General features: G+C 37.2%; 6 protein-coding genes and 2 long non-coding RNA genes across 10 annotated transcripts; 5 read left to right on the top strand and 3 right to left on the bottom strand.

The window, feature by feature from the left end:
• Nucleotides 1–13,849: 13,849 nt before the first annotated feature.
• Nucleotides 13,850–19,948, bottom strand: gdf6a (growth differentiation factor 6a). 2 transcript variants are annotated; one of them, XM_030157111.1, is made up of 2 exons: nucleotides 19,411–19,948; nucleotides 13,850–14,803 (listed from the first exon to the last, which is right to left on the bottom strand). In XM_030157111.1, exons 1-2 carry the CDS (start codon nucleotides 19,772–19,774, stop codon nucleotides 13,851–13,853), a joined length of 1,317 nt encoding a protein of 438 aa, XP_030012971.1. In that variant the 5' UTR covers nucleotides 19,775–19,948; the 3' UTR covers nucleotide 13,850. The 2 variants fall into 2 exon arrangements, with proteins under 2 accessions (XP_030012971.1, XP_030012972.1); XM_030157112.1 differs by having other exon boundaries at nucleotides 13,850–14,740.
• Nucleotides 19,949–27,503: 7,555 nt separating this feature from the next.
• sybu (syntabulin (syntaxin-interacting)) lies at nucleotides 27,504–56,802 on the top strand. 2 transcript variants are annotated; one of them, XM_030157109.1, is made up of 8 exons: nucleotides 27,504–27,644; nucleotides 38,266–38,312; nucleotides 39,352–39,538; nucleotides 40,950–41,096; nucleotides 46,830–46,929; nucleotides 48,395–48,547; nucleotides 53,152–53,307; nucleotides 55,005–56,802. In XM_030157109.1, the coding sequence occupies exons 2-8, from the start codon at nucleotides 38,289–38,291 to the stop codon at nucleotides 56,140–56,142; spliced, it is 1,905 nt and encodes a 634-aa protein (XP_030012969.1). In that variant the 5' UTR covers nucleotides 27,504–27,644; nucleotides 38,266–38,288; the 3' UTR covers nucleotides 56,143–56,802. The 2 variants fall into 2 exon arrangements, with proteins under 2 accessions (XP_030012969.1, XP_030012968.1); XM_030157108.1 differs by having other exon boundaries at nucleotides 27,505–27,644; nucleotides 40,896–41,096.
• Nucleotides 56,803–63,519: 6,717 nt separating this feature from the next.
• Nucleotides 63,520–65,425, bottom strand: LOC115434970 (uncharacterized). Its single transcript, XR_003937618.1, has 2 exons — nucleotides 65,195–65,425; nucleotides 63,520–64,036 (listed from the first exon to the last, which is right to left on the bottom strand). It is a non-coding gene; the product is annotated as an uncharacterized LOC115434970 (long non-coding RNA).
• Nucleotides 65,426–68,088: 2,663 nt separating this feature from the next.
• ebag9 (estrogen receptor binding site associated antigen 9) lies at nucleotides 68,089–81,159 on the bottom strand. Its single transcript, XM_030157120.1, has 7 exons — nucleotides 80,845–81,159; nucleotides 77,436–77,530; nucleotides 76,231–76,312; nucleotides 75,884–76,039; nucleotides 74,337–74,447; nucleotides 73,601–73,692; nucleotides 68,089–68,910 (listed from the first exon to the last, which is right to left on the bottom strand). The coding sequence occupies exons 2-7, from the start codon at nucleotides 77,516–77,518 to the stop codon at nucleotides 68,793–68,795; spliced, it is 642 nt and encodes a 213-aa protein (XP_030012980.1). The 5' UTR covers nucleotides 77,519–77,530; nucleotides 80,845–81,159; the 3' UTR covers nucleotides 68,089–68,792.
• On the top strand, nucleotides 69,210–77,246 carry LOC115434971 (uncharacterized). Its single transcript, XR_003937619.1, has 3 exons — nucleotides 69,210–69,221; nucleotides 71,683–71,686; nucleotides 76,986–77,246. It is a non-coding gene; the product is annotated as an uncharacterized LOC115434971 (long non-coding RNA).
• Nucleotides 81,160–83,548: 2,389 nt separating the features above from the next.
• ttk (ttk protein kinase) lies at nucleotides 83,549–96,468 on the top strand. Its single transcript, XM_030157097.1, has 25 exons — nucleotides 83,549–83,703; nucleotides 84,188–84,275; nucleotides 84,369–84,591; nucleotides 84,889–84,995; nucleotides 85,093–85,236; nucleotides 85,412–85,526; nucleotides 85,612–85,690; nucleotides 85,798–85,910; nucleotides 86,266–86,353; nucleotides 86,485–86,593; nucleotides 86,680–86,902; nucleotides 88,340–88,446; nucleotides 88,594–88,737; nucleotides 88,822–88,979; nucleotides 89,570–89,727; nucleotides 91,118–91,244; nucleotides 92,731–92,820; nucleotides 92,928–93,085; nucleotides 93,178–93,329; nucleotides 93,443–93,567; nucleotides 94,858–94,935; nucleotides 95,018–95,194; nucleotides 95,997–96,093; nucleotides 96,239–96,324; nucleotides 96,400–96,468. Exons 2-25 carry the CDS (start codon nucleotides 84,188–84,190, stop codon nucleotides 96,466–96,468), a joined length of 3,015 nt encoding a protein of 1,004 aa, XP_030012957.1. The 5' UTR covers nucleotides 83,549–83,703.
• Nucleotides 96,469–97,615: 1,147 nt separating this feature from the next.
• On the top strand, nucleotides 97,616–205,824 carry bckdhb (branched chain keto acid dehydrogenase E1 subunit beta). Its single transcript, XM_030157118.1, has 11 exons — nucleotides 97,616–97,838; nucleotides 99,966–100,043; nucleotides 101,399–101,467; nucleotides 109,579–109,712; nucleotides 113,023–113,178; nucleotides 120,020–120,128; nucleotides 125,062–125,159; nucleotides 128,617–128,727; nucleotides 178,036–178,122; nucleotides 199,544–199,694; nucleotides 205,384–205,824. The coding sequence occupies exons 1-10, from the start codon at nucleotides 97,643–97,645 to the stop codon at nucleotides 199,682–199,684; spliced, it is 1,179 nt and encodes a 392-aa protein (XP_030012978.1). The 5' UTR covers nucleotides 97,616–97,642; the 3' UTR covers nucleotides 199,685–199,694; nucleotides 205,384–205,824.
• A 61,475-nt stretch (nucleotides 205,825–267,299) lies between these two features.
• LOC115435278 (general transcription factor II-I repeat domain-containing protein 2-like) lies at nucleotides 267,300–269,171 on the top strand. Its single transcript, XM_030157579.1, has one exon. It carries the CDS (start codon nucleotides 267,300–267,302, stop codon nucleotides 269,169–269,171), a length of 1,872 nt encoding a protein of 623 aa, XP_030013439.1.
• Nucleotides 269,172–288,358: the final 19,187 nt, after the last annotated feature.

The following is a 288,358-nucleotide window of genomic DNA, read 5'->3' as shown; positions in this document are numbered from 1 at the left end:
CGGTTGGCTGGCTTGACAACTGTTAATAGCAAATATGCCGGAAGTTTTCACAAGACTATCTATGGTAGCCCATAAGTGATAAAAATAAATAAAAACGTGGCACGACTCAGTAAAAATGTGCGTTAAGAACTACGCGTGGGCCACAGTAACACTAAACTTTGCTGTCAAGTAGGGGGCCACAAAATATCATTCTCCAGGCCTGAATTGGTTGTGAGTTTGAGACCCCTGCTTTAGACGGTGATGGAAGAGTGGAGCGTTTTTAAGAAGGGGGTTTCACTTTTTTGCGTTTCGAACCCCCAAAAATGCCATTGCCATCTAAACAAAAGGCACATCTGATAAAATATTTTGTAGTTTCCACCCGAGACCGTTGCAGTATAAACTGGGCCTTCATCTTCCAGAGGACATGTGGTGTTAAATGTACCTGCTCTGCCCAGTTCTGCTGCTTTGCTGCGAACTGACGGTGATGAGCTATATCTCACTAGCTTAATAGTTCGCAGCAGCTCTGCAGCATCTGGTCAATGTCTGGCTGAGGGTGGATATGCATTTTTAGGGCCAATAAGTGCAGAAGTGACAGGGGTGGATGGAATAGTTCGCTCCAGATTAATCAGATTCAGCGCAATACCCCCGCAATCCTAGAAGTCTAAAGAGAAACCCCGGATCTTAATTCGAGCTTGCATTTTGAACCCCTCTGAAGTAGACAAAGAGGTAATTTCCCAAAGCATCTGGATCCGGTGGCAAAGCAGGGAAAGCAGCGAAGTACATTCCCATCCAAGCCCTCTCCCAAAACCCCTCTACCCAACCCCCTTTCCCCTCCAACCACCACCCTCGTCTGTTTATCATAGGATCTCCAACACACAATCAAACATGAAAGGATGAGTGCTCGCAAGAGCCTTTTTAGATTTTGTGGAAATGTGACATCTCTGGAAACATTTAGCCTGTCATAGCTGCTGCTGCTCTTCAAAGAGCGCCGAGAGGAATAGATTAATGTTGCTTCTGTAACAAACCTTCTTCCTGTCTGTCCTCCTTTCCTACTAAACATGCTGGCTCCTTATATCTACTGTAACCATACACAGAGATTACTGCCTGTATAGTAATAATGCAGCAAATCATTTTAAGATGTGTGTGTGTGTGTTGCTCATGATTTCACTGATAAGGCATTTGTGTTTCATTTTTATATCACAAAATGTTCGCCTCTGTATCCCATTATACAATCTAGATTTCAGCTAATCTATATGTTTTACAGTTATGCCAGTGTAATGGAAACGGCATGTGAGTGCATTCCATACATCACAATACAGAAGGGTTTAGTGCATGTTACTGTGTGTTTGCGTAATTAAAACAAGTCAATATGAGTCACTGACGTTTCGGATAAACTGGGTGACACTGATTAAACCAGTGAAAATGGCCTCAGGGTAAATAAAAAATTACACTTTATTAAAAGCAGGGGTGTCAAACATGCGGACTGCAGGTCAAAACCGACCCGCCAAAGGTTCTGATCCAGGCCCTAGGATGAATATGCAAAGTACAAACATTACATTGGAAATATTAACATACAATGATGTCTAACTCATTTTAGTTCAGGTTCCATATTCAGACCAATGAGATCCCAAGTAAAATAATAACATTTTAATAATGACTCCAGATTTTTTTCTTGGTTTAATGTGAAAAAACTAATATTACATTATGCCTATAAATAATGACAACTCCAAATTTTCTCTTTACTTTGGTGCAAAAAAAATAATCAGAACCAGAATACTTTATTAATCTCACAGAGAAATTATTGGGTATTACAGTTGTTCCATTCAAGTAGAATAAAGTAGATAAAGTAAAAAATAAAGCGTAGCACGAAAAAACATTAAATTAAAAAAATATTTACATTAACAAACTGTGCTTTAACAATAAAATGTGAATAACATGAACAAATTTAAACAACCTGAAATGTCTGAAGAAAATTAAATGCAATTTTAACATTATTTTGCCTGTTATTAATTGTTTTGTGTAATTTATGTGTATAAATGATAAGTTGAGGCATAATATTGTTAAAGAAAGATGTGAACAATCTGGAAAAAAGACATTTCTTGTTCGGATAGTTTGTAAATGTAAATATTTTCATAATTTAATGTTACTTTTGCACTAAAACAAAGAGAAAAATGTCAAGTTGTCATTATTTATAGGTCATTATGTTATTATTTTACTGGTTTGACACACTCGAGATCAAACTGGGCTGAATGTGGAACCTGAAAGAAAATTAGTTTGACATCTCTGGTTTAAAGGAAGATTTCAGGAATTCAGTGGTGCACTTCCTTTCCTCTTAAAATGTTATTTCTCAGTGGGAATGTGGGCAAAAACAGTCTCATGTCTCAACACAGACACTTCATTTTGTAGATACTGGAATCTGCTCATTTACGTGACGTCATTTATTGTTTCCGTCTCCACTTCTGTTCACTCCTCTTTTTTAAATCTGTTGCAATTGGATGAAGTGGATGAAGTTGATAAATAGTATTAATCATAAAGCTAATATTAGTTCCCATCTGTCAAACTGGACCTTTAATGGATTCCACTGATGTAGAAGAAGACTTTAATAAGTTATTTCACATCTTCACGCTTGTTTATCGGTCATTTATCTGTTCTGTTCATCTCAGGGGAAGGTAAATGAAGTTAAGATTTATGGAAACAGGGACCCATTTAGAGGACGGACACAGCTGAACAGGAAGTGAAGTGATGCTGCTGTAAACGAACCGAGAGTTTATACAATATTTAAAGACGTCACATCTGTTTAATTGTACATTATTTGTAGTATTATCATTGCTTTATTCGGGTTAATCCTGCTGTGTCAGTCTCCTAAATGTGTTCCAGCAGACCTCAGTCCACTGCAAATAAAACACTGAAAAACTAACGCTGTATTTCAGTCAAATAAATGTATTAAGTGCTCCTTATTAATCATAATGGGATGTTGGATTGTCGATTGTTCGGAACCTGAAATGGTTTTATGTCTCCTTAACGTCATTGTTAATAAGCAGATTAACCTCAGTATTTGTGAGAAATTCTCAATTATGAAAACAAAAAAAGATTAGATTAGATGAACAAAAGTTTCATCAAATCTAATCATGTCAAACAAAGATGAAAACAATGTGAATGAAGGTGGTGCAGGCTGACCTTTGACCCTTCTGTTAGACAAGGAGACTTTCTATAGATCAGTTAAACTTTACTGCTATGAAACGGACAGTCTGTTTTTGATATGTAAAGTATTTTTGTGTTTGTGTGTAGTCAGGATTTAATCTGATATGTGTCGGATTTGTTGAATTACTTATGGGATCTGACATGGGTATTTAGGGTCGGTGGAAGGATGGGGTAAGGGGGTGGGACTATATAAATTAAACTTCATCCCACTCCTTTTCAAATATGTTTTCTTTTTATTTTAAATTTTCTTGTTTTGGTTTTAACCCATAAAGACCCAGTGCTACTTTTGCATCACTTTCCAAATTAATTTTTCTTATTTAACCTGTCTTCAGTGATTTATCACTATTTATTGTAATATTATCCTCTGTTTTGCATTTTTTTCTATGGAAATCAGGTATTTACCTGTATTTAATTCACTGATCATGTAGATGCTCATAAAAGCTCAGATTAAAATTGAGGATGATGTCAGAAACAGAGAAAACTGAATAAAAAGTTACTTTTTCAGCAAAGATATCAACAACTGAATGTAAAAAGAAGCATCTACAAGCACCGTCATTGATCCATCTCCATGGGTTTTACAGGTGAATCAATGTTGTAGAAGATGACAGTGTTTTCATGGTAACTACAGAGCCTTTGAACGTCCAAATGGGTCATATCTGATGACCATGAAAAGATAAATAACTGTATTTTACATCAATTATTTACATGTATTGATAGAATTAGTGGATCAACAGGTATTAAATGTTTTATATCAGTAGATGGTTTTGGTTGCCAGTGACTGTTTGTTCTTTATGGGTTAATGTTGTATATTGGAAATAAAATAAACAACCAATCAATCAATCAGTGAGTTTTATGATGATCTAATATATGTAATAGTTCTGTTTTTACTGACTTTACTCACACCATCACTAACATCAGATTTTTTACCCCAGTTCCAAAAAAAGACAATATTCTGAATAAGCTGTTCACATGGTCAGTGAACCTGAATGTTCCTCTGATATTCCTGTTTACACTCACCTGTTCATATTCTGTTAAAATAACATTTTTTCCATTGGTAGCAGATGTTCCACTGTGGGAACTCAACCCCATCCCTCAAATATAACTCGTATCTAATAAAAAACCAACCTGTTGATCTGCTCTGTCCTAATGTTTAACAGTAGCTGTTTCACCTAATGACCAGAAATGTGGATTATCTTTAGAGCACTGACCTTTAACCCTCACAGACCTAAAAGAATTTCTGCTCTACTTTAGTTTTTTTTTAGTGTTTCTATTGTACCAGTCAGCATCAGATGTCAAACATCATCTGATCCAGGAGAAGGGCAATTGAATAAAGTTCACTTTAAGTCAAAATTTGACATTTTCTTTGTAGGAGAATGGATTAACCCATAACGACCCAAACAACCATTGGTGACCAAAATTGTCTACCAATATAAAATGTTAAATAACTTCTGAGCCACTAATCCTATCCATCCATGTCAATAATTGGTGTAAAATACAGTTATTCATCTGTTCATAGTCATCAGATATGACCCATTTGGATGTTCAGAGGCTCTGTTGTTACCATGGAAACGCTGTCATCTTCTACAACTTTGATTCACTAGTAAAACCCATGGAGTTGGCTCAATGACAGTGGATGGACACGCTGGTTTTATATTGAGTTAAAGCTGCGGGAGACTTTCATGATGAATTTTTCATCAAATCTGTAAAACCTCAGTCATAGTCTAAGTATCATGGATCTGTAAGTCTTTCTGTGATTACTCACATGAATCTCTTGCATTACAATGAACAATTTCGAAGTGTCATCCACCATAAACAAACCCTGTGTGTTTACATTCAGAGCCAGGAGGTAACTCGGGCATCTTTGGAATTTTTTTGTCGTGAAGTGCATTGTGGGAAACAGAGGCTTGCACTGCCACTGCAGGCAGCTGCACGAACCTCCCTGCAGTGGCAGCGCGAGCCTCCAGCACATACATCCCACACACATCCTAAAGGGAATATCCTGCATTTGGAAAAAGGCCTAATTACACATCCAAGAAGAAAAGACCACTATGGACAATAAAAGAATATTAGTGTGTACATAAATGGACAACAACTGAAATGCATGACTTCAATTTACGATTTACCCTCCATGATGTTATGTAAGAGGGATATAATTGAAATTCAACATCCAAAATAGAATAAGCTTTATTGTCATTGCAAAATACCACCAAACAGTGCAATGAAATTTGTTTTTATGTTCTGTAAAGTACTCAGAATGCAATAAACACAGATCAGTTTTAACCTCCTAAGACCCCGCTATGGGTTTTCTGTCCATGTTTGTGGAGAAGGTTTTCACAGGTTTATACAAACAAACAAAAAAAAGCCTGTCCACCTCAAAGGAATTTCCATAAAATAATTTTAAAAAATTCTTCTGAAAAAACTGTTGCATCATGATGTTATCAATATAGGCAATTATTTAATTAAAAAAAAAGCCAAAATTTGAACTTTCCTGGGTCTCAGGAGGATAAGAACAGTCAATAAAAATATAACTATAAAATCAGTCAAATTAAAAGATGCACAAACACACTCAAGTGAGTCCAGTAAAAAAAAACAGTAAAAAATGACACACAAATGTAGTTTAATAAGATATTTACTATTAAGACCAAGAAGAACACAATGGTAGATTCCGTGGGAGGTCTGCTTTGACACTTTATTCTGGAAAATAACTTTGTATTTTAGTGTAAATAAGTCAGGATTCTTTCTTTCATTCATTCCATTGTTGATATTTTCCTCAGAAGGAAGGACGGTGGTTGTTCAGTGACAGACCACAAAACAGACAGACTATAAAAAAGACGAGTAAGAGACAAAAAATAAGAGGCAGAGAAGGTCAGACATAAAGAAAGGAATGCTGTTTACTTATTGCACTCATCCATGAGAGGGCTCCATCTCAACAGTCAGTCAGCCGGACGTTTCCTTGAGTTCAGCGCCGCATCCAGCCAACACCCCCCCACCCCCACCCCCCCCCACTCCACCCCACCCCTTCTACCGTCCCAAACCCCCCGACCCTAAACCGCCACCACTTTACCAACACAAAAAGATGCAGCACGGCACTTTCCTTTTCACCCTAGCATGCAAGTCCCACCCAGCACCCAACACACACACATACACACACCCCTGGCCTCCCCCTTTCCCACCTTTGTATCAGTTGAAAGGCATATGGTTACTGCCATCCGATTCCCCCCAGCTGAAAGTGCCTTTCACTTTACCGCAGTTCACAAAGAGGTCAGACTACGGCAAACAGAAATATTGTGTGAGAGTTCACTTTTTTGTGCCTGAGCTAAGAGATGTGAGAGACACAAGAATAGCAGGGGAGAGAGAGTCCCTGATAAAGTTACATCTGGTCAAACAAACCTCAGTCCATTCCTCATGCCAGAGCTGGAGAATTTATGTTGTAGAGAATAAAGAGCAGTATTTAAGAGAATTGACAGAAACTAACCTCGGACATGGTCAGCCATACATCATTCATTCAACTCCACATCCATGCACCGGGTTTTCGAGCCAGGTCGGATTTCCTGACGCAGCTCGAACAGCTGTGTCGGAAATCTTACCGTTTGGAACCACAACAGTGAAGTCGAATTCACAGAAGAGTCTGAGGTGACGATCTCAATGAGGGGATCAATCGATGATAGATCGAGGCGTCTGTAATATCACAGCGGCCGATTTGTGTGTAACACGATGAGGCAGCGTTTCAGTCACAACCCCCGGGTCCTCTGGGCTATCTAGTCTCTCCAGATCTCTTTGTGCAGCTCTGGTAAATGATTAATAATGAGTGTTCCTCTGCTGACCTTGTTTGTTAAAAGACTTGTACCTGACAACTTTCCACAGTTTGCTCTCAAAAGGAAAGCTCTTCCTGGCACAGAGAGAAATCGACTCCTATTTCAGAACTGCACCGGTTAAACGAGTCATAAAATAACTTGAGCCCTTTGAACATTTGCGATCTCTACCCCAGCGTCCCTATTGTTAACCTTAATAATTGTAGCCATGAGTTGCAGGGTAAATTTTCAGTATGCAGCCCTGTAATTAGCCTGCCTATTCAGGCACCAATTTATGACCGATATTTTTCTTGGCGTAAAAGCCACTGAAGTAAAGATTCGATTTCCAAACGGGAACTCTGGGGAACCACACCAAAACGGCCTCTGGAAAGAAACCGCACAGCCAAAGAGTCTTCAGCACTTCAAACACTTCAGTGTGAACTAAAAGAGATTAATTCTGAAAAGCTAACTGCTGTTTACTTTGCCCTGTGTGATGGTTCCTTTTAGTAGGATAACATTTGGTGAGAAAGTGTCAAGAGTGGGTTTTCCTCCGGGCCTACTGCTTCCTCCCAGACCAGGGAGTCTTCGAGGAGGTCTTCTCCCAGTAACCTCCCTCCCCCAGGGAATTGACTGATGACTTGGCCTGGAATTGTGCCTCGTTTCATGGGCCCATCAAACATTTATTCATCTCTTCGACTGCCAACTGAACGGGCACTGGAGCGAACCGGGCGACGGCAGAATGGATCGGACTCACCATCATATGACATTTATGCATCGGAAAGATAATATGGTCACATCTGAACGCACTTTCGCTTCTGTTTCTGTGTGTGAGTAAACACAGACGAGTGTTGTGTGCATGTGTATTTGTGTTTTAGGGAATGCAGTGAGGGATTTTTACCCCTTGGTGGAGGACTGCCTTGCCCCATAAATCTGTCCCTCATTGGGAAGACAAAATGAAAATGGCCCCGTCATAAAACATCTATAATGGCTCCATCTACCACCAACACATAATGGGGCAATTACCATGAAGGGGGCTGGGACGGCATGAAGCCTTTGCTCTCTTTGGTACACCACATATCGCTTTGGTGTATGTGTTTATGTCTTGTATGCATATGTTTGTGTTTTATCCCAGTTTATCACTCAGAGGCAGCCAGATCTTGAATGTACAAGTTCACCGAGAGACGACCATGAGATACCTCGGCTCAGTGACATATAGGAACATCTAATCTGAGATTGCATTATTGATGCTGGATCCTTTGTGGTAGCTGAGCCCGGGCTCTGCATCTTCCACACCTCGTAATCAAGCATAATTGAGGTTAACTGTACGACAAGGCTGAAACGCTAGACAGGTAAACCGCAGCCTCTCATGATTAATGTAGTGTGTTAGTGTTCTGGGCTCTGACCTTTTGAGATAGGCCAGGCACCATTTTTAAGTGAAAGCTCTGCCTCTGCCGGGTTGAGGAGTTGTCCATCAAGCCCTCCTGAGCCGCCACCCTCCGCCCTCCACCCCACCGTCATCCCCCTGGAAAAGTCCGATCCTTGTCTTGCTGCCTCATTGCCCCTGACTCATGTTTGTTTGCCTACATGTCCTGTTTTACAATGCACAACCACCAACCTCTTTTTACCACCCAGGTCAGTCTTAAAATGAGGGTTTGTCTCATGAGAAAGTGCAGAAAAGTTTATATGGATTGAGCTCACGACGACAGACATGATTTCAGGCTACTCTTAAACATTAATCCTATTATTTTCTATCATTTCTTTTGATATTTTTAGTCCAACAGCTCATATAGGGCTTGATACGTCTTCATGTGAGCTATGACTGACCAGTGAATGCAATTGTCCAGCCCCTGTTGGTCAACCCCCCCCTCCCTCTCCCCTCCACAAGCCTCCACGGATGTGAATTGGCAGGGAGGTCATGTCCTTGCCTTGCTCCCAAACATAAGCATTGTCCAAGTTAACTGAGTAAATTTACTTTTGACTGAAGCTCATTGAAATGCTCGCACAAGCCCTTGACGCACACAGCGGACACTCGTAAGCTCCGAAAGAAAAAAAAAAAAAGATGGACTGGGTGAGCACACACAAAGACAATCTTCCTTTTCTGCTGAGATTCGCCGAGGAATCTGAAGGTGTACTTGTTAATCAGCGATGGCGTGGGCCCAGGTCACCATCTGTAACATAGACCAGGGGCAGTAAATGGATGAGGAGGGGTGAAAGGGCACGCTCAGACATTCCTTTAGAAAATAAACAGAACAAAAACGGGCTTTCCTGGACAGGTATTCCAAGTAGATCTATCAAGCCGACTTCATTTTTTTTCAGCGTGTACTTTCAAAATGTACTTAACGGCATATCTGTGCGTTTTTCCTAGAAATAAAAATGAAATATGACTCGTGTCCGACCTGAGAGAAAAGCGGCATTTCTGCTAAACTGGAAATTAGCGGCGGCTTCATCCTCACATTTCAAAAAGCCCAGTTGGGAGTGAGTTTAATGCAATTAGCGGGTTATCTGTGGCGAGGTGGAGGTGTCTGCTGGCTTCCTGTTACCGTATGGTCTGACAGGAGGGAGGATGGCTTTGTGAAGGACCACAGAGGACCAGGCAGATGCCCCGTTTGGAGGAAACACCCTGGGCTTTTGTTACCCTATAGCACTTCTATCCACGTTTATTATCTGTCTCTACAGCTGCCAAGTGCAACAAGCTATGACTATAACAACACCTTTTAACACAAGACGGATGCCGAAAGGGTTAAACCTCACCTCCTACTACAAAAAACTAAACGGATGATGTTGAGAAATGAATTGCATGATAAGAAAGTGTCCTCTCCGCATTAAGGAACATGCAAGTGTATTTAATGTTTGGGTCCGCCTCTGCCTTTGTGTCCCAGTCAGTGGTTCAATGAAAGGCGGCGGTCGGGGTCACTTAAGGCATCTGCTGCTCTTCTGCACCACTCATCTGTCCATCTGTGTGTCCTGCTGCCCTTCTGTCCACAAAGACTCACAAATACAGCTAAAGAACACTGGGTTCTGTTGCTTGTAAATGCACGCATACTGTCCTTGTGTGTGTGGAAATTCTTGGCCGTGGTGTTATTTCGCCTGTAGTGCTAGTTTGGAAAAAGGTGTCAGGCTTCATTACAGGAGGAACCACTGTATCTGCAAATCATAATGGTGGGAACTAAAAGAAACCAGAGAAGGAGGGACCCCTCTAGAGGCAAGAAGCAAAAAAAAAAAAAGGAATCTGTGAGGAGTGAGTGAAAAATAAATAAGTTCTTGCTGAATTTTTATCAGTAGCAGAACCTGGTTTTGAAGGCAGGCCTTGGCAGACGTTGCTCTCCCCCCTTCTCTGCATTGAAATTGCATTCATTCAACAAATCAAAGCAAGGCCAAAGTCTTCACTATAAATTTTCTAATGCTCTTTAATGCCTGTTTAACAAATTTGTGCTTGCTTAGAGGTCCCTGCTGTCTGAGAGATCAGTGTGATTTATGCCTTTCCTGTTGCTGATGAGGACATCACTGATAACGCGGAGGTTAACTACATACGAGGAACATTCACATCTCCGTTTTCTAAAAGTTTGGAGAGGCTGCAGGGCTTTCCGCTTGGATCAACACCTCACAGATCTGTGCTCACGCTGCCTACCAGAACATTACACATCTCCAAGAGGAGCCTCCGTGCACAGATGTGGGGTGTCAAGACTATTTGTGTTATACATTCTCCACATTTTCTGATGAAAAGGACTCGTCTCTTTGCCAATTTGGGTTTGCTTAGACTAATATATTAGGACGAAGTTTCAAATAAACACAAGTCTCTTTCTGCTCTCCGAGCCTCGGCGTGGAGGGACAATAAGGCGGTTGTGATGAAGAACTTTATAGGAACATTTAACTTAAGAGTGAGGGATTGAAGCGGGTAAACAAAGCATTCCTTTCCCTTTCATCACCGTTTAACTGTTCCCTTACATTCAGTCTCACCTCCAGGCCAGTGCCCACCAGAATAGGGAACTTGTCAAATAAATATAAATCAAAAAAAGCTTTATCCTGCAACATACAATGCTGCTGTTTTTCATTTCTTTTCTGAATTCAAGATAAAGTGACAGTGAGGGAAGTGGCGCACAGAAAACCTCCCAGAGTGCACTTGTGCAGGAGGAGTATCCCTGGTCGTAGTAGCGCCCCGGTGATGGCGCTCCAGACGAATAGCCTGGAGGGCCATTTGGTTATACTCAGGGGAATGCTTGTTGTGTCAGTCATTTGCAGCGACTGCTAAAGAGTGCACTTAGCATCCTCTGTTTCCCCCAGCAAACATGTGGGGAGTGACATGATACTGTACAAGAGCCTGGACAACATATAACATTTCAAAGCAATTTCCTAATTGTTTCCAGGCCAAGGTCGATAGTCTATATGGAAGCAATCCCTTCTTTCAAACTTTTTTTTCATCCCCAGATTGGGAAACATTAAAGTGTTAAGTAAACTTAACCCAGGCTGGCTAATTCATTGGGAAATAGCCGGGGTCCGTACATTCAGTGCCATATCAGTGACACTCTGTCAGTGTATTTCCTCCTACTTGGATGGTCACCATATGTTTACATAGCTTTTGTGGCACAATCCTGAGTCTGCCAGTCACTGAATAATATCATTTGTTATCTACGGTGATTGGCTGATTATGAGGAAGAAGAAGAGATTAGCTCGGATTCCTGGAGGCACAGCGTACACCTTATGGAGGGAAGAACTGCACTGATTTTACTACAACTATAAAGTTTATGAGTTTTGGTTATGAAGCACAGACCATATGTTTAGAAATAGAAGCCCATTCAATGATTTTGCATGTACATTAGAAGGATTCAAACTTAAGAACATAATTTATAGAGGTACATACTTTAACCCATAAAAACCCAGCTCTATTTTGGTGGCACTTCCAGAATAGTTTTTTCTCTATATTTGACTTCAGTTATTGATCATTTATTATGTTATCCTCTATATTTTGTGTTTTCTCAGTGTAAATCATGTATTTTCCTATATTTAATTCAATGATCATGTAGATATTCATAAAGTTCAGATTATAGAGGGTTATTATATAAAAAAACCCCCGACTTTTTCAGTAAAATCTATCATTAATTGAACATAATCCGTGTCCATCCACTGTCATTGATCCAACTCCATGGGTTTTACTGGTGAATCAATGTTGCCTCTTAATGTCCAAATGGGCCATATCTGATGACCATGAAAACATGAATAACTGTGTCTTACACCAATTATTTACATGTATTGGTAGGATTAGTGAATCAACTGATATTAAACAGTTTAGATCAGTAGATGGTTTAAGTTGATGGTGTATATTTGGGTCTTTATGGGTTAAAATAAACCAGCAATGTGAGAATGACATCCATTTGTTTCATCAGTGTAAAAGGAGAATTAAAAAAACAACATATTTTTGCTCTTTTTAACCACAGTGAAAAAAAAAAAGTGAGATTTGTTGGTGATAAAATAAAACGAATGATCAGATAATTAAGGCTGGTGGTTTTCTTTTGAATTGGATTTTATTTGTACAGTAATGGTGTGAAATATTATCCAGTAATATATGTATATAAATGATCTTATATATCATTGTAAAAGCTCTTTACACTCTAACTGAATGCACCTCAAAACTCAGATCCTATATGTAATTATGAGGTAGACATTAATAATGGTATTTTCCACCCTCTGCAAAAATATCGAATACACCTTAAATTACTCTTATCAACGTAAGAAATATATGATTATCATGAAACTCTGTACATCACAAATAATAAAATAATTATAGAATAGAAATTATACCGATTTGAGTGCATTTGTATATTTACAAAGAAATGCCGTTTTCTCATTTCTTCATTCGTTGCACTTTGTAAAGTTTTCGTCTGTACAAATATTTACAGCTCCAAACAAACAAAAAAAAATGAACAGCAGTGCATTCAAAGCTAATGTGCATTTAAATATCGGCTCGTTTGCGAGTCTTTTTTTTTTATTCTTAGTATATTTTCGTCAGTCGTCTCTGACCGCTGGTCCACGGCGCAGTCACATGTGGAAGTGCATTTCGTAAAGATGCAGACTTTCGAGCAAAAAACAAAAAAACAATGTTCGCCTCAGTGTTTGTGTGCTTTTTCTCCATCAGGGCCCAGGTTCTGGTTCGTGTGTCCGTTCTGTTCTCCGTCGGGTTAAATCTCATGTGGGCACCACCGCGTCCTCCCTCCTCCTCCTCCCTCCCTCCCTCCCCTCCTCCTCTCAGACCAGTGTGAGTCTGTGTGAGTGTTTGGTACATTAGACATTCACCCCTTCTTTGGGAAAACAGGCACTTGCTCTGGCCCGTAATGACTCCAGCTCCAACAGTGGTAATTACGGCCTGGATGCGCAAACCCAAAAGAGTCCGCCTGGCAAAGCGTTCAGAGGCAAAACCCCGCGGTCCTCTGTCCTCTGGCCTCGGCACGAACAGGTGCACAGCCGGACTCAAATGGCCCCCATCCTATCCCATCCCATCCCAGCCCCCGCTGCCCAGTGCCCGGTCACAGAAAACAGGCTGCGGTGCCAAACGGACACGTCTCACTCCGGGAAAAAGAAAAGGCCTGTTTGATGACTGATAACATGTTGCGTTGGATCAGAAAGAAGACGGTAACACTTTAAGGCAGGAGTGTACATTATTTTGACTCGTATCAGTCTGAATAAATAGCAGAATTGGCCTCTGTGTGCATCCCTTTTGAGTAACGACCAGGCGCGTCATGCGTAATGGCGCATCAGACCTGTGTGAGGAAAAGCACCTGCTCGCCAAACTTTTTTTTTTTAATCTTCAACCTGGGGACCCATCAAGACTAATCTTTGATGTTTTTTTTTTGTCTTTAGAGGTGTGTGAGGTCGTAAGGGGGGCCGCTACCTGCACCCGCACTGCTCCACCACCATGTCCTCGTACTGTTTGTACACCACGTTATTACCGGAGTCTATGTAGAGGATGCTGATGGGGCTGAGCTTGGTGGGGACGCAGCAGCTGGGCGGGGTGCTGTTGGGGTCCATGGAGTTCATGAGCGTCTGTATGATGGCGTGGTTGGTCGGCTCCAGGTGTGACCTGAGGGGGAAGTCGCACACCCCCTCGCAGTGATACGCCTCATAATCCAGAGGTGCGATGATCCAGTCGTCCCATCCCAGCTCTTTGAAATTCACATGCAGCGCCTTTTTGCTGCACCTGGACTTGGACTTCTTCCCGTGTCTCTTTCCGTGCCGGTTGCTGAGCGCGGTCCTCCTCCGCCGCCGGGGCCCCTCTCCTCTGCCCCCCCTCGGTGCCTGCTCCTCCGCCTCCTCCTCTGCGGCCTTCACCACCACCGCCGCCTCCTCCTTCTCTCCCACCGACCTCCTCGACTTGATCTTCTCTTTCATCTCGTTGAACAGGTTCTCCCTCTTCTTGGAGCGGGTGTAGGCCACCAGGATGGCCTTCTCCTGCTGGGACCGGCCCCTCCGGTCCAACCCCAGCCGCCTCAGGTCCACCTCGGTGTCAGATTTGCCGAGGGTGACCCGGAGCTGGAAGCAGAGCTGGTTCTGGTGCTGCTGATGATGATGATGCGTTTTAAACATGTCCCACAAATCCAGAACCTCCCAGCCGGGTTTGGTGGAGTCCAGCGGGTCCAAGGATCTGGAGTCCAGCAGCCGGTCCGAGCGGCAGGGGTAGAGCTGGATGTCGTAGAGGCCTGTCGTCTGCAGGGAAGTCTGCAAATCCCCCGGCGCTCTCCTAAATATCCTTAATTCCGCCCCGACCAGCTCCTCTTTGTCTGAAAGGGTTGAGACATCAAACAGATACTTTTGTCTTCGCAGTGGAGAGTGCAAAAGATCGTCTGCAAGGATAAAAGAAGAAAATAATTGCAGTCAGATTCACTTAGGGTGTACAGTGTTCAGAGGGGAGGGGGGGATGGAGGGGGGGGGGGGGGGGTGCGCATTCTCCCACAGAGGCCTTTCGCTCCCTCTGTGTTTCTGTCTTGTTTTTCTGAGGTCCACCCTGAACCTGCATGAAACAAACTACAGCTGACAACCCAACCCGGTAGTTTGGATGGAGATGAACAACCTCACGCGCTCACACCGGATTCACCGGTATCCTCGCACGTCTCCCGTTCACACTCATCTGATTCAGTGATCAACACAAACACAACCAGGATCTTTTTTTTTTTTTTTTTTGCATAAGTCTACAGATAGATGTGGTTAATTGTCCACAGCCCTGGTGCTTCCTCCTTCACTTAATTTTATTTCCTACAAATTTGTTGCATGTGCGCATTTTTACAAGGAAGGATCTAATCTCACACGCTCCAAAAAAGTACTTTTTATAATCACTTTAAATGTATTTATTCTCTAACCACATGTCATCACAGGCCAGTTTGGCTTTTTTGATATTACAGTAACTATACTCCAGTACAGTCTGCTGATATTTTCAAACCACGTCATTTTTAATCAAAGTCAGCGTGTTTTAATAAAAAATAGTTATGTTTTCATTTTACTTGACGACAGATTGATTATTAATTTCCATTTCTTTGGCAGAGTGGAAGTAAACTTTTCCTTCCTGACAGCTCAGACTTACATTTAACCCATAAAGACCCAGTGCTACGTTTGTTTCAGTTCCGAAATTATTTTTTCTCTGTTTCTTTACCCATAAAGACCCAAACATCTACTGGTAACCAAAACAGTTTACTGATCTAAACTGTTTAATACCTGTTGATCCACTAATCCTATCAATACATGGAAATAAATGGTGTGAAATACAGTTATTCATATTTTCTTGGTCATCAGATATGACCCATTTGGACGTTCAGAGGCTCTGTAGTTACCATGGAAACACCGTCATCTTCTACAACATTGATTCACCAGTAAAACCCATGGAGTTGGATCAATGACAGTGGATGGACACACTGGGTTTATATTCAGTTAATGATAGATTTTGCTTAAAAAGCCACTTTTTCTTCAGTTTTCTCCCTTTTTGATATAATAACCCTCAACTTTAATCTGAGCTTTTATGAAAACCTACACGATCAGTGACTTAAATATAGGAAAATACATGATTTTCACTTAAAAATGCAAAATTCAGAGGATGATGTGACAGTAAATGGTGCTAAATCATTTAAGGAAGGTTAAAAAAATAGAGAAAAATTCATTCATAACAGTAGCACTGGGGTTTTAGGGGTTAAACAGCAGAAAGAAGATATGAAATGAGGTTAAATGATGTTTTTTTTCTGCTGTTGGAGCAGTTTTAAAGAAAGAAAGGAAGAAAAAGAAAGAAAGGAGGAAAAAACAAGGGGCCTAGTGATGTGAAGGCCCCTGGGTGCTGCCAGACACAACGGACCAAAGGCGACATACTGTACACTCAACTGAACAATACACAATTAATGCATTATTCCCGCTGGAGACCCCAGAGGCCTGCAAATATTCATTGAATGGGACTGGAATATAACACTGAGGAACAATGCATGAAAAGGCGTTTAGCGTCGACTAAACATCCAGAAATCTGCATCAACTACCGTGGTCCCGCTGTTCACAACAGTTCATGTCACAATAAATCATCAAGTTCGAACATTAAAGCGTTTATTAGAGTTTTGACTGCAACCAAACAAGGAACACAACAATTTTTTAATTCACCAAATATAAAGAATTTTACCTGAATTGTGTTTATTTATTTATTTATTTATTTTTTACATTTAATGCAGTTTTTTTTTTTTTTTTTTTTTTAAACGGCCTGAAAATTATTGTAGAAACAAGTGTATTTGTGCTTTTACTGTTTGGATTATTTGAGTTTTTGGGGCTAAAACTCGCTGCCTGTTCAATCCCATTTATTCTAATGGATAAAAGTGAGATTGTTTAATTGAAGCTCAACGGTGAAATCATTTGTAGGAGTTTTCCTGTGCAGATATGTGACTGTGTGAACCCTGCCGAGTCCAACAGTAAAAAACAGATTGAAACCTTGTGCTCGTTTCAGTGACTTTACGCGTATGGTCTGCATTAGGATTCTTTTTTTTTTTTTTTTTTTTTTTTTTTTATAAGACCTCAAACAAATCGTATGCAAGTTCACCAAATAATTAACAGTTCTATATTCCCATCTTCCTCATTAAAGCACTTCCCCTCTAACATTTCATCTCTTTTTGCCAACGACAACATTCCTGTTAAAACGCGCCTGCATGGACTGACCGACTGAGCAGCCTGTTGGAATTATAGAGACATATTCGTGTTGACAGTCAAAAATGTTCAAAGTTTTCTTAATTTCATTACTATGTCTAAAAAAAAAAAAAAAAAAAAAAAGCCCATTTTTTCCATTACGCGGAGACGCTTGACGGTGGATAATTGGGGCAGGACGCGGGATATTTTATTGCTTGGTTAAAATGGCATCCGTGGACTTTTGTGTGACCTTGTTGGTTGCATTTGAACAAATGCAAAACATGTTTTTGTCATTCTATGCCTCCGTTTGAGGAGAGAGGGAGAGGGAGAGCGGACTGCACCATCTGCGCTTTAATGAGTTACCCCAAAGTGCCAAAAGTAATTTTCAGATTCGGGTTTATTCTTTTATGATCTTGCCTTTTCTGACCTCCAGGAAACACCCAGCCTGGTTTTATAAGTGATTTTCATTTACCTACAAAAGTGTGAAAAACTGAAGAAGCAGTAGATCATAAGTGCACACAGTGTAAAAAAAAAAAAAAAAAAAAAAAAACCCAAACGGTGTGTGGATGAAAAATGCGTAAAAGTCGCGAAACCTGTTACTTTTACGCGTCCAAGCGGCCCCTTCCTCAGTGTATTTGTTTCCTGATGGGGGTGATTTAAAGAACGCAAACTCCCAGCTGAGGTTCATTCTGCAGGTTAATGCAACGCAACACTTCAGGGATGCTGGGACGAATCCTGAAAGAAACTGAGGGGGCTGAAACTGGAAGAAACGGGAAGAAAGAAAAAAATAATTTTCCGTAATTAAAGCAGCGGTCACTGAGGGAGGCTCCGCTGTAAAATACGAACCACTTCACAGCCGAGGAAGTGCGCTTTCATTTTTTTTTTTTTTTTTTTTTTTCTTCCCCCTCGTCGTTTTTTTGGGGATGTGCCATCGTGGCCGAGCTCAGGGTCATTATGGGAGAATAGACAGTGTTTGATATGTTATGACATGAACACTCAATTAGATCACCGAGTTCAAATACTCCAATCAGCCGTTCGATGCCAAGCGGCGCTCAGAGGGTCCAGCCCGGGGTCAGAGCCGGTGACACATCACATCAAAATCACAGGAGAAAGTGAGGCGTTTTTCCTATCAAATCAGTTCACACTGCAAGAAATGCGCACGTTGACGAGCGGTGCGCGTTTGTGTTTACGCCTAATATATCTGTGATCAAACCTGCACACAAGAAACTCCTCGTCAGGATGTCAGTTTTTAAATTAGGGACTAGTTTTCCTATTTTCCCTTCACTATTTTAATAAACGCCTCCATTAAGATTTACGCGTAAAGACGCTTTTACGCACGGAAAATTAATGAAGTTCCACCTTCTCATTAGATGAAGCTGTGACTGTGGACGGTGGATATTTCTTGCAGCGCGCATTCTGCGTCTGGTGAGCTGAGCCTCGGAGTGTTTGAGACAGAGGGAAGGCAAACAAAGATAGCTTTTATTTCTCCTGCAAAGATTAACTGGGCTTGTGTCCTCTGGTGCGCGTTGGATGTGTTTGTATTTATCAGATTGTGTTTGTCCTCTCAGTCTGCTCGAATCACTCGGTTACACATGTTAACTGACCCAAACACCTGTTTCTCACACCGACCCGCACCGCCGGGGCCCCCGTGGCCCTTTTGTCAGCACCAGTCCGAGTCCAGGAAAAAAAAAAAAAAAAGGGCACCGTTTCCAAGTTTCAACTAAAATCCTTGAATCTTTTTTTTTTTTTTTTTTTTTTTTTCGCTTTTTCCTTTTTGTAAAATAAAGTTTGGAGAGAGAAAAAAAAATCCAAAATGCAACATAATCTATTGACCTTAAACATTTCTGAGGTTAAAAAAAAGTTTCCCCCAGCTCACGTGGAGGTTGGGAACAGAGGAGGTTTCTGCTGGAGCTGCAATGACAGTGATTTACAGCCTTAATTTAGACAGAGCCTCAATTAGTGTTTTACTGTCGTGTTACTCAGAGGTTAATTCAGCTGTAATAGAACTAAATACTTGGAAAAACTGACAGGATTCGGAGCCAAAAACGACACTAGGAAACTTTACATATTGAGCAACAAATATATTCACGTTTAACACTTTGGTTTTGCTTCAAAACTTGGTAGTAAATACGAATTTTTCGTGCACTTGAACGCTTGGAAATGTGCGTAAAAGTGGCCGTTTTTGCAAGTTTTACGCATAGGTTTAGTTTAGTTTTTGTTTTTTGTTTTTTTAACGTAAATTCTATAAAGATGTGAGTAAATAACAGCAGAGATGGAGGTGGCTGAAGACTGGAGACTTGAAACCAACCTGTTCCTCTGTCCACAAAACTTGTTATGGTGTTGGCAGATTTAGAAGAGCGGAAAAAGCTTGCGTTTAGTCCGAGCTTCTCCGCTGCGGAGTAGGTCCTGTATATGGAGAGCATGTACTCGTGCGGCACAATAGCGTCCTTTGGGTCGTCTTTGTGGTGACTCATGATAGGATGCGAGGACGCGAAGATGTCTTTTAGGAATTTGGTTGACCTTTGTCCGTCCTGATGAGGGATCCGGGCTCCCCTGTTCCTCCTCGGCGCAGAGGGAGAGATGAGAGCAGCTGACTGGAAACACGGTATATTCCCAAGGAAAACAAGGAGCAGGCCCAGCAGATAGAGCGTTACCACTCGAGATGCGTCCATGGCTGGAAGAGTCACCGGGAGATGTTGGGGAAACTTCGTCCCCCCGCTCAAGTCAGGTCGGGTTCGCGGGTACGCCGGAGCCGGAGGTGGTGGAGGTGGTTGTGCGCGTCAGTTGCTCGAGGAGCTGCTACTTTTGCGCGATCTCCGGTCGCACCAGAAGAAGTGCGTTTTTGCGCTCTGGACTCCACACAAGAGCGGAGAGTGTTGGGGCCGACAGAAACACGCCCACATGGTCGCTCATTGCAGGGCTTCCCAAACAATTCCATGTCACAGACGCACATTTTTGAGTCCACTTTGAGTTGGAGCAGGAAAAAAAAGTCACAGGAACCCACGAGAGAACGCGTTCGTGTTTATGTTTGTGCAGGAAAAGTGGAGGTTTGTGCTGGACTCCCCCACTGTAAAATGTAGAGAAAAAAACACACATCCCAATGTAATAACTTTAAATATCTGGAATTAACCCATAAAGACCCAGTGCTACTCATGTGGTGGTTCCAAAATAGTGTTTTTCTGGATATTTAACTTTTCTTAAGTGATTTATCTCCATTTATTCTGATGTTATTCTTTGTATTTTATGTTTTTACAACAAAAATCAATTTTTAGCCTATATTTAATTCATTGATCATGTTGATGTTTATTAAAGCTCAGATTATAGTTGAGGGTTATTATATCAGAAACAGAGAAAACTGAGGAAAAAGTGACATTAACTGAACATAAACCCAGTGTGTCCATCCACTGTCATTTATCAACATAGTTTTATTATTTTTCCTTCCATTTTTGTACAGTTTATGGCTTATTTTGTTCATGTTACGTGTTATTTTGTTGGTTTATGCATTTTTGTTCATTTTATTGATTATTTTGGCTGTTTTTGTTCATGTTATTGTTTATTTTATTGTTTTTTACTTACTTTTTGACTTTTTTCCCATGTTATTTGGGATTTTGTGCATTTTAAATTTATTTTTGTTCATTTTATTGACCACTTTGGCTGTTTTTGTTCGTCTTATTGCTTGTTTTGTTGTTTTTTTTACCCAATTTTTTGGCTTATTTGTCCATGTTATTTGGGATTTTGTACATTTAAAATTAATTTTTGTTCATTTTATTGATCACTTTGGCTGTTTTTGTTCATCTTATTGCTTTTTTTTTTTTTTTTTTTACTTTATTTTTGGCTTATTTTTCCATGTTATTTGGGATTTTGTACATTTTAAATTCATCTTTGTTCATTTTATTGATCACTTTGGCTGTTTTTGTTAATCTTATTGCTTGTTTTATTGTTTTTTTACTTTATTTTTTGGCTTTTTTTCCATGTTATTTGGGATTTTGTACATTTTAAATTCATTTTTGTTCATTTTATTGATCACTTTGGCTGTTTTTGTTCATCTCATTGTTTGTTTTATTGTTTTTTTCCTTGATTTTTGGCTTATTTTTCCATGTTATTTGGGATTTTGTACATTTTAAATTCATTTTTGTTCATTTTATTGATCACTTTGGCTGTTTTTGTTCATCTCATTGTTTGTTTTATTGTTTTTTCCTTGATTTTTGGCTTATTTTTCCATGTTATTTGGGATTTTGTACATTTTAAATTCATTTTTGTTCATTTTATTGATCACTTTGGCTTTTTTTTTGTTCATCTTACTGCTTGCTTTAGTGTTTCTTTACTTAATGTTTGGCTTATTTTTCCATATTTTTGGGGATTTTTTACATTTTAAATTCATTTTTGTTCCTTTTATCCACTGTCATTGATCCAACTCAATGAATTTTACTGGTTAATCAATGTTGTAGAAGATGACAGTGTTTCCATGGTAACTACAGAGCCTCTTTAACATCCAAATGGGTCATATCTGATGGCCATAAACAGATGAATAACTGTATTTACACAATTATTTCCATGTATTAATAGGATTAGTGGATCAGCAGGTATTAAACAGTTTAGATCAGTAGATAGTTGTGGTGGCTGTTTGGGTTTTTAAGGGTTAAATCATCATCTGGTGTCTGTAATGAGTGATCTGAGCCACATTTATATTCAAATCCACGTCATCTGCACAACAAATTACAGTAAAATGATAAGAATTAACAGTTAAAGTCCACAATGTACTGTGGAACAGAGTGATAGTCCTTCTTATCGCTGAGAAACTGACAGACCCAGAGCTTCCACGGACACATCAGATGAGATTAGATTTGACGCAAAGATAAAGTCACAGCAGAATGAAGACAACGGGTCCATAAAGGACTCAGCGTGGATTCTGTCACAGAAACTGCACTTAACATGGACCATTTAATGTAATACTGTAAATTACTAATAAATATGAGTTAGATAAATATACAGTCGCGGAAAAAATTATTAGGCAAGACACTTATAAGAACATGTTTTTCACAAGATATAGGGTTGAGGGTTAGTAATGGTCACCATATGTTCACTGTTGTTTATGTATATATTTCTTTCTTTGAGTTATTTATTTATTCACCAGCACAACTAAGAAACACATAGGTAAAAGATTATATGTGTATTTGTATGTTGTGGGTATATGTATAAACGTATGTGTGTATGTATGTGTATATGGATGAAAAAGTGTGTGTGTTTGTGTGTGAATAGATATATAAATATAAAAGAGTAATGTAAAAGGAAGAGGGACATATCTATTATTAATAATATTTTAGGAAGAGGGGGTGGGATTAAATAATTGCACTTCTTCCCACCCCTTTTCGGGCATGTAAATGGAGCTACTGTCCTGTTCTTCTAAGATTGTTATGATTGTTGATATTTGTATTAGGCATGTTTTGCTTGTTCACATACATGTTACATTTCATTGCATGCTCGGAATGAATCACTAAATCACTAAAAGTCATCAAAAACAATGGTTATACAATCCAGTCCTAACTCCTGTGTGTATCATGTGACTAAAACAGACAGAAAAGAAAACATGGAATGTCTAAAAGCACTGTTTTTGTCAGTACAATGACAGATATTGAAGGAAGAACTAAAGTGATTTTAGTTATTATCAAGAAAACATGTTAAATGGATAGATATCAGCTCTGAAATTAAACTACTATGAGCTATTTTTGTTGTGATCATTATATTTGTCCAAAATAAATGTACCTTTAGTTGTACCCGGCATTAAAATGACCAAGAAACTGAAGAAAACAAGGGGTGGTCTAATAATTTTTTCCATGATTGTATACAAAAAAACAAAAAATATATAAAGAATAAGCATCGTTTTTCATTCTGAATCGGTGCAATTACAAAAAGTGATAATGACAGAAGAAATAAACCCATTAAACTTCTGCAGGTTCCTTGTTTTGAGGCAGAAAAACCTCCAACCTGAAACATCCTGGATTCCCCAGTCCCTCAGACACTCACTGAATGACTACACTGACCTCTAGTGGCACACGGCAGTTGTTGCATATAAAAGAACCGGACGTTTCGGTGTCAGTGAAGAAACGAGGACAAATGGTGCGTTTAGGTAATGTGGGAAAAGTCGGTTAGTCATGAGTATGTTACATCATAAATAGCGTTTAAAGTCCATCCGTCCTGATCAGCTTTGGCCTCTGGAAGTCTGTCATTTACAGCAGAAAAACACTCAAATATCCAGTAGAAATGCAGCGAATCTAGTTTTAATGAAGAATGTAAAGTCAGATAATATAATGAAGACAGTAAAATGAAATAAAATGATCTTTGTTGGTTCCTCATATGTTGGATGACTTTGAGGCAGTAGGTTAATCTGAGGATACTTCGAAATGGGGGAAACAGCACATTATGTAATAAATAAGTAAATAAATGCAAAAATATGTTTTTTTTAATACAGATTTCAGTTTCAGCTTCTATATTTGACTGTTTTTGCTGTAAAATTACACAAAAATGTGTAATTTCTTCCTTTATGTGGACAAAGCTCATCCATTTGCACCTCCACTGTTCATGTTCCTGAGTTCCATCCTGTAAATCGATGGTTCTTAAACTTTTTACAGTGGCGTACCCCCTGAAATATATGTTTTTTTTATCCAAGTACCCCCAACTCTCATGCATTTTTGATTGAAAAAAAAAAAAAAAAATTGTCAAAACCTGTTCCTGTGCCAAAAGTGTCTGTTTATATTTACAAAACTTTCTAAACAAACAACATATATTTAGCTGTAAAATATGTGTGTGTGTATATATATATATATATATATATATATAAAATAACACATTTTCATGAGTAAATTTTGTGCAAAATATAAACTGAAAAGTGCCTTCTTTCACTGATAAGAAAAATAAATGAATTGCTCATTAATTAATAAATGAACCTTTCATCAACAAAATAATTCCTTATCAAATTAACCCATTTTAGAAAAACATAAAATATTAGTGTTCTTCAAATGTTATCAAAACTTAACTGATCTGCCTTGGCGGAGGTCTGCACTCTCCGAGTGCTTTTCTAGTTTATTTTTTTTTCTTTCTTTAACGGTACCAGAATGCACTGTCTTTTTATGCGTGTCTTGTTTGTATTGCCTTCTTTTTTTTTTCTTGGGTTCTGTTTGTTTATCACATCTGGTGTCAATCTCTGTATCATGAATACATTATTTGAAATTATAAATGTATTATATTTGTTAAATGAAAAGTTCTATAAATGTTGAAAAGTTCTATAAATAAGGTTACAATTATATACATACATATATATATATATATATATATATATATATATATATATATATATATATATTAATAAAGTATTTAATCCAAATATGAATGTGAATTTTCAACTGTAACACAAAAAATGGCTCGGACAATTCTCATTATTTATTTTGTAGTTGGTACATGATGACTTATTAAAAATTTCCAGTACCCCCTGGGCTTGTTCCAAGTACCCCTGGGGGTATGTGTACCCCACTTTGGGAACCCTTGGTGTAAATCATGGCTCTGGGTCTTTTGTTGATTCAATGTGACATTACGGTGTTGTTCCAGCAGAGGGCCTCGGAGACAACAGGACGACAACAGGTCACATGTTGTCGTTTTCTTCAGCACCAGTGTTCAGACTGTGACGCATTTGTCAGTGATGATGAACATCTGAGCATCCAAGGCCACATTAGACCTGATTTCACTGTTAGAAAAGGCACAATGTGGGTTTAATGCACTACAGGGTGGTTTCTGCAGTTATTCTCCTGCACATGATTAGAAAAATGTCAGTATCCATATAATTAATGATGGCATTACATTTAGTTGAATTCTTAAATTTTTTGTACAAAGCTGAGTTTTTTTCATCTCAGCGGGTTTAGATAAAGATAAGAACAGGTGCAGTTTCCACGTGCAGCTTCTTATTTCAGGACCATGGAGAGTCAACACATGGAGAGAGAGAGGGAGGGAGAGGGAGACAGAGAGAAAGTGAGAGAGGGAGACAGAAAGAGGAAGAGAGGGAAACAGAGAGAGAGAAAGAGAAAGAAAGAGAGGGAGACAGAGAGAGAGAAAGAAAGAGAGGGAGATAGAGAGAGCCAGAGGGGATCAGGTGGTTCATGTAAGCCTCAGTAGTTCCAAACAAACCGTGCGCTGTCCTGTTCTTCTCTGGGACAAGCAGCAGTGAGTGTGTTATTGCAGGTAAATATCCAAATAAACCACACACACACACGTCTGTTTTCACCTGTTGTGTTACTACTGTATGTATGTTAGTGTCAGTTGTGCTTTAGAGTTTTTGGGGGCTGACCACTGAAAGGACTGACTTTAATACTGTCAACAGGTTTACATTTAGTCGTAGGTTTAACAAACGGGTGCAGGACAAATAAAACAAGAAAAACACCCGGAGAGTGCAGACCTCCACCAAGACAGCAGCATTTTAACTTAAGTTATGTCACATTTCTAAAGGGTGTAATGATGTGTTTTTGCAATTTTCTAAAAAAAAAAAAAATTCATCCCAAAGAACCAAACAATTCACACGCTTCAGTATTCAAACGGCTTGTTTTCCCCCTCGGCTCTAACTGGATTTGACGTTTGTGGGCGTTCCCGTGGTTGCTGACTATCTACATGATGTTTTTACGCCTTTTAAGTTATGTCACATTTTCAAAGTGTGAAATCATGTGTTTTGTGATTTGCTAAAAAAAAAAAAAAAAAAAAAATTCACTTGCTTTATTATTAAAATGGTTTGTTTTCCCCCTCGGCTCTAACCGGTTGTGACGTTTGTGGGTGTTCCCATTGTTACTAACTGTATCTATGTGATTTATTTATGCATTTTAACTTAAGTCATGTCACATTTTTAAAGGGTCTAATCATGTGTTTTTGTGATTTGCTAAAAAAAAGAAAAAAAAAAACTTGTCATCCCAAAAAACCTAATAATTCACATGCTTTATTGTTAAAACGGTTTGTTTTCCCCCTCGGCTCTAACCGGATGTGATGTTTGTGGGTGTTCCCATTGTTACTAACTGTATCTATGTGATTTATTTATGCATTTTAACTTAAGTCATGTCACATTTTTAAAGGGTCTAATCATGTGTTTTTGTGATTTGCTAAAAAAATATATATATATATCATCCCACAAAAAAAACCAAAACAAATAATTAACATGCTTTATTGTTAAAACAGTTTTTTTTCCCCCTCGGCTCTAACCGGATGTGACATTTGTGAGTGTTCCCGTTGTTACCGACTGTATCTACATGATATTTTTACGCATTTTAACTTAAGTCATGTCATGTTTTTAAAGCGTGCAGTTATGTGTTTTGTGATTTGCTAAAAAAAATAATAATAATAATAATTAACATGCTTTATTATTAAAATGGTTTGTTTTCCCCCTCGGCTCTAACCGGATGTGACGATTGTGGGTGTTCTCATTGTTGCTGATTATCTATATGAGGTTTTTACCATTTTAACTTAAGTCATGTCACATTTTTAAAGGGTCTAATCATGTGTTTTTGTGATTTGCTAAAAAAAAAAAAAAACTAAACTAAACATATCATCCCACAATAAAAAAAAAACAAATAATTAACATGCTTTATTATTAAAACGGTTTGTTTTCCCCCTCGGCTCTAACCGGATGTGACGTTTGTGGGTGTTCTCATTGTTACTGACTGTATCTATATAGTGTTTTTACGTATTTTAACTTAAGTCTTGTCATGTTTTTAAAGCGTGTAATTATGTGTTTTTATGATTTGCTAAAAAAACAAAAACAACTTGTCATCCCCAAAAAAACTAATAATTAACATGCTTTATTGTAAAAATGGTTTGTTTTCCCCCTCGGCTCTAACCGGATGTGATGTTCGTGGGCCTTCCCGTTGTTGCTGACTGTCAATATGATATATTTAGGTATTTTAACTTAAGCCATTTCACATTTCCGAAGCGTGTAATCATGTGTTTTTGTGATTTGCTGAAAATAATAATAATAATGATAATAATAATAATTAACATACTTTATCTTTAAAATGGTTTGTTTTCCCCCTCGGCTCTAACCGGATGTGACGTTTGTGGGCGTTCCCGTTGTTGCTGACTATCAATATGATATTTTTACGTATTTTAATCTAATTTCACATTTCCAAAGCGTGTAATCATGTGTTTTTGTGATTTGCAAAAAAAAAAATTAAAAAAGTCATCCTAAAGAACCAAATAATCCACATGCTTTATTATTCACTCTTTGGGTTTGGATATTTTCTATTAAACTGCTCCATCTGTCAGAGCCCCCCCCCCCCCTCCCTCGGACAGGCACTGGTTAAGTCATGCCTCTCTGTTATGTAACCCACTCGGGATGCGCGTGCACCGTCAGTGCTCCTGTTTCTCGTCCAGTCGTGAGTGTCGTCAGTCTGCACACCGCGTTCCACTCACATCCACGGAGGAGCGGAGCTGAGGCAGGCACTGGCACCGGAACGACCCTTTGTGCTTCACCGAAAACACGCATCTGTCCAAACGGACCCGCCGTCACGCGCTCAGGTGGGCTCGTGCTTCATTATGACATTATGTTTTTTTTTTTGTTTTGTTTGTTTGGTTTTTTTTTTTGTGAATTTTTACAGGATGGGAGGGAGCAGGTGGGATGAGAATGACATGTTTACGAGTTTCAGAAACGAGTTTTTTTTTTTTTTTTTTTTTTTTAAGCCTTAATTATCTGAATATTCTGGAGTGTTTTTTAGGGACACTGGAGTAAACAAACAAACATCCTACTGTGTTTATTGGCATCTTCACTCAGAGGAAACCATGGGGGCGCCAATGAAGCCAAACAAAGCCTGTTTTCATCTGCTTTCAAAATGAAAACATGTCATTAGTGATTTGAAGGCGATGCAAATTTGATGCGAGATAGAATTTATTATTTCTGTGAATTAAATTGAAGAAAAGCCTCACCCGATTTAATGATAATCAGTGAAATGGTTTGGAAATGACAAGTGGAAAACAAAGGGATGGATGTAAACATGTCAACAGACACCAGATAGGGTAATTAAAGGGTTAAGTTTGGACATGTGCTATTTAACCCATAAAGACCCAAAATGAAATATAGGGAAACAAAACATGATTTGCAGTGAAAAATGCAAAATCATACAGAGGATATATTATGGTAAATGGTGATATGTCTTTTAAGTAAAGGTCAAATACTGAAATAATTCATGTGGGAACACTGGGTCTTTGTGGGTTAATACCGAGAATTATCAAAAAAAATAGATTATATATATATATATATTATATTACCATATAATGTACATTATTTGATTGATGCCATTTAAGTGGTTTTATAGCAGTATTGTAGAGGTCGTCTGTAGAACATGTGGAAATAATGTACAGTCGCAAAAAAAAAATGATTAGACCATTAAAGTCATCAAAAACAATAGTTCTGCAATCCAGTACTAACTCCTGTGTATTATGTGACTAAAACAGACAGAAAAGAAAACATGGAATGTCTAAAAGCACTGCTTTTATCAGTACAATGCCATAGATATTGATGGAAGAACTGAAGTGACTTAGGTTTTTAACAAGAAAACATGTTAAATGGATAGATATGAGCTCTGAAATTAAATTACTATGAGCTATTTTTGTTGGTATCATTATATTTGTCCAAACAAAAGTACCTTTAGTTGTACCAGGCATTAAAATGAACAAGAAATTGAAGAAAACAAGGGGTGGTCTAAGAATTTTTTCTGTGACTGTACATTACGTTGTTCCAGTAGGGTCTATCATGACATTATGAGAACAATTAATTATGTTTTTATTTTTATTTTTATTTTTTTTATGTGTACAAGCTTGTAAATATTGTTTCTGTTAAAAATATTGTTAAAATAAAGTACAGGATACATAAGAAAACAATATAAAACTGGGTGATGACTGAAAGTGAAAGACATTACTCATAACAGTGACATCATGCAGTGATTCAGTCTGATGTTCTACAAACTAAACTCAAATGTCCCTTTACAGTTGGGTGCTTCTCTGAAACTGGTCCTAAAAACAGGACATGGGGCTAAAAATTCAAACCAGATATAGACGAATGTTATGAAGCAAGTTTGGTAGCACTTTGGGTCTATTTTAAAATAAACACTTACTGAGATAAAAGAGAAACTATTTTTAAGTTAAAATACATTTTCATATTATTTTACATTATATTTAATATAAAAATTTGCATGTAACATGGTCAAAAGGACACGAACATTATGCACTACTATTTTTTTAAAATATCTCTTTATTCTCTCACATTTTGGGAATTGAAATAATTATTCAAGGCAGAGTGTTTCACAAAAATGACCGCTGTTGCAAAATCATTTGCAATTTATTTGGTTTAAATGTTCAGGTTCTGTATGTAACACAAGCGGACATGATGGGTTACATACAAAACCTGGAATGAGACTGAGACTGATGAAAAACCCACATGTGTGGATTAGAAAAACCACTAGGATCGACACATTTAACACAATGTCTTTATTTAGAGTCTATAGAAGACCATTTACATACGTTTTCACATCTAATGCACTGACACCTAGGGAGATTTAATGTCCATATTTGGGTCCTATTTTTGGATCCAATATTTGATTATAAATTCATTAATTATGGGATGGCTCAGAGCAAGAGGACATTTTTTTTGCATTTATCTGAGGTCATCATTAGGTCCATCCTTGGGGGAAGTATGTCTACATTTACCTTTTATTATTGGGTCTAAAAAGCTGGAACAGTGACAGATTCTAAAATAAACCCAGTTTCATAGAAGCACCTTTTTATTTTTATCCTGTTATGGATGGAAGGATGCTCATGTAAACTTCAGACCTTCAGCATCTTCATGGTTCATAAATCTGCATCATCACTCAAATGAAACTTTACACCTCGTTACCAAGAATCAAATGGACAGAGTGCGTCCTGCTGTAGATAATAGTCCCATAAACAGCCTGATGAAAGCACATGGACTGGGGTGGATTATGGGAGATATTATTCACGCCCACTCCATGCTGTTTTTTTGAAAGTAGACCATCTGTATGGAGGCTTAGAGACATGTTTACCACTTGTACATGGTCCACAGATTCTGCTCAGGATCAGAACTGGTGTTCAGATTTGCTGCAGATCGATGCTCTTCCTCTGGGATGGAGTTCAGTCCAGTTTTTTGCTGTGAAGGACATGTTCTGGTCTTCTGTCTGTTTGGTCCACTTTGGGTTTATTTTAATAATAGGTGTGTGTGGTTCAGTCAAATGCATAATTCTGTCTATAAAATCCTTTTGGACCATGTTCAGTGATGCATGACTCAGTTACTGAAGTAAAACAGTCATATCCATCATCAGTAGATGGTTTTGGTCGCCGGTGGATGTTTGGGTCGTTACGGTATAAAAGTCCAACCTAATGATTTTACTGTATTTTTCACCATGATATTCAAATGAGTTGAGGTCAAAGGTCATGTTTGGTCATTCTATGGAGCTGGATACATATTAAAGACACTATTTCAGTCTTATATGCATGAATGATATAGAGGTGGCTCCAGCTGCATCAGAGCTTTGATGGGATTTGGAGGAAATATTGGTGGTTCAAGGTGATGTCAAATGGAGCTGAGTTCAGCATCTGGAGGTTTAGATAGTTGGACAAGATCAATATATGCAGTCAGATCCTTCTGGAATCACACATTCAACTATTTCTGTGTAAGTCTATGAAAGTGGGACAGAAAGGACACAAAGCCTTTGGATCATGAACGCAGGCTCAATGTGCTTAACCCTTTAAAACCGTCTGTGTCATATTTGCTACGACAGATTCTGAGACCTTTATCTAATCAACGAGATCAATACTTTCCTTAAAAACCTGTTGTATGTGACGCGAGACGTGTCTTCTGCCCCTTGCTGCAGCCAGTGGATGGGCTTTGTTTTTTTTTTGTTTTTTGCCTTTTTCAGTATGGCTGCTATCGTTAAAGGGGTCATTATTTTGCGAAACCCACTTTTCTTAGTCTGTGGTTCATTTATTTGTGTATTTGGACCCTAATAGTTCATACAGTTTGAATTTGAACCCTCCAGCTGCTGCAAAACTATATTTATATTCATTTGGGCAAAAATCCAGTTGATTTCTACAACCTGTTTCTTCAGACCAACATTTCTCCAGTATTTCTCCATAATTGTTTGTCAGCAGCAGTGGTTGTAGTCCAGACTGAAAATACATCCGAACTTGGAGCCCATTACCTAAAATGTTCAGTTGTTGGTTGAATGGGACAGAGCAGCACAGCCGACGACCTGGAGGGGGCGGGGCCTGAAGTGTCTCATGTGCATTTAAAGGGCCAGCGCTCCAAACCACCTTTCTGGTGTCATTACTCAGAAATAGGGTTGAAGATGGACCTGTGGAGTTGAATGAATGAAGAACTCAGACCCAAGCAGAGCATTTACAGTTTATGGAGACCACAGGGAAATGTGGGAAAAGGAAGAATTCCATTTAAAAAAGAAAAATATTACTCCTTTAAATCATCCACACTTTTTGCAGGAAAGCCTTTAGTAATTTTCAAAAAGTTACATTGAGAAGAACATTGATTTTGTTTTTTGTTTTTTTTAAGTAAGTACTTCATGTACTGAAACAATGCATAGTTACTTGATAATTGATTCTGTATAGTTCAGTAAAATTGGGTTAAAACAAACAAAAACAAATATAAACAAAATGATATGGAAAAAATGTTTTGCTTGGATTTTGTTAAAAGGTCTAATTAATACCTCAGTTCTAAAAATTTAGAATTTTGTGCTAGTTTTTGACGGGTCAGGTTTTACAGGGTTAAGAGAGCTAAGACTCCTGTGTTTGGAACTTTAGATGATGCTTAGTCTTTTCTCAGTAGGAATCCAGTTAATGCTGTCTGGAGTCAAGCAGAGGATCTGGGAGGGTGACAGTATAATCCTGCATCAGTAGGAAACAGGCAGGACAGAGGGGAGACGATCTTATCATGGACATCACAGGGTTTCATTATGGTGGAGCTGATGAGTGAACGAAGGGAAGCTAATTAAAGAAAGGAGGCAGGAGGTGGTGGATATGGGACGCAGCCGTTGGCGTCATCTCTGGTGTCATTGCTCGATTTTTTAGAACATCATAATAAAAAAAAATACATATCTGCAATAATCATATAGAAGAATTTCACCTGTTGGTTCTTATTAACCCATAAAGACCCAAATATTTATTGATATAAACTGTTTAATACCTGTTCATCCACTAATCCAATCAATACATGTAAATAATTTATGTAAAATACAGTTATTCGTCTTTTCACGGTCATCAGATATGACCCATTTGGACGTTCAGAGGCCCCGTTGTTACCGTGGAAACACAGTCATCTTCTACAACATTGATTCACCAGTAAGACCCATAGAGTTGGATCAATGACGGTGGATAAAATGAACAAAAATGAATAAAAAAACAAAAACCTACAAAATAATAAACAATGTTTTTTCACATTATTATTTTGTAGTTTTTTATAACTAAAATAAAGTAGTAAAAGAATAAAATAAGCAACAACATTAACAAAAACAGCTAAAGTACTGAATAAAAGGAACAAAAATGTATAAGTTACCAAAATGATAAGTAACATTAACAAAATAAGCCACAAACTGAAATAAATTGAACAAAAGCAAGAAAAATTCTAAACAAAATGAACAAAGTGAATAAAAATGAAATTAAAAAAAACCTACAAAATAATAAATCATGTGAAAAAATAAGCAAAAAATTTCCTAAAATAAAGTAGAAAAAGAATAAAATAAGCAGCAAAATGAACAAAAACAGCCAAAGTACTGAATTAAAGCAACAAAATGTACAATAAATCAACAAAATGATAAGTAGCATGAACAAAATAAGCCAAACTGAAATAAATTGAACAAAAACAAGTACAATAATAAATAAAATGAACACAAGCGAATAAGAAAATTGAAAAAAAAAATAAATAACATGGAGAAAAAAATCAATAACGTAAACAAAATGAATAAAAAATCTAAACCTTGATTCACCAATAAAACCCATAGAGTTTAATAAATGACAGTGGATGCAGACATTTGGTTTTTACATTCAGTTATTGATATTTTACCGAAAAAAAACCCTCAAATTTAAACTGAGCTTTTATGAAAATCCACATGATCAATGAATTAAATATCAGAAAATACATGATTTTCACTGAAACAATGCAAAACACAGAGGATAATAATTTAATAAATGGTGATAAATCACTTCAGAACGGTTAAATAGAGAGAAAGCAATCATATAAAGTAGCTCTGGGTGTTGAAGGGTTAAAGACACTGAAGCTGAGCTCACTCATTCTCATTCAGGAACACTGTTTATTCAGAATGTAGAAGCACAGTGGTATCAGCTGAATGGTAAACTCCCACACACACTCCACATATTTCCACAGTGAAGGACAGCACAACACACTCTGTGCCGCCGTAATTGGTCCCATCTAGCCCGACTCGGTTATGCAGCATCTTCTCCGGTTGCTAAGGCTGTTGCTATGCACGTCTCCGGTTGCTGTGCCCTGTTTCTGCCTAATCGGATTCTACGATGCCAGTTCACCAGGCAGATGTGTGATGTTTTCAGAGGGAGGATGAGGGAATGTAGAGGCTGGAGACGAGGCCGCCCAGGATAGGAACTATTTCTGACTGTGACAATATCAGGTGGAGTTTGATTCCCGCGAGTCTCGGCTCTATTTTTGAAATCCTCTCAGGGATTGAAGAAAGAGGATTTTACTGGAGCTTCGGCTGCTTATGCGGGGAACGGGACTTTTATCAGGTCATCGTTTGGTTTTTATTGGGGCTGAAAGAGCAGGAAGACAAATAAAGTGTTAAAGGAGTCAGATCTGATGCACAAACAGGAAAAAATTTTCTAAAATCATCTATGAGTATTCATTTTTTGATACAAACAGCCTCCGTCGACCAAAACCATCTACTGATCTAAACTGTTTAGTACCTGTTGATCCACTAATCCTATCAATACATGTCAATAACTGGTGTAAAATACAGTTATTCATCTTTTCATGGTCATCAGATATGACCCATTTGGACGTTCAGAGGCTCCGTAGTTACCGTGGAAACACCGTCATCTTCTACAACATTGATTCACCCTTAAAACCCATGGAGTTGGATCAATGACAGTGGATGGAGACACTGGGTTTATGTTCAGTTAATGAGAGATTGGACTGAAAAAGACACTTTTTTCCATTCTGTATAGTAACAGTTGAATTTGAAGGCTTTGGGGTGCCTCAGGGTTCTATTCTGGATCCTGTTTTCTTTGTATATGCTGCCCCTGGGTTCCATTTTTAGAAATCACAACATCCAATTTAATTGTTTTGCGAATGATGTGCAAATCTACATGCCCCTTAAAGTAAATAATATGGCAATGTCTACTGCCACAGTACTGTGGCACAAAAAATGGGTTTGGCTATTACCACAGAGCCAATCAAATGTTATCATTTGTACCAGAGCCAATCACAGATGCTGTTCCATGAACTCATTCTCCTCTTGTTGCCACAGTACTGTGGTCATATATGGAGTATACTTCAGTTCATTCTTCTGTGCATTTTTCTACCACAGTACTGTGGCAACTGATGGAAGAAATGACAAATTGGTGATAATATATAGTATAGAATAGGAATTATTGTTGTAAATGCTCTATATGTTGTTTAATGGTGTTCTTTGCTCTGGAGGCTGGAGAAGGTGGGCGGAGCTACATGTTAGATGCGGTAGTGTGTCATGTGTCTTCAGTTCTATGTCATTTCAGTGCATTCAGTGCTGTGGTCCTGTGGAATTCTGCACTCTGAACATGGTCCCAGTGGCTGATTTATAGCAATGCCAGATTTACACACCCCCGATTTGAAAATCTTCAGAAAAAAAAAACTGGAAATGGTACTCCAACCAGGAATTGAACCGAAGTGTTCTGCATTGCAGTCTGTTACATTACCAAGTGAGCTAAATATCTACAGTGTTTGAGGTGGACCTATTTACTATCTGATTGCCTTGGTACTTTTCGGGATGCAAGTTACCAGTCTAGACATGATGTAACGAGGGCGCTGATTGGCTCTAAAGTAATAGACGAACCAATATTTTATGCTACAGTACTGTGTCAACAGCCACTTCAAAAATAATAAAGCCTCTGTGCAGGTCCTATTGGACTATCTGAATGTGGAAACACCGTCATCTTCTACAACACTGATTCACCAGTAAAACCCATGGAGTTGGATCAGTGACAGTGGATGGACACACTGGGTTTGTGTTCAGATAATGAGAGATTTGACTGAAAAAGTCATTTTTTCTTCAGTTTTCTCTTTTTAGGTAGGAACTTTTTGAGCTTTTATGTACATCTATATGATCAGTGAATTAAATAGACTATGGGAAAATACCGGATTTACTCTAAAAAATGCAAAATGTAGAGAATGATATTACAATAAATGGTGAGAAATCACTTTGGAAAGGTTCAAATTGAGTTCTAAATTCCCCTTTAGTGGTATTTTCAGATCCTTTTGTTCATTATTCCTTGAAGAAGCGGCAGCAGGTGTAATCTAATTACATTTTCTATGCTTAATTCTCTCATTCATAACTGTAGCCCCAATCATTTTGCAAGTGTAGAACATGTACATTTAGATTTTTCTTCATGTGTAAAAGGGAATGAGCTCAAAGTCATATGTAAAATCAAAACATCTGCAGAAATAAACAGTAACATGGAGTACAGGGGTAGAGCAGGCTTCAGCTGATGAGAATAAACGCTGCCTGGTCTGGGAAGGTGAACTCCAGCTGCAGCGTTCAGATGTGAATCAGCATCAGACTGAAGTTTTCACAGGAAAATGGAGAACGCTGCAGATCCACAGACTCCACAGCAGCACAAACCCTTGGGCTCCATTACATCATTATAATGAAAAAAGAAAACGAAAACCACGTATTCACTTACGCAACCAGGGCCTTATGGGAGGACGTCATGTGACGAGGCGTTCAGGGGCATCAGGAAGTGAACTGACTGTACAGAGTTCTGTGAAGCATGATGGGAATTCTGCATTATTCAGCTTTGAAGCATTAATAAAACATGTTCCTGCTGCTGTTTTAATGTGCATGTTACAAAACAGAGTTGAGTTTTACAGCAGAGGTCAGGCACACTGGAGTTTTTACTGAAGTAACATAAGATGTTTGATATTTTATACCTGATACAAACTGTGAAGCTTTTGGTCGACATCCTGACAGTTTTAGCAGGAGGTAGAGCGGGTCATCCAGTAACAGAAGGGTTGGCGGTTCGAATACCGCTCTGTCCTAGTCAGTCCGTTGTGTCCTTGGGCAAGACACTTCACCCACCTTTCCTCAAGTGTCACTCACACTGATGTATGAATGTTCGGTGGTGGTCAGAGGGGCCGTTTGGCTACATATGTAGTTTACCACCACCAGAGTGTCAGTGTGTGAGTGAATGTATAATGGATCAATAATGTAAAAGGCTTTGGGTGAAAAGTGCTATAGAAATCTAATTTATTATTATTATCATTAGATTCAGAGTTTTAGAAGCACAACAACAAATGTACAGATATAAGAAGAATGACAGAACAAAAAGGAAAGAATAATTGTTTAAATAGCTATAAAAAAAACAGTGAAAGAAACAGGCAGAATCTACTAGTAGAAATAAATAATGCATAAAGTACTAATAATAGTAAATAATACAAGATAAAATAATGAAACAAAAGTAAAAAAGTAGTTATATAATAATGAGCACAGTGTACATATATATATATATATATGTATATATACATATATATATATGTATATATATGTATGTATATATATGTATATATATATGTATATGTATGTATATATATGTATATATATATGTATATATATGTATATATATGTATATATATGTATATATACGTATATATATGTATATATATGTATATATACATATATATATATATATATATATATATATATATATATATATATATATATGTATATATACAGGGTGGGGAAGCAAAATGTACAATATTTTGAGGCAGGGATTGAAAGACAGTGTATGACCAATTAGTTTATTAAAAGTCATGAGAATTTATTTGCCACAAGAAAATGTCCATAATAGAAAATGTTTTTATTCTATGTGTCCTCCTTCTTTCTCAATAACTGCCTTCACACGCTTCCTGAAACTTGCGCAAGTGTTCCTCAAATATTCGGGTGACAACTTCTCCCATTCTTCTTTAATAGTATCTTCCAGACTTTCTCGTAACAGTTTTGCTCATAGTCATTCTCTTCTTTCCATTATAAACAGTCTTTATGGACACTCCAACTATTTTTGAAATCTCCTTTGGTGTGACGAGTGCATTCAGCAAATCACACACTCTTTGACGTTTGCTTTCCTGATTACTCATATGGGCAAAAGTTTCTGAAAAGGTATGGATAATAGTGTTAGGTATGATTATGACATCAATATATGTTTGGTTTCAAAACAACTGACGTAGTGCCTGCTGAGAAAAAACAACTAAATGTTCATTGTAAATTTTGCTTCCCCACCCTGTCTATATATATATATATATATATATATATATATATATATATATATATTTTTTTTTTTTTTTTTTTTTAATTACAAAACTACTTCTAATAATAATAAAAACAATAATAGTAATAATAATAATAATAATAATCATCATCAGCAGAAAAGCTAAATTACCAGCAACAACAAAACAAACATTGCAAACTGGAAACAATAAACAACATAAACAACAACACTGCACCACAGAAACTGCACAGTCTAATGGCTAAATGTTTAATGTTCTCAGTTTTTTATATTTTGTCTTTTTACTTTATTTCCTCTTTATTCCATTGTCCCTGTTTATTTGCTGAGTATAGTGACTTTATTATTTGAGTATATTTGAGTTTATTATTTGAGTATATTAACGGTGTCACCATTTGTTTCTTGCGGTCATAAATCCACGCTGTTCTGGTCGTACTGTGAACTGACCCTCTTGTGCCATCTGTACCAGGGGTGGGGGGGTGGAGTTTAGCAGCATAACACATTTGGGACAGAGAGCCCTTGTTTGTGGAGGGTTTGAGTGCCACGTCCAAACAGAACCACATTCATAGTGTGTAAAAATCTGACTCACCTGAGTTTTCTGCTCTTTTCTGTTCAGTGGGAAACGCTCTGTGAAGCACAATGGGACCGTTCCAAGAATACGAGGTGAGTAACAGACGTGAAATGTTCTGTCAGTGTCAGAGGATACCATCACATGGTAAGACCAGGATGTATAGAGTCTGTATTTACTGCCTTTTCCTGTAGGTTTGTACATGTGCAAATCTGGTGTTTTCTTCTCTTTTATTAGTCTGTTCTATTTAGGCTATTTATTGCTTTTATCTCTTCACACTTACTTTCCTTTTTTTTGTGCTTTTTCAAGTGTTTTTGTATGCAACTGAACTGCTGTGACCATTAATTATCCCTGTGGATCAAAGTCTAAGGCTACGTTCAGACTGCAGCCAAATGTGGCCCAAATCTGAAAACTGATGAAATGTACACATTGGTGACCTTGAGTTTAACCATTCAAGGTCAAAGGTCATGAACCCAAATGAAAGTCCATATATGACTTCTATCAGTGATCAATAGGAACTATATTGATATGTGTAACCACTTACATGTTATAAACTATCAAAATATGGACCATTAGAAGGAAAGGAAATATTACATACAAACACAACACAGACATTAATGAATTAGGTTACGTTCAGATGCAGGTAAATGTGGCCCAAATCCAATTTTTCACCTATATGTGACCTGTATCTGATCTGTTAAAGACAGTTTGAACAGCACTAATCCGACCCAGACCACTTTCATATGTGGTCCTAAATCTGATATGTGTCTGATATTTTGCAATGCGATGTTAGTCTGAACAGCCATGTTGCATTTATCCGAACTTTATGTCATTGAAATGCGACAAACGTCACCATTCTGCATTCCACTGTGCTTACTTCTGTAAACACAGAGTGTGTCTGCGTGGTCACGTATTCCATCAGGACCTCTTTTGTACATGTGGGTCACTTCAGGGTCACATTCAGTTCAGACTCAAAACTGATAGAAGTCGCATTTAATGTGGAATATGAATGAGCACACAAAAAAACCTGATTTCCCCCCAAAAAATCCGAATTTCGCATTAAGACCTGCTGTCTGAACATAGTCTTACTCTAATAGATTCAACATGCTTTATTTCTTGTTTTGGTTTGAACAGGAGAAGAAATCCCCAGAGAAAGGAAGTCCTCGCAGCCGTATCCCACGCCTGGTCCTCCATCCTTTCCCGCCCAAAGACAAAGGCTCGCCTCTGTCTGATTCGCCCTTTTCAGAGGAGGAGGGGAAGGAGTGTGACATGAGCTCGGACCACTCCAAAAGAACCATCAGCACCAACAGCTTCTGCTCCGGTAAGAACCTCAGCTCCAGTCTGGGCCCAACGCTGCCTTCACACACAATTACCACTGTTTTACCCAAATGGTACTCCAATCTGAGTTTTCTATGACCGTCTGAATAACACAGATCTGATTTATTTTAAAATCAGACCCAGAACACTTTCATATTTGGACATAAACCGGATTCATATCTGATGTTTTGCGATGTGACTGAACGGTCATGTCGCATTCCATCCGACTTTTACATCAATGAATTGTTCACACATGAGTTTGATGGCATCACATTTAGAATAGAATAGAATAGAATAGAATTAAACAGAATCGAATAGAATAGAATAGCTGTTATTCTTCATTGTGTATACAGTAAAATTAGGAGTGCTACTTTTTGTCGCTATAGTATTTTATCTTTTATTGTTGGACTTTCTTTTCTTTGTAGCACTTTGAGATTCCATTGAATGAAAAGTTCTTTATAAATGCAATTTATTATTATTATTATTATTATTATTATTATTATTATTATTATTATTATTATTATTATTATTATTATTATTATTATTATTATTATTATTATATTTACTCCAGCCAGTGCAACAATATTAATTAAAAAAAAAAAACGTAAGAAAATAAGAATAGAGCGAATAGAAAATTCATAAAAACAAAAATGTTAAATAAGAAAATAGAATATCACATTTTTACAAAACGTAAAATAAGAATATAACTAAAGTAGAATAAAATAACATAGATATAAGATAGAAATAGACATAATATTAACCATATTAAAAGTATGTTTATCTATGAAGGAGTCTAAAAATAGTGCATTTATGTTTGAATAAATATTGCAAGAACAGAGGTTTATTGCATAACTTATTGCACATAATTCACATTATACAGTGTCATTGCACATAATTAGAAGTGACTGCATGAAGATACATTGAGGGAAGTGATTATACAGGAAGAATTTACATTATAACATGAACAACCACTCAAAAAAAAAATCTGATTTGAGCTTTAAGACCTGCAGTGTGAATGCAGGGTAATACACACTGTCATCAACAGTAATGTAAAACATCTATATCTGTCAGATTTAGCGCTACATGATGGATTATGTAATATAAAACACATCATCTATGTAAAAAATGTACGTTTATGTGAACTGGCCTGTTCAGGTTCAATCAGTAAGTTGTCATGTGACAGCGTGTACACAGTTCAATCACAAACCTCCTCCTCGCCGTTGTGAAAGCCGCCGCTGTTGTGCTATCAGTGGGATAACGCAGCGTCTGACCTTTGACCTGTTGATTGCCTGCTTGTGTTGAGCGTCGGCCCCGTGCGCCGCCTGTTCTCAGCTGTTACCGTCTGTGCCTGTCGTCTGTAGATGACACCGGCTGCCCCACTAGTCAGTCTGTGTCCCCCTCCAAAACCCCGTCAGGCTCCGAGAACAGCGCCCACGGCTCACCCACGCTCCCGGAACGCAAGAGCAAAGTGAAGAGAGTGAGGGTGATGGCGGAGTGGAGCGGCGAGCAACGCAACGCCACCAGGCACAAGAGGGAGCTGAGGTCGGCGATGAAGCACAGAGGTAACGCACAAGGAAGTACACGGGTTAAAGCACTGGAAACTTTAACACACATCAGGGAGAGAGGATTTTTAAAGACTTTAAAGCAGTTTTTCAACCTTGAGATCCTGAAATTTTGTAGTAATTGGTTAAAAACAAACAACTTATTCATAAAAAATCTGTGTTGAGTTGACAGAGACAATCCCAATCCATAGCAGAGAAACAAAGAGTGTGAAAGTGCAGCACTGTGGTTCTGTTTATCTGTCAAATGTTCATTGTGGTTGTTTTCAGATGCTGCAGCTCTTTCATAATTCATAGTTTGAGTTCTTGTTTGTTCAGTATTAATTGTCAGCCTTGTAAATCCAAGCTGGACTGACTGTACATATCCTGACCAAAGAAAATACAATTCTCTCTTTGTGCAGTAATCTACACCTGGCTTTACTGCCTCTATCCATAATAATATACATTATATAGACTAAATGCCCTCTAAAATTAACCTTTGCAACATAGTATAGCAAACTATTACATGATCGAAAACAAATTAGTTTTTGCAAAAAAAATGTCTGGGGTCACCAGAAATTTGTGATGTTAAAATGGGGCCAAAAAAAGATGGAAACCACTGCTTTAAAGCTCCTGCAATTCAATACAGTTACACTTTGGAATCTGTTTTGTTTCATTTCATATGTTTATTTATTTATTTATTCAACATTTTACTCTCTAACCAAACCTGTAGCCATATTGTAATGCGATGTAAACATGCTTAGAGTGTGTATGACAGACTGCAGTGGGATAAATAAGAGTGAACAGTTGGATGTGATTTTTTTTTTTTTTTTTCATGTATAGATGGAGTTATAGAAATGCATCTTATACTGCAACTTGTCTGTTTTACTTTTTATTAATGTGTGCTTTTTTAATAACATCAGCCTGCCCAGGGACTACAGGTGGAAATTAACACTAGTGCTCCAACCTGGTACACTACATCTGTCCTGTTTAAGGTTAATGTATATGGTGCATTATCCCTGTCTAGATAAATAAACAAAATAAAATGAAATAAATAAATACATTTGTAGACATCGTCACTTTTAACTTGCATAGTTAATTCAGCAATAAACCTGTCCTCGTGTTCAGTTTTATACGCAATGAGATAAGATATGACTATTTATCCACCGTGGGGGGAATTTCACAGTTAACAGTGACAAACAACAAGCAAGTGCAGAGAAACAGACAAGTAGAAAAACCACAAACGAGTGAAAAATGAAATATAGACAAGTATACTGTGTATAAATATAGAATTTTCTATTTTTATATAAATATAGAAATAGAATTAACAATATTTCTGATAATTCTATATTATAAAAGGGAAGTGGACTCGCTTTTTGCTTTTCCATTGGACATCTGCGCAAAACTTACTGATATTTACTAAATGTAAAAAAAACAGTGTGTAATGTCAGTTTTTGCATTAAATCACAAATGTGATGATTTGTTTATATTTATTATTGCGAAATGACATGAGAAGTCATTCCATAAACATGTCGACAAACATAATTATCACATTGATTTACAGATATATTCATTATTATTATTATATATTACCTCTCTATCTTGTACTAAATTAAAAAATTATTGGGTTTCCTGGTGTATCCACACATACCACGACATGTTTCTTTTAAAACTCTTCTTCTCTTGTTGTAACATCCGTCAACATCTATTTTTTGTGTTCACGTGACTCTAGTTGCGGAAAAAGGTCTTTCCATTGCAGTTTTGTGTGATAAACCATTTGTGCAACGCCCGAAAAACCACCTAAAAACAGTTATGTCGTACTCGGAGAAATGTTTGTCTGAAGCCTGGGCCTTATATGTGCAAATGTCAAAACGTAAATAGTTATAAAACGAAACAAATTAAGCCGGAATTCAAACAGGTTGTAGAAATCCATTGGATTTTTGCCCAAATGAATATAAAGATAGTTTTGCAGCAGCTGGAGGGTTCAAATTCAAACTGTATGAACTATTAGGGTCCAAATACACAATGAAATGAACCACAGACTAAGAAAAGTGGGTTTAGACAAATATGAGCCCTTTAAATATGTTCTAATGTGTACATGTTTATATCCTTCTGTTCAGTTTTATCATATTTTACTGCACTTTTAAAACCCTTAAAACCTCTAATATTTTTCAGATGACATTTGTCTAAATCTAATTTGATCCTGTTTACAGATCTGCATTCCATATATATACTCCTGCATACCGATGGTTGCCATGAGGCCAAAGTACAGTAACAGCGTCGTTGGGTTAAACAAACACCGACCAGAGCAGCTGGTTCCTAAAACTGGGATGAATAACAGGACTGACCTGTGGCCTATGCATCTGTGTTACAGTTAAAGCAGTGATATTTGTCTTTTTTAAATGGAATTCTTCCTTTTCCCACATTTCCCTGTGGTCTCCATAAACTGTAAATGCGCTGCTTGGGTCTGAATTCTTCATTCATTCAACTCCACAGGTCCATCTTCAACCCTATTTCTGAGTAATGACACCAGAAAGATGGTTTGGAGCGCTGGCCCTTTAAATGCACATGAGACACTTCAGGCCCCGCCCCCTCCTGGTTGTTGGCTGTGCTGCTCCGACGTGGTATCATGAATTGTGTACAGATAAAACTCCACTTTTAAATGGCATGTTATCTGTATGCATTATAAGCTTTCAGCGTGTATATTTACAGTGGGTAAAATTGCCCACCGTTAGCGCAATTAGCTGTTAGGGTTAGGTTTAGGGTTAATGTTAGCGATAGTGCAATTAGTGGCTTGTGCGATTAGCAGTTAGCTTTAGGGTTAGCGATTAGAGTGATTAACGTGATTAGCGATTAGTGGCTAGCGCATTGACACGCCATCAAATGGCATTAAATAACACGCAGAAGGATGAAAATATGTACATATAGCACGCCAAATGCAATAAATTGATGTCTTACAACGCAATTTCATAAGATCAGTCTGGAGGGGTCATATTATTTAAACCCACTTTTCTTAGTCTGTGGTTCATTTCTTTGTGTATTTGGACCCTAATAGTTCATACAGTTTGAATTTGAACCCTCCAGCTGCTGCAAAACTATCTTTATATTCATTTTGGCAAAAATCCAGTGGATTTCTACAACCTCTTCTAATTCCTGCTTAATTTGTTACGTTTTATAACTAGTTCCGTCTCCACATTTGCTCATATAAGGTCCGGACTTCAGACGAACATTTCTCCAGTATTTCTCCATAACTGTTTGTTAGCATCAGCGGTTGTAGTCCAGACTGAAAATATGTCCAAACTTGGAGCCCATTACCTAAAATGTTCAGTTGTTGGTTGAACAGGACAGAGCAGCCAGACTGATCTCATGAAATTGCGTTGTATGTGACACCAGTTTATTGCATTTACCGTGCTATACGTACGCATTTTCATCCTTTCGCATGTTTTTTAATGCCATTTGATGTTGTGTCAATGCACTAGTCGCTAATCTCGCTAATTGCTAACCCTAACCCTAAATCTAACCCTAATCTCGTTAGCCGCTAATCACACTAATCACTAACCCTAAACCTAACCCTAACCGCTAATCATGCTAGCTGCAAATTGCGCTAATGGTGTGCTATTTTACATGGTGTAAATATACACACTGACAGTTCACAATGCGTACAGATAACACGGCAATTAAAAGTGGCGTGTTAGCTCTATGCAATTCATGATACCATGTTGCGATTTTTGTTCTTCAGCCAGTGTTCGTGGGTGTGGTGGACCCGCTGCATTTGTGGGTTTTTAATTCAACATAATTAAACAATTCTATGTTGAAAAACCCAATAGATGTTTACGTCATCCCAATTACAAGCAACATAAAAAGCATAATGTTTAACATTTACCTTTTACGTTTGCTAGATCACGTTTATGAATTAAAGTGCTACTCGTTTTTTGTTTGTTTTTTTAATACAATGTAATATGAAGATATGTACAGAAGAGGATTAGGGAAAAAAAAAAAAAAAGAAGTAAGGCCCAATATATTTTTTATTATTATTCTGAGAAAAAAGTCTGAATTTTGACTTTTTTCTCAGAATAAAAATAATAATAATAAAAAATATTGGACCTTAATTTAATTTTTCTTTTTTTCCAGTGGCACTAATCCTCTTCCGTAAGATATGAGAGGAAAAAATTCATCAAAAAAATAATTAGTCCTCATTTTTCTTATTATAAAAAATGTCTCACAGACCCAAACACCATACAAGGGTTAATCTGTTTTTTGTCCAAGCCTTTCAGACAAAGACAAAGAAAAAAAATAAAACCTGCTTAATCATGAGTGAAGATGAGGAGGCAGAAGCTGATTGGCTGCAGGAACTGTTCAGGGCTTTAATCAATTAGGCTGATTATGTGCAGGTTTCTACACTGAGTCAGTGCTCACAGACCTTCAGTTGATTCACCAGTGGTGGACGATCACAGAGGTTTATTCATCACGGTTGTCACTGGAAACAGGAATATGGTTTTGTTTGATGGAAAGAGATGCTACTCAGGTACGAGATTTAACCGAACTGGAGAAACAGACACAAAATGTAATGTTTGAGGAAATAACATGAATGCAAACTGTAGCACATAAGGCGAGGTACGTGGACAAAAGTATGTGGACACGCTGAATTCAGGTGTTTTTCTAACGGGGGTCTGGGATACAAAACATAAATATAATTACATTATTTAGTTTGTTTCAAACTATTATCTTTGTTTCCAAAATGCCTCACATGGTTTGGACTGAAGTCCTCAACATTTTCTTTCTATCCGTGACTGTAATTCTTTGGTGATTCTCAGACTTTTTACAGTGGAGTACCCCCTGAAATATACTTTTTTATCCAAGTACCCCCAACTCTCGCTTCAGCATTTTTTTTAAATTGGAAAAAAAATGGCAAAATGTGTTCCTGTGCCAAAGGTGTCAGTTTATATTTTCAAAACTTTGTAAAGAAACAACATATTTAACTGTAATATATATTTTTTTTTAAAAAAAAGCTTTTTAAAGTAAATTTTATGTAAAATATAAGCTAAAAAGTACCCTCTTTCATTGATGAGAAAAATACATTGTTCATTAATTAATAAATTAACCTTTCATCAGCAAAAAATAATTATCTACTCGTATAAACTAATTTTGAATCGTATAAAATATAAATGTTCTTCAAATGTTACCAAAATTTTAACGTGATTGACAATTAAACTATTATATGAATGTATTTATTCTGTTTTATAGTTCAGCATTAATTCTCATTATTGATTTCGTATTTGGTACATGATGACTTATTTAATGGATTTTTACAAAAAAAAAAAATTCAAGTACCACACTTTGGGAACCCCTGTTCTACCTCTAAATTTCTCAAATATTTTTCTTGCTCTGACTGCAAATTATAATTTTCTACCCCAACTAACCGTCTACTTTCTTCACATCTTACTGAGAAAAATCTCCCATTAAACTTTAAGGAAATATTGATGTTTTTATCTTAAATCCACATGAACAGGACATCTTACAGCTGTAGACGTGTCCCAATACTTTTGTCCATATAGTGTAACCATCTTATCTGTTTGGTTCTTTTGAAGAGATTCAGAGAAGTCTTACGGTGCTGTTTTTGTTCGTAAACTGATAGATTCTGTTTAAGATGAACAAAGATGATGGTAGAATTGGTCAACATGCCCAGATTATGACCATAATGGGATTAGAGGGGTTTTTTCTAGCGGTACGTTTCCATCCTGGTGCTTTTCCCTCCAGGCAGCGAGGCCGACTTCAGCTCATCCAGCAGCTCCGGAAGTCTGAAGACCAGAGAAACCGCCACCTCCGGTTCAGCTGGAAAGAAGGCTCCGTCACGCAGGTGTGAAGTTCAGACGTCACAAACTGATCTAAGATTTAACCCATAAAGACCCAGGGCTACTTTAGTGGCAGTTCTCAAATCAATTTGTCTGTTTTTACCCTTTAATATGTACATTTATTGTGTTTAACCCATAAAGACCCAGAGTTACATTTGTGGTATTCATCTAAATGTAACCTTTCTGAAGTGGTTTATCACTATTTATTGTAATATTATCTTCTATATTTTGCATTTTTTCAGTGAAAATCATGCATTTTCCTGAATTTAATTCACTGATCATGTAGATGTTGATTACAGCTCTGAGTTGAGTTATTATATCAGAACCAGGTAAAATTTAATAAAAAGTGACTTTTTCAGCAAAATATATCAATAATTGAACATATAAACAAGTGTTTCCATCCACTGTCATTGATCCAACTCCATGGGTTTTACTGGTGAATCAATGTTTCAAGCTTTTATTCATTTAATTGATTATTTTCTCCATGTTATTTATTTTGTAAACTTTCTTATACGCTTTTGTTAATTTTACTTATTACTTTGACCGTTTTTGTTAATTTTGTTGCAATTTTTTTTCTTTTTAGTTGATTTTTTTTGCTTATTTTTCCACATTATTTTTTGCTTAGTAGTTTGTTTGTTTTTTTAATTCATTTTTGTTTATTTTATCCACTGTCATTGAGCCAACTCCATGGGTTTTACTGGTGAATCAGTGTTTCAAGTTTTTATTCATTTTATTGATTATTTTCTCAATGTTATTTATTTTATAAACTTTCTTATTCACTTTTTTTTTGCCAGAATATTTTTATGGAGTTTTACAATCCTGCAAGCACAGCCTTTGCTTGAATCACAATTTACCCTCCTTTACATATCTGTGCCATTTTAATTCAAAACAAAAATGACAGCATGCAAACCATCTAAAAGAGTTGCTCTTTTACTGACAGTGGTAGTTCAACTGAACAAAAATCAGAATCCACTGGAATTCTTATTCATTTTTGTTCATTTTATTACTTTGACCGTTTTTGTTAATCTTGTCGCTAAATTTATTATTTTCTTACTTTGTTAGGAGATTTTTTGCTTATTTTTCCACATTATTTATTGCTTAGTAGGTTTTTTAAATTAATTTTTGTTCATTTTATCCACGGTCATTGATCCAGCTCCATGGGTTTTACTGGTGAATCAGTGTTGTAGAAGATGACGGTGTTTCCACTGTAACTGCGGAGCCTCTGAACGTCCAAATGGGTCATATCTGATGACCATGAAAAGATGAATACCTGTATTTTACACCAATTATTTCCATGTATTGATAGGATTAGTGGATCTAAAGGTATTAAACAGTTTAGATCAGTAGATGGTTTTGGTCACCAGTGGATATTTGGGTCTTTATGGGTTAATTGACATTTTTCATAAGGAGATTAAAGGGTTTTTTTTTTTGTTTTTTTTTTTTGTCTTTTGAACTTTCTTTTCCACCAAGTCGAGGTGCTCACATCCGGTCGCTCCCGGTCTTCAAACCAGCCGGGTCCAGCTCCACAACAGTCCGAGATGCAGAGCTCTACGCCCCTTATAGAACCCCCCCCAGAGCCACCTCCTCCACCAACAGCAGCTGCAACTCCAGCCCCACCACCAGGTACAGGCGTTCACACCATGGATTAGGCAAAAACGCACAAACAGCAAAGATGTAGGATGATCTGATTTAAGAGAGGATAGGACTTCATTTATTCCATCATGGGAAAATTTCATAGTTGACAGCAGGAAAATACAATGAGCAAGTGCAGAGAAGTCGGTAGAGGGTGAAAACACAGTAACGTCCTGTCAGAGAGCGAACTTTAATTGACTGCCATTCCAGCATATATTTCAATATAAAGCAGCTCTTTGTTTTGGATAATCCCTTATGGTCCAACTAAAGCAAAAATGAATTTAAAAGTAGAAATGTAAGTCATTTAACAACACTAATCTGTCAAATTGTCTCTATAATGTCCTGTCAGAGAGATTTCCAATACCGCGTTTTGACCCGAGAAAAATATGAAATATAAAGACAGAAAAAGAAATCTGGTATTTATATGAATAAATATAAATATTATTTACATATCTACCATCTGCACATGGTGGAATATGAGGTGGTTACTGTGAACTATTGTATAACCTGGGTCAAAGTTAGCGTTATTATAGTTTTTGCCGTATTGTTAGCTTCATAGCATAATTGCCTAAGTCATACTCCATATTGACAAAAGTATTGGGACATCTGAATACAAAAGTATCAGGTGTTTCTTTTCTAACAGGGGTATAAGATGCAAAACAATAACGACTAATGTCAGAATAGTTTTATATTGGGATAAATATCATTGCATTGGTTATGCCTCAGAGATGGTTTGGACTTAATTTCTCTTAACATTGATTTTTTTTTTTTTTTTTTTTAATCCATTCATGAATATGATTTTAAATGTTCTTCCTCTAAATTTTTAAAAATATTTTTCATGCTCTGGCTGTAAATAATTTTCTACAACTAACCATCTACTTTCATCACATCTCACTGAGGAAGAAAAATCTCCCATTAAAATTTAAGGAAATATTGTTTATAAATTATATGGACATAAATATTGGGACACATCATGTCTACAGTTTTAAGATGTCCTGTTCATGAGGATTTGACACAGAAACATCAATATTATTAATAAATGATATTTATCCCAGAATAAAACTATATTCTGACTTTAGTCATTGTTTTGTATACCAGACCCCTGTTAGAAAAGAGACACCTGAATTCAACATGTCCACACACTTTTGTCCATCTATAGTTTGACTTCTATGCTATGAATGATATAATGATATATGTCCAGCACATACAGAAGACTGAAATTACAAAACTCAAGCCCATGGTAACGCAACAAACATTGTAGAAAATATATATTAAAAAAAAAAAAAATAGAATGTAACTATAAACAAGGGGTTGAAAAGATGATAAATGAAAGAAAATGTTTTATTTGTTTTATCTGGTCTCAACACTTTAACTTGGGTACATTAAAAATCCACCCCCTTCTGCTGGAAATGGATGCAATCTCCTTTTGGAATCTGATCAGATCAGTAGCGGAGGCTGTGCATGGTGATGAATGAATGAGTGGGTGGATGGATTAACTCTGCTCTGCTCCACCGTTTCCTTCCTGACAGTCGGTTCAGGTTAAATTCGTCATGATTTGGCTGCAGTCGGGATTAACGCGAATTTATTAAATAAATGTCTGAATATGGTGCCCAGACGATGACCCTTCTGACTTGTATGTGGATCAGAGTAAATCCATGCAGGTTTGGAGGTTGGAACTTAACTCCTGAATATTTTAGAGCAGTTCAACGTTAGTGCTGAATAGGGATTTAATAATGACTGGTATAACAATAAACCGCGGTAAAATTGCCAACGGTTAGTATTACCGTTTAAGTTCTAATTACCATGATAACTGTGTTTGATTACCGCACTTTAAGGGGAAAAACGCCTATGTAAAGATCTGCTTTTATGTCAGATATTTGAGTATAGTTTTAATTTATTACAATTTTAATTTTATATACCTAATATTTGGAACCAATATTCACTTTCAAAGTCTTTGAAAAGGTTCGTTAAGCATCTGTTTGTTATTTATGCAATAAATTATATACATTTCCCAAATCGGATTTTATATATTTTATGTTTTCTGGCCTTTTGTGTTGATATAGTAGGTTAAAGTGAAAAAAATAATAGGCAGTTGATATAGATGAAGGTGTGCTGAAAAAAAATATACCAAACATGGGTATAGTAAACATTTGTTTATATAGTATATAAAGGTAAAATCAAAAGTACTGAAAAACGGCCAAAATAGGCTCAGACCACTAAAGGTTAATATTTGAATCTTTCTGCCAAGAGAAAGTACATTGTGCCTATTTTTTTTTTTTTTTTTTTTTTTTTTTTTTTTTGTCAAAATACAACTTGGTTAAATTATTTCAGTGTGTGTATAAGTACTTTTTGAACATTTTGAGCACAATTTCAACAATACTGTGATAATAATGATAATCGTGATAATTTTGGTCACTGTAACCGTGATTTGAAATTTTCATATCGTTACATCCCTAGTCCTGAATATCCTGGAGCTCAAAAACATTCTTGACATGGTTCTGGAGGCTCCCTTTGTAGACTGACTGTTAGCGCCTCTCCTGCATAAGGTTTACAGTACAGTCCCGTCTCAGTGGCATAAAATGACAAGTGCATCCAACCCCGGTCTGTTGGGTTTTTTCTTCGCAGCAGAATCTTTCTTTTTATCTGGCGGTTCCAGCTTCCATGAATGCATAATATCACTGTCACTTTAAGACATCCCCTTCCCTCCGTCAGCTTTCCTGCGCTCGGCTAAGTGTCATGTGACATCTTTTCCTCTCACATGCTGCCTTCTCCAGGGCTGTTTCTATTTCTGGCTGGGATGCGGAGCACTGGCATCAAAGCCTCCAGTATCACAGGTTGCCAGAATAATGTGCCAGTGGAAGTGAAGTGAAGGACCTGCGCATTTGCATAGAGTCCAAACCTGCCCTGCATTAAAAACATGCGTCTGTTTCATCATTTCGCTTTGAGTGTGATGAAACGCTGATCAGAACACATGCATGGGGTATTTAAATGTTAATTTAATCAGTTTCTGGGTGTTTTTTTTTTTTTTTTTTTTTTTTTTCCTAATAAGGTGATTTCCTTCTGAGCTGATGGTGCTTGCATTTGGATCAGGGGTCTCAAACATGCGTCTCGCCAAAGGTTCCAATCTGGCCCATGGGATGAATTTGCAAAGTGCAAAAATTCCACAGTCAAGGCTGTGGAACTCATTTTAGTTCAGGTTCCACATACAGACCAACATGACCTGCAGTCAAATAACAGCAGAATAACCGACAAAAAAGAATGACTCCATATTTTCTTCTCAGTTTGATGTGAAAAAAAAATATTACACTATGCCTATAAATAATGACAACTAGGGGTGTGTATTGGCAAGAATCTGGTGATACAATTCGAATCACAATACTAGATCATGATACGATGTATCATGATACTGTTAAAAAGGCAATTTTTTATTGATTTTGCCCTTTTTTTAAATTATTATTTCATGGAAAAATTTAATTGCACCAGAAATATGCACAAATACAAAACACATTTTTATTTTTGTTCAGACTTAAATTCTGTTTTACAGTCATTACAGTTTAAGATCCTGTTCAAATGTTCATATTCTATTAGTTCAGAACTAACATCAGAACATTATTTTAGTTCAATCCCAACAAAGGAACTAACATTATTTAATAAAACGGTGTTAAAAAATAATAAATAAAATATAAACAAAAAAGAAAAACAAAAAGCAAAAATGAACCTCCACAATATCTGCATTTGAATAAATACCTAAAATATTGATACAATACTTTTTAATATAGATACAGTATTGTGAAATGAAGTATCGCAATATATTACAGAACTGATATTTTCTTACACCCCTAATGACACCTTCACATTTGTCTGTTTTGGGGCAAAAAAATATTAAATTATGAAAATATTTACATTTATAAACTATCCTGTAACAATAAAATGTGAATAACCTAAACTATATTGTCTAAAGAAAATTCAGCACAATTTTAACTATTTTCTGCCTCTTACTGTTTAGTGTCTTTGTAGATCTGATCCATAATGAACATATAAAAATAAGTTGGGGCATATTGTTAAAATTGCACTTATTTTTCTAAAGAAATTTCAGTTTTTTCAGGTTATTCACATCTTTTTTTGTTAGGATAGTTTATAAAAGTAAGTATTTTCATAATTGAATGGGGTTTTTTGCACTAAAACAAAGACAAAAATTTGGAGTTGTGATTATTTATAGGTTATTATGCTAGTATTTTACTGGTCCGGCCCACCGGAGATCAAATCAGGCTGAATGTGGAACCTGAAAGAAAATGAGTTTGAGAGCCCTGATTTGGATAAACCTGCATTTTAAGGTTTTTTCTGTCTCTAGTCTGCAGTAATCCTGTGTCAGACAGTAATTCCAGGCTTCAGGGAGCATCTGCCCCAATAGTGCACACTCACCCAAACTAATTGCTGTCTGCAGGGAGTGATTTTTTTTTTTTTTTTTTTTTTTAACTTGAAATCCCAGTTGTTTTTTTTGCTTTCTGCTGTTGGCTCAAAATGTCTGGATGATGTACAGTACAGTGTTGTGCAGAGTGAAGCTTCTCACCAATAGAACCCTCTGTTCCAAACAGAAGAGCAAACCTTGGCTGCTACCACTCATGTGGAGACAACCATGGCATCAGACCCCCCAACCCCGAACAGTACCTGACCCCCCTGCAGCAGAAGGAAGTGGCCATCAGACACCTGAAGACCAAACTGATGGAGTCTGAGAACAGAGTCCGTGACAGGTGGGTGACGATTTAGCACCACAACAGCTCCTTAATATGTAAATTTACTGTATTTAACCCATAAAGACCCAGAGCTACTTTTGTGGTAGTCATCTAAATGTAACCATTCTGAAGTGATTTATCACCGTTCATTGTAATATTATCCTCTGTGTTAGGTATTCTTTCAGAAAAAAATCATGTATTTTTCTATATTTTGTTTATTGATCATGTAGATGTTCATAAAAGCTCTAAAAGTGAGTTTTTCCAACCAAATCTGTCATTAACTGAACGTAAAATAAGTGTGTCAATCCACTGTCATTGATCCAACTCCACAGGTTTTACTGGTGAATCAGTGTTGTAGAAGATGACAGATGACATCCTGCAGATAGTCCAATAAGGACCTGCACAGAGGCTTTAATATTGACTTTAAGAGGCAAGTGGATTTGCACATAATCCGCAAAACAATGAAATTAGTTGTTGGGATTTCTAAAAATGAAACCCAGGGGCATCATATACAAAGAAAACAGGATCCAGAATAGAACCCTGGGGCATCCCAAAGCCTTCAAATACAACTGTTATATCAGAACAGAGAAAACTGAAGAAAAAGTGACTTTTTCAGCAAAATATATTAACTGAACATAAACCCAGTGGGTCCATCCACTGTCATTGATCCAACTCCATGGGTTTTACTGGTGAATCCATGTTGTAGAAGATGACTGTTTCCACGGTAACTATGGAGCCTCTGAACGTCCAAATGGGTCATATCTGACGACCATGAATAGACGACTAACTGTATTTTACAGCAATTATTTACATGGATTGATAGGATTAGTGGATCAACATTTATTAAACAGTTTAGATCAGTCGATGCTTCTGGTCACCGGTGGATGTTTGGGTCTTTATGGGTTAAGGCAGTATGATGGTGGTCGGTATCAGGAATAAATACTATCTTATTATGCAATTCCTACATCATGTTACATAGAGCTGCATTATTCTACTAGAGTTGTCTTGAAAGAAATTTACCCAAGACAAAAAAACTCATGTCTAACTTGACAAAGTAATTTAAAAAATGTCAAGGTTTTCCTTTTAACCACCAGCTGTGGATATCAATATGTCATCACTGTAGAAAGGATGAACAAAAAAAGGATAATGCATGCATATATGAAAAGTAAAACCAGCCACTTGCGTAACAATTGACCTTTCATGTTATTGGCCTGGTGCTTAAACCAGTGCCCTTCTAAACTTGGCAGACTCTGGAAGTGCAGTCTGTCAAAATATTTCTGCAAATTGTTAGTCTCATAGCAAAAAATAAAATTATAATATGTACTCTCCAAGCACTGCAGGTTGATTTTTCTTCATTGGCTATGACCTGAAAAAAGATATGACTTGGGGAATTCTGCTATGATGCTAACGATATATAAAAATATACCGTACTTTCTGGACTACTGACCACACCCACCCCATCTCCAATGTCTCACAATCGATTCATTGATGCCATGCTTACATGCAGCAGCTCTATTTCCTTCTCGGACAATCGGATCAATCGTTAGCCCAGAAAACATAAATTAGCCGCATCGGTTTTGAGCGTGTGAAAAACAGTAGTGGCTTCTAGACCGGAAATTACGGTATTTGCCTTAACCCCGATTCAGTGACTTCTGTGTTTTCATCCACATTAGAAAACATCCATGACAAACTCTTGATATTTTCTCATATAAAAGGGAGACGGAGATCGTGGAGCTGAAGGGCCAGCTCGGCAGGATGAGGGAGGACTGGATTGAAGAGGAGTGTCACCGGGTGGAGGCTCAGCTGTCGCTCAAAGAGGCTCGCAAAGAGATCAAACAGCTGCGTCAGGTGGTGGAGACGATGAAGAGCAGCCTGATGGAGAAGGATAAGGGCATCCAGAAGTACTTCATCGACATCAACATTCAGAACAGGAAGCTGGAGTCGCTGCTTCAGAGCATGGAGCTCGCCCAAAGCGGCACCAACCTCCACGACGAGCAAACTCTGGACTTTATCTGCGACAGCCCAGACAGCGGCGGGAAGAAGCTGATGGGAGAAGACGGTGGGATGGAGCTGGAGGACCAGGGGGCGGAGGCCATGGCGGACAGCGGGCTGCTGGTCAACGACGAGATGGCCAACAGAGCGGACATTTTGGAACAGGTCTTCATGTCTACTGCGGTGGATTTTAGTCAGGACTCGAGTGGAAAGATGAGGGCGGAGGCGGAGTCTGGGTTGGGGGTGACGGCGCTCACAGAAGACGGACAGTTGATTGATAAGTCCGCAGTACAAAACGCAAGCACACCTTCCCAAGCGAACACAGACGACAAGGAGGTCCAAACCGACGTGATGCCCATGTCGACAGATCTTCAGGCTCTGCTTCTTCAGCTGCTGAAGTTTCACGGGGTGGCAGGAGGTGACGCCGACCTACCGACCTCCAGCAGCTTGGTCGACCTCCAAAACCTCCCCACGTCCACATTCACCGCTACCCCTCTACCCAGCACGCCCAGCCCCATCCCCGCAGAAACCCCAGACACCACCTCTGATTCGGGCGTGTGCTGCTCAGACCTCACCGACGGTCACCAACGGTTCATGGAGGAGCTGGACTTCGGGATCGGCGGTGAGGAGCCTCGTCTTTCTCCGGGACTGGACGTGGTGGGTAAGCGTTACTGGAGCAGCAGCTTCCTGGTGGATCTGGTCGCCGTGGCAGCCCCCGTGTTGCCCACGGTGGCCTGGCTGTACTCGCGTCACGGGGTGGACGGAAGCGCTCCGGTTTACAACATCGCCGCTCTTATCCGTGGGTGTTGCATCATGGGATTGCACTCTCTTCGTCACGTTGCTTACAGGCCGGATGCGTAACGGCTTCCAACCTGCATGCACACGCCTAACCTTGAACTAAAAGCACTTCGGCATCTTTCAACAGTATTTGTGAGACTTGTTGCGTTTTTCGTTCAACACTTAATGATATCGACGCAGTTTTGGTTCAAACACTGTTAACTTTGCACTGTAGTTACCATGAGACGAAGCAAAATGGTGATTATGAAAGGGATTATTTATGAAAAGGGTTATTTATTTGTGTATTTATTTGTCATTTCTGTGTAGAAGCTGATCATCCGGGTAGATGGTTATGTGTTATCATCATCCTGTACCGTCTCTTAATGTCATCGTGTTACAGAAACCTTGTAATGTTCGGGTGAGAGTTCTCAGAGGTGAAAGATCGAATGTTTGAGGACGGGTTCGGAAAAGTCCACTGTTTTGAGTTAATGTTCAGAAACAAACCTTAAACCTTCAGCCAAAGCTTTAACGTGAATTCACCGTTTGTTGTTTTTGTGAAGAAGTATCTATATTTTTTTCCTCACTGGGAGTAGAGCTTTATTTGGTACAACCTGTGTATTGTTCATAGATACGTTGACGCTTCGAAGCAACTGACACTTGTTATGTGCCTGAGCTATGTGCAATACTGGTGGTTTACATCAACTGTCCTGTACCTTTACTATTAAAGCATGACAATTCCACATATGCACTGTGACCTGTTTTTAATTTGAACTGAAGCGGGGGAAAAAAGTGATTCAACCCTTAAATTAATTGTTTTATTTCGGACAAAAATCACAATACAATCACTAACAAAGCAAATGCCCGAAGTAAATGATCAACCGGAAACCACCAAAAAAAAAGGAAATTTACCGTATTATACAAAAGAAATACTTAAAACAATTTAAGTATTATTTATGCGTCAGAAAAGGGAAAACATTAACACTTATTTAAAGACTTCCAAACCTTTGTGGTGCCTTTCAAATGATTTTCCCACTATATTGAACCTGATTTATCTTTGTTTCATCCATTTGTCCTTTATCAGCTGTATTTGATTCACTGATCATGTAGAAGCTCAAACTCAAACTTTATATTGAAACAGAGAAAACTGAAGACAAAAACGTGTCCATCCACTGTCACTGATCCAACTCCATGGGTGAATCCATGTTGTAGAAGATGACAGATGACATCCTGCAGATAGTTCAGTAGGACCTGCACAGAGGCTTTATTTACTTTAAAGCGCAAGTAGATTAACACATCATCTGCAAAACAATGAAACTGGATGTTGTGATTTCTAAAAATGGAACCCAGAGGCAGAATATACAAAGAAAACAGGATCCAGAATAGAACCCTGAGGCACCCCAAAGCCTTCAAATTCAACTGGTATTATATCAGAACAGAGAAAACTGAAGAAAGTGACTTTTCAACAAAATATAATTGATTCTCAATTTGTTGCATATTTTTTCTTTTTTTTTTTTTTTACATTATTTTAGTCAATTTTTTGCTCTTTTACCCAATATTTAGTACTTTGCAGTTTTGTTTTTTTTAAAATTAATTTTAGTTCATTTTATCCACTGTCATTAATCCAACTTCATGGGTTTTACTCGTGAGTTAATGTTGTAGAAGATGAGGGCGGTGTTTCCACGGTAACTATGGAGCCTCTGAACGTCCAAATGGGTCATATCTGATGAACATGGAAAGATGAAGAACTGTATTTTACACCGATTATTTACATGGATTGATAGAATTAATAGATCAAAAGGTATTAAACAGTAGTTGAGGGTTTTCAGACCAAATACGGGGTTCTGGATGTTATGAAATGATAAATTCATCCTCATTTTTCAAGTATTTTCATTTTGTCCTTAATCTAGAAGTATTTGTTCACTTTTATGCCACATTTCAAATGGTAAATGGACTGAACTTATAAAGCACATTTTCTACACCTTCATGGCGCCCAAAGTGCTTTACAATGCCTCACATTCACCCGTTCATACACCAGTGGGCGGCTGCTGCCAGGCCCTACTGGGAGCTATGTAGGGTTCAGTGTCTTGCCCAAGGACACTTCGACATGTGGACAGTTGGAGCCAGGATCCGAACCGACGACCCTCTCTACCAACCGAGCCACATTTCAAGGTTTTTTTTTTAGCTCATTTTTATTTATTTATTTACTTATTAAATAGGGACAGTGCATATTAATGAACATCTACAACAATTGCAGCTGTAAATATGCCAGATTTTAGCAGCAGTGCTAATTTCCATGTGTAGTCCCTAGGCAGGTGACAGGAAAGACAGTTGACAAAAAAAGGCAAAATATTGTAAAAAGACATCCTAAAAAGACAGTAGACAGAAATGCAAAACGGAACACACAGAACAACACAGTGAGGATGATCTACTGATGGTCACAGGTTTGGTTTTCCTTCATCCAATGTTTAAGTTGTGATTTGAAGGAGGCATATGATTGTGAGTCTCTTATGTTGAGTGGTAAACTGTTCCAATATTCAGTTCCAGTGACTGAAAGTGTAGTTTGTCCAAATACTGCACCTGGGTGGCACCTCACAGTCTCCTCAAGCTGTGGCCCTGGTGACCATCCCACTGACAGAACGGGATTTGATCAAATCTGTCAAGGGAGGAAATTTATATTTAAAGGTCCCGTATTATGCAAATCTGACTTTGTGACAGTTTTCTTACAGTAGTGTGTGTTGCAGTAGCCTCATTATGAGGTTGGAATTTGAAAACTGTCTGTTTCCTCCCTGCCTTGCTACACCACAGTTTGTCAAAATGCCTGCTCAAACGGCCGAGTTTGAGTTGGCTCTGTTTATGACGACATAAGCGGATTTAACTCCTCCCCCTGACTGTGCCCCCACCCTGGCAAAGCGAGCCCCGCCCTGGCATAGTACCTCTTGGACAACAAACATGGCGAAGGCGAGACACGCAGGTTGTGGTGTTGTTGGCTGCACACACCAACACCATAGTTTATTTTTGCTCCCCACTTCTGAGCCTCTCCGATAAAAGTGTCTGGATTCTATCTTTGATGGTCATGGACCAAACAACATTCCCAAACGCTTGTATGTGTGTGCCCGGCATTTCACGGACGAGTGTTTTTTAACATGGGCCCATACAGCTCTGGGTTAGCACAAAGACTCCGAATCAAGACGGACGCAGTACCAACGCTTCGTGACCCAAGTACAAGTGTGGGAGATGTAAGTTCTGATCATTTGTTTGTATCTTTACTGCATAACCCTACATTACGGATAAGCTGGTGGTTGATGTGTACGTCTAACGTTAGCATGGCAGCTAACATAGCTCGGTTACTGCTGCTAACGTTTGCGTCCCCGTTAACATGCAAGAGCTGATAATATCAAGAGACATTCAACAGAACTACTGTGAACACGGGCCTTTTGTGGTTAGCATCAGTAGAGTTAGCATCAAGCTTGTTAGCAGCTGCCTGCATTAGTGGCGGCAGGCGTCTTTCCGTGTCAGGCCCACGAACCCGACACAACACCGCCGTTTTCCGTCGGGGCTCAATCACGCTTCAAGGCAAAGAAAGCCAGTGTTTGGAAAGACGTTCTGTCTGAGACATGTGTATTGTAGACGAGAGAGCCATGGCTTCAGTCAACATTACCGCGTAGTACCGCTAGCGGAAGCCGCGTCCTCTCCCAGAGAGGGGAGGGGGAGTGGGCGTGGACAGATGCGTTCATTTGCATACCTGGAAGCAGGCCCAGAAACAGCCTGTTCTGTGGAGGGCTGGTGAGAGTGACTTTTTCGACCGCTGAAACTCCGAACAAAGGTTGATTTTGGGGCGAACAAACTTAAATACTATGTTTTTGGGCTTCTGAGACCTATATGACGTGACTGAAAAATAGCATAATACGGGACCTTTAAAACAATGCAGTGGTGAAAATGTTTTTTTATCAAATATTTTTATGGCTTTTTTTAAAAAAGTGATTCTATGGGTTTGAGTGATGTGCCAGCAGCAAGTGACCAGGATGTTATACAGAATTCAATATGAGAGAAAATTTTGCTTATATTTCAGGTATTTTGCCGATTTTACTCTCACTTTGCAAGTTTTATGCATTTTATTGTATAAATAATCGAGGTCAAACTGTATTTTACACCATTTATTTCCATGTATTGATTGGATAAGTGGATCAACAGCTATTAAACGGTTCACATCTGTAGATCTTTTCATTCTCTGAGGGTCTGAACATGTCTGAAGCTTGTTCCAACTTCTGGTGAACTCTGAAACTTTGCACACGATGTTGACATAAATTAATAAAATGGAAAATATCTCATCTGATCCCAAGTGCTATCAACCGGTGTTCTTAGGACGGCTCGTCTTACATAAAAGCTCTCTAAGCCTGTGTTTTCCAGGCTTCCCTTGGGTTCCAGAGCTGACGATGTGAAGTGCATTAGATCCACTTTAGCCGTCTCTCTGAAGCTGTAAAATGCCGTCGAGTGCCCTCAGACCAGTAGAAAATGGGTCAGCGCCAGAGCAGCTGTACGTCCACCCATGCACAACACTGATGTAACCTCTGCCGATACTCACTGAGGAGGAAAACCTGATTATGTCTGACTTGGCGTGTTTGCTGTGATGCCATATGGAGATCCATCTGAAGTTGCATAAGTGTGACCTCTGGGTTCACGAGGCCAAAACATGAGTCATCATTAATCCCACGCTCTGGGTTTAGATTAAGACGTGAACCAGGATGGCGGTATTAGAAAATCCAGCTGAGAACACATCGATGCATTTAATTACAGTCTGAAAAACCCGTTTTCACCTCTGTGGCCCGTTCCCTTTCCAAAGCCTGATGACGTACGTTTTCCCTTTTAGAAAGTGGGTCAGTCTCTGAGAGGTTTTGGCAGACGGACGGTGACATTATTATGATAGAAACCAGAATAGAGATGACATCCATCCATCAGTCTGGGTTAATTAACCTTCCAGTGTCCAGGTGAGCATATAACGCACACTTTGCACTTCATGTTATAAAAGGTCATGTTATTTTTCACAGGTTGTATTAGGTCAGAATTCAATGTTTTGTTTTTGTTTTGTTTTTTTTAATTCTGACCCAGCCACTAAAATCAGCACTTTCTAAACTATAGAAAATAACTACACTTTCACTGCCGGTCAGAAGTTTTAGAACACCCTAATTTTTCCAGTTTTGTGTTGAAATTCAAGCAGTTCCAGTCCAATGAACAGCTTGAAATGGTACAAAGGTAAGTGGTGAACTGCTAGAGGTATAAAAAAAAAAAAAGGCAAGGTTAAACAAAACTGAAAAATAATGTACATTTCAGAATTATTCAAAAAGGCAAACAAGAAATGGGTTAACAACTTAAAGCAGTTCTGCAGCAACGGAGGTTGATCAAGCCTCAAAAGCTCAAAAACCCCCTGTGTCTGCATAACAGTAGTGTTGGAACACACTCTGGTACCATACCGTTGGGAGCATTATTTGAACAGTATTGTACTGCAGAAAGTAGTGTGTTACTGTAAAAATGGAAAAGAGGAAAAGGCAATTAATGATAGAAGAGAGACAGAGCATCAGAAGACTGAAAAATAGGACCAGTGGCCCTGTAGCTTAGCGGCCAAATTAAAAGCTTTGGGAAATGTATCCAGATGCCATTTATTATCACCCAGTTCTGTGTATTTATTGTCTTACAGAAATAGCCCATGTTTTGGTCATATTCCAATCAGATCTGTAAAAAAATCAAATTCCAACTTGATATCATTGATATTTACTGATTTATTGGATCAATCCACTTCCTATCTCTTACAATGGGGAAATTTTTCAAAATCGCACCAAATCCAGAATCAGATCCGGATCCAAATAATTTCTCTAACTTTTTTTGATATCATCATACAGAAGCTGTATACCAAGTTTGAAGTCAATCAGAACTGGAGTTTGGGAGAAAAAGATGATTACATTTTTTTCCCCATAAGAGCCCATGTTAAATTTTCTGTAAGTTCCAGATCCAGAAGAAGATCCTGATCCGCATGTGGACATTATGTTTTGGTCATCTCCCCATCAGGGCTGGACTGTAGAAATTTACACTGGATATCATTTATATTTACTGAGTTATTGCATCCATCCACTTCCTGTTATAATGGGGAAATTTTTCAGAATCGCACCAAATCCAGAATCAGATCCGAATCCAAATAATTTCTCTAACTTTTTTTGATATCATCATAAAGAAGCTGTATACCAAGTTTGAAGTCAATCAAAATTGTAGTTTCGGAGAAGAAGACGTTTGAAAGTTTTGTAACGGACGACAGACTACGATGACGACAGTAGCCTACAGCCTGTCGGCCGGTCAGCTACAACTGTAGGTCTGTCCTACAGAGAAATGTCCAAGAAAGTCCAGGTGTCAGTGAGTCCAGTTTCCTTCATCATCCAAAGGCACTCAGAAACTGGACTGGGAAATACTGACAGGAAGAGGTGTGGCAGAGCCAAAGACACAACAGAAGCAGAAGACAAGTTCATGACAGTCAACAGCTGGAGTGAGAGCAGACTGACAGGACAACAGCTGAAAGCACAGAGAAGATAGTGGTCGTAGTGAGAAAGTCTGAGTTTACACTGGGAACAGAAGACTGAACAGTTTCAGGTTTGATGGGTGGAGCTGCAGCAGAAAGCCACTGAGACTCCAGAATAAGAAAAAGAGGCTTGGCTGGGCCATGAAACAGCACCAGTGGACTACTGAAGACTGGAAGAAGGTGTTCTGGACTGATCAGACCTGACACTGGAAGTCTTCTGTTCACAGGTGAAACTGAGACTTACTTTACATGAGATTATGTCATTAATTCAGAAAAACAGCTGAATTTCAATTTTTTGAGAAAACTATCTCGTTAATTCATTTAATTTAAATTTGGCTCTGAATTGATGAGATAATCTCATTAATTCAGAAAAACAGAGCCAAATTAATTTTTTTCAGAAAACAGTATCTCATTCATTTGGAAAAACAGAGCCAAATTTTTTTTTAAACTTATTTTTTTCTCAACTTATTTTTTCTCGTAATTATGAGATAATTATCTCATTAATTCGTAAAAACAGAGCCAAATTAATTTTTTTGTGTGAATGCAATGCGCTTCCGCATATTTACATTACAAACGTGTTAAAAAATATGACAGTTATAGAGGATTTGATATTTTTGTTTATGGCTCAAGTTGATGAAATACAAAAATATGAAAAAAAAAGCTCAAAACAAACTATGACGAATATTTTAACTTTACTGTGTTTCTGTGCAGATTATGCACTTCTGGTGTTTAAAGGTCCTCTGTGGACCGGATACCGAAGGGTTAAAGGTCCACCTAGTTCCAGACAGTATAAGGTGGGACATTTCGAAGCTGAACCCTTTATTCAAAGTAAATCCGGCTGATGATGTAGTGTAATATCCACCTGAAAGGACACTTCACACACAGACGAGGAACACGTATTCAGCTCTGGAGCTTTGAATCAAATCCTTTTATTACAAAGCTGTGTAGGACTCACTGGTACAGCAGGTGTAAAATATGCTGACCCTTACACATGGAGCGTTCGGACTCATGACTTCAACATGAATCCTCATTTGTGCTCAACAGTGACCAATCTGATTATGTGACGTCGTACACATGAATGAGGGGAAAAGGGAGCGAAGGGCGTCGATGGTTCAGTTCTGGAAGTAAATTAAAATGTGCAAAAATGAAAAACATGCAGCTTCTCTCAGTAAAATCAAACTTGGCAACACAAATGCACAGAGACATTTCACCAAATGTTTCCCTTAAAATAAACATCTGCTTTTGTTAAATCAGGCTTCGTCATTTTATCATTTCGCTTCCGACAGAATCGTCACCTCTGGATGTGCTGATGAATCATTTACTCAGTGATTCTTAAACCCTTTAAAACCATTTGTATCATATTTGCTACATCAGGTTCTGAGACTTTTATCGACAAGATCAATACTTTCCTTAACCCTATAACGCCAAATGTATCATATTTGATCCATGAGTTTTGAAACCCTCTACATGATAAGTGTCATATTTTTTGTCTTGAAAAACCTGATGTATACAATTTACAGAAGAGGATTAGGGTCACTGGAAAAAAAAAGATTAAAATTAAGAACCAATACATATTTTTTATTATTCTGTGAAAAAAGTCTGAATTCTGAGAAAAAAAGTCCAAATTCTGAGAAAAAAGTCAGAATTCAGACTTTTTTTTCCTAAGAATTCTGACTTTAATCTCAGAATAATAATAATAATTAAAAAAAAAAAAAAAAAAAAAAACTATCAGAATTCTGAGATTAAATCAGAATTCTGACTTTTTTCTCAGGATAATAAAAAAATATATTGGCCCTTAATTTTTTTTTTTTTTTCCCAGTGGCCCTAACCCTCTTCTGTAACAATTAGATACATGCAATACACAGATAATCCACCAGGGGGAGGAGTTCATTTACCAGAGGCCTTTCCAGTGACACTACAAGACTGTCATTAATGAGGAAGAACTGGGACCATTTAGAAAAGGAATTAATTTGTTAGACATGTTTGTGTTATGATATGTTTTTGTTTGTTCAAAAATAATAATATTTGAGCATTGAGACCCGATGTATCAAATATGACACAAAATTGAAACTCATACGTGGAAATTGATATTTGGAAAAAAAAAAAAAAATTGGGGGGTTGTACAGAAGGACCAATACAGGCTTCAGTTTCAAAGAACTGGAATTTTCTGTCAGTGATGTAATGGTTCAGGCTTTACAGGGTTAAAAACTTGTACAGTCATGGGAAAAAATTCTTAGACCATCAAAAGTCATCATAAACAATGGTTCTGCAATCCAGTCCTAACTCCTGTGTGTCATGTGACTAAAACAGACAGAAAAGAAAACATGGAATGTCTAAAAGCACTGTTTTTGTCAGTACAATGCCATCGATACAAATGTAAGAACTGAAGTGATTTTGTTTATTATCAAGAAAAACATGTTAAATGGATAGATATCAGCTCTGAAATTAAACTACTATGAGCTATTTTTGTTGGTATCATTATATTTGTCCAAACAAATGCACCTTTAGTTGGACCAGGCATTAAAATGGACAAGAAATTGAAGAAAACAAGGGGTGGGATATATTTTCCGCGACTATATGCTACCTGATTCGTGTTTTCTACCCCCTAGTCAACTATCATCCCACTGCAGCCAATGAAACGGCTTTTCAACATGGCCGCAAACATTAAATCATCCAACACACATTTTGTAGGAAAGTCTTTGGTCACTTTCAAAAAGTTACGTTAAGAACATTTATATTGTTATTGGGTTGAAAATTGACAAATACTGACATGACAGTGCCACTCAAGGGAAATAAAAAGGCTGTAAAAAGTTTGTTAAAAAAAAAAACAAAAAAAAAAAAAACACCTGAAATGTTCTATATTTTACTGGTAAACTGTATTTTTGTATCTAAAGATAACGTTTGTTATTGGGTTGAAAATTGACAAATATTGACATGATGATGCCACTCAAGGGAAATAAAAAGGCTGTAAAAAGTTTTATGTAAAAAAAAAAAAAAAAAAAAAAAAAAGCAAAAAAAATACCTGAAATGTTCTATATTTTACTGGTCAAATTTATTTTTGTATCTAAAGTTAACGTTTGTTATTGGGTTGAAAACTGACAAATATTGACATGATGGTGCCACTCAAGGGAAATAAAAAGGCTGTAAAAAGTTTTATGTTTGAAAAAAAACAAAACAAACACCTGAAATATTCTATATTTTACCGGTAAAAATTATATTTGTATCTAAAGTTAACGTTCATTTATATTGTTATTCAGTTGAAAATGGACAAATATTGACATGATGGTGTCACTCAAGGGAAATAAAAAAGCTGTAAAAAGTTTTATGTAAAAAAAAAAAAAAAAAAACAACTGAATGTTCTATATTTTCAAAATGTTACTGGTAAAATGTATTTTTGTATCTAAAATTAACGTTGTTGCAGGCAAAAAGTTGCCAAAAATGGCCAAAAATATCCTAAACAAATGAAATGGGTGAAATATTTTGTTTGGATAATGTTAAAAGGCCTCATAAACATTTCAATTCCCAAAAAATGTGAATTTTGTGGCTGCTTTTTCATGGGTCTGGTTTTACAGGGTTCTAAGCATCACACATCCTCATATCTAGAACATTCTGCAGCGACATTCGCCTCCGACTCTCACCGAACGTGTACTGTATCACCTCTGCACATCTCAGTACATGCAAATGTTTCCATGACAACTGCTGCCAGTTGCCATTAGCACCACTTTGTCCAACATTTTATTAATATGGCGTAAAACTATTCACTTCATTTTTATATTTTAAGTAACGACGTGTGGAGGAGAACGTTTCCATCCTCTTCTAACTGTTCTAATATCACATGACTGTATGAAAAGTAACCTTCCCTTCCACTAAAAACATGAATGCATGATCATTATTGGATGTTCTTCCCATAATTAAAGCCGTCAAAAGGAGGAACAGACCGACCAGCAGCCCCGGGGTTACCATAGGAACCCACAGCCGCCGGCAGAGTCGGCTTAGATTCTACTTGAACGTCATTTTGGGCCGAATTCTCAGTGATTTTCAAAGTGTTTGTTTTTAATGCAGATTTCCAGTGTAAGAAGAGCTGCACAGCACAGGAGCAGATGTGAAAGATCAAGCAACAGTCATTAGAAAACAAAACAAAACAAAAAAAATCAGATTCCATACAAGAAAAAACATAAATATAAAAACACAAGAATCACTCAAACCGAGGGGTTTCACTGGTAAACAGTGAGCTTTAAAATTAATTACACTCCTTTGTCCTCTGAGGTCATAAATAAGACAAAGCAAATGAAATGTCCTTCCTGTTTGTGTCTCCGAAGGTAGAACAGATACCAGTTTATTTACAAATGCTCCTGCAGAACCTGAAATAGAACATTTTCTACGGTAACAGATTAACCCATAAAGACCCAAACAACCAAAACTACTGATCTAAACTGTTTCATACCTGTTCATCCACTAATCCTATCAATACATGGAAATAGTTGGTGTAAAATACAGTTATTCGTCTTTTCATGGCCATCAGATATGACCCGCTCCATAGTTACCATGGAAACACAGTCATCTTCTACAACATTGATTTCTCAGTAAAACCCCTGGAGTTGGATCAGTGACAGTGGATGGACACACTGGGTTTAAGTTCAGTTAATCATATATTTGACTGAAAAAAATCCTTTTCTTCAGTTTTCTGTTTGTGATATAATAACCTTTAACTTTAATCTGAGCTTTTATGAACATCTACATCAGGGGTCTGCAAGCTTTACATTCTAAAGAGCCATTTTTGACTCGAAAACGAAGAAAAAACGTGACTGCAGCCATGAAAAAAAAATTTAAACCCATCTACATTTTACCATGAGGTTGTTCTTCTGTCGCCAATTTGTCATTAGTTTGTGATTTAACTTTGTATTTCCACTACAATAATGCAATGTTTGGTGCATTTATGAAATTATACAACTACAATAAAGAAAACATTCAAGATTTATGACATTTTTTAGTGATGTACACTATTTTCCAAACAAAATTACATTGTTTAATGGATAAATAGTTCAGTTTTCATGTATATGGGCTGACTTTTAAACAGCCAAACTACTGACAAATGCAAATTGAGTACCTTGTATTAAATTTGGCAAGAAAATAATATAGTGACATTGGTATACTATTATTATTATTATTATTATTATTATTATATTCATACAAAATAATAATTGCTATATAATGATCAGAAGGAATAGAAATTGGGGGTAGGAGTACATAAGTTTTTACTTCTTCCTACTCCTTTTCAAGCATGTACAATTTCATTTCATTTGTTTTATTATTATTATTATTATTATTAGTAGTAGTAGTAGTATTTACTATTTTTTGTTTATTTTTGTTGTTTGTTTGCTTATCAATCATTTATGTCCCAGCACTTATATTTTGTTGGTTGATTTTTGTTTTGATTTCACTGTCTACATGTTCAAAATAAAGATTTCATTCATTCATTCATTCATTCATTCATTTTTGTTTATACACTGTCGAAAAATTATTTTATTCTGTGTACAGCCTGCACATTTTTGCAGATGGACACTGTTAGAATTGATTTAAGTCTGTAACAATGTTGACAAGTAACGATTAATTCATATAATTTCTAAATGCTCCTTACGTTTTTTGGCAAGGGGAGCCACAAAGAGAGGCTAAAGAGCCACGTTTGGCCCTGGAGCCATAGGGTGACAGACCCCTGATCTACATGGTCAGTAAATTAAATATGGGAAAATACCAGATTTTCACCGAAAAAACGCAAAATACAGAGGATAATATGATAATAAGTGGTGATAAAGAAAGGTTAAATAGAAAAATAGAGCCCTAAAAGTGGCCCTGGGTCTTTATGGGTTAAATCTGAATCTATATGATGTGTCGCTGTTTCAGATAAATTACTTCAAATAGACTCTACTTTCTGTTACGGGTCGAAATGACCTCGTCTGCCCTCAGGAACGATGTATTTTACACTGATGCAGCTAGAAAAGAGACTAAAATGGCTGCTGGTGGAAACATGGTGGAGAGAGAGGACAGTTGTCGAACAGATCAGTAGTGTACGGGGATGATCCTGGTCGGTCGGACGGGTTTAAGATCGAGTAACGGCTGATTCAGTGTCTGTGCCCCCGTCCCTTTAGCTCAAACCTGAGCCTTTGTAAAAATGTTACGAGAGCTTGACTGCGATCTTCTGCTCCTTCTTCATCATCCTCTGAACCTCTTTCTCCATCTTCTTCCTCTGCTGCTCCAAAGATCGCTTTTCTCTCTCGGCCAGTTTCTGTTGTCTGGAGGCAAAACAAACAAACAGCGATATAAGGAACTGTGGGTTCACCGAGCATCAACAGGAGCCAGATCAGAGTGGGCAACGCATGCTGTGTCCACGAGTCTGTGACGGTGGCAAACACCGCCACCTGCTGGACATACAGTGAACACACACCCGACATATTAAAAACCAAAGAAGTCAAACTGAGCATCTGGGGTCAAATCACAGGAGTAAATTGTGGAGAATGTATAATTTGATTAAGGGTGTAAGAAAATATCACTTCTGCAGTATATTGCGATATTTCATTTCACAATACTGTATCGATATTAAAAAGTACTGTATTGATTTTTTTTTAGGTATTTATTCAAATGCAGATTTTGTGGAGGTTCATTTTTGTTTTTCGTTTATATTTTGTTTATTATTATTGAACACTGTTTTATTAAATAATGTTAGTTCCTTTGTTGGGACTGAACTAAAATAATGTTCTGATGTTAGTTCTGAACTAATAGAATATGAACATTTGAACAGGATCTGAAACTGTAATGTGTGGAAAACAGAATTTCAGTTTGAACACAGGAACATTTTGTGATATAGCATTAGATCCTGTTGTGATCAAATAAAAATGTGTTTAATATTTGTGTCTACACGGTGGGGAAGCAAAATTTACAATATTTTGAGGCAGGGATTGAAAGACAGTGTATGACCAGTTAGTTTATTGAAAGTCATGAGAATTTATTTGCCACAAGAAAATTTACATAATAGAAAATGTTTTTATTCTATGTGTCCTCCTTCTTTCTCAATAACTGCCTTCACACGCTTCCTGAAACTTGCGCAAGTGTTCCTCAAATATTCGGGTGACAACTTCTCCCATTCTTCTTTAATAGTATCTTCCAGACTTTCTCGTAATAGTTTTGCTCATAGTCACTCTCTTCTTTCCATTATAAACAGTCTTTATGGACACTCCAACTATTTTTGAAATCTCCTTTGGTGTGACGAGTGCATTCAGCAAATCACACACTCTTTGACGTTTGCTTTCCTGATTACTCATATGGGCAAAAGTTTCTGAAAAGGTATGGATAATAGTGTTAGGTATGATTATGACATCAATATATGTTTGGTTTCAAAACAACTGATGTAGTGCCTGCTGAGAAAAAACAACTAAATATTCATTGTAAATTTTGCTTCCCCACCCTGTATTTCTGGTGTAATTAAATTCTTCAAGGAAATAATCATTAAAAAAAAAAAGAAACAAACAAAAAATTGCCTTTTTAACAGTATCATTATATATATCGTGATATATCGTTTCGTGATCCTAGTATTGTGATTTGTATTGTATTGCCAGATTCTTGCCGATACACAGCCCTAAATTTGATGATGACGAACTTTATTTTGAACATAAGTAGAAACAAAATACAAAAGGTGAACAAAAGGCAAAGAGAAACTACAAATTTAAATAGAACATTCCAGAATATCCAAGGCAATAAGCCAACAAAAACAGTCATATAATGTACAACTGCCTCATTGTGGCTCCTCAGCAACACTTTATATCCAAAATGGAGTAGCTAATGTTTTTACTTTACTTTAATTCATCTGTTCAACTGTTCCATAATTTAACCCATGATTAAAACACATCCTTTGCAGGAGGGGAAAAAAAAAAAAAAACAAATACCAGTCACTCCTTTAAACCCTTTTTCAGTCCACATGACTCTGTATACCTGTTCAACACATACAAGAATCACCTTTGATCAGTCGTCCTAGTATCGTCCTACTGCACATGTTCTTTACATTTATATGATTATGTAACAGAAACATAAATAAAAGTATGCGTGCCGACTGTTCAAGTTCTCCTTCAAAGCTAAAAGAATCACAAACCTCAACAGATTAAGTTCCTCATTCCTACGTATCTGTGAGTCATGAGCCTTTACTATCACTGGAGAATTAGGAACTCTGGTAACTGGATAAACAAGTGACAAATTAAAGGAAAAGACAATGTAAACTGAAACGTAGCCTTTCATAGGTGCACAACTACAAGGTAGAATTGAAAATTGAATGTCCAATGATACTCTGGGTCATGTATAAAGATGCTGAGTAGCTCTTGTTAATTCTCATTTTTAACCAAAATGGCCGGAAGACAAGACCTGAGTGGGAGGAGCTTCGGTCATGACTGTTTATCTGGATACAGTTTCATTTATATTTAGATCAATATTTTTCTTAAGACATTTCAGGTTGTTCACGTCATTCACATTTTAAGGAATGTGAGTGTGGTGTATAACTCACTAGCCGTGAATCTCGGAGTTTTTCTGTACACGACATGTACCAGTAAACAAAGGGTATGGAATCCTTCTTTTCTGTTTGTGGTCTTTACTTAAAACTTAGATTGATACAAACAAAAGATGAATTTCTAAATTAAATGACATGACAGTCAAAAGACTGAGATGCTCCTGGGCTCCAGGCTTCCGGTTCTGCTTGTCTTTCATTACGTTTTATAATCTTTGCAGCCAATAGGATTGCATCACACAATGATGTCAAGACTTATGCTATTATTACTTAACATTCATATAATATACATAAATTATTAATAATAAATCAAATCTAAATATAAATATGAATTTTTAACTGAAGCACAAAAATGGCTCTCACAAGGAAACTGTAGATGTAAACATTTCCATAACGTAATTGTCATTTTTAAAAAATAAGATATGTCTTTATTAGTCCCACAGGGGGAAATTCCAGGTTTACAGCAGCAAAGCACAAAAGCACAGGAAGTGCAAAATCAAAATAAAGATAAATGAAGAAATGTTTGCTCTGGTTGTCACAGGGGGGTGGGGAGTCAGCTTTGGAAGGAATTTGACTGGAAGGTTAAAATACGATTTTTCAGAACCCCATTAAAATCTTTTCTCTCTAAAAGTGGTGTTAGCAACAAGTGTTGGAGAAACTGTGGTCTTGTCGGTGATCAGACACACATATTTTGGGAGTGCCCCATTGTGAAACACTTCTGGACTAATGTAAAAGGCATATTGGATAGTTTACTTAAAGTGAACCTCTCTATGGACCCATTATTATTTTTACTGGACATATTCCCTGATGGTCTGTCCCAAGACCAAGAATTCATACTACATCTTCTGATGACTGCGAGAAAAATGATCACAATGTTATGGCTGAAACCTGAATCACCTACAATTGGACAATGGATACAAAAAATTAAACAAGTTTGTCTAATGGAACAGTTAACAGCACAGCTACAGCTGAAGACTCCGACCTTTGAAAGAAGATGGAGACCAGTATTCAGTCTTATTGGAATAGATATTTACCTCCGCCAAGGAGGTTATGTTTTTGCCAGGGTTTGTTTGTTTGTTTGTTTGTTTGTTTGTTTGTTTGTTTGTTTGTTTGTCTGTCTGTTTGTCTGTCTGTTTGTCTGTCCGTTTGTCTGTCCGTTAGTGTGCAACATAACTCAAAAAGTTATGGACAGATTTTGATGCAATTTTCAGGGTTTGTTGGAAATGGGATAAGGAAGAAATGATTAAATTTTGGTGGTGATCGGGGGTGGGGGGGCCCACGGGGGGGCCCATTTCCAACAAACCCTGAAAATTTCATCAAAATCTGTCCATAACTTTTTGAGTTAAGTTGCACACTAACGGACAGACAAACAAACAAACCCTGGCAAAAACATAACCTCCTTGGCGTGGGGGGGGCCCACAGGGGGGGGCCACTGATCAGCCTTGGCGGAGGTCTGCGCTCTCCGAGTGCTTCTAGTTAAGCCTGGATTGTTTTGTTTTTTTTCTCTCTCCTTTTCTTCATTGTAACCAAATATTTTATATTGTAATCTTGGGCCCAATCTCAGGACAAACGTTGTTACTCTGTACATTGTTTTTTTTTCTTTGTTTGTTTTATTTTGTTTTCTTCAATAAAAGTTAAAAAAAAAAAGATAAATCAAGAAAGCTGTGTATACTATTTACAGCTGTGCACATGCTGATCATACCACAGGTTGGATAGGGATACGGTTTAAATTCACTTTTTCACTTATTATTTTACTGGTCTGGACCATTTCAGATCATACTGGACTGAATGTAGAACCTGAACTAAAATGAGTCTGGACCCCCTCGTGTGTTAGTGAATGTGTTTCTGTGCATGTGAAGCGCGACTCGTGCTAAACTGAACAATTACAGCATCTGTTTGTTAAAACTGCACTTCCTGGTAGAGAAGGGGCGGGACCTGGCCTCACCTATCAGGTCACACCCAACCCTATAAGAGGACGGACCCAGACCAGGTCCTTCCCTCTTCCTTTGTCTGATGGAGCATGTGGCCTGTGCAGCCCAAAACTGGATCAACAGATGCATATTTAAGTAAGTTCTACTCTACGTTGTGGTTATTTGACTGAATGTCTTTAAGAGTACGTTTGGAATCGTATCGTTAATTGAGTTATTGTCGTTCCTCTGTTTAACATTTACATCATCTGATCCGAAATAAGTGAAAGCCTGTAAATAATCCTGTTGAAGACTCAAATCAAATCCTCAAACCTAACCCCCGACCACTTCACACCAGCCCTTTGTCTCATCCTACATGGTTCTTACACTGTTTTTAGAGGAACTGTGTGCATGTCCTCAGTAGATATTAGAGTTCAATGAAGCTTTTCTGGGAGTTTATGGAGACCCAAGCCCCTTTCATTAATCATCCATCTGTATTCATTCATTCATATAATATATTCGTGTTACCTGAGCACCTCCTCCGCCTCCCAGGCAGCGTCAGACTCTTCCTCCCAGGCGTTTGTGTCCTCCTGCCAGTTGTCCATCTCTCCCAGTTCAGCCTGTACAACAAAAAAAAAGTCACAAATATACCTGTAGTGATGCACGGGTCAGACACAGTTTGAATTAAAGCTCAAACAGCGCTTTTTATTCATCAGTTATGTGCTGAAAACTATACACAAAAGACACAAGAATCTACCTTGAATGAAAAGATAAAGAAAATATGGTAAAATAGTGTTGAATACTTGGTTAAGGTACTTTTAGTGGATGCAAAAAAGCTGTTACAAGGAACTGGGGAAAGACAGAACCACCAACAAAGGACCAATGGATCAGAATTATTGAAGGAGTATATACAATGGAAAAAAAAAAACTCCCAAACTGTGACTACAAGAAGCACAAATGGACAAAAAATTGAATAAACGGACTGATTACAGAACCCGGAATGGTGGAAAAACTCAATAATGTAAATGTAGTGTTGTGTAATGTACCCAAGCAAGGTTTGTTTGTTTGTTTTTGGTGATTAAGTGTTTATAAAATTTCAATAAAAACTAAAAAAAAAAAAAAAGAAATGGTGTTTAAAACATCCTCTGTCTCATTTAATGTCTTATATTAAAAAAAAACAACAACTCTCAAACAAACTAAATCCTGGATGTGTATGAACGGTGTTAGCTGAGGCCTGGGAGAATAAAACTGTAACTTTACTAACAGAGGGAGGACTGAAGGACATCATGTCCTGAGAAGCAGCCAGTCTGCTGGAGAATCCTGCTGAGCCATCAGGCACCAGGTAGTTCAAAGGCTCCCTTTTCTTCAGCACGATCTGCAACGTGGCAACAAAAAAAAAAAAAAAAGCCCCAAGAATTACACAGAAGCACTTTGAAATGCATCAAACTGCAGCATAAAACAATGAGTAAGTACAAGGAAATGTGTCAAATATTTTATAGAAACTATTATAAAGTACAGTTTTATACGATGGGATGAAATTGTGAATAAATAAATCTCGACCACTTACTTTGTAACAGAAATAGCTGGTTACTACTGATTTATTTTTAGCACATTTTATCCCTATTTATTAATGGTGTCTCATCTTTTATTGAAAATATTTTTAATCACATTAGCTTTTAATTCTTGCGATGTGGTTACATATTTTGGTATGAATTTAGGGTTGTGCAGTAGTTTTATTTCTCTACTGGTGCTGTTTCTGTCCCATGCTTCACTATGCCATGTCATAGTATGGTTGGTGTTATTTATTGCTGTCACGCGTCTGTATTAAGATGTCTTCTCGTTTCTACTGTGTTTTCTGCGTGGCGTTGCAGCCCCCTTGCACTATCGCCCACAGTGAATTTCCCCCCAGGGACATTAAAGTATATATCTTATACTATATCTCTGAATTAGATCTCTAAACTGACACTGATCGTATGTAAAATCCAGAAGAAATAATTAATTGTAATAGAATGTTACAGATCCCAGTATTCCCGATACAAACCAAATAAGAAAAAGCCAAATTGGTGTTTAAATACAATCTAAAAATGTCTTCTTTATAATCCCCCTGTCTTTATTCTTTGCTTTTTTTTTAACTTAAATATGTGTAATGTTTAAAGAACCCAGAAGTATTGAAAGCTGTGACTGTCTTTTTTTTAAGCGAGAAATACCAAAACTGTAAGCACTCAATTCATATATTTCGTTTTTTGTTTTCTGTTTGACACTTTTGAATGTATAAAATAAGAAATACCAAAAGGACTCTTAATATATATCATATGTATGAATGGTAATGCTGAGATATCTTGCTCCTTTTCCAAAAAAAAAAAAAAAAATGTATTAAAAAAAGAAAGGAAACAAGATATTTATACATAGAAATTGAGCAACAATCGATATTAAATGAAAAAAAATCCTAAAAAAAAAGGTATTGAAATACAAATGAAAGAGAAAACACAAATACTGAAATGTATTTTGACTTATATTTCTTTGTCGACAATATGAACAGAATATATTTGACTTAAAAGACAGTTAGACTAAAAACATCAATTGATTGTTTCATGTATAATTTAGTTCCGTTCTTCTGCAAACCAGCCTTTTATTGATTATTGTTGTCCTACTTTACATTTCAGAATGTACCTCCTGTTCTTCACTCCAGACACTTCCCGACCAAACGCAGACCACACCACCATCCCCACTTTTTCTTATTTAAATCAACATACTTTATCCAGTATCTGTTTGGTAATATTGGACGTTAACCCACTGCTCTCGTGAATATACCTTTTGTGTTTTCCTGATGGTTGGAGCCATGTCCTTGAAGTAATCGGGCTCTTCGTTGACCTCGTTGGGCGGAGGGGAGACGTTCCCGTTGCCTCCTTCGATCTTAATACTAGTAGGAGCCTCTTCATCCCAAGAGCTCCATTCCTCAATCTCTGGCTGCAAAGATTGAAACATAAACACAAATATGGAGTCAAATCTAAAACAAATGAGACTGTTCGCATAAACCAACTCAAGCGGGTGCTGCAGGATTATGTCCAGAGATTCTATTTATAGTTCACCTTCTAGTTTGTGAACTCCTGCTCAGATGAAGCTGACCCACAATACGGGGGCTTTATTACCACACTGACCTGTTTTGGTACCGATGACGAAAAATCTACTGTTGTCGGGAGAGTTATTTGATCGCCACTGAGCTTACGGCCCCTTCCAGTCCTGCAGACGTAAAGAATGAAACAAATGATCAAAACAAAGCAGATTACTGACATGACATCTGTTAATAGTCAACACAGCCTTAACTAAGAGTTAAATGTACTTTTTATTTAACCAGATAAAATCCCATTGACATTGAGATCTCTTTTACGAGTGCGCCCAAGCCCAGAGGTCAAGCAGCACACGCCATGATGAAAAACAGGTAATTTAGGAATGACATAAAATAATAAATTAGACAAAATATTTAAAGTGCAGTGTAGTTTAGGTCACAAACAAATTTTTTAAGTGCAAGATCTGGTCGAGGTCAGCAAACAAATTAAAAACACAGGCCCCGTTCAAAGGAATTCCGCTGTGCAGTCCATAAAATAGTACGAAAAGCTTGTAGTGAGATGAGTTCTGGTATTTTTAGTTCTGACTGAAGAGTATTCCAGGCAGAGGGGGCGGCAAAACTAAAGGCGTGCTTTTCCATTTCAGTTCGAGCCCATGTGGCCATAGGGCAGAAGGGCTACTGGTTCTCTAAAGAAAAGATAAATATGACAGAACCAACCTAAGAAGAGCCTAACAGATCTGGGACAATCACAGTTCAGGAACTCAGTGAAGGCCACTCTGCTTCAGCGTTCAGTTCAGTGGTGAGTGAGACGACTACAACCCGTGATCAATCGTAAAGCACAATAAGTAGAGCTGCAACCGATTAATCGATTAGGTGCTTGAAGTGAATTCAAAAATTCACTTTCATTAATCGACTTGAATTAATTGAAGAGAAATATTCTATCGCAGTTTTCCTGAATTGAAGCTTCTTTGTGCGTCACAATAAGCGTCCGTGTGAAACACAACAGTGGAACCAATGTTTAACAGCAGAGAAATGAAGGAAACAAAGCTTTGATTCAGGAGAATTGTGGTTGAAGGATTTTTTTGGCTCACTTGAGTCGATTCATCGTTTGCAGCTGTAATGAGAAGTGTTTAAAGATTTCAGATATTAGTCTGAGGCGCTCATATACAGAACATCACCATAATCGAGTATTGGTAAAAAAAAAAAAAAAAAGTAGCTGACACACAGTATTTATGTGCTCTGAGGGAGAAGCAGGATTTATTAGGATAACAGAACCTGACAGTAAACAGTACTCACCTGCATATCAACCTTTTAAAGAAAGAAAGCAAACTGGCAAGACATGTGCAGATCTTAAAAAGGCGGAACTGAGTGATGGCCATGGTGAAAAGAAGCTGTTAGGGAAGAAACAACATAACATCTGGATTAACAGCGAAACAGTTGGCTCTGTGGTATCTATCTGTAAAACAGTAAATCTGTAGTAGGGCTGAAAGATATTGTTATCGAATCGATATCTAGATATAAACATTCAAGATATTAATATCTAAAAAGCAACGATATAAACGATATAGATTTCCCCCGCACTCGCCCTGCATGTACAGCTCTGGAAGTCACAACAAATTTTATTTATTCGTACTTTATGTTAATGTTGATGACTGGCAGTGAGTTCTTATAAATAAAACTGCACTTTCCACATTCTTTTATATTATGATGTTTGTATTTTAATGAAAAATGCTTGATTTTCACCGGACCCGTAGTCATATCATATTGGATCGATATCGAGATATCTGGCATGAGTATCGAGAAATGAAATTTTGTCCCTATCGTTCAGCCCTAGTCTGTAGTAGATCTGTATTCAACATGACAGCATGGCATCTGTACTGGTTTCACAGGAGGCTGTTTGCATAAATGAGACATTAACTTTCATATCTTACCTAATTAAAGTCTCTTTAAATACCCATGTGTAAGTACCTGGTTATTTAACCCTTTCATGCATGAATTATAGCGATTTTTTTTTTTTTATTTATTTATTTTTTTTCCCCTGAGTGTTTTTATTCGTCTTTAGGCATGAAAAAACAATGCAATTGAATTTTTTTTAATAAACCTGTTTTTTTATGAAGGTAGATTTACTTCTCTATTGCTTTAGCTAAAAAAAAAAATTCAATAAAAAGTGTTTGAATGAAAAAAAAATTGACCCAAAAAATTGCATTTGAACACTTTTTTTCTTTGAAGTGATTTTTTTTTTAAACCTTTCATGCATTAATTATGAGAACCTTAGTTGAGTTTTCTTTTTTCTTTTGTTTTTTTTTTTTGAGTGTTTTTATTCCTCCTTAGGCATGAAAAAACAACACAATTGAGTTTTTTTTTTTCATGGATTTAAAAAAATGTCCACTCGGCTACACTATGCATTATATTCTTAAAGCAAAGAAACATGTATTTAAAACCCAATATCAGAAAATGATATGAAAACAATGGAATAAAAACATGTTTAATGCTGCTAATCTAATATTTTCCCACATTTTAACATATTATAATACTAGTTATTACTCACTTCATGGAGATAATGTGCAAAAAAAAAAAAAAAAAAGTCTAAAAATAACCCCAAATCTGTTTCTTACAGTCTAACAATTAACTGTTGTTTAAACTCAAACATGTTCGTGCAGATCAGGTTTATCTAAGTTACAGTAATGGTCTAAATGTCAGTGTTTGGGATGATGCGTAAGTGTCCACTGTGTTGGCTGATGTGGAACTAAAACAACAAAACATAAAAATATAATACTTTTCAAAAAATTCAATCTTCTCTCAGTTTTCGATGTGAACGTTTACCAGACCTGTGTCTTCATGTACAAATATGTTCACTTAACTCATATTCTTCCTAAACTTTTTCACTATTTCTTTATGTTGTCTTCTGTTATTCACAACTTTCCGACATGATTTTCAAGCAAATTTTATCTTCCGTACTGCCAAACTTCAGTCTGTCAGTATTCTCTGAAATATGGTGGACCAAATCTGTGGAATAATCTAAGACTTGAACTTCAACCAACATCTACTTTATCACTGTTTAAAAAGCATCTGAAAAGGACTTTAATTCATGAAAAAATGTAAGGCTGATTTGTATTTGATGATTTGTAATATGGATTACATTTTTATTGTTTTTACTTTAGTTTATTATTTCAGTTATATTGTTTTTTAATTTTTTTTTTTTTTGTGTGTGTATTGTTCATTTCGGGGGAGGTATTCATATAAGCCACAGGTGTCAAACATGCGGCCCGGGGGCCAAATCCGGCCCGCCAAAGGGTTCAATCCGGCCCCTGAGATGAATTTGTGAAATGCAAAAATTACTGAAGATATTAATAATCAAGGATGTTAAAATCATTTTAGGTCGTTTCAGTCTAAAGTGGATAAGACCAGTAAAATACTATCATAAAAACCTATAAATAATGAAAACTGTAAATTTGTCTCATTGTTTTTATATAAAAAAAAGTAAAATTACACAAAAATGTTTACATTTACAGACTTGTCTTTTACAAAAAAATATGAATATCTGAAACGTCTTAATTTTTAATTCAAGATTTTTTTTTTTGCTTAATTCAAGATTTTTTTTGTTGTTGTTGCTTGATTGAAGATTTTTGTTTTTTGCTTAACTCAAGATTTGTTTTACTTAATTCAAAACGTTTTTTTGCTTTATTCAAGATTTTTTTGTTGCTTGATTCAAGATTTTTTTTTCTTAATTCAAGATTTTTCAGACCAGTAAGATACTATCATAATAACCTATAAATAATGAAAACTGTGATTTTTTTTTTCTCAGTGATTTAGTGTGTAAAAAAAAAAAAGTAAAATTGCACAAAAATGTTGACATTTACAAATTAGCCTTTTATTAAAAAAAAAAAAAAAAAAAAAAAGTGAATAACCTGAAATCTCTTAAGAGAGGTATGTGGAATTTTAACAATATTCTCCCTGTTATTTGATGTTTTGTGTATTTGTAGATCCACTGTGATCTGTAAGTTGTGATTCACGTGTATAAATGATAAACTAAGGCGTAATATTGTTAACATTGTACTTATTTTACTAAAGAATTTTCAGCTTGTTCATATTTGTTCATGTTATGTTCAAGTACAATTTGTGGATATAAATATTGTCATTACAGAATTTACTTTTTACACTCAAAAGTTCTTATCCTATTACTTATATTATTTGACTGGTCCGACCCACTTCATATCATATTAGGCTGAATGTGGCCCCTGAACTAAAATGAATTTGACACCCCTGATATAAGCCTTCTTTTAGCTTCTAACCTCTCCTGCACAGTTTTGTTCCTTGTTTGAATGTTGTTGTTTTTTTCTATTGCTGTTTTATTTTGTGCAAATAAATTAACACATACACATATAAAATACACATAAAATAGAATATACAAGAGAACAGCTGTAGAATAGTTGTCCACTATAGTAACCATTATGCATGAAAGGGTTAATATGTAAATCTTACCAACAGATACAATAAATAACCCTGTAATAATAATAATAATAATACTGCCAGATGAATGAAATAACACAAGGCTAGCTCAGTCTTGTACAGATTATAAGGCTTCTATGCAAAAACAAGCTAAAGCTAACAGTTCTATCAGCTTCTGCCAGTATTTACACTCAAACACCGTAACTAGATTCTGACTAAATATTCCCCAGGATCTATCACACAAATATGCACAGACCTTGCAGGATGTCAGAACACCGTTTGCAGAGCAGCTGCTTTCTTCTTGTGCGGCAGAACAGACAAGTTCATTAATGTGCTAACACTAGCTTGCTAGCTTAGCCCACTGGAAATCATGATATTTCTGAATGTCTTCGCTGTCTTCATAGGACGACGCATTAGTGTGGATAAATTACAGCAATGTCAAGTCAAAGCCATGCATAGAACAGCTACACAGCCTACTCCCATTTCAAGCCAAAACTCCAAAATCGGTGTCGTCGCTCATCTCTGTCCCATGGCTGCCATCATGGAAGAGGGAGGAGCAGGAACAGGGAAGTACGGCGTGGTGAGGCCTTCACGGACTGTCGGACTTTGGAGGATTCTCATTGTTTGTACATTTTTGAAGATTTACGTAAGCGCCACAGTCTAAACAACAGCTGCATTTTTTCCCCCCTCAACTTTATTGAAAATATTTGGGTATACAAGGGATAAATTTTGAACAAACAATAAGATGTCCAAAAGGAAAAAGCATTTGAACAAGTAAGTTTAAGAAAATAGATTTAAAGACACAAAGCAGAATAGACAAATAATAAATAAATAAACAGAAATAACAAATCTAACAAAAATAAATAAATAAATGCAACAGAGTTCAGTCTATTTTAAAGAATTGTTTTTAAGTTGCCGGGGTGCTAGAGCTTTTTTTTGTTTTTTTTGTTTTTTTTTGTTTGTTCAAGATAAATTCTAAAGATGTATTATATTTTTCTCAAATTCCATTAGAAAGATTTTAAAATTTGGGTGTGTTTTTAGTATATTTATTTTTACGTATATGAAATTTTCCAAATACAATTATCAAATTTACAACAAATTCTAAATTACGAATGTCATGTTTAAAATATGTAATTACATTTTGGGATGTTATAGTTATCTTTTCATTACTTTTAAATGTGATATATTTTTCAATTTTGGACCAGAAATTTGAAGAGTGTTTACACAGAATAAATGTAGAGTAGTTTCAGGACAAGAATGACAAAAGTTACATATTTCTTCATAAAACAACGTTTTTTTTTGTTTTTGTTTTTTTTCTCAGCTTTATTGAAAATATTCGGGTATACAAGGCATAAATTTTTTAGCAAACAAACAAGATGTCAAAAAAGAAAAAGCATTTGAACAAATAAGTTTAAGAAAATAATTTATAGATTTAAAGATACAAAGCAGAATAGACAAATAATAGTATAAAATAAATAAATAGAAATAACAAATCTAACAAAAAATAAATAAATAAATGCAACAGAGAATTCAGTCTATTTTAAAAAATTGTTTATAAATAGCCAGGGTGCTAGAGCTTTTTTTGTTAAAGATAAATTCTAAAGATGTATTATAATTTTCCAATTCCATTAGGAAGATTTTAAAATTTGAGTGTGTTTTTGGTATATTTATTTTTACGTATATGAAATTTTCCTTATAAAATGATCAAATTTCCCACAAATTCTAAATTACAAATGTCATGTTTAAAATATGTAATTGTATTTTGGGATGTTATAGTTATCTTTTCATTACTTTTAGATATGATATATTTTTCAATTTTGGACCAGAAATTTGAAGAGTGTTCACACAGGAAGAATAAATGTAGAGTAGTTTCAGGACAAGAATGACAAAAGTTACATATTTCTTCATAAACAACGTCTGAAAATATTTATTCATTTACTCATTTTACGTAATTACTTAATCCTTGTAAGGACTGCAGGGAGCTGGAGTCTATTGTGTGATCATTTATATGTGTTTACAGACAGCTGTTTTTCCAGACTTAAATATTACAATGTAAGCAACAAAAATCCGCTTCAGAGATTTGAGCTCATTACATATTCACATGAATGACATAAATAAATAAATAAATAAATAAATAAATAAATAAATGTTGCGTCACAGACACAAGGTTACAAAGCACCCCATTAACTACAAAACTATTTTTTCAGTAATAAAACACAAAACTAAATTTGTAAGCCACTTTTAAGAAAACAACAGCTTTATTCTGCAAGCGGAATTAATTTCTACAACATTTTTCTTGATTTTCCTTTGAATACACTAATATTTGTGGCTAAAATTCTGTATGTAAATTGAGAAAGCTGTTGTTAACTATGGTAAAATTAAATATGTTGTTTGCAGTTTTAATCCTGTTTTAACCCACGGTGTGATATCTCTCATATTAAACAAATAATATAATATATGTGGACAAGCCTTTATGTGTGAGTAACATGTGTATTTATGCTATTTCTTTTTTTTTTTTTTTTTTTTTTTTTTTTTTAATAATTTTATCCTATGGACCTAGTTTCTGTGTCGTTAATAAAGCTTGAATGAACGAATGAATGAATGAATGAATGCATGAATGGATATAGCCTCTCCTTAATTACATACTCACATACATGTAAAAAAATAAAATAAAATAATAATGATAATAATAACGCAAAAAAAACCCAATACGACTAAAGGAGGTAACGCTAAGGCTATCATGGTTTATTGATAGTTGTGTGTTCGCTACATGTAATTAAAAAACAACAACAACAAAAAAAAAACATATTTATTTATTTTGCGTTATACAGAGTACAATGGAAACATAAAAAGTGCAATACAATATTAATATAATAACATGAACAGAACAGAACAGAACATAGCCAAAATATGCAAGCACAAATAATATTTCGCGACATATTAGTATTTTACTGCTGTGGTTCACTGTGTCGTAAACGCACCACATCCGGCGTGACCGCAAACTGACCAATCAGCGTGCGCGCTGAGCGGAAGCGGTACATTTGAAAACTGGCAGTTGAAGGCGAGCCCTTTCGTGTCTGAGAAGAGAAAAAGAATTAATAACAAAGTACACACGGTAAGACTTATTTCAGTCACCAGTCTTTGCTTATATGATTTTATGATGCCTTTGTAAATGCTTACCTTTCCTTAGCTTTGCGTAGAAGATGGAAGCTAGTAAACGTTAACTGAGTCATGAAGTAAATGTTAGCTAGCTAGGTTAGCTAGCATGCTAAACAAAACATACACACACGAAATAATAAACTTTGGTAATGGACGATCGGTGTCCGGGGAGTTATCTGATTGAATGCATCGATAAATGATTGTTTTCTTCATTGCACACACGTTGTAGAAACCTCTTATCCAGGTAGTGATGTTTACTAGCAGCATATTAGCAATAGAAAACCGATCATACAACAGTGGTCGTAATGTTGCTCTGCTCATTTCAGATGCAACTAAATGCATTGACAGTGTTTTAATAATGATATAGCAAGCAGCGACTGTTATTGATTTGAGGTTCTGACCAGCATAATGTACATTTCATTATTCCATTTATGCTTCAGATGGATGAAGAGGAGCATACAGACAGAAAGCAGCAACTTGCCATGCTTTTTCAAAAGCTCAACAAAATTAAGAAGTATCTTAATGAAGGTAAGGCCCTGCAGACATATCACCTAAGATCAGTATAACAACTGTTTATTTTATACCTCAGAAAGTCTTCATAACACTGTTCACTTGTCACAGATGACACAGATAACATTAACCAGGTCATTGGCTCAAACTCACCTGATGCATGCCTCTCATATCTGATGGAACTGGAGAAGAAAGGAGACCCTCAGTTGGATCGTAATCATCTCACCAGACTTGTGGACTTTTATACCAGAGTATTCTCTAATATGCCACTGGGGAAACACTGTCAGAATGAAAGCTATGCAAGGATGTTGGTCAGATTTGCAGAGCTCAAAGCGTGAGTAACTGTTTGTCATGGTTATTATGATATAATTTTTCCATTGTTTGACTGTCAGCAACAGAGGATTACTGCATAATTGTAGCATGTTTTCTTCTTCTCAAAATTGTGAAAGAACAGAATGAATAACTCTGCCTGTTCAGTGACTGTACAGTATGATCAGTAACAATAAGTAATAGTTTATCAAGGTATCATTAGTTAGTACTAAAATTAATGGTCTATGTTTGTAATTTTTAGATTCGTCTTAGAATGTGTGATGGAAATTAGGTCTATTAATCATGTTTTTTCATCATTTAGAATACAAGACGTGAATGAAGCGGAGTCCAACTTCAATGTCGCGAGATCTCACAGCCAGAACTTTGCATTTGTCCACATTGCACATGCAGAGTTTGAGCGTTCTCAAGGTAGAACATTGTGCCCTCTGCTGTTCTTTGGACAACAACAACATGCTCTTCTGTCTTTATATGTTGTGTTTCACTGTCTGCCCTTTTGCATCTCCAGGAAACACAAAGAGAGCAGTGTCTATATTACAGAATGCTCTTGAGCTGGGTGCCAAACCAAAGGAAATGCTTGAGGCTGCGCTACAGACCATGCAGCCAGTGAACACACAGCTCTTCTGTCCAGAGGACAAGGAGAATGTTCCAGGTTGGGGATTATTAATATTTAGTTCCATGATGTAATCACATATCATTATTTTTCTGACATACAGTAGTTTTTTGAAATGTCACTGAAAATACAGTATTACATTGTAGAGTTACCATTTTACTTGATGGTTACTTATTGCACCTTCTTACTATAATTTCCTTTTTTTTTCTTTCAGTTTTGCAAAACAGTAATGTTCACGATTCTGTCAAGAAAGGCTCAGAGTTACATAAAGTAAGCAGGATATCAGATGGGACTGGTGAATTCCAGATGTCCAGTATCTTTGGTTCAAGGTAAACAAAAATGGTTTTCATTGTTTTGGAGACTTTTGTTGATTTTGCGGTTGTGACACATTTGTCTCTATCCTCTGACCCTCAGCACTGAGCTCCACGGAGGATCAGATGAGCAGCTACCAGGCTGGAGGTCTGCATCTCAACGCAAAAGAGCCATTGGCTTGGTGAGAGCTGCAATAGATGGTTTTCTACATATGTTCAGAACATGTGTTGAATTAAGTATCAAACACTCACAGAATTTTTATTTTCTTTTGACCTTTTTATATTCCAGCCAGGGAGAGTTCCTGTTGTACCATTTTCTATCCCAGAAAAGGAGGATGATGACTTCATGAATGGGAAGTCCTCGAAGGGATGTGACATTTCAGTTCCCACCAGTTTGTCTAGGTAAGTTCATGCAGTCATGGGTTTATCTTCATATGTACAATTATTAGAGATTCTGATGGAGACAGCAGGGATGTCTTCTCATGGGCTATTCATCTTATTTGCTGCTCTAGAGGAGGAAATTTTAAACCCTTTATAGTCATAAAATAGCAGTTCTGTGGTTGTTAAAATGAGTAATACATTTTTCTGTTATGTGTTGTCATTTTTTCCCATCAATTGCAGTCTATTTAGAGTGTACAAATTCATTTTTTTCTTTTTGTAAATATAGCATTTTGAAACGGCATTATATTCATACCATTTAATGTATTCCTTCATAGCTTAAATTTACTCAACTCTTTGAATTGTTAATTTGTTTTAGGCAAACATCTGGTTCAAGTGTGAGCACCGTTTTTGGATTGTCATCAGCTAAGAGAAGTTCCCTCGACAGAGAGTTGGTCAGTCTTCCAGTGAGTAGAAGTTATTTTTATTTTTGAATGAACAGAATCCAGAAAAAGGAGCTTTTTCATCAACAGTACTCAGTTCAGTCTAGTTGTCTGTATCACAAAGATGGACGTTATCTTCTCACTGTTGTTTTTAGCCTCCAGTGGTCAGTCCAGAACACTACCCCTGGGAGGACCAGGCTGCTGTGGACTCAACCACCACACTCCTTCACACCCGTGACACCAAGGACACATTAAGGATGGAAGGTACTGTATGATTAGAATAATGCTGCTCAGTATCCTGTTGTATATTTAGTGTCTGACTTTACTCTGTTCCCTTTTTGTCTTAGCAGATGTTACTTGCAATTTTGACCAGGTCATCAGTTCACAGTCTCCTGAGTCGTGTTGGACATTCCTTATGAACCTAGAGAAGAGAGGAAACCCACACACAGACGTCAACCTCCTCAATAAACTCAAGGACTGCTACTCGAAAGTCTTCTCCAGAATGCCAATAAGACAGTACAGCAAAAACGCAAGCTATGCCAGAATACTGGTCAGATACGCAGAACTGAAGGGGTGAGTGTTGAGTGGAAAGCCCAATCCCATTTCACCCCTTGGCCCCTCCCCCTCCATTTTGAGCGTTCACACGAAGGGGTAGGGGTGTTCCGATTCTTGATGAGTTTGCGGGGGAGGGCTGTTTGGCCCTCAAAATGGAGATTTTTCAGGACCACACTACAAATGGAGGGGTATGAGAAATCCCCCATAGTTCAGTTCAAATCATCGGCAAGACAGAGTAAACTCATGCAGCCGCAGTAGCAAGAGGCAATGAAGCCATTTCTGTATTTGTTGCTGCTGCGGCCATAATGCAGCTGCCTGAGTGACTAGGGATGTAACGATATGAACATTTCATATCACGGTTATTGTGACCAAAATTATCACTGTTATCATTATTATCGCAGTATTGTTGAAATTGTGCTCAAAATGTTCAAAAAGTACTAATACACACACTGAAATAATTTAACCAAGTTGTATTTAAAAAAAAAAAAAAACAACAAAAAAAAACAAATAAAATAATAGGCACAATGTACTTTCTGTTGCAGAAACATTCAAATATTAATCCTAAGGGGTCTGAGCCTATTTTGTCCATTTTTCAGTTCTTTCGAGTTTGCCTTTATATATTATATAAACAAATGTTTACTACTGTATACCCATGTTTGGTATCTTTTTTTTCAGCACAACTTCATCTATATCATGTGCCTCTTATTTTTTTCACTTTAACCTACTATAAAACATAAAAGGACAAAAAACACACAAAAAACCCATAAAATCCAATTTGAAAAACGTATAAAATTTATTGCATAAATAACACAAACATGCTTAACAAACCTTTTCAAAGACTTTAAAAGTGAATATTGGTTCCAAATACTAGGTATATACTATTAAAATTGTCATAAATTAAAACTATACTCAAATATTTGACATAAAAGCAGATCTTTACATAGGGTTTTTTCTCCTAAAAGTGCAGTAATCAAACATGGTTATCATAATAATTAGAATTTAAATGTTAATACTAACCGTCTGCAATTTTACCGCAGTTTATTGTTATACCGGTAATTGTTACATCCCTATGAGTGACCTACCGGCTCTGTTTGTAAACAAATGAATTTTTATGGTGGAGTACACTTTGGAATTGTTCACAGTGAGGGAAGAAATTCAGGTGCGGAATTACGGAAAGACTTATGGATTTGTAATACTTAGGCTATGACTCAGGTTTTACAGATTTAATGAAAAATTGGTGATGAAAGTCATACGCAGCTTTAAGAATGATGCCACAGTACAATTAAAAAATAATTTTAAAGAAAGGAAACACTAAATGTTGAGCTATTATGTGATACATGTCCGTTTAATATCGTTCTATATGACTAAAAATACATGTATACACCATTTCTACTCACCAAGTGTTATGTGTTAATATGTCCGTTTCTTTTAGTTAATTTGTTTTTTCTTGTGCAGGATTGAAGACCCAGATGAAGCACAGGACCACTTCATTGTTGCAAGATCCAACTGCAAAGCGTTTGGATTCGTCCACATCGCACACGCCCAGTTTGAGGTTTCCCAAGGTACGAAAGCAGTTTATTAGTGTTTCATTTTGTTTTCATGTGCTACATAAAATAAACCAAGGCAAGCAGTTTACAATCACTACATCACCTCTGAGTATGATCTGTTACTCTCCTAAATGTAATTCTTCATCCTTCTCCCTTTTTAAGGCAATGTGATTAAAGCGTCCTCAATTCTACACAAAGCTCAGACATTAAAGGCCAAACCAGCTGAGCTCCTGGACTTGGCCATACGTAACCTCAAAGCAGGAGAAAAGCAGCTGTTACCCCCCAAGGAGGAGGAACCCCCCACAGGTAGAGATCAATAGAAGATGTCCTATGGGTTATGGCACTGGCGTGGTCATAGTCACGCTAACAATGTCTTCGTTCTTCATCTAGACTCACAGGCTGGTGTTTCAGTAAGCTGTGGGTCAAACCAGGAGCTCCAACTTCCTGGTCGGGTCCCAGTGAACCGACCTGTGGAGCAGCCGAAAGCTAAAGAGGCCGTATCGGAGTGGAAGGTCCCAAATGTGGTCAGCAGGCACGTTTCTCCAGAGGTGGGATGATGTTTTATCTACAGCTGTATTTGAACCACCTGGTTGACCTTGAGTTCTTCTGATCAGACTCGGCTTTATGTCATTAAATCATTAAGGCCCATACATGCTTTCTGTTAAAGATGCATACGGACGCAGCGTTCTGTCCGCCCTCTGCGTTCATTACACCTTTATTTCTGTCTGTTTTTTGGGAGTTTGCAGACACGAAGCCAAACAGCAAATACGGAGCAGTACCCCCGGGAACCAAGATTCTTTTGATTATCAATGTATAAACAACGAAATTCTGCTGCGCTTTACGGAGACGGTCATTCTACAGTAAAAAAAGAAAATATACCTGTTTACATAGTATTAAATAGTAGAGGAACCAATAACATAAACTGCTTGAATTTGACCGTGAAAACTGTGTATGAACCCTGTAAATAGAATAGAATGAAAACTACCATAAAATCTGCTACTATATGATAAAATGAACGTCTGATTATGTACAATATACAGGTGGGGGTGCATGTAAGCAGCAACATTTATGAAGACCAAATGTAATGACAGACAGGTCCTCAGTGCTGATCCTTCTTTCCAAATGTCTTTCGTTCAAGGATAAACGAGTGACGCCTCCAGACCCCAGACCCATTCCCCGTTTGATGGATTCCCTACTGACTCCGTCCCTCCAGCTTCCATCCAGACAGAACCCACAAACCGTCTGTCAGACTCCAAACAACTACAGAACCGCTACAGAACCACCCTCTGCTAACAGGTAGGAGCTTCAAGAACGCACGACTCTTTATTTTTTATTTATTTTTTTATTCTAACTTGTCTTGTTCAGCATCATAACAGCAGAATGGTAGTCTGGCTGCCTTTTTGTGCTGAATAAATTTGCTTTGCCAAGGGAAACGTCATAAAGTATATGAGGCTCCCCTTGATATTCTACTGTCTTCATTATGAGTTTTGTTGAACCACATGTCGATGCTGGACCTGACATAGATGAACAGGGGGAAGGAGAAGAGAAGAAAAGAGTGAAGGGGAGAGAAAAAGAAAGAAGGTGGCACACATGACTTTAAATCAGGGGTGTCAAACATACGGCCCGTGGGCCAAAACAGGCCGGCCAGAGTCCAGTCCAGGCCATGGGATGAATTAGTGAAATGTAAATATTAAACTAAAGATATAAACAATAAAAGGTGTCAGAATCCTTTTAGTTCAAGGGTCACATACAAACCAATTTCATCTAATGGATCAGATCAGTAAAATAATATAATAACCTATAAGTAATGACGACTCTAAATTTATGCTCTTTGTTTTTTCTTTGTTTGCTTTCTTTTTGCTTTCTTTTTGCTTTCTTTCTGTTTTACATGAGAATGTTTACATTTACAAACTATCCTTTCACAAGAAAAGGGGAATAACATTAACAACAGTGTTCTTCAGGCACAACAGTTGTTCCTTTTTTTCTATTATTCAATTTTTTTTATTTTTATTTTTGTCTTGTTTTATTTTTTCCCTGTGTTTTGTATTATATTTGTGTCTGAAATAAACTAAACTAAAGCTGAAATTGCCTTAAGAAAAATCAGTGTAATTGTACCATATTCTGCCTGTTATTAAACGTTTGGTGTATTTGTAGATCCACTGTGATCTGCAAATTGGAATGTACATGTATATTATAAACTGAGGCATAATATTGTTAAAATTGCACTCATTTTTCTTAAGAAATTTCAGGTTGTTCATGATGTTCACATTTTTTGAAGGCTAGTTTCTATTTTCATAATGTAATTGTACTTTCTTCACTCTGAAACATTGGGAAAGTTTGGAGTTGTCATTATTTGTAGGCTATTAGATTCGATTAGACAGAAGTTTATTGATCCCTGGGGTATTATTATGTTATTATTTTACCGGTCCAGCCTGCTTTAGATCAACTTTGGCTGAATGTGGAACCTGAACTAAATGCAGTGTGACGCCCCTGCTTTAAATGATACCCAAACACAGGGACACATGGAAAAAATGATGTAGGTCTTGATTTTACTTTAATAATCTTTGTTCTTCCAAAAACAACCCTGGCAGATTTGCTATTTGTCACAGTTTGTATTAATTACACAACTTCCCAGTAACACAGTGAAACGTTATCATGAGTAAACCTCCTCTCGTCTCTTCACCAGCTTTATCACCCCTGTTGTAAAAAGATGTCCAGAAGTGGTTTCGTCCGCAGCAGCAGCGCACAGAGTCCAACCGGGTCAACAGCCGTGCACGCCACAAAACCCAGCGCCTTGTTTTCAGACGCCACAGGTAAAATCGTCTCAACACAACTTTATTTACAATGCACTTTAAAAACAACATGGTCAAAGTGCTGCACACAGACATAAGGACAAATAAAACACATTAAAGAATTAATAACAATAAACGCCAACCTGAGTTAGCCAAGAACCAAAGAGAAACAGTACATTTTAAGAGAGGATTTAAAATGTCGCCCTGCCTGATGTGCAAAGGTCGTTCATTCCACAGTTTGGAATCAACAACTGAAAAAGCCTGGTCACCTTCAGCTTCCTGTTTGTCTGTGGGATGAATAACAGTGACTGATCTGTACGACTGGAGCAGGTCACACAAATACTGTGGGCCAAGGCCACTGAGGCATTTAAAGACAAATACAAAGAATTTTAAAATCAATTCGCAAACAAACTGGGAGCTGATGAATTCATGCTAAAATTGGGATGATATGGTCGTTTTTTGGTTTCAGTTAAAAGTGGAGCAGCAGCGACTTTAAACCGGCTGCATTTGATCAAGGGATGTCTGGATAAACCCAATTCTAAACTTTATAAAGTGCATCGCAGTCATCTAAGGCTACGTTCAGACTGCAGGCAAATGTGGCCCAAATATGATTTTTTTTTTTTTTTGCCCGTATGTGACCTGTATCTGATCTGTTAAAGACAGTTTGAACAGCACTAATCCGACCCAGGCTACTTTCACATATGGTCCTAAATCTGATACGGATCTGATATTTTGTAATGCGACTTCAGTCTGAACAGCCAGGTCTCATTCATCCGACCTTTACATCATCGAAATGCGACAAATGTCCCATTCCTGTGTCCCAGGAGGAGGAGCGGCGGAAAAACACATTTCCTTCTGTAAACACAGTGTGTATCTGCATGGTCAGGTATTCCGTCAGGACCTCTTTAGTGCATGTGGGTCACTTCAGGATCACATTCAGTTCAGACTCAAAACTGATACAGGTCGCATTTAATGTGTGATATGAACGAACACACAAAAAAATCGGATTTTACCAAAAAATCCAAATCGAGCATTAAGACCTGCTGTCTGAACATCTGGGGAGGAGTCACGTGATGGTGGTACGTTAGTAAAGTAGTAAAATCAGCTGTTCTTCACCTGTTGAATAAATGAACTGGGGGGTTCCTACTTTGCTGACCGCGAAAAGTATACTTTCTTGCCCGTTTTTAGCCTTAATAAATGACATTCCCCTGGAGGTTAGTTTTTATTTTTTTAGCAGCGCATCCGGCAAGTAACGATCCTTTTTCCCTCACTTAGCCTGTTGGCAACTACACTATTGTTTTATTAAAAGTTGCTGCAACACATGGATTAAAATCTCAAAATGATACAGAGAAAGAACTAGTGTAACTTTGGTCAGCTGTCTTTCGTCTGATCTCTGTCGTTGTAATCTGGGCCTGGATCTGACGGTAACTTGTCTTATAGCTGCTCTCTGTAGCCCTGGAAACATTTTTGGTGACTTTCTTTTTTTTTTGTTTTAATCTCGTTTTAGTCCATTACCACATTATCAAATGAAGCCATCACCATTAAAGGCAAACAGTTCTTCATCCTGAAGATGATTGGACGCGGTGGATCTAGTAAGGTAAACCATTCTCCTGAGTCTGACATGCAAAAGTCATTATTCTCCATCTTTTCCAGTACTGTGTCTTTATAGTCTTGACCTAAAAGTTTTTGTTTTTTCCCTCTCAGGTCTACCAGGTCCTTGATCACAAAAAGCAGTTGTTTGCAGTGAAATTCGTGGACCTGGAGGAGGCCGACGCTCAGACGATAGAAAGTTACAAAAACGAGATTGAGCATCTGAACCACCTGCAGCAGTACAGCGATCAAATCATAAAACTCTATGACTAGTGAGTTGAAAAGCATAGAAATGGATGATAAACAAAGAGGTTATTGTGGTTTTTGTTGAATATATTCACAATGTTGCCTTTTGTCTTAACAGTGAAATAACCAGCAACTACATTTATATGGTGATGGAGTGTGGAAACTTGGATCTGAACACTTGGTTACGAAACAGAAAATCTGTGAACCCACTAGAGAGGAAGTTCTACTGGAAGAACATGCTGGAGGCTGTCCACACCATCCACAAACACGGTGGGTTATTTGTCTGTGTCGCGCTCACTGCTGCTCTCCCACTGACTCCCACTGTTTTTACTAAATTAATCTGTACTTCTGAAAACTCAATTTACATGTTCTGTCTTTGGCAGGAATTGTCCACAGTGACTTGAAACCGGCAAATTTTGTCATTGTGAACGCATCACTTAAACTGATCGACTTTGGCATCGCAAACAGAATCCAGCCCGATGTCACGAGTATTATGAAGGATTCACAGGTCAGATTAATGTCGACGATGGTCATTTAACCCATAAAGACCCAAAAGCATCTGCTGATCTAAACCGTTTAATACCTGTTGATCCACTAATCCTATTAATACATGCAAATACCACTGGTCTACATTTTTTTTTTTAATTATCTGCCTCAGAGGTTGAATGTGTTATGTATTTTAATCAGATTAATTGGAAAACAAATGACTAAAGTGCTGGTTTGCTGATGTTTTTTAGTTATATAACAGTGTTATTCCACATATATGTTGCTTTATGTCCATTTATCCAATAGATTTATAAATGTTCCTCTAGATAGAACCTGTAAAGTGAATGTATTGTCACGTGCAGACAGTGTTTTGAAGTAGATCTGGTAGCTCTGACACTAATATTCATTCAGAGTTGAACCCATTCTCTCGTTAATTCTTGAATTTCACATTTTGACCCAAGACTTTATCTTGGAAACTTCAGCCAACCAGCATTTAGGACTGGATTTGTCTATCAGTGACTCACATGTGGTAAAATTTCACTACTTTTATCCTGGAAGCATTTGACTTGTAGACCAGTGTAACTGGTGTAAAATGCAGTTATTCCTCTTTTCATGGTCATCAGATATGACCCATTTGGACGTTTAGAGGCTCCGTAGTTACCATGGAAACATCGTCATCTTCTATAGCATTGATTCACCAGTAAAACCCATGGAATTGGATCAATGACAGTGGATGGACACACTCATTTTTATGTTCAGTTACAGATACATTTTACTGCAGCAGTCACTTTTTCTTCAATTTTAACTGTTTTGGTATAATAGCCTTTGAATTTACTTTGTGTTTCCATGAGCATCTAAATTGATTATATGATTTACAGTTAAAAATGCAGAATATAGAAGATAATATGATAATAAATGGTGAAAAATCCCTTAAGAAAGGATAAATAAAAAGAAAAATTCATCTGGGAACTGCAACAAAAGTAGCTCTGGGTCTTTATGGGTTAATATACAGTATAATGTATAAGACTGTAACTTACACCAGGATGGGGGGGTTAAATTTTAACTAACATTTCAAATGAGCTGGAAAGTTGATTACAAATAACAGATTCACCCACAAATTAGGATGTACTTCTACAGGAGGACATCTTACAAAACTGAAATGTGTAAAACAATAAAAACACATTTAAATTTGTGGCTAATTTAATGCTACTGTTAACCACATCATAGTTCTCGCAGGTCCTAACCAGGTACATCAGTCAGATTAATGGAAATGTGGGGTTTTTTTTTTTTTTTTTTTTTTTGACAAATTCAGATGGGAACCCTGAACTACATGCCCCCTGAAGCCATCAAAGACACGTCTTCATCCCACTCAGGAAAAGCCCGCTCAAAGGTACTTTTACTTAATAATCGAAGTCAGACTTGGTTGTAGTAAAGGACTGAGTGTTAAACTTTTAATATGTATTTGACTACAGATCAGCCCCAAAGGTGACGTGTGGTCCCTCGGGTGCATCCTGTACTGTATGACGTATGGGAAGACTCCGTTTCAAAGCATCACCAATCAGATTACGAAGCTGCACGCCATCATCGACCCCGCCCACAAGATCGAGTTTCCTGACATCGCAGAGAAGGATTTACTAGACGTGTTGCAGGTGAGAAACGTTATGTGTGTATGTGTGAGATGTGAACATTAAACATACTAGCTGTCTACTGTTAACAGGAGCAGCTGTAGTTTTTTATCTAAATGTGGATTCAGATTAGATTAGATGGAACTTTATTGATCCCTCGTGCAGAGCCCTCAAGAAACTGAGGTTCCAGTAGCAGCATAACACTGAACATACACATATAAGAAACATTACAAGAAAATAGTAATAACAATAACTATAAAAACAGTTGTGAAAAAAAAAAAAAACAGGCAGTTGCGCAATAGAATCACACTTTGTCATTCAACATATGGCATGTAGAACGAAATTCCAATCCACAGAATGGATAGTGAAGTAAGGCTGACATTTAAAAAGAATCACACATATTTAAATAGACAAAAACACATATTTTTTCCCCCCTTTTTTTAAATATCAAAAACAAAAGCAGAGTGCAGATAGTATAATAATAAATAATAGGCATAGAGGAGAAAGTGACTGGAAAATTATGTAAAAACATATTATTGCACATTGTAATTATGATCAAATCTGGATATTACACTGTGTAATTTTGAATTGCACATAAATGAAACAGCACCAGGTGAGTTATTGTTCAGTTATGGATTGAGTTGTGTAGTATTATTATAATTAACAATAATAATAATAATAAGCAATAAGAAAAATACATTGACAATGAAAACAAACATTTCACAACTTAATCTGCACAGTCCCACTGGTGGACCATTAAACATTTGCTCTATCCCTGTATCTCTATCTCTGATCAAATAAAATGTATCCCATATTTTTGTTACAGAGATGTTTAGTAAGAAATCCAAGAGAGAGAATCTCTATTGCGGAACTGCTAGAGCATCCATATCTGCAGCTGAAACCACCAGCTTCACCTGAACCAGGTACGAAAACACACCTTCACATCTGTACGTCACCACTGACACCCAACTGGGTCAACCATCATGTGATATAAACCCGTTCTAAATGACTTTTTTCCAGACCATCCTGTGATATAAACCTGTTCTAAAATGACCTTTTTTTTCCCAGAGCACCCGTCAAACAGTGATCTCAAGAGGATCCTCACAGATCTTGCAGCTCTTCAGTCTCCAAACAGCATCATTCGAGCCGCTAATGTAAGATTATTTATCAGCAGAGCTTTATTTTGCACAGTTTTCTTGTCTGCTAACTCTGCTTTCTGCTGTTTACAGAATCTTGCTAAAATGTGCAGCAGTGGAAGGAAGCTGGATGTTGCAGAGTGCGCCAAGTCTTCAACTTAACTGTCCTGAATATGTGATGGGGATGTTTGTTTTCTTTTTTTTCTTTTACTTGACATCTCTTAACCACTTGCCTACAGTAACAGTATTTTCTGGTGTAAGATATAGACCTAACTCACCTGTGTGTATGTATATATGTTTTTCTTGAAACAAAATTGTTATATTGCTGATTTTTTTTTTCTATATCGTCAGATGAAACCTTTGCATAACATACACCATAGTCAAATAAACTCTGTATTCTGAGGTGATCTTTTATTTGTCCACATATTTGTATAAATAATTAACTTACATTTTACCAGACATCAGTGTCTCATTTACTTCTTATTAGATTAAAAAAATTGTCAATAAGTGATACTTGATAATAATGTATTTTATTTGTATAGTTTTTTGTGATACTCAAAGACTCTTGGATAGCTTTGGAGCTTTTTGTGAAAATGTACTTAATAAAATTTTGAATACTGCCATACAAAGTGGTAAGAGATGAAAAGTAATGTTGCCATAAACATTGTACATCACGAAATTAGAATTAACATGCAGAGTCAGTTAAGTCCACAAAGACAAACAGTGATATACTCTAATAAATATTATGCATTTATTTGATTTAAAACTCATTAATTGGCAGTAGACACTTGGTATCACACCATACACTCAGTGACTGTTGCTATGGATACCATGCGCCGGGCACACCGCCCTCCCTTTGGACCAATCACCAACTTTATCCGCTCCCGGAAGCTGACAGGGAGACAACAGAGGTCTCACTCTGCAATTATTCCCAGATACCATTGTCTGATATCTATTCCATTTGTTTTCTCTTCCACTTGTTTGAGTGGATTGCTGCGTGATATATTGACTTTAGCTGTCGTTTAATTAATTTATCATATCCTGACGTCCTTTCATTGAAAAATCTGTGATATATTGAAAAAAGTGCCATCACTTGCTTGTCTTAACAGGTATTGTAAACGTCATAAATCAATTAATTCGTTAGTATGGCTCGAAAACGACAGAATATGGAAAACACCAACCAAAGAATCCATAATACCATACATTCGTCTCGGACTGGCTAATATCAGACGTTTTTTCATCGATCCTTCCCGCTGTGTGAGTGCATCATCTTCTCAATAGACGATCTCTTCCGTCTGGTTCCGCGTGCCCTTCCTGTTCAGTCATAACAACAGTCATGGCCGCCGCTGCACGGTTTTTCATTCGAGGTGCAAACTCCAGACTTTCCATCTCCGGCTTTGGCACCGGAGCTCAGAGCTGTTTCGGAGCCGCGCTGCTGAGATTATCTCCGGGCTGCAGCTCCCGCACAAAAACACAAAGAAGACATGCATCGCACTTTACCTACCAACCTGACCCCGTCCCGACGCAATATGGTGAGTGTCCGGCTAACGTTAGCATCACCGGCTAACGGCCAGTGACAAGTTCATACACAGAAAGAGTTGTCTTTAGGAGATACTAAGACTTTTTAACTATTAAAAGACAACTTAACTACCGGCATAAGTTTTCGTGAAGGCGTTAAACATGTTTGTGTGCTGTCAATTTGTGTGTCAGTTAAAATATTTGGGTTTAGGTTAGCTACCTAGCATTAGCAATAACCAGTCCTAAAGGCAGTGAACTATGTGAAATTAAGTACACTTTACCTGAAACAAAACACTCACTATTAACGCTTTAAATTATAAATAATGTTGCCAAATACTAGGTAAAATTACATTATGATTCATGCATTGTATGTATTTATTTCATTATGATGAACAGCATGAATGAAAAGGGATACTTGCAGAACAGGACTGACAGCAAAATGCACATTCATTATAAGAAACGTGTTGCATAGTGTGTTTTTTGTTTTTTGATTAATTGTATCAATGTTTTTTCACCTTTTGCACCCGATAATACTGCTTGTAAGGTCACCAGATGTCCAGCTTTATGTGGGGCTGCACAGCATTTTATCAACCCCTGTACCCCATCTTACATATCCTACATTTTGACAGATTCTGAATGAAATGCACGAGAGAAAGAAGTGTTACATAAGACACATAAGACATATGAAGCATAGACTTTAATTAATGCAAACTACGTTCAGATTGTAAGGAAAATTGCATGCAAATAAAATATGTTCAACCCACCAGCGTCTATAGGGGGATGCTAGATTTATGTGCACGAAGTTGTTCTGCTTTTAATTGATATGTTTTGACAGCATATGTGAATTAGAAAAGGTCAAATCATTCAGGAATACAGCAACACATACTGGTGAAAGTTTTTGAGTGGGTGAGAATGTTCCTTTTCATAATTTTGAAGTATTAAAAATGTACATACAGATGTGTATTATTATTAGTATTATTAGTATTATTAGTATGTATAAGTAAATAATTATATAAAATATGCAGGGTTGATCCATTTCATAATTTTTGAAATACTATTAAAATATTTAGGAATACAGGATGCATATGCTTGTATTTCTTTCTTTTTTACATTTAATTTTCTTAATAAAAAAAATATGTGTCAAGTATCAATAAAAGTATGTGTCAGAGTATCCAGAGTAATATTACAGGGGTCCGGCCCACAGTCCAAAGCATTGCGATAATTTGACCCATGGGAAAATATATTTGAATAGCCCTGGTCTATGATGACGCATGCTCAGACCATGCAATGTTTTCAAAGTGCTGGAAAACAAAAACAAAAAAAAACCCTTCCCCTCAGTTTTGTTTAATATTGATAAACCATGTAAAATCAGAGATATGATTGTTTTAATTTTCAATTCTATCTTCATATGTTCATATGTGAAATGTAGGTTTACTTTTTTTTAAACAGTCCATTAAGCCTTGATTTTATTATAATAAATAGTTTATTTTTTTGATTCAGATTTGAGGATTAGTCCAGGTTTTTTTTTGTTAATAAAGTAGGTTAAAGTATACAAATAATTCTCAGATCCCCTCAGTGAAACATGGGTATGGTAAACAGTTTTTAATTTGATATATAAAGGTAAAATCAGAAGTACTCAGAGATGGTCATGGTAGGCCCAGACCCTTAAGGGTTAACCTACACAGTGTATTGGTTGTGTTTATTTAGACATGATATCATACGCTGAGACGACCTGTCAACATTGCTGACGTTTCCCACATTGTCCAACTCAAACACACTCCGGTCAGTGTACCCCCGCTGTGATAAGGTGCAATAAGAGTCACACGACGTACGAGGCCTGTGTTTGTCCTTTGATAAATTTGAGCAGGATGTTGGCACAAAAATACCTACTAATATTTTGTCTGAATCCTGTCAAACTGGATACCATCAAACAATTGGAAATATATTCCTCGTACTGTAACAAAGAAGAGTTTGTCATCGACCGAAACTGGTGAATCATTGCCTTTATTTCCTGAATTTTGTGTCTGAGCGTAAATAACTGGTATGATTCCTTGTATATCTGTCCAACACTGTACTCTTTGTATTCAAGAAGCACTTAAGTGATATGTTTTTTTTTTTGGCTTTTATCTGTGAATGTCTAGGACCCACCCAGAAGATGAACTTGTTCCAGTCTGTTACAAGTGCCTTGGACAACACTCTGGCCAGCGATCCGACAGCAGGTGACGCAAAACAGCCACGTTATTGTTATTACTGTATGAAATATGAGAATAAGCAGTGAATACATAAAATGTATTAGTACTGAACAGGATCTCAGTACAATGTTGGACTGTGATCAGATACTTCACACTCAAAAACTGACTCTTTGCTGAGGTTGAGCAAACACACCTTTAATAGAGTCCAATAGAAACACAGTAATTAATGAAACTGAATGAGTAGGTTTTAAATCTAAAGGCAGATTTTATGATAGTTTTATGTCACTAGCCTCATAGTTTCCTGACTCATACACAAATGGACAAAAGTATGTAGACACGTTGAATTTAGGTTTTTTTTTTCTAACAGGGGTCTGGGATACAAAACAATAATGACTAATGTCAGAATATAGTTTTATGTTAGGATAAATATCATATTTATTATTAATATTGATGTTTATATGTCAAATTAGTATGAACAGGACATCTTACAGCTGTAGACATGATGTGTCCCAATATTTATGTCCATATGGTTTGTAAACATCAATATTTCTTTAAAGTTTGATGAGAGGTTTTTCTTCCAAAGTGAGATGTGAAGAAAGTAGATGGTTTGCAAAAACAAAAAATCTGTAAAATGAACAGAATAGGCAACAAAATTAATAGAAATGAACACAGGCATAAAAAATTAACAAAAAAAAATCCTCAAAATGAACAAAAATGAAGCAAAGAGCATCATAATGAGAAAAATACACACACAAAAATAAAGTAGGATAGCTGGTTAGTTGTGGTAGAAAATTATTATTTACAGTCAGAGCATGAAAAATATCATATATATAAAATTATTGTCATGGACAAAAAGAAAAATCAGTGTTGAGAGAAACAGCCCCATCTCTGAGGCATTTTGGAATCAAAGATAACAATTTAAGCCAAACTAACCAATGCAGTGATACTTATCCCATAATATAAAACTCTATTCTGACATTAGTCATTATTGTTTTGTATCCCAGATCCCTGTTAGAAAAGAAACACCTGAATTCAACGTGTCCACATACTTTTGTCCATATAGTGAGGCTAACAGTATGTAGCATCCTAATCTGCAGATGACTTCCTTAGATTGATTCCTCATCCATATCTTCCTATAAAAGCTTCACATTTTGCTTCAAATTACAGATAAATGATTGAGTGCAGAACAGTTTTTATAGTCGGCGTTCTAAACCAAACACACCCCAGGCTGTAGAGGATGATATTTCATATTTAACAACAGTTTAACTGATAGAAATACAACTAACAGGAGGTGTGAATGGGTATAAGGTTCTTCTCTTTATGTTGCTGGCCTTTTTGTTTCGTCTTTTTGTCGCTGACAGTTTTGTCTCGTTAATCCGCAGTGATCTTTGGAGAGGACGTGGCCTTTGGCGGAGTCTTCAGATGTACCGTGGGCCTGAGAGACAAATATGGTAAGGCGCTTTCTTTCCCTGTCTGTTCTAAACAGCTACGGCAGCGGTGAAGAACACTACAACAACTAAATGTGTTCGACCCCCCTGACCTCCAGTGTCTTAGCTCCAGACTGCTGTATGTGATTTATCCACTAGGTGGCAGCAGAAGACTGTGCAAAAACAGCACCTTTCTGCCTCTGATCCAGGGTCAAATTACTGTTCCTGTAGTCGCAGAGGACCGAAAGGATCTGTTTGCACTTTTTACCAGGATAACCCGATTAACTTGATCATACAAAGTCGATGATATTATTATTTTAGGAAGAGTTTTTCTGTCTGATGTAAAATATTCATCAGATTCACCTCAAATTAAAGCCTGCTTTATAAAAGCACAAACTCTTTTTCATCATAGAGATCATGGCATTGGTGATGGTTAGTGTGTGCATTCCATGTATGAACCCTGTACTGTGGACATTTATTTATTTATTTATTTGGTTATTTAGCAGGGACAGTACTGATTAATGAACATTTCTGTAAATGTGCTGGTATTAGCAAAAAAGCTCTTTTTCAAATGTTGTCCCTGGATAAGATGTAAAGTGCCAGCATTCACTCACTGGTTCTCCTACCCCACTCAAAGGTGGGGTAGGAGATCCTGGAAAAACTGTTCCAGCAAGCTACGTTTAGAAAATACACATTCACAAGTCCAAACCTCTTTCTTCAGACTTCCCCCCCGAAGCCATGCCTCCAGAGTACCGGAACGTGCAGTGTTTGTTCCCGAGGGTTCATGAGCACAGCGCAGCATCAATTCGCTGGTGATTTATGTTAGTGACAAAACAGTTTGCTGGCGGGCTTTACATTAAGGCTGCACGACATTGGAAAAAAACTTTTTTAACACTGCGATATATATTGCAATATGAAAAAATACTCAGGAGGATATAATAGCTGTGTGGTGTCGACATAAATGGTCAAACAAATTAGTTGTGTTTCCTCTTGTTTAGGGGTGTAAGAAAATATCGGTTCTGCAATATATCGTGATATTTCTTTTTGCAATACTGTATCGATATTAAAAAGTACTATATCGATATTTTTACGTATTTATTCAAATCCAGATATTGTGGAGGTTCATTTTTTTGGTTTTCTATTTTATTATTATTTAACACTCTTTTTTTTAAAATAATGTTAGTGCCTTTGTTGGGATCGCACAAAAATAATGTTCTGTTGGTAGTTCTGAACTAATAGAATATGAACATTTGAACAGGATCTTAAACTGTAATGTTAGTAAAACATAATTTAAGTTTGAACACAGAAACATTTTGTGATATAGCATTAGATCCTATTCTGATCAGATAAAAATGTGTTTAGTGTTTGTGCAGATTTCTGGTGTAATTCAATTCTTCAAGGAAATGATCATTTAAAAAGGGAAAGAAACAAAAAATTGTCTTTTTCACAGTATCGTGATATATCGTGTCATGATCCTAGTATTGTGATTTGTATCGTATTGCCAGATTCTTGCCGATACACAGCCCTGCTCTTGTTGTGTCAACAGGTGTTTCAGTATCATCCTTCTTCCAGATAACTGAAGTTCCTTTTCTTTTTGGCACCAAGGCTTCATTTACGTTGATTTTTCTCTTGTTCGTTGCTCATTTTTCAATATTGTTACCAGCGACTCACTCCAAACTGATTAAGAACCATTGTGATTGGTGGATCGCTGCGTGCAGTGTGTGTCAGGTACCCAGGTTGAAATTAGATGAGAACACATTGAATGTATTTCCCTCCTACATTGCAGGACCTGCGACGTGACTATTGCGCACACGAACATTGCGATGTCGATGCTCAGACAATATGTTGTGCAGCTCTACTTTCCATTCTAATGTAGCTAAGATAGCCAAGCTCTGGTTTTGGCTTCCAGAGTATCGGAACGTGCAATGTTTGTTCCCGAGGGTTCACGAGCGCGGCGCAGCATGAGTTCGCTAGGGATTTATTTTATTGACGAAACAATATGCTAGCAAACTTTACATTAGAGCTGCATGATATTGGAAGAAACTGACATTGCGATTTTTTAAAAAATGTACATTGCGATGTCGATGCTCAAACGATATATTGTGCAGCTGTCCTTTCCATCCTAATATAGCTAATTTAGCCAAGCTCTGGTTTTGGCTTCGTTTCCTGTACAAGTGCTCCAAGCCTCTGAGAACGCACAATACATGCACGAAGAGGGGTACGAACGGAGGGGGGAGGGACAAATGGCAGTTGAATTTGATAGACATGTCACCATTCAATCATTTCGATGGGCCAGTTAAAATGATCGGATGGTGTGTTTTTCAGTCCTGTCCATTCCACAGGTGACTATTTTTGTGTTGGAGCATTTAATTAATTGCTTGCATTTCAGGATGTTAAGGGGATTTTAAGCAGTATAGTCAAAAATGCTCCAGGAAAACATGTCCTACCCCACCTTTAATGCACAAGAGCCCCTGTTCTGTCACGAACACACCGGAGCTTCTCTCTGTGACCAACACACAGCTGTATCCTCCTGCAGTAAACGCCGTCCTTGTGCCGCGTACATTTGCGCTCGGCTTCCAGTTCGTCACAGAGATATTTATAAAACCGTGAGCGGCAGTTTGTGTTCTGGTCTTGTAATGGATTAGAGGCTGAATTGAAAGTGCAGAACAAAGGGCTGAAGCAGATGCTGCTCTGCTCTATATCAGTGCAGATCTTTTAGCACGTCGCTCTCGCGGCCCTTCCCCTTTGGCTGAGGTCATCGTTTGGGCTGTCGCAATAATGAAATGATTCGGCAATGAACGACTGTCACACACACACACAAATGCGATTAAGCCGTTAATTGTTCTTTTCTGTTCATTTCGTGCTTATAACAGACACAAAATAATAGTTTGCTCATGCATACAGAGTACATCGACTGGAGAAGAGCAGTTTATGTGCATTTAGATAAAAAAATACCATTTCTGTTTGTCTTTTTAGACGTTATACACAATATCTGCACAGCACACATATTGTTAGCCTCATAGCATAATTGTCTAACACTATATTCAGACAGAATGTGTTAATGCACAATTGGGATTTTTTGGTGAAATCTGATTTTTTTGTTGTGTGTGTGTTCGTTCATGTTCCACATAAAATGTTACTTCTATCAGTTTTGAGTATGAACTGAATGCGACCCTGAAGTGACTAGGGATGTAATGATTACCAGTATAACGATAAACCGCGGTAAAATTGCAGACGGTTAGTATTACCGTTTAAATTCTAATTATCATTTTAACAGTGTTTGATTACGACACTTTTCTGGAGAAAACACCTTTGTAAAGATCTGCTTTTATGTCAAATATTTGAGTACAGTTTTAATTTATTACAATTTTAATTGCATATACCTAATATTTGGGACCAATATTCACTTTTAAAGTATTTGAAAAGGTTCGTTAAGCACCTTTGTGTTATTTATGCAATAAATTCTATACATTTTTCAAATCGGATTTTATCTATTTTTTGTGTTTTTTGTCCTTTTATGTTTTTACAGTAGGTTAAAGTGAAAAAAAATAATGGACAGATGATATAGATGAAGTTGTACTGAAAAAAAGATACCGAACGTGGGTATAGTAAACATTTGTTTATATAGTATGTAAGGGTAAAATGAAAAGGACTGAAAAACAGACAAAATAGGCTCAGACCACTAAGGGTTATTATTTGAATGTTTCTGCCAACAGAAAGTGCATTGTGCCAATTATTTTATTTGTTTTGTTTTGTTTTTTTTTTTCCAAAATACAACTTTATTACATTATTTCAGTGTGTATTTAAGTACTTTTTGAACATTTTGAGCACAATTTCAACAATACCGCGATAATAATGATAACTGTGATAATTTTGGTCACAATTACCGTGATATGAAATTTTCATATCGTTACATCGCTAGAAATGACCCACATGCACAAAAGAGATCCCGATGGAATACGTGACCATGCAGGCACACACTGGGTTTACGAAAGGGAATATGGAGGTATCTTGTCTGGGCGCAGAATTGAGACACTTGTTGGATTTCAATAACATGAAGGTCGGATAAATGCAACCCGGCCGTTCAGACTGAAGTCACGTTGAAAAATATCAGATTTGTATCAGATTTAGGACCACATATGAAAGTGGTCTGGGTCGGATTAGTGCTGTTCAAACTGTCTATAACAGATCAGATACAGGTCGCATATGGGCGAAAAAATCGGGTTTGGGCGACATTTACCTGCAGTCTGAACAGAGCCTTAGTCATACAGTATATGGACAAAAGTATGTGGACACGTTGAATTCAGGTGTTTGTTTTCTAACGGGTCTGGGATACAAAACAATAATGACTAATGTCAGAATAGAATTTTATATTATGGGTTAAATATCATTGCATTGGTGAGTTTGGTTTAAATGATCTTTGCTTCTAAAATGACTCAGAGATGGTTTGGGCTTCATTTTTCTCAACACTTTTTTTTTTTATCCATGACTAGGATTTTAAATGTTCTACCTCTGCATTTCTAAAATATTTTTCATGCTCTGACTGTAAATAATAATTTTCTACCACAAGTAACCACTATTTTCTTTACCTGTATGTGTTTTGCTCATTATGATGCTCTTTTCTTTATTCCTGTTTATTTTGAGGCTTTTTTTTCATGTTTTTATGCTTATGTTCCTTATTTTTGTTCATTTTGGAACTTTTTGTTCTTTTTTATGCCTGTGTTGTTCATTTTTGTTCATTTTGTTGCCTATTGTGTTTGTTTTTACAAATTTTTTTTTTTTTTGGCTAACCATCTACATTCGTCACATCTCACTGAGGAAGAAAAATCTCCCATTAAACTTTTTAGGAAATATTGATGTTTTTAAACTATATGGACCAAAATATTAGGACACATCATGTCTACAGCTGTAAGTTGTCATGTTCATGAGGATTTGAGATATAAACGTCAATGTTGATAATCAATATGATATTTATCCCAATATAAAACTATATTCTGACATTAGTCGTTATTGTTTTGTATCGCAGACCCCTGTTAGAAAAGAAACACCTGAATTCAATGTGTCCACATACTTTTGTCCATATAGTGGATAACTTAGGCGATTATGCTATGAGGATAATGAATGATACGATATAATTAACTTAAATGTGCTTTTTAGAGCTTTTAAGTGAAATATTATTAATATCGACTGCCACTAATGGAAGTGAAGGTTGTCAGGATGTAAGAGATGACATGTGTCAGAGCACAGGTTTGAAACTCAAACAGGAAATCAAGTGGAAATCATGATGATATGATATTTTATTTGTCAGTGTTTTTTTATGTTTTATTTATTTTTAAGATGTGGAAACAGTGATTTGGGGACTCGGTGCGAGTTGACCCACGCCTTTTGTGGAGATAAACAAATCATCCTTAGGCGATAAAAACATAACATTTGATTTTACACCAACAAGAACATAATTGTAAATATTTAATTCCATCTTTGCGATTAGATCCACCTGAATCCTACTAAATCTCAGACACTGGACCATTAAAGTTGGGGTCTGTAGAGAAATGCATGTTTTAAATTTAATAAATTGTTTTTATGTTCGCTGTTGTTTGGTGTAGATTTAATCTTCTTTTTTTTTTTTTTTTTTTTTTTTAAAGAGCGAAGCGTCACAAATCCATCCGACAGTAGCCGGCTTTGCCTTTTGTTTTCATTGACGTCAGAAGTGTTGACCTTTGGAGAGGGATCATTATTTTCCATCTCATCCTTGTGTACAGTGACGAGCACAAAGCTGTTTTTATCCCTCTCAGTGCTGAAAGGGCCGGTGCACACCTCTGCCACCCACCGCCTTTATACCCAACAGAGGTTAATGCAGGGCGGACGCTATATGAACGGCTTTGACCACAGCGGATGCATTCACCTCGGTGATCTGGCTCTAACGCCAGCACCGAGTGGACACTTCATAACAGCCAGAGTACACACCGACTCCACGCACTGACCAGCTCTGCCTCTCACTGCTGGATTTAGCTTTTTATGGCTAATTTTTGAAAAATTCTAAATGCGCCTTTACTTCTAATGGTCCATATTGTGATGGTTTATAACATGTAAATGGTTGCAGGTATCAGTATAGTTACTATTGAGCACTGAAGTCATATATGGACTTTGATTTGGGTCGATGACCTTTGACCTTGAGTGACCTTGAAGGGTCAAACTCAATGTCACCAATGTCTAGATTTCAACAATCTTCTTCTCCGACGAAACTGCTGGTCAGACTAATTTAAAATATTATATGTATCTTCCTTGGGACAATGTCTTCAAAGTTAATTCACAATTTTCAGAAATTTAGATTTTTACCCCGCTCCCCAAAGGGGAGGCAAGGGGTATTGTTTTTGGTTCAGCTTGTTTGTTTGTTTGTTAACACTCTAGCAGCAAAACTATTGGTTGAATTCATACCAAATTGGGTTTGTAGATTGTCAGTGACCCAGAATAGATCTGAAAACATGTTAGGAAAAGTAGGTCGAAGTCCAAATTTTTTAATGAATTTTTTAAAATCCTTTTTTCCCCATTTATTTATAATGGGCAAACTTTCAAATGTCTGTAGCAACAAAACTATTGGTTGAATTCATGCCAAATTAGGTTTATAGATTGCCAGTGACCCAGAAGAGATCTGATTACATTTTGGGAAACGTAGGTCAAAGTTAAAATTTTTTATGAATTTTTATAATCTTTTTTCTCCCATTTACTTGTAATGGGCTGAATTTCAAAAATCTGTAATAACATCAATTTTGTTTCAATTTACTTCAGACTTGGCACATATGTAGAGGCAACTGATACACTGACATCAGCACACGCATAGACATGATGACATCAGCTGGATCGATGCCAAAATAAGATATATTACGTGTGAGGGGTGGGGTTTGTTGTGCCTGGAACCACTTATTAAATTTTCGATGTATTTTTGAAATGTTACAAATGTTCCTTTCCTTCTAACGGTCCATATTTTGATGGTTTATAACATTTAAATGGTTACAGATATCAGTCTGGTTCCTATTGATCACTGATAGAAGTCATATATGGACTTTGACTGAATGAGATGAGTTCTCCTCCAGTGAAAGTCCTGTCCACTTCTATAGTTAGATTGATCTGCATCCAGACCACAGGACTGGAACATAAAATAAGATAAGATAAGACTTTATTGATCCCACCATGGGAAAATTTAACAGTATATAGAACAGAACCTGACAACCTCACACATTCAGCTGGTATTGATTTACATGGAATATGACGCTGACATACAGGGACACTGGAACTATTTTTTCGTAGACCGACAGCACCGAGTATTAAAGTAACTCATACATGTCGGCTTCTTTAACTTCTTTAAGTGCCTACGGGAGGAATGTAATATCACATAAAAACACCCCTTTTTTTCCCACATCAGTCAGTTCTGCTGTTTTTTTTTCTGTTATTAGTTGACTCAGTGCTCAGAACGTTGACACACAGAAGCGCACTAGTGTTATTTACTGTCGCACTCACAACAGCTGCATATTTGAGGTTGGCTTCAGTCTGAGAGACAAGGCACTAACTTTTGATCACTTAATTGTTCATTCCTCGAAGGGTTTGCGGTGCTGCGGTCGCTAATTGAACTTGGGCAGCATAGGGCACGTAAGGGCACAACTGAAAAAGACTGCACTGGCAAATACACAAGGATGAGAGCAAAAAATAACAGCCAGAGCCCAGATTTAGAGTCCTACTCTTGTGGCCTTTTTTCAGATTATAGGGTGGAAAAAGCGTTTTTTTTTTTTTTCTCCTTTTTTTCATGTGTTTTTACTTCATGGGGGTTGAGTGTGCAACATAGGCTGGGTTCACTTACAACTGAGAGGGAGTCATTAGCTTGTCACTTCATTTATTTTAGGACTGCATGGCATTTTAAGACAGTATTCATTGCTGTCTCATCACTCAAGTGTGCGGTGTCGTCGCCTTATTATTACTCACACACCCTTTACCAGTGTGACCAGTGCTCCCAAACAAATAACGCATTCAGCGGTCTCCGCCTGACGAGTTCATTCAACACCTTTTTTAAACTCCGCTGCTAATGTTCTGTGACAGTTTGATACCTTCCTCCATCACATCGGCCTGTTTCTCTGTCCCCTCAGGTAAGGACCGGGTCTTCAACACCCCCCTTTGTGAGCAGGGGATCGTTGGATTCGGTATTGGAGTGGCTGTCGCCGGTGCCACGGCCATCGCTGAAATCCAGTTCGCTGATTACATCTATCCAGCGTTTGACCAGGTGAGAAACGCGAGCGTTCCAAAGAATGATGTTCCAAAGAATGATGGGAAACCTGGAGTGGAGCATTTATCACATTTGCAGAGACATTTGTTTAACCCATAAAGACCCTGTATGAATTTTGTGGCAGTTCCCAAATGAATTTTTCTCTCCATGTAACTTTTCTTAAATAATGAATCACCATTTATTTTAATACTATCCTCTGCATTTTGTATTTTTCACTGTAAGTCATGTATTTTCTGAGATTTAGTTTAGATGTACATGAAAACTGAGCTAAACCCATCAAACCCGTCTTTATGGGTTAAAGTTTTACCACCTTGCACCAGAACCTAAACGTACATATGTCATTACATGTGTGGGTGAGATAATAATAGTTAAAATGAGCTAAAGCAGACTGTTCTGTAGGATGAGTCCAATTTTAAAACCAAATCTTCAGTTACACCCTGATGTCAAGACAAGTCAGCGACATGTCCTCACTTTCATTTTTCATATCCTGCAGGTGTTTTATAAGTGCACCTTTTTTATTGTGTATTTTAAGTTCTATTGGAAAAACAACGTGGCCAGACAACACTCTTTTCTGCGTCTTCCTGCTCCTCCGTGTTTCCTGAGTAAGATTAATGTGGTATTAACAGCACACACAGGACAGTGGGCAACGCTGCTGCTTTTCCACACAGACATTTGTGTCATTTTGTCTGTTCTCACGAACTGCAAGATAAATGCGTGTCCCCGATATGTCAAGGCAACATAAAGTAGAAAATGTGATAATGGGGCGAGTTTCTAAAGGCTCCTTTTGTTGTGCAAAAGCAACATTAGATATAATCTGGTGTCAGGCCTTGAGTGGGCTCCCTCTCACCGTCTGTGCTCTCACTTAAAATGATGCAGTCCAAACTGACCTTAGTGAGACATAAAAGCCGAATTAACGGCCCACCTGAGTGTCACGGACAAAAACTCAGGACACCTTTTTGGAAGAAAATCACTGTAAGAAACTGTAGAAGTACGAAAAAGGAACCAGACACTCGAGGTGATTTCGCTCGTTAAAAAATAAAATAGGACTTTAATGTCTTTAAGAGAAAAACCAGAGAGAGTGGCTCGACACATGAAGTCTACGTCCAGCGTCCACAGGTGTGGTCTTTATTCAGGATAAAGGGAATGAATGTCAGGATTTTCACTAAATAACTCATTTTAACCCTTTAACCCCTGACGTGTCTGCAGTGAGTATAATATATGATTTATGTTAAATATTCATAAAAATTTAACTATTTACTCAACAGATCAAATTTCCAGTCGTGCTGATACAACTGACTATATTCTTTCCATAGACATCTGAGCATGCTCAGTTCACCCTCCACCACCTGAGGAATGGGGGTCGATGGTTTTCCTTGTGTTTTTTTGGTTTTACTGTTATTTCCAGTGTTGTGGTGATTTTAGTTTTTGTTGTGGTGAGTTTTGACCATGTAACTGCTTTTTGGAGTTCAACCAGGTAAAAAAAAACTGGACTGATTTAGAAAAAAAAGAGCCCAAAACAAAAACTACTGGGCCCAAATTCAAATAAATGTTGCTTTTTTTTTTTTTTTATTTATATATATAACTTAATTTTTTTCTACATTTTGTTTTGTAGTTTATTATTTTTTCTTCAAATTTGTTCAGTTTGTGGCTTATTTTGTTCATGTTACTTATTATTTTGTTGGTTTATTAGTCATTTTTGTTCATTTTATTGATCACTTTGGCTGTTTTTGTTCATTTTGTTGCTTATTTTATTCTTTTTTTTTGACCATGTAACTGCTTTATGGAGTTCAATCAGGTATCAAAAAGCAGTCGGACTCATTTAGAAAAAAAAGAGGCCAAAACATAAACTGCTGGGCCCAAATTCAAGTCGTTGTTGTTCAGTGTGTTCCAGTTCACAGTTGATGTTCAACATCCTTATTCTCTTATTGATGTCCATTCTAGTGTCTTATTTAATCCAAACCTGTCAAACTTCAATTCCTCTCATTGTCTTTTTCTGTTATTCCACCCGTTTTTGACCCTAAAACACACAGTAAAACAAAACCACTGAAGAAAAGGAACACAAGCACATACTCACAGCAGCTTTAATGAACCTGAAACAGACGCAGATTCGCAGCAGCACCTTTACCTGGAATTAGGGCTCAGGGGTTGAAGATGAATTAAGTCGCTCTGTATGAATACGTTGTGTTCATAAATATGACAGATGGTATTTCAGTCTCTGGTTGAAGTCGAATATTTAATCCAGTTTAGGTTATTAGGTTTAATGTCATCATTATCATGTGTTTTCTACCCAAACCACCTTAAAAAGTTAACTCTACTGTGTCGTCTTTGCAGAATTTCAGATGCTAAGGATCAGTAAAGTTTGGTCCTTGTGTCGTTTCATCTAATAATGTGTACTCGTATTAAAGGGCTCATATTTGTCTAAACCCACTTTTTTTAGTCTTTGGTTCATTTATTTGTGTATTTGGACCCTAATAGTTCATACAGTTTGAATTTGAACTCTCCAGCTGCTGCAAAGCTATCTTTATATTCATTTTGGCAAAAATTCAGTGGATTTCTACAACCTGTTGTAATTCCTGCTTAATTTGTTACGTTTTGTAACTAGTTGCTTCATGACATTTGCACATATAAGGTCCAGACTTCAGACCAACATTTCTCCGAGTACGACATAATTGTTTGTCAGCAGCGGCGGTTGTAGTCCATACTGAAAATATGTCCAAACTTGGAGCCCATTACCTCAAATGTTCAGTAGTCAGTTGAATGGAACAGAGCAGCACAGCCGACAATTTGGAGGGGGCGGGGCCTGAAGTGGCTCATGTGCATTTAAAGGGCCAGCGCTCCAAACCACCTTCCTGGTGTCATTACTCAGAAATAGGGTTGAAGATGGACCTGTGGAGTTGAATGAATGAAGAATTCAGACCCAAGCTAAATAATGCACTAAAACATAAGGGCCTGTGCAATAATCTGGGACTATTTTATGCATTAATGGCTTATTTTATGATCACTGCATATTTTTAGGCACTACCTGATTGTTTTGCATGCATGTGTGTAGTGTGGGTGTGGAGTATGAATGGAATAATTTATCCTTTAGTATTTATTGCTCTTGCACTTTTTTATGGGTCCCATTTTTATCTTATGCTTTAAAATTTCATTGTATTTATCTGCAATGACAATAAAAAGAATCTAATCTAATCTAAGCGGCGCATTTACAGTTTATGTAGACAACAGGGAAATGTTTGAAAATGAAGAATTCCATTTAAAAAAACAAAATATCACTCCTTTAATGTGAATCATTTCAATGTTTTTCCAGATAGTCAATGAAGCAGCGAAGTACCGCTACCGCTCCGGGAACTTGTTCGATTGTGGAAACCTGACCATCCGGGCCCCGTGGGGCTGCGTCGGCCACGGATCACTGTACCACTCCCAGAGCCCAGAGGCCTTCTTCGCCCACTGCCCTGGCATCAAGGTCAGTCATACAGCTCATCACAGGTCACATGATCCCTGCAGCTTCACAGGTCTACAAGTCAAATGCTTCCAGAATGAAACTAGTTAAACTTTACCAAATTTGAGTCGCTCATAAAGACAAATTAAGTCCAAAGTGATAGTGGGTGATAGTTTCTAAGATACAGTCTTGTCTCTCAGAGCCACCGGTTCTACTTCAAAACAGTGTCTGCACATGACAATACATTCACGTTCCAGGTTCTATCAGTGGAACATTTCTAAATCTATTGTATAAATGTACAGGGTGGGGAAGCAAAATTTACAATGAACGTTTAGTTGTTTTTTTCTCAGCAGGCACTACGTCAATTGTTTTGAAACCAAACATATAGTGATGTCATAATCATACCTAACACTATTATCCATACCTTTTCAGAAACTTTTGCCCATATGAGTAATCAGGAAAGCAAACGTCAAAGAGTGTGTGATTTGCTGAAAGCACTCGTCACACCAAAGGAGATTTCAAAAATAGTTGGAGTGTCCATAAAGACTGTTTATAATGGAAAGAAGAGAATGACTATGAGCAAAACTATTACGAGAAAGTCTGGAAGATACTATTAAAGAAGAATGGGAGAAGTTGTCACCCGAATATTTGAGGAACACTTGCGCAAGTTTCAGGAAGCGTGTGAAGGCAGTTATTGAGAAAGAAGGAGGACACATAGAATAAAAACATTTTCTATTATGTAAATTTTCTTGTGGCCAATGAATTCTCATGACTTTCAATAACCTAATTGGTCGTACACTGTCTTTCAATCCCTGCCTCAAAATATTGTAAATTTTGCTTCCCCACCCTGTACATAAATCAACATATATGTGGAAGAACACACCATCATATATATTGAAAACATGAGCTAACCAGGACGTTTGTCATTTGTTTTCTGATTCATCTTATTAAAGTATGTAAAAATTTAGCACATTTAATGTCTAAAGCAGATATTTTCTAAGAAATTGTAGAGCAGTGATATTGAACCAAAGCAGAACATCATGGATTAGAATGTGACAAAGAACAATAAATGTACATCATTATGGTAATGAACAGGTAAAACATTAAAAATAGGCCTCAATGAGCTCATTGGATAAAATCCTGTAGCACAACGCCTCCCACTATGACAGCACACAGATGGATTGATGTTTATAAACTATATGGACATAAATATTGGGACACTTCATGTCTACAGCTGTCAGATGTCCTGTTCATGATGATTTGAGATAAAAGCATCAATATTTCCTTAAAGTTTAATGGGAGACTTTTCCTCCGAACTGAAATGTGAAGAAAGATGGTGGTTAGCAAAAAACAAACCAGTAAAATGAACAGAATAAGCACCAAAATTGATAAAAATGATTAAAAAAGGCTCAAAATGAACAAGAATAAAGAACAGAGCATCATAATGAGCAAAATACACCCAAATAAAGAAAGTAGATGGTTAGTTGTGGTAGAAAATTGCCATTTATTGTCAGAACACAAAAAATATTTTAGAAATTTAGAGGAAGAACATTTAAAACCATAATCATGCATTTAAAAAAAAAAACAAACAGAAAATCCCAAATCATTGTGGAGAGAAGTTAAGTCAAAACCATCCCTGAGGCATTCTGGAAGCAAAGATAATTTAAACCAAACTAACCAATGCAATGATAGTTATCCTAAGATAAAACTATATTCTAACATTAGTCATTATTTTGTATCCCAGACCCCTGTTAGAAAAGAAACACCTGAATTCAATGTGTCCACATACTTTTGTCCATATAGTGTACATATACTTTATTGATCCCAAATTAAGAAATTGTAGTGTAGCAGCAGCAGGATGACACACGGTAAAAATAGAATATAAGAATAAAAAAAATAGAACACAAGAGCAAACACATTATATTTTATAAATTAGAAGTGTAAAAACAGACATGGTTAAAACTCTGGACATTTAAACGGTAAGATTAGTAAGTCAAATGGAAACAGGAGGATGTGTATGCGTTGCACTTGTTCAACATGAAAACATAACCACCTTTTCTTTTTTTGTTACTTATCTGTGTTGTGACTCCAGATTACACATTGTGAAGTAGAAGTACAGTTAAATGAAACGTCCTTGGCGTTTGCTCAGATATTTGAATAAGCTATCACTGCTTTTCTTACGCTGATTAAACGACTGCTACTTTTAATTCTTCTTCACGCTCTGAACTCCACTCCACTCCTCTTATGTCTTTACGACTTAATGAGGGATGACACTGTGTTGAGCGTTCTTTAAACACCGACTGTCATGTGTTAAAAGTGTCACATAGCATTCCTCCTTGCCCTTTCTTTTTTTTGTTTTGCAAGATTACACATTATCATTATCATGCAAGTTGTTCATATGCCACAGACTGGAAAATATGATTTTTCAGCCTCAGTGGCTTGACTTGGAGTAACCGCCGCAAAAAGCAATAAACATGTTGTCTCTCAGTAAAGGTCAGGCTGATAAATGTTAATCTTCATGCATACTATCAGCCTAGTTAGCTCCATCTGGGGTCATTCCCAACACTCAACCTGACAGGCTTATTTCTGCTGCGGCTCAGCGTTGTCATGGTACCTGAATTTGGTCCTAAACACAGTTGAGAAATATGATACAATTTTGAAGCTGGAGAGAAACAAGTGAAACTAGACCTGGAAGCAGGTAATGTCAGGGTTGTAAGCGTTCTGAGTCACAGCAGCCGTAATGATTAAGGGTTAAACACATGCTTTAACACCTGTTTATCTTTTTCCGTTGGTGGAGTATTGTTTTCACGTGATGCTAAGCGGCTCATGCTAATGGACCATGGCTCAAAACGGCAACAGACAGATGGTGTTTTTTCAGCATCGGAGGAAAAACAAAGTATCTACGCTGTCATTTGCACCGTTTTTTTTTTTTTGTTTTTTTTTAGTGACTGATGTTTTCTATGTTCAGATGAAATAAATAATGCAGCTGGATGTCAAACATTTTTACAGCCAGATCCTGTGACAATAGGAAATATACACAAGTAGTCGCTTTTCCGTTGGACATATGCACAAAATTTTACCGATATTTACTAAATGTTGAATAAATAAAATAATTAATTAATTAATTAATTAATTAATTTAAAAAATGTTGAAAAAACAAAATTGCGTAATGTCGGTTTTTCCATTGAATCACAAATGTGATAATTTGTTTATTTATTATTGCGAGATGACACAAGAAGTCGCTCCATAAACATGTTGACGAACATAAATATCGTGTTGATTTACAGATACACTACAAACAAGTTAAGAATATTTAATTTTTTTTGTGTCTTTTTTTCGCCATTTGTAAATAAAACTGTCTGGTCATTAAAAAAATGTGTTTCAACTCAATTCACACACAAAAAAGTAAAAAGCGCTGTGCAGGAATCCCAACTGAAAAAAATAGCCTAAAAATTGAAAATATCTTTATGTTTTGGTTTGTCGCGTATATTCATTATTCTTATATATTTCCCCTCTATTTCATACTAAATTAAAAAATGAATGGGTTTCCTGATGTGTCCTCACATACCGGGCCATGTTTCTTTTAAAACTCTTCTTCGCTTGTAATGTCCGTCAACATCCGTTTTTTTTTTTTTTTTTGGTTTTGTTTTGGGGTTTTTTAATCATGTGACTCTAGTTGTGGAGGAAAGTCTTTCCATTGCAGTTTTGCGTGATATACCATTTGCGCTATGCCTGAAAAGCCACCTCTCGCCAGTGTAAAAACTTTTAATCGAAAAACAAGAGTTTTGCGAAATTGTCATTTTTTTTTATTAGGTAAATTTTACCCTGTAAAACCTGGCCCATCAAAAACTAGCCACAAAATTCAAATTGTTTGGAATTTTATTGGACCTTTTAACAAAATCCAGACAAAATATTTTGCCGTATTATTTTATGATAGATTTTTGTGTCACATTTGATAGATTTAGTGTTTTTATAAAGCACCTTAAATACCTGCAGTATCAAATGTGATACATTTTTAACACAATGTAACTGTACTATAAAGAATCAATTATCAAGTAACTATGCGTTGTTTCAGTATATGAAGTACTTAAAAAAAGACTAACAATATAAATTTTCCTCTCAACATAACTTTTTGAAAATTACTAATGACTTTCCTGCAAAATGAGTGTTTGAAGATTTAACATTAGCAGCCATATTGAAAATGGCTAAAAAAATTAAAATAAAATACCCCTTTTACTGTCTGCAGTGGGATGATAATCCACCAGGGGGCAGAAAACACGTATCGGGTCATGTAAAACAGATTTATAAGGAAAGTAGTGGTCTTTATGATAAGATAGAGGTCTTAAAACCTGGTGTAGCAAATATGTTTTTTTAGGGTTAAAGGAAAAACTGTAATCTAATGTAACTGTAATCCCTTATCTACATGGCATGATGAGTCTCTGAAGGGGTTTATGAGACTGAACATGTGGTAAATCATAGGCCAAGGTCTTCAATCACCAGATTTCAACTCTATTAAACACTTGTAGGAGGCTGTGGATCATAATGTTAGACAGCACTCACCACTGTTGTCATCAAACACCAAATGAGGGATGTTTTCAGGATGGATGGTGTCCATCCCTCAAGCAGAGTTCACAGACTTGTAGAATCGATGCCAAGACACAATGAAGACAATGTACACCGATCAGCTGCGACATTCAGACCACTGACGGTATTAATATTGATGATGTCTTTCCAATGGGACCTGTCACCGGGTGGATATATTAGTAAAAAGTAAACATTTAGACCTCGATCCCATAGGTCAAGTTTATTTATAAAGCACATTTAAAACAATGCAAAGTGCTGTATAAAATATAAGATATGCTAAAACTAGTAAAATAAAAATAGATGTACGATATACTCAAACTTATGAAAACAGATACACAATAATATGATACATGGTATGTAAAACTAGGGGTGAAAGAAAATATCGGTTCTGCAATATATCGCGATATTTCATTTCACAATACTGTACCGATATTAAAAAGTACTGTATCAATATTTTTAGGTATTTATTCAAATGCAGATATTTTGACGGTTCATTTTTATTTATTTTTTTTATTTTTATTTTTTTACATTTTATTTATTATTATTTAACACTGTTTTATTCAATAATGTCACTTCCTTTGTTGGAATTGCACAAAAATAATGTTCTGATGTTAGTTCTGAACTAATAGAATATGAACATTTGAGCAGGATCTTAAACTGTAATCCTACTATATAATGCACGTTTCAGCCCCGCCCCGTGTCCGTCCCATCGATGTCCGTCCGTCCGATCAATGTTGCAACGCGGGACACGGGAGGGCGTTTGGGTGCAATGCCGCTGTTGCACCACACGAGGGCATTTTAGCGACGGGTACAATGCTGCTAGTGTCTGTAAAACACAATTTCAGTTTGAACACAGGAACATTTTGTGATATAGCATCAGATCCTGTTGTGATCAAATAAAAATGTGTTTAGTATTTGTGCATATTTCTAGTGTAATTCAATTCTCCAAGGAAATAATCATTAAAAAAAAAAAGAACCAAACAAAAAATTGCCTTTTTAACAGTATCGTGATATATCATATCGTGATCCTGGTATTGTGATTTGTATCGTATTGCCAGATTCTTGCCAATACACACCCCTGTGTAAAACACAACCAGAAGATAAAACAAATAAAAGTCACACGCTTGTATTAAAAGCCTGTGCAAATAGGTTGGTCTTTAGAAGATATTCATGGACTGTACACATATGATATGTTGGGGCAATGAACAAGAGAAAATCAACGTAAATGACGACTGGGTGCCAAAAAGAAGAGCAACATCAGTTATTTGGAATTATTTCAGCTACAAGAAGGATGAAACTGAAACGTGTTCAGTGTTGACAGTGTCGTCCACCTGTCGACACGATGAGAGGAAACACAACTTATTTGTTTGAACATTTACGTCGGCACCACACAGCTGTTATATACATATATATATGTTTTTTCATATCGCAGTATATATCGCAGGCAGGGATGTAACGATTACTGGTATAACGATAAACCGTGGTAAAATTGTAGATGGTTAGTATTAGAGTTTAAATCCTAATTATCATGATAACCGTGTTCAATTACTGCACTTTTAGGGGAAAAAACACCTATGAAAAGATATGTTTTTATGTCAAATATTTGAGTATAGTTTTAATTTATTACAATTTTGATTTTACATACCAAATATTTGGAACCAATATTCACTTTTAAAGTCTTTGAAAAGATCCATTAAGCATCTTTGTGTTATTTATGCAATAAATGATATACATTTTTCAAATCGGATTTTATATATTTTTTGTGTTTTCTGTCCTTTTGTGTTGATATAATAGGTTAAAGTGAAAAAAGAATAGGCAGATGATACAGATGAAGTTGTGCTGAAAAAAAAGATACCAAACATGGGTATTGTAAACATTTGTTTATATAGTTTATAAAGGCAAAATGAAAAGTACTGAAAAATGGCCAAAATAGGCTCAGACCACTAAGGGTTAATATTTGAATGTTTCTGCCAACAGAAAGCACATTGTGCCAATTATTTTATTTTATTTTTATTTTTTTAAATACAACTTGGTTAAATTATTTCAGTGTGTATAAGTACTTTTTGAACATTTTCAGCACAATTTAAATAATACCGTGATAATGATGCTAATCATGATAATTTTAGTCACAATAACCGTCATCCCTAATCGCAGGGTTGAAAAAAATCACAATGTCAGTTTTTTTCAATATCGTGCAGCCCTGTTTATGGGTAAAAAAAAAATAACGCGTTTAAAAAAGTCTAATGAACGTTGGCCTAATGAGCTGTGTTTGTGTCCTCAGGTTGTCATACCCCGTGGCCCTGTGCAGGCTAAGGGTCTGCTCCTCTCCTGCATCAGTGATAAGAACCCTTGCATATTCTTTGAGCCCAAGATCCTTTATAGAGCAGCAGGTAAGAGTCATTACTTTGAATCATTAGCCCCCCCCCCCTCCTTTCAGCACCCTAACTCCAAGGCGCTCTTGTTTGCAAGGTTTCACTATTGAAAGCAAATGTTCTCCCTTTCAAGTGTCTGAGGCAAGATAAACAAACAATACGCCTCACCGCAAGCGACGTTAGCGAGATCAGGATCCCAAGTGTGAAGCCGACCATCTAAATGGGCTGTGAAGTGTTGACAGTGCCGAGCTAAACCCCCACCACCACCACCACCCCCCTCCCTGTGAGGACAACATCAGTGCTCAGATTAGCACCGCTACACTTACGATCAGGACGGCTTGAGGCAGGCGGCGGTGAAAAGTGTCCAGCAGTGTGTTAATCAACTTGCACACTTGTTGGCAGATGTTGAATCGCAGTTGTGTCATGTGGTAGTAACTGTAGATGCAGAGTTCTGTACTGATCGTGAGGCCGGTGTTGGAGGTTTAACCCTTAGATGAGTGTCTGGACCCTCCACTCCACCAAAAATGGGTTAAAAATGACCCGTGTTAAAATCAGTGTGTTTTTATGTCACTTTTGTCATTTTGTCATGTTTAAAGTAATCAACTGTATTATATTTTGGTCCACAAAAGAATGATTTCATGTTTATAAATTTCTTTATTTTTCTTTTTTTTTCTAAACATTTTTAACAATTACATTTTTTAAAAATATTTTGAAAATTTAAAAACCAAAGTATACATAATATCTAATAGTGCGGGGGTCGGCAGGAGGCTCATGATGACGTTAGTGGGTGTTTAAAAAAGGTTGAGAAACACTGGTTCATAATATGTAGCATATAACAGCAATAGAGCAATGTCAACATCCAGTTTGTGAGCGAGTCAAAGGTTCAGATGTAATTCCACTGTAAATGAATGTGGGTCATTTTGACCCAACGATGAAAGCTTGGGGCAGTAATACTACAAATAATACAATAATACAAAAACTACAGTTGCATAAAATCTATAAAAGGTTATTTGAACATTTAAATGGCATTATGTCAATAACATGTTTTTTAAGGAATACCTGTAATATGAAAGAGCAACTTTCCGTTACAAAGATTTTGCAAGAAATGAACCTCACCAGGTCATTTTTAACCTGTCTAATGCCGCTACATGGAACCGGCTCAACTCGGGTACCAGGTACTATTCCTGAAGACCTTTTCCATTACAGGATATGACGGACTTTAGAGTACCTGGACATCATAGCGGCGTGGTGTATAACTTCCATGATGTCTGCTCAGAGAGTTGCTGATAACCTCGCTCGATGCATGTTGTCTCGTCAAGCTCACACTGAATTTTTTCATCTGCCACCAAGGACAGAAATGTCTGAACCTCCTCGACCGACTGCGGTGTAGTTTTGCGGGCTGCCGTCATGTGAATTAATCTACCGGTATATTTACTGTAACCTTCCGCATCTTTTTTTTTTTTTTTTTTTTTGTTAAATGACGGATTGCCGCACTTTGACAGCACAATGATGCAGAGACAACGCTCTGACCATTCAGTTGTCTGCAGTGTGTACACGTCATGTTTTAGTATCTGTTCACCCGTTTTGGAACCTCGGTGAAGTAGATACCAAAAAACTAGTACCAGATTCCAGGTCCTTTTACGTAATGGAAATGCAAAAAGGCAGAGTCGAGTCGAGCTAATACCATGCTGTGGAAATGCGGCATAAGGGTTCAGCGCCAACGTCGCAATTTGGCAACAAGTAATGTAACTGAATGAAACGGACAGGTTTTGAAATCTTTATATAAAATTGTATATTAATTAAAAAAAACAAAAAAACAACTCAAGTGCCCAAAGGGTTGAATATGATGTTTGAGCTCATTATACTAATGAAAGATCTAAACCAGATTGGTGGTACCAGCCTCAGATTTAACGCTTTTTGATAAGAGCCAGATAAGGTTGTGAAATCTTCCTGCCAAGCCGCGTGTATTTCAGTTATGGCAGTGGATCAGTGATAGCTGTCCAAATCTTTCTTATGTCAGAGTGGAGTCTGATATTAAAACCACTCATCAGCAAACGGGGAGTTACTCTATTCATCACATCTCCCACATTGTTTTCTCAAGTTGTTACAGTGTATTGTGTGTGTGTAGTGTAGTGTAGTGTAGTGTAGTGTAGTGTATCCACAGCCACACCTGCTGCAAGTTCCAACTCCAAACATATGAAACATGTTTGGAAGAAACGTGTAAGTCCAAACTAGTTCGTCAAGCAGCTTCGGTGGTTTTCACATTAATGCACAGACCCTCTTTCTTAGGTTTTTCATGTTTTCTGATTTTAAATCCATGTGACAAATCACTCATCCATCTCTTATGAGGCAGTTAGTACGTGTAGTACATGAGATATTTTGATTCCTCCATGAGGCAGAGGTCCACATGCCTCTAATGATCTCTGTTCAGATGGTGAAGTCATGTTTTTAATTGCATCGGCCTTTTTTCTTTCGCAGAAAAGGATAAAAACCGCACATTTCTCTCATCAAGGACATACTGTTTAGCATGGCCTCAGACTCCACTTATTAAACCATAACCCAGTTTTCATAATTCGATTTTGCCCTTCTGCAAAATACCATTATTCCACTCAAACGGCCTATTTTCTGTCTGGTCTGAAAGCCTAAACCTGGACTCACACATGCATGACCCAAGTCTTTTATGTTGGTTTAACATAGTAAGTTGTCACAGTGGGCACTTTTCCTTTCCTTTACAGCTTCTCGAAGACTTAAAGACATTATGGAAGTCATTCAGAGTTTCCAGAAAGGTCTCAAACCCGCGTCTCCCCACAGTATAATTACTTTGCCTAATTGTGATTTTGACTTCATGCATTGCCATTTCGGAATGCGCTCAACAGCTCCGTTCCTCCAAAATCCACTCGCGCTGTCAGATCTGGAGCCTTCTGACTGTTTTAGCCAAAGCCATAAACGGCGAACAAGACTGAAAGATGCAGCTCAAATAAAACATTTTGTGATTATATGTTGTGTCAGAGTTATATAAATACTCCTAATAAGCCTCGTGTTTGAAAGTGATGGCAGGTTGACTTTATGATAAGTTATTTTTTTATTTTGCGTCGTAATGATTTCCATGGCCACGCGACGGTTATCCAGAACATTCTTAACTCTTATTCAAACCATGTACTTCCATTCACTTTGCCTTGGACGTTGATTTAAAGAGAGACTGGCGGCGAGGTCCCCCTTTTTGGACTAATGTCCCGTTTATGCGGCCCCTTTTCTGACTAATATCCCATCCCACCGCTGTTTCATTGTCAAGATTAATAGCGTCTCTGGCTTGTAGTTGGCAGAGAAAATCATAAGATCATGCGTTTTTGATTGTGCTGATAAAAGTTCGCTGTGCCTCCAGTGAGAGACGGCGTTCTGGAAAAAGTCTGAAGAAGCTTTAGGGACGGGCCAGATAAAATAACAGTAGGAATGGGTGATTTTTGATGGTTTGTCATCTCATGAGTTTGATGCTGAAAGTTCGGGTCAGTTTGGGAGAAAATCACAGGGTACGCACTGAAGTGATTAATGAATGTTTTGGGTCGACCCTGGTTTATGTTGCATGTGAGCTTGCATGTAATGTCCTGACGTTACATGCATTAGGAGTTTTAAGCAGATGAGTGATGGAACATGTGTGTCACTGTGTTTTTAACTCACAGGCTGAGAGGTCATGAGCTATTGTGAAGGCGCTGCGTCCGGCAGCAGCGTTGTCTCCATTCGCAATTTCTTCTTCTTATCGAATTATTGAAATATTAAAAATTTGGCCTTTAGTCATAATGGTTCATATGTTGATGGTTTATAACATGGAAATGGTTAGCGATATTAATATAGTTACTATTGAGCACTGATGGGAAGTCATATATGGACTTTCATTTGGGTCCATGACCTTTGACCTTGAAGGGTCAAACTCAAAGTCATCAATGTCTAGATTTCAACAATATTCTTCTCTAAAACGACTGGTCGGATTCATTTAGAATTTTACATGTAGCTTCCTTGGGACAATGTCTACAAAGTTTGTCCACGGTTTTGAGAAATTTCGATTTTTGGAATTTTTGACAAATTTTTGAAACATTAAAATTTTGTCTTTATTCATAATGGTCCATTCATAATGGTCCATGTTTTGATGGTTTGTAACATGGAAATGGTTGCAGATATCAATGTAGTTACTATTGAGTACTGATAGGAAGGCATGTATGGACTTTCATTTGGGGCGAATGACCTTTGACCTTAAGTGATCCTGAAGAGTCAAACTCAAGGTCGCCAATGTCTACCTTTCAAACTTATGGATGTGAAACTGAATTGAAATTTTTGAAATATTGAAAATTTGCTCTTAGTTATAATTGTTCATATTTTGATGGCTTTTAACACTGAAATGGTCAGAGATATCCATATAGTTACTGTCGAGCATTTTGGTTCATGACCTTTGACCTTGAGTGATCTTGAAGCGTCAAACTCAAGGTCACCAATGCCTAGATTTCAACAATTTTCTCCAAAATTACTGGTTGGATTAATTTCAAATTTTGTATGTATCTTCTTTGGGACAATGTCTACAAAGTTTGTTCTCAGTTTTGAGAAATTTAGATTTTTTTAGTTTTTGACAAATTTTTAAAACACTGTATTATAAATTTGCCTTTACTTCTAATGGTCCATATTTTGATGGTTTATAACATGTAAACAGTTACAGATATCAGTGTAGTTCCTACTGATCACTGATAGAAGTCATATATGGACTTTGGAATTAATTAGTTGAGTTCTCCTCCAGTGAAAGTCCCGCCCACTTCTATTGGGAGATTGATCTGCATCCAGACCACAGGACTGGAACATAGAACAGAACCTGACAACCTCACAAATTTAACTGGTATTGATTCTTGATAGAACATGACACTGACATACAGGGACATTGATCCTAGTTTTTTGTTGTTGTTGTTTTCAGTGGAGCAGGTTCCTGTGGAGCCTTATACCATTCCTCTTTCACAAGCTGAAGTCCTACAGGAAGGAAGTGACGTCACTTTGGTTGCCTGGGGCACACAGGTAGGTGAGCTGTGCATCATTGACAGACTCTTGTTTCCATGGCGTGAAGAACAAAGGATCCATATCTCATCTCCTCAGAACACTGTTAGAAGCCACAGAGTCGAGCAGTGGATTATCAGGCTTGTGACACAGTCTGTCACAAACCCCTCTGACCCAGCAGGGTTTCCCAGCCAGCAGCCTGTCACTGTGTTTTGCCAGACATCTCCAAAACATGGAGACGGCTCTTGGCGGCCTGCATGTTAACAGTGCACGTCTGCTGCACACTTCCCATTGTTGCTGTTCTTTTCATTCGACTTTATTTTCTGCAGCTCGGTATCAAGATGCCTGTAACTCACCAGGAGTCATCCCTGACTCTAATTGTACCGAGCCACTTAAACGGGCTTATCCAGGCCGCAATGTACCTGCAGCAGCGGGGGGGGGGAGGGGCTTGGAGGGCATTGAAGGAAAGCATCTCATCAAAGCCGGTATTAATGCTGAAGGGCTGAGGAGAAAGACTGAGCATCACCCAAAGTAGTGGAAACTAAAGCTGTTCTTTCTGAATCCTTATTATTGTTTGAAAGCTCATCACGTCCGTCAGGCCTGAAAAAAAAAAAAAAAGAAGTTGCACAATCTGGGGTTAAAGGAGTAGTGCACGAATCTAAGCAGGAAACATTTCTGGTGGTCCAAACAGATGTTTTTGTCCCTACTCTTTACTGTTCCTCTCTGATGAAACACAAATTCTTAGAAACATGCACTTCATCTGCTGGAAGAATTTTGATAGCAGCATCATTCCATTATGAGCGATTACAATTATTTAGTTTGTTCGACCGATGCCAGAGCCTGTATCTTCCAAAATGTTTTGACTGCTGACAGCTTGTTCAGTTGTTTATTCAGATTTATCAGCAGTTCTTACATGGAAGCGGCCAACAATGGCTGCCAGTAACATGGACTCGCTGAACCCAAGTACTTTAGTAGTGAACTGATGATTAAATGAGGCTGACCTGTGCATCATGCGTTTCATTCTCAGAGTTTATGGGACATTGAGCTATGACAGGCTCTTATTTCTGGAGTAGAAGGACATTAAATACAAATGTCATTAAAGTTGGTTTTAATAATTTGTAATGGGTTCTGGTGAGTGTTTGTAATGTATTTTATGATGCAACAGTTATCAAACATAAAGCGAAATGCAACAATCTGAGTGGCCACTTTATTAGGTACACCTCTTCAACTACTCATTAATGCAAATGGTAGGCAGTACACGGCAGCCACTCAGTATCAAAATGGTGAAGAAAGGGGACTTTGAACAGGGCATGGTTGGTCTGAGTATTTCCACAACTAGTGATCTACTGGGGATTTTCATAAACGACTAAACTCCAGGGTTTACGAAGAATGGACAGAAAAAGAGAACATATCCAGTGAGCATATTTACAATGGATTCTGGTGAAGCACAGTTTACTGACAACACAGCCAGACCAGTAAAATACTATCATAATAAACTATAAATGATGACAACTCCAAATTTTCAGGTTTTTTAGAGTAAAAAAGTAAAAATACTTGAAAAATGTTAACATGTACACAATATCCTTTCACCCAAAAATGTGAATAACCTGAAAAATATGAGCAACTTGAAATGTCTTAAGAGAAGTAAGTGTAACTGTACCAATATTCTGTCTGTTATTAAATGTTTTGTGTGTTTGTAGATCCACTGTGACCTGTAAGTTGTAATGCACATATAACTGATGAACTGAGGCAGAATATTATTAAAATATCACTTTTTTTTTCTTAAGAAATATCAGGTTGTTCATGGGTGTTTATGTTATTCACATTTCCTAAAAGACAGTTTGGAGATGTAAACATTTTCACAATGTAATTTTACTTTTTTCACTGTAAAACTTCAGGTCATATTGGGCTGTATGTGAACCTGAACTGAGATGAGTTTGAAACCCCTGTATTAGTCTGTTGACCCTTACACTGACTTCACTGTAATTGAAAGGCTTTCAAAATAACCACATCTGCACCTCTGGGATGTAACGGAACAGCAAACTGGCATAATCAGGGTGCCCTCGGGGTCTTAAAAAGTCTTAAAAGTCTTGAATTTACAAATCTGCATTTAGTACCTTAAAAAAAGTCTTGAAGTGTATTAAATTTCATATGGTAGGTCTTAAGTTCTGTTGCCATAAACTTGTTGGCTGTGTTGTGTTTAAATGTGTCTGTTAAATGTCCAAACTGTAAAGAAACTAACATTAGTCAACTCAGTTCCACCCGTTCCAACCTGATAATATACTGAAATTAAGAACCAGTTGTTGCTAACTTTGCAGCCCCTGATGAGAAGTTACCTGGAACGGTGGGAATCAAGACATTGGAATAAAAAAATACATTTTCCTAAACTCTAGGAGTCACGAATTTTGCCAGTTTGGCCGTGAAATAGGCATTAAGTTATGTTCTAAGTCATCTTAAAAAGGCCTTAAAAAGTCTTGAATTTAACTTGTAGAAACCTGTAGGAACCCTGATCATGGATGTCGACAAATCTACAGCAACCATGTGACGCTATCACGTCAATACGAACCAAAACCTCTGAGTCTTTTATGGCTCATTTCATAACGCAATTTAACAGCTTCACTTAGTAATGTATATCCGAGATTTTACATCGGTAATGAAACCCTAGCTATGATTGACAATACAATCTAGTGATGGCCCGATCTGGACTTTTTTGCGTCCGATCCAGTCCGATTCTTTTTAGGATTAGTTTTGCCGATACCGATCTAATACCGATCCGATACCAACTTTTTACAATAAAATTTTGATTTAAATTTGGAGGCATTATTTATAGGTTATTATATTATTATTTTACTTGAGATCACAGTTGGGCTGAATGTGGAACCTGAACTAAAACAACTATGACACCTCTGACTCTTAATAACTTTAGTATAATTTTTGCACTTTCCAAATTCATACTGTGGGACAAATTAGAACCTTTGGTGGGACGGTTTTGGCCCGCGGGCCGTATATTTGCCACTGCTGTAGCTCGTCTGTGGACAGGTCCGTCCAGGTGTTATATGGGGGTGTGTTCTGCTCTGTATGTTAGTGATGTACGGATCAGCGGGTCACTCATGGGTCGGGTTGGGGCGGATCAAAAGAATGTCAGTTTATTTGCAGGGTGGGTTGGGTCGGGTCAAATAATTCCACAAAAGCCCCGTGGGTTGAAAAAAACCTGAATCGCGCATCATGTTAAAGTGAAAGTGAAACCTATAGACATTTCACTAATTCCTCTAAGCCTCCCACTGTTGTGCAGCTAATTTTCCTTTCCCCTACCTTCGGAAATTTTAATTTGAGGGAGCAGGACCTGTGTTTACCCCCACCCCAGAACCAAGTCCAGATCGGCCCGATCTCGTGATTAAATTCAATCCAATCCAATTCACTAATAAATGCCAGATCAGATTGGGACATTCCTAATACAAACATTCCTCCTTTCTTTCAGATCCACGTGATGAGGGAGGTGGCGAACATGGCTCAGGAGAAACTCGGAGTATCCTGTGAGGTCATCGATCTACAGACCATCCTGCCCTGGGACACTGAAACTGTCTGCAAGGTGAGAACAGACACACACAGTATCATTAACATTGTCGTCTGATCGAAAACACAGTTAATGCATAAATGCTGTGGTCATTCGTGCATTCCTAAGTGACTACACTATAGATTATTTGGCATAAATACCTCTGCGATCGAGTAGCTGCTGGTCAGTGCAACTGTCTGGATCCTTTCATTGTGTTTCCATGTGTTTATTGTGGTGCAGAGGCAGTGTTCTCTGTAGAGTGTGGTTGACTTTGGTGCTTGATAAACAAGATTCCTTCCACATCTGGTAACACTGGACTACTAGTTTATGTTGCCTCAGTCTTACTCAGGCAATGGCACTGACCAAAACAAAATATTGTATTTGGGAAGGCTTTGAAAATGAGTTTGCTTTCCAGTAGGAATTCCATCTTTATTTATTTTGTAATTGGGGGGGGGGGGGGACTGCAAGACAGTTCAGGAATAGGCACAGAAGGAATGTTTCCTGGTCGGCAGAGGCGTCACATCTGCATCACATTGGCACCGAGTGTCGGTAGACTAAACCACCAGGACACCAGCTGGACAAAGTCTGATGGTTTCTAAAGCTCTTTGGAAATGAAAACCAAGGTGTGTGTTAAAGACGAACCACAAGTAGCTTCGCAGCAGGAGACGGACCGCACGTTTGCATCTTCCCTCATGGAACATTATGTCTTTTAATGGCCCTTGAATATGTCACATGCTGTCATTTTATGTCAACACAGTGGCTTTTTGCAGCTGAATCAACAGATCCATTTTAATTTTACACATTTATTGGCCAATTTTCTTGCTCCTCTGTTACAGCATGGGTTTGTCACAGAGCAGAATGGTGTCCTGCTGCCAAACAAATTTTATAACCCGCAGTGAGGCACAGGATGAAATTGTGGTGGAAGGATAGTAATTTAATAGGGAGTCTATTGGGACCGATGGCAGGGACTGTAGTGTAGAACTGCTGCTCTCCTGCCTCCATCAGCATCACTCATTTATTCATATAGTTGTGATAGTGTTTAATAGGAGTATAACAGTGCGCTCGTTTGTACCGAACCGTTTCGGAGGTGTACCGAACGAAAACATGTAGCCTAAAAGAGCACTTCTATTGTTATTTGAGTGAAAATTGAAAGATTTTGAAATTACGGTGAATTCAAGAGAAATAAAAAGCCTGTAAAAAGTTTTATGTAAGAAAAAAAAAAAAAAGAAGTTTTCTATATTTTTAAAACATTACTAGTAACATTTATTTTTGTATATAAAGTTAACATTGTGAGCAAAAAGTTGCCAAAACGGCCAATATATCCAATGTGATACAAAAGATATAAACTTATCATAAACAAAATTATATGGAAAACTTTTAGTTTGGATTATGTTAAAGGGACTAATAAACATTTCAGTTCCAAAAGTAGTTTTTTGTGGCTGGTTTTAATGGGTCAGGTTTTACAGAGTTGACTCCAACTGTTCATGTCAGTGGTCCGTCCTCCAGAGTCGGGGTCTACTCCAGGTTTCTACATGTTAAAGGTAGTTTTTCCTTCCACTGTCACCAAGTGTTTGCTCCTGGAGGATTCTGTTCGTGTCTGTAAAATGGTTTTAGAGTCTGGTTTAGACCAGCTCTATATGTAAAGTGTCATGAGATAACTTTTGTTATGATGTGACGCTGTATAAATAAAATGTCATTGATTACTTGATTGGGAACTGGCGTTGAAGGACCTGAAAGTCGAAGCGAGCAGTTGTTTGCTTGACTTCTCAAATAAATGTGGTGCTTTTTTCCGTTGAAAACGGCCACATTAAAATAAGTGCCATGAAATTGAACAGAGTTTTATGTGCTGCTTATGGGCCCGATGCCAGGCCTGCCACCTCAGGCTTGTCAACATCATCTCTCCTTGTCATTTCCTCCGACCAAACGCCCCTCTGAACGTCTGTCGACTCCAAACCCATAATCCAATTTCCCCACAACTCTCAACACAGACGCACACACAAACACAGATCCAGTTCATTCTGTCGCAGCCGTTAAATCACTGTTGCATTATACCGATACATCGGTATCCTCAGTGTGTTTTATTATCCTCTTCTCTCCATTGAGACCTTTCTGGCTGGCGTGTTCTGCCGGCTGAGCTCAGAGATAGCCTTTAATCAAGCTATTATCATCTCTGAGTGAAGGAACGGGATTATTCACAGGCTAAATTATGATCATTATCACCCAGACTAATGCATAGGCATACACATTAAGGGATTTTACGTTATCTTTTAATTAATCAGAAGTGCACAGGCAAATTTCCAGATGTGCATTAGTCATAATGAAAACAAATTGCAATGCTTTTAAGCTTGTGTAAGACTTTAACTTGGTTGTAAAACACGTGAATGTAGAAGGGTGAGAACCTCAGCCCTGGTGCCCTCGATAACCTGCACAGTGATGTCCTAACACCGACACAACTGAGGCTGATTCTCCCCATGAGTTAAAACTCATCACATAAGAACATCATCAGAGTAAATGTCCATTAGAGCTGCAACAACTAGTCGATAAATAGTCAACGGCAGAATTAGTCAATGACTAATTCATTAGTCGACAGGTCATTAGTGATGTCGTACACTTTGGTTTAAGGAAAAAAGTTTATTTTATCGTTTGGAACTCTTAGTTTTTTATCAAACTTTCTTAGTCACTGGATTTGTTTTGCACAAAATAAACTTTAGTTTAAGAGAAAAACGTATTTTGTTGTTGCTGCAATAGTTGTTGATTATTGAACTGGATAGATGTTTAACAAACTTTATAATGCATTTTAATTGTGTGCCAAAATTTCTTGTTAACCCATAAAGACTCAGTGCTAATTTTGTGTCAGTTCCCAAACAAATTTTCCTCTATTTAACCTTTCTTAAGTAATTTATCACATTTATTATGATACTGTCCTCTGTATTTTGCATTTTTCACTGCAAATCATGTATTTTTATATACTTAATTTCCTATATTTAAAGCTTAGAGCAAATTAGGTTATTATAAGTTGTTATATCAGAACGAAGAAAACTGAAGAAAAAGTGACTTTTTCAGCTGAATGTGAAACCCAGTGTGTCCATCCACTGGCATTGATCCAACTCCATGGGTTTTACTGGTGAATCAATGTTGTAGAAGATGATCATGTTTCCACGGTAACTACGGAGCCTCTGAACATCCAAATGGGTCATATCTTATGACCATGAAAAGATGAATAATTGTATTTTACACCAATTCTTTACATGTATTGGTAGGATTAGTGGCTCAACAGGTATTAAACAGCTTAGATCAGTAGATGGTTTTGGTCGCTGGCGGTTTTTCAGTTCTTTGTGGGTTAAAGGAAAGAAAATGTATTTTATCACTGCTATGAAGGTAAAAAAAACAGCGATTGTATTTATTGTTTAGTTTTTTTTTCAGTTCATAATCTGACTGGTCGACTATTAGTTACAGCTCTAATGTCCATATGCTGCATACGTTTGTGAAGCCATGCATTGTCTGTAAATTCCACCAAGTTCAAGGTATCTTTATTATTCCAGAGGATGTGGTTTACAGCCAGCTATAAATAAATAATAAATGGTAAATAAAATCAGACATGCAACAATCACCAATACAATTCCAAATTACACCGTATTTGTCCTCCTATCATCAGGAATACTGATTTTCTAAACCTGTTCCTTCTGAGTCATGGTAAACTGTATATATGTCCTGATGGAAACAGCAAAAATGCAATACCTAAACATGAGGAATTAATTTTTTTCACCTAGTATCTTGACTCTCATTGTAAAACAACAGTGAGATGCTCAGTCAGTTTCATCCTTGTGCTGTGGTTTGTGTCAGGTGTCTGGGTATGGTTTGTGTGGTCTACATCGGTCCAGTATTTTATGGCTAAAACGTGTTCTGACCCGGTAAATAAGCGGTTAAGACGTCATACAGCAGAAGGCATTATCTGGTGGCGAATGGATCTTCGGGACCAGCTCTGTTCGTAGATGGGCTGCAGCGGCTTCAACTTTTTAATTCAAAAGATTGTGCACCTGGTGTCCGTCTTTTCCGGCGTGCACACGTCTTTGTAAAGCCGGCCTTTTGTGCTGCTTATTAACTCTTGCTCAGATGCGATGAGTGTACAGACGGTAAGACACACATCTGTCTGCTGGCAGCCAATTAAAATTTTTCATGTCCTGTGAGTCATATTTACCTTGTGAATCCTTCAGTATCGTGTCCGTCTACATGTGCATGTGTTGAATGACAAGCTGATTTACATTTCCCTTTGTATGGTTTGGAGCATACACATAAAATATTCATTAATTGATTCACTCTTTCGACCTTTATTTTGACTCAGAATTTACTGAATACCTCATTTTCATTCGAGCTGAATAGATAATATGAACACTAGTGATGAAAATTGTGACGTAAATTCAGCAAAATGACATTTTAAGAATCACCATAGCAGTTAAAATATGACACAAGCGCATACACTAAAACAAAGATGGCTTGAGGTAAAATATTATAGAATTCATATTTTAACCCATAAAGACCCAGTCAATGAAATTAATTTTTCTCTCTATTTAACCTTTCTTAAGTGATTTGTCACCATTTATTATAATATTATCCTCTGTATTTTGTGTTTTTAAGGGAAAATTTGGTATTTTCTTATATTTAAATGACTTATCATGTAGATGTTCATACAAGCTCAGATTAAAGTTAAGGTTTATTATCTCAGAAACAGACAAAACTGAAGTAAAAGGGACGTTTTTCATTAAAATGTATCATTAACTGAACATAAACCAAGTGTCTCCATCCACTGTCATTTTTCAAACTCCATGGGTTTTACTGGTGAATCAATGTTGTAGAAGATGAGGGATGACTTCATGCAGATAGTCCAATAGGACCTGCACAGAGGCTTTATTATTTACTTTATAAAAATGGAACCCAGGGGCAGTATATACAAAGAAATCAGGATCCAGAATAGAACCCTGAGGCACCCCAAAGCCTTCAGATTCAACTGTTATTTTGTCAGAACAGAGAAAACTGGAGAAAAAGTGACTTTTACCACACAATCTCTCATTAATTGAACATAAACCCAGTGTGTCCATCCACTGTCATTGATCCAACTCCATAGGTTTTACTGGTGAATCAATGCTGTAGAAGATGACAGTGTTTCCATGGTAACTACGGAGCCTCTGAATGTCCAAATGGGTCATATCTGATGACCATGAAAAGATGAATAACTGTTTTACACCAATTATTTACATGAATTGATAGAATTAGTGGGTCAGCCAGTATTAAACAGTTTACGTCAGATGCTTATGGTCGGTGGTGGTTGTTTGGGTCTTTACGGGTTAAATGCCGTAAGGGTAAAACCAAACTGAGTTTCATATTAGTCTGAGACACCGGTTCAAAGTAACTAAGACTTTATTCAGTCTTTGCAAAAGCATCAAGCATCTTAAACAAAATTATAATTAGAGTATGATGAGGAGGACCCACATTAAAAAAGCAGGGAAGTAAAAAAAAAAAACTAAAAAAAAGATTCAGACATTGTTCTGTTTCCACATAAATCCAATCCGGCATCCGCAGGCTTTACTTGGGTTTAAATATATGCAACTCTATTGTTTGTAAAGAGAATTATGGGTGTAAAAAATGAGTGTATTTTATTTAGTCCCACTGTCCAGAGCTGTCCTCTGGATGTAGTAGTCGATCTTTAAGGGATAAACAAAATAGCCGGTTTACATCTGCCAGACCCATTCAGACGGTACATTGTGGAAAGTCTCCTTGTTGTGCTTGGTCTAAGTGTGTGTGGGGATTTAGCTGTGCAAAGATGCTAATGTTAGAAGTGCACGATACGTAAGAGCTGTTTAATGCCCCAGTGAGAGGGTTTCTTCAGTCCCTGTAGTGGACCACATTCAGTTCAATGTCATCTCAACTGGGCTGGTCCAGTAAAACCAGTAAAATAATAGCATAATAGCTGATAAATAATGACAAATCCAATTTTTTCTCTTAGTGCAAAAAAAGACATGAAATTATGAAAATATCTACATTTGCAAACTATTCAAACAAAAAAAAGATGCAAATTACCTGAAAAAAAACTGGTTTCTTAAAAAAAAAAAGTGCAATTTTAACGATATTATCCCTCAACTTATCAATTATACCTGTGCAATAATCAGTAATTTCCCCCTGGGATTAATAAAGTTTTCAGATTCATTACAGATCAGATCTACAAATGCACAAAACATTTAGTAACAGAATATTATTTGTTTAAAAAATTGCACTTAATTATCTTTAGACATTTCAAGTTCATATTTCTTCATGTTATTCACATTTTACTGTTCAAGGATAGTTTATGTAGATATTTTCATAATTTAATGGGGGTTTTTTTGCAGTAAAATAAAGACAAAAACTTTGGACTTGTCAGTATGTATAGGCGTAATGTAATATTTTTTTCAGATTAAACCAAGAAGAAAATTTGGAGTCATTATTTATCTATACCAAAATACTGGAAGGGTCTCAGAGCGTGTGTGTGTCGGCACAATTCTAACAAATGAAGACGTTTTTAACTGCCCAATTTGGTACCTACAGTTGAGGAATAGTCCCATCTCCACATTGAATATCTCAGCAAGTTGATAGGATTAATATTTTGGGAGATATTTTTCATTTTGGAATACAATAGTCTTACAGTCGTGTTGCTCGGTTGACCGGAAGTGCAGTACCACGCTGCATGATAGGAAATGAAGTTAAAATAGGAATGCCACATTTACTCCCACAGTCTCGACATACCTGTTTTAACATTGGCCGCTAACACCCCCCCCAACAACAATCACAGACCACTACCCCACCCCCGACCATCATGGACTGCATCTATAACCTGTTGTTCCCCTCAGATCACATACTGGTAGGTTAGAATGTTCTTATTTTACTTGAGATCATACTGGTCTGTATGTGGACTTTGAACTAACACCAGTTCAACACCCTTGACTCTTAATATCTTCAGTGTAATTTTTTCATTTTGCAAATTGATCCCGCGGGCCTTATTGGAACCTTTGGCAGTCTGGTTTTGGCCCTCGACCTGCATGTTTGACACCCCAGCTGTAGCTGAAGGGCTTCTCTTCTTGTTGAAGTTGTCGCTCATCCAACACATTCATCCCTCTGCTCTTACACGAATCCACATGTGTTTGACTTGGCTTTTTATTGACCAGTCGGTAGAATAAAAAAAAAAAAAAAAAAACTCACCCATTATTAAATTAGTCCATCGTTAATGATTCAGCCCAGTTCTCAGGTTTTCCAGTCTGCAGATCCGGCCAGAAAGAATTAGAGCGGGCAGCCAGGGCTTGTCCAAAACATGGTCATGATTAGACACGGCAACTGCACACATCACATCCACTGAGCAGGTCCAGCTCATGCACACTGAGGACCTCCTGGACCTCCACTATGGACTCCTGTTTTCATTACACCTCATAGATCTGCTTAACCTGGTTCCTCCACCTGTACTGAACAATGACTTTTCATCATCAGTGTCGCCTACAGATCTGTCCATATGTTCAGACTACAAATTAGATTTTTTTTTTTCTATTTCAGATCTTTAGAGATGGACAATCCATACTTTATTTATTTAAGTGATCAGATTGGATTTGTTCAAACTTCACTGATATATCTCGGTGGGATGCTTCTTTAACCTTCTGGTATCCGGGTGAGCGTATTATGGACACTTTGCACTTATATCATCATAGCATTAATCTCGTTGTATAATTGCTTACGTCATAGATTTTTTCGGATCATAACCAGTTGTCGCTTTTTCATTGGACACATGCGCAAAACTTTACCAATATTTACTAAATGTCAAAAAAACACAAGTGCATAATGTTGGTTTCTCCATTAAATTACAAATGCGATGATTTGTTTATTTATTATTAAACGTAATGTAAACGATGTGAAATTACAATATTAACATCCTTAGACCAAGTGAGTACAAAATGCGCATTGACGTTTTAGGATTTACTATTCGATTTAGCCCAAAAAATAATAATGCATATTAACCAATGTTGGTGTTGATCATTGACATATACCAAGCTGCAAAATGAAATAAAATAAAATAAAATAAAATAAAATAAAATAGGCAATCCCATATTTTATTTAGTATATTGGACTGTTTTTTGTTTTGTTTTGTTTTGTTTTTTTCTGCATCATAGCATATAGTTTGTTTACATTACAAACATGGCCTTTAAAGGGTTAAAAATATGACAAAATATTGAGTCTTTAGCATTTTTGTTTACGACTCAAGTTAACGAAATACAGAAATATGTGAAGTTGAAAACAAACTGTATGAAAACATTGTGACATTACTACGGTGTTGCACAGATTGCGTGTTTTCGTTGATCAGGAATGACCTTTGTGGGCGGGACTCCGAACAGTTCATACATGATGGTGATGTGGCTTCATTCCTTTTGTTTCCCCCTTTGCATAAACCTCTCGTCAAACTGCCAACAGACGGGTTTTTTTCAGCCTCTGTCCCGTTTTTCTCCACGTTGACGTCCATATTGCTACATGGATTCCGTTCAGGCTGTCCATTACTCTGGATTCGGTGTCGTCAGCGCATGTCCCATTACCACTGATGCAAAACAAATGCAAAGCGTCCGGATGCATCAGTAGAAATCTGATTGGAGTCGCATTTCAAACCACCTCCAAGTACGATTTTAATCCGATTTGCTAAAATGAGATTTCAGACATTCTCTTCTTGCTCTCCAGTCAGCGTGGATGCAAAGTGGAAATGCCAAAAAATCAAGTTTGGTCTGGCAGTCCGAGCCAGGCCTTGGGATAGCCCCGCAGGAGGACTCACATCCCATTAGGCATGCTCTGTTGTCCCAGAGGCTTACAGAGGAGTTGGAGCGCCTTTCCCATTACCACCAGATCTGTGTTTTTACATGGTGCCAAAACCCTGGTATAAACTCTGCCTGGGCCTTTTTCTACATCGACTTTAAGGCAGAGTTGAGAGGTTTTCATTCCTTCCATCTTGTTCTGATGGATAAAAGAATCAACTTTGCACCAGTTTCACTTTTACTGAAAGGTAAGTGCAGAAGGCCAGGAGGCTGTCAGCGGAAGGAGTGGCCATGTCTCCTGGAAAAGCGATTTTCACATCCTGTGTTGTGTTGGTATCTCTTAGTTACTTGCTGAATACAAAGCTTGGTTTGTCATTTTTTTTTAATCTCCTTTGCATTTCTCTCTCACTTTTCTTCGACTCCCACTTTTTTTTTTTCTTCTTTTCAACCTCAGGGAGTGAGGTAGTCGGGGCATGTCCTCGTAGCAGGTCTGTGCTAGCCTCCAGTTTAAGTCCTATGTGAGGCTTAAAGCCATACTCCCATCGCACATTAGTCTCAGTATGAAACAAAGGTAAGACGCACATTGATGACATGTACGTCACAACAAAATTACAGGACATCAGCTTGTCTCGGTGCAGATCGCTCCTTAGGGTTGATCCATTCGTTTGCTGCCAGAGTCGCATCAATCATCAAACTGCTAATTTCTTTTCCAATATTTTTTCAATTATACATCACAGATTACAAGAGAAAGCGTCTCCTCGGGGGTGGGCAGGTCCACAGGAGGAATATGTGCCTACATGACTTTACAAGAGTAACCACAGATGAACACTGCAAACACATATGATTTACACTCTATTCCTAATCAGTAAGCTGTATATACCCCACCCCCCCATTGTGCCCCCACCCATATATAGATTTACCAGGAATTCCAGTCGTCCTTCTGTCTGAGATTTTGTCTAGCCCATTTGTAGAAGACTGTTCACCTGATTCTTTTCAAATGTGACACACATGTTCTTTGCCACTAGGAGACGGGTAGTGCCCAGTTTCAAGGTTGAGTTTAAATTTAGAGATTTTTTTTTTTTTTTTTTTTTTAATTTCTACCTCAAAAATTTGTCCAACTGATATCTCGGACACTAGTCACCTGATTATTTTCAAATTTCATACATGTTCTTTACTAGAAGGGGACGTACAGTGCACAGTTTGATGGTTCAATTTAATTTTTTTTTTTTTTTTTTTTTTTTAACAATTTTTTTTTTTTAATTCATCCAACCAATTTCTCAGACACTATCCACCCAATTCTTTTCAAACTTCACACACTTAACTTGTGACTTTCTCCCACTGCGTTGCATTTGTTTTTTTTGTTTTGTTTTGTTTTTTTTACAAATTTTTGAAAGATTAAAAATTAAGACTCAAAATTAATCCCTGGCAGGGTATCAATTAGCAGGACATGCAAAGTATTGTATGACGGGGCCAGGGTATGGGTAAGCTCTGCTTTTTGTAAATAATCATCAATCTGTAAATTTGTAAAAGACCATAAAAATGATTAATTCGACATGCAAGCTACACCCGAAATAGGGATGTTAATTGATTGTACTTATGTGAAAAACTAAAAATATAACGTAAATTCAGTTGCCATCCCAACATATTTTAGTGCTCACGAGGGAGTTTTGTGTTCTTTTGACAGTTTAAATGTTGACACTTGACAAAAGTTTTCTTGCAAAACTAACAGCTGTGATTCTTGGTTACTTTTTACTTTTTCACTTGTTTGTTGTATTTTTTTTCCCTCCTCTCTGACTTTGGGATGGCCCGGTGGTCCCTTCAGTGCCGACTAAGTGTTTTCCCCCTCATATCTTGTCTTAAATGAGTGTAAACGTTCTCCCTCATAGATGTGTCTCTTGGCCCAGTCCAGATGAAATCTCTGTGACTCGAGCGCTGCTTGGATCTCAGCCCTTTCAGTGATGCAACCTCTTTGGCTGAACCTGTTCAGCCTTTAAAACAAAGGCAGAGGGAGTCACTTGAGGACATGCAGCGCGCAGATATGTCACTTCTTACAGTGTATAAATCAATTCATGTGATTTTAATTGATGCCTTGTAGAGGAAGAAGAAATGTGTGGGGGCGTCGAAGGAGGAATGCACAGCAGCATCTGTTATGTGGCTGTGATTCTTGGAAGTGGTACAGGTTGCAATGTCTGCATGTTCTGGGCTCTCTGAAGTCTGTTGACTCTCTGTACAGATAAGACCTCCTTATCGAGGCTCTGCTTTCCCTTCGCTCGCTCCTAATGGTTTCAAGCTGTAATGTGTGTCCGAGTCGAAGCCAGGAGGTAAATAGAGTGTATGGAAGCCGCCGGGAGTCGGGATAGAACGCCTTGTGCTCCGATGGATTTGTTTGACATGCGCTGAGGTGGAAAAAAACACACGAGCTACCAGTGTTTCTCATCAATGTCAAGTTTTCTCGATGGTTATTGTTTTTAACCCTAAAGACTAGGGGTGTGTATTGGGAAGAATCTGGCGATACGATACAAATCACGATACGATATATCACAATATATCATGGTATATCATGATACTGCTAAAAAGGCAATTTTTTGTTTGTTTTTTTTTTAATGATTATTTCCTGGAAGAATTCATTTACACAAGAAATCTGCACAAATACTAAACACATTTTTATTTGATCAGAACAGGATCTAATGCTATATCACAAACTGTTCCGGTGTTCAAACTGAAATTCTGTTTTACAGACATTACAGTTTAAGATCCTGTTCAAATGTTCATATGCTATTAGTTCAGAACTAACATCAGAACATTATTTTTGTGCAATCCCAGCAAGGGAATTAACATTATTTAATAAAAAATGTTAAATAATAATAAATAAAATATAAACACAAAAGAAAAACAAAAAACCTAAAATGAACTCCACAATATCTGCATTTGAATAAACAGATAAAAATATCAATACAGTACTTTTTAATATTGACACAGTACTTTTTAATATCGATATAGTGCATTTTCATTAACTGAAATACATAAAAACTATGATTAAAAGAAAAAAAAAAGATAACTAACTGAAACTGTATTGTGTGCTTGATAAAAACTAACTAAAACGGATAACATTACCTTCGATTTCGTCTTTGTCAACGTCGGACTGATATGAAATAGATTTATTTTGCTCGAGCAATTTTAGCTGGCGGCACTTCACAGTTCATCACTTTTCGTCACTTATCGTTTAGAGTCGGCTTTTTGTCCCCACTCTACCTGGGAACACGGAGACTAAAGTTAGGAGGAAGCACCAGAGTCCTGTATGAGATTAGTTTTAATACAGTGGTGAGGAAGTTAAAAGATACGAAAAGACTAAAACTAAAACTGAGCATTTAGAAAAAACGAAAACTAATAAAAACTAGCAAACCTGTTCTAAAAACTAATTAAAACTGACTTAATTAGACAAAAAAAGTCAAAACTAATCTATAATGAAAAATCCAGAACTATTATAACCTTGCTTCTGATCCACTAATCGTTTCAATCCATGTAAATAATTGGTGTAAAATAGAGTTATTCATCTTTTCATGGTCATCAGATATGACCCATTTGGACATTCAGAGGCTCTGTAGTTACCGTGGAAACACCGTCATCTTCTGCAACATTGATTGACCAGTAAAACCCATGGAGTTGGATCATTGACAGTAGATGGACACACTGGGTTTATGTTCAGTTAATGATATCTTTGCTGAAAAAGTGACTTTTTCTTCAGTTTTGTCTGTTTTTGGTATAATAACCCTCAACTTAAATCTGAGCTTTAATGAACATCCACATGATCAGTAGATTAAACATAGGAAAATACCTGGTTTATACTGATGAAATACAAGCTACAGATGATAATACTTTAAATAAATGTTGATAAATCACTTAAGAAAAGTTAAATATAGAGAAAATTTCATTTGGGAACTGCCTTAAAAGTAGTGCTGGGTTAATACTGCTTACCACACCACAATTATGCAAGGGAACGGTCTGTAATGTCACATAGTTCATGGTAAATCAGTGTGATAACATGATGATTAAAGAGATAAAAAATAAAGTATTTAGACTTTAATTTTTGTGCTGAACTAAACCTGGCGGCACAATGGAACTACCCATTCTTTAAACATTTAAACCACAACTTTCGAACTAATCAAAGAGAACAGCAGTAAAACTAAACAAGTCAGTGTTAATGCAAACTTTTATGCCTCAACACACTGTCCTCGACTTGTTCTGAAATGTTGTTTTGGAAAATTTGATCTAATATTAAAATGTTCCAGTATTAGAATTAAACGAGCTTTTGATTTGATGATCGGTTTTCGTATTGCAAGAGTCGGTCAGGGGTTTTCCATTTGTTCAATTTTGACATAACATTCTGCCACATCTGGCAGTAGCATTTTTAATAACTCTATAATAAACATCAAGCAGTCTGTTCAGTCCACCAGAGACCCTGAGCTCAGCTGTGGAGTAATGATGATGATGAGGATGATGATGATGAGGATGATGATGTCAGCTTATTAGCCATTCCACAACACCAAGCATTTGCTCTTCGTCAGGTGGTCGGTGGGAAAAAAAAATCTCCTGATTTAACATTTTGGTCATTGAGATGCCAGAGAAAAGTGATAAATGTATGTTTTACAAGGACTGAATGTGTTCCCAGTCCTACCACTTAAGACGTCTGCTTTGACATCCACCACTCATATTGGCCTCATTATCCAAGTGTTTTTCGGCTTCACTCAACTTAAGTTCAGGTTTCTGAACAGCCACATGGAAATTAGTTGAAGCGTGTCTGCTGGAAAACACTGTTTGAGCGCACACTGGCTTGATCCTAAACTCATCCTGATCCCTGTTGCATGTGAACGTACGTAGAACCAGAGCGTGGAGGGGCATGTTTTATGTAAGCTGTCAAAGTGCTGATGATGCTGAAACCCAACCCTCAAACACTTACTCCACCACAGAGATGCAAAATGAGATATGAAACGTCTCAATTAAAACTCTTTTGTACTCCGGAGCATCTCTTTTTTTAGTCCAATGGCCGATGGACTATTGGGATCAGCTGGGGTCTGTCTGCAAACAATTTTTCAAGAATCTTCTTCCCTGAAATCGTCAGTCACAATAACTTGATATTTGTTGTGGAACATTTTTGGGGTAAGGTCTACCAAATTTGTTCAAAGAATTGGGAAATATGGATTACCTCCGCTAAGGAGGTTATGTTTTTGCCAGCGCTGGTTTGTCCGTCTGTCTGTCCGTGTGCAAGATAACTCAAAAAGTTATGGACGGATTTGGATGAAAATTTCAGGAAATGTTGATACTGGCACAAGGAACAAATGATTAAATTTTGGTGGAGATTGGGGGTGGGGGGCCACTGATCTGTCTTGGTGGCGGTCTGCACTCTCCGAGTGCTTTTCTAGTTTTTGAATTTTTTTATGAATTTTTGAAATTTTAAAAATCCCCATTGGTTTATAATGGGACGCATTTCAAAGTGCTATAACTTGAAAACAGTTTAACATATTAATATAATTATGTTGGCAATAGATAGGAAGTCACATATGGGCTTTCATGTGGTACCATGACCTTTGACCTTAAGTGACGTTGAAAGGTCAAACCCAAGGTCATCTATGTCCAGAATTCTAGAAACCTCTTCTCCAAAACAGTCAGCCACAGTCAATTGTAATTATTGCAGAGGTTCCTTGGGGCAAGGTCAACCAAGTTTGTTCAAAGAATTGAGAAATATTGATTTTTGAACTGTTTTTGAAATTTAAAAATTCCCCATTGGTTTATAATGGGAAAATTTTCAAAGCGCGATGACTTCAATACAGTTGAAGACATTGATATAATTATATTGGCAATAGATAGGAAGTCACATATGGACTTTTATTTGGTGCTATGACCTTTGACCTTGAGTGACCTTGAAAGATCAAATGGCAATGGCAATTAATGTCTTTTAAATATGCCGTTGGACGACAGGACCCTTGGTCTTATTTTTAACCCTAAAAAACCATTTATATCATGTTTGCTACAACTTAGTGGATTATCATCCCACTACAACCAATGGAAAGGCTTTTTTTTTTTTTTTTGCCCTTTTCAATATGGCCGCAAATGTTAAATCATCCAACACATATTTTGTAGGAAAGTCTTTGGTAATTTTCAAGAAGTTGCATATAGAAGAATATTGAAATTGTTGTTCTTTTGAAAATCAAAAAATATTGAAAATTATTGAAATTATGGTGCCATTCAAGGGAAATAAAGAGGCTGTAAAAAGTTTTATGTAAAAAAAAAAACAAGAAATCTACCTGACATGTTCTGTATTTTTTTAAATGTTACTGGTAAAATGTATTTTTGTATCTAAAATTACTGTTGTGCACAAAAAGTTGCCATAAAGGCCCAATGTATCAAATGTGATACAAAAAATATATCATAAACACAATGATATAGCAATTTTTAGTTTGGATTATGTTAAAAGGGCTACTAAACGTTTCAGTTCCAAAAAAATTAGAATTTTGTGGCTAGTTTTGAATGGGTCAGGTTTTTCAGGGTCAAAGTTCATTTACATGGGTTTATTTCTGCGGCACCCTGTAGTATGAGGTTTATGTTTTTACCAAAGCCAAGACCACATCTTCTAAATAATGGCCCATTGTTGTTGCTTCGCCTCCCAATTTGCGAAATGAGTTTTGAGCTTGTCATCGTGATGATAATGATGCAGAACCGCAAATCACGGCTACCAGCACATGTCCACCAGATGACGTCCCTGGACCTGCTGCTTCAAATTGTGGTGATTAACCAGAGGGGCTTCTTTCCAAAATGTCACTTTATTTTATTTGGTTTTATTTATCGTAATAAATAAAATCTATTAAATCATTCCCACCAAGAGGCAGTAAAAACGATGACATTCTGAAGCAGTAAAATTCTACAAACAGATACAGATTAACTATAAATCAAGAGTTTATGAGGAACATAGTTTTATTAGCATAAGTTTGAGAATGTTATCACGTTTTAGATAATATTATGTAACTTTACAGCTAAAGGGGTTTCCACATTGAAGTACTCTGTCAAAGCGTTTGGGTTAGTTTGTGTTTGAGTGTTGGTTTCTAGGGATATTCCTCACTCAGAATGGTGTTCTATCAGATTTGGCTCCTGACTCTGTTTATCATTGAGAAGGTCTGACAGTCGGAAAAACCACTGGCACAGCTTTTGACTGTTTTCTCACAGTCAGAAGCAGAGCCATGGGAATTTAGATGAACTATAAGGCACTCGATCACAATCCTGCACTGAGATACTAAATCCTCCACATCATTACATCACCAGCAATCAGCATTGTCTTCGTGGAGATGATTTACAACAACTTTATACAAATTCATTAGAACCTGGACCTGGACGGACCTGTCCATAGACGCACTACAGAAGTGGTAAACATACGGCCCGAGGGCCAAAACCGGCCCGCCAAAGGTTCTAATTTGTCCCACAGTATGAATTTTGAAAGTGCAAAAATTATACTACAGCTATTAAGAGTCAAAGGTGTCATAGTTGTTTTAGTTCAGGTTCCACTTTCAGCCCAAATGTGATCTCAAGTAAAATGATAGTATAACCTCCTAAGACCCAGGAAATGTCAGCAAAGTACAAGCTTTTTTTTCTTTTTTATTAAATAAGTGCCTATATTGGAAACATCATGATGCAACAGTTTTTTCAGATGCAGTTTTTAAAATGTTTATGGAATGTTCTTTGTGGTGGACTTTTTTTTTTTTTTTTTTTCGTATAAAGTTGTGAAACTCTTGTCCACTAATGTGGACAGAAAACTCATAGCTGGGTCTGAGGAGGATAATAACCTATAAATAATGACTCCAAATTTAAGTCAAAATGTCATTGTAAAAAGTCGGTATCGGATCAGTATCAGATCGGTATCGGCAAAACTAATCCTAAAAAAATCAGATCGGAAGCAAAAAAATCCAGATCAGGACATCACTAATTATGATCGTATTTTACTGGTCCCATCCACTTGAACTGGTCTGTATTTGGCCTCCAACTAAAGTGATTTTAACATCCTTGATTAATAATATCTTCAGCATAATGTTTGCATTTCAGAAATTTGTGAGTTAATTCATCAGCTTATCTCTGACAGCAGTCATTATAGTCATTTATATGAGATTATTTAATGTTAGCAGAACCAACAGGGTCTTTTAGCCTGCATTGGTATTTATTGATTATTTATTGTTGATTATTTAATGCATTTATTTGTTGTTGCCTTCCAGTGTTCTTGTATTTGTACACTGATTCATGTTTGTCACATTGCACTTGTTGAATGTTGATTGATATCTGTGGTAAGCTGCAAATGAATTGTCCATATGGGATAAGTAAGGTTTTCTGAATTTGAATCATCCCAGGGGCCGGACTGGGCGCTGTGCGGGCCAGTTTTGACCAGCGGGCCGTATCTTTGACACCCCTGCTGTAGATTATTATAAATCCACAGGCGGAGACTCTGTGAGTAGATGTGAACTCCGTGTTTTTTACCAGTAAAAACAACTGATCCTGTTGTTTGGAGCAGCTGTTGTGAAACCTTTAACCCTTAGTGGTCTGAGCCTTTTTTTGGCTGTTTTTGAGTACTTTTGGTTTTGCCGTTATATACTATATAAAGAAATGTTTACTGTACCCGTGTTTGGTATCTTTTTTTTTCAGCACAACTTCATCTATCCCATCTGCCTATTATTTTTTCACTTTAACCTACTATATCAACATAAAAGGACAAAAAACACACAAAAAATATAAAATCTGATTTGAAAAATGTATATAATTTATTGCATAAATAACACAAAGATGCTTAATGAACCTTTTCAGAGACTTTAAAAGTGAATATTGGTTCCAAAGATTAGGTATATAAAATTAAAATTGTAATAAATTAAAACTATACTCACATATTTGACATAAAAGCATATCTTTACATAGGCGTTTTCTTCAGCTTTCTCACCCCCCACCCCCCAGTCCTCCTGGTTTCCACGTCTGGTTCAGATGGGGGTCATTCTCACCCTTACCTGCAATGCTAATGCAGTCTATGGATTAGAATCTGCAGATTCTGGACAGTTTTTCCCGTTTTGAAATAGGACAAAAAATGATGAAAATATGGCCAGAAATCTAACACTTGCTTCGTATCGCTATAATAACGCCATATTGCTTGTTAGCTCCGGTTTCAAAGCGTCATATCTCCGGTTGTATTTGCTCTGTCAACATCTAATGAAAAGTGGGAGAGTGTTTGAAATTGGCACTTTCGAATGCAGTTGTCCCCAGTGGTCTACGTGACTGACTTCAGATGCTACGACGTGTTGAAAATGTCATGTGATTCAGTCATGGGCCCGTGACCGTGGACCCCTGAGGGTTAACCTGGCTTTACCCTCAGTCAGCTGATGTTCTGTCAGGGGGTGAAAAGGTGAAATGAAACGTTATCCAAAGCCTAGATTTATACTCGGACCCCGTGTGGTGTTGCGTCTGCTCCTGTGATACCTGAGTCCATCTGACATCCAGCAGCTCCACGGTGAGCTGGCCCGGCCCGGCCCATATCTGAGTCTGCGGTCTGTGGGTCCCCCATTAGCACATCCGTGGATCAGACTTGTGCCTGCGTTTCCCTTTTAGATGCGTTGTCTCGGGCCAGTTTTTTTGCTCCGGAGCCCACCACAACACTCCTAATATCTTTGGCCTGCTGTCGCACACACACGCTGGAAACAATCAAAGTAAGAAGAAAATGGCACAGGAAGAAAGTGGCCAGAGGTTTGGGCCCCACTCCGTACATTCTTATTATTATAACCCACGTCTGTAATTACAATGTTAACACTGAGCTCTGTGGACCGAACCAGCGGGACTCTGTGGAGAGGAGGAAAGAAAACATGTGGGGCAAGAGAGAGAGAGAGAGAGAGAGACGGATAAAGGGCTGATGGAGAGGGGGCCGGGGGATTTCTACTTGCCGTTTGGCAAATGTGAGTCCGTCATAAGTCTGTCATGTGTCGTACTGCGGCAGTTTTCGGCGGTTACGTCAGTGGAAAATTACTCATGGTTGTTTTTCGGTAGTAGACCCTGCTCCTTCTGGTGAGAGGTTCGGTGTGAGATGGGGGTGTTTAATATACGGCCCATGGGTCAAAACTGGCCTACCAAAGGGTCCAATCGGGCCCGTGAGGTGTTTTTTTTATTCTTTTTTAGCATCTTAGTCATTTCACTGTTGAATTTATTGCCCGGTTGCTGTTCTACGAGTACTGACAGGTGAATGTGTGTGTATGTGGCTCTCATACGAAAGAATATGAATGTTTTGCATTTGTTTGTTTGTCCCTAATAGGGATGTAACAATATGGAAATTTCATATCACGGTTATTGTGACTAAAATTATCACGGTTATCATTATTATCGTGGTATTGTTGAAATTGTGCTCAAAATGTTCAAAAAGTACTTATACACAAACTGAAATAATTTAACCAAGTTGTATTTTGAAAAAAAAAAAACAAAAAAAACCAAATAAATTAATAGGCACAATGTACTTTCTGTTGGCAGAAACATTCAAATATTAACATGTAAACATTAAATATACAAATGTGCATTAAAGATGACACCTTATGGCCACTGTTTGACCATTTTCCATTCCAAGTTTGAGTTGTTTTAGTTTCTTTTTCATAGATAGATCCAGGAAATGAGCAATACCGTGAGTTTTCAAAGTGCGGTAATCAAACACGGTTAGCATGATAATTAGAATTTAAACGGTAATACTAACCATCGGGAATTTTACCGCGGTTACTGTGAACTGAAATGCCCTTCGGGGATTAATAAATTAGTCTGAATCTGAATTTGTTAAATGCAAAAATTACACTGAAGATATTTACAATTAAGGATGTTAAAATCATTTTTGTTCAGGTTCCACATCCAGACCAGTTCAAGTGGATCATAATAATTTATAAAAAAAACTACAAATGTATGTTTTGTTTCTTATTAAAAGACTTTATTTTCCAATTTTCAAATAATCATCAAATCATCAAATAATCATCATCTACATCAGCACACGACATACAGTCACAGAAAAATATATTAGACCATCAGAAGTCATCAAAAACAATGGTTATGCAATCCAGCACTAACTCCTGTGTGTGTCATGTGACTAAAACAGACAGAAAAGAAAACATGGAATGTCTAAAAGCACTGTTTTTGTCAGTACAATACCATAGATATTGATGACCAACAAATGTGCCTTTAGTTGTACCCGGCATTAAAATGAACAAGAATTTGAAGAAAACAAGGGGTGGTCTAATAATTTTTTCCGTGACTGTATGAACTAGTCCAAGGCAAAACAACATACAAACAGCAAACCCCACCCACCCCAAAGCTCAGACAGAAAAGAGAGAGAGAAAAGGAGGCACACAGTTAGACTGTCTTTTATCATGAAAAAAGTATAATAAAATAAGAGTCTGAATCATAATGGTTGTGTTAATAGTCTGTCTTTTTGCGAGCGGTTATATGATACCAAGGGTCACCGCAAAACTGAGGATAGAAAGATAAAAAAGAAGGAATAAAGAAGTCTACTGGAAGGGGATGCCACAAATTTATGTCTCATATTCAAGATTCAAGAATGTTTATTGTCACATAGGCTAATGAAATTTAGACAGGTGGTTCTTTGCTAAGAAGGTGTAAACTTAAATATTCAGATACATTAAATGAAAACAATATAAACACACTATAAGAATATGTACAACATATGTAAGAGAAGAAATGTAAAAACAGTATGTACAGGGGGAAAATATATGTGCAACATGATATAAAAAAGTAAAATTATATGAAAATGTTTACATCGCAGGGGTGAAACATACAGCCCGTGGACCAAAACTGGGCTGCCAAGGTGTCCTATGGGATAAATTAGCGAAATGCACAAATGTACAGTGGATATATTAACAATCAAGGATGTTAAAATCATTTTAGTTCAGATTCCACATACAGACTGATATGATCTAAAATGGGCTAAACCAGTAAAATACTATCATAATCATCTATTGATAATGGAAATCCCAAATGTTTGTCTTTGTTTTAGTGTAAAAAAAACCAACTAAAATAACATGAAAATGTATACATTCACAAAATATTCTTTTACAAAAATGTGGAAAAACCTGAACGAATATGACCAACATAACATGTCGTAAGACAATTAAGTGAAATTGTACAATTATTCGGCCTGTTACTATATGTTTTGTGTGATTCTAGATCCACTGTGATCTGTAAGTTATAATATACATGTTTAGATGATAAAATGAGGAATAATATTGTTAAAAAAGCACTTATTTTTTTGAGTCATTTCAAGTTGTTCATGTTATTCAGATTTTTATGAAAAGTTTGTAGATATAAACACTTTCATCATGTCATTTTACTTTTTTTGCTGTTATTATTTTACTGGACTGCATGTGGCCAATGACCTAAAATGAGACTTAACCAGTACCTCACGTGTCTGTGTTTGGGTCATTTATCTTAATTAGACGTCTACATCACAGACGGTTTGAAGGTATAGTGATCTCCCGTCTGTGGATCCTCTAAATCTCCCCACCCCCCACTTGCGTCTGCCTCTCTCTGACTTCTTTTCCATTCTTCTTCCTGGCAGTAACTCGCGCTCACATTCCACAGCTAGGCACTGGAGATTTCTCAGATTCTTCCCGGTGTCACTCACTGCAGAAATGTGGCTTTAAATCCTCTGAAGCTGCACGGACGCATTGAAAAATCATACAGGCGCATAGTTGTGATCGACGCTCAGACTGAAGATGCTTTGTAAATACTGTAGCTGCTGTGCTGTTTTTGGACCAGGACGGACTCTTCTGTACGTACAGCGCCTCGCTCCACCTCGGACCGTCTGCCATACTGATCAGACAGATGAGATTCATTAAAACGCGGCTAAAAACAGGCGTTAAAAACTGCAAACGAGGCCGAGAAACGGTCAATTTACCACGCAGCGATTATTGGCTGAACACACTTAATGGTAGCAGATAATAATAGTGTGTGGTTATGACATTTTTCTGCTGTTATTATTAAAAAAAAAAAAAAGTCCAAAAAGAAAAGAGTAAAAGGAACTTTCGATTGGACCGGCGTTCACGTCTTGGGGCCAGCTCGTCAGTTTTCCACTGCAGAGGACGGGTTTAGTTCTAAAGCTTTGGCCGGAGGTGTGGGCAGATTGAGATCATCGAGGTCAGCCTGCAGCCGATAGCAAAACTGGAGTGGAAAAGGACAGGGGGACGTCCAACGGGTCCTCCAAGATGCGACACAATACCAGATTTCCACCAGATCCTCTTTAAAGTCTCGTATAAATCATCAGGTTACATGAACTGAAATTAAACCCAGAGGTGATAAAACATCATCTTCACTTTTAGGTGTTTTTTTTTTTTTTTTTTTTTTAAGTTTTTCTTCTTATAACAGTTACTCAAAAGAATGAAAACCACATTTATTCATGTACTGTGCAAGATTTTCCTTTCACATATGAGGACAAAGAAGTCACAATTGTTTATGCTATTAAATAATCTAATGATATTGCACTTCTTTACTTTAGGATGATCTTATGAGCTTCATCTAATTTGGCTTTCGTGACTATTACACTAGAGTTTATTAACCCTTGAACCGCTGAGACATGATGTGAATCTGCATCTGTTTCAGGTTCATTAACTCTTTCGGTGCCAGACAGTTAAGGGGCTAATAAGCCTTAAAAGTGCCACAGAATTTGGCCGTTTTTCAGTATTCCGCGTCGTTTTTATAATATTTGAAGAATCCTGCAGGAAACCGGTCGGTAACATCCGACCGATTGCTGATTAGATTCAAAACGCACCGGACGCAGCCGATTCATTATTGATCGTAATTTGCATAATTTATAATAATAATAATAATAATAATAATAATAATAATAATAATCTTTATTTATATAGCACTTTTCATACATTAAAAACTGTAGCACAAAGTGCTTTACATATCATTTTAAAAATCAGTACCGCCCCCCACCCACACCCACCCACTCACCCGCACACACACACACACACACACACACATATACATGCAAACCCACAAGCTCACACATACTTAAGAAGACTGACTGAGCACGGGTAGACCAGAACAAAAATGTACAAGTAAAAGTAAAACATCAATTTAGGAGGCGCTGTCTCAGGGAGCCATCCGCACCAGGAGGCAGCCGCCGACCCCGGTGACCAGGCACCAGCAACACAGCCCCGCATCCCAACTAGTGAGAGAGGGCCAACTGGGACCCCCACCCACCAGAAAGGAGCGGACCCCAGTGAGAGAAGGCGCCACAGCCCCTAGAGTCCACAGCCGCCCCCCGGCATAGAGGGCTCCCTCTGATGAAACACCGGAGAATAAGAAACATTAAAAAGATATAAAAAAATTATTTGGTCGCATGACCTCAAATTCCCGTCTGATTGGTCTCAAAAGGGGGACACAGAAAGAACGTCATCGAAATGTGAGAAAGAAATGGGGGTGGATGGTTTGTTTGTACACAAATATGGCGTGTTCTCCAAAGCTGATCTGATCGGCCCGTGGCACTTTACAGGTTGTATTCGTAAAGCCGATTTAATCGGCCCATGGCACTGAAAGAGTTAAAGCTGCTGTGAGTATGTGCTTGTGTTCCTTTTCTTCAGTGGTTTTGTTTTACTGTGCGTTTTAAGGTCAAAACAGGTGGAATAGCAACAGAGTTAAAGTTTGACAGGTTTGGACTAAATAAGGCACTCAGAATGTACATCAATAAGAGATTTAGGATGTTGAACATGAACTGTGAACTGGAACACACTGAACAACAACAAGGATTTGAATTTGGGCCCAGTAGTTTTTGTTTTGGGCTCTGAGCAACAAAATGAAGAAAAACAGCCAAAGTTATCAATAAAAATGAACAAAAATGAATAATAAACCAACAAAATAATGAGTAACATGAACAAAATAAGCCGCGAACTGAACAAAATTGAAGAAAAAAATGAATAAAATGCAAATCAAAATGTAGGAAAAAAAAAAAAAAAAAAAAAGCAACTTAATGAACAAAAATAAATAACATATTTAGAAAATAATAAAGAACATGAAAAATATGCAAAAATGATGTAAAACTGAGGGCCCAGTAGTTTTTGTTTGGGTTCTTTTTTTCTAAATCAGTCCAGTTACTTTTTAGCACCTGGTTGAACTCCATAAAGCAGTTACATGGACAAAACTCAGTAAAAAGAAAAAAAGGAAAATCACCACAACACTGCAAAACACAATAAAGACAAAAAACGACAAAGAAAGCAGTCATTTAAAAAAAAAAAAAAAAGCCCAAATCGTCTATTTTTATAGTGAGTCGGTCTCACTCACTGCTCTGTGTTTTACCCCCCCATTCCACAGGCAGTGGGGGGTGAACTGAGCATGCTCAGATGACTATGGAAAACACAAGTTCTATTCTGTCAGTGCGTTTTGACATTTTTCCCATTGAGCAAAGGGTTAAATTTTTACGAATTTTTAAAATAAATCATACATTCACTGCAGACACGTCAGGGGTTAAAGGGTTAAAGGCTGATACAGTAACAGTTAGATTGGAACTGGAAAAAACTGATGACTGAGTAATCTGTTGAAACAGCCCTAAAAAAACGTTTAAAAAAAAAAAAAAAAAGCATCTTACTAAGCATGTGATGAGGTTGATTCTTTAGATCAGGGATCACCAACACGGTGCCCGCGGGCACCAGGTCGCCCGCAGGGACCACACGAGTCACCCGCAGGCCTGTTCTAAAAATAGAACTAGTTCAGGGTTCTCCAACACATTGCTCACGATCTTGGTTCGCCAAGGGTCACTAATATAAGAACACAAAGTTGATTCGTCATTTGGTAGAACAGGTCTAAATTTCCACCCAATCAAAATTACAAGTGTCCCCCTCCCGAGATGAAACGGTCAACTAGCTGTCAATCAAACTTTAGCGCTGGTTTGCTGCCTGTCATTGGAGAGGGGTGGGGCCCAGGATGAGCCAGATGCCCGGCAGGTAGTGGGTTTAGCCCCGCAACGATGTCGGCTGAATACTGTATAGTCAGGGAATTATTTTCACCAACGGTGAGACACGGACTTCTGTTTGACAAATGTGAAAGACGAGTGTGTGTGTGTGTGTGTGTGTGTGTGATCCGTGGCGCGTTCTGGAAGTCAGTAAAAGATGCAACGTGGAGCGGAATTTCACCAAAGTTCACAGCAACTGTTCTGGAGATTCTCTGGTGGGAATCAGCCTCCGTGAAAAGAAGGTAAAAGAGCTGAAAACGAAAGTCCAAAACCAACAGTCCATGTTCACTAAACTGACCAAGGCCAGCGCTTCAGCAGAGGCATCAGTGAAGTGGGTCACATCCTGGACAAGCGCAAACATATGTACACTATCTGCGCATGCGCTCAGACAGCTGGAGTCGGACCTGAACAGGTGCCTCTGCGTTTGACTCCAGTGGGATGACTCTGTAGAAGTGACGGGGATGGTGGATTTATGTGCACAAAGTTCTGGTTTTAATTAATATGTTTTGACAGCATATGTGAATTTAGAAAAGGTCAAATCCTTCAGAAAAACAGCAGCACATGCTGGTGAAGTTTTATTGTGTGAGTGACAATGTTCCTTTTCACAATTTCAAAGTATTAAAAATGCACATACAGGTGTGTATTATTTGTTTTTAGTAATTCTATAAAAATATGCAGGATTGTTCCATGTCATAATTTTTGACATACTATTAAAATATTTAGGAATACAGCAGCAAATGCTTGTATTTGTTTTTTTCTGCTTTTGATTTTCTTAATTAAAGTAAAATAATAGTTTCATATTAACACTTTTTAAGTATTGTAAATGTTAAAACAAAGATATATAAATAAATAAAATAAATGAAGAGCACAATGTTACAAACGTATGATACAAAATATGTGTATGTATGAAAAATAGCTATGTAAATAAATGTTGCTAAATTAGAGTAGCCCTCCGGCAACTTCATTAGGTAAAAGTAGCCCACAGAAGAGAAAAGGTTGGTGACCCCTGCTTTAGATTTTTAGGTCTTATTTTCCTCCAAGTTGTGAAATTTCTTATTATCACAAATTAATTTGTGTCCTGTACAAGTATGTGGTATGTGTTATTGTATTATGTGTTTATTACCTCTGCCAGAGAGGTTATGTTTTTTGCCGGTGTTGGTTTGTCTGTCTGTCTGTCTGTGTGCAAGATAACTCAGAAAGTTATGGACGCATTTGGATGAAAATTTCAGGAAATGTTGATACTGGCACAAGAAACAAATGATTAAATTTTGGTGATGATTCGGGGGGGGGGGTGGCGGGGGATGCACTGATCTGCCTTGGCTGAGGTCTGCGCTCTCCGAGTGCTTTTCTAGTGTAAATTATATTATATTTGTTTGTTATAATATGAAGCCAGAAACAAAATTATTTAACAGTAAGTGTCAGGCATTAGAGTATAGATATGTTTAGACTAGGAAGGTTATTATTGTTATTAATTATTTAAGGAGAAGGGGTGAAGTTTATAAGTTATACTTCTTCTCACTCCTTTTCGATTATGTATATGTCTTATCTTTAGATGTTTTTTTTTTTTTTTTTTTTTCTTCTTTTTTAACATTCGTATTCGAAATAAACACATTAATCAATCAATCATTCTTTTAGGAAGCAGAATCTAAAATAACTGAGACATGTCAGGGGTTAAAGGGTTAAACTGAATGTGTTTCTTTTTATTTATTTCCATCACTGATTATTGGAAACCCAGCCATTTCAAATCTATGAAGAAAATTGCTGAGTGTAAATTGCATTTTTTCCCAGAATAGTCTTATCTGCCCTTGAGTGTGAAAGCTGTGCGTTATTTGTGCTCTCCCAGTCACACAGAACAGGCTCAGATCTGGATAAAGCTGCGGTTTTTTCACGATTTTACTTGAAGCTTGCCCGTCCTTGTGTGTTTTGCAGTATTGTGTAACACTGCTTAAAGGATAGGTTCATGGTTTTCAGGTTTTAAAACTTTAGTCAGATGGCCCATAAGGATTCCACCAGGGTTTATTTGCTGTAAACATACATCCAGATCATATATAGACAGTAGATCCCCTCATAATGGGCCTTAACCCTAACCCAAAGCCTTTACTCAGTATGTGCAATAATGTATTTGAAGGTTTTCTACAGATAATGAGCCTTCAGCACTCATACTCTAAATAAGAAGATGTCAGAATGGACTGTTTCTCCCTTCAACCTTCACCAAAATTCGCAACCAAAAACTGTAACTTTGACGGAAATGTACTTAATTTGTCGACCACAGGCTCCTGCCAGATATTAGACATAAGGTCCTGTGTAAACGTCTGATTCCACCTTTATCTGTGTGGTTTTTCAGGGTTCAAATGAACATATTTATTTCTCAGTCTCTTTCTTCAGATACAACAAGAAAAAATACGGGAAATGTATGCACAGTCTTAAAAGACATACAAAAAATACTAAATGTGTCAAGATTTAAGTCGCTATTTACTGTGACCTCTGACCCCATGACAAGAAGCAGCACAAACGTTAGAAACGTGTTGAATCAAACCTGGTTATTTTGTTAATTTATTGTTAAATTTTTGGGTTATTTTGTTCGATTTATGTTCATTTTGTTTATTATTTTATTCATTTTGTTTGTTTTTGTTCATTTTTTGTTTATTTTGTTCATTTTTGTTCAATTCGTTGAATTACTGCGTAAATTTTTTGTTATTTTGTTCAATTCTGGTTCATTTTGTTGATTATTTTGTTAAATTTTTGGACATTTTGTTGATCACTTTGTTCATTTTGTTTGTTTTTGTTTATTTTTTGTTATTTTAATTATTTTCTTCATTTTTGTTCAGTTTATTGAATTACTTCATTCATTTTTTGCTATTTTGTTCAGTTTTTTGGACATTTTGTTTTATTTTTGTTCATTTTGTTTATTTTGTTCACTTTTTTATTATTTTGTTCTTTTTGTTATATTTGTTGAATTACTTCATTCATTTTGTTATTTTGTTCAATTTTGGTTGGTTTTGTTGCTTATTTTGTTAAATTTTTTTGACATTTTGCTGATTTTGTTTTGTTCATTTTGTTTGTTTTTGTTCACTTTTTTGTTATTTTGTTAATTTTTGTTTAATTTGTTGAAATACTTTCTTCATTTTTGATTTTGTTCAATTTTAGTTAATTTTGTTCACTATTTTGTTACATTTTTTTTGACATTCTGTTGATTACTTTTTTCATTTTGTTTGTTTTTGTAATTTTTTTTTGTAATTTTGTTCATTTTTGTTCAGTTTGTTGATTTACCTTTTAAATTTTTTTTGTTATTTTGTTCAATTTTGGTTCCTCTTGATTATTTTGCTCTTTTTTGTTCATTTTATTGATCATTTAATTGATTTTGTTTATTTATTTATTTATTTTGTTAATTTTGTTTATTTTTTCTGTTAATTTTTGCTTCATTTGGCTTATTTCTGTCCACTATTACTGGTATGAAACATCATTAAATTAATGCCATAAATCTCTTATTGTCTGAACTAAAGGCTTAACGACATGTTAAGTGTAAAATGGAGGTCACACTAAATACAACTATGGTTTATAGAAGCTGTTTTTAAACTGAAACTGTAGTTTTTCCTTCTGTTCATACCAATAAAGATAAATGCATATGTGTGAACATTTGAACTTTTTGTTGGATTTGGACTTTTACAAAGGATTGTAAATAATTTGTGTAATTTCCTTTTGCACAGATGCAGATTCCTTAACTCTTACATGAGTGTTCAGTAGGGAGGAAGGATTAAAACAATTCAAATGTGCCACATGGGACACTGATCATTGTTTTAAGACGAACCAAAGTGATTAACCAATCTGTTGCGTATGAGAAATTTGTAAAATGAAGTGCTGTGATTCAGGGAGAGGCAGATCAGGAAAAAACTACTCCTCAGTATTCTCTGGGAACCACGACTTGTGTTTGACCAGCGTCCAAAGAACCGACTGAATGCCAGGAAAAACAAGGGAGAATATGTTGAAAAGATGAGATAACAGTTGCATAGTTTTAGAATTTAATAACAGGTTGAAGATTTGTCATTATCACTTATCTCTACTGTGACTAAAACGCCTGTTCTCGGATTCCAAAACTACTAACGAATGTGAAATTTAAATTTTGGTGAATTTTTTGAAATATTGAACATGTGCTTATACTTATAATGGTCCATGTTTTGATGGTTTATAACATGGAAATGGTTACAGATATCAATATAGTTACTATTGATCACTGATAGGATGTGTGGACTTTAATTTAGGTTCCTGACCTTTGACCTTGAGTGACCTTGAAGGATCAAACACAAGGTCACCAACATCTACATTTTAACAACTTTCTCCGAAACCACTGGTCAGATTCATTTAAAAGTTCTATATGTATCTTCCTTGGGACAATGTCTACAAAGGTCATTCACAGTTTTGAGAAATTATGATTTTTGAATTTTTGACAAATTTCATAAAAATTAAAAATGTGCCTTTACTTCCAATGGTCCATATTTTTGATGGTTTATAACAGGGGTGTCCAATCCTGGTCCTCGAGAGAGACTATCCTGCATGTTTTACATGTATCCCTCTTCCAACACACTTGATTCAAATGATAAGCCTATCATCAAGCTCTGCAGAAGCCTGATAACGACCATCAGGTGTGCTGGAAGAGGGAAACATCTAAAACATGCAGGATAGTGGCTCTCGAGGACCAGGATTGGGCACCCCTGGTTTATAGCATGAAAATTGTTACAGATATCAGTATAGTTACTATTGATCACTGATAGGAAGTCATATATGGACTTTAATTTGGGTCCATGAACTTTGACCTTGACTGACCTTGAAGGGTCAAACTCAAGGTCACCGATGTCTACTTTAACAACTTTCTTCTCCGAAACTACTGGACGGATTATTTTCTAATTTTACATGTATCTTCCTTGGGACAATGTCTACAAAGGTAATTAACAGGTTTGGGGTTTTTTTTTTAGAAATTCATGTTTTTTGATGATTTTGTGATGGATTCTAACATGTTCAGAGATATCAATAGAGTTCATATTGAGCGCTGACAGAAGTCTTATATGGACTTATGGATTTAATTTCTTGAGTTATCCTCCTAATCTTTGCAGTAAGTCTTTATGTAGGAATCCATATGAACAATGCAGGCAGTTTTGAAGTGAACATAATATAACACCGTGTTTGTAGACCTGTTGTTGCAGGTCTACTACATGAATTCTCCATAACACTTTTTTTTCCCCCCTTCAGGCTACGTCGAACCAAAATGCTGGGATTGTTCAAAAATTCTGGGAAATGTTTAGCGGTTTTTCCTGAGAAGTGTCTGTGTCTGCAGAGAGCTTTAATAGTGACAAATACATCAGCGCTGCTAAATGATTTTACAAAACAGATAGTTCTGAGCTTCACACTTTATTACCTATGGCACTAAATAATGAGGTCAGACTGTGTTTTGCAGTTTCCACCTCCTCTACGTCCATTTGCTCCGACTGCAGTGTAATTAATTTCACTTTACGCGGCCTATCCTACTGAGTCAAAATACTCCTTACAAAAATGAGTTAGATGTTACAGCCACAGAAACCTCCCTTTTGTTATGTTCTACACTGCTTTATAGGCCTTTAAATCATTGATTGATTTTTACTGCCGTTCTGTCTCCTCATGCATGTGGCAGCCTGTGGGACGCTCACAAAGGCCTGTCATCAAGTACGAGTGCGTACAGTCGTAGTTGTGAGTCTGTGTGTGTGTACGCTCCCACTCGGCGTTACAGCGTTGCTTCGGGGCACAAAGGTAGAGAGTGTGTATGTCTGTGTGTCAGGGAGTAATTGAGTTGAATTGGTTTTAATGGGTCTTTATGGGATGTTTGGAGTTATTTCTGTCTGAGGTCTCCTCTGGCGTCCTGGCTCCTCTGCTGGATGGCTTGGCCCTCCGCCCAGCGCCGAGGCTGTTCTACACTTTCCCTCGTGCTCTTTCATTTCATGCGCTCTCTTACCCTTTCTCACTTTCCCTCCGTCTGTCATGAGAGAGCGAGTGATTGTACGGCACTGAAGTGTGACCGAGGGTTTTTTTTTTTTTTAGCTCAAGGCCGATAGGACACGAACTATTGACAAGACGCTGTGTTTGGCACCGTTGTCGTCGTCTTCTTTGTCGTCATTGTCTTCGTTGTCTTTATCATCATCGTTGTAGTCGTCCTCTAAATCGCCATCTTTGTTGTTGTCGTCTTCATTGTTGTCGTTCTCATAGTCATTTTTGTAGTCGTCTTCATTGCCATCTTCGTTGTCATCTTCTTTGTCATCGTCTGCATCGCCGTCTTTGTAGTCGTCTTCGTTGTCGTCCTCGTTGTCATCTTCATTGTCATCGTCTTCATCGTCATCTTCGTAGTTGTCCTCTTCATCGCCATCTTTGTTGTTGTCGTCTTCATTGTTGTCGTTCTCATAGTCATCTTTGTCTTTTTCTTCATTGTCATCTTCGTTGTTGTCTTTGTTGTCGTCTTCATCGTCATCGTCTTCATTGTCATCTTTGTAGTCGTCTTCATCGTTGTCTTTGTTGTCTTTGTCATCTTCGTCTTCATTGTCTTCTTTGTCGTCATCGTGTTTGTTGTCGTCTTCATTGCCTTCTTATTCTTCATTGTCATGTTCTTCATTGTCGTCTTCATCGTCTTTGTCATCGTCTTCTCTGTTGCCGTCTTCTTCGTGGTCGTTTTTGTTGTCTTCTTTGTCGTTGTCTTTGTCGTCATCCTCTTCTTCATGGTCATCTTCGTGGTCATCTTCTTCATTGCCGTCTTTGTCATCATCGTCTTCTTCGTCATTGTTATCTTCCTCGTTTTTGTCATTGTTGTCTTTCATCTTCGTTAGTAATTTCTTCAAACATCTCCAACGAAACTACTGGTCAGATTCATTTTAAATTTGATATCCATCTCCCTTGGGGACAATGTCAACAAAGTTTGTTCACAGTTTTGAGACATTGTCATTTAGGAATTTTTTTCCTCTAGTGAAAGTACCACCCAGTTCTATTTGGTAGATTGATCTCGTGCATCCACACCACAGGACTGGAACATAGAGACAGAACCTGACAACCTTACACATTCAACTTGTTATTGATTCTTGATAGAACATGCCGCTGAGCTACAGGACCATTAGTCCTATTTTCGTTTCCTCCTGGCCCTTTTCCCCTTCAGCGCTGTGACTTAACGGGGGGGGCCTTCGGTTCGCCCAGCGCTCACCCCTCTCCGCTAATCTCACAGCGCCACTTTAAAGGCCTAAGCGACTAGTCAAGCTTCGTCCCGACTCTCATTTGTCACTGAGATCACATGGTGTCGCATGAGTAAGGACCCTGCGGTGGCCGTGCAATTACAGGGTCGGCGAAAAGGGAGTAAAGCCAGCGGATCCAGCGGCGAGGACGACTCCTCGGTGGCGGCGAAGGACTAAACTTTCTCTTCCTGTCACATTTTGATGGACAGCCTGAGGGAAAAGGAGCCCTACTATATTGGAAGAGAGTCACTTCCAGCCTCCAGTGTGTATGTGTGTGTGTGCACGTACAGTACGTTCACATTTTGTTTTTGTCATCACCACTATTTTAAAATTACACTCGACCAATTTAGTGGCATAAAAATACAGATCCAACAAATAAGTGTTGGCAAGTCGTTCTGGAAAGACTCGTGTGACTAGTGTTTTGAAAACTTTTAGAAACTCAGTCGAAAGCACATAATGTGATTCTGCACCAGTCAAACCACAGCCCACTTTAGCTCCAAGTGCGGACTGTTTTTAGTCAGTTTTCATCACAAAAAGTCTGTACTCTGTCTTTTAAAAATGAGTTAGTGTTCTGTGTGGACTGTGTAAATATGCCACTGTTTTTTTCCCAGATCTCTTTCCGTCCTGTCCCTCCTTTTTTTGCGAAGGTAACGCTTAATGCAAATACCACGACAGCTCCAGCAGCATGAGATGGTCTTGTGAAAGTAACTCGCTGTCGGAAGGCATAAATCACCTCGGAATAAGCAGCGCATAAAAAAACCTGCGTCTGCACGTGTGTGTGTGTGTGTGTGTGTGTGTGTGTATACTTGCAGACAGTATATCCACGTGCATGGCTGCTGTGTGGTATGTGCTCCCAGGGTTTTGTGGAGACCCCCATCTGTCTGTGTGTGTGAGAGTCCATTTACCATGGGAGAGTGACAGCCCTGACCTTCGCCTCTGAGGCCATGCCAGGTCATCGGCTGCCAGCCTCTGAGTCACAGGCCGCAGAGTGGGGCGCGCTTGGCCTCAGCATAAGCTTCATAATAGCAGACTTGGGTAAAAGGATGAAGGGAGGAGCGAAGACATGTAAATTTTCATTCTATTTCACCTCATTTTTTTCATGTATTTAACCCGTAAAGACCCAAACAAGCCACTGGCAACAAAAAGCATCTACTGATCTGAACTGTTACCTATACCTATACCTAATACCTGTTGATCCACTAATCCAGTGTTTTTCAACCTTGGGGTCGGGACCCCACGTGGAGTCGCATGGAATTCATATGGGGTCGCCTGAAATGTCTAGTAATTTTTAAAAAAAAAAGTAAATAAATTACTAATAAAAATTATTCTTTAATGATTCAATATATATTTCATTATAATTAAAATACCACACGTTTTTCTTAATAAAAATCCAGTTCAAATAAAATACAGGCTATAACATCTGAGAGGGCATATCTTGATTGACCCGATCATGTGACCGCATGCGCTACAACACTTCGACCTGCCCGGACACAGTCGAAACTCGACCAAACAGAAAATACAAAGAATAGAATCCGCCTGGCCTCGCTAAGACATCTCCAAGAGAAAAATGTCTCTGTTTCGAATATCTGGGGTCACCAGAAATTTGTGATATTAAAATGGGGTCAGGGGCCAAAAAAGGTTGGGAATCACTGCACTAATCCTATCAATACATGTAAATAATTGGTGTAAAATACGGTTATTCATCCTTTCATGGTCATCAGAATATGACCCATTTGGATGTTCAGATACTCCATAGTTACCGTGGAAACACCGTCATCTTCTACAACACCGATTCACCAGTAAAACCCATGGAGTTGGATCACTGACAGTAGATGGACACACTGGGTTCATGTTCAGATATTGATATATTTAACTGAAAAAGCCACTTTTCCTTATGATTTCTTTATCTATATTCGAGCTTAAAGTACAGTCATATTCTGAATAAGTCTCATGTAGAAAAGTGGTTTGGTGGCTTTTACAGATTCTATCACCATAGAATAACATCCTCCTTCCATATAAATAGTTTGTTTTTGCATTCTTTGTTTGGTTTATTGGAAAAAGAACCTTTTGATATTAAATGTACAAAAGCAACTGCACCAACTGTAGATTCAAGCCCATTGTTGTTCATTTAACCCTCAAAGACCTAAACATTCACCATCAGACCAAAACTATCTACTGTTAGCTAAACTGCTAAACTGTGTAATGCCTGTTGATCCATTACTCCTATTAATACATGTAAATAATTCATGTAAAATACAGTTATTCATCTTTTCATGGTCATCAGATATGACCCATTTGGATGTTCAGAGGCTCTGTAGTTACCGTGGAAACACCGTCATTTTCTACAACATTGATTCACCAGTAAAACCCATGGAGTTGGATCAATGACAGTGGATGGACACACTGGGTTTATGTTCAGTTAATGAGAAATTTTGCTAAAAAAAAAAAAAAAAAAAATCACTTTTTAATTGTTTTCTCTGTTTTGATATACTAACCTTTGGATTTACTCTGATCTCTTATGAACATCTACATAATCAGTGAATTAAAGATAGGAAAATACCCGATTTTCACCTGAAAATTGCAAGATGCAGAAGATAATATTGTAAATGGTGATAAATCACTTAAGAGAGGTTAAAGATCTGACATTAGAGAAAATAAAGATATACCACAAGAGGCAATGCAGCCAAATTCTATGCAATGTGGCAGCCTGTCTTATCATATATGAAAAAGATGGACACAAACAATTTCTCATTTTAACTAAGGATATATATTTTATTTTAATGAATTAATTTTATTTTATGTATTCATTTTGGAAGTGTATATATATTTTTGTTGGAGTATGAGGTGCATCAGGGTTGAGACTCTGTTAGAGTTAGGGTACATAACTATGTTTTTATAGTTTACGTACATTCAATTGTACAGTTATGATTGTTATAATATAAAAATTCAATAAAAAAAAAGTTTGGAGAAAAAAAGATTTTTGTAATTGCCACAAAAGTATCTCTGGGTCTTTATGGGTTAATGCGAGATAGTTGTGTTATTATGCAACCATGATTGCCCCCGGGGTTTAAAAAAACACAAGAAAAAAAAAAAAGGTTTTATTCTGATTCTGAAAAATGGATGGGAAGGATGAGCTGAACCTCTGCCCAGGAAGGAGTCCCTCTGGAGGGTAAGACGGGGCGAAGTCGTCAGGATGGAGCATATGCAGCAGCTCATTAGGTTTGGGTGTGTATGGGAATGGCTGTAAACATGACATTTCCCCTGTAGCCAGCAGAACGACTCTGGCATCTAATGACAGCCCTGTAGCACAATGAGTAGTAAAGCTGCAGCCACCAGAGCTGTCGCCCAGCCCAGCTACCGCCGGCCGCCACCAACCAGGAGCCCTCATTCCATTTCAAAGCCAGGGCCGAGGCAGGGAGCAGGGTTTATCCAGCTAGTGTTAAACAGCAGTGAGGGTTTGGCTCTTACATACCTCATACAAAGGTAATATAAATCAAAAGTTGATGTAAGTTTATGTACTCAGCAAGGTTATTTTCGTTAACGAAAACAAACGAAATGACAAAAACTAAAATTGAAAAACATATTTGTTGACTGAAATAAATGAAAACTATTATTAAAAGAAAAAAGCAATAACTAACTGAAACTGTATTGCGTGCTTACAAAACTAAAACATAACAATTATGGATAAAATTCCCTTCTTTTTTGTCTCTGTTTATGTTGGATTGAGCTGGATTGATTTATTTTGCTCAAGCAATTTTAGCTAGCGGCACTTCACAGTCCGTCACTTCCAAGGTTATTATCATCAATGAAAACTAACGAAATGACGAAAACTAGAATTGACAAAACATTTTTGTTAACTGAAATAAATAAAAACTGTAATTAAAAGAAAAAAAACATAACAAACTGAAACTGTATTGGATGTTTACAAAACTAACTAAAATGTATAAAAATTATGGATAAAATTCCCTTCGTTTTCGTCTTTGTCAATGTCGGATTGATACGAAAGCGATTAATTTCGCTCTAGCAATTTTAGCTAGCAGCACCATATGACACTTCACAGTCCGTCACTTTTCGTCACTTGTCGTTTAGTTGTCTTCTGGTCCCCACTCTACCTGGAAACATGGAGACTGAAGTTGGGAGAAAGCAGCAGAGTCCTGTACAGGATTTATGGGAATACAATGGAGAAGAAGAGTAAAGATACGACAAAACTAAAATTAATACTAAAACTAAACTAAAACTAAGCATTTAGAAAAAAATGAAAACTAATAAAAACTAGCAAACCTGCTCTAAAAACCAATTAAAACTAACAGAATTAGAGAAAAAAAAAGTCAAAACTAAATAAAACTAAACCATAATGAAAAATCCAAAACTATTAGAACCTTGGGTTGCAGTACCAAACCTACATACGACTCCTTTAATATTAACTTAAGCCACAGCTACTTACAGAGATGATACATTTTGAAAAATAAAACTTTACTAGCAAGTTGACCCGCGGGGAACCATGAGTTCTAGATGCGCTAGTTTTTACCCTCAGCCCTCGCCACAGGGTATTGTCATCTGTTCATTGAAAATGACCCTTAAAAGTGATTGAATTTGACCTTGAAATATGTGTGAACCCTACCTACATCATGAAGTACGCCATTAACTTAGCACCATTGTTCTCCAGTTTCTGTTCTTTGTTATTCTTGGTCTTTTCCAAACTAAATCCACATTTGAGACTTGTTTACCTTCTTTTACTCCTCCGCTGGGGACTCTTTTTGTACTTTCTTACATATTTTTATCCGCTGTCATCGAGTATATTTTTTTAGTACTTTTTTTTTTCAACCTGGGAAGAAGATGCTCCTTTATTCACATGAGCTACTCAGTAATAAACTCATCAGGCACAAGTCCAGGGTAGAAAACAAGGACAACAGCCGTAGAAAACCGTAACAAGGACGTCCTCTGCCAACATGTCTTCTCGAAGCTTTATTAAAAGATTCATGGCGTGTTTAACTGCCTTGTCCTCACACAAGGCATATAATTTCGCTCTTGGACTCATGTAACTGATCATCTTCATGCAGTGTTCATCGCACTTCCTGTGGCTCCACCGCCGTCTTGAACGTTACAGCTTTGCCCCCTTTCGGAGTCTCAGTTTCACCGACATGAAAGGGGGCTGTCGTGGGCAAATAAGAGGACTGGGTGACTCGGAGAAAAAGGGTCAAACCACACGATGAGAGCGGATCGTTGCGTCTCCTGGAAACACGTCCAGGAACCGGAAGCAACTGCATTAAAGGCCACAGCCACAATTACTATGTAGAGGTCCGGGTGCTGTCACAGTCTCCTGTCAGCGACGTAGAATGTCTGAGAGTGTGTGTTGTTTTTGCAGAACTTCAGGCTCCGAGGTGAGTTAAATGAATCGGACAGGTTTAGGACCGTGACAACAGGAAAAACTTCATAAATATGGAACTGAAGCCGCGTTCTATTTTTCTCTGATGTAGATTCATCTTGATTCACATAAATGAGCTGCACCACAGATTCCATTCTCCAATGCCTGTTTAACATGAGTAGGTTTAGGGAGTAGAGGTCAAGGTTCCAATAGTTTTGGATTTTTCATGATAGTTTCGTTGTATTTTGTTTTGACTTTTTTTTCTCTAATGCAGTTAGTTTTAATTAGTTTTTAGAGCAGGTTTGCCAGTTTTTATTAGTTTTAGTTTTTTTCATATATTTTCTCTTCTTCACTGTCGTATTCAAATAAATCCCAGACAGGACTCTGCTGCTTTCTCCCAACTTTAGTCTCCATGTTTCCAGGTAGAGTGGGGACCAGAAGACGACTGGAAACCACTAGTGACGAGAAATGACGGACCGTGGAGTGTCATACGGTGCCGCTAGCTAAAATTGCTAGAGCGAAATAAATCGCTTTCATATCAATCTGACATTGACGAAAACGAAGGGAATTTTATCCATAATTTTTATCCGTTTCAGTTAGTTTTGTAAACACACAATACAGTTTCAGTTAGGTATCGTTTTTTCTTTTAATTGTAGTTTTTATTTATTTCAGTTAACAAAAGTGTTTTTCTATTCTAGTTTTCGTCATTTCGTTAGTTTTCATTAACTATAATAACCTTGGTAGAGGTCAAGTGTTAGTAGGGGTTTAACCCTTTAACCGCTGAGACGTGACTCCAGGTAAAGGTGCTACTGTGAATCTGCACCTGTTTTAGGTTCATTAACCCTTAGTGTAGTGGTTCCCAACCTTTTTTTACTCCTGACCCCATTTTAAAATCACAAATTTCTGGCGACCCCAGACATTCAAAACAGACTTTTTTTTTTTTTTTTTTGCTAAAATTAATTTATTTTTGATCTTGTAATAGTTTGCTATACTATGTCGCAAATAAAGGTTAATTTTAGAGGACATTTAGTCTATATCACAAGTGTCAAACATGCGGCTCGGGGGCCAAATGTGGCCCGCCAAAGGTTCCATTCCGGCCCTGCAGGATGAAAGTGCAAAAATTAACCTGAACAGTCAAGGTTGTCACAATCGTTCTGGTTCAGGTTCCACATACAGACCAGTGTTATCTCAAGTAAAAATTACAACACAATAACCCATAAATAATGACAACTACAAATTTTCTTTGTGAAAAATTATGTGGAAAAATTTTAAGTGAAAAAATTAACATTACACTGTGAAAATGTTTACATTTACAAAACTATTCTTTCACAATAAAATGCAAATAAATACATAAATAAAAACAAAAGATGAGCAACCCGAAATGTGCAATTTTAACAATATTCTGCCTGTTACTAAATGTTTTGTGCATTTATGGATCCACTGTGATCTGTAGTTGTGATAATAATAAGAGATGGAATATTGTAGAAATTGTTCAAATTTTAGTTCCAAACTCCAACATTTTTACAATATTCTGCCTGTTACCAAATGTTTATGTAACATTATGTGTGATGTGCATGTATTCATCATAAGTTGAGGCATAATATTAAAATTGCACCAATTTTTCTAATGAAATTTCTGTTTTTTCAGGTTATTCACATCTTTTTTGTAAAATGTAAATATTTCCATAATTTAATTGGGGTTTTTTTTGTACTAAAACAGAAAGAATACTTGGATTTGTCATTATTTATAGGTTATTAAGTCATTATTTTACTGGTCTGGCCTGCTTGAGATCAAATTGGGCTAAATATGGCCCCTGAACCAAAATGAGATTGATACCCCTGATCTATATAATGTATATTTTTATGGGCAGAGGCAGTAAAGCCAGGTGTGGATTACTACACAAAGGGACAATTTGATTTTCCTTGGTCAGGATATGTACAGTCAGTCCAGCTTGGATTTACAAGGATGACAATTAATACTGAACAAACAAGAACTCAAACTATGAATTATGAAAGAGCTGCAGCATCTGAAACCGACCACAATGAACATTTGACAGATAAATAGAACCACAGTGCTGCAGTTTCACAACCACAGTTTGTCATGTCTTTTATGGATTGGGATTGTCTCTGTCAACTCAACATAAATTTTAAATTAGTAATTTTTTTTTTTTTTTTAATCAATTACTAGAAATTTCAGGCGACCCCATTTGAATTCCAGGCGACCTCACATGGGGTCCCGACCCCAAGGTTGAAAAATACTGCCTTAGGGGTCTGAGCCTATTTTGGCTGTTTTTGAGTACTTTATACACTAAATAAAGAAATGTTTACTATACCCGTGTTTGGTATCTTTTTTCAGCACAACTTCATCTATATCATCTGTCTATTATTTTTTCACTTTAATCTACTATATCAACATAAAAGGCCCAAAAGGTTTTTACAAACTTGTCCAAAACCATCAGCCACAATCAATTGAAATTCATAGCAGAGGTTCCTTGGGCTAAGGTCTACCAAGTTTGTTCAAAGAATTGACATATTGATTTCTGAATTTTTTCTGAATTTTTCAAATTTTAAAGATCCACATGTTCAACATCCTAAATCTCTTACTGATGTACATTCTGAGTGGCTTATTTAGTCCAAACTTGTCAAACTTCAACTCCTCTCTGTCTTTTTCTGTTATTCCACCTGTTTTGACTCTAAAACACAGTAAAACAAAACCACTGAAGAAAAGGAACACAAGCACATACTCACAGCAGCTTTAATGAACCTGAAACAGACACAAGTTCACAGCATTACTGAAATAAATTCTCAGGGGTTAAAGGGTTAAATATTTTGTACAACGCTCCCTTATAGTGCCGCGAACATGTAGAACCCCTTGTTTTTCTGTTGAACCTGCCGTGCATTTCCACATTCCTCTGACCGTCGGCTGCCATCAGATTCATTTTGCTTTGGTGATGGTGACGAGGCCGTTTCGTGGGAAAGAGAGAAGTGGGAATCATTGTGTTTTTTGAAATTATTCTGAATTCAGGAGAGATGATGCGTTATAATAACAGGTACTGTGTAAACACGCCGACCACATACGGTTTGTAGAATCAACTGTCCGTCTATTAAATGTCGAAGGATACAGAGCCTTTTAGAGCCAGCCTCTGTTTCACTGATTGTCTTTTAATTATACCCCTCATCGTTGCAGTATTGAACACTTCTTTCATATGTTGCAAATTTTCCTCATTCTGCAGGATCAAAACAAATACTTCAGATATATAGATGTGTAGAACCCAGAACCCAGAGCTCAGAGGACACATGCCCTCAGGCAGATGCGACAGGTCACTCAGAATGAGAATAGATTCACAGACAGTTTCTTCATCACATTAAACAACAAAAGTCATAATTCTGCTGTTTCTTCCTGTTCATTCACTTCCCTCCATGCATCCTTACGCAATCACATCCAATAATGTGCAATAACCCTGTATAATGTGAATTATGTACAATAAGACGTGCAATAACCTTCTGTTCTGCAAAAACAATGCAATATTTATCAAAGTATAGATGCACTATTTATATATAGACTTGAGTTCATAGATATACATACTGTTAATATTGTTTATAGATGTACATACTGTTATCAGTGGTAATACATAAGGTTAATATTGTCAGTATTGTTATAGTTATTCATACTGTCATACATAATATTGTAATTAATATGTCTATTCATATTTACGTCTATTTTAAATTTTTTATTCTATTTTAACTCTATTTTTATTTAAGTTTTGTAAAATTTTTATTCTATTTTCTTATCTTAGTTTTAGTTTTTGTAACTTTATATTCACTCTATTCTTATTTTCTGAAGTATCGGTGTTTTATTAGTATTGTTGCGCTGACTGGAGTAGTACTCCTAATTTCCTAACTAATTCTATTCTATTCTATTCTATTCTATTCTATTCTATTTTACTGGTGCACCCATGGGGATCCACAGATTCTAGATGTGATCGTTTTTATGCTGTTGTGTATTCGTGCATGTTGTACCACATTTGTCCAGCAGTCACCGCCAAAGCATTCTGGCCATAGCAACGTGATTGTAAGGATATTGTATTCAAAATTACTAATATCTCCCATAATATTGGTCCTATCAACTTGCCACTTTCACTAGTCTGTTCCTCGACCGAAAATACATAAATATTCCAAACTGCAGCAGTTAGATCTGTACAGATTTAGTGTGAATCCCCGGACACACACACACACAGAGGCCACTTGGCTTTTATAATATAGATTCTTTATGTATAATTTGAATTCTGTATTCTTTGTTATAGTAAAGTGACCAATTGCCACTGTTTTCTCGGTGTCATCGTATGAACTGCGTTACCTCGTGCCCCCAGTCAGCCTGCTCTCCCAGACGTTACCACATTTTGCTGTTTTTTTTTTTTTTTTTGTGCATATATTGTCATATTATACCCTGGCATGCAGCAGCACTTCCAGAACAGCCCATATGTCCGTGCCAGCGAGCAACCACTTCTGCCAGCGTCTGTCACTTGTGTTTAGGCTGCAGCGTTTTGGGACAGGTCTATTAACTGGGTCATGAGTTTTTTCCCCCAGCCCCCAGTGTCTGAAATTCTATCCCACGATATTGTAAAAACAGTGGCTCAGGCTCCTTTTGTGTGAAAAGCATCTGAAGAATGCACTCCTGATGCAGCGAGTACTATGACGGGGTCTCCCCTCAGGGAGACGATGGCCGACGGGGAGATGGGAGCGAAGCTGGTGTCGCACTGTTATGTTAACAGTCTGTGTCTGTGTGGGCCTGGTGTAAGATGAGGAACGGGTTCAGCATCAGGGCGGGGCCGCAGCTCTGTTTATTCACTGGATGAGTCATCACGCTAAGGCGAACATAACGGCAACATGTCATATCAAGACACAGGCCCGGTCTCAACCCCTCGCCTGATTCCTCCTCACCGTGCACATCGCCAACTGTTGTTATTGTCTTCCAGTGTTGTTATTAACGTCCACATTCCTGAAGACGGTGTCATATAATCAGTGATTTTTGCACACTGAACTCACTCACCTTGTTTTTTGTTTTTTTTTAAAGGTTTTCACAATTCTCAGGCGCAGTAAATGCAGCATTTTATTTACTGTCTTTATTATCGCATCAGATGATGAATCTGTAGAGCAGAGGTGTCAAACTTATTTTAGTTCAGGTTCCACATTCAGCCCAATTTGATCTCTAGTGGATCAGAACCAGTAAAATAATAACATATTAACCAATAAATAATAATCCAAAATGTCACTTTTCTCTTTGTTTTAGTGTGAAGAAAAGTTAAATTACACCATGAAAATGTGAAAAACCTGAACAACCATGAACAACCTGAAATTTCTTAAGAAAAATAAGTGCAAATATTACAATATTCTGTGTCAGTTTATCATTTCCACATGTGCATTACAACTTCACAGTGGATCTACAAATATACCAAACATTTAATAACAGACAGAATATTGTTAAAACTGCACTTATTATTCTAAAGACATTTCAGGTTCATATTTGTTCAGGTTATTCACAGTTTATTATGAAAGGATAGTTTGTAAATGGAAACATTTTATGTAATTTTCCTTTTTTTTAACTCCAACAGAAAGAAGAAGAAGAAACTTCTTCTCCAAAACCGTCAGTCAGAATCAATTGAAATTCATAGCAGAGGTTCCTTGGGGTGAGGTCCACCAAGTTTGTTTAGAGAATTGACAAATATAGATTTTACATTTTTTATGAATTTTTGAAATGTTCAAAATCCCCACTGGTTTATAATGGGACACATTCCGAAGTGCTATAACTTAAACACACTTATATTAATATAATTACTATTGGCAATAGATAGGAAGTCATGTATGGGCTTTCATTTGGTGACATGACCTTTGACCTTGAAAGGTCAAATAAATGTCAATTAATGTCTTTAAATATGGCATTGGACTACAGGACTCATGGTCCTGTATTTTGCACTAAAACATTTTTTCAACATATTTTGCACAGAGAAAATGTTGTTGTCAGTACTTAACTCAGGGGTCTAAAACATGCGGCCCACCAAAGGTTCCAGTCTGGCCCGTGGGATGAATTTGCAAAGTCAAAAATTCCACAGTCTTGAATTGAATTAAGCAAAAAAAAAAAAAGAGCTTGAATTAAGGAAAAAAATGTTGAATTAAGCAAAAAAAATCTTCAATGAAGTAAAAAAAAAAAATCTTGAATCAAGCAAAAAAATCTTGAATTAAGCAAAAAAAAAGTCTTAAATTTAGCAAAAAATCTTGAATTAAGCAAAAAATCTTGAATTAACAACTTCAAATTTTTTTCTTTGTTTTGGTGCAAAAACTAACATTAAATTATGAAAATATTTACATTTACAAACTATCCTGTAACAATAAAATGTGAATAACCTGAACAAATATGAACAACCTGAAACGTCTAAAGAAAATGAAGCCCAATTTGAACTATTTTCTGCCTGTTACTAAGTATTTAGTGTCTTTGTAGATCCGATCCATAATGCACATGTAGAAATGATAAATTGAGGCTGAATATTGTTAAAACTGCACTTATTTTTCTTAAGAAATTTCAGTTTTTTTAGGTTATTCACATCTTTTTTGTTTGGATAGTTTATAAAAGTAAGTATTTTCATAGTTTAATGTTTTTTGTTTTTTTTTTCTTTACACTTAAACAAAGACAAAAATTTGGAGTTGTCATTATTTGTAGGTTATTATGTTATTATTTTACTGGTCTGGCCCACTGGAGATCAAATCGAGCAGAATGTAGAACCTGAAAGAAAATGAGTTTGAGACCCCTGATTTAAGTTATTATAATGGTATTTTACTGGTGTGACCCACTTAAGATCGAATTGGACTTAGTGACATTTTATTGTGTAAGAATCATTTGTAAATGGAAATATTTTTGGGAATGTAACTTTACTTTTTTCACATTAAACCAAGAGGAGAGTTTGGAGTTGTCATTATTTATAGGTTATTATGTCATTATTCCACCTGAGATCACATGGGTCTGTATGTGACCTCACTGTTCATATCTATAGTGTAGTTTTTCCACTTTGCATATTCATCTTGGGCTGGTTCTGGCCCACTGGCCGTATGCTTGACACCCCTACTGTAGAGTATTTCTATTCCAGCTGTCAAATAGCTGACTTCCCACTACAGTATCTTCCAGTTTGCCCCACCAGTCAGAGGCATGTTGGCGTGGTCTCAAGTATTAGAGCGTCAGTGTCACTGCGCTGATTCATTTATACCGAAGTAGGAGAGTGTGGAGACGTACAGTGGTATAGCTCACCACAGTTATTTGTGCTTCTCAGCCAAACCCTGGACCTCAGCAATGTAAACATTCGCCTGTTTAGCATCAGCATGAAGCCCCAGAATGCCCCAATGTTTGATACTCGATGTCAGCGGGGAGAAAAAAAAACGTCAGGCCTAATTTACAGCACCATATGAACATGTGAGGCTTATTTTCAGCAGGTTATTTAGTTCCATTCCAACTGTTTCACTTGGAAATGAGCGAACGGAGAGTTGGGTAGTGTGTGCCCCCCCCCCGAGTGCAAATGAAGAATGTGTTGTTTATTGGTCGTTGAAGAGATGCATAAACATGAATCAAGGATTTAGTATCAAACACATGTATGTACGCCTCAGAACAAGGAGGAGTCATGGCAGACAGGAAGACACAGTCAAAGCTCAACAAGATGTTTACAATCATTTTAAATAAGGGTGAAAATACAAGATAAACTATGTGGACAAAAGTATGTGGACACGTTGAATTCAGGTGTTTCTTTTCTAACAGGGGTCTGGGATACAAAACAATAACAAATGTTTTAATGTAGTTTTATATTATAGGATAAGTATCACTGCATTGATTAGTTTGGTTTAAATTATCTTTGCTTCCAAAATGCCTCAGAGATGGTTTTGACCTCATTTATATCAACATTGATTTTTTATTTTTGTTTTGTTTTTTAGTGCCTTGACTGTAAATGAAAAATCTCTCATTAATCTTTAAAAAAAATATTGATGTTTATAAACTATATGGACAAAAGTATTGGGACACATCATGTCTACAGCTGTAAGATGTCCTGTTCATGATGATTTGAGATAAAAACATCAATATTTCCTTAAAGTTTAATGGGAGATTTTTCTTCCTCAGTTAGATGTGAGGAAAGTAGATGGTTAGATGTGGTAGAAAATTATTATTTACAGTCAGAGCATGAAAAATAGTTCAGAAATTCAGAGGAAGAACATTTAAAATCATAGTCATGGATAAAAAAAAATCAATGCTGAGAGAGTCAAAACCATCTCTGGTTTAAATTGTTATCTTTGCTTCCAAAATGCCTCAAACTAACCAATGCAATGACAGTTATCCCAATATAAAACTATGTTATGACATTTGTCATTATTGTTTTGCGTAGGGCTGCAGCTATCGATTCTTTTTGGAGTTGAGTATTGCACAGAGTATTTCAGCGATTGAACGAGTTATCGGATTTCATCATCAAGCCGTCATTGAGACTCATCATTATAGACAACGAATGCATAGTCTACGTTCTAACCAGCGTTGATGTGTTTCTCAGTTAGGAATCACGTTAAATTGGCTAATGTTCGGCTACTGTTCAGTGGAGAAGGGCATTTACCTTATGTACTTACACACATTGCACGAGATTCTGTGTTTTTTTTAAAGTTTGAAGTGATCCCAAACTTTGAACATCTTTTGCCTTTTCCCCTCGCTCTCTTCCATAGCACCAACATTTTGACCTTGAGTCTCGTGTGCCACTGTTTACAGTCCATGTAGAACACGATCCCCGGGGCGGAACGCAAGTGTCTACTTAAACAAAATTAATAATTAAACAAATACTCGAGGCAAAAAAAAAAAAAAAAGATTTGAGGATTTTCTGTACTTGAATTAGCTCTAGTTTTGTATCCCAGACCCTTGTTTCAAAAGAAACACCTGAATTCAACGTGTCCACATGCTTTTGTCCATATACCGTGAATACCAGAACATCTTTCTGTGGAACAGGGCTTTAAATCCCAGGAACGTCATGTTTTTTATAAGTAATGCCTGTGTGTCTATGCCTCCCAACCTGGCAACATGAACACCAACACCAACCGTTAAGAGGTAGTTACTGTTGTCTTGATGACTAAAACCTCTACAGGACTACTTTTTCCCCCCACACAGGATATTAGTCAGGAGTTGGACGAATGCGCAGAATTAGTATCACATTAGTGTGTCATCTCTCATCTATGTCGGTAATAAGATGTATCATTGCAGAGAACGGAAACAAAAACTGGACAAAGGGGAGAAAAGGTTTGCTGAAGTTGCAGAGGACATAGCTTTGGTCTGGACATAGCTTCGGTCTGGACCGGTGGCAAGTGGATTAGATTATAGTATGGCATTGGTTTAGTGCAGTGGGAGATAACGGGTGGAGCAGAGGCATCCTTCTGCAGTAATGTCAGGTTAGAGAAAACCCAAATGCAAATGCCTGGAAGGCTGAGACCTCTAATGTCCATGATTGTCCTGTTGGCCCAGAGCACCAGCCGAACTCAGCCCTGCAGCTTATAGAGTCCTGACATATCCAGTTTTTACACACACACACACACACACACACACACACACACACACACACACACACACACACACACACACACACACACAGCTGCAGCCAGAGCATAGTAAGCAGATATAGTCCACCACAGCCGACAGTGTGTGAGCTTTTCCATCCCACTAACACAGTACTTTAGATCTGACCTCTTCTAGATCCAACAGGTTCTTCACTGATGAAACTACGGCTCAGATTCATATCAACTTTTATATGCAGCTTCCTTGGGACAGTGTCTACAAAGTTTGTTCACAGTTTTGAGAAATTTTGATTTTTAATTTTTTGAAAAATTTTCAAAATAGTATTAACTCCTGTTAATTCCTTTCGTTCCTTTCCTTTCCTTTCTTGGTAAATTCCGCTGGTATTTTCAGTTGAATAACCTCTCAGCTGGCATGTCTGTTTCTGCACATGAAATTTGACACCATGGCAACGTAGCCCTATTGTTTATCTGTTGCTAGGTAACCCACTTCAATGATGATTCTATTATTCTGGCCATAGCAATGTGATTGTAAGGCTAGTGTATTGCAAAATTGCTAATATCTCCCAAAATATTGGTCCTATTAATTTGTCGTTTTCACTAGTCTGTTCCTTGGCCAAGTATGACAAACTGCAGCAGTCAGCTCTGGACAGATTTTGTGTGATTCCTGAGACACACAGACAGTCCACTTCCCTTTTTACCTTTCGGCCAACTTCACGCCGAAGGGGAATTGTAATCGTTTTGTTGTTCATCCATCTGTCTGTCCATTCAACAACGTAGTCATATTATTAGAAGAATGCATTGAGATTGCAGCACAAAATTTACACATAGACCGTCTACTATAAATTATAGGGCAGTAACTTTCAACAGAAAGTTTACTTCTAATGGTCCGTATTTTGATGGTTTATCACGTGGAAATGGTTACAGATATCAGTGTAGCTCCTATTGATCACTGATAGAAGTCATATATGGACTTTCATTTGGGTCCGTGACCTTTGACCTTGAGTAGGGATGGGAATCGGGAACCGGTTCTTTTTGAGAACCGGATCCAAGTAGCTGGATTCTTTGGAATCGTTGCCTGCCTGCTTAACGATTCTGCTTATCAATTCCGCCTTCATTGCGGATGCGCGATGACGTCACGCATACGCTGCATTGTTTTGGTCAGAACGTAGCCAACATGGTGTTGAGGCAGAAACGGTCTAAAAAGACAAAACCAGGTCCACTGGAACACTGTCAAAGTTTCCATTTCTTCAAAAGGGTGGAATCCCTCCAATATGTTTTAACATTTGTCCACAGCATGTGACTCATTTACAGGAATGTCATGTATTTAATATGATACTTAGTGATGCTTGTGAATCTAGCAGCAGAGTGAACGATGGGCTGTCATCCCAGTTCCGGTTCCGGTGAGGGCAACAAACGTCATACCCCCTCAAATACAAGTTTCCGAAGGTAGTGGAAAGGAAATGAGGTGCACAACAATGGGAGACAAGCAGAGTCGCACTGGTTTCACGTAGTGGAAATGTGGCAATAGAGGAATTAGTAAAGCGCCTTAAGTTTCACTTTCACTGCAGCCCCCCCCCCCTTCCTGAACCGGGCCTGGCGTCATCTGTTATTATCTATACATACTGTATATGTTATATCTTCTGTGCAGAGCTGGAAATGTAAAATACAGTTAATGCAAACGCACCCATTTGTACTCTTTTATTCCATCACCCAATGAGAATCGATAAGGAATCGGATTGATAAGCAAAATCGATAATGGAATCGGAATCATTAAATTCTTATTGATTCCCATCCCTAACCTTGAGTGACCCTGAAGGGTCAAACTCAACATCTACAATGTCTAAATTTCAGCAATCTTCTCCAAAACTACTGGTCTTTTTTTTTTTTTTAAGTGTATCTTCTTTTGGACAATGTCAAGAAAGTTTGCTCACAGTTTTGAGAAATATTGATTTTGAATTTTTGTGGAATTTCTGAAATATTACAAATTTTCCTTTACTCATAATGGTCCATATTTTGATGGTTTATAACATGTAAATGGTTACAGATATCAATATAGTTCCTATTGATCATTGATAAAAGTCATATATGGACTTTGATTGAATTAGTTGAGTTCTCCTCCAGTGAAAGTCCCGCCCACTTCTATTGTTAGATTGATGTGCATCCAGACCACAGGACTGGAACATAGAACAGAACTTGACAACCTCACACATTCAACTGGTACTGATTCGGGTAGAACATGACGCTGACATACAGGGACACTGGAACTGTTTTGTCTCTTAATGTGAACACGAGCCTTACTGCTTTGAACCTTCTGCAATAATCTATTTGTATCTTTATCTTTCAGTCTGTGGTGAAAACCGGGCGTTTGCTCATCAGTCACGAGGCTCCGATCACTGGAGGCTTCGCTGCAGAGATCAGCTCCACAGTCCAGGTGAGTGTGAGTGTGTGTGTGTGTGTGTGTGTGTGTGTTACCTTTTATCAGTGTGGTGTGTGTTGACAATGTGAAGCACTGGAGGAAATCTTACCGGAACGTGTCTCCCACAGGTAGGGTGTTTGCACAGGTATTGACTCACATATGTTATTATGGGTTTGTCAATAGTGGTCCCTCTTTTTAATATAACAGAGATTGACTGAAGCCTTCTCTGAATTCTCTAGAGCAGGGAGGGGGTCAAACTCATTTTAGTTCAGGTTCCACATTCAGACCAATATGATCCGAAGTGGGTCAGAACCAGTAAAATAACAACATAGTTGCTTTTCCATTGGACATCTGGGCAAACTTTACCAATATTTACTAAATGTCAAAAAAACAGAAGTGTGTAATGTCAGTTTTTCCATTAAATCCCAAATTCTGTGATGATATTTATTATTGCAAGATTACACGAGAAGTCATTCCATGAACATGGTGACGAACATAAATATTGTGTCGATTTACAGATATATTCATTATTATGACATATTACCCCTCTATCCCGTACTAAATTAACCCCTGTATGGTGTTTGGGTCTGTGGGACCTGTTTTCATTTTTTATTTAAAGAAGAATGATGAGTAATTATTTTTTTATGAATTTTTTCCTCTCATATCTTGATTATTTTAGATTTTATTATAGAAACAAACTAAAAACAGGAAGCACTTCAATTCATAAATGTGATCTAGCAAATGCAAAAGGCAAATATTAAACATATATGCTTTTTATGTTGCTTGTAATTGGGCTGAAGTAAACATCTGTTGAGTATTTTAACATAAAATTGTTTGATTATGTTGAATTAAAAACCCGTGAACAGTGGCTGAATAACAAAAATCTGAACACCACACAAGGGTTAAAAAAGATTCAGTTTCCTGGTGTGTCCACACATACTGCACCATGTTTATTTTAAAACTCTTCTTCTTCACTTATTGTAACATCCGTCACCATCCATTTTTTTTATTTATGTGACTCTAGTTGCAAAAATAGGTCTTTCCATTGCAGTTTTGCGTGTTATACCAATTGTGCCACACCCAAAAAAAACACCTCTTGCCAGTGCAAAAACTTTTAATTGAAAAACGAAAGTTTTGGCGAAATTGTCATTTTTCCATTAGGTACATTTTTATGCGCAAGTTATTTTCACTCAATTTTAGGGTCAATGGAAAAGTGATTCACAATGACTGATCAATAATGAGAACTCTAAACTTGTCTCTATGTTTTAGAGTTAAAAAAGTAAAATTACATTGTGAAAATGTTGACGTCTACAAACTATCCTTTAAAAAATATGAAGAACATGAACAACCTCAAATTCCTTAAGAAAAATAAGTGCAATTTTAACAATATTTTGCCTCAGTTTATCATTTACACATTTTCAAATACACAAAACATTCAATATCAGGCAGAATGTTGGTCAAATCGCACTTATTTTTCTTAAGACATTTCAGGTTCATATTTGATCAGGTTATTCACATTTTTTTGTGAAACAATAGGTTGTTAATGTAAATATTTTCATGTAATTTTACTTTTTTTTTTTTTTTAACACTAAAACCAAGAGAAGAATTGGAATTGCCAGTATTTATAGGTTATTATAATAGTATTTTACTGGTGCGACCCATTTGACATCGAACTGAGCTGAATGTTGAACCTGAGCTAAAATCATTAATATCTTTAGTCTTATTTTTGCATTTCACAAATTCATCCCACGGGCCGGATTGAACCCTTTGGTGGGTCAGTTTTGGCCCACTGGCCGTATATTTGACACCTGTGCTCTAGAGAATCAGAACCATCACGTCTTCCAGTCTGCAGTGGTAGATTTCAAGGTAAACCTGCAGAATTTCCACACCAAATCCAAATATGCATACACGCATTCACAGAAAAATAAGGCGATGGTTACGTTTCCAAAGTTCAACACAAAGAACAAACGTAGAATAAACATCCTTTTGTTGTTCAAGGTCGGAGACAACCGTGTGTCCAATGAAATGTAGATACAGGCAGAGCTCAAATGAAAACAGAACTCTAATACAGGATCTCAAATGTCGCCTGAAACAGTCCAGGGAAATTAAATATTTCTTGAAGCAAACTTGGTGGAATTGTGACTCTTGGATGAGCCGGTGAACGTCTCCGTTCTCCAAAAACCTTCCTCCTTTTGTTGAAGAATAACAAGCAAAATGTCGTCCTCACCGCAGGAGCTTGGAGACTCCATTACTGACCGGTGTCATGGAAGAGACACAGAACAGAGCTCAAAGTGTATAATTTCTTCTGGGTTTGCATGTTCCTAAGCCTGTTTTACTCATGCATCAGCAGTTTTTGCCTAACCCTGATGTGCAACAGCTTTTACACACAACATTTGAAAATAAACAGTGTATTTGGGTGCTTCTATGAAACTGGGTACATGTTGGTATCTTGCACTTTTACAGCTTTTTAGACCCAATATTAAAAGGTAAATGTAGACATGTTTCCCCCCAGGATGGGCCTAATGATGACGTCAGATAAATGCAAAAATAATTATACTCTTGCTCTGAGCCATTCCATAATTAATTTTTAGTAAGATTTTGGGGCCAAAAATAGGACCCAAATTGGGACATGAAAAGCTACCTTGGTGTCAACATGTCTGTAAATGGTCTTCTATAGACTATAAATAAAGACACTGTGTTAAATGTGTCGATCATAGTGGTTTTTCTCATCCACACATGAGTTTTTCATGAATCTCAGTCCCATTCCAGGTTTTGTGTGTATCCCATCGTGTCCACTGGTGTTACATGCAAAACCTAAACATTTAAATGTATATAAATTGTGGATGATTTTGCAAAAGCAGTCGTTTTTGTGGAACACTCTGCCTTGGATAATTAGTTCAATTCCCAAAATGTACCTGTGTAAATGTAAAGGTTTTGATTATGTGATTTTGATTTTGTAATTTTTTACATTAACACAAATGGGGTTGGGGTTGCCATTATTTACAAGTTTTTATGCTGTTTCTCTACTGGTCCGATCTGTTGGAGATCACATTGTGTCGTATGTGGAACCTGAACTAAAGCAAGTTTCATACCCTTAACCCTTTATATGGCAAGTGACTATTTTTGGTAACTTCCAGGCACATTGAATGTGGGGGACATCGCATGCCTCAGTGAGGTCAAGAAGCATGTGGTCTTCACCCAGCCAATCAGCAAAGATTATCAGTAGGCATTTTGTTTCTGTTTTTATTACCTCCGCCAAGGAGGTTATGTTTTTGCCAGGGTTTGTTTGTTTGTTTGTTTGTTTGTCTGTTTGTTTGTTTGTTTGTTTGTCTGTCCGTTAGTGTGCAACATAACTCAAAAAGTTATGGACAGATTTGGATGAAATTTTCAGGGTTTGTTGGAAATGGGATAAGGAAGAAATGATTAAATTTTGGTGGTGATCGGGGGTGGGGGGGCCCACGGGGGGGGGGCCACTGATCAGCCTTGGCGGAGGTCTGCGCTCTCCGAGTGCTTCTAGTACTTTAGCTTGTTTTACCTATTTGATTTTATTGTTTCTTAATGCTTTTATTAATTTTATTTATGCTTTTAGTCTTCTATACAGCACTTTGGTCCACTGTGGTTGCTTTAAAGTGCTTTATAAATAAAACTGGATTGGATTGGATCAGTAAGATCATCGGTAATGACGAGGAGGATGACGATGTCCACTTGTTATTGGACTAAGGTTGAAGTGTTGAATTTCAGAGTATTTCAGTGAGTGTCCTACGAAGGCCTAACTGTTAATATCATCATTAAAATTCTTGCGTTTCACAAATTCATCCCATGGGCCGGATTGGACCCTTTGGTGGACGGGTTTTTGGCCAAGGACCATGTGTTTGACACTCCTGGATTCAAGATTAAAGAATATTTATTGTCATTATGTGCACATGACAACATTATGCTTACAGGTAGTTCTGGGCTAGATAAAAAAAAAATGTATAAAAACACTAAAGAATATGTACATGATATCCTCCTGAGACCCAGCAATGTATATTTGTCTTCCGTAGGGGGCAAGAGTTACACATCTTAAAAAAACATTCTTTCCACAGCAAAGAACATTCCATAAATAAATAAATAAATAGTATCTGAAAAACTATTGCATTGTGCTTTTACCGATCAAGTCAATTATTTACTGTAAAGAAAAAAAGCCAAAACATTTACTTTGCTGAGTCTCAGGATATATGAATTGAATTTCCCTTGGGATCAATAAAGTATCTATCTATCTATCTATCTATCTATCTATCTATCTATCTATCTATCTATCTATCTATCTATCTATCTATCTGTCTATCTGTCTATCTGTCTATCTGTCTGTCTGTCTTATCTATCTATCTTATCTATCTAATCTATTTTATCTATCTATCTATCTATCTAATCTAATCTAGAAAAGAAGTGTGAAAACACAGTATGTACAGTCCAGTACAACAGTATGTGCAGTTAGAATGCATTATTGTGTGCAAATAAGTAGCAAATATGCAAATGAGTGGCAGTCCCAGAGAAGTCGGATAAAAGGGTTACAACACGTTCCTTGTTCCTGATAATAAAAAGGACCTGGACCAGTGACCGAGACATGCCAGACATCGCTGATGACAAATTTGTAGCTAAGTGTGATGCATGACTGAATGAGGAGCCCTTTCCCATCGCTCTAATTACATCTATTTTTGCCCACTGAGATAATTATCGTCAGCATGCGGCGTGTGTTTTCTCAGCAGCTGGTACCACTCTCTCAGCAGTTACAACACTCCCCTTTGTACACACACCTTCTCATGTCGTCACACTAATCGCACACAAAGCGTTGGACGTTCCTCTTCACGTCCGCGGACCGCCGTCTGCGTCCGTGAACTCCATCCATCCCGTCGTCGTCGGCTGTCAGACGCTGCTCCTTCCCCTTTCACTCGGGGCTTAAATGGCCAGTGAGTCATCGGCCTCATTTCCATGTTTCCACGTTTCCACATTGTGTACGGGTGATGTCAGTTGTTGGTGTGTTCGCTGATTGTGTTGATGTGCAGTTTTCAGATGGCCTCAGACGAATTGGATGGTCGCGGTGGAAAAAAGCTATTAAAAAAATTGGTTGATAGTAGTTTAATAGGAGTTTGACCCGAAGGCCTGTGTCAGTGTTTTACATTGAAGTGAATGGATTGACCTCCTTACATATTCAACACTGAAACACATTAGACGGACATTGACTCCATCCATTGACTTTCATTACTTCACCGAACAATCGTCCATGGGCTACTGTGAAGGTGTTGTGTCCGACGTGTTCTTCATCATCGTCTCCTTCGTCGCCATCTTTGTCTTCATTAGCAATTTTTTCAGGCGTCTTCTCCAACGAAAGTACTGGTCAGATTGCTTAAAAATGTTTATGCATCTTCCTTGGGACATTGTCTACAAAGTTTACTCACTGTTTTGAGATATTTTGATTTATTTTTTTTAATTTTTGACCATTTTTTGTAATGTGTCTTTCCCTATAATGGTCCATATTTTAATGGTTTACGACAAATATGTAAAACAATGGAGAATATGTTGAAAAGATGAGATAACAGTTGCATAGTTTTAGAATTTAATAACAGGTTGAAGATTTGTTATTATTATTATTTATCTCTACTGTGACTAAAACTTCTGTTCTCTGATTCCAAAACTACTAATAAATGAGAAATTTGAATTTTTTAAGTATTAAAAATGTGCCTTTCCTTTCCATATTTTGATGGTTTATAACACGTAAATGGTTACAGATATCAGTATAGTTACTATAGATCACTGATAGGAAGTCATATATGGACTTTCATTTGGGTCCATGAACTTTGACCTTGAGTGACCTTAAAGGGTCAAACTCATGGTCACCAATGTCTAAACTTCAGCAATCTTCTTCTCTGAAACTACTGGTCGGATATTTAAATTGTAGTTTCCTTGGGACAATGTCTACAAAGTTTGTTCACAGTTTTGAGAAATTTTGATTTTGAATTTTTGTGGAATTTCCGAAACTTTTTTTTTTTTTTTAAACTTATAATGCTCCATATTTTGATGGGTTTATCACGTGTAAATGGTTACAGATATCAGTCTAGTTCTGATTGATCACTGATAGAAATCATATATGGACTTTGAGTGGATTAGTTGAGTTCTCCTCCAGTGAAAGTCCCGCCCACTTCTATAGTTAGATTGATCTGCATCCAGACCACAGGACTGGAACATAGAACAGAACCTGACAACCTCACACATTCAACTGGGGATTGATTCAGATAAAACATGCCCTATATTTATATTTATATTTATATTTATATTTATTGCAGCAATAATATAAATTTTCTTTCCTTTAACAAGAACATTTTGTGCACAACAATTAAAATGCATAACAAAGTTCCGTAAACAAATATTCAATTCAGTATTAAACAAATCTTGCAGCAACAGTGTAATACTTTTTTCCCCCTTAAACAAAAGTGCATTTTGTGTATAACAAAGTTTGTTTAACAACTAAATACTCAAAGAGTTGAAATTTTTGCTTTTTCCTTAAACAAAAGTTCATGATGTCACCAATGATCAGTCGACGACCAATTTTGCCGTCAACTAGGCATTGCAGCCCTGCCAGTATTAGAGGACTGCATGAACAATTACAGTTTTCATTCACTATAATGTGACTCCAATACGAGATTCTGTTTTGTTTTGGGTTTTTTTTACATTTTGCAGTTACAAATGAAACCCCTTGAAGTGTGTGTACCTGTGTGCAGTCACATTATCAGTGTAACATGGGAAAATAAGGCCTGGATTCACAGTGTTTTGAATTAAATCTCATTCTTGGTTGCACATCAGCACACTAAAGTTGTTTGAATCGGCCTATATTTCATATATGGAACATATTCTAATGACGGACCGAAGCCTTTGTGGCTGTTTAAATAGTTTTTCTGTCACCATGAAACCAGATCGCCATTGGAACTCCAGCAAACGAGCAGCAGAAGTATGCCTTTATGGAATATGTGCAGTCCACAGGGGATGAGGTTTTCATATGGAAGGAGATAAGATTTCTAAAGAACATTGCTTTAAGTTTTTCCAGATAGCACAGTGAGGTTAGAACTCCATCGATTGGACACGATAACTGTAACATGGTTTTGACAGCACATTCAGCGACAGAGGAGAATGTAGACTCTGCAGAACCAGAGGCGGGTTCTGGACTTTGTCTTGTGAATCCTAAGGAAGCCAATTTAGATAAAAACATGTCATTAATAAATGATCCAATGCAACAACAGCTTAATAAATAACTGTACTGGTTGAAAACCTCTTTGACATGTTGTCAACTTAAATTAGAGACTGCCTCACAGCGTTTTGGCGTCTGAGTCTTAAATTCATGCATCTCCTCTTGTGTTTTTCCGGAGCCTGAAACAACATGCCCTTATGGTTCACCCTGTTGGTATTATGGATGTGAGGGGAAAAAACAGGGCTGTTCTGGTTCCACATTCAGCCCAATATGATCCTAAGTGGACTGAACCAGTAAAATAATAAACAGAATAGCCTATAAATAATGACAGCTCCAAACTTATGTCCATGTTTTTGGCTACGTTTACACAGAAAACTGAGAAATCTGGGAAAACTGAGATTTTTCTTTGCGTTTGTGCCTATCGTTTACACAAGAACGATGGCCACGCCCACCGAAAACCATGGTTTCTAAAAATTTCGCCAAATCTCAGTTTTCACGTTTGTATGTAAACAGAGGGAAACGAAGACCTTGGACGGACGTTGCAGTTTTCGACGGAAATACATTTGCGTCACATGTGCGAACTAACGGAAGTAATGTTTTGTTGTGATCCTTTTCAGGATTCTGATTGGTTAATGGTACTCGATCGTCTCACCATGCTGCCATCTACAGGTTTGGCATGTAGATATTCAGGGTTAGGGTTGTAAACCAAGATTTCTCTGAAAACAGTCACGTGTGCACAAGGTTTTTTTTAAACAGGGGGAAATAACCATTTTCCAAACTACACGGCTACATGTAAACGTAAGGTTAGAGAGAAAAAATCTGAATTACTTAATGAAAATGTTGACATGTACAAACTATCCTTTGAGAAAAATCTGAATATCATAAACAGTTATCAACAACCTGAAATTTCTTAACAAAATAAGTATACTTTTAACAATGTTGTGCCTCAGTTTATTGTTTCCACATGTGCATTACAACTTACAAATCACAGTGGATCTACAAATACACAAAACATTTAGTAACTGGCAAAATATTGGTACAGTTACACTTATTTTGTTGTTCATATTTGTACATGTTCACATTTTTTGTGAAAGAAAAGTTTGTAAATATAAACAACTGGAAAATTTGGAGTTGTCATTATTTATAGGCTATTATGTTAGTATTTTACTGGTCTGACCCACTTGAGATACAGTCGTTCTGGAACCTGAACTGATATTCTTTTAACATCACTAATTAATACCTTCAGTGTAATTTTGCATTTCATAACTTCATTCCATGGGCTGGATCAGACCCTTTGGCTGGTTTTGACCCACGGACTGCATGTTTGACACACCTGTTGTAAGAGGCATTTGCACTTTGGGTGCCTTGAAAAGCACCATGGAAATTCAATCCATTATTATTACCTCCGCCAAGGAGGTTATGTTTTTGCCAGGGTTTGTTTGTTTGTTTGTTTGTCTGTTTGTTTGTTTGTTTGTCTGTCCGTTAGTGTGCAGCATAACTCAAAAAGTTATGGACAGATTTGGATGAAGTTTTCAGGGTTTGTTGGAAATGGGATAAGGAAGAAATGATTAAATTTTGGTGGTGATCGGGGGTGGGGGGGCCCACGGGGGGGGCCACGTTTGTCTGTCCGTTAGTGTGCAACATAACTCAAAAAGTTATGGACAGATTTGGATGAAATTTTCAGGGTTTGTTGGAAATGGGATAAGGAAGAAATGATTAAATTTTGGTGGTGATCGGGGGTGGGGGGGCCCACGGGGGGGGGGGGGGGGGGGGGGGGGGGCAGACCAGAAAATTTCATCAAAATCTGTCCATAACTTTTTGAGTTATGTTGCACACTAACGGACAGACAAACAGACAGACAAACAAACAAACAAACAAACAAACCCTGGCAAAAACATAACCTCCTTGGCGTGGGGGGGCCCACAGGGGGGGCCACTGATCAGCCTTGGCGGAGGTCTGCGCTCTCCGAGTGCTTTTCTAGTTATTATTATTATTATTATTATTATTATTATTATTATTATTTGGTTCTAATACTATGAAATATAAAGACTCACCTGTTTAGACTGGCTTTTAACCCTTAGCACTGAGATAGCATTAGGTTCTAAATCTGTGGTCTTTTTTATGACTGTGAGTTGTGTCTCTTTTTTTTTTGTCTTATGCATTTTATAATATTTGATTAAACTGTTGCTCTCTTATGATATAACCATGCTTTTAGATGTAAAGCACTTGGTCTTCTTTATGTTATTGTAAAGTGCTATATAAAAAAAACTTTGATTGGTGGATTGAAGTATATAGTCCAAGTCTGACAATGAGATCACAGAAGATAAAAACAGCTGAGAACATTTAAAAATGGAAGGTTTTGCGTACTGCTGCAAAGTTTGACAGTATATGGGGCCCTTTTTTAGACACATTCCAGAATCCTCAGTGTATTCTATCAACCTGCACAACTGTATCCTGACAGGTGAGGGACTGTGTTGGGCCCATGACAGTGAACTTCATGGGGATAAATGGGATTACTTTCAGGGGATTACTTTGATTATTTTTTATTTTTACTTAGGGATTCTTTTAGTTTTTTTGCTTCCTTTTTTTCCCCTTTTTCTATAATGCACAGTTCTATATTATTCGTTGTCATTATTGTTTGCGTTATTTGTAAGAAAAACTGAATGAAAAAACAACGGTTAAACAAAAACAGAGGGTATCAGGCAGAAAAAGCTCAAATCTGACTGAAAAACACACTGTCCACTTCGACGTTATCAGTCTGAGCCTAAACAAAGAAACCACTTAACAGCTTTCATTTCCCTCTTTTGTACTAAGAAGAGCAGGGAATTCGGTAGGGCTTGGCAGGTTTTCATTGTCAGAACTTGGCTGCAAACTTGATGATGCAATAATGTGTCACTGGCTGAGTGTGTGTGTGATGAGTGGCCATAGGACGGAGCAAAGCAGTCAGATGTGGCTCAGGACGATGCGTTCATGGACCTCAGGGATGCACAGACAGAAATGGTGATCTCCCTTTCTCCTTCCCACAACTCAGCAAAACCACTAAAGACTCAACTAGAACCCATTCCAAATGGTTTTAGAGAAAAATATTTCCTTTTCCATTAGTTGTTAAAAATAGCGAAACGCTGAATAACAAGCGATGTATCACCAGAGCTGGTGCAGCAAATCTCCTCCAGGGATCGATTTATGTGTTTTTTATTAATAATGGAGCAGAACAATAGCTGGGAGACGTTGGGTGTAAAAGTTGCACAGCTAAACTTGAACTCCAACACAAAATTCTGTCAAATAAAGAAAGCGTGACGCGAGTGTTGTTTCATCGATAATTTGTTGAGTTTTCACATCGAACCAGAGGGATTATGAATAAATCAAATAAATAAATAAATAAATGTTCCATTCTCTGTTGAGCGTTGAGGTTTTTATCAGGTATTTATTTATTGCATATTGCGTAGATGAGGTAATATCAGTGATCCAACGGGGATTCCCAGGTCCTGTGGTTTAATATGTGTCTAATTGCAACAAAAACCCATCCATCCAGAACAGGGGTGTCAAACATAAGGCCCGTGGGCCAAAACTGGCCCAGCCAAATGGTCCAGTCCGGCCCGTGGAATGAAATTCAGAAATGTAAAAATTACATAGAAAATATTAACAGTCAAATGCGTTAATGGGCCACATACAATATGATAATAAGAAGAATAATAACATAACAACTTATAAATAATGAAAACTCCAAATGTTCTCCTTGGTCTAATGTGGAAAAAATAAAATTACATCATGAGATTGGATTAGATTGAACTCTATAGTAATATATTATTTCATATTCACAGTATGTATATGTAGGTTATATATATGGTTTAATAATTACAGGATAAAACATAATAAAGTGATAACAGTAATAGTAGTCATAACAATAATATATAAGTATGTAAGTAATAATAATAATAATAATAATAATGATAATAATAATAATAATAATAATAATGATAACAAGTGGTTCCAGGCACAACAAACCCTGCCCCTCGCATGTCGCTGATTTTGGCATTGATTCAGCTGATGTCAGCTAAACTGAGGCAGAATATTGTTAGAATTGCAAAAAAAATTGTCCTAAGGAATTTGAAGTTGTTCATGTTATTCACATTTTTTAAAGGATAGTTTGTACATAAACATTCTCATCATGTAATTTTACTTTTTTCACTCTAAAACAAAGGGTACTGTTTTGAGTTGACATTATTTGTATGTTATTCTGTTATTATTTTACTGGTTCTGATCCACTTGAGATCATATTGGGCTGAATGTGGAACCTGAACTAAAATGAGTTCCACCACCACCACCCCACCCCGCCTCTCATTCCAGCACTTCTACCATTCTACTTCTGTTCCTTCTACCTGAGGCTTCCACACTTTCTGCCGTAAATACCTCCTTAATCAAAATCAGACGTCTGTCGGGTTGGTTTGATGGGGGAGGCGGTGCTCGCTCACAGCCCGGGGCGTCATGTTTTACAGTACTGTTCATGGTAACCCCCCCCTTCCTCCACCCACTAAATCGCCTTCAAAGGTCCTTTACAAGTATCAAGAATTGGACGCAGGTACCACCCTGTTGGCGGAGGAGGATCTGAGGGTCATATAATCCTAGTCCTCTTCCCCTGCAGTTGTCCATAGATACTTTTTCTCCTCCACTGATTCAAACCGGTCACATGAATGTTTAGTTCTGTCTGACAAATTAAAGGAATGCAAATAAATACGTTATCTGGATTTCACGTTCCTGCAGAAATAACCTTGGGGTAGATGTGGAAGCCTGACAGTAACCACAACACCAGCCCTCTGAGGCTACAGCGCTCATGAAATACTAGAAAAATTATCATGGATCAGAATAATAAAACTTTATTGTTCCTTCCAGTGGGTCAGAAAATGTGAAGGTTGGTTTTAAGGCTCGTGCCAGAAGAAAGTCTTTGTTAAATAAATCTAGACTATAGTGTTCAGTTGTAAATGCTCTAATTAGCCACAACAGAATAAGATACGTTTTATTTTTAATCCCCTTGTGTTTTATGAGTATTTGCTCATACTTCAGTAAAATGTAATTCTGTTTTGTGCAGAAAGCAGAAAATGTAAGCTGAGTTCAAACACCCCGCAGTGTCGTGATAATTAACCCTTAAAGACCCAAACAGCCACCGGCAACTGAAAGCATCTACTGATCTAAACTGTTTAATACCTGTTGATCCACTTATCCTATCAATATATGTAAATAATTGGTGTAAAATACAGTTTTTCATCTTTTCATGGTTATCAGATATGACCCATTTGGACATTCGGAGGCTCCGTAGTTACCATGGAAACACCGTCATCTCCTACAACATTGATTCACCAGTAAAACCCATGGAGTTGGATCAATGACAGTGGATGGAAACACTGGGTTTATGTTCAGTTAATGATAAACTTTGCAAAAAAAAAAAAGTCACTTTTTCTTCAGTTTTCTCTATTCTGATATAACAACAGTTGAATTTGAAGGCTTTGGGGTGCCTCAGGGTTCTATTCTGGGTCCTGTTTTCTTTGTATATGAATAGAATAGCCTTTATTGTCATTGTACTCCATGTTACAACAAAATTGGTTCAGGACGCCCTTACCAAAGTGCAACAAATATATAGCAATAAATATAAAAACAATACATATATGCTGTCCCTAGGTTCCAGTTTTGGACATCACAACATCCAATTTCATCGTTTTGCAGATGATGTGCAAATCTACTTGCCCCTGAAAGTAAATAATAAGTCATCTGTCATCTGTCAAAATCACTTTTTCTTGAGTTTTCTCTTTTTCTGATCTAATAATCATCAACTGTAATCTGAGCTTTTGTGAACATCTACATGATCAGTGAATTAAATACAGGAAGATATATGATTTTACCTGAAAAAAAACACAAAATGTAGAGGATAGTGTTATAATAAGTAGTGATAAAGGACTTAACAAAAGGTTAAATAGAGAGAAAACAGTGTTGTGGTATTGTCACAAAAGTAGCGCTGGGTCTTTATGGGTTAAAATAACACAGTGGAGAAGGTATTCGATGTGAGGTTCAACACATAAAACCCTGTAACAGGAACTGGTATTTAGGATCACATGATTTACATCTGCAGGACGTCCTAATGTGTAGCATCGCTGAAGGTTTACTGCTGTGTATGTAGGAGGTTATCATTGACTTTTATGAGGATAGGAACCAACGTATTAGCTGGATCCCTGCCGGTGATATAAAACGAGCTTTAGGTCGTAACTCATAGACGCATATATCATAAGCAGAGGTTTTGTGCTGAAACCGTTCTCACTTCCTTCAGCCTTTTCTGAGTTGACAAAGAGCTGCTTTGGTGGCTTGGCCTTATCTTCTTTAGCCAATACAGCAAGTGATATTGGCACCTCTCAGCCCCTGTGGTGTGACTATAACCTCCAATCTGTGGGTGTTTCTGACAAACTGGGATTTTTGTCTGACAGCGCTCCGGTATCATCACCGGGAGCTCTAAGCCTCCGCAATAAAAGTATTTTTAAATTCCGCTCTGCTGCAAGATACAAGCTTTTTACTGCTGCCGTCCTGACATATTTATATTCAAGTATATTACATATAATGATGCTCTTTCCCAGAAGAAAAACACTGATTTGAATGAAATCTGAGTTGTGTGGCCGTTCACAGTCCAGCTGTGGTGGCAGGAAAAAACGGACTACTGTACTTTTCTCCCACTTCCAGTAAATGTATACAGAGGAGATTACAGATCAGATCCAGACAAAAGAGCAGACTCCCTGCTACTGTCTGAGCTACTGTCTGAGCCGTCGTCTGTAATAGGGCAGAGAATAAATCTGGAGGTTGTAATCTGGGTGGACATGGATAACGCTTCCACCTCCTCTACAGGCAGAGGTCACTTAAGGTATTCCAGGGGTCTGCGAAAGTCCGAAAAGTCTTGAATTTACAGCTGAATATTGTTATATCATGTGAACAATGGGACAATATGCGTGAATCTGCTACTTCTACCTCCTCTTCAGCCTGCTGGCGAGAATTTATTTGGAAAAATTTAGTACGGTTCTTTATAATGCCAAAACAACGGTTTAGTAGAAACTTGAATGCTTCCACTTGCTGGAGGGGTTGCGGGGACACAGAGGCAAACCACACCCACATTTTTTGGTCCTGTACGAAAATTACAACTTTTTGGAAAGATGTTGGAATAAAAATAGAACAGATTTTGGGTTTTAAATTACAACAACCCACTCTTCCACTTTTGTTAGGAGATCTTCCTGACGATTCTACAATAAATGACAAATACCTCCTAAAAATTTTTGTTGCTGCAGCAAAAAAAAAACAAAATAAAAAACAGTCACTCGAAAATGGCTTCAACTTGAGCCACCAGTGGTAGAGGACTGGATAAAGGTAGTAGATGAAATTCACAAAATGGAGAGATTGACATTTCTGCTGAGGCTGCAAGCTGCACTTTACATGAGAAGGTGGAACAAATGGTTTGATTTCTTTAAGGACAATTGATGTGTGGTTTGTCTCACAGTTCTGTGGAATGATGTGTAGACTGCTGCTCTCAACATTTAATTGTGTTACTTGATTATTTCGTTTATGTAACCTGTATTTCTTTATTAGATTATGTTTATATCTGATGCCGACTGCTGTTTATTATCTTCTGTTTGTTCTGTATGTCAAAAATATAAATAAAGAATAAAAAATAACTGTCCAAAAAAAAAAAAGTCATGAATTTACAAATCTGTAATGTAATTTTAATACCTTAAAAAAGCCTTTAAGCCCCTGAGACCCAGGAAATGTCAGGAAAGTATAGGTTTTGGCTTTTTTTTAAGTTAGGTAATTGCCTATTTTGGAAACAGATGCATTAAAAAAAAATGGAATGTCCTTTGCGGTGGACAGTTTATTTATTTATTTATTTATTTATTTATTTTAAATAAAGCTGTGTAACTCCTGTCCACAAACATAGACCGAAAACCCATGGCTGGGTTTTAGAAGGTTAAATTTACTATGGTAGACAGGGTGTTTATGAAGGTCTTGAAAGTCTTAAAAAGTATGGAATTTTCCAACACTGTTTTTCAGACCTTGAAAAGTCTGTAGTTTTGTGTGAAAGTCTTAATGAAGTATGGAAAAAGTTTCTCTCATAGCTGAATTTTAGAGCATGTACAAAGACACATAATCTTGTAAGATAATAAATACATGAGGAAAGCAAATTTAAAAAACCTGATCTGATTTCACTTTTGGTCGGTGCTGGAATGATTCTAGTGAAACTTGTTTGTGTGATATTCATGCACTTTTGTGATTTTCATATGTTTTGAAAACATTTCTGTCAGTAAAACAATTTACTGCGAATTATGCGTTCATTCCTTCTTACATTTATTAAAATTAACTTTTTTACGACACACAACAGGTACAATTTCCACCAAAAAAGTAGGAACACGCGTGTAAAAGTACATAAAGTCAAGGTCTGGGGGAAAAATAGCAGTTTTGAAAAAGTCTGGAATTTTTATTTGGATATAGCAAACACCCTGGGTGGGTCTTGAGTTCGTAGAGGTGCTTGAAATCCTTGAAAATGCTTGAATTCCAAGATGTTTGCAAGGTCTCACAACATTCAGCCCAACACACAAAAAAGGAAGCATGAGGAAGTGCAAATTTAATCATGCTTGGTTGAATGAAAAGATCATTCTTGACCTGGTTGATACAAGTTTTCCTCAATTCTAGGAGTCTAGGAGATTTTTGCTAGTATGACCGTGAAATAGACATTAAATTCAGTTCTAAATACCCTTAAAAAGGTCTTAAAAAGTCTAAAATTTAACTTGTAGGAACCCTGTCTTCAGTCATTTCACATTATCGGTAGGTGAGGCTGTTTTCCCGTTCGGGGACAAAAGCTTCATCTCGTCGCCAAATGGACACAGTTATAGAAGGTTTCATTCAAGCCTGCACAGAAGCATATTTGTGAAAATGCTCGGCTGGTGTTGATCTAGACCTGACAAGACAAAGTTCTTGTAGGAGCGTAACATGATGCGGGCCTCCCATCTACCTGTCAGCTCACAGACGATGATTTAGACGTCCAGCTTCGCTCCCGGCTGTTTGACTTGGACATTCTTAAGTTTGTAGATTTCCAGTGGATGACATTTACGTTTGCCAGTATTCTGAAAAGCTTCACTGAGGTGTTTTTTTGCGTGCAAGATATGTCGGTTCTAGCATGGATTAGGGACGTATTATGATGCATATGTCAGTAGTGAACTCCAGGGTTTAGACTCTGTTTTGATTCAGTATGACCTGTGAAGATGTCCCACAGAAGCTGATTGTTGCGTCTTGACAGATATGTATATGATATTAACCCTCTGGTATCCCACCTGCAGAGGTTCTTCACAACCGCTGATAGCACATAATCTGCACAGTTCTGTTGTAATGTCAAAAAAATGTTCACACAGTTTAATTTTTTTTGGCATTTCATCGACAAAAATACCAAATATTCAAAAACTGTCATATTTAACCCTTTAAATGTTTTATTTGTAATGTAAGCAAACCACATTTTTTGATGCAAAAAAACATAAAAGATTTTTTCCCCCCTCAATATTCTACATAAAATTGGGTCACTTATTTATTTATTTTTTCATCCTGGCATATGTCAATGATTAACACCAACATTGGTTAATATGCATTATTATTTTTTGTGCTAGATCAAATGTTAAATGCTAAATGTGTCAGTGTGCATTTTGTACTCAGTTGGTAGAAGGGTGTTAGTGTAGGAATAATAACATGGTTTACAATGGGATGATTTTAGTAGCTGGGTTTAAAAAAAAAAAAAATCATGCAGAAATGGACAACTTTTGAATTCTGACCTAAAACAAATGGTAAAAATTAACATGAGCTTTTATAACATGAAATACAAAGTGTGCATAATATGCTCACCTGGATACTGGCAGGTTAATCAGTGAAAGTAGTGCTCATTGATGTACTTGATATCAAATAAATAAATTTTAAAAAACATGGGTACATATAGGTTAATTCTCCTTGCCCATGGTGCTGGACAATGTATGTTTTTTATTATTATTAAACAAATGTCTTTTTTTTAATGTATATATTGTTTATTATATAGATTTTATTGGGCTAATCTGGGACCTCAGGTACCAAATTTCATGCCATCTCTTGTTTAAATGTGAGCTGGTTTGACTCTAAAAGTTCCTTGAATCCTTGAATTGGTCCTCAAGTGCTTTATAATGTGAGGTAATGATGTAAACAAGCCATTCTGAGCTTGTGTATTTTACTTGGACCCTTTGATTATTTTTAGTGCTTTTAAACAATTGAAATGTTGAATCAGATTAATCAAAGGGTTGCTGTGAATGTTGATTAATCATGATGAAATGTCATTCATTTTTAATCTAAATTAATTACGTTTCATTTTGCATGACGAAACAGACTCAAGAAAGAAGTGAATATGTATGCACTGAACGCATTGGTCGCAAGCTAGGCGTTAGCCAAAGTGCTAGCAGAATCCCTGACTAACGTATGCTTGGCGTTAATGGGGTATTTGAATCTGGAAGTGCTTCGGTGAAAAGAAAACTCCTTCCTGCAGAGTGTGCTATAATACTGTATGTGGTTCGACTGTTCCGTCTTGGGGGTTTTTTGTCCTCATATTTCCATCCAGAGGACCAACGTGCTGTTTAGTGTCTTCCATCTTTATGGGTTGGTTCTGCTGCCTGTCACTACCGGATCAACTGAACATTTGTTCATGTGCGTTAACGCTAACTCTGCTGGGACAAACTGAGCCACATGTGTTGGAGGAGACGTTCACAGTCATTTTGGCTACAAATGGATTAATTGTGTTAAAATTTTAAATCAGATTAATCATGAAGATAGATTAATCTGCAGTAACACATTAATTTTGACACCCCTAATTATTTTATACATTGTTCTCAGATAAAACATAAACTTTAAAGTCTCTTGTGTCATGTTTTCCCTGTCGTAAACGACAGATGGCTGATTTGTTGAATCTGCTTTTTTAATAAAGCATAAATAAAGCACAGAGCTCCAAGTTCAAATAACATGTAACATGTAACATTACTTAGTCAGCGCTCAAAGACGTTTTACCAAGTCAGTAAGTGAGCATCTAGCATTAACTTACCCACAACCCCTTGCACTCCTGTAGCTCCACCCCTTTTGTCCAGATATAATCACTTCTGGGTCCAAAAAGCCAACATGGCGACTTCCAAATCACAAAGAGAAGTTCAGAAACCAGTAGGTCTTCTGGTTTTAAAACTGAGTTACGTTAATGTTTTTGGTTTTTATTCACTTCAGTCATTTAGTTTATTCGTTCTGTTTTTACCAAAATGCAGTTTGCACTAAAAATAAAGATATTTAGTCGTTGTTTTGGAGCCGACTAAACCCCGTAGTTATCAAAGCCTTCATTATACATGATGGAAGTAAGTAGTTTTTATCTCCTCTGTTCTCCTGACAGTAGATATACAGTGAAACCACCAGATTCTTAAACTCACAAACGCCCAGCCCCAAGCGAACGCCAACACATGTCCACGGTTTAAGGCTTAAGTAAACTTACACAGAAAAAAACTGAAAAAGATTAGTGGGCTTTCACATCACCTGTAGTAAGAATGTTGCCCCGTGCCAACATTAATAGATTTCAATTCCAATCTTGATCATTCAGTCTTCTCCTCGGACTTTATTAATACAAACCAAAGCCTGTCATCCAGTCTGGACATCCTGTAGTCGAGCCCGCAGCGGCAAACGTCTGCTCCACTCGTCCTCGCTCAGGCTTTCTGTCGTTGGTTTATATTTTTATAGTCTGTAAAAGGACTCGATTAGAGCTCAAAAGGCTTCTCATCAAGCCTGACATCGGGCTGAACTCTGCCAGATGTTTTATAAGAAATGCATGTCCTGCCCTGCTGTACGCCAGACTACCCAACGGCAGCCAATCGGTGGGGTTGTAATGCAGGATTATACGGATGGCTGAGTTTCTGATGCTGTCAGTGTCACAAGAAACAAGTTGAAATCTGTTCCAACGTTGGACCGTACACACAGAAACAAACCGCGCACACGCAGCCAGTTGTGCAACGGCGTTTCTGTCGGTCGTCGTGCTTTGACTGCGGCTGCTTTTGTCTGAGCCGGCGGCGGGTCGGGGGCGATCTGGAAAAGGGTACTCCAGGTCTGTGTCTGCAGATCCTCATGACCCAGTGTGTTGGTTTAACTCGGCGGGGGGTTTGTCCCATTTGGAGTGTTGTGACCAACTTCGCTCTGCTTGGTCTCCATGGGAGGAGGTCAGAGGCCGACGCAGAGACAGGAGTGCTGATTTGTTTTTGCACTTTCGCCGAATTGCCCAAGAGCTGAGCGGTTTTAACGAGTGCAAATGAGCTCCGTCAGCTTTCAGCCTGTAGTAGGGGTGGGATGATATGGGCAACAAAAAAAATCTCAATTTTTTAAAAATTTCTCTGTAACGATAATCTGACAATTTCCTTTGAAACACAGGTGTCAAACATGCAGCCCGGGGGCCAAAACCGGCCCGCTAAAGGATCCAAACTGGCCCGTAGGATGGATTTTGTGAAATACAAAAATTACACTGAAGATATTAACAATCAAGGATGTCAAAATCATTTTAATTCAGATTCCACATACAGACCAATTAGACATCAAGTGGGTCAGAACCAGTAAAATACTATCATATTAAACCTATAAATAATGAAAACAGAAATGTGAAAAACCTGAAATGTCTTAAGATAAGTAAATGCAATTTTACCAATATTCTGCCTGTTAATAAATGTTTCGTGCATTTGTAATTGTAATGTAAGTTGTAATGCACGTGTAAATGATAAACTGATAATCTGAGGCATAATATTGTTAAAATCGGACTTGTTTTTCTTAAAACGTTTCCAGTTGTTCATGTTATTCAGATTTTTGTAGATGTTAACATTATCATAATTTAATTTTACTTTTATCACTGTTATTATTTTACTGGTCCGGCCCACTTAAGATCAAATTGGACTGAATGCAGCCCCTGAACTGAAATGAGTTTGACACCCCTGCTTTAAAATGTGAATTTCTTTCTTCCTTTTTTTCTTTTTTTTTTTCTTTACAAAAAAATGCTGTAGAACTCTTCTCGCTTACCAGGACATCTATGGGTAGACACAGCGTTTCAGAACAACAGCTCTTGTTTTTAAAGTGCTTCATACATCTTCTGCAAAACATGCGGGGGGGGGGAGTAGTAGTAATTATATACGTGGGGGTGCGGTCCATAAGTAACGTAACTAACACTGGGGTGAAACGAAAGTGAAACCTATCATGCTTTCAACGTCCGACTCCCGGCTTCTATGCCTCTGTTAAACAGCAGATCTTACATGAAATTTTCACAATTTTTAACCTGTATGTAAGTTTTCTCATTCTGAAGTGATTCCCTAAAACAGTAACATTTCACTTTGTTCTGTTAGATCAGTGATGTCAAACTCATTTTAGTTCAGGTTCCACATTCAGCCCAATTGGATCTCAACCGGACCAAACTACTAAAAATATTAGCGTAATAAACTAGAAATAATGACAAGTCCAAATTTTTGTCCTTGTTTCAGTGCAAAAAATAGTAAAATTACACCATGAAAATGCCTACATTTACAAACTGTTCTTTTACGAAAAATATGAACCTGAAATTTATTCAGAAAAATAGGTGGAATTTTAACAATACTATGCCTCAAATTATCATCTATACATGGGGATTACAAATTGCAGTGGATCTACGAAGGCACAAAACATTTAATAACACAGGTGTAATAATAAAATTTAGAGTTTGGAAACTGGATATATTATTATTATTTTTTTTTTTTTTTTATTAATTTATTTTTTGCTAGTCCGACTCACTTAAGATTGAAGTGTGCTGTATGAGCCCCTTGAACTAAAATGAGTTTGACATCCTTGTTCTAAGTTGTGACTTGTAGATAATTACAGTATATTCATCAAATCCATTTTTGTCAGTTGGCATTCCACAAGGCTCTGTTCCAGGTCATCTTCTAATTGCCTCATGTGTAGAACTTGTTCAGTGTAATTTTTGTACTTCACATCCATCGGCCTTGTATGATGCATGAAGACCCCTCCATCCGTCACAGTCGTAGGAACCATTCAGGATTAGAACCTCCGCTGTCTGAACATGTTATCTTGGCTTTCATACCTGAATAAATTAAGCTTTTATGTGGTTTTTTTGTTGGTTTTTTTTTTCTGCAGGAGGAGTGTTTCCTGAACCTGGAGGCTCCCATCAGCAGGGTCTGCGGTTACGACACCCCCTTCCCTCACATCTTTGAACCTTTCTACATCCCAGACAAGTGGAAATGCTTGGAAGCAATCAAGAGGATGATCAACTACTGAACCCTGTCAGGTAAGAATCGCCTCCTTTTAAGTTGAGTCTCAGGGTTCATTATGGGATTTTAATTTACTCACTGTATATTAAGGCTTGTCAGCGGCTGCCCTATAATCTACATTATTTATTCCAGTAATGTAGTGATGAGAAGGTGCTTTAACTGTGACCTACCATCAGATAAGAGAAAATCTAATTATCCTAAAGACTCTTTTGCGTGTCTTTAATTGATCTTTTACTGTAACTTTCACTTTTATCAGACTTCAGAGGCTCTTTTTTTACTAAACTGGTGATGCACTGAAACGCAGCAGCTGTTTATTCACATTGAAACTCCACAGAACTTGGTCTGTTCGATGCATATGCGGAGCGTAAACGTCAGCTGGAGGCAGGGGACGCTTCTGTTACCTCGGACTCACCAGCGCTCCATAAAGACGCCTGTGATGATAATTGATAGTTTCTGAGTGTCTTGCAACATGTTGTCCAGAAGCCAAAGGGCTTCAAAATACCATTAAAGGCTTTATGCAAGATGGAAAAAATCACGACAACTCGGAAAAAACGAGGATAAAATTAAAGCAGCAGACACAAAAAGGGATCAGCGCTGCTCAATAATTAAAGTCACATCGATGTGTGTCGAAACTTCGCTGCACTTTTCCTTAAAGAAGATTTTTAACGATGTTTTAAAGCTGCAGTGCACTTTTATATTGTATAATGTTTGTTTAATATACAAATAAAAAACAAGAGGGCACTGTAATTTCCCAGTTTGGGATAAATAAAGTACCTCTATATCTATTGTAAATGTCTTAAAACATTACTGTTGTGTTTTCTTAAATTTTTCAGGTCTGAAGATAGATGTTAAAGTTCTGAATTCACTGAAACAAACACTTATAGTAGAACTAGTATCCGAGTCTTTTCCAGAACTGTATCTTTAACACTATCCTGCAGAGTTTAATTAAACATGCAAAAAAAAAACATAAGGCAATGTCTACTGCCACAGTACTGTGGCATGAAGTATTAGTTTGTCTGTTGCCACAGAGCCAATCAAGTGATCCAAATTCTGCACTCTTAACTAGGGATGTAAACAATTATTCGACTATTAAATAACTGTCGGTTAATTGCCCTTTTCCACGGTGGGATTTGTGGTGTCGACAGTAGGGGGCGCTGCAGCCCAAACTAGGCTTCATTGCTGAGATTGAATAATGGGGGAGTCCACCTGTCCACATCCGTCCAAAGGCTGTCGGTTTGTCCGCGCTACGACGCCGCGGCTGGGATAGCGGGTCATCGAACCAGATCATGGCGTTGATGAGTTAGAATCGCTTTAGGGACATGGTGGAGAGCGGTGCACCCCCGCCTAAATACACGCACAAATGCGGGGTCGTTATCGGATCTTCGGTGAAATCTGGCTCCATCATGTCAGTGATGCAAAGTCATAAATGCCCATTTCTTCTAAACTACTCCTCTTCAGATCCATTTATTTTATTCAATTTTTCTGTTGAATTTCTTTAGTTCTACTCCATGAATGTCATTGTCTGTTCTGTATCCAATGGTTCAATAAATCAATCATTAAGGAATATGACAGGCTTTTTTCATGAATTATATAAACAATATTTAGCTTTTATTCTTATAGACCCTAGAAAAAGAGAATTTCAGGTTCTCAGGAAAATTGTCACTTATCAATTCATCGTTAATCGGTCGATAAGGTCGACCAACTAGCGATTAATGGATTAATCGATAATTTGCATCCCTACTCTGAACGTTGTCCCAGTGGCTGATTTATATTCATCAAAAACCCGGTCAAATTCCTCATGAGGTAAAACAGTCACCACATTTCATGTTATTTTCCAGCGTACTGAAACTGTGAACAAAGCAGCCGCCGGTAACTGGTCCCCTCTCCTGTTCCTGTACCCGGATAGGCCCATGGTATGTGCGATGGTTCTGTCCACAGTTGTGTGTCAGCAGGGTGACAGGTGACCAGTCTACACAGGATAGAACCAGGACACTGGCTCTGTGGGAATAGACACATGACAAAGGTAGTCCCTCAGGACTGAGGACAGACACTACAATAAAACAGTAAACTCCCAAAAAAGTCCCTCGTCGTCCAACTAATGCCTTGTCCACACTGATGCGGATATTTTGTAAAACAGATATGTTTCTGTACATTTGTTCCTCTTGTCCATTTGTAAATGTCAAAAACTAAGATTTTTAACTCTTTCCATAGTGTATATTTTTAATATTTTGTGTATTCATGTGTTCATGGAAAACAGAGGTTGTTAATGGATGGCGTCTCACCCCATTCTCCTTATTTTAAGCTCATCAGCCGATAGTTACTAATGAGCACTGATAGGAGGAGGTCATATATGGATGTCCATGACCTTTGACCTTAAAGGGTTAAACTCAAGGTTACTAATGTCTACGTTTCAACAATCTTCTCTGAAACTACTAGTTGGACTGATATCAAAATTGTCCTTGAGACAATGTCTTCAAAGTTTATTCACGGTTTTGAGAAATTTAGATTTTTACATTTTTGACAAATTTTTTGATATATTAAAAATGTGCCTTTATTTATGATGGACCATATTTTGATGATTTATAACATGGAAATAGTTACAGATATCAATCTAGCTCTTATTGATCACTGATAGAAGTCATATATAGACTTTGGTTGAATGAGTTGAGTTCTCCTCCAGTGAAAGTACCACAGGAGCGGAACATAGAACAGAACCTGACAGCCTCACACATTCAACTGGTACTAATTCAAATTTGAACATGACGCTGACATACAGGGACACTGGAACTATTTTGTCTATTACGTGTTTGTGTAATGAAGCTGCACCTGAAACATCAAACCCAGGAGTATATATGTATGTATGTATCTTTATTTAGGTGGAACAGTGCACATTAATGAACACATTTATACATTTCATTTCAGGATAAACATGTAAATATGCCAGAGTTAGCGTCAGTGCTAATTTTCATCCGTAGTCCCCACTTAATAAATAAATAACAGTGATCCGTGCAATACAAAGCAGTACAGTGGAATAAGTGCAGTACAGAGCAAGACAGTGTAATACATGACAAAACAGTACAGTTCAATACACGACAATATAGTACATGTCAAGGACTAAAATAAACATTACTACTTAAAGGACAATACAGTACATTACAATATCAGTGTATGACCTGCAGAAGATGGAGGTCAGCACCAGTACCTTGACCGAACCAGACCAGACCAGCGTTACAGACAAATATACATCATGTAAAGAACGCACAACCAGCACTTCAGGAAACACAAGTTTACAGCTGAACTACACAGATTAAAGCCTCTGCTACGTCCACTATTATCCACGGTTGTTGTCCAACCTGTGGACAGGACCAGACTTTGGACACGTTTGGAGTCCATTCTGTCTTTTCGTGTGGATGGAGGAAGAAATGATCTGTTTAAACAAATATCTGTTTGTTGTGGACGGCGCGTGACTGATCAGAAATCCACCAACTCCACAGTGTTTGTTCATGTAGAAGTTGTTAGTCACGAATGGATGCACATGTAATAAATATGTTTTAACCTCTTCCATCCGTCGGTGCGTTCGCTGACCGTTTGTTCACTCTGTGCTCCGTACGTCAACACGCCTCTGACGCTCCGCTCGAAGCCAAAGCATCTGTTTTGGGTTCATTCACACCTGTATTTAGAGCCGCCGACTAGTAATCAGACCACCCAGGACTCGTGTTAATGCAAAGTGTTAACAGGTCCGACAAGTCGCACTTATGCCACACTCAGTCGTCTTGCTGTTATCTCACACTGTCGTCTTTCATCAGCTGCAGCAGCGTTATAAAACCACACTGTAACAGGAAGTCCATCCATGTCCAACCCACTTCTCAAAGACTGTTCACCTGATCCCTTTCAAATTTCACACACATGTTCTTTAACATTTGTAGAGGTGCAGTGCACTGTTTGATGGGTGAATTATTATTATTTTTATTTATTTATTTATTTATTCATTTATTTATTTTTACACATGTTTTGAAAATTTGTACTTCCATCCAACCCATTTTTTCAGATACAATTCAACTAATTAATTTTAAATTTCACAAACATGTTGCTCACCAATAGGAGTGGTGATGGATGGATTTCCAATTTTATTAGTTTTTTATTTATTTATTTATTTTTAAATTTATTTTATTTTATTTATTTATTTATTTTTACAAATTTTTGAATATTTCTACTTAGGTAATTTGTCCGACTGATTTCTCGAACACTATTCACTATATTAATGTTCTTTACATGTGCCTCTCTCCCACTTTTCGCTTTTTTTTTTTTTTAATACACATTTTTGAAAATTTCCACTTTTTTCCAACCAATTTTTTTCAGACACTGTTCACCTGATTATTTTTAAATCCCACACACGTTCTTTACCACTAGTAGAGGTGCAGTACATAGCGATGGCTGAATTTCTATCTCAGGGTTTTTTTTTGTTTTGTTTTTTTTTTTAACAAATTGAGGAAAATTTCAATTTGGACAATTGTCCAACCAATTTCTCGGACACTATTCATCTGATCCTTTTCAAATTTCACACATGTTCTTTACCATTAGTGGAGATGCAGTACACAGTTTGATGGATGAAATAAAATGTTTTCTTTTTTTTTTTTTTTTTTTTTTACAACTTTTGAAAATTTCCACTTTCGTCCAACCCATACTATTCACCTGATTATTTAAAAATTCCACACACATGTTCTTTACCACTAGTAGAGGTGCAGAACATCGTGCCGACTGAATTTCAATTTTGGGATTTTTTACAAATTTAGGAAAATTTCAACTAAGACAATTTGTCCAACCAATTTCTCAGACACTGTTCATCCTTTTCAAATTTCCCACACGTTCATTACCATTAGTAGAGGTTTATAGTTTGATGGATGAATTCCAATTTTTTTTAAATTTATATACAAATGTTTGAATATTTCTACTTAGAAAATTTGTCCAGCCTCTTTCTCTGACATTATTTACGTGATTATTTTGTAGTTTCACACACATTCTTTACATGTACTTTTCTCCCACTTTTTCTTTTTTTTTTTTTTTGTACAAAATTTTGAAAACTTTTTGAAATAGTTTAAAATTAAGACTATGGCCTAGAGGGCTGGAGAGTTAGCTTGTGACCGTGGGGGTTGCCAGTTTGATTCCCCAGACTGGTGAAGAGTTGTTGGCTGATACGCCCTTGAGCAAGGCACTTAACCCCCCATTTGCTTTGCAGGCCTGACATTTCAAGCCCACTGCTCCTGGTCTGCAGTGTGTGGTGTGTCCCTGCATGTTGTAGTGATGTGTTAAAGGCCCAGCTCTAATAAACCGACAGAATAAAGAGTCTTCTCCTTCTTCTGTAAAATGAATCCCTGGGTAGGCAGGGCCTCAGCGAGCAGGAGGGGAGCTTTATTTGTTTGGTTTTTTTTTTTTCTTTCTGTGATGGGATATTATCAGTCTGACTGTTTTGTAATCACTCTGGAACTGGCGGTGTCAAATTGAGTTACGGCTCCTAAACAGGCGTCCTACATTAATTAGCGTCCGTTAAAAAAAAAAAAAAGCCTCCAGAGTGAATCCAACACACGTCAGCTCTCATCTCCACCGCTCCGCTTCTCCTCCTCCTCTCCAGCTCCACTTTTCCTCCTCATCTGCCACCGCCGCCGCTCGGCCAACATATTCACTTGTGACTGCTCTCGTCTTCCACAGCCGACTCCCGGTGGCCGTGAACTCCGTGCTCCCCCCCCCCCCTTCCTCATTCATCCAATCAGTGGAGAGCGGCCAGGAAAAGACGCTTTGTGAGCAGCCAATCGGGAAGCAGGATCCAGATGGTTCTCCGTGTCCCTCCATCTCCAGCTTAAAAAACTGTTACTAAACCTCCGGGGGATTCCTTTTTTACAGGAACGGGTGGTGGTTAGTCGGTTCATTCAACACGGTGTGAGTTTAATGCACGTTATTTAACTTCCTCCAAGACAGGGGTGTCAAAACCTGGACACATGAATTTACAAAGGGCAAAAATTACAATTATAATAACATAATGACCTATAAATATTGACAACTGCACTTTTTTCTTTGTTTCAATGCAAAAAAAACATTAAATTATGAAAATACTTACTTTTACAAACTATCCTTTAACAGTAAAACATGAATAGCCTGAACAAATATGAACAACCTGAAATGTCTAAAGAAACTAAAGTGCAATTTTAACAATATTCTGCCTGTTACTAAATGTTTTGTGTAACATTGTGTGTAATGTACATGTATAAATGATAAGCTGAGGCATAAAATTGTAAAGATTGCACTTATTTTTCTTAAGAAATTTCACTTTTTTCTGTTTTTTCACATCTTTTTGGTGAGAGTAAAGTTGGCAAATGGAAATATTTTCATAATTTAATGGTTTTTATTGCACTAAAACAAAGAGAGAAACTTGGAGTTTACATTATTTATAGGTTAGTGTGCTTTTATTTTACTGATCTGACCTACTTGAGATCAAATTGTGCTGAGTGTGGAACCTGAACTAACCCCCATAAGACAAACGGGGGTCACTCTCCGTCTGAATAAACTGGATATTGGGTTGAATCTGTGGTCGTTTCCTTCTCTGTGCTGTTACTTTGGATTGAATGTGTTCACCTGCTCTACTCCTCATTTATTTTCACCAACCCATACTGTAACACTATGGTTAATGGTTTTTAAAAGACAATAAAATATTTGGAAGTGTTGGAAATGTTTGTTCAGTTTGTTTGTTTTACTTTGACTTTTTTTTTTTTTTCTTGGATGCACACGAAACCATTTAAAACCAGGATGTAAATGTCGAATTTCCATGTGTTTCTATAAACTGCTGCTCATTCTGTTGGAAAAAAAAAAAAAACAGGCCGAGGTCTAACGTCTTTATCCTCAGGAGCACTTTGACTTAAAGATGCACTGTGGAAACATCCCAGACCTTTACATCATGACCTTGGTCCGAACGTCTGCACTGCTGTAAAATTTTAAGACCTTTTGCTTTTATCGCAAAGTCGTCTTCCCTTGTGAAAGCGCTTGTCCTGACATTTTATACGGTGGTCATGAAACCAGTCGGGGAATTTGTTACTAAACTGTCATTTCACTTCACGTGTTTTGGGGAAATCTGGATCAGCGGGTATGGCCTTTCACGAAAAAAAAAAAACAAAACTGTATCACATACTCCTATTCAGAGACGGCAGCATCATCTGCATCTGAATCCCTAAAACAAGCTTTTAAAAATAATAATAAAACTATGGATTTATAGATAGACACCAGGTTGTGCATAAATAACTGCCACTTCAGTATCATCTGGTCAATATAATGAGACCATATATGAGCATATTTGGTCTCATAATATTAGCGTTAGCATTTAGGAGCTACCAGGCCACAATGCATTATTTTTATTTCCCCTTATCAGTAAAACAGCACATTTAACAGACCTTCTTAAATATATTGATGTATTTCTAATAATCTGCACAAAGATGTTTTTGTTGTTGTAATGTTAACACCGATATCGTTGTCTCTGAATAAATAAATGCAAGTTCAGATTCACCCGACTTGGATATGAAACATGAACCCATAAAGACCCAGAGCTACTTTTGTGTCAGTTCCCAAATTAAATTTTTTTAACCTTACGTGATTTATCGCCATTTATTGTAATATTATCCTCTGATTTTGCATTTTTCACAGCAAATCATGTATATTCCTGTATTTAATTTCCTACATTTATTTTAGATGTTCATGAAAACTCAGAGTTAAGTCAGAAGTTATATCAAAATAGAGAAAACTGCAGAAAAAGTGACTTTTTTTTTTTTTTAGCAAAATCTATCATTAACTGAACATAAACCCAGTGTGTCCATCCACTGTCATTGATCCAACTCTGTAGGTTTGGTATTATTACAATTTTTATTTATTAATTTTGTCCATTCAATTGAAAACTTTGGCAGTTTTTCTTCATTTTCTTGCCTATTTTATTCTTTTTTTTTTTTTAACTTCATTTTAGTCCATTTTTTGCTTATTTTTTCCATGTTATTTGTTAATTTGTGCATTATGTATTTATTTTTGTAATTTTTTTTTTAAATCTATGTATAGACCCAGTGTGTCCATCCACTGTCATTGATCCAACTCCATTGGCTTTACTGGTGAATCAGTGTTGTAGAAGATGACGTATGACATCCTGCAGATAGTCCAATAGGACCTGCACAGAGGCTTTATTATTGACTTTGTAAATATGGAACCCAGGAGCAGCATATACAAAGAAAACAGGACCCTGAATAGAACCCTGAGGCACCCCAAAGCCTTCAAATTCAACTGTTATTATATCGGAACAGTGAAAACTGAAGAAAAACTGAGTTTTTCAACAAAATCTCTCCTTAACTGAACATAAACCCAGAGTGTCCATCCACCGTCATTGATCCAACTCCATGGGTTTTACTGGTGAATCAACGCTGTAGAAGATGACGGTGTTTCCACGGTAACTACAGAGCCTCTGAACGTCCAAATGGGTCATATCTGATGACCATGAAAAGATAAAGAACTGCATTTAGGCTGGGTCAACATTTTAAAATCCAAAAAATCATGCAAAAATGAACAACTTTTGAATTCTGATCTAATACAAATTGTGAAAAATAATACAATCACCAAGTATAAAGTGTGCGTAATATGCTCACGCAGATACCGTACAGTGAAAACCTCTACAAAGTTAATTTTTTTATCGTATTCCGTGTTCAACCTCTCCTGGAAAATCCCTCCCATCCACCTCAGCTTCTCCACTGTTTTCAGTAGTGTCTAAGTTCTTCTTGGTCTTCGAGGGTTAAGTTTGTCTGTTCGTGTGTAGGCAGGAAGTTGCTGTTTCGCATCAACATGACCAAATCCTGAGCCGTCATGGTGTTTTATAGTCATTAATTATTAATTTCAGTCAGCATTACATCTTCAATAACATCGCATCATCTACCTCCAGGATGTTACATCAGCAGTCATGGTTTTCAAATGCACATGTGGACTCTGTTAGTCCTGTCACTCAGCTGGTAAATCCACTTTTTCAGATGGACTGGGGTTTTTTTTGGAGGATGTTTCACTGATCTTCTTTCTGTAAATCACATATTTTCCAATTAAACTCCTGACAGAACAGACACAGAATCCTCCCCAGGTGTGAATAATTTTGTCTGTTCCTCCTTCATTGGTGGCTTCACCGTTTCATCTGCGGCGATTCAAGACTAAGGTGTCGCTTCTCGAAGAATTTCCCTTAACCCTTAAAGACCCAAACAGCCACCAGCGAACGAAAGCATCAACTGATATAAAATATTTAATACCTGTTGATCCACCAATCCTATCAATCCATGTAAATAATTAGTGTAAAATACAGTTCTTCATCTTTTCATGGTCATCAGATATGACCCATGTGGACGTTCAGAGGCTCTGTAGTTTCCATGGAAACACTCATCTTCAACAACATTGATTCCCCAGTAAAACCCATGGAGTTGGATCAATGACAGTGGATGGACACACTGGGTTTATGTTCAGTTAATGACAGATTTTGCTGCAAAAGTCACTTTTTGTTCAGTTTTCAGTTACCTTTGAATTTACCCTAAGTTTTTTCTTGTTTTGTTTTGTTGTTGTTGTTTTTTTTACACTTTTTATTTATAAGCATTTTAATTTTACAAAACAAGAACTAGAAAGTGAGGTCTAGGGATGACAGTTATAACGTAAAGATGCATACATCAGCTGTTTTTAATTCGTACTGTCACCGTTTGTAAAGACTGTCCATTTTCTCCAAATAATCCAAAATAATAAATAATGTGGGGAAAAAATGTAAAAAAAAAATAAAAAAAATAAAAAAAAATAGAATAATAATAATTCCCACACTCTGACTGCTGAGACCTTTTTCTTATGTCAGAGGTCCAGAATGTTGGTGTTATGACCTGAATGTTGTCTTTTTTTTTTTTTTGGTCTGTCTGGTTTTTTTTTTGTATTTTTATTTGGAAAAATAATTTTATTTGTATTATTCAAGCAAAAATCTAAGTTATTACCTCCGCCAAGGAACGACGGAGGTTCTGTTTTCATTGGGGATTGTTTTTTTGTTTGTTTGTTTGTCTGTCAGAAAGGTAACTCAAAAAGTTATGGAATGATTTTGATGAAATTTTCAGGAAATGTTGATACTGGCACAAGGAACAAATGATTAAATTTTGATGGGAATCGGGGGTGGGGGGAGGACTGATCTGCCTTGGTGGAGGTTTACACTCTTCGAGTGCTTTTCTAGTTGCAATTTACTTTTTTCACATGTAACCAAGAAGAAAATTTGGAGTCATTATTTATAAGTTATTATGCTATTATTACCTCTGCCAAGGAGGTTATGTTTTCATCAGGGTTTGTTTGTTTGTTTGTTTGTTTGTTTGTGTGTCTGTTACTAAGATAAGATCAGGGCAGGGCTGATCTGCCTTGGCAGAGGTCTGCGCTCTCCGAGTGCTTTTCTACTTTTAAATTTGCACAAGAAATTATTCAAGGAAAAGCAAAAAGTATTGTTATGATATTGATGTGTCTTTCAATAAAAGTTATAATTGCACCACTGTTACAGTGTTATGGGGGTTAAGGGGGGACTGGAGATTTTTCATCCTCCAAAGGGGGGGGCGACAGAAAAAGACTGAGAACCACTGCCATAAGGATCAGTTTCTTGACTGTCATTAACCTCCTGAGACCCAGGAAATGTCAGCAAAGTACCAGCTTTTTTTTGTTTTTTATTAAATAAGTGCCTATATTGGAAACATCATGATGCAACAGTTTTTTTCAGATGCAGTTTTTAAAATTTTTCGGGAATGTCCTTTGTGGTGGACAGTTTTCTTTTTTTTGTGTAAAGTTGTGAAACTCTTGTCCACAAATGTTAACAGAAAACCCATAGCTGGGTCTGAGGAGGTTAAACAGTAGCAGAGGGAATGTTGCTGAGTCACGTTTAGACTGTCAGATATATCGGACACCCCCAATATGATAAAGAGGGGAATATTAATGATGTTGGATCTAATATTAAAGATATCAGACCAAAAAGGTTAGATCTTATGACATAACACAAAACTATGTAAGAGGGTTCCCACTGAGCTTTGACATTTAGTTTCCTCATAATTCATTGTTACAACTAATTAAACCAGGGGTCTCAAACATGCGGCCCGGGGGCCAAATGCGTCCCCCTGAAGGTTCCAATCCGGCCCGTGGGATGAATTTGCAAAGTGCAAAAATTCCACAGTCAAAGCTGTGGAACTCATTTTAGTTCCGGTTCCACATACAGACCAATATGATCTACAGAAACATAGTAACAGCAGAATAACCTACGAAAAATAATGACTCCATATTTTCTTCTTGGTTTAATGTGAAAAAAATCTTACATTATGTCTATAAATAATGACAATTTCAAATTTTTTGTCTTTTAGTGCAAAAAATAGCATTAAATTATGAAAATATTTACAAACTATACTGTAACAATAAAATGTGAATAACCTGAACAAATATGAACCTGAAATGTCTAAAGAAAATTAAGCACAGTTTTAACTCTTTTCTGCCTGTTACTCAGTATTTAGTGTCTTTGTAGGTCTGATCTATAATGCACATGTAGAAATGATAAGTTGAGGAATAATATTGTTAAAATTGCACTTATTTTTCTTAAGAAGTTTCAGTTTTTTCAGGTTATTCACATCTTTTTTTGTTTGAATAGTTTATAAAAGTGAGTATTTTCATAAATTAATGGTTTTTTTTGCACTATTTGGAGTTGTCATTATTTATAGGTTATTATGCTTTTATTTTACTGGTCCAGCCCACTGGAGATTAAATCGGGCTGAATGTGGAACCTGAAAGAAAATGAGTTTGAGAACCCTAAATTAAACCCTAAATGCCGAAATTGCACCCCCCCCCCCCCCCCCCCGACCTTCAGGCACTTCCTGAGTCCACTCCCATATCTTTCTGTATTCATGCCTGTGCATCTCATCAGTGGAACATGTTAAGACCTGGTGCCTCATTCTTCTGGGGTCTTTTCTCCTGTTTCCAAACATGAAATTGTCGCATCTCAGTGTTTCATCTCAGTGTTTCTTCTCAGCTTCACCTTCTTCTTCTCCCAGATGTTCAGTTTACAGTCGACGAACGCTCAAGCCTGGGAGTGTTTGATGTCGTTTTAATTGCTCGTCTTCACTGTACTCGCCATGGCCCTGTAGGTCTTAGAATAATCAGCTGAACTAATGAGGCCTTCAGAGCAGAGGCCTTTGGGTGGACCAGCTGAACCACATGGCTCTGCGCCTCCAGCGGCTCTCTGGGTTTTAATTTATTTCCGAGGTGCTGAGCTCAACCCGTCGGCGGTGTTTAGGAGAAAGGTGAGAATGACTTCAAAGTGCGACTAATAAAACAACACAGAAAACGTCTTTCCTATGGCAAAGACCGAGGCTCCTAAAGTCCTGACAGTATGGCTTCAATTCACATCTGGACACCAGAGAAAGAAGGTCCCGTGTTTTTTTTTTATGTAAAGCCATCTGGAATATCTTCTGACAGAACCGTGAACATTACTCAGTTTGGCTTTTTTTGGCTCTTTTCGTTGTGTTTTTTGGACATATTTTTGGGGGTATAAAGATCAAGATGCATAGCGGTACTCTGCTCCCAACATGTCACTTTGTAAACAGTTTGTGAAGCTGATAGGAACGGCGGCCAGTCCAGAAGAAAAACTGCATCTGCGAAGGTTTTTATTTCCTGCTGCTATATAAAACCAGTTGGCAGCTCATGCTTTGAATTGTTGCTTGTGAAAATAAATATATTGGAAATGGTTGTGATGGAACTCGACTGTTGTATTTCACAGTAACAATGACCAGACCCAGCGCATTTGGATGAAGCCAATCACCATTTGAACTTTCAAACGGAGACATTTGTTAACGTCTTCTTGGATTGAATCACATCTGGAATGCGACCGATACTCGCTGCTCAGCCAAACGCTTCCCTCCTCTTCTTCGTGATGGCTGCTTTTCTGCACACCTTGCCACTGTGACACCTATCACAATATTTACTGATGCATATTTCAGCCGCCGTCACAGGTCGACAGTGTTGAGAGCAGTGGTGTAGTCCAGGGTATACGGTGCTATATGGCGTATACCTATTTATTTTTCAGTCCTCACTGCATATTGGGTCATTCCATCCCAAATCAACCAGATTTCCGAAAGTGCCCCACGTGACCCCCTCAGAAAATTCTGAAAAAAATCACACTCTTTCACCTACCAGATAAACAAACACATCCAAAATTTTAATGTCATATCTGTAATAGTTAAGGAGATACAGCCCTTTGAATTTTTTTTTTTAAATTTTATTTTATTTTGCAAATTTGCTTTTCGGCCAACTTTGAGGCGCTATATCTCCTTAGGTATTCAAGCCACACTGCTGAAACTTACTGTCTGAGGTGAAATCCCCCTGAAAAGACCATATTTTGCATCAAAATAATTGTAAGAGCCTTCATGTTTGGTCTATGAGGCCTTGAAATCAGGCGAAAAGGCTAATTCTTCAAAATGTCCTCTGTCTTCAGGCTTGCACTGTGCCATAATGGATGAATGTAGAGACCTAATATTTTTTTGCATGGATTCTTATGGTCAAGATGGAACAATATTTCAACATTTCAATGAAAAGGGTTGCTGTGAGGCAATGAATAAAATGGGTCGATTTCAATTTTTCACAAAAATACTCGTTATTTGAGCACCCAAATCACCATGTGGCCAGTTAATGAAAATTTTGAAATTTTTACCATGTCTTCATATATGGTTCAAGATGTAGTGCATAAAATTTTAGCTTTGGGATAGAACTGGTTCTGTTTTTAATATTTTTTTGCGGGGCCCATTGGTTGAATTGCCAAGGAATGACCCTTTACCCACTTCTAAATCCCCCTGATGCGCACTATTCAGTCATATCTGAGCTAAATTACCCATGTTTTCCCCTAGGATGGTGAACCATGACGCACCCTACTCTGCCTCTAATTGGCTAGTACTCGCTGCCTTCACTGATTAGATTGGTTAACTTTAGGCATGAGGACTGATGAGCCAATCAGAGGCAGAGTAGGGCGGGTCATGCTGAGGAAACTATCGCTAACTAGCGCCGGCCACATCTGGAACCTGATTGGACTCCTCAGGTGCCAGTTCCACCCCAGTTGATTGACAGGTCACTGCACGTCTCATGGAAAGATGCGCAATTATTGGAAATGTGAACGAGAAAGGCAGAATAAACGTCTTCAAATGAATGACACATATCGAGAGAACCTACTTTCATGGAATACATAATCCTGAGTTAAGTTTTAAGGTGGTTTCAGAATGAGTCACTGTTTTAAACGACTGGAAATATGACTGTACATTTAGAGGTAAAGAGTTTTTGACGCCAGTAGTTAAACTGTGTGAGAAGGCTAACGTTATGAAAGGCTAACATTATCCTATGTTTGCCTCATGTTGAATCCATTTCTATTCCTGCAGCTGCTTGTGTGTCCAGTAAAACCTACAAACTGCTCCTGATCAAGTCATGATCATCATCATCATTTTATCATAGTGAACAAATACTACTGATGGATTTTTGGGTAAAATAAATAGAGTAGTCTGACATGTCACTATTTCTAAAATGGCGTTTTTCTGGACTAAAAAAAAAAAAAGAAGCCAAAAATTGAGAGTATACTCACTTCTCCAGGGACCACTACACCACTGGCTGAAAGTAACATGTTACAAAACTCATGCATTACTGTAACAGATTACTTTTTGCTGTAATGCAGTAGTGTAAGGCATTACTAATTCATTTTCAGTCATATTTTACTCGGTATATGTTCAGTAGCACTTGCGTTACAACACACTTTTCACCCATAATTTAGTTGCTCAAATGTCAAAAATCAGCAACACTGTGAAATATTAAGGAATTAAAAAATGCGTCAGTACAGTTCTATTTGCTGTTGGTGTTCAGCCAATGGGTGAAGACGGCAGAAGACAGTCCATTGTCCACATGAACGTACGGTCATTACTAACCCTAACCCTGCTTTACAGAAGCTAGTTAGCATGTTAGCATGATCCCTGTGATCAGCAATGACAAGGTAAGCTAACGTTTCTGTGACTAGTTAGAATTCTTTATCAACTGCGTATTCATCTGCTGGCATCCTGTCCCCGCCCCCTGTTTGAACATGGAAAATGATGAAACTAGGAAAGCACTTGGAGAGCGCAGACACCCCCCCACCCCCCCATCACCACCAAAATTTAATAATTTGTTCCTTTTGCCAGTATCAACATTTTTAGAAAGTTTCATCAAAATCCGTCCATAACTTTTTGAGTTAACTTGCTAACAAACAAACCCCGATGAAAACTGCAAGAGTTCCTGCTGGGATTCGAACGTCGTAGACTGTGGTGTTACTTACTGACTTACCTGTCCACGTGTACCTCTGGGTGCAAATTTATGCGTCCCAAGACTCTCCTATCTCTGGTATTGGGGGGGTTATTATTTGACTTTGGGCAGTGTGGGGTGTTGGGTTCTACTGCACACGCCCCATTTATGACGACAGTCTGTGTGGGTCAAGTCGCGCGCATATCGACTTTGAATCAAAAAATTAGAATGGAGATAATGATTTCAAACTTTTTGTGGTTCAATAGTTTAAAATCTTAAGTTTTTAAATCCATTAAAATTTTTGCCAAAAAAGGATTTTCAAGAAAATTACGGAACTTTTTATATGAACTAAATTCAGTTCCTCAGAAAGTTCTCTAAGAATGAATAATAACATAACTTACCACTGCTATAATCAATCATATATTTCTATTTTCAATATAGTTACATACATGTAACTCTAAAGTAATCCAGTCCTCATATTGTTTGTGTCAGATCCCTCATTCAAACTTCAGCTGCTCGGCACCCAGACTTTGGACCCCCCCCCCCCCCACACACACACACACACACACACACACACACACACACACGACAGTCCAACTCCATCACTACATTTACATCCAAACTCCAAACCCATCTGTTCAAACTGACATATTCACCTCGACTGGACACTGAACACCACACTTGTTTTTAGGTTAATGTTTTGTTTTAATTATGTCTGATGTTGTTTTTTTATGCTTTTTATTGTCTGTAAGGTGACTTTAGGTGACTTGAAAGGCACTACCAAATACAATGTATTATTATTAGTAGTAGTAGTAGCAGTAGTAGCAGTAGTAGTAGCAGTAGTAGTAGTAGTACTAGAAATTACTAGAAATTTCAGGCGACCCCATTTGAATTCCACGTGACCCCACACAGGGTCCCGACCCCAAGGTTGAAAAACACTGGTCTATTGTAACTCTTTTCAAATTAATCTCCAATAAAAACCTATCTGACAAAAAAATAATAATACAGGAGTTATGTAACACATTACAATTCTGAGACAGTCATATTATAAGGTAAAGAATTACTTTTAATTAGTAAAAAGTAAACTGTAATAGATTACAGAAGAATAGAATAGAATAGAATAGAATAGAATAGAATAGAATAGAATAGAATAGAACAGACTTTATTTGCCATTTGCACAGATACATCGCAGTACAGGTACATTCGAATTCTTGTGCGTTTCCCTGAGTCACAGAATCCAAAGAAAAAAAAGACATGAACAAAAACAGAAACAAAACAGAAACACAGCTAAAAAGTTTCTTTTTTTTTTTTAGTTACTAGAAATTTCAGGCGACCCCATTTGAATTCCAGGCGACCCCACGCAGGGTCCCAACCCCAAGGTTGAAAAACACTGGTCTATTGTAACTCTTTCCAAATGAGTGTCCAATAAAAACCTATCTGACAAAAAAAAAAATAATACAAGAGTCATGTAACACATTACAATTCTGAGACAGTCATATTTTAAGGTAAGGAATTACTTTTAAATACCAGTAAAAAGTAATCTGTAGTAGATTACAGTTTGCAGGTTGAAAAGTGAAATGAAGCCGGACGGGTAATTTCACGCAGCGTAAGAAACATTAAAACAATTCCTCTAATCAGCCAGGACCTCCTGAGCCCGGGTTGGGATTGTCAGCGCCACAAACCCTGGTCCAAATGTAAAGATAAAACCCCGTCTGTCATTTTGGTCTGGGTGAAAACCAGGGCCTGTAACCACGGTGGTGAGGCGGCCCCTCCTTTGGGCGGGGTGGCAAAGATGACCTCTGCTTGGTAGGAAGGCCATAATAGCATCTGTGCTCTGACACTGTGTCATTACACACTATATTTACATGAAACGCACAAACCCAGGGTGGTAGGTCACATGGGGAAACTACGGGGGGCAAAGATGTTCTGGTGCATGTGGACGCGTCCCACTGCAGATTATAGTGGCGCTTCCACTGTCATGTGGCCGCCGCTGCATTTTAATGGGCTCTGGAGCATGTTTTACAGCGTCATTACACATGCGTGGAATTTCTACCAGTGGATTTCTCCATATTCACTCTGTTTTTTTTGTTACTTTGTTTGTTTATATGATGAGGACAGTGCACATTAATGAACACTCATACAAATAAAAACGTTGCTACACTGGGGTTTTTATGTAAAATGACATGAGGGTATTTTTAGGACTCCAGCGTTCTTTTGTTGTTTGGTTTTGTCTTTAGTCTTTTTTAATGTTTTTTGTCTTTTGTACTTTTTTTTAGGTCAAGTCTTTTTGTTTTCTATTGTCTTCTAACGTATGTGTGTGTGTGTGTGTGTGTGTGTGTGTGTGTGTGTGTGTGTGTGTGTGTGTGTGTGTGTGTGTGCGTGGTTGGTTATATACACATATATGTATATTTTGTCTACTGTCTTTTTTTTTCTCGTGATTTTTGTCTCTTGTCTTGGTTCTTGTCTATTGTCATCTATCAGTTTTTTGGGGGGGGTTGTTGTTTTTCTCTTGTGGCTATTGTCTTTTGTTTGTTTGTTTGTTTGTTTGATGAGGACAGTGCACATTAATGAACACTCAGTAGAAATAAAAACAAACCAGATTATTAGTGTTTTTTTTAATGTAAAATGACGTGAGGGTATTTTTAGGACTCCAAGGTACTTTTGTTGTCTGGTTTTGTCTGTTGTCTTTTTTAATCAGTTTTTTTGTCTGTTATACTTTTTTTTGGTTGAGTCTTTTTGTTTTCTGTCTATTGTCTTCTAACGTGTGTGTGTGTGTAGGTGTGTGTGTGTTTGTGTGTGTGTATACATGTATATGTATATTTTGTCTATTGTCTTTTCTTTTTTTCTCCTCTTTTTGTCTGTTGTCTTGGTTCTTGTCTATTGTCATCAGTTTTTTGGTTTTTTTTGGTTTTTCCCTCATGGCTATTGTCTTTTGTTTGTTTGTTTGTTTGTGTGTTTGACAAGGACAGTGCAGATTAATGAACACTCAGTATAAATAAAAACATTACCACATTGGGGGGGTTCAATGTAAAATGACGTGAGGGTATTTTTAGGACTCCAAGGTACTTTTGTTGTCTGGTTTTGTCTTTTGTCTTTTTTAATCAGTTTTTTGTCTATTGTACATTTATTTACTTATTTTTGGGTCGAATCTCTTTGTTTTGTGTCTGTTGTCTTCTAATGTGTGTGTGTGTGTGTGTGTGTGTGTGTGTACATACATGTATACGTGCATATGTATATTTTGTCTATTGTCTTTTTTTTTTTCCTTGTGACTTTTGTTTATTATCTTGGTTCTTGTCTGTTGTCCTCTATCAGTTTTTTTTTTCCCTCGTGGCTGTTGTCTTTTTTGTTTGTTTGTTTGTTTTGGTTTTTGCTTAGTTTTTTTTTTTTGGTGACTTGTAGTTTCTTACGGAGCCCCACTAGGGTCATAGTGGGAAATATTTTTAGACTGAACTATTGCGTTTCCTCCAATACTTTTCCTTTCCTCACAGCTCCATACTATGGAGTCCATCTCATTCCTTCGTAATATCCGCTTGGGCTTTACGGAGTAGCCACTGCATTCATGCAGTGTTGCCAGTTACCTGTATATGGAGCCGTATATGGAGCTGCGAGGAAAGGCAAAAGTATTGCGAGGGAACGCAGTAGTATTACATGGGAATGCATTACTATTGTGTCAGAATGCGATAGTTCAGTCTAAAAATGTTTGATGACTATGACCCTTGCGGGGCTACATAGTTTCTTGTTTAAGTTATGATTTTATAATTAAATAAAAATGATTATAATAATAAAACAAAAAAAATAAAAACATTATTTTGTGTAAATATGCCAGATTTAGCTGGGAGCTCTTTTCCATCAGTAGTCATCAACATTTAAAAACAAATTAAATACAGTTTATATGACACGTTACTATAGAAAAGTGTACATCTTACAATACATTATTAATAGGGGTGTTAGAAAATATCAGTTCTGCAATATATCACGATATTTCATTTCACAATACTGTACTGATATTAAAAAGTACTGTATCGATATTTTTAGGTATTTATTCACATGCAGATATGGCGGAGGATCATTTTTGTTTTTTTGTTTTTTGTTATTGTTTATATCTTATTATTATTTAACACTGTTTTATTAAATAATGTTAGTTCCTTTGTTGGTATTTGCACAAAAATAATGTTCTGATGTTAGTTCTGAACTAATAGAATATGAACATTTGAACAGGATCTTAAACTGTAATGTCTGTAAAACATCATTTCAGTTTGAACACAGGAACATTTTGTGATGTAACATTAGATCCTGTTGTGATCAAATAAAAATGTGTTTAGTATTTGTGCAGATTTTGGGTGTAATTCAATTCTTCCACGAAATAGTCATTTAAAAAAAGAAACAAAAAATTGTCTTTTTAACAGTATCATGAGATATCATGATATATTGTATTGTGATACTAGTTTTGTGATTTGTATCGTATCGTCAGATTCTTGCCAATACACAGCGCTAATTATTAATACAATAAATACAATATAAAACTGCCAAGAAGAAGAACTACTGAGATGGAAATGAAACACTGAGCAGACTTCACAAGTTTGAATAGAATAGAATAGAATAGAATAGAATAGAATAGAATAGATTTGCCATTTACACAGGTACAACGCGGTACAGGTACATTGGAATTCTTGTGCGTTTCCCTTTGTCACAGAATCCAAAGAAAAACAAGAAAAGCACTCAGAGAGCGCAGACCTCCGCCAAGACAGATCTGCCCCCCTGATCACCGCCAAAATTAAATCATTTCATCCTCGTGCCAGTATCAACATTTCCTGAAAATTTCATGAAAATCCGTCCATAACTTTTTGAGTTATCTTGCTAACAAACAAGCAAACACGCAAAGTAAAGTGATCACAATACCTCCTGGTGGAGGTAAAAAAGACGAACAAAAACAGAAACAAAACAGAAACACAGCTAAAACATATAAAAACAGTTAATGCACAAACACAAATACACACTTGTAAAGTAGAGTACTGTATAAGAAAAAAAGAAGAGTAAAAGTACTGGAGGGTAAAAACAAATTATTGCACATTTGAATAAAAGTACTGGGAGGTAGAACAGGTTACTGCACATTCAGCTGATTAGATTTTAACCACTTTTAGCTCTTTTTTTTAAATGTAGAAAAGGTGGAGTTTTAACGAACAGTTGTTGGGAGGTTATTCCAGCTTTAACAAAGATGGCGTTTTGACCTATTTTAGTTCGTCATATTTCATGCTGATATTTTATTATAAAAGTTAAAACACGGGTTGGTTTGTCTGTGGTGAAATAAAAATAAATGCGGTGTGGTGGACGGGTACATGTTTGGTGTGAACTGAATCAGTTCATTTGGGTTCAACGCGGCCCAGGCTTGTGTTTTTTAATGCTTTGTTAGACGGTAACAATAATTGAATTAGAAACTCATTCCTGAAAAACGCTCATATTTGCACTGATAAGAAAAACACCAGAGGTTTTATTGACAAGAACAAATTAGCAGCGGCGTCACAGCGGTACCTAATTTGCACGGCGTGTACATGCGTTAAAGGCCAACGGTGTCAGCGTATACAGTATGACAGCTAATTATTCTGAGCACTGGGACTGTTGTGGGCCCAGTCACTGGAGTCGTTAGTCTGGAATTCATCCAAATCCTTCTATTTAGTTTCAATATAATACTGTACAAATGACAGATTTAACCCTTTATGGACTACCATTATAGCAGGACTAGATTCCTTTATGGAGTTTTTCCAATAAAAGTGTCAGAAAATGTCTTTTTTTGCCAATTCTGTTGCACCTTTTTTCAGGAAGAACTTAACTTTCTTTATTTGGCCATTAATTATCATTATTCTATGGAATATCCACGGTGGAGTGTTTTAAGTCTCGTCTTAAGACTAGGGCTGTGTTTTGGCGAGAATCTGGCAATACGATACAAATCACAATACTAGGATCACGATACGATATATCACAATATATCATGATACTGTTAAAAAGGCAGTTTTTTTTTTGTTTCTTTTTTTTATGATTTTTTCCTGGAAGAATTGAATTACACCAGAACTATGCACAAATACTAAACATATTTTTATTTGATCCCAACAGGGTCTAATGCTATATCACAAAATGTTCCTGTGTTCAAACTGAAATTATATTTTACAGACATTACAGTTTAAGATCCTGTTCAAATGTTCATATTCTATTAGTTCAGAACTAACATCAGAACATTATTTTAGTTCAATCTCAACAAAAGAGCTAACATTATTTAATAAAACAGTGTTAAATAATAATAAATAAGATATAAACAATAAAGAAAAAAAAAAAAGAACCTCCGCCATATCTGCATTTGAATAATTACCTAAAAATATTGATACAGTACTTTTTTAATATCGATGCAGTATTGTGAAATGAAATGTCTCGATATATTGCAGAACTGATATTTTCTAACACACCTACTTAAGACCCACTTTTATTCTCTGACTTTTAACTCTGCGTGAGTTATGTGGTCCTCGGTGTCTTTTATTTATTTGTTTTTGTTTATGTTCGTACTTTTAACTATTTGATATTATTATTTTATTTACAGCAGGGTCTGTAACCTATGGCTCCTGGCTCTTTCGCCTCTTTCTGTGGCTCCCTTTGTCAAAAGACATAAGGAGCTTTTTGAAATTAACTGAATGAACCATTACTTTTTATTAGGGATGCACTGATATCACTTTTTTCCAGACCAAGTACAAGTACTTACATTTGAGTACTTGCTGGTACCGAGTACTGATATGAGTACTTAATAATCCCATTCCAGTTCTTAGTTCCTTTTGTGAATGTGCTTTATTGTCGTTGTCATTAGTCTGAGTGGAACAAAGTGCTGCTACTGACATTTAATGTGTTGGAATGAGCGTTTCTCAATTAATCCACCAGGGGGCGCTGCTCTGAATTAACCATACTGGACAAATACCATAAAGAAGGGTAAAGTTTTTTGGGAAGAAGAAGAAGAAGAAAGTCAGTAATAACAAACATGCAGACGACAGAGGTAACACTAATGTGATACTAATATTTTAGCGTTTTCTCTGGTAAGCTTTAAAAGCTTAGTTTCAGTAGGTAGAGGAAAGAGAAATCAGCCATAAGTTTGGTTTTCACTTCCGCTGGCGGCGGTCCGTACCACTCCGTACCCCCATAGTATTATCAGTAGGATGGAAACCGGCCCAGCCCTGGGTAGTTGTCCTAAATGTGTCAGTAGTTTTTCTCTAACTCACACAGTGGCTCTTTGAACAGATCCTCTACCTCCACGGTTCCGCTGGTATTCTCTGTCTGGGTACGAATCCGCCAGCACCTGGTAAACAGATGGAATGTACGCAGAGGACGGACAGAACGCTGCGTCCGTATCCGTCTGTCTTTAACGTTACTTACAGTCAGCGTTACTTTTATCACCGTCATTTATTTTGAAAAATCTCCACACTCTTCACACTCCCCACACATTACTCCACCGCCGCATACCTGCTGCACTGAACTTAAGTGGTATCGGTGCAGTTGTATCAGATTACTTTTACGAGTACAAGTACAAGTACACACGCTGAGTATCGGAGCCGATGCCCGATACTGGTATTAGAATCAGTGCATCCCTACTTTTTAACATTGTTTTCAGCCTAAATCAATTCGAACATTGTCCATCTGCAAAAATGTGCAGGCTCTACACAGAATAAAATAATTTTTTGACAGCATATAAACCAAAATGTATCTCACACTACATTATTTTCTTACCAAATTTAATACAAAATACTCAGTTTGCATTTGTTAGTAGTTTTGCTGTTTAAAAGTCAGCCCATATACATGAAAGTGGAGCTTTTTATCCATTACACAATGTCATTTTCTTTGGAAATACTGTACATCTGTAGAAAATTGTAGAAATGTTGAATGTTTTCTTTATTGTAGTTGTAAAATTTCATAAATGCACCAAACATTGCATGATTGTAGTGGAAATACAAAGTTAAATAGTTAAATCCCAAACTGATCACAAATAGGCTGCAGAAGAACAGCCTCCTCATGGTAAAATGTAGATGTGTTTGATTTTTTTGTTTGTTTGTTTTTTTAATGACTCACATTTTCACATTTTTACTTCTTTTTCGAGTCAAAAATGGCTCTTTTGATTGTTAAACTCGCAGATCCCTGATTTAAAGAATTGTTGTAGTTTTATGTACTTATGTATTGTTTTTAGTGTATTTCTTTTCAGTTCTTCTAATTGTTTTATTGTTTTTATGATGTGCAGCACTTGGATTGTGCTATAGAAATTAAGTGAGTTGGATTGAATAAATGGTTAAAACAGTGTCTTAGTAGTAAAAAACAAAAAACAAAAAAACGACTCGAATATTTTATTATATTTATTATGAAAAATGTTATGACATGACAGAAATAAACCTTCAATTATTTTTCAGGTGTTCAAACATTTTTGTTTGTCTAGATCATATCTGTCCATTTTCCAGCTTCTTATTTTTAGTTCTTTCTAGTCATTTTCATTCTGTCTGGTTGTAGACACAGCACCAATGAAGTATATAAACCACAAAAATACAGATAAAAAAAAAAAATTTGATACTTGACAAAAACACACAAGCAGAACACCCCAAAACAGCACTATCACTATTATATACAATTGTTTACTAGAATTCACAACAAAAACACTGCTAAAACCTCGCTAAAACGCTGCTAAAAGTAATAAAAATCTTCCATCTCTCTCTCACTGACTGCACTCTGCTGCTCTAAGCCACGCCCCTTTCCAACCCTCTCCGGACCTTTACCCTAATGTGTTATATAGCAAATGAAAGCTCTGATTTTCAGCTTTCACATATGACATTAGGATTATATCAATATCGTAAACAGATCAGGGGTAATTCGAATGACTGTATGAAAAAATGTGTCACCGGAGACACAATCGTCCAAAAATGGTTAAATGTGTGATATTGACGGTTTCAGCCTCCGTATCGTCATCTTTAACGTCCTCTCCGATCTCTGACTTTCCTGTCGTATGTGACGTGTGCAGTATTTGCGTCGGTCTGCTGACTGGAATCACATGGATGGTTGGAGAACACCAGCTGCTTTCTGTTCCGTTTATCCAAAGCTTCATTAGCCCGTCAAACATTTACCTGCAGGCACCAGCAGTTTTAATGATTCCACACACACACTCATCCACTCCTGCACCGTACGTCCACCTACAGTATACGGACAGAAGTATGTGGACACGGTGAATTCAGGTGTTTCTTTTCTAACAGGGGTCTGGGATACAAAACAATAAGGACTAATGTCAGAATATAGTTTATATTATGGGATAAATATCAGTGCATTGGTTAGTTAAATTGGTATCCTTGTTTCTAAAATGACTCGGAGATGGTTTGGACTGAATTTCTCACAATGATTTTTTTAAAAAAATGTATTTATTTATTCATTTTTATTATGATTGTATTATAAAAAATGACTGTGATTTTTAAATGTTGTACCTCAAAATATCTCATATATGTTTTTGCTCTTTTGTGATCACCCCAAATCACCCAAAACAACCGAAAAATCACCCCAAATCACCCAAAAAACAACCCAAAAACACCCCAAAAATCACCCACAAACAACCCAAAAATCACCCACAAACAACCCAAAAAAAAAATCACCTAAAAACCACCCAAAGTCACCCAAAACCCACTTCAAAATAACCCCCCAGAAACTCCCAAAATCACCAAAAACAACCCAAAATCACCCAAAACCCACTTCAAAATCACCCCCCAAAACTCCCAAAAACAACCCAAAAATCACCCAAAAACCACCCAAAATCACCCAAAAAATAACCCAAAAATCACCCAAAAAATAACCCAAAAAACAACCCAAAAATCACCCAAAAACCACCCAAAAAACATTCCAAACCCACCCAAAGATGAGTTAATAAAACTAGTTAGATGAAATGATCAGTGCAGGAGAAAACGATGTGGACAAAAATATGTGGGCATGTTGAATACTTGTCTGTTCAAGATAATAATTTAGCCCAAACTAACCAATGCACTGGTATTAATCCCATAGAATAAAACTCTATTCTGACATTAGTCATTATTGTTTTGTATCTCAGACCCCCTGTTAGAAAACAAACACCTGAATCCAACGTGTCCACATACTTTTGTCCATATAATGTACATCAGTTCAATGTGTGACTGTTTGGGTTTGGGAGCTGTGATGTTCCGTCTGTTCAAACCCAAACAGGAAGCTCTCACCAGGGTTAAAACCCAAAACACATGTGCATCTGCCTGAACCACTGTCAGGCCTGTTGACAGTTGGAGTTTCTGCTCCGGGTTCTACAGCGTCGGCGAGGGTTGGTTTTGTTGAACCGAATTCATGTAAAACTCCTTCAATTAGGCCTGGAAATGATGTCGTTTCCACACAAATGAGCTCCACTTCCGTCAGATGGGCCTGAGCTGTCCTGTGTGTCCAACAGGACGTCACTGGGACACAAACACCCGTCAAACCGTCAGCCAGGGGTCATTACCCCCCTTCAGTAGCACTGTTTTTAACCCCTCCCCCTCCTCAATCTGTCACCATAACAACCATTTGTTGGTACAACAGTCACAACTGAAACCTGTTGTGCTGAATTCTACTCCCTGCCAAAAACAGCCCCCGCCCCCCCCCCCTTCTTAAGTCAACCATGAAGAGGACAAAGTGGACGTAGCTCTAAATGTGAACCAAGGTTTTATAATAGTTGTGGATTTTTCATTATAGTTTAGTTTTATTTAGTTCTGACTTTTTTTTCTCTAATTCAGTCATTGTGATCACTTTGCTTTGTGTGTTTGTTTGTTTGTTTGTTTGTTTGTTTGTTTGTTTGTTTGTTTGTTTGTTTGTTTGTGTGCTTGTTTGCTTGTTAGCGAGATAACTCAAAAAGTTATGGATGGTATTTTCCTGAAATTTTCAGGAAATGCTGATACTGGCACAAGGAACAAATTATTAAATTTTGGTGGTGACCAGGGGTGGGATGGGGGGGCAGATCTTTCTTGGTGGTGGTCTGCGCTCTCCGAGTACTTTTCTTGGTTTTAATTAGTTTTTAGCGCAGGTTTGCTAGTTTTTATTAGTTTTCGTTATTTTCTAAATGCTTAGTTTTAGTTTCGTTTTAGTTTTTTTATATCTTTTCTCTTCTTCTCCGTCATATTCAAATAAATCCCAGACAGGACTCTGCTGCTTTCTCCCAAAATTGCTTGAGGGAAATAAATTGATTTTTTATCAATCCGACATTGACAAAGATGAAAACTTAGGGAATTTTATCCATAATTTTTATACGTTTTAGTTAGTTTTGTAAGCACACAATACAGTTTCAGTTAGTTATCATTTTTTACTTTTATAATTTTTATTTATTTCAGTTTACGAAGATGTTTTTACAATGATACTTTTCATCATTTCATTAGTTTTCGTTAACGATAATAACCTTGGACTGTTGGTCCCGAAAAATGGTTGTTATGGTGACAGATTGAGGAGGGGGAGGGGTTAAAAACAGTGCTACTGAACGGGGGTAATGACCCCTGGCTGACGGTTTGACTGGTGTTTGTGTCCCAGTGACGTCCTGTTGGACACACAGGACAGCTCAGGCCCATCTGACGTAAGTGGAGCTCATTTGTGTGGAAACGACATCATTTCCAGGCCTAATTGAAGGAGTTTTGCATGAAAGGCTTACACGCTCACCCCCCCCCACCCCCACCCCCACCCCACCTCACCCCCACAGTCTGGTACCCAGTCATGGACGGCCCTTCAGCTCCAGCTCAGCCACTCCAGGCTTTGGTGGTAGTAACACAATATTGTCTGTGAAAGCCCCTGACATAAATGTGCACCATGTGTCCGAGTAACAAGAACACGATGTTAGCGAAGCTGCGGCTCACATCTGACTTCAGTCAACGCTAAAGCGAAAGTGAAGGAAACAGTTCAGATGCCGAACATATATCACAGATTTGTTTGCATTAGGAACAGATTTGGGATCAGGGTTCTGTGGAGACGAGAACAACGGTAAAAAAACCCACCCCCACTCCAATAGTCTGTTTGAATTTGACCTCGTATATATCCTTTATTACCTGTATATATATCCTATATGTTGTCACTGTCAGGTGGAAACCTCTTATGTCCAAAACGGTTATATTTCAGGAAACTGGAAAAATTATATATATTCAAAAAAAAAAAAAAAATGAATGGAGTTAAGAGACGTAGAAACAAGCTATTTTCAACACTTTTTATTGGTTAAATATTTCTCAAACTATCAGACCAACGTGAAGACTGACCAATAGAATCATTTTATGGCATATATAAAAAAAAAAAAAAAAAATCTTTTTCTCTGTTCTATTCTTTATATTCTTTATATTTCTTTTATTTGTAGTATAGTGAGTTTTTGTATAATTTAGTAGTATTTTAGTACTAATTGTATATTTTAGTAATTTATCTTTGTAGTTTGTGTATATTGTATATATTTTGTCATATATATTTTCAGTATAATTTTGCGTGATATTTTTATACAGTGTTTTTACACTTTTAAGAGTTTGCTGTTCAACTAATTTTCATTGCTCCCGTAAAAATAAAGAGCTGTTCTATTCTATTCTATTCTATTCTATCGGTTGCATTCTATTCTGTTCTATTTCATTCTGTTCTATTCTGTTCTATTCTATTTTTTTTATTCTGTTCTGTTCTATTCTATTTTATTCTATTCTATTCTATCGGTTGCATTCTATTCTGTTCTATTCTATTCTATTCTATTCTATTCTATTCTATTCTATTCTATTCTATCAGTTGCATTCTATTCTATTCTATTCTATTCTTGTCTGTTCTGTTCTATTCTATTCTATTCTATTCTATTCTATTCTTGTCTGTTCTGTTCTGTTCTATTCTATCCTATTCTATTCTTGTCTGTTCTGTTCTGTTCTATTCTATTCTATTCTATTCTATTCTATTCTATTCTATTCTATTCTATTCTATTCTGTTCTATTCTATGGTTCATCTTTTTCAGTTTAACAACATAGGGAAGTAATAATACAGCATCATAGACTAAAGCATTTTTTAAAAGTTCATTTTTTTCTAAACAGAGAAACTTCATCTTGAAATAAAACACCCGTTTTCAGCTCGTCTGGTTGAAGTTAGTTTCAAGCTGAAGATGAAGTTGGACATGTGAGGAAAAGCTCCAGGATCCACTAAGCCTGGATTAGGTCTCTGGCGTGGGTTTGGAGCGTTGGTGTTCAGGTCAGAGACTCCTTTCAAAGTGTCACATGTAAAACAGCTCCAGAAGACGTTCACATGGGCCTGATATAGCGCCATGTGGGACTCCATCCAGTCTCACAGACAGGGTGGATGTCGACCTCCCGCTGCACTCACTAATTATCGTCTCCAAGGTCCTTAATGTTTCTGCAGGTTTTACAGACGTATTCTGGATCCAGTATATGTCCTGTTATACTGAGTTCACGGACTTCATGTGAACGTACGACAGTTGTTTACAGTGTCCCTTTAACTTCCCATGCAACTCACATTTATTGCACATGTTCCTGCAAGTGTCTATATATGGACACCATGGAAAATAGGTTCTTATCAACACAATTCAACCAAGCACCCGATCACTTTTAACCCTCCTGTTACCTTCAAATGGACTAATATAGAGTAGAGTAGAGTAGAGTAGAGTAGAGTAGAGTAGAGTAGAGTAGAGTAGAGTAGAATAGAATAGAATAGAATAGAGTATAGAAGAGTAGAGTAGAATACAGTAGAGTAGAGTAAAATAGAATACAATAGAGTAAAGTACAATAGATTAGAGTAAAATAGAATACAGTAGAGTAGAGTACAATAAAGAAAATCATTAATAAAACATCCATTAAATTGGGGTTGTGGCTGTGATTTTTGTAGATGTGAAAGTTCAAATTTTGTTTACGTTAAGTGTTTTTGAATGTCCCTGTTCTTCTGCAGCTGGAGCAGAAAGTAAGGAACTGAAAAGTCTGGTCCAGACCCCCTCTTCTTCTTCTTCTTCTTCTTCTTCTTCTTCTTCTTCTTCTTCTTCTTCTTCTTCTTCTTCTTCTTCTTCTTCTTCTTCTTCTTCTTTCTTCTTCTTCTTCTTCTTCTCTTCTTCTTCTTCTTCTTCTTCTTCTTCTTCTTCTTCTTCTTCTTCTTCTTCTTCTTCTTCTTCTTCTTCTTCTTTCTTCTTCGTCTTCTGCTTCTTCTTCTTCTTCTTCTTCGTCTTCTTCTTCTTCATCTTCTTCATTCAATCTCAGTCTTTATTTATATGGCACTTTTCATACATTGAGGATGTAGCACAAAGTGCTTTACATATAGGGTTACACACACATATGCACACTCACACATATGCACACATACACACACACGCATACACACACATGCACACACACGGACACATATGCACACACACACACACACACACACACACACATATGCACACTCACACATATGCACACATGCACACACACACATATGCACACATACACACACATACATATGCACACACACATATGCACACACACATATGCACACACACACACACACTCACACATATGCACACACACACACTCACACATATGCACACACACATATGCACACACACACACACACACACACTCACACATATGCACACACACATGCACACATACACACACACACATACACACACATATGCACACATACACACACACATATGCACACACATGCACACATACACACACACACGCATATGCATACATACGCACACACACATATGCACACACACACACACACACACACACATATGCACACACACACATATGCACACATACACTTAAAAAGACTGATCTGGCGCAAGAGGACCAGAAAGTAAAAGTAAAAGTAAAAGGGGAGGTGCTGTCTCAGGGAGCCATCCACACCAGGAGGCAGCCGCCGACCCCGGCAACCAGGCGCCAGCGACACAGCGCCGCATCCCAACCAGTGGGAGAGGGCCAACTGCCACCGCATCGCGGCAGCAGGGACCCCCACCCACCAGAAAGGAGCAGACCCCAGTGAAGGAAGGCGCCACAGCCACCAGCCTTCTGCTTCTCCTTCTTCTCCTTCTTGGTTTTTATGGCAGTTGCCAAGGCAACAACGTACACTGTGTACTGCTGAAATGCACCAAATCTAAGCAATTTAGATTTATTATTATGGGCTGTATTTATTGGTTGAAACTTTAATTATCAGAATTATCTGAATGACATCATTTTTTTCCAATATCGGACCGATAATCATCGGTGCCAATACTTACTGTGTGTCCCTAACCTTAACCAGCGCTGACATGTTCTGCTCTGAACCCTGGGTCATTCTGAGCCCAGTGAGGACAGACTTCTGAAGCTCACAGTCCATTCAGACGCTGTTTACTGGCTCCAAGCAGTAAATTTTTGTCGTTGCTGCAAAGTTGCCAGGCAACCACTGGAGATGGCTGTAAAACCCCAACAACCTGTCATCCACCTCAGTTTTTATACGGATTAAACAAATACATACATACGGTCACATGTTAATTAGTGAACGGGGAGTTTGGAAGTGAGCGTCGGTGTGTGAGGACAGAACGGACAGTTTCCTCCTGTTTTTAGACCAGAGTCCACGTCCAACAGGTGGTTTGACCTTTAAGCTGTTCCGCAGATATGAGAGGCTTTTATTTTTCAGTAAAACCATCTTAAATCTGGTTAAATCACAGTCGTCTGTCTTCTCTGTTTCCAGTGCATCCTGTTGATTTAATGGTTCAGTACAGATTCTTTTATGTCATTGGTCGATTGGCCATGAGCTCCTGGGAAGGGGATGTGTCCGCCATCGTTTTCAGTCACAGTTTTGAGATACTCTGATTTTAAAATTTTTGACAAATTTTAGAAATATTTATTTGCCTTTACTTAATGGTTTAGAACAATCAGATGGTTACAGACAGAAATAGATTTTAAGGACAATATTGCCCTTACTTTTTTTTTGTCTTTTTAATATTAAAGAATGTTTAAACTGTAATGTATACAAAATTTTCAATAGTTAAATCTCAGATACACAACCCAAAATATATAACAACAAAAACAGATACTGCTGAAAACTACATCACCTGCAGCTGGGGATGCAGAATTCGGCACCAGGTAGGCATCCAAAAACCATCCAAAAATCACCCAAAAGAGTTTAAAAATCATCCAAAAATCACATAAAAACAACCCAAAATCACCCAAAAAGCATTAAAAAAAATCATCCAAAAATCACATAAAAACAAGTAAGTAAGTAAGTAAGTAAATTTTATTTATAGAGCACTTTTCACAGACAGAGTCACAAAGTGCTTTATCAAATCAAAATCAAATCAAATTTACAGAAACCCAACAGAATCCTCCAGGAGCAAACAACCCAAAATCACCCAAAAAGCATTAAAAAAAAAATCATTCAAAAATCATCAAACTGCCACAAACTGCCTCCCCCATCAGAATACGCTTTCAAAGCTGAAGGAGTGAAATGACTTTAACACAGGGGTCTCAAACATGCGGCCCGGGGGCATTTGTTATTTCTTGGGACAATGTCCACAAAGTGGGTTTCACAGTTTTTGATAAATTAAGATTTTTGAACTTTTGACAAATTCTTGAAATATTTAAAACTTGCCTTTACTTATAATGATCCATATTTTAATGGCTTCTAACATGTAAATGGTTACAGATGTCAGTTGAGACTATGTTCAGACTGCAGGTAAATGTCGCCCAAATCCGATTTTTTGTCCATATGTGACCTGTATCTGATCTGTTAAAGACAGTTTGAACAGCACTGATCTGACCCAGACCACTTTCATATGTGGTCCTAAATCCGATACGGATCCGATATTTTACAATGCGACTCCAGTCTGAACCTCCAGGTCGTATTTATCCGATCTTTACGTCATTGAAATGCGACAAACATCTCAATTCTCTGTTCCACTGTGTTTACTTCCATGTTTGTCGCATTTTAATGACAGGTTTTAATGCACAATTTGGATTTCTGGGTGAAATCTGATTTTTTTTGTGTGCCCATTCATATTACAAAGTAAATGCGACTTCTATCAGTTTTGAGTCTGAACTGAATGTGACCCTGAAGTGACCCACATGCACTAAAGAGGACCTGATGGAATACGTGACCACACAGACACACTGTGTTTACGGAAGGAAATACGGTTTTCCCGCCGCTCCTCCTCCTGGGTCGCAGAATTGTAACGTTTGTCGCATTTCAATGACGTAAAGATCGGATAAGTGCGACCTGGCCGTTCAGACTGAAGTCGCATTGGAAAATATCAGATCCGTATCAGATTTAGGACCACATATGAAAGTGGTCTGGGTCAGATTAGTGCTGTTCAAACTGTCTGTAACAGATCAGATACAGGTCACATATGGACGAAAAATCGGATTTGGGCGACATTTACCTGCATTCTGAACAGAGCCTGATAGTATTTTTAAAAACTAACAAGTGACCGATAATGAAGCTGATAATGAAGAAGTATTTTAATGTGTCAAAAATAGCAATAAATTATGTAACAACAACTTAAGAAATTTAACCCATAAAAACCCAGTGCTACTTTTTTTGTCAGTTCCCAAATGAATTTTTCTTAAGTCTGTCTTATTTATCACCATTTATTACAATATTATCCTCTGTTTTTTTGTGTTTTTTCAGTGAAAATCAGCTATTTTCCATTATTTAATTCACTGATCATACAGATGTTCAGAAAAGCTCAATGACGTAAAGATCGGATAAATGCGACCTGGCTGTTCAGACTGAAGTCACATTGGAAAATATCGGCTACATATCGGATTTAGGACCACATATGAAAGTGGTCTGGGTCAGATTTAGGACCACATATGAAAGTGGTCTGGGTCAGATTTAGGACCACATATGAAAGTGGTCTGGGTCAGATTTAGGACCACATATGAAAGTGGTCTGGGTCAGATTTAGGACCACATATAAAGTGGTCTGGGTCAAATTTAGGACCATATATGAAAGCAGTCCGGGTCAGATTTAGGACCACATATGAAAGTGGTCTGGGTCAGATTTAGGACCACATATGAAAGTGGTCTGGGTCGGTTTAGTGCTGTTCAAACTGTCTTTATCAGATCGGATACAGGTCACATATGGGTGAAAAAATCCGATTTGGGCCACATTTACCTGCATCTGAACGTAGTATAAGTGACAGAACCTCCAACATTCAACTGGTACTGATTCCTGATAGAAACATGACGCTGACATGCAGGGCCATTGGAACTATTTTTATCTGATTTGGTGTCCTGGGAGTATTCCAGTCGTATTTAGGCGCTCAGAGGAAACGTATGGACACTTAAACGTTCACCTTCCTGGAAGCTGCTTCATCTGCGTCCAGCTGCGCTGTATATCACTAATACAGTGTCTGTATCTGTACAGTTAAAGTGCGTCTACTGTCTGCTGTGCATGGTCAGCAGCTGGTCAGAGGGAAGTTCAAGATGCGTAAAAAACAGCGTGGATGTTCTCCATTAGCTCCGTTCATTATGCTTCATCTGCATCCAACTCTTTGATGTCCATCTGCGATCACGGTCAGACCCAGACAACAAGTGTAAACCACTTATATCACTCCACGCATTGCTCTGCTCGGACTCCTTTTATTTTATCTTTTTTTTTTTTTTTTTTTTATCTCCGTGTCAGATTTGTATTTACAGACGGACAAGCTTCTTTTCCTTCTTTTTAGTCCAGAAGATACAGCTTTCCGTGAAAGTGACTCATTTCAAGCTGCGTTCTTAATCAAATCTGACATTATCAACAAAAAGGAGGAAGGCAAACGGGGAGTGTTCGATTTACAGTTATCATTAACCCTTTATGGACTCCCATTAGAACAGGCCTGCATTACTTTATGTAGTTTTTGTCATAAAAGTGTCAGAAAATGTCTTTTTTGCCAATTCCTTTGTACCTCTTGTCCAGGAAGAACCTAACCTTCAAAGTCTGTCCATTAATTATCATTGTTAAATGTAACAAATGCTAAAAACTGTGTTAAAGCAATAACTAAAAAATAAAAATAGACTAATTTTTATCATATTTATTATGAAAAACAAATGTAAATGTGCATAATGAAACTTTATGAGGTTACAGAAATAAATTAACTATTTTACATGTGCTCAAACATTTTAGTTTGTCCAGATCATTCTGTCAGTGTACGGGAGAGGATTAGGGCCTCTGGACAAAAGATAAATAAATAAAATTAATGTCCTATATATATATATATATATATATATATACATATATATATTATTCTGAGAAAAAAGTCAGAATTCTGAGATTAAAGTCAGTATTCAGACTTTTTTTTCTCAGAATTCTGACTTTAAAGGTGCAGGAGACTTTCGTCACCAGTTTTTCATCACATCAGTCAAACCTCAGTCATATCCTCAGTTTCATGAATCTGTCAGTCTGTCTGTCATTACTCACCTGAATCTCTTGCATCACAGTGAACAGTTTCCAAGTGCCATTCACCAGAAACAAACCTTTGGTTTACAAACAGAGCCCGTAGGTAACTTGGGCATCTTCGGAATTTTGTTTGTGACATGCACTGTGGGAAGCGGAGGTTCGCGCAGTCGCCTGGCAGCAGCAGTGTAACCATATGATGTTATATGGCTGTAACAAACACGCCACGGAAATGGCTGGAACTCAGCTTCCCATCAATATTTCCTTAAAGTTCAATGGGAGATTTTTTATTGACAGTCAGAGCATGAAAAATATTTTAGATCATAGTACATTACTTACATGGATTAAAAAATTTTTTTAAAAATCATTGAAGAAGAAGAAATGAAGTCCAAACCATCTCTGAGTCATTTTAGAAGCAAAGATAACAATTTAACCCAAACTAAACAATGCACTGATATTTATCCCATAATATAAAACTCTATTCTGACATTAGTTATTATTGTTTTGTATCCCAGACCCCTGTTAGAAAACAAACACCTGAATTCAACGTGTCCACATACTTTTGTCCACATAGTTTCCACCTGTTTAGATCATTTCATTAAACTAGTTTTATTAACTCATCTTTGGGTGATTTTTGGATGTTTTTGAGGTGATTTTATGTTAGTTTTGGGTTGTTTTTGGGTGATTTTTGGGTGGATTTTGGATGATTTTTGGGTTGTTTTTGGGTGATTTTTGGGTTGTTTTTGGGCGATTTTTGGGTTGTTTCTGGGTGGTTTTGGGGTGATTTTTGAGTTCATTTGGGGTGATTTTTGGGTTGTTTTTGGGTGATTTTTGGGTTGTTTTTGGGTGGTTTTGGGGTGATTTTTGGGTTGTTTTGGGGTGGTTTTTGGTTGATTTTTGGGTGGGGGTTTTTTGGTTGTTTTTAGGTGATTTTTGGATGTTTTTTGGGTTGTTTTTGGGTGATTTTGAAGTGGTTTTTGGATGTTTTTTGGGTGATTTCAGGGTGGTTTTTGTGTTGTTTTAGGGTGATCACAAAAGAGCACAAAAAATATTTGCAAAATTCAGAGGTAGAACATTTAAAATCATAGTTATTTTTTTATACTATAATCATGATTAAAAAAAAAAAAAAAAATCAGTGTTGAGAGCAATAAAGTCCAAACCATCACTGATTCATTTTGGAAGCAAAGATAATAATTTAACCCAAACTAACCAATGTAATATTTATCTCATAATATAAAACTCTATTCTGACATTAGTCATTATTGTTTTGTATCCCAGACCCCTGTTAGAAAACAAACACCTGAATTCAACGTGTCCACATATTTTTCTCCATATAGTGTCCATGTATCTGCACTGCTTTTCTGAAGAATGCCCTAATGTTCAGCTCTGATCATCACAGTGGATTTACTGTGACAGTTTATTAGTCACTCAGTGTCCACCGAAGCCTCAAATACAGACGTATGACTGTAAACATGGTCGTGTGCTTTCGGATTTGCTGCTTTCTACATATTTCCGCGGTTGGAACTTGCCAGTCGGGGCTTGCGGCAGGGCTTCATTCTTCATCCTCTGACACATTCTCATTTCTCAAAGGCTGTTGTAGACGCAGAGCTTCATCCACTCCACGCTCCCACATGTGTCAGATGTGCCGTTCAGTGGCGGTGCTGAAGGATCTCAAGGAACGCAATTTTGCAGGGAGGGAAGAGAGAGGAGTCATTTGAGGTCAGCGAGGGGGAAATGTGTGAACAGTAAAACATTTCACCTTCTGGAGGCTGAGTCAGAGTGGAAGGGACCAGAGAGGACGACGGACGCTCACAGGGAGAGAGAGAGAGAGAAAACAAAAACACTACCACTACTGGGTGTGAAACAGAAGGACTATTAGTGGAGTCTAGATAGATAGATAGATAGATAGATAGATAGATAGATAGATGGAAAATTAACAAAATGAATCAAAATTATTAAAAAGTTAACAAAATAAGGGGAAAAAATGGACAAACATAAGCATCAAAATAAGGAAAGACAAAAAATAAGCTGCGAAATTAGGGAAAAATGAATAAAATGAGAAAAAAATTTAAAAAAAACCCCAAACAAAATAGGTAAGAAAATCGACAAAAACAATAAATTAACAAATAAGTCGTACAATGAACAGAAAGGATGTATGGGTGGGTGGATGGATGGATGGATAAATGTGAGATTGATAGATGGATAATTAACAAAATGAATAAAAATGATTGAAGAACTTAGCAAAATAAGGAAAAAATGGACAAACATAGGCATCAAATTGAGTAAAGACAAAAAATAAGCTGCGAAATTAGTGAAAAATGAATTAAATGAGACAAAATTAATTTAAAAAAAAAAGCAAAAAAAATGGACAAAAACGTAATAAATGAACACAATTAAGTAGCACGATGAACGTAATAGATAGATAGATAGATAGATAGATAGATAGATAGATAGATAGATAGATAGATAGATAGATAGATAGATAGATACTTCATTGATCCCAAGGGAAATTCAATTCATATATCCTGAGACTCAGCAAAGTAAATGTTTTGGCTTTTTTTCTTTACAGTAAATAATTGTCTTGATCGGTAAAAGCACAATGCAATAGTTTTTCACATACTATTTATTTATTATTTTTTTATGGAATGTTCTTTGCTGTGGACAGAATTTTTTTTTAAGATGTGTAACTCTTGCCCCCTACGGAAGACAAATATACATTGCTGGGTCTCAGGAGGATATCATGTACATATTCTTTAGTGTTTTTATACATTTTTTTTAAATCTAGCCCATATTGTAGCTCATTTTGGCATCTTTAGTACAGGGTGGGGAAGCAAAATTTACAATGAACATTTAGTTGTTTTTTCTCAGCAGGCACTACGTCAATTGTTTTGAAACCAAACATATATTGATGTCATAATCATACCTAACACTATTATCCATACCTTTTCAGAAACTTTTGCCCATATGAGTAATCAGGAAGCAAACGTCAAGAGTGTGTGATTTGCTGAATGCACTCGTCACACCAAAGGAGATTTCAAAAATAGTTGGAGTGTCCATAAAGACTGTTTATAATGGAAAGAAGAGAATGACTATGAGCAAAACTATTACGAGAAAGTCTGGAAGATACTATTAAGAAGAATGGGAGAAGTTGTTCACACGAATATTTGAGGAACACTTGCGCAAGTTTCAGGAAGCGTGTGAAGGCAGTTATTGAGAAAGAAGGAGGACACATAGAATAAAAACCTTTTCTATTATGTCAATTTTCTTGTGGCAAATAAATTCTCATGACTTTTAATAAACTAATTGGTCATACACTGTCTTTCAATCCCTGCCTCAAAATATTGTAAATTTTGCTTCCCCACCCTATAGATAGATAGATAGATAGATAGATAGATAGATAGATAGATAGATAGATAGATAGATAGATAGATAGATAGATAGATAGATAGATAGATGAAAAATTAACAAAATGAATCAAAATTATTTAAAAAGTTAACAAAATAAGGAACAAAATGGACAAACATAAGCATCAAAATAAGGAAAGACAACGAATAAGCTGTGAAATTAGTGAAAAATTAATAAAATGAGGGGGGAAAAAAATAGGTAAGAAAATTGACAAAAATAATAAATTAACAAATAAGTCGTACAATGAACAAAAAGGATGGATGGATGGATGTGAGATTGATAGATGAATAATTAACAAAATGAATAAAAATTATTAAAGAAGTTAACAAAATAAGGAAAAAATGGATAAACACAGGCATCAAAATGAGTAAAAACAAAAAAATACGCTGCGAAATTAGTGAAAAAGGAATAAAATGAGACAAAATTAATAAAGAAAATCAAACAAAATAGGCAAGAAATTCAACAAAAGCATAAACAATAAACACAAATAACTAGCACAATGAGCAAAAATTAGATAGATAGATAGATAGATAGATAGATAGATAGATAGATAGATAGATAGATAGATAGATAGATAGATAGATAGATAGATAGATAGATAGATAGATAGACAGAAAATGAACAAAATGAATAAATATGATTGAAAAACTTAACAAAATAAGGAAAAAAATGGACAAACATCATCACAATGAGTGAAGATGAAAAATAAGCTGCAAAATTAGTGAAAAATGAATAAAATGAGACAAAATTAATGAAAAAACAAACAAAATAGGCAAGAAAATGGACAAAAACATGAAAAAAAGAACACAAATAAGTAGCACAATGAACAAAAAATGACAGACAGATAAACAGACATAAACAGACAGACAGACCAATGCTCTTGTCCTCTGGTAAACACATATCTCCTGTACAGACCTAAACCTCTCAGGGCGACTGTTCAAAAAGCAGAAATGAAACTGAACACTTTGAAAATCCCAGACATCCTTAGGAAACCTCCTGCTGTGGATATTTTGCCACAGAATGCCAACTTTCCTCAGTGTTTGAATGTGAATCTGGCGCCTGTTTTCATGAAGTCTGGGTGAAGTTCACAGACACAGTTTTCATATCAGAACCAGGACCCAGGTACAGACCTGATAGAACCACCATGTGATCCTGCAAAACTGGAAACAATGGCAGACGCTCATCTATGCATGTGTTCCTTCTGCTGTTCACAGTTGGAATAAATTTAGATTTTTTCTTAAATTTGAGGATTTTTTTTTAAATATTAAAAATGTGTCTTTCCTTCTAATGGTCCATGTTTTGATGGTTTATAACATGTAAACTGTCACAGATATTAATGTAGTTCCTGTTGATCACTGATAGGAAGTCATATATGGACTTTCATTTGGGTTCATGACCTTTGACCTTGAGTGACCTCAAAGGGGTCAAACTCAAGGTCACCAATGTCTACATTTCAACAGTCTTCTTCTCTGAAACTAGCCTACTGGTTGGTTTCATTTCAAATTTTATACGAATCTTCTTTTGGGAAAATGTCTACAAAGTTTGTTCATACTTTTCAGAAATTTAGATTTTTGAATGTTTTGACAAATTTTTAAAAATATTACAAAGATGCCTTTACTTATAATGATCCAAATTTTGATGGTTTATATCATGTAAATGGTTATAAATATCAGTATAGTTACTGTTGAGCACTGATAGAAGTCATATATGGACTTTCATTTGGGTCCATGACCTTTGACCTTGAGTGACCTTGAAAGGTCAAACTCAAGATCACCAACATCCAGATTTCAACAGTCTTCTTCACTGAAACTGCTGGTTGGATTTATTTCAAGTTTTTTTTTTATCAGTCTTCCTTGGGACAATGTCTACAAAGTTTTTTCATACTTTAAAGAAATTTAGATTTAAAAAAAATTTTTTTTACACATTTTTCAAATATTATAATAAAATTTATAAAAAACAAACAAACAAATATTATAGAATAATAATCGTCTTCTCTGAAACTACTGGTCGGATTCATTTCAAATTTTATATATTCAGCTTCTTTGGGACAATGTCGACAAAGTTTGTGTTTACAGTTTTGACAAATTTGGCTTTTTGAATTTTTGACAATTTTTTAAAAATATTAAAAACGTTCCTTTCCTTCTAATGCTCCATATTTTGATGGTTTATAACATGTAAATGGTTCCAGATATCAGTCTAGTTCCTATTGATCACTGATAGAAGTCATATATGGACTGTGATTGGATGAGTTCAGTTCTCCTCCAGTGAAAGTCCCGCCCACTTCTATAATTAGATTGATGTGCATCCAGACCACAGGACTGGAACATAGAACAGAACCTGACAACCTCACACATTCAACTGCTTCTGATTCAGACAGAACATGACGCTGACATACAGGGACACTGGAACTATGTCTTTCTTTTTTAATGGTGTGTGTGAACAGCACATGGATCAGATCTTTCCACTCCTTATCTGGACCACTTCCATATGTGGACCTGAATCAGACGCAGATTCAGATCCTTTTCAATGTGACCTCAGATCAGAAACCGCACGACATTTACGTCACTTTAAAGAGAGTTTTGTCACATGCAATAAAGTAGCTCTGATGCAACATGAGCCGAATGAATCCAAAGTATCAGATGTAAAAGGAGAACACTGACAGGGATATTTTTACTGCAAAACTTTGACTGATAGTGCAGTATTTTTATTTTATCCTCTGCTCTTGTGCACGTGGTTCAGTTCAGTTCACATTGGAAACAGAATAAAACAACAGGATCAGATAAACAGGCTGGTAAAGTGAATAAGTCTGTACGGATGAGGAAAAAAAATATCACAGATTAAATATTTATTCACTGGTTTGTGTTAGTTTTCCAGAATTTGACAAATGAGATAAAACGATGAATAGAAAAGTTCATCTGGGTCTTTAAAGGAGGGATATTTAGCTTTTTTTTAAATGGAAAGTTTTTTTGTGTTTGTCTTTGAAGGCTGTGCACATTTTTCCTGTATTTTTTTGTTGTATCTGAAGAAAAGAGACTGACAAATAAATATACATGTTCATTTCAACGCTGCCAAAAACAAATAAATAAATAAATTTAAAAAAATTTTAAAATCTAAAGGCCGCCTAAAACTTTTGCACAGTCCTGTACATAATTGTGATAAAAAGTGAAAAAAATAATCATAAGTATAAGGGTGCTTCTCTGAAACTGGTCCTAAAAACAGGACATGGGGCTAAAAATTCAAACCAGATGTCGACGAATGTTATGAAGCAAGTTTGGAAGCACTTTGGGTCTATTTTAAAATAAATACTAACTGAGATAAAAGAGAAACAATTTTTCAGATAAAACACATTTTTATATTATTTTACATTATATTTATTACTAAAATCTGCATGTAACAGTCAAAAGGACACGAAAATTACACACTACTATTTTTTTTAATATCTTTTCATTCTCTCACAGGTACATTTTGGGAATTGACGTAAATATTCAAGGCAGATATTTTCATAAAAATGACAACTGTTACAAAATCACTTATGATTTATTTGTGTTTAAATGTTCAGGTTCTGTATGTAACACAAGTGGACACAATGGGTTCCACACCAAACCTGGAATGAGACTGAGATTGATGGAAAAACCCACATGTGTGGATTAGAAAAACCACTAGGATCGACACATTTAACACAATGTCTTTATTTAGAGTCTATAGAAGACCATTTACATACGTTTTCACATCTAATGCACTGACACCTAGGGAGATTTAATGTCCATATTTGGGTCCTATTTTTGGATTCAATATTTGATTAAAAATTCATTAATTATGGGATGGCTCAGAACAAGAGGAGAATTTTTTTTGCATTTCTCTGAGGTCATCATTAGGTCCATCCTGGGGGTAAATATGTCTACATTTACCTTTAATTATTGGGTCCAAAAAGCTGGAAAAGTGACAGATACTAAAATAAACCCAGTTCCGTAGAAGCATCCACATGTATTCCTGTAGATATGTATTTGACCCCAATGATAACATGTAAATGACCCTTAAAATAAGATAAGATAAGATAAGATATTCCTTTATTGATCCCACAATGGGGAAATTCGCAGTGTTGTCAGCAGCAAAAACATACACATAAACGTACACATACACGTAAAACAAACAGTCATATAAATTTGAATAAAAAAGTGTTTAAAAGGAGGGTGCAAATACGGTTGATATGAATGTAGTGCAAAAAATATATAAATACGGATTTGAATATATACAGATTTGGACAAGTGCGGTTTTAGATATATAAATATGGTGCCAATAGACAGTGATGGACAACATAAAAAGTGCTTGAATTTGACCTTGAGAAATGTGTACGAACCCTGAATTTTGCAAAAGCACTTGAACGTGTAGCGGCTGTATTCATGAGTTTTTTTGGATATGACAGAAACCGAACTTCTTTGGACACTGGCCGTTTATTTCTGGCAGAAAAGTGTACAGTCAGTATCATCAGTAACACCCGAATGTGTTCTCACACTGCTAAGCTAAAATAAAAAAAAGTCAAAGTCCGCTAACACACCATATGTTAATCATGCTACAAGGTTATTATCGTTATCGAAAACTAATGAAATGACTAAAACTGGAATTGAAAAAATATTTTTAACTGAAATAAATAAAAACTATAATTAAAAGAAAAAATGATAACTAACTGAAACTGTTTTGTGTGTTTACAAAACTAACTAAAACGGATAAAATTTATGGATAAAATTTATGGATAAAATTCCCTTCGTTTTTGTCTTTGTCAATGTCGGATTGATACGAAATCAATTTATTTTGCTCAAGCAATTTTAGCTGGTGTCATGAAACAGTACTTCACGGTCCGTCACTTGTGGTTTCCAGTCGTCTTCTGGTCCCCACTCTACCTGGAAACATGGAGACTAAAGTTGGGAAAATTCAGAGTCCTGTCTGGGATTTATTTGAATACGACATCAAAGAAATGAAAAAATAGAACTAAACTAAGAAGAAAACACAAACTAATTAAAACTAGCAAACCTGCTCTAAAAAAAAAAAAAAAAACTAACTGAATTAGAGAAAAAAAGTCAAAACTAAATAAAACTAAACTATAATGAAAAATCCAAAACTATGAGAACCTTGTCATGCTACGAACATAACAATAAAAACGTCGTCATTTTCACTCAAGAATATGCTCAGCCAGTAGGGAGCTAAGCGTTACACAAATATAATCGTGTAATACAACTTCTTAAATATGAGATTAAAATAAATAATGTAAAATAAGTGGAATCACACAGCCTATACATTACCTCTGTTACAAATGCAACGCACTCATGATTTCGAATGCACAAGTGGAATGGTTCTTCTTCCCGACAGCACCTGAAGGCAGCATAAGCGTGGGTCGCTCTTTGTCTAGAGTCTGTACCAAAGTTATTATCGTTAACTAAAACTAACGAAATGATGAAAACTAGAGGTGAAAAAACATTTTCGTTAACTGAAATAAATAAAAACTATAATTAAAAGGGAAAAAAAAGATAACTGAAACTGTATTGCGTGCTTACAAAACTAATTAAAATGTATAAAAATTATGGATAAAATTCCCTTTGTTTTTGTCTTTGTCAACGTCGAATTGATATGAAATCAATTTATTTCGCTCTAGCAATTTTAGCTAGCGGCACCATACGACACTTCACGGTCCGTCACTTGTGGTTTCCAGACATCTTCTGGTCCCCACTCTACCTGGAAACATGGAGACTAAAGTTGGGAGAAAGCAGCAGAGTCCTGTCTGGGATTTATTTGAATACGATGGAGAAGAAGAGAAAAGATATGAAAAAACTAAAATTAACCCTTTCATGCATACTGGTCACTCCAGTGGACTGTTCTTCTCCAGCTGTTCTCTGGTATATTCATGGGTTTTGTAGTTTTAGTTCCATATCAGACAACACAGTGGACGCTTCTGCACCATCTCATACACTGACATTCACACAATTACTGTAACTTTGCTGTTCTCGATAAACCTGATCTGCAGCAACATGTTCAAGAGTAAATCAACTGCTATTTGTCATTAGACTGTAATTAACAGTTTTCTCAAACAAAAAAAATTTTTTTTCAATATTATCTCCAATGAAGTGAGTAATAACTAGTATTAGAGTATGTTCAAATGAATGAAAACATCAGATTAGCTGCATTAAAAAAAATTATTCCATAGTTTTTACACCGTATATCACTTTCTGGTATTGTGTTTTAAATACATGTTTATTTTCTTCAAAAATTAAATGCATGGTGTCCAGCTGAGTGGACATTTTTTGTATCTTCGTAAAAAACAGGTTCATAAAAAATTTTAATCACATTGTTTTTTTCATGCCGAAAGAGGAATAAAAACACTTGACTAAGGTCCTCATAATTCATGCATCAAAGGGTTAAAATACTAAAACGAAACTAAAACTAAGCATGTACAAAAAAATGAAAACTAATAGGGCGACATGGTGGTGCAGTGGTTAGCACTGGTGCCTCACAGGGTTCAATTCCAACACCAGGCGACGGGGGGTGGGACCTTTCTGTGTGGAGTTGTTGCATGTTCTCCCCGTGTCTGCGTGGGTTCTCTCTGGGTACTCTGGCTCCTCCCACCATCCAAACACATGCACTGATAGGTTAATTGGTTAATCTAAATTGCCCATAGGTGTGAATGTGAGAGTGATTGTTTGTCTCTATATGTTCAGCCCTGCGATGAACTGGCGACTTGTCCAGGGTGAACCCCGCCTTCGCCCCTATGTAGCTGGGATAGGCTCTAAGCGACCCCCGTGACCCTAGTGAGGATAAAGCGGGTTCAGAAAATGAATGAAAACTAATAAAAACTAATAAAAACCTGCTCCAAAAACGAATTAAAACTAACTGAATTAGAGGAGAAAAAAAAGTCAAAACTACATAAAACTAAAGTATACTGAAAAACCCAAAACTGTTCTAACCTCGGCCTGTTCCGTGTCTCAGTGACCTTCCGTGGGTTCTAAAGGCCGCGGTCACAGTGACCCAACCGCAACTTCAATAAAAACAACACGCACACAAAGTCACCTTTCCAGTTAAATTTGCACTTTCGTCGGTGACTCTCTGTCTAAATGTTTATAATACTGCGTTGGGAGGCTTTGTTTTTGTTGGGGTATATTTAGCCGTCCCTGGTCCTGGGCTCGGTGCCCGTTCGACAGACACTCTCTAATTAGCGCAGCACAAATACATATTTAGAGTCAGTGTGGCTTTGGAGACTCTCTTTATTTAAGTCACCAGGGAGAACAATGGAGGAAACAATGGCTGCTGCAGCGGGAAAAGCTCCTCACAGCCCCGAGTCCACGGTCCACTTCAAATGGAGATACTGTAAAACAAGCCGCTCAGAACACGACTTAACCCTTAAAGACCCAAACATCCACAACCATCTGCTGATCTAAACCGTTTAATACCTGCTGATCCACTCATTCTATCAATACATGGAAATAATTGGTGCAAAATACAGTTCTTCATCTTTTCATGGTCATCAGATGTGACCCATTTGGACGTTCAGAGGCTCCATAGTTACCGTGGAAACACCGCCATCTTCTACAACATTGATTCACCAGTAAAACCCATGGAGTTGGATCAATGACAGTGGATAAAATTAAGAAAAATGAAAAAAAAAATGTACAAAATAATAAATTGTGTGAAAAAAATTAAGACCGAAAATGTACAAAAATGAAGTAAAAAAGAATAAAATAAACAATAAAATTAACCAAAACAGCCCAAGTGATCACACAAAATGAACAAAAATGAATAAAAACTTACAAAATAATAAATAATGTGGGGGAAAAAATTGACTAAAATGAAGTAAAAAAGAATAAAGTGAGGGAAATGAACAAAAAGAGCCAACATATTGAATAAAATGAACAAATTTTTAATGATAAATCAACAAAATAAGTAACATTAACAAAATAAGCCACAAACTGAACAAAATTTGCTTTTACTGTATGAACATCTACATGATCAGTGAATTACCTATAGAAAAATACATGATTTACACTGAAAAAACACAAAATACGGAGGATAATATTATAATTAGGGCTGTCAAAATTAATGCATTAACACAGATGAATCCATCATCATGATTAATTAGATTAAAAATTTTAATACAGTTAGCCTATCTACAGCAGAATGACTGTGAACGTCTGCTCCAACACATTTGGCTCAGTTTGTCCAGTAGAGTTAGAGTTAACGCACATGAACAAATGGTCAGCTGATCCGGTAGTGACAGGCAGCAGAACCGACCCATAAAGATGGAAGAGCAGAACCAGCAGAACCGACCCATAAAGATGGAAGAGCAGAACCGACCCCTAAAGATGGAAGAGCAGAACCGACCCATAAAGATGGAAGAGCAGAACCAGCAGAACCAACCCATAAAGATGGAAGAGCAGAACCAGCAGAACCGACCCATAAAGATGGAAGAGCAGAACCGACCCATAAAGATGGAAGAGCAGAACCGACCCATAAAGATGGAAGACGACAAACAGCACGTTGTCCCTCTGGATGGAAATATGAGGACAAAAAAACCCAAGACGGAACAGTCGACCCACAGAAAGTATTAGACACACTCTGCAGGAGGGAGTTTAATATTCACTGAAGCACTTCCACATTCAAATACCACACTAACGTTAGTCTGGGATTCTGCTAACACTACGGCTAACGCGTCGCCCTGTTTGGACAAACCTGTTCAGTGCAGATATATTCACTTCTTTACTGAGTGTGTTTGCTCCTGCAAAATGAAACACAATTAATATAGATTAAAAATGAATGATATTTAATCGTGATTAATTGAAATTAATCCACAGCAACCATGTGATTAATCTGATTAAACATATTAATTGGTTGATAGCACTAATTATAATAAATGGTGTCAGAAAGGTTAACCCTTTCATGCATGACGTCCACATTTGTGGACACAGTTGAACTCACTTTCCAAAGGGTTCTAAAGGCAGTATTCTCCAAACCACATGGGGGCAGTCTGTATAGACCCTGAGCAATACAGTGAAAAAAAGCATCATCTTACTTTTAGAATTTGGGCTGATGTGTGCTAAAGTGAACCTCCTCAGACTCAGATATGGGTTTACCGTCCACATTTATGGACAAGAGTTTCACAGCTTTATACCAAAAAAAAACAAACTAAAGAAACAAAAACAAAAAAAATCCTGTTCGCTGCATAAGGACATTCCATAAAAATTCTAAAAAAAAATGCATCTGAAGAAACTGCTGCATCATGATGTTTCCAATATAGGCAGTTAGGGTCTCAGGTTAAATATCTTCTTAATGAAACCATATTTTTTGAAAATTCAAAATGCATTTCAACTTTAGCATAATTTTAAGAAATAGAATTATTCTAAAAAAAAAAATCTAGATACTTTTTTTCATAATTCATGCATGAAAGGTTTAAATATAAAGAGGAAAATATTTTGGAGGTGCCACAGAAGTGGCTCTGGGTGTTTATGGGTTAAAATCAGGTTGATTTTCTCAGTGATGGGAGGTGATTGTGGTTCCACATGGTTTTGGGTATAAATAACCGTGGCACCACGTCTGCTGAAGATTTACTTAAAGAAAAATCTTCTTGGCACATCTGTCACATAAATAATAATGAATCATACTGCAGTTAAAATGATGACTATTGTGGCTGCTTGTAATTAAGACGACTGTTTGCTCCCCCTAATCATGGACGACATGCGTGATTTAAGGCGCAATAATAGACGTTTTGGGACAAACTGTTTAAATCTCCCTGCGGTGCCGTTGATAAGAGGAAACTGTGTCTTAACCCTTTCATGCATTAATTATGAGAACCTTAGTTAGGATTTGGACTATTGGTCCTGAGGGATGAAAAAACAAAGCAGTTGTGATTTTTCATGGAGTTCCATAAATGTCCACTCAGATGGACACCATGAGTTTAACTTTAGAAACAAAGAAATCTGTATTTAACAAACCAACATCAGAACAGGATGGAAACTATGAAAGAAAAACATTATTAATGCTGTTCATCTGATGTTTTCTCACATTTTTGACATATTTTAATACTAGTTGTTTATTGTTTATTTTTGTTGTCTTTATGGAGATAATAATAATAATAAAAAAAAAACTAACTTTTTAAGAAAGTTGTTAAACCCACTTTAATAACAATAACTGACCCTGATGCTGTTCATTTATGTGTAAAAAAAAACAACAAAACAATATTCAGCCAGTTTTGTTACAATATAATGTGAAATAGTATCTTCACATTTTCTAGACACTTTATCATCACCCTCTATGTCAGTGTTTTTCAACCTTGGGGTCGAGACCCCACATGGGGTCGCCTGGAATTCAAATGGGGTCGCCTGAAATTTCTAGTAACTGATAAAAATTAAAAATAAATAAATAAATATTATTAATAAAAAAATATATGGTGAGTTGACAGAGAAAATCATAATCCATAAAAGACAAACTGAAGCTGAAACTGCAGCACTGTGGTACTGTTTATGTGTCAAATGTTCATTGTGGTCAGTTTCAGATGCTGCAGCTCTTTCATAATTCATAGTTTGAGTTCTTGTTTGTTCAATATTAATTGTCAGCCTTGGAAATCCAAGCTGGACTGACTGTACATATCCTGACCGAGGAAAATCAAACTCTCCCTTTGTGCAGTAATCTACACCTGGCTTTACTGCCTCTGTCCATAATAATATACATTATATAGACTAAATGTCCTTTAAAATTAACGTTTATTTGAAACATAGTATAGCAAACTATTACATGATCAAAATCAAATTAATTTTAGCAAAAAAAAAAAAGTCTCCGTTTTGAATGTCTGGGGTCACCAGAAATTTGTGATGTTAAAATGGGGTCATGAGACAAAAAAGCTTTGACTTCCTGCTTTACTGGGGTGAAGTTTGGTCCCATCATGCATCTGTACAGCCCTGAATCTGTCGACCTGACTGAAGCAAGTGATTCTGCCAATAACAGCTGACTGATATAAAGTGGGTGACACGGTGGTGCAGTGGACAGCACTGGTGCCTCACAGCAGGAAGGTCCTGGGTTCAATTCCAACACCAGTCGATGGGGGTGGGACCTTTCTGTGTGGAGTTTGCATGTTCTCCTCATGTCTGCGTGGGTTCTCTCCGGGTACCCTGGCTCCAAACACATCCACTGATAGGTTAACAGGTTAATCTAAATTGCCCATAGGTGTGAATATGAGAGTGTTTGTTTGTCTTTATTGAGGTTTTGCACAAACGTCACATGATCACATGGTTTTCTGTTTACGACGCCATATTGGTAGGCAAGTTTTCCTTGGATCGTACAACGTGTTAAACGATGGACCTGCTAAACTCCTGTGTGCCATTTATTTCTTAGGTTTCTCCAGTTACAAGTTCGGCATACAGACCGCTGGGTTCCACTGGTGTCAGCGGTGGTTCTGTTCTGCCCACCGCTGTTTATAGTTATTACTGCAGTTAGCGTAGCTTCTCAGTATAGTTAGCCTGCGTGCCTGTGGTGCTTAGCGGCGTGGAAAAAAAGAATTGTCATCATGTGGTACGGTGATGAAGACCCCTTTAAACCTACCAGGACGGCTTCCCCTGGACTATCACCCTATAGAGAGAGAGTGGTTGTGGATCCACCTGCTCCCTTTGAGTTTCCTCAGCTGGAAGTGGCAGTCGGAGCTACGACGGGCGACACCAGTGAGTTCGGCTGGAGCTGGTGACAATACTGCCCACCCGCCTGTGCAAGTCTGCTTTTCTACTATGGGACAGCCTTCCACATGAGGTCCAGTCAAATTATGCGGCCGTGAAAGAAAAGATGGGATCGGCTTTAGGACCGAGACAGTTAATGGACCGTTTTAGAGCTAACATATCGGCTCGTTCACGAGTTCCGGGGCAGAGCCTGGAGGTGTACGGCTGATGTGAGCCGGCTGGAACTGGTACTCCTGTTTTTGCCTCCGAGTTACTGTTGTTAGTAAACATGTAAACTCATGTATGGTGCCTTTGTCACAAGCAGACATACTCGCAAATAACAAAACAGGCAAACACGAGTCCAAAGAAAAACACTATATAAAGCAACAGTTCGGACTTTCTGGATCCAGATAGCGTGCCTACCAATATGGCGGTGTAAACAACAATCACATGACCAGTGATGCCAGCTGCAAGTCCTCAGTATGTTCAACCCTGTGATGAACTGGTCACATGTCCAGGGTGTACTCCGCCTTCACCCATAAGTAGCTGGGATAGGCTCCAGCGACCCCCGTGACCCTAGTGAGGATAAAGGGGGTTCAGAAAACGAATGAATATCTGTCCTTTGCTTTTGTTGTTTTTCTATTTTGAAAATTGCATGTTTTTTTCAGAAAGCCGTAATAAGAGATTGTTTTATTTACATCATCTCTGTTGCGGCAGCACGGGACACAGCACTGCACCATGTAGAGGCCAATAATGTAATAACAGCCGATAACGTAATAAATTTGCTGTTTTTAAAATGTAATAAGTCAATAACGTGATATCTGGCCAACAACATAATAAAAGTCTTGAACTGATAACGTGATGACTTTTGGGCAATAATGTTATAACTTTATTGGCTGGTTATTACATTATTAGCCTGGTAAAAAAAAAAATTCTTTGCAAATGTAATAACTGAGCCAATAACGTAATAAGTTATAACGTTACTGGCCAAAAGCTTTTACGTTATTGGTTCAGGATTTTTATTGCGTTATTGGCCAGATATTACGCTACTGGCCAATTACATTTCAAAAACAGCAAATTTATTACAATATCAGCTGTAATTACGTTATCAGTTGTTATTACATGATAGGCTTCTACACACCATTTTACAATGTTTTGAATATTTCGCGATTGGACACAGAAGTAACGTTTTAGACTATGATGGCGTAGTGACTAACCACCCCCACAGGAGTCAGAGTATGTGATGATGCAGCAGCGTCCACTGTGTCGGCCGATATGGAACTAAAACAACCGAACCCATGAGAACAGCTGCAGAACAGATGAACCCTGGACTGAACCCCGGGCATGAAAGGGTTAAGTCTCCACAGATAAGAGGACGCCATGTCTTCATACAGCGTTGAGGCGAAGTGAGGCCGCTGCAGGAAGTCAGGGCGCGGCCATCAGACGTTTCCATTCCGACTCCCCGCTGAGACTCAGTTAAAAGTGAAACTTAAATCAAAGCCTGTGCAGATTCACTCGTCTGCGGTTCGTAAATGAGAGAGCGGCAGCGGCGGCGGACCCACTCCCACGGCACCGCCAGTCACTCACCTCCGTTTTCATTTCAGTGAAAAGTGCACGGCATCTGCAGAGTAAATGACACTCTGAGCGGAAGTTTAGATTTCACATCAAATCAAAGGGTGTCGGAGTAAGTCAGTGTGGAGGTGGAGGTATCCATGCAGTCTGTTACCACGGTGACGGCGCTTTCAAATGGATTTCACCATTTAACCCAGACTAAACCATCACGCCGTCTTTGAGTTTTGCTCGGATTCACTTAAATTTTTTTATGTAGCTTCCTTTGGACAATGTCAACAAAGTTTGTACAGTTTTGACAAATTTAGGTTTTTAAAATTTTTGGAACCAGGCAGAGATATGATAGAACCTGGGGCACTGTTTGGGGCAGGGTGGGGGGTATGGGTGAACATGACAAATTCATGGGGCCCAGCATTTGTGGGGGGCCCTTAGACCAGAGGAGGGGTCCAGTGGATACAGGGTAGAAGTTATGGAAATGTCCTGTAAGATCCGCTGAATAAGAGAGGCATAGAAGTCCGGAATCGGACGTTCAAAGCATGTTAAGTTTTATTTTCACGCTAGCGCAAGTGACGTTATGTGAGGATCACAGATATTTAATTTATTGATCATGTAGGTGTTCACAAAACCTAGGAGTAAATTCAAAGATCAAAACAGAGAAAACAGAAGAAAAAGTGGCTTGTCTGCAAAATATATCAACTGAATTGAACATAAAAACAAGTGTTTATCACCATTTATTGTAATATTTTCCTTTTTAGTTTGAGTTTTTTTTATGTAAATCATGTATTTTCCTATATTTAATTCACTGATCATGTACATGTTCATAAAATTTCAGATTAAAGTTGAGGGTTATTATACCAGAAACAGAGAAAACTGAAGAAAAGTGACTTTATCAGTAAAATAAATCCTTAATTGAACATAAACCCAGTGTGTCCATCCACTGTCATTGATCCAGCTCCATGGGTTTTACTGGAGAATCAATGTTTAGAACATTATAGTGTCTCCATGAACGTCCTCATGGATCAAATTTTAACATTTTCCCTGAATTATTTACATGTACTGATGGATTTAATAGTTCAGAAGTTATTAAACTTTTTAGATTATTAGATGCTTTTGGTTGCCACAGACTTATTTAGCATTAAAAGTCCTGAACGATCTAAACTCTGCATGCATTAATTCATTTCATGGAGAAAAAAACCCATCAGAGCAGGTCGTAAATGGACCCAAGGACAAACTGGATTTGATTTTTTTCCAATATGTGGCATCACTGGCAGCGACCCAGAAGCCATAATACTATTAACTTTTACTGCCCCTTAGAAAATACGCCCTTCACCCCCCGACTCAAGACGCATTTTTCCCCTCGTGATGATCGCAAAAACATGCATCAGATACCGGACCTCATTTGAAGTCCGTTTGCTATGAACCGTTGTGGGTTTCATGTGTCCCTGATGGTTCTTTCTGCATCGACCTGGTCTTATTATGTTCCTGTGGATGAGTAAACACACTTCATCTCCGTTCAAAGACCCCCCCCACCCCCAGCCCTACACTCACAGCAAATATTTGGCCAAATCCTAATGAAGCCTGGTTATAAATAAACTCACAGCTTAGCTTAAATACATCCTAAATTAAAGTCATTCAAACTCAAAACTACGTCCCACTAGAAAAACAACATCTGCCTTATCCTCAGTTTTAGACGTTTATCTTCTGTATTAACATCAGCCTGTTTGTATGTTAGACTCTAAATAAAAATAACAATAATCATTCTGGTAACACTTTATAATAACTACACACTATGAAGCATTAGTTAACCACTAACAAATACTGTATTCATTATTTATAAAGCATATTTCTGACATGAATACTCATTAGTATACGGTTTATAAGCACAGTTATAAATGTTTCACTCATCATTAACCCTTTCATGCATGAATTATGAGAACCTTAATGGGTCAAAACACAGTAACGTCCCATCAGAGAGCAAATTTTAGTTGATCGCCATTCCAACATTTATTTCAATATAAAGTAGCTCCTTTTTTTGGATAATCCCTTGTGGTTTAACTAAAGTAAAAATTAATTTAAAAGTAAAAATGTGGGTCAAATTGTCTCTAAAATGTCCTGTCAGAGAGATTTTGAATACTGTTTTTTGACCCTAATCAAAATATTTTTGTTCCTCTTTAGGCATGAAAAAAACAATGTGATTGAATTTTTTTTATGAACCTATTTTTCATGGATTTGCAAAAATATCCACTCAGCTGGACATCATGCATTTAATTTTTGAAGCAAAGAAACATGTATTTACAGATACACTGTGTGAAAAGTATGAAATATTTTTTTTAATGCTGCTAATCTGGTGTTTTGTCACATTTTAACATACTGTAATATTAGTTATCACTCACTTTATGGTGATAATATGAAAAAAAAAACCTTTTTGTTTGAGAAAAATGGTTAATTACAGTCTATTAACAATAACAATTAATTGATTTACACTCAAGCATGTTACTGCAGATTAGATTTATCAAGAAAAGCAAAGTTACAGTAATGGTATGAATGTCTGTGTATGGGATGATCCACTGTGTCGGCTGAGGTGGAACTAAAACAACAAAATCCATGAATATACAAGAGAACAGCTGGAGAAGAACTGTCCACTGGAGTGACCACTATTCATGAAAGGGTTAATAAGCTCATCTACAATGTGCTTAATGATTGCATTTTCATACTTTATAAATTATGGATTCAGCATTTAAACATTTTGTATTGCATCACTTACAAACAAGTTATGATGTGCATTTATGCTCGCACATACACTATTCAGACATAGCAGTGTGTATCGGCAAGAATCTGGCGATACGATATAAATCACAATACTAGGATCACGATACGATATATAATGATATATCATGATACTGTTAAAAAGGCAATTTTTTTGTTTGTTTCTTTTTTTTTTTAATGATTATTTCCTTGATCTGCACAAATACTAAACACATTTTTATTTGATCACAACAGGATCTAATGCTATTTCACAAAATGTTCCTGTGTTCAAACTGAAATTCTGTTTTACAGACATTACAGTTTAAGATCCTGCTCAAATGTTCATATTCTATTAGTTCAGAACCAACATCAGAACATTATTTTTGTACAATACCAACAAAGGAACGAACATTATTTAATAAAACAGTGTTAAATAATAATGAATTAAAAAAAAAAAAAAAAAAAAAAAAGGGAACCTGCACAATATCTGCATTTGAATAAATTCCTAAAAATATCCATACAGTACTTTTTGATATCGATACAGTATTGTGAAATGAAATATCGCGATGTGTTGCATAGATAGATAGATAGATAGATAGATTTTCTTACACCCCTGTTCAGACATGTATTAAAATTGGATAGTGAATATGTTAGTGTGTATTTTATACTAACTCACACATTTCTTTTCCAATAGATGTCCAGTTATTAACACAGGAATTCATTATTTCAGGTAGTTATAAAGCACTTATCACTCATTAATTAAGTCTATGGTGTTAGCTCATCTAAAATGTGCACTATCTATGCCGTATAAAGCATTTACAAATGAGATTTAAAGGTTGGCGATGTCTAAAGACTGACAAAAGTTTCAGTTATTCTAACAAAGGAAAGACACAGCACATGGGATTATCAAACCAACTGCATGATTGAATGACGAATGATACTGATTATGAATGAATAATAGTAAGACATTTAGAACTGTGCTTATAAACCATACACTAATGAGTATTCATGTCCGAAATATGCTTTATAAATAATGAATTCAGTGTTTGCTAATGCTTAACTAATGTTTCATAGTGTGTAGTTATTATAAAGTGTTACTAGTTATTCTAATGATAAGTGGTGGTTGGTTCATCTAATCAGCAGTGACTGGGACTCACAGGAAGACCAGATCATGTGAATCATCTCAGTTGGAGCTTTGTGAATAAATAAATGCTGATCAAAAATCTGTTCCACATAAAAAACAAACAAACATCACATTGTTATGTTTTATCAGCACAAAAATCACAGAAAATTAAGAAATAAAACTGAAATTATCACAAAAATGTTCTGAGAAGAGATGGGGAAAGTTAGAGTATATCCATGGGAGTATATTATCCACACTTTAGGCTTCATGTTATAAAAGTTCATATTATTTTTCCCAATTTATATTAGGTTTGAATTCAAAAGTTGTTCGTTTTTTGCATGATTTTTAAAATTCCGACCCAGCCACTTAAAACAGTACAAATTCCTACACAAACACCCTTCCCCAAAGTGAGTAAAAAATGCACATTTACACATTTTAGCTTTTAATGTTTGACCAAGCACAAAAAAATAACCCAAACCTGGCCTGAAAAAAGTAATCAAATTTTTATGTATCCCCCCCACACACACACAAAAAAAAATGCATGAAAAAGTATGGTTTGTTTACATTTTAAGGGTTAAAAAATATGACAAGTTTTGAGTATTGAGATTATGGCGCATGTTGGTGAAATACAAATAAATTTAAATTGGGGCCGAAGTGAGTAAAAAGAGCACAAATGCACAAAATAATAATAATAATAATAATAATAATAATAATAATAATAATAATAGTGCATATTAACCGATGTTGCTGTTAATCATTGACATATGCCAGGATAAAAAAAGAAAAAAGTAAGTAATCAAATTTTTATGTCGCATATTGGAAAAAAACAAACAAACAAACAAACATTTTTTTGCATCAAAAAACATAGTTTGTTGACATTACAAACATGGTATTTATGGTATTTAACTCATACAGACCCAAACATCCTCTGGTGACGAAAACCATCTACTGATGTAACTGTTTAATACCTGTTGATCCACTTATCCTATTAATCCATGTAAACAATTGGTGTTAAATGCAGTTATTCATCTTTTCATGGTCATCAGATATGACCCATTTGGACGTTCAGAGGCTCCGTAGTTACCGTGGAAACACTGTCATCTTCTACAACATTGATTCACCAGTAAAACCCATGGACTTGGATCAGTGACAGTGGATAAAATGAACAAAAATGTATTTACAAAACCTCACAAAATAATAAATAATGTGGGGGGAAAAATAAGCAAAAATAAGTAAAATGTTCTGGTCATGAGGATATGAGATAAAAAATAAAAAAAAAAAAGCAATAAAAAAAACAATATTTCCTAAACTCATAAAGACCTAAACGGCCACCAGCAACCAAAAGCATTAACTGATCTAAACTGTTTAATACCTGTTGATCCACTAATCCTATTAATAAATGTAAATAATTGGTGTTAAATACAGTTATTCATCTTTTCATGGTCATCAGATATGACCCATTTGGACGTTCAGAGGCTCCGTAGTTACCGTGGAAACACTGTCATCTTCTACAACATTGATTCACCAGTAAAACCCATGGAGTTGGATCAGTGACAGTGGATGGACACACTGGGTTTATGTTCAGTTAATGACAGATCGGATTGAAAAACTCACTTTTTCTTCAGTTTTCTCTGTTTTCATGTAATAATTTTTGAATTTACTGTTAGTTTTTATGAACATCTAAATTAAATATAGGAAATTAAATATAGGGAAATACATGGTTTACAGTAAAAAAAAAAAAAAAAGAGGGTGAAGGCAGGGTTCACGCTGGACATGTGACCAGTTCATCACATATAGAGACAAACAATCACTCACATTCACACCTATGGGCGGTTTAGATTAACCCATTAACCTATCAGTGCATGTCTTTGGATGGTGGGAGGAGCCAATTACCCAATTACTAGAAATTTCAGGCGACCCCCTTTGCACTCCAGGCGACCCCACATGAGGTCGCGACCCCAAGGTTGAAAAGCACCGTCTTAGAGGAAGTGTCAGGGCAGGTGGAGGTCAGCTGGTTAAAGGCGCTCAGCTGTATTTAGTCATGTGTCAAACAGGGCGTGTGCAGAAGAGAAACAGCCTTCACTGTGAGGAACCGGTGAGTGGACGCATAAACAGCAAAAATAAAAACAGATAAACACCAAGAAACACACAGACAGACAGAACGCAGAGAGCAAAACAGAAAGAACAAACAGGATTTCATTAAAGAAAAATAGATCCAATAACTATACTGTTATCTGTAAGCATTTCCATGTTATAAACCATCCAAATAAGGACCATCAGAAGGAAAGGACATTTTTAATATTTCAAAAATTCGTCAAAAATTTCCAAAAGCTAAATTTTTCAAAACTGTGAACAAACTTTGTAGACATCATCCCGTGGAAGCTACCTACCATTTTCATGTTATAAAGCATCAAAATGTTTAATATTTAGAAGTCCCTAATCTTCTTGAATGAAATTTCGTTTGTAGTACTTGTACTGTCAAATGACAATAAAAGCAAACCTTGAACCTTGAACCTTGATTTGTTCAAAAATCTAAATTTCTTAAAACTGTGAACAAACTTTGTAGACATTGTCCCAAAGACTGACCTGAAGACATCATCAGGTTCACGTCTCTCTTCTTGACAGAGATCTTGGCAGTGTACATGTAGTTCAAGACCTCCTCAAAGATGTCTGACCGGATGAAATCAATCTCTAAACTCTATAAAATCTGAAATTAATCTGATGAATAGTTTTCGGGAAGATTGTTCAATTTTGGACATTGGTGACCTTGAAGGGTCACTCAAGGTCAAAGGTCATAAACCCAAATCAAAGTTAGTATAATTTTATTGTCAATCATCTTGTCTAAACTTTGGTAACATTTGAAGAACATTTATATTTTATACTATTCAAAATGAGTTTATTTGAGTAGATAAGTAACCGTTTTTTTTTTTTTTTACTTATGAAAAGTTCATTTATTAATTAATGACCAATTTATTTTTCTTATCAATGAAAGAGGGCACTTTTCAGTTTATATTTTGCACAAAATTTACTTTAAAAAAGTTGGGTTTTTTTCTTTATATATTAGAGTTAAATATATGTTGTTTGTTTACAAAGTTTTGTAAATATAAACAGATACCTTTGACAAACTTTTGCCTAATGAAAATGCTGAAGTGAGAGTTTGGGATACTTGGATAAAAAAAGGATATTTCACAGGGTACTCCACTGTAAAAAGTTTGAGAACCTCTGAACATGAAAACTGTTAGATCATGTGTACGTCTGAAACTCCATTCTATGTACACACACAAACACACACACACACACACACACACACACACACACACACACACACACACACACGGTCACATAATACACATCACTTCCCGAAAGCCTCTATACCAGTTTGGATGCATGTAACCATGGTAACCGACCGATTTGTTGAAAGTGCTGAAGGACTAACTCCAGATGTTCATCAGTACCATGTTCAGGAGCAAAAACAGGAGAATTAACCTGTTTTTAACGACGGGGGAAACCAGACGAGCTCAAGAGACTGAACAAAGAATGGATGATGATGATGATGATGATGATGATGATGATGATGATGATAGGAGGGACGATAATGATGAAGGGATGGATAATGATGATGGATGTATGATGGGATGGATGAAGGGATGGATGATGATGATGATGATGATGATAGGAGGGACGATGATGATGAAGGATAATGATGATGATGGGATGGATGATGGGATGGATGAGGGGATGGATGATGATGATGATGATGATGATGATGATGATGATGATGATGATGATGATGATGATGATGATGATGATAATGATGACGATGACGACGATGATGAGATGGATAATGATGATGGGATGGATGATGATGGATGACGATGATGATGATGGGATGGATGATGATGGATGATGATGATGATGATGGGATGGATAATGATGGATGATGATGATGATGATGATGATGGGATGGATGATGATGATGATAATGGATGATGATGATGATAGGAGGGACGATGATGATGAAGGATAATGATGATGATGGGATGGATGATGACGAGGACGAGGACGACGATGATAAGATGGATGATGATGATGATGGATGATGATGATGACGATGATGATGACTATGATGATGATGATGATGATGAAGCAGTAGCAGTAACACCCACCCAACAGTAGTGATGGAACCCCCTTTTCTCTCTGCCTTTTGGAAACTGTGGTTGAATTGTGCGTATGTGTTCCAGTCCCTGGCAGAGCAGATGATGAGATGATGAGCAGATGATGAGCAGCTGGATCCTGACGGTCGACTCCACCTGCTCAGAATGAACCTCACCACGGGGAATAAGCCCCGCAGCGCTGTGATGACGTCGGTTGTTTTTCCTCACAAACACCACTTTGTTCGGTGTCTCTGGAGGTGTTTGCCAGTCGGACTGATTGGTACTAATACCACCAGAATAAGAAACACTCCCGTGCAACATGAGGAACTGGCAGAACCAAATGGAACCGGTTCAGATCCTGGTGTTGATGGAAGGAAAAGAAGAACCAGATGAGGCTTTTAGCAAAGACCAGACCTGGGACGGCGGTAGTTTAGGATGGTTTGAAACGAATTACATCAGTGAAATAAACTCATCAGAACATAAAACTGTATTCTGGACGAGGCCTTTTTATCACTGATCAGGCACAAATACAGACATCTGATTATAATAACGAAAAATAAATGAGTTTATGATGGAGAAATAATCATTTATAACTCACTGTTTGGTCTGAATCTGAGTGTCATCATCACATCAGCATCAGGAACCTGATGGATGGATGGATGGATGGATGGATGGATGGATGGATGGATGGATGGATGGATGTGACCCCTGTATATAGTAGTTCTAAATGTCCGTCCACAGTAGATCATGTTCTCAGTTGATTCCAGTGCGTTGAATAAACAAACAGACTAACTCCTTCATGATGATGCGCATGCGCCAAGGTTGAGGAGGCCAGGTGAACGCCGATCTCCGACAAACTCGAAAAAACTGTGGTTAAAGTTAATGTTTCTTCCTAAGAATTAAGACCAATTATGAATAAACGGTGCTTGATCCGATGCTTGATTGTGGCATGTCTCCGAAGAAAATAAAAGGGCAAACTAAGGACAGTGGTGATGACCACGCTGAGCAGGAGGCTGTGAGTAACATGACGGCGAAAGAGTTCAACTTACTGGAATTATCTGCCTTGATTTGCATTATCATAAGCGAGGAAAACGGCGTACTGATGCAGTTGCATCTGGACGCACTCCAAAATGAAGTATCTGGGTGCAATAAAAGAATTGGCGTACTAGAGGATGCACTGAGTAGCATGGACAGCCGCATTATTCACCTGGAGAAGGCAGACGAACGCCTGTGTAAAGAAAATAATGCCCTAAAGGAAAAGGCTGAACTCCTGGAGAATCACAGTCGCAAATATAACATGCGTATTCTTGGCTTGACTACAGACGCGGAGCAGGGGAATCAGACAGGCTACGTGTCAATTTTATTGAATGAGATGTTTGGGGATAAACTCCAACTCATGCCTGAAGTTGAAAATGCCCACCGCATCGGCCCAATGACTAAGTCTGGACAGCGTGCCATGATTGTTCGGATGCAGAGACTGGTGATGAGAGAGGAAATTCTATGCGTTGCAAGGAAAGAAAAAGTTTTCGAGGCTCGTGGGATGAAGCTGCGTTTCTTTCCGGATCTTACAGCTAACACCGCCAAAGCTAGGGCAAGCTATCGAGAGGTGAGGAACAAATTATGGAACGCAGGAATCAAACATGGGATTATTCACCCGGCAACTCTGGTACTGACTTTCAGAGGAGAAACTAGAAGGTTCACTGACAATGTGGCTGCAGAGACGTACGTAAAGACTGTAATTGAACCAGCGATGGAAAACAAAGAGTAAGAGACAGTGGTGATAAGTTACAGTTATGAACTTGTGATTATGGCTTGATGAACTCATATCATGTAAATGTTCATTTCAAATTACATATATGATGAGATTGTTAATTAGGTATGGGAAGCTTTTGTTTGATTGTTAAAAGATTAACCACAAAAGGGGTTATGGAAATGTATATTTTCTTTTTGTTAGGAGGGGACGTAGCGCTCACGTGTTGTCTTTCACAAATGCTGGCAAATTGGGTGTGCATATGAGTGTATGTGTGTAAATGTTTGTTTGTGTGTTCTGGTTGGTTACTTTGTAGCTCTACAACTTATAAATGTTTCTTTATAATTTACTATCTTTGGAAAACATGCAATGATGATGGATAAATTACCAAAAGGATTGAAAATAGCTCATTTGAATATCTGTAGTTTGGGAAGTAAAGTTCAGGAGATAATTGGAATACTGGACAGTGACAAGTTTCATGTACTGGCTATATCTGAAACTCATTTGGATGCAACAATAGAGGACTGCAGTTTATATATACATGGGTATAAATTTTATAGATATGATAGAAATATTAATGGTGGTGGAGTAGCGTTGTATGTTCAGGATCAGATACCTGTTAAAAGAAGGGATGCATTGGTGTTGAAGCACTATGGTTGGAAGTGAAGCTGCCATATTTGAAGCCTGTTCTTATGGGTGTTTGTTACAGACCACCTAATGCACCAATAGTCTGTCTGGACAGAATCTGTTATATGCTGGATAAAGTATGTGACTCTAAAAATGAGGTATATTTTTTAGGAGATTTAAATATTGATTGGAGTTCTGATAATTGTGCACTAAAAAGTAAGTTGCTTTCAATAGCAGATACGTGTAATTTAACACAGATTGTTACGAAACCAACCAGAGTTTTCTATAAGTCTGATGGGACAAAAACGTCCACTTGTATAGATCTGATTTTTACTCATGCAGTTGATTTCTGTTCAAAAGCAAGTTCTGTATGTATGGGGTTCAGTGATCATAATTTAACTGCAGTCTGCAGAAAGACCAAAGTACCTAAATCAGGACAGAAGAAAACTGTTAAAAGAATATTTAAACATTTTAATGAAGTAAATTATGCGGAGGAGGTCCGTAATGTTGATTGATCAAGAGTATTACAAGAAAAAGATCCTGACAGAGCCCTGGATGTCTTCATGAGTTTACTCATGCCAGTTATTGATAAACATGCACCATTAAGATGAATGACTGTAAGAAATGTTGCTTCTCCTTGGGTTGACTCTGAACTTAAAGAACACATAAAGCTAAGAAACGAAGCAAAGGCAGAGGCAATCACATCTGGTGATACTGTTCATTGGAAAAAGTACAGACAATTGAGGAAATTTGTTACAAAATTAAATAGAACAAAACAAAAAAAAGATCTACTACGAAAATCAATTCAAAGAGGCAAAATTAGACAGTAAGAAAATATGGAATACACTTAATGGATTAATGGGACGGAAAGTCAAATCTTTACCAACATTTTTGGAAGCTGATGAGACATTTTTGACTAAACCTGTTGATATTGCAAATTATTTAAGCAATTTCTTCAAGAATAAGGTTCAAAATTTGCGTAAGTGTATGGATTCCAGGTCAAAATGTGAATCATCTATTAGCACAATTAAAAATAAAATTATGAAGAACAGATCATGTAAATTTACATTTGAAAAAGTAAGTATTAATATGGTAGAAAATGTCTTAAAATTAATGAAAGTGAAACCGCCTGGTGTTGACGAACTCAGTGTGCAATTCTTAAAAATGGTAGCTGATGTGATTGCTATGCCCATATGCTACATCATCAGTTTGAGTTTAAGAAAGAGTGTTTTTCCTGCTAGTTGGAAAAAAGCGAAAATCATACCTCTATTAAAAAATAACAAGGAGTCCTTTTCTGGTAAAAACAGCAGACCCATTAGTATTCTCCCTATTTTGAGTAAAATTACAGAGAAAGTGGTTTACGACCAAATTAATATGTATTTTAGTAAAAATGGGCTGAATACAGTATGTCAACATGCTTATAAGAAAGGACACTCTACAACAACAGCTTTAGTTCAGATAACTGATGATTGGTTAAAAGACATTGAAAACAGGAAAATAATATGCACTGTAATGTTAGATCTTAGTGCAGCGTTTGATGTACTTGATCATGAGATTCTACTGGAAAAGCTAACTTGTTATGGATTTGATTTGGCAGCAGCTGAATGGATGAGAAGTTATCTTACTGGTAGAGAATTCAAAGTACTGTTTAATGGTAGCTTTTCTGATACTCAGACGCTGTGTTGTGGAGTGCCCCAAGGCAGCTGTTTAGGACCACTTTTATTTTCTATTTTTACAAATGATTTGCCCTTTATTTTGGAACGTGCCACCATTGCTCTATATGCTGATGATTCTACCATTTATTTGTCTAATCCTGATATCGGTGAACTTAAAAAAGCTCTAAATGAAGAGGTAATACTACTTGCAAATTGGATGAGAGAAAATAAATTAGTGCTCAACACTGAAAAGAGTAAATGTATGGTGTTGGGGTCAAGACATCTTTTAAAAAACTCCCCTGTTTTGAATTTGTCTGTTGGTGGAACTGACATAGAACAAGTAGCTGAGGCCAGGCTGTTAGGTGTGACTGTTGATAGTATGTTGACTTGGAATTCTCATATAAAGCAAATATTAAATAAAATGGGCAGAAGCATTGGTGCTGTTAAACAATGTTGGAATTGCATACCATATCAAATAAGGAAAACATTAGTGGAATCATTAGTTCTGTCGCATTTAGATTATTGTTCAATCATTTGGTCAAACACATCAGAAATAAATCTAAATAAACTTCAAATTGTGCAAAATAAAGCAGCTCGAATAGTCCTAAACTGTCCATTTAGAACAAGTACTAGTGACACTCACACCTGTCTGGCCTGGTTACATGTTAAAGGCAGAATTAGATACTCTTTAGTTCAGGGGTCACCAACCTTTTCTCTTCTGTGGGCTACTTTTACCTAATGAAGTTGCCGGAGGGCTACTCTAATTTAGCAACATTTATTTACATAGCTATTTTTCATACATACACATATTTTGTATCATACGTTTGTAACATTGTGCTCTTCATTTATTTTATTTATTTATATATCTTTGTTTTAACATTTACAATACTTAAACAGTGTTAATATGAAACTATTATTTTACTTTAATTAAGAAAATCAAAAGTAGAAAAAAACAAATACAAGCATTTGCTGCTGTATTCCTAAATATTTTAATACTATGTCAAAAATTATGAAATGGAACAATCCTGCATATTTTTTATAGAATTACTAAAAACAAATAATACACACCTGTATGTGCATTTTTAATACTTTGAAATTGTGAAAAGGAACATTGTCACTCACACAATAAAACTTCACCAGCATGTGCTGCTGTTTTTCTGAAGGATTTGAGCTTTTCTAAATTCACATATGCTGTCAAAACATATTAATTAAAACCAGAACTTTGTGCACATAAATCCACCACCCCGTCACTTCTACAGAGTCATCCCACTGGAGTCAAACGCAGAGGCACCTGTTCAGGTCCGACTCCAGCTGTCTGAGCGCATGCGCAGATAGTGTACATATGTTTGCGCTTGTCCAGGATGTGACCCACTTCACTGATGCCTCTGCTGAAGCGCTGGCCTTGGTCAGTTTAGTGAACATGGACTGTTGGTTTTGGACTTTCGTTTTCAGCTCTTTTACCTTCTCTTCACGGAGGCTGATTCCCACTGGAGAATCTCCAGAACAGTTGCTGTGAACTTTGGTGAAATTCCGCTCCACGTTGCATCTTTTACTGACTTCCAGAACGCGCCACGGATCACACACACACACACACACACACACACACACACACACACACACACACACACACACACACACACACACACCCCCACTTGTCTTTCACATTTGTCAAACAGAAGTCCGTGCCTCATCGTTGGTGAAAATAATTCCCTGACTATATTCAGCCGACATCGTTGCGGGGCTAAACCCACTACCTGCCTGGCATCTGGCTCATCCTGGGCCCCGCCCCTCTCCAGTGACAGGCAGCAAACCAGCGCTAAAGTTTGATTGACAGCTATTTGACCTTTTCATCTCGGGAGGGGGACACGTAATTTTGATTGGGTGGAAATTTAGACCTGTCACCGGTAGATTGCGAGCAACGTGTTGGAGAACCCTGAACTAGTTCTATTTTTAGAGCAGGCCTGTGGGCGACTTGCGTGGTCCCTGCGGGCGACCTGGTGCCCGCGGGCACCGTGTTGGTGAGCCCTGCTTTAGTTAAATTTATTAGAAACATCATAATTACAAAAACACCAGAACTTCTTTACAGTAAACTGACTTTCTTCAGTGACATCCATCAACATTCCACACGTCAGTCAGAGGACAGACGTTTCCTGTTTCCTGCCTGTAGGACGAATCAAATACAGGGTAGTGTGCAATACAGGGCAATGGTGGCATGGAATACATTGCCACAATTTTTAATTTCAGAAATTCAAGCAGTTAGTTTTTCTAAAAGGTTGAGAATTTTCATATTTACCCAAGAATAACTGTCTGAGCTATTGTATATCCTATAATGACATCATCTAGACGGTTTGTTTTTTTGTTTGTTGTGGAGCTGTTTTTTTGTTTTGTTTTGTTTTTTTTTCTGTTGTTGTTGATATTATTATTGTAATTGTTTTGTATTGTGTGCTGTTGCTGATTTTTGGTTTTGTGTTGTTGTGTTGAGTGTATGTACATCCTGTTTGTTGAGTGAGTTGTGGGAAATTGTTGGTGCTTTGTTTTTGTGTTGTTGATGACCCCAGGAAGAGTAGCTGCTGGGGTATGCAGCAGCTAATGGGGATCAAACTAATAAACTAAACTAAACTAAACTAAACCCGGTCACAGACTCCAGGGACAAACCTCTAAAATCCTGGATCAGATCCGTTCAAAGGGGGCTGACCCTGGAGTTTTATTTTTCACTTTGAATTGCGAAGATTCTGATGTCAGTTCAGTCCACGAACGCATGAAGTGACGAAAAACACAGTCAAAAAAATAACAATAAAACCTCTTTAAACGTGCACATGACATCTGGCTGAGGTTCCTTCCAGACAGATGTGATGAAGAATAGAACCCAACAGCTGACGAGAACACAGATGTGGCCTTCGTCTAATTCTGATCAAAAATAGGAATCAAAGAACAGACCAGGCCTCACATCCATCACTGAGATCAGCTGTGCGGTGGGTTTTATCGGCCAAAGATCGTAGATGAATCACCTCTATTTTTAGCTTCGTACAATTTGTGGATAAAACGTAGGAAATATGTGTTGACTTAACCTTCGCATAGTTTGTACCTGTCTTCGTTTTGAGGCTCAGATGGAGTCGGAGGGAGCTGTGTGTGCTCATCCATCAACCTGGATCCTCACAACACCTCCACAGCAGAATTCCACAACTGGAATCACAATAAAAGGTCAATTTGACTCCTACTTTAAAAATGAAACCATTTCTAAAAATAAAAACCCAAATGAGAATGAACCCAGAGGCCCGTTAACCACCGACAGAACATCATCTGCACAGTGCAGATAAACGCAAATGAAGTCCTTTTTCAATAATATAAAATATAAATGTTCTTCAAATGTTACCAAAGTTTAAACAAGATAATTGACAATAAAACGACATTAACTTTGATTTGGGTCCATGACCTTTGACCTTGAGTGACCTTGAAGGGTCAAACTCAAGGTCACCAATGTCCAGATTTGAACAATCTTCTCCAAAACTGTTGTTCTGATTCATTTCAGATTTTATATGTATCTTCTTTAGGAAGTTTATTCACAGTTTTAAGAAATTTAGATTTTTGAACAAATTTTCTAAATATTAAACATTTTGATGCTTTATAACATGAAAATGGTAGGTAGCTTCCATGGGATGATGCCTACAAAGTTTTTGCAGTTTTGAAAAATTTAGTTTTTGGAAATTTTTGACGAATTTTTGAAATATTAAAAATGTCCTTTCCTTCTGATGGTCCTTATTTGGATGGTTTATAACAAGGGTGCCCAACCAGTCGATCGCGGTCTACTGGTAGACCGCGGACTGATCCCAAGTCGACCGCGAGGTGTGTAGGAAAAAAAAAAAGTTTTTTTATGACATGACAGGAAGTCATGTCATAAAAGTCAGGGCTGGATGTAAATGTAAACTTTTCTTTGTCTAAAATAAACTAAAAAACAAACAAACTAAAAATTACAAAAGAAAAAAAGAAAAGAAAAAAAAACAACATCCCCCCAAGTAAATCACACGCCCTGATGACATCATTGAGCGACTTTTAGGACAGCCAATAGCTACTTTCCTTACCGATGAGTTGGTAACACTGCAGGAAGTTGACCGCTGTCAACAGTAGCTAGCAGCTAGCGACTACAGTGGTTACACACCCCTAAACATCAACATGGCTGAGGGGAAACGAGCCAAGACCTACCATTTTCACCCTGAGTGGGAGCAAGATTATTTTTTTGTTTATTCTCATTCAAAGCCTGTTTGTTTGATTTGCAATACAACGGTGGCATTGGCAAAGAAAGGGAATCTGGAGTGGCATTTCAAAACGGTACACAGGAGCTATGAGAGGGATTTCCCTGCAAAAACACTTTTACGTGCCACAAAAGTGCGGGATTTGAAAGCACAGCTTGCAGCACGGCAGTCAATCTTCACCACACCGAAGACCCAGAGTAAGGCCGCAACTATTGCTTCCTATCGGGTCAGTCACGTCCTTGCCAAACATAACAAGCCATTCAAAGACGGCGATATTGTGAAGGAAGCCTTTCTCGAGGCAGCGGATAGCCTTTTTGATCACTTTAAAAATAAAACAGAGATCGTGGATGCCATTAAAGGAGTGCAACTCTCCCGCAATACTGCTACAAGGTGGTGTGAGGGAATGGCTGTGGATGTGGAGGAACAACTCAGGAGGGATATTGATGCATGTGAGTGCTTTTCCCTCCAATTTGATGAGTCGACTGATATGGTGGATGTGGCACAATTGTGTGTTTTCATCAGAATGGTTTTTGAAGACATGAGCACCAAGGAAGAGCTACTCACCATTTTGCCATTAAAAGGACACACCAGAGGTGAGGATATTTTTAATGCTTTCATGGGATTTGTTAGCGGGACAAAACTGCCGCTCTTCAAGCTGATCTCCATCACAACTGATGGGGCGCCGTCTATGGTGGGCCGCACCAGTGGGTTCATTGCACTGTGCAAAGAAAGTGAATCTTTCCCGGATATCCTGAATTATCATTGTATAATTCACCAGCAAGTGTTGTGTGGAAAGATTTTAAATATGAAAGAAGTGATGGATGTTGCGATGAAAATTGTGTGTTCAGTTCGGGCCAGGAGTCTGCAGAGAAGGCTTTTCCGTGCTCACTTGGAGGAGAATGATGCTGAGCACACAGACTTGCTGCTTCACACGGATGTTAGGTGGTTAAGCAGAGGTAAATTTTTGGACAGATTTATGGAGCTGTTGCCTGAAATCAAGGACTTCCTGAGGCTTTCAAAACACATGGATTACCATACAAAGCTTGAGGACCACCAGTGGCTTTTAGATTTATCTTTCCTCACTGATCTCACCGGCGAGCTCAGTGAATTGAATTTAGAGCTGCAGGGTAAGGGTAAAGATGTAGTCAACATGATGAGTTCAGTGAGCACGTTTAAAAGCAAGCTAAAGCTGATGTCAAACAGGCTGCGGCTTGGTAACCTGTGCAACTTCCCTCACATGCAAGCAGAACTACAACGTCAAGGTAAAGGTGTGACACAGCTTGACAGTGCACGTTATGAGGAGCATGTTCAGAGCATCTCGTCAGAGTTTGAGAGGCGTTTTACTGACTTTGCATCCATCGAGCCTATCGCCAGCTATATGTGTTATCCATTTGGTGCAAGTATTGATGTTGGTGACATTGCCGCCAAAGTCAAATCACTTTTCGACTTTGAAAGCTCCACTCTTGAGGATGAGATTCTGACATTGCAAAATGACATTGAGATGAAAGCCAGATCAACATCCGCTCAACGTGGAGAGCATGTAGTGTTCTGGAAACTACTGGTGGCAGAGAAGTATCCCAATCTCAGAAGATGTGCTTTGAACCTGACAGCTCTTTTTGGATCAACTTATTTGTGCGAGTCTGCTTTCTCGCACATGAACATCATCAAGTCCAAGTACAGATCAACAATGACTGATGATCACCTTGCAGCCTGCCTACGCCTTGCAACCAGCTCCTACACTCCTAACTACGAAAAGCTAGCCTCCTCCTCCCAGTGCCAGGTCTCCCACTAAGGTAGGAAGTGATTTCCTTTTTTCAAACAGAGATCTACCTGTTTTATATCTGGTTTATTTTTCTGTTTGGTTCATATTAAGGTCAGTTATGGCTATTGCTCATCATGCAGATTGGTGTGTGTGTGTGTGTGTGTGTGTGAGAGAGGAATTTGTCTGTGTGTGTGTGTGTGTGTTTGAGAGAGGGCGGGTTTGTGATGTGATGTCTAATGGTTGTGTGACAACAACAAAACGTGTTGTGAGGGTAGTTACTGCAGGCTGGAAACGATCTGTGGGGGTTTGCGATGTTGACACTGGACTGGTAGATCTCAGGAGGTTGGCTACTTGAAAAGTAGCTCTTGGGACAAAAAAGGTTGGGCACCCCTGGTTTATAACATGGAAATGCTTACAGATAACAGTATAGTTATTGGATCTATTTTTCTTTAATGAAATCCTGTTTGTTCTTTCTGTTTTGCTCTCTGCGTTCTGTCTGTCTGTGTGTTTCTTGGTGTTTATCTGTTTTTATTTTTGCTGTTTATGCGTCCACTCACCAGTTCCTCACAGTGAAGGCTGTTTCTCTTCTGCACACGCCCTGTTTGACACATGACTAAATACAGCTGAGCGCCTTTAACCAGCTGACCTCCACCTGCCCTGACACTTCCTCTAAGACGGTGCTTTTCAACCTTGGGGTCGCGACCTCATGTGGGGTCGCCTGGAGTTCAAATGGGGTCGCCTGAAATTTCTAGTAATTGTGTTCTCTCTGGGTACTCTGGCTCCTCCCACCATCCAAAGACATGCACTGATAGGTTAATGGGTTAATCTAAACCGCCCATATGTGTGAATGTGAGAGTGATTGTTTGTCTCTATATGTGATGAAGTGGTCACATGTCCAGCGTGAACCCCACCTTCACCCATAAGTAGCTGGGATAGGCTCCACCCCTGTGAGCCTAGTGAGGATAAAGCGGGTTCAGAAAATGAATCAATGAATGATAAAAAAGAACAAAAAAAAACCCCTTACTCATAAAAATATACAGTGAGTTGACAGACAATCACATACATAAAAGACATGACAAACTGTGAGTCTGAAACTGCAGCACTGTGGTTCTGTTTATCTGTCAAATGTTCATTGTGGTCGGTTTCAGATGCTGCAGCTCTTTCATAATTCATAGTTTGAGTTCTTGTTTGTTCAGTATTAATTGTCAGCCTTGGAAATCCAAGCTGGACTGACTGTACATAACCTGACCAAGGAAAATCAAACACTCCCTTTGTGCAGTAATCTACACCTGGCTTTACTGCCTCTGTCCATAATAATATACATTATATAGACTAAATGTCCTCTAACATTAATGTTTATTTGCAACCAGACTGATCTCATGAAACTGCATTGTATGTAACGCTAGTTTATTGCATTTGGTGTGCTATACGTACACATTTTCATCCTTTCGCATGTTATTTAATGCCACTTGATGGTGTGTCAATGCGCTAGCCGCCAATCATGCTAATTGCTAACCCTAAACCTAACCTTAAACCTAGCCGCTTATCATGCTAATCGCTAACCCTAAACCTAACCCTAAACCTAAACCTAGCTGCTTATCATGCTAATCGCTAACCCTAAACCTAACCGCTAATCGCGCTAGCTAATCGCGTTAAAGGCGTGTGTGTTGCCCTTAAGGCATAATGTTAATTCAACTTTTATTTTGAAATGACTTTTATTTTGACATTTGTTGACATGAAACGAAGCACCAAAGTAAACAGCTATTGGAAGCTAACTACGAATCAATTATCTTTTCATGCAAGGAAGAGTTTAGCTGGTTGTATACGTGCAGCCTCTACGCTGCAGGGAGAACAACACAGCATGCTATTTTATGCGGTGTAAAGATACATATACTGAAAGCTTTAATGCGTACAGATAACACATCAATTAAAAGTGGCGTGTTATCTGTACGTAATTAATGATGTCACATTGTTGCAACATAGTATAGCAAACTATTACATGATCAAAAACAAATTAATTTTAGCTCCAAAAAAAATCTCCATTTTGAATGTCTGGGGTCGCCAGAAATTTGTGATGTTAAAATGGGGTCACGAGTCAAAAAAGGTTGGAAACCACTGGAGTATGATGTACAGCAGCTCGTCATTTATGACCCGTTAATGTAGTTTCCTCACCCACATAGTTTCACATATGCGGGACCACACACACATATGAAATAAACGTGTTGCCATGACGATGATGCCACCTCAGGACCTGATCTCCTTTGTGCAATTGATGCATGAGTTACTTTTCTTTTTAAAGTTGAAAAATATTAAGTTTCTGTTCGTGGACAAATCGACAATGGAATCCGTTTTTCTCGACTGTCAACAACAGTGTCCTGCTGTCTCCTGTGTCCTTTGATGGAGAAGTTGGTTGTTAGTTTACATTATATTAACTCTCAATCAACCCTGAGCATTGTAAAGAGGAGCTGATAATATTATTTATCTTGTTGTTTTTTTTTGTTGTGTTTTTTTTTCTCTTTTCTGTGTTTAATAGGTTTGTTGTATATATATATATATATATATATATATATATATATATATATATATATATATATATATATATATATATATATATATATGTATTCGTATTGTGTCTGTGTGGTTCCTTATATCTAAGTTAATGTTTATGTAAATGTATAATTTAAAAGGAAAATAATAATAATAATAATAATAATAATAATAATAATAATAATAATAATAATAATAATAATAAAGAACCTGGTATCCTGAGATGCTTCACTGTAAGCCCAGACTTTGTATTTACTAAAATGCTTTTATTACAATGTACTTAAATGATTTCAGTTTTATTACATTATTATAAAATATTCAGTATATTCTACTAATTTGTAGACATAGTCGAAAGTACGAAAAAGTTTAAGCTGAATGGATTTAAATCACTCAGTTTAAATCATGACCACACCTTCTTATCTCCACATTGTGGGTATTGGGCATGTTGTTGAAAATATATTATTTTTCTGTGCAGGGGTTCAGTGGGGTTGTGGTGTTAATGTTCATTTGGACTGAATGTGTGTATGTCTGTGTTTATTGGCCTTTTTGTGTTTGTTTTTGTATTTTTGTAGAGCTGCACCATGAGTCAGACCCATAGGAAGAACAATGGTTTCACTGTTCAGATATAATTGATTTAGTTTAATGTGAAACTCTAATCCTTGCCAAATTAAAATCACTGTCTGTTCTGGTTGATTACACTGTGCTAACTTTGTCTTAACTTTCCACCGCATTGCAATATATTAAGTTGAATAATTTCACAAAGCAATTGAAATTGCAATATGTTTAAATTAAATCTACTTGGAATTGAGTCCAATGAACTGATGATATTAAGTCGAATGATTATACAAAACAATTGACATTGCAACAAATTTTAAGTTAAATAAACTTGGCATTTAGTGTGTTGTACTTAAAATAGTAATTCCATTCGAATCAAGCATTTCAGTTTAATACACTCAAATTTTCATTACTTAAATTTTTTAAGGCAACGAGTTACCTCAGATTTTTTAATTGAACTCAACTTATCCGGTCTTACAGTGTTTCTTCATTAGAGCAGCTTCCACAGACGTTCAGGATTCCAGCCCAGAGGATACTGTGAAAGTTTTATTCCTAAAGATTTGTGCGTGCCTCTCTCGTCTGTCGTGGAAATACTAAGAACCCTCCAAGTTTCCTGGAATTGATTCTCACTACATTCCAATGAGTCGATGCCATGTGGCCGGACTGATTCAGAGTCCAGGTAAGACGGAGGAAACAGTCCAACAGTGAGAATGGGAGAATTCATAGCTCAACTTTGGATTTGTGTATTTTTACCTCCAGCTGGATCAGCATCGAAGCGTGCCGCATCAGCTGCTGAGAAAAACCCACAATTCAACATCAACTCTTGGCTACGGGAGTAAAAACCTGTGAGGTCACAAATTAGAAGCAGAAACAGAGGTGAACGTACAACCTCACATGCCAAATCCTTGACTTCTAAACGGTAACAAAAGCCTCTTCGGCTGCAAAAGATCGAACCGAAGTCTGATTCATCATCAAATTATCATCAGTGCGTTCATAACTTGGCCATTCGTGCGCCTCTTCACATCGCAGTATTCTCAAAATGCCGTGTTTTGGGAGCGTCGTCTGAACCCAGGCCATGTGTTTTTGGGCTTCAGACACATGGAGTTGCAGGAGGTATTGTGACTAACTGTGCGTCATTCATCCCTATTACTCACCAGACGCTCTGTGAGACACGACATTGCTTTCTCGTTCCTCAAAGGTTCCCATAGGAAGTGTTTCAACGACGAGATCAATCGCAGAAAGAAATGAAGCCAGTATTTCACCTGTTAGTATTTTACTGGATGTGGCGTCGTTAATTCACAGATCCAGGTGATGAACACCGGCCATTACTACCATATCGTTTTTTACCCGTGGAGTCGGGGGTGGGGGCGGGGGTGTTCATCCAGAAACACAGTGCTACGTGTCCTCATATGACCTCGAGGCCACGCTCCTGTAATTACACATCTGGTGGTTTTTAGACTTAATTCATTTCCTTTTTTCGTCGTCTTCATTAGCAATTTCTTCAAACATCTTCTTGGACAAAACTTCTGGTCGGATTAATTTCAAATTTTTAATGTGCAAAGTTTATTCACAGTTTGAAGAAATTTAGATTTTTGCATTTTTGATTCATATATTCATATTTTGATGGTTTATAACATGTAAATGGTTACAGTCATCAATATACTTCCTATTGATCACTGATTGGAAGTCATACATGGACTTTCATTTGGGTCCATGACCTTTGACCTTGGGTGACCTTATAGGGTCAAACTCAAGGTCACCAATGTCTACATTTCAACTAACTTCTCTCAAACTACCGGTTGGATTCATTTAAAATTGTATATGTCACTTCCTTGGGACAATGTCTACAAAGTTTCGTCACAGTTTTGAGAATTTTAGATTTTTGACAAATAAAAATGTGCCTTTCCTTCTAATGATCCATATTTTGATGGTTTATAACATGTAAACGGTTACAGATATCAATATAATTCCTATTGATCACTGATAGAAGTCATATATGGACTTTCATTTGGGTCCGTGACCTTTGACCTTAGGTGACCTTGAAGAGTTAAACTCAAGGTCACCAATGTCTAGATTTCAACAAGCTGCTTCTCCGGAACTACTGGTCGGATCCATTTCAATTTTTTATGAATCTTCTTTGGGACAATGTCTATAAAGTTTGTTCACAGTTTAAGAAATTTAGATTTTTGACAAATATTTGAAATTTAAATGTTCCTCTCCTTCTAGTGGTCCATATTTTGATGGTTTATGGGTTATATTTAAAAGTTAGCTTACATACATGAAAGTGGAGCTTTTTTCTCAACTACACAATGTAATTTTGTTTTGAAAATGGCACACCCCAGTTAAAAACAGTAAAAATCTTTCTTTATTTCCTTTATTTTAGTTGCATAATTTCATAAAAGCACCAAACATTGCATTATTGTCCTGGAAAATCTTAATAAATGAATCACAAATCCTCTACAGCTGAGCAGCTGCCTCACTGTAACATAAAGATGGGTTGAAATATTTTTTTCATGCCTCCAGACAGATTTATTTATTCTTTTTCGAGTCAAAAATGGCTGTTAAGGTTATAAAGAGTCGACCCCTGAGCTAGAACATGCAGAACCCTGGCTTTTTATGTATCTTCTTTGGGACAGTGTCATCAAAGTTTGTTCACAGTTTTGAAAAATTAGATTTTTAACTTTTTGACACATTTTTAAATATTAAAAATGTTCCTTTCCTTCTAATGGTCCATATGTTGATGGTTTATAACATGTAAATGGTTACAGATATCAGTCTAGTTCCTGTTGATCACTGATAGAAGTCATATATGGACTTTGATTGGATTAGTTCAGTTCTCCTCCAGTGAAAGTCCCACCCACAAGGGTCAAACTCAAGGTCACCAATGTCTAGATTTCAACAGTCTTCTTCTCTGAAACAATTGGTCAGATTCATTTTGAATTTTATGTATCTTCCTTGAAACAATGTCTATAAAGTTTGTTCACAGTTTTGAGAAGTTTGGATTTTTAAATTTATGACAAATTTTTGAAATATAAAATATGTCTTTACCCATAATCATCCATATGTTGATGGTTTATAATATGTAAATGGTTCCAGATATCAATATACAGTCTACTCTCGTTATACCGCCAATTTCCGTTCACGGCCAAATTGGCGGTATAGCGAAAATGGCGTTACAACGGGTTGCGTCCATAATGTGCATGTCTTTACTATACGATGTCTATGCTGCCTCCGTTAACCCGTTCTAATTGCGTTTCTAAATAAATCTTGATTCTGTTATGTTGTAAGGGATCATTTAAAGTGGGGAAACATTTTAAGCATTATTATACCGTGTCGGGAAATGACACCCCATCATCTTGAGGCTTTGGCTTAATCCCACGTCCTCTTCCCGACATCCTGACCTACTGAGTGTTCTGCGATAAATGAACGGTGGCCGTTCCGTAGACCTACTCGTAGCTTGTCACGATCAGCGTCTGGCGCGTTTGTTTCAGTGCATTGTTAAAATTTATGTGTACTCGATGGCAATCACGCTGGCGGTATAACGGTCGGGAAATCAATGGTATAAGTGTTGTTTGTGCATGGAACTGGGCTGGCGGATGGCGATAGGCGGAAATGGCGGTATAACGGCGGGCGGTTTAACGAGAGTAGACTGTAGTTCCTATTGATCACTGATAGAAGTCATATATGGACTTTGACTGGATTATTTCAGTTCTCCTCCAGTGAAAGTCCCGCCCACTTCTATAGTTAGATTGACGTGCATCCAGACCACAGGACTGGAACATAGAACAGAACCTGACAACCTCACACATTCAACTGGGACTGATTCACATAGAACATGACGCTGACGTACAGGAACACTGGTTCTATTCTTTACCAGTGGACTCTGGGCAGGGGGGTGGGGGTGGGGGTGGGGGTGGGGGTGGAGCTGCTCGTCCATTAAATAAAACTGTGTCCTCATGTGACCTCAAGGCCCGGCTCATGATGTAATTACACATCTGTCGGTTTTCATCCTCTTTTCATCCTTAATTCTTTTTTTTGCCACGTCAAATATTTACTCAGGTCGGTCGTAATCACAGCGTCGCCAGCGTGGACTTGACCGGCCACGCCCCCGTAACTCTACCTTAGCATGTTTTCATGTAACCTCGCGTACATCAGGTTTTATTACATATGAACAGCGTTTTGTCGTGAGTGGCTTCCATGCGCAAAATGCACCCTGTGATTTCCCCCCCCACGTCCATGATCCCCCTCATTATACGTCCTGCATGTACGGAACGACCATGTGCGACATCCTGTGTATGTTATCCCTGTGTTATGAGGCGTGTAGGTCGTTTTTAACTCTGAACCTGCGTTAAACTGATCCCAGCGGTGTCTTACAGCAGCTTCTCTCGCACACCATGTGGAAAACGGGCCGGACCGCTCGGGCCTCCGGCTGCGTTAAGAATGCAGGCGGCGGATCAAGACAGCGCTATAGAAAAACCTCAACGGCCTCACCACCCTGTGTGTTCCCGCTTCCATCCATGTCGTCCCATCTGAACTGCACTGACAGCTGCGCCTTCACTTTCTCTGGGATTTCAACCTCAGAGTTTCACCATAAATTGGGTTCCCATGTGAAGGGAAGAACCATCCACCCCGCGCTGATGCAACCTCTAATTACAATCGATGTTTTTCCATGGAAATCGGACCAAAGCGTTGCACCGCAGACTTCACAGATGGACAGTACGCGGTCGGCAGTGACAAATTGTCGTCACAAATCTGTGTCGATCTTCTAATGAGATTTTCAGCGTGAGTGCAGACTGTGTTATTAACCCTGTAAAACCTGACCCATTAAAAACTAGCCACAGAATTGCAATTTTTAGGAACTGTAATGTTTATTGGCCCTTTTAACTAGGGCTGTCAAAACCAATGCATTGACACAGATTAATCCATCATCCTGATTAATCTGATTGTAAATGTTAACTCTATGAACCCATCTGCAGCAGAATGACTGTGAACATCTCCTCCAACACATTTGGCTCAGTTTGTCACAGTAGAGTTAGAGTTAATGCACATGAACAAATGGTCAGCTGATCTGGTAGTGACAGGCAGCAGACCCAACCCATAAAGGTGCAAGAGCAGAACCAGCAGAACCAGCACGTTGTCCCTCTGGATGGAAATATGAGGACAAAAAAAACCCCCAAGACAGAACAGTTGGGTACAGTTGTTTGTTGAAGGTGTTTAATAAACCCTTCTTTACTGAGTCTGTTTACTCATACAAGATGAAACACAATTAATATAGATTAAAAATTAATGATATTTAATTGTGATTAATTGAAATTAATCCGCAGCAACCCTGTGATTAATCTGGTTCAACATGTCAATCGTTTGACAGCACTAATTATAATAAATGGTGTCAGAAAGGTTAACCCTTTCATGTATGACGTCCACATTTGTGGACACATTTTATGCCACGTTTCCACTACATGGAACCAGCTCAACTCGGCTCGGCTCGGTATTCCTGGAGACCATTTCCATTACAAGATACTATCGACTTTACAGTACCTGGTTGTCATAGCGATGCAGCGCGTTACTTCTGTGTCGTCTGCTCAGAGAGTTGCTGATAAACTCACTCGTTGCGTGTTGTCTCGTCTGAATTTTTACATCAGCCACCAAAGACTGAATCTCCTCGACCGACCATGGTGTAGTTTTGGGCTGTTATCATGTGGATTAAAGTACCGCTATATTTACTGTCCACTTCCGCATCTGTTTTTTGTAAAACAGCGGGTCACAGAGAAAACTGTCTGACCAATCAGTGGTCTGCAGTGTTATACATCATGGTTTAGTATCTGGTCCCCAGAAAGGCCGAGCCGAGTCGAGTCGAGTTGAGCCGATACCATGTAATGGAAACGGGGCATTAAACTCACTTTCCAAAGGGTTCTAAAGGCAGTATTCTCCAAACCACATGGGGGCAGTCTATAGTCTCTATAGACCCTCAGCAATACAATGAAAAAAAGGATCATCTTAGTTGTAGAATTTGGACTGATCTGTGATAAAGTTTACCCCCTCAGACCCAGATATGCGTTTACGGTCCATGTTTGTGGACAAGAGTTTCACAGCTTTACACAAAACAACAAACAAAAACTGTTTATCATGAAGGACATTCCACAAAAATTCTAAAACTGTACTTATTTAGCAGCACTACTTTTAACATAACCCAAACAAAAAAAAAATTGCCATATCATTTTGTTTATGATAAATTCTTTGTATCACATTCGATACATTGGGCATTTTTGGCAACTTTTTGCTCATAACAATGTTAACTTTAGATACAAAAATAAATGTTACCAGTAACATCTTGAAAATATAGAACATGTCAGGTAGGCCTTTTTTTTTTTTACATAAACTTTTTACAGCATTTTTACTTCCCTTCCCGTCTCATAATTTCAATTTTTCAAAAATGTTCAATTTTCAACCAAATAACAATATAAATGTTCATCTTGTGTTGGATGATTTAACAATAGCAGCCATATTGAAAAGGGTACCAAAAAAAGCCTCTCCATTGGCTGTAGTTGGAGGATAATCCACTAGGGGGCAGAAAACATGTATCAGGTCAAATACAACAAGTTTTTAAGGAAAGTATTGATCCTGATAAGATAAAGGTCTCAGAACCTGACGAAGCAAATATGATACAAATGGTTTTAAAGGGTTAACAAAAACCTAATTCTTCATGTAGATCCTGGACCCCCCTGCTCTGCCCCCTGAGAAGACAACATCCGCATCCCCTTTTCTTTCTCCAGTTTTACCTTTTTACAGAATAAAATGAAAAGCAGCTGAATCACAATAAGAAGCACATCTGCATCTGTCAAAACATTCTCTTTGAAAGGAGAGGATTTTGGTTTGTGCGAACATAAAGACACATAAAAACACTAACTCCGTCTGGACTCTGGACCTATTTTGAGCGTGTTTTCCACCATATGAGGCAACAAATCAAATCACAACAATAAGAACAAAACAGCAACATATAATGTGAGTTGAAGTGGGAAAAAAAAGAAGAATCAAAAGCAATGGCAAAAAGCAGAATAATGACAGCCTTCAGCTAGAACAGGGGTCTCCAACCCGTGGCTCCCGGCCCAAATGTGGCCCTTGAACATCTCTGTATGAGTCCCTGTGGCTTTGTCAGAAAACACAAGGAACATTTTAAAATAAACTGAATGAATCATTACTTTTTACCATCGTTGTAGACATAAATCTCTTCTATCATTGTTCATCTGCCAAAATGTGCAAACTAGACATGGAATAAAATTGTTTTTTGTGACAGTATATCAACCAAAATATGTCACAGTACAGTTTGTTCTTTTTTTTTTTTTTGGGCCAAATTAAATTCAACATATTCCATTTGAATTTGTAGTTTGTTTAAAAGTTAGCTTATGTACGTAAAAGTGGAGATTTTTCTTAATTGCGCAATGTAATTTTGTTTTGAAAATGGCATACCCCAGTTAAAAATAATAAAAATCTTTATTTATTTCCTTTATTTTAGTTGCATAATTTCATAAAAGCACCAAACATTGCATTATTGTCCTGGAAAATCTTAATAAATGAATCACAAATCCTCTACAGCAGAGCAGCCCCCTCATGGTAACATGAAGATGGGTTGAAATACTTTTTTCATGCCTCCAGACAGATTTATTTATTCTTTTTCGAGTCAAAAATGGCTGTTAAGATTGTAGTCGACCCCTGAACTAGAACATGCAGAACCCCGGCTTTATATGTATCTTCTCTGGGATAATGTCAACAAAGTTTGTTCACAGTTTTGAAAATGTTGATTTTTGAATTTTTGACAAATTTTTTGAAAGGTTTAAGATTTGCCTTTACTTATAACAGTCTTTAATGGTTTATAACATGTAAATGGTTACAGATATCAATATGGTCGCTGTTGATCACTGATAGGAAGTCATATATGGACTTTCATTTGGGTCCATGACCTTTGACCTTGACTGACCTTGAAGGGTCAAACTCAAGGTCACCAATATCTAGATTTCAGCTATCTTCTTCTCTGAAACTACTGATTGCATTCATTAAAATTTTTGTGTAGCTTCCTTGTGACAATGTCTGCAAAGTTTGATCACAGTTTTGACTTGTTTAATTTTTGATGATTTTTCCTTCTAATGGTCCATATTTTGATGGTTTCAATCTAGTCCCTATCGATCACTGATAGAAGTCATATTAGTCAGATAAGTTGAGTTCTCCTCCAGTGAAAGTCCCGCCCACTTCTATAGTTAGATTGATGTGCATCCAGACCACAGGACTAGAACATAGAACAGAACCTGACAACCTCACACATTCAACTGGGACTGATTCACATAGAACATGATGCTGACATACAGGGACACTGGAACTATTTAATTTGTCGTTAACCTGATCTAACCTGAAGATTTCCACAGGTTTTAAAGGGCTCATATTTGTCTAAACCCACTTTTCTTAGTCTGTGGTTCATTTCTTTGTGTATTTGGACCCTAATAGTTCATACAGTTTGAATTTGAACCCTCCAGCTGCTGCAAAACTATCTTTATATTCATTTGGGCAAAAATCCAGTGAATTTCTACAACCTGTTTCAATTCCTGCTTAATTTGCTACGTCTATAATTAGTTCTGTCTCCACATTTCCAGACTTCAGACCAAGATTTCTCAGAGTACAACATAACTGTTTGTCAGCAGCAGCAGTAGTCCAGACTGAAAATATGTCCAAACTTGGAGCCCATTACCTCAAATGTTCAGTAGTCAGTTGAACAGGACAGAGCAGCACAGCCAACAACCTGGAGGGGGCGGGGCCTGAAGTGGCTCATGTGCATTTAAAGGGCCAGCGCTCCAAACCACCTTTCTGGTGTCATTACTCAGAAATAGTGTTGAAGATGGACCTGTGGAGTTGAATGAATGAAGAATTCAGACCCAAGCAGAGCATTTACAGTTTATAGAGACCACAGGGAAATGTTTAAAATGAAGAATTCTATTTTTTAAAAAAAGCAAAATATCACTCCTTTAATGTAAATATTATAGTTTAATATGACATTTTTTGCACTAAAACAGAGAAAAATTTGGAGTAGTTATTATTTATAGGCATAATATAATGGTATTTTTTCACGTTAAAGCAAGAAGAATATTTGGAGTCATTATTTATAAATTATTTTGCTGTTATTTTACTTGAGATCATATTGGTCAGTTTGTGGAACCTGAACTAAAACCAGTCGAACACCCTTCCGCGTAATTCTTGCACTTTGTAAATTCATACCATGGGCCGGATTGGAACCTTTGGTGAGTCGGTTTTGGGCCACGGGCATTTAAAGGGCCAGCGCTCCAAACCACCTTTCTGGTGTCATTACTCAGAAATAGGGCTGAAGATGGACCTGTGGAGTTAAATTAACCCTTTCATGCATAATGGTCACCACAGTGGACAGTTCTTCTCCAGCTGTTCTCTTGTATATTCATGGATTTTGTTGTTTTAGTTCCATATCAGCCAACACAGTGGACACTTATGCATCATCCCAAACACTGCAGTTCATACCATAACTAACTTTGCTGTTCTTGATAAACTTGACTAAAACTTGGTGATTGTTATTAGACTGTTATTAACAGTTTTGGGTTGTTTTTTTAACAAAGTAATTTTTTTTTTGGCATATTATCTCCATGAAGTGAGTAATAACTACTATTAGAGTAGTTTAAAGTATGAGAAAACATCAGATTAGCTGCATCAAACATTTTTTTATTTCATAGTTTTTCACACAGTATATCAGTAAATACATGCTTCTTTGCTTCAAAAATTAAACTCATTGGTATCCATCTGAGTGGACATTTTTGCAACTCGCAAATCTTGATTAAGGTTTTCATAATTCATGCATGATTCTCACTGGTTTTAACAGACGACATCCTATCACTCCTATCCTCGCATCCCTTCAGCAGCTCCCTGTGTGTTTTAGAATTGATTTTAAGATTTTACTGATCACTTTTAAAGCCCGAATGGGTCCGGCCCCAAGTTATATAGAGGGTATGCACATGACGTCACCGCTAGCAGAAGTCATCGTGGTTCCGTCCACTGAGTGGCAGAAAGAGGGAGATGGGTAGCGGCTTTGGCTTGAATACTGCAAAAACTTTAGAACAATCTAAAAAATGGGGGAAGAGCTGTTGTGCCATTGATTGCACAAATAGGTTTAAAAAGCACTCGGAGCTATCGTTCTAGCGGCGACCTAAAGCCAAAGACAGAAGAAGCAGATGGATCGCTGCAATTTGTAGAAAGAACTGGAACCCAGACAACGAAACTTGGATTTGTGGTTGACGTTTCATGTCAGGTAACGTTAATTTATGCTGTATTCTTGTGTAAAATCGTACCTTAAATTACATATCGTTTTGGCTAACATTACTTTTTAGTAAAGCTCTTAATGTTAGCATCTGTCATTTAGTTCTATGTTTCATAACTGAAACGTTTTTGTCTTCAGTTGTGTGATTCTGAACCTTGTGTTCTACATAATTTGTGAACTAGCTTAAACTGAGGCTAACCTAGTTTTCCAAATAAGGGGGTACTCTAGCACAAAGCTGTTGTAGCTGTGTTGAATCCAGTATTTGATGTGAACTCTACTTAAATCTCCACAGTACCAGTAGATCATCCACTCACTTGGGGTCAATACTAAGGGTTCAACTCCAGTAAATCAGTAGTGAACTGTGAGCACTACTGCTGGGCCTTTACCTTGGAAATCACCGCCAAGAAAATACGTCTGCACTGACACAAAACCTCAAAAACAATAATATGTTGAATTGAAAGCACTCACCAGCTGGAATCCTCTAATTAACAATGACGAGGATGTCAACAACTCTTTGGCTTTTGTATGCTTTCAGCCTTTGCATTGGGGATTTTCCCGGCGTTGAAATCAGGTTCATATAAATGACAGCATACGTGATTTCCGGCCACATATCAATGTTCGTAGACCACTTGTTGTTTGGCAGCTTGTATGGATCCATGTCCAGTCCAACTGTCTTTAATTTTATGTTATATTCCACATTTTTCCCGGTCTCGCTGTAGTTACTGGTATGCTCCGCCATGTTGAGCCGGTTTGTTTTTGCCACTCAGTCTGACTTAGAGGGACGTATGTGCATTCCCTCTATAGATGAGATGCTAGTTGACTATGAGCCAGTACGCAGCCTTAGATCCTCGGGGGGGCAGAGGGCTCCTGGCTGTTCCAAAGTCGAGGCTTAAATCGAAAGGTGACCGGGCCTTTTCCATCAGGGCCCCTCCACTTTGGAACGGCCTGCCCGAGGAGATAAGGCTTGTGGAATCAGTGACATCTTTTAAATCACTTCTTAAAACACATTTTTATAGACTTGCTTTCATGTGATGTCTGTCCCTTTTTAACTTTCGATTTTTAATCTTAATTTTTAAATTTGATCCTGTTTGATTATTAATTTGTTCATACATCTCTCTAATTGTGTTGCTTGTGTTTTAGTGTTTTTACTTGCTTCGTGTATCCTGCTGTTGTGCCCTCTGTCAAAGCACTTTGTAAACTTTGTTTTTAAAGGTGCTATTCAAATAAAGTTATTATTATTATTATTATTATTAGTAGTAGTAGTAGTAGTAGTAGTAGTAGTAGTATTATTAAGGGTTAATGAAGAATTCAGACCCAAGCAGAGCATTTACAGTTTATGGAGACCACAGGGAAATGTGGGAAAAGGAAGAATTCTATTTTTTTAAAAAAAAGCAAAATCTCACTCCTTTAAATGGTATCGGATGTTATTTGTTCTGGAAGGAAACCTAATGTGTGTTAAACCTCCCAAACCCTGGTTCTGTCAGCGTTCCACGACCGTGACTGAGCCTGAACTCCTGCTGTTCAGAGTTGAAGAGGGTCTCAGGCTCTTCTTTGGGCATGTTCTGCATCTGTCTCCGCCTCATTCACCTCCGGCCGTGATTCTCGTCCACGCGCAGACGTCATGAGGGCTGATCTTTGGCTGAGGCTGCACGACTCCGACACACATGAACGCTTATTAATTCCTCCGCTTGGACCTTTGACCTTCTGAGTGACAGCGGTTGCTCTCGAGTGTTGACTGATGTCGTCAGCATCGAGGACCTGTGACGAGAACGGATGAGTCACAGGGACATTTAGTTCACCGTGACCAGTCAGGACGCTGAATTTATGATGCTGCTTCAAGGACAGAAATGCAGGATTCCTAATTAAATGCTTAAAGCTAAATAGTGTTGACTTAAATCTGATGTTTATTCATTCGCTTTAGTTTTGTACCAAGAGAAAAATAGATCTAGGATTAAGACTTTACCAGTGGCATGAAAGAAGATGTTGTAAAATGAACAAAAACAGCCAAAGTAATCCATAAAATAAATAACATTAATAACAAATCAACAAAATAATAAGTAATATTAACAAAACCAGCAACAAACTGAACTAAATTGAAGGAAAAAAAAAAAAAAAACAGTCAAGAAATTGGACAAAAACAATTGCAGTTTGATGGAGAATATGTATTTCTTTCTCCCACATATATGATTTTAACCCATAAAGGCCCAAAAATCCACAAAACATCTACTGATTTAAGCTGTTTAATATCTGTTGATCCACTAATCCGTTCAATACGTGTAAATAATTGGTGTAAAATACAGTTATTCATCTTTTCATGGTCATCAGATATGACCCCTTTGGACGTTCAGAGGCTCCGTAGTTACCATGGAAACACTGTCATCTTCTACAACATTGACTCCCCAGTAAAACCCATGGAGTTGGATCCAAAAAAAAAAAAAGAATAAAATAAGTAGAATTAACAAAAACAGGCAAAGTAATCAATAAAATGAACAAAAGTAATAATAAATCAACAACATAGTAAGTAACATTAACAAAACCATCAACAAACTGAACTTAACTGAAGAAAAAAAACAAACAAACAAACAAACAAAAAAAAAACACACAAGGAACTGGGAAAAAACAAGTGCTGACAAGCACTGATTCACCAGTAAAACCCATGGAGTTCAATCAATGACAGTGGATAAAATGAACAAAAATGAATAAAAAAAATTTTTTACAAAATAATTAATAATGTGGCCGCACCAGTCAAAAAATTTAAATAACACTGGGTTACAAAAAAATGTTTTTTGCAAGTTGTCTAGGTTTTTTCAACTGAATTAGGACCATTTTGCACCGCTAAATCCAAAAATGACATCTGTTTTTCTCAGTCAGGTCAGGTTTTTTTCCTAATTTGATTTTGAAAAATTTGATCTTCTCACAAAATATAATAATTAATACCAAAATAAGATTGGTAAGCACACTTTATGAAACTTGTGACTTGATTCCTGTTAGGTACAATGGTGTATTCACTGCAGATGTAGCAGAATACGTCAGGCTTATTTTTGCAAGACCTTCTAGTCGAAGCCATTTCATTCACCTGTAATATTAACCCTTTCATGCATAGTGGTCACTCCAGTGGACACTTCTTCTCCAGCTGTTCTCTTGTATATTCATGGGTTTTGTTGTTTTAGTTCCATATCAGCCAACACAATGGACCCTTATGCACCATCCCATAATAATACACTGACATTTATACCATTACTGTAACTTTACTGTTCTAGATAAACCTGATCTGCACTAACATGTTCGAGTGGAAATCAATTACTAATTGTCATCAGACAGTAATTACCGGTTTCCTTAAACAAAAAGTTTTTTTTGCATATTATCTCCATGAAGTGAGTAATAACTAGTATTGGAGTGTGAGAAAATGTGAGAAAACATCAGATTAGCAGCATTAAAATGTTTTTATTTCATATTTTTCACACAGTATATCACTTTCTGATGATGGGTTTAAATACATGTTTCTTTGCTTCAAAAATTAAACGTATGGTGTCGATCTGAGTGGACATTTTTGTAACTCCATGAAAAATAGGTTCATTAAAAAAAAAAAAAAAATCTGAATTACATTTTTTTTCACATGCTTGAAGAGGAATAAAATCACTCAAGAAAAAATTATTGACTAAGGTTCTCATAATTCATGCATGTAAGGGTTAAAAAAAAACATTAATCATAAATTGGCAAAAGTAAAATCTTCAGAACTCGTTTGTTGCAAGAAATATGAAAGAATTTTGTATCATATGATGTGAAAATGCCCATAAATGTAAGCAAAAATGTTAAAAAGCCAATATGTAGCATAGTTCAGAAAGTTGACCTGATTGAGCAAAATTAATGTGATTTTTGGATTCAGCACACCAAAATTATCCTAAATCAGCTAAGAAACTTCAGCAATAAATTTGTTGTTGACCAGTGTAATAGGATAAGAACTTTTGAGTGAAAAAAGTAAATTCCGTCATGAAAATGTTTCCATCTACAAACTGTACTTGAACATAACACGAACAAGTATGAACAACCTGAAAATTCTTTAGTAAAATAAGTGCAATGTGAACAATATTAGGCTTTAGTTTATCATTTATACACGTGAATCACAACTTAGAGCTCACAGTGGATCTACAAACACACAAAACATGAAATAACAGGGAGAAGATTATTATTATTTCTCTTTAGACATTTCAGATATTCACATTTTTTGTAAAAGGCTAGTTTGTAAATGTCAACATTTTTCTGTCACTGTACTTTTTTTTTACACTAAAACAAAGAGACAAATTTACAGTTTTCATTATTTATTGGTTATTATGATAGTATTTTACTGGTCTGATCCACTTTAGACTGAATTGACCTAAAATGATTTTAACATCCTTGATTGTTAATATCTTCAGTGTAATTTTTGCATTTCACAAATTCATCCCAGGGGCTAGATTAAACCCTTTGGCGGGCAGGATTTGGCCCCCGGGCCGCATGTTTGACACCTGTATCTTATAGTTTCTGGAACAAAAGTATTTTTATTTGTTGTAAAACAACTGTTTTGTTTCAAACTTTGGTGGAAAGAAGCTTAAATTCACTGACTTCAGAGGAGTTACTTTTTACTACGTCCTTCTATTGTTGCAGTTCTATTTATTTGTTCATGTTCTTCCATTGACAGATAATGTCTGTTCATTGTGTTTTCATTCCTCTTAGGGTCACTGTAACTGATAATAAATATAAAACCCTGTGATAGCGTGTACCATGACTCTGTGGAATCAGGATCATTCCTCAAATGGTGTAAATCTCCGCTCTAATCGTGGACTTTTATCTCTTTTCTGCTTTGGCTGTCAGTGTGTCAGAGTACGAAGCACGAACATCATTAAATCATCCATATGTTCTCACTCTGTATTGAGTCGACCATGTGGATTTCATACCCGAATCAGTCGTGTAATCCTAAGGCCTGAGTTGATGTAACCACAAGAGTGTCAAACTTATTTTAGTTCAGGTTCTACATTCCGCCCGATATCATCTCAACTGGATCAGAACCAGTAAAATAATAACATCATAACCTATAAATAATGACAGTTCCAAACGCTTATGAAATGAAAAACAGAAAATTACATCATGAAAATGTTAACATGTACAAACTGTCCTTTAAAAAAAAAAGTGAATAACATGAATAACAATATTCTGGTTCAGTTTATCATTTACACATGGATTAAAACATACACACACTGGATCTACGAACACACAAAACATTTAGTAACAGGCAGAATATTGGTAAAACCACACTTATTTTTCTTAACAAAGGTTTTCGGGATGTTCATGGTTGGTCATGTTATTCCCTCTCGGGTTGGGTTGGTATGGGGGTCGCCATTGGTTCTGTGGGGGGGTGGGGTTTATACTTTGTGTGTCACAAAATCTTATATCATAAATTGTGAAATTCTTTCTTTTTTTGTATTGTACTTTTGGAGATGCACAATGAAAATACATTTTAAAAAATACCCCCCCCCAAAAAACGGGGACCTGGCCAATTAATATTTAAAGGTATGAACCCCCTAGAAATGGGGAGTCCAACCCTGGTCCTTCAGATCTACTATCCTGCATGTTTTAGATCACAGGTGTCAAACTCCGGTCCTCGAGGGCCACTATCCTGCAGGTTTGAGGTATTTCCCTCTTCCAGCCACACCTGGTTCAATTAATGATCAGCTCATCATCATGCTCTGCTGAAGCCTGATAATGATGTAACGGCTTCCAGGTGTGATGGAAGAGGGACACATCTAAAACATGC

The sequence above is a fragment of the Sphaeramia orbicularis genome, chromosome 16 (genome assembly GCF_902148855.1).
Source record: "Sphaeramia orbicularis chromosome 16, fSphaOr1.1, whole genome shotgun sequence".
NCBI classification, from domain to species: Eukaryota; Metazoa; Chordata; class Actinopteri; order Kurtiformes; family Apogonidae; genus Sphaeramia; species Sphaeramia orbicularis.
The sequence above is the reverse complement of the archived record's forward strand: the minus strand, read 5'-3'. Positions and strand labels throughout refer to the sequence as shown.

Bases quoted from the DNA above. Each gene is read 5' to 3' on its own strand.
- gdf6a (XM_030157111.1), bottom strand. From the start codon at position 19,774: ATGGACGCATCTCGAGTGGTAACGCTCTATCTGCTGGGCCTGCTCCTT. The intron at 14,804-19,410 runs GTTGGTTTCAAG...TTATCCTTGCAG, and splicing joins TTTTGTGGACAGAGGAACAG to ACGATCTTTTGCACTCTCCA.
- sybu (XM_030157108.1), top strand. From the start codon at position 38,289: ATGGGACCGTTCCAAGAATACGAG. The intron at 38,313-39,351 runs GTGAGTAACAGA...TGGTTTGAACAG, and splicing joins GACCGTTCCAAGAATACGAG to GAGAAGAAATCCCCAGAGAA. The intron at 53,308-55,004 runs GTGGGTGACGAT...CTCATATAAAAG, and splicing joins GAGAACAGAGTCCGTGACAG to GGAGACGGAGATCGTGGAGC.
- ebag9 (XM_030157120.1), bottom strand. From the start codon at position 77,518: ATGGCCATCACTCAGTTCCGCCTTTTTAAGATCTGCACATGTCTTGCC. The intron at 76,313-77,435 runs GTGAGTACTGTT...TTACGTCTGCAG, and splicing joins TTTAAAAGGTTGATATGCAG to GACTGGAAGGGGCCGTAAGC. The intron at 68,911-73,600 runs GTAACACGAATA...TTTTGCCTCCAG, and splicing joins GAGGCGGAGGAGGTGCTCAG to ACAACAGAAACTGGCCGAGA.
- ttk (XM_030157097.1), top strand. From the start codon at position 84,188: ATGGATGAAGAGGAGCATACAGACAGAAAGCAGCAACTTGCCATGCTT. The intron at 88,447-88,593 runs GTACGAAAGCAG...TCCCTTTTTAAG, and splicing joins CCAGTTTGAGGTTTCCCAAG to GCAATGTGATTAAAGCGTCC. The intron at 92,821-92,927 runs GTAAACCATTCT...TTTCCCTCTCAG, and splicing joins GACGCGGTGGATCTAGTAAG to GTCTACCAGGTCCTTGATCA.
- bckdhb (XM_030157118.1), top strand. From the start codon at position 97,643: ATGGCCGCCGCTGCACGGTTTTTCATTCGAGGTGCAAACTCCAGACTT. The intron at 113,179-120,019 runs GTCAGTCATACA...TTGTGTCCTCAG, and splicing joins CCCACTGCCCTGGCATCAAG to GTTGTCATACCCCGTGGCCC. The intron at 120,129-125,061 runs GTAAGAGTCATT...TGTTGTTTTCAG, and splicing joins GATCCTTTATAGAGCAGCAG to TGGAGCAGGTTCCTGTGGAG.
- LOC115435278 (XM_030157579.1), top strand. From the start codon at position 267,300: ATGGCTGAGGGGAAACGAGCCAAGACCTACCATTTTCACCCTGAGTGG.